Raw genomic sequence first — 288358 nt, 5'->3', positions numbered from 1 at the left:
CTCTGCACAGAATTGGGTGGAAGATTAATGTACCAGGCGAAAGCGGAGCCTGTCAATGAAAAATTAAACAGACGTAGTTTGTAGAAGTCGCTATTAACGTCTCCACACTGCGCCGTGAACCGAGCCACATGTTCTAATGAGGACAAAGACGATTCCCCGGCGAAGAGGCTGAAATCAGGTATCTTAAATCCCCGTGGGTATTCAAACCTTTCTACGTAAGCCGGGTATGGATGAATGAATTTTGGAAACTTCGGCCCTTTCTTCAAGGCCGAATCAATCATTCTCTGGACTTCGGTCATGTTCACGGAGGCGGCTTCTTCTCCCTGGCTTGGTCCCTCGGATCTATTTCCTGGTCCTCTTTCTAAGGTGACTGGTTGCGGTCGAGCGGACGCTCTATCGGCTGGTATGGGCACGTTCGTCGAGAGCTGCCGAGGTTGGCCGACCTGGCCATCTTCGAAGGCTTTACTAACTAATATTTCAAGCATTCTGGTCTGTGTATCGTTGTTACTTCGTATTGCTTCTAGCAAATCATTCATCTTTTGACCAATCGACTGCTCGACCTGACGATACTGCTCATCAAGTCGTCTCCGAAGAAACGACCTAGTTGGTGGATCAGAGCCTTCTCCACCATCGTCGTCGCAGTCTTCCACTATCCCCTCCACAAATATGGGCGTCGTTTGATTCGGGATCGCCGCGTTGTGAGGTTGCCCACCAAGACAGATCTCATTCTCTCGGCGGGTCACACTTGTAGCCTCGGGTGGCAAAGCAATGACCGGATTTTTTGCTGGGTGCGAATCCTGCCCAAGGCCTTGCACTGGTAAGTCAGCTGTTGACTTTCCCATGTTTGTTTTCTTCTTGGTAGACCGTGTCTCTACGGTCATGAACTCCGAAGGTTTAGCACAATGGTCCCACTGGGCGTGCCAAAATGTTGACTACAAAAATTACAGAACCTACGTGGCGCGCAGGCCGAATAACTAATGAGCTAACTAATGTCCTTCGGTTGAATGCAGGGCGTGCCAACTCGTCGGCCGAGCTCGGCCGAGGAGTAAAATTTGATGCGGTCGCGTTGAGCGCGCTGTTGACTTCTGTATCTTGCGATTGCGACCGAGGAAGGAACGTTCTCGGTCTCTGGATTCTATAGCCTGAAGACAAGGCTACTAATTCTACGGAGTTCACAACTCGTCGAAGCCTGATTCGGCCACTGTGATTATATTCGTAAGAGTATTAGCACGCCGAATTGAGACCAAACTATACGGGCACAGGTACTCGAATGTGATGTATGTCTTGATAGTAAACGTAGTTCGGCCGTCGGAATGCCGAACCCTGAAACTTACTTGTGAGTATCCAATCATAAACTCACTCGGCCTCCAATGCGCCGAGCAGGGCAATTCGTAACACCCAACTATGCCGAAACGGCTTAGTAAGATGACCTCTACCAACAAAGGTTCGAAAACCTTCCTCGGCCGAGACTTAGATAGATAATCGGTCGACCTCGACGCAGTGCTGTTTATCCAAACTGAAGGTGTGTCTCGGTCGGCTGATTCTGCGGCAGCAGTGCTGTTTATCCAAACTGAAGGTGCTCACCGGTTGCTTCCACAGTGCTGTTTATCCAAACTGAAGGTGTGTCGGCGGGAAAAGAAAAGGAAAAATCTCAAGGTGTTTGAGAGAATTTGCGCAGGGCAATTGTATGCTGATGTTGAAGGTCCCTGTCTATTGAGTAATTTCTTGTATTTATAGCACCTCGCTCCTTGATTCCCATTCTGATTTGGATTGGGAGTCCTTGTCCCATCTCACCTTTAACTCAAACAATCCCAGTCCTATTGGGATTCTGAATTCTCCTACTTTTGAGGTTTTATCCCTTGCCGGTCGAGAATCCTGGTTGCGTCAGGATCTCCTCGACCTTTCCTCGTTTATCTGGACTACTTAAGATAGGATCTGGCTGACCCTGCCATCTGGTCCGAATCTCATTATTTGGCCCATAACATGCGTTATTACCTTGGGCCGAGCACATCCTGCTGCTCGGCCCAATCCTAATATTTTGGGCCCAAACAACGCCAAAAAACTCGAAGATACTAGTGCATCTCCGGCAATTCCCAGTTCATCGGAGTCGCTGAAATACAATAACTTCGACGAAGATGACATATTGCCATGTCTTCTTCCAACTATGTACATATCATATTCACTTTCAATGGAGTTTATTAGCTTGAGAGTTTCTACCCAGCCTGTCAACATCTTCTCTTCCAATTTAATGGAGGGGTCATTCATTGACTTGAGCCTAAAATCATCCAAATATAAGTGGTCGAGTTTTTCCTCCATCCCAGTTCTTGCCATTGCCTTTAAAATTCCATCGTCATAGCCGTCCTTGTTGTCATCCATGGATATTTGCACTTCCTTCTTGCGATAGTTGATCCGTATGACAGTTAATCTAATGTTAGGATGCCCAGGCATCCTCCATGCATACGTTAATGCCTCGTGGTCATCTGTCCCTCCAATGAAGACCATGGCAAAGTGGTAGTGGTTCCTGCCCAAAGAATTATCATCATTACTGTCGTTGTCGCTGTCTGAATTGGACTCGGTGATAATGTTGGATTTACCGAACCCATGATCCACAAAGGCACCCACAGAGCATTGAGCATTTGCGATCAAGTTGTTGTTGAGAGAACTTAAGTGAGATAGACTTTGTGGCTCCATCAGTGAGAGACTTATCGTAGTGGAACGGTATAATTATGAGGGTGGCTTGATTCTCCTCCGCCAAGTTGCATATGTCCTCGTGCATCGTGGCATAGGCAGACACTGCGGTGAGTTTTTGCACCGTGATGTTTTCTCTTTTTCGAGCATAGTTTCCAAAGACGCCATTTGAGGTAATAGATGAATCAGGCAACTGAGTATACTTGGTGGTGGGGGTCTTACAAGTGTCGTGCACAATAAGCATCACCGGAGCATGCCCGGTTAGTTCTACAAGGTAGACGATGAGGACATGGATAGGGGATTGGTTGGTTGGATTAGAAGCCTCAAGGAGGTTGACGATGCCTGATACTTTGTCTGAGTTGTGGATGTGGAAAATATGGAAGAGAATGCCTTTTTTTCTTATTTCTTTCTTTACAAGATTACAAGGATATATATACATGATACAAGTGTGTAGGTAGGACAAGGTAGGACGGCTAGACGGCTGTAGGACGGCTTGACGGCTGTAGGACGGCTTATCCGTCCAATAGAAGGAATAATAATATTTCCTTAATACTCCCCCTCAAGTTGGAGAGTGAATATCGTGAACTCCTAACTTGTCGCGTAGAGTCACAAACTGGTCCTTTCCTAAAGCTTTTGTAAACACATCTGCTAGCTGAAACCGAGTAGGAACATGTGAAGGACTAATCATTCCAGCTTGCAGTTTTTCTCGTACAATATGGCAGTCAATTTCAATGTGTTTTGTACGTTCATGGAAAACCGGATTAGCAGCAATGTACAAGGCCTCTTGATTATCACAGTACAATGGTGTTGGAACTACCTGTGGTACCTTTAGATCTTGTAAAATATATCACAACTAAGTTAGCTCCAAGCATGTATTGGCCATAGCTTGATATTCGGCTTCTGCTAATGATCTAGAGACATTGGTTTGTTTCTTGGATCTCCATGAGATAAGAGAATTTCCAAGAAAAATGCAGTATCCGGTAACTGATCTCCTTGTGGCACGACAACCTCCCCAATCTGAATCACAGAAAGCTTTCAAGGCAAGATTGTTAGAGGCGGGAAACAGCAAACCTTGACCAGGTGTACCTTTGATGTATCTAAGGATCCGTAAGGCAGCATCCCAATGTGTTTTTCGAGGTTGATTCATGAATTGACTAAGTGTTCGGACGGAGTAAACTATATCCGGCCTTGTGACAGTGAGATAAATTAACCTGCCAATCAATCTTCTGTACTTGGTTGGGTCATTGAGCAACTCTCCATCTGTGGGGGTGAGCTTGAGATTTTGTTCCATCGGAAACTTGTCTGGCCGTGCACCTGTGAGTCCTGAGTCTTGCAAAATATCTAGTGCGTATTTTCTTTGAGACATGAAAATACCTTTCTTTGAACGTGAAAACTCAATGCCTAAGAAATACTTCAAATCTCCAAGGTCTTTGATGCCGAAGCGTTTGAGAAGAAACATTTTAAGGTGATTCATTTCTTCAAGATCATTGCCTGTGAAAAGTATGTCATCAACATATATAAGGACTACAGTAAATGAAGTACCTTGTGCCTTAGTGAAGAGAGGGTAATCAGCTTTCGATTGATTGTAACCAGCTCTCCGAATGGTTTCTGAAAAGGTAGAAAACCAGTTTCTTGAAGCCTGTTTGAGTCCATAGAGAGATTTGTTGAGCCGACACACAATGTTCTCCCCCTGTCGGCGAAGGCCAGGAGGAGGCTCCATGTAAACCACTTCCTGCAGGTCACCATGAAGGAAGGCATTTTGGACATCTAATTGGTGGATATACCAATGACGGGCTGATGCAATAGTAAGAAGACACCATAGGGTGGTGAGTTTGGCAGTCGGAGAAAAGGTTTCTTGATAGTCAACACCCTCAACCTGAGTATAACCCTTGGCGACAAGACGAGCTTTGTATCGCTCAATGGTGCCGTCGGACTTGTATTTGATTTTGTAGACCCATTTGCAGCCGATGGGTTTATGACCAAGAGGCAGTGGAACCATACTCCATGTGTTATTTTGTTGCAAAGCTTCTAATTCGACATGCATGGCCTGTTTCCAATGAGGATTTTGGATAGCTTGAGCATAGGAAGTGGGCTCAGTAGGACCTGTGATGTTAGCTAGAAAAGCAGAATGGGAAGGAGAGAAACGAGAATATGAGAGGAAATCAGAGAGAAGATAACGAGTACCTGAAGGACAAGGTGTTAGGGTAGATGGACTGACGTGGTTGGACATGTGGTAGTCTTTATGCCATGCCGGAGGGTGCTTAGGACGGGTAGATTGTCGGGAAGGTGCTACGGTGGGCTGATGAGAAAAAGTGGGGCTGTTGTCATGAAGGCGTGGGCTGGCAAGTGGTAACGGGCCAGCGGAAGTGGGTGAGGGAGGAGGGGATTCAGTGTGGGGTTGGGATGTAGAAGGCACATGGCCTGAGTCAGGTGGGGTCGGGGCAGTTAGTGGGCGAGAGGTGATTGGGTCATCAGGTGGGGCAAAAGGCAGTAAGCCTGATGGGTGGGGAGGGTGTGTGGGGCCTGGTGGTTCAGGAGAATGTGCGGAATGTGAAGCATAGGGAAATGTGGTTTCGTGAAAGTGTATATCACGGCTGACAAAAAATGTATGAGTATCCAAATCAAAAAGTTTATAACCCTTTTGACCATGAGGGTAGCCAACAAAAATGCAACGTTTGGCACGAGTGTCAAATTTGTGTGTGTGATGAACAACAGTAGCATAACAGAGGCAACCAAAAACCCGCAAATGAGTGAGTGATGGCGATCGGTGGTACAAAAGTTCAAAAGGTGATTTATTAGAGAGTAATGGTGATGGAAGACGGTTAATGAGATAGACAGCTGTCAAAACACATTCACCCCAAAATGAGAGAGGTAAGTGGGATTGGAAGAGGAGGGCACGAGCAACAGTGAGAATGTGACGATGTTTGCGTTCGACAACTCCATTTTGTTGTGGAGTGTAAACACATGTGCGTTGATATTCAATGCCATTGGTTTGAAAAAATGATTTCATGGATAAAAATTCTAGCCCATTATCAACTCGGATTGCCTTAATGTTGGCATGAAATTGTGTGTGGACAAAGGATATGAAGGTTTGCAAAAGTTGTTGTGTTTGAGATTTAAATTGCATAAGAAATATCCATGTGCATCTAGTAAAATCATCTACAATGGTAAGAAAGAATCTAGCCCCTGAATGTGTGGGAATTTTGTGTGGGCCCCAAATATCACAATGTAATAAATCGAAAGCAGCATGAGTTGAAATTGAACTTAAAGAAAAAGGAAGTCTGGTTTGTTTGGCCATAGGACAAATGCCACAATTATTATCAAAAGATAAATTATTTGAAGACAATAATGGAGATACTAATTTAAGACGAGAAGGAGAAGGATGGCCAAAACGCATGTGCCATAAGTTGGAAGGTTGTGAGACTTGGCAAGAAACTGGTGTCCTCTGCACTGGGGACATGTAATAAAGACCACCATGTTGTTTACCCGAGCCAATCATCTTCCCTGTAGCCAAGTCCTGCAAGACACAAAAGGTGGGAAATAGTATGACACAACAATTTAGAGAATCAGTGACTTTGCTGGCAGACATGAGGTTTAAACGGAATGAGGGGACACATAAAACATTATCTAAAGTGATGTCAGAATTAAATTGTATTGTGCCAGTGGAAGTGATTGGGGCGGTAGAACCCGTAGGTAAATTGACTATGGGTGTAGGCGATGAATTTGTTTTAGTGAAAAGTGTGGAATCAGAAGTGATGTGATCTGTAGCTCCACTATCCAAAATCCAAGGCTTTGAAAATATAGAATTTATTGAAGGGATAGAAACAGAAGGCAAACCTGCAACATTTGCATAAGCATTGTTATTACCGGAAGCATGGTTGGAATTGATCAAGGACACAGCATGGGCAAGTTGTTGTAGCTGTTCATGAGAAAAGGCCTGCAATGGATTGGATGATGATGAGGACACAGCATCGGCTTGCTGTCTCTCAGCAGCATAGGCATAGGAGTCACGTGCCCTGCTATCTTTTGTGATGCTTTGATTTTCACGCGGCTGCTGCCCCTTGTGGTGCTGTCGGCCATTAGAATTGTTGGTGTCGTTTTTAAATCGACATCTTTCCTCAGTATGCCTATTTTGTCACAATAATTGCAGTGGTATTTTAATGTTCTGCAATTTTCAATTGAATGTCCATCTCTGTTGCAATGAGTACAGTGTGGTTTATTGAGGGAGTCATTCTGTCGACTTTGAACTGCAGCGACTATGGAAAAATTATCAGTTGTTCCCGTCGACATCATATGGCGTTGTGTCTCTTCTTGAGCAACGAGTGAGTACGCTTGGCGGACATTTGGTAGCGGTGTCATCATGAGGATATTGCTGCGAACTCCACTGTATGTATCGTTGAGTCCCATGAGAAATTGCATCATTCGGTCTTCTTCCGTTTGTTCATTGTGTTGCTTCATTTGGTTGCATGTGGGAGGAGTGCGATAGGTGTCCAGTTCATCCCATAGGCCCTTGAGTTGTGTGTAATAGGTTGAAACTGTCATGGTGCCTTGTGAAAGAGAGGCAATAGATTTTTGAAGTTGATAGATTGTAGGCGCATCCTTTTGTGAGAATAATTCTTTGAAATTTTCCCACACTTGATGAGCACTTTTGGCGTGAACGACACCTTTGGATAGGTTGCTTTCCACGGACTGTGCAAACCATGATAAAATCATGCTATTGCATTGTTTCCAGAGTGCATATTCTTTTGGCTCTGTTACATCTGATGGAGGCTCAATGGAGCCATCAATAAAGCCGACCTTGTTTTTTGCCGTGAGTGCATGAATCATGGATTTACTCCAAGATGGATAGTTGGAGCCATTCAATTTTTCGGGAACTAGCATATGGCCAGGGTGATCTGAGTGATGGACATAGTAAGGACTTGATGGATCCATACCGAGGTTGATGTTGTTGCTGCTTGAAAATTTTGTTGGTGTTTGATTTTCTGCTATGGTGTTTGAAGGCTAGGAATACAGGTACCAAGATTTTCGCTCTGATACCATGTGGAAAATATGGAAGAGAATGCCTTTTTTTCTTATTTCTTTCTCTACAAGATTACAATGATATATATACATGATACAAGTGTGTAGGTAGGACAAGGTAGGACGGCTGTAGGACGGCTAGACGGCTGTAGGACAGCTTGATGGCTGTAGGACGGCTTATCCGTCCAATAGAAGGAATAATAATATTTCCTTAATAGTGGAAGCATGCAAGGATTCGAAGCTCGGTTTCAGGTCCTACGCTTTCTATGTTCCTCTCTTTGTATTGCACGGAAGGTCTCGTACTTGACTTGTAAACATGTGCAAGAAACGGCCCAACGGCAGCTGTCATTACCCAACACGCAATCACCATTACATCAAACGTTTGTTTGTTCAAGGCCTGTTGGTAGCGCTGAAGGTAATCAGTTAACAATTAAAATATCTTGCAATCTCACTCTTAACCCTATGATTACGTAGAAGAGGGGCATCAGAATCCCTGGCACAAAATTTCCCACCTTAATTACGTGTCAGTTGGCGTGATAGCTCACCCTTCGGCATGATCGCTCCCAACACAAAAGGTCCAACAATGGAGTGAGACCCTAATGCATCGGTTATGAACCCACAAAGCACCACCCCAGCGAGAACAAAGCACGTATGATGACTATAGTCGGGATCTTCTTTCTCTCTCTCTCGCGGGTTAACATCCACGAGAGAGCCGGACGTAATAGGAATGTGCACACTGCTATAAAGGCCAAGGTGGACCCAACCGCTACCATATTGGTCATATTGACTGCTGCCATTCCGAGCAGAAGAAGAAACCAGGAGCACAAGTCGGAGATGACGGCAGATGACAAAGCGAGTCTTCCAACCTCGGAATGGAGGAGTTTGAGGTCCGCGAGGATTCGAGCAAGGTCTGGGAAGTTGGTGGTGGCAAGGGCAATGCCCCAAAAGATTGGGCCATTCCTGTTTTGCTTGTATATTTTGGTTTGCTCGGTGAAGTCTTTGAGGAGTAAATACCGATGTAAAACCCAACCAACGGGGATGGAAAAGATAATTCCGGCAAAGGCAATGCTAAGGGTCTTCTTCCCGGAACGTATTACTGGTTTGAAATCGAGCTCTAAACCTACCAAAAACATGTGGTAAACGATGGCCAAGTTTCCCAGAGTCTCTAAAGTCCTCATGCTAGTATGCTACGAAAAGGCAATACATTGAAGAAGAAAAAAGGATGTTCGGCCAAGAGAGTTGGACCCAATAGCACGCCACCCTGAAAGATTCCCAATTAATATTAATGTATGTGCTACTAACAATAATTTCATTGCCAAATTGGTAAATGCAATCACAAATCAAATTTTAATTGCTTTACATAGAAAAACCAAATATCAATCAAATGTTAACGACATGTCAATTGAATAGCAATGACATACTAAAAACTAATCATTTTAGCAACTGGAATTTGGTTTGGGGCTTAGAATTTAGGGCTTGAAGTGTGTTATAAGTTATGTTTTCAATTTATAGGCCTTGAACCCTCCACTTTACCAGAATCTCTAAAAACTCAAGGCTAAGACTCCATTGTCTATATAATGGACCAAATATCGATTTGTATCATGTATTGTAGATTGCTATGTATTGGATACTAATTTTTCCCATTGATTAATAATAGAGTAAAAAGTATACATCGATGTAGTACTTACAAGAATTTCAGCAACAATACGTGGTTGGCCCTCTGCTCCTTTGGGTCTTGCCCAAATCAGACACCCTTATTTAGGTAGACTGAGAAAATAAATGAAAAAACTGTAAAACCACCGAGCAAAAAAATGAGGTCACATACACAAGGGCATACAGAACTTTCAACAGTTCGGGATGGAAAACTGGTTTGAGAGGAAGAACACAAAAGAAAAGAGACCTCGATAATCAAGAGGGCTTAGTTTAAAAAATGAAAGAAAAAAAAGAGGGTTAGTTGTAATGTCGTTTGTACATCAGTTGTTCGGTTATTTCGGTTAGAAAATAGTTTTGCTCGTAATTTCAAAGTCATACATCATTTTCGACAAATTACAATCTAACGCGAATGTATAAATTTTCATTTTAAAACAAATTCTAAGTAAAAAATCATAAAAAGGTTCTTTTTACAAATTAGATATGATTTTTTACTTGTAAGGAGCTAACCAAATATTCGTTATGTTTGGCATTTCCAGCAAGGTTCGTTGTTCGAATTAAAATACCACAGCGTACGGCTTGCCTGTTCTCAAAATATTTCTAAATAAACTTTTGACATTGTGCAATTAAAGCATGTTGTTAAAATTTTAAGTATTGAGAAAATTTCTAATGTGGCGGGAACATAGTATGGTACGTTATATGTTATTATATAAATAGAAAGATTTTTTTTTTTCAAGTGTCGGTCCACTTGTATAATAAAATATGATGTGCACTTGTGTTCTACACACACTGAAAAACCTATATGTTGTTAATGTCATGTTGTAGCTTTACAGACCAACTAGGTTTTTTCCTAATAAAAACAGATACATATTTAACAAATTTAACTTTGGGTTCCATATATTTGTGTTCCAGATTAGTTAACCAAATCTCACAAGTCAATTAAGGCACCATAAAAATAATAATTTTGTATTGCATGTGTCTAATTTGTAGCAAAAATAAGGACGACCTTGAGGAGAGAGTCGGCTCTTATGACTTGGGAAGAATAAAAAAAAAAAAAAAGTAGAATTTTCTTCCCTTCTATTCTCATCCTCTTCCCTTCCCTCGTGTGATCATGTCACATATTGTTTTTTATCTTATTGTTTTTATAAAAACAATCAATATAAGATGTTGATGTGGCTTAACCATAACCGTTCAAATAGGAGGAAAGAAAAGGAAAGAGAAATTAAGAGGAGAAAGAATCATTCTCCATAAAAAAAAAAATTAGGCTAAAAAAGATGACAGAAAAGGCTTTCAATAATATAGGTAGAAAAAAAGTGCTTTAAAGTACGTAAACTGAAAATGCATATGAATTCAACTGGTGATAAAAGTGGTCTTGTAGTCAATTCAAGGTTCTTCTACTTCTACAACTGTGACAAAATTTGTTTAGGCTTCCAAATCATTAGCTTACAGTAATTCTCTTGAGTCTAAAAAGTTCGTTTACATGTGTCATTTTTGTGAAAGGAAGGGTCATATTTGTCCTATGTGTTTTCAAACGAAGAAAAATATTTTTTTACGTGTTTTGTAGGAAAAGAAAAAAGGAGTTTGCATTCTAAACTCTCATGTCACTTGAAAGAGGTAAGTAGATTGTCAAAGTTAACGGTTGTTCCCGCATCTTTTATATGCCTAAATGAAATTGGTTGGAATAAAAAGGAGACTAACCGTTGATTGGATGCTTGCTCTTCAATTTCATTGCATGAGTCTAAATAATATGAGCTTTTGAATGTTTACCTTTTCAGAAACAATTGGTGAATGATATTTCAAAACCTTTGGATAATGTTCAATTTAAAAAAGTTAGAAATGCCATTGGTGTTCCATTGACTAAAGCATTTTGAAACATTGAGTGCATTTTTGCTCACCACCATTTAGTGTGGTGTATGCTCACCATCTTATTTATCACCGTTAAATGAGTTTGAATTTTGAGATTTGTGCTTATTCACTACATGAATCTCGAAATTCAAACTTATTTAACAGTGATAAATAGGATGATGAGTATACACCACACTAAATGGTGATGAGCAAAAATACTCCCTTGAAACATTACGTCAAACGTGCATGCTCATGTAAAGTAGGCGTGTGATAAGTTTTTATTTTAATTTTAGTTGTTAAAATTCCTCTTTTTTTTTTCCCTTCTATAGTTACTGTTTCTGTTCACAATATGATTGCATATTGATCTCAATCTCAGACTCGAGTATTTTGAATGTTCTCGAACTTACTGAGTGAGTTGCTTCATTCATTTGCTAGTTTTTGACATGTTCGATCATTCTTGAAAAAGTACATGCACACAGTCATCTTGATATGAAACTAAAGCATGATTCAAATATTAATATGTGAATTTAGTGATTTTATGTAATTATTGTGAGTTTTGAGCTGATTATATGATTGAACCACTATGCATCAATCACACTTGTTCTTATGTTATAATTTCATATTTGCTTGTATCCTTAAAACTGACTTTAAACCTCTCGAACACACATTAATTCAATTGATATCTTCAAGATGACATAAAACACTTAGGACATACCACCTTTGCCATATTGACCATCATCCTACCTTATTCTCTGAAATCGGTAAAGCATGTTTTTCTTTTCTACAAAGCATGCCCATCTTTGCCAGAAACAACTGAGAACCACTCCCCATAGTGGTCAATTGGTTTGTCCAAACCATCCCCCCAAAGAATCAAACTCTTCTTCTTTGGTAGTACAAAAACTCATAATCCCTTCCATCTACTGTTTTATAAAGTTAAAACACAGCTTTACCTCAGTATTAAACCATTGTATAAATCTTAAATGTAGGTTCAAAATACGTTTGGTTCTTGAAGACACAAGTGATGAAACTAATGCGATGATGATAGGAAAACAAGCAGCTCAATTGAGTATCCTGCTACGAATTATTGGTTGAAAAAAAATTCACTAGCTAACAAGAACTTCCAGATGCAATCCTTCAAATGCGAGGCCAGTGTAAAATTTTCCAAATTCGGTTTCGTACCATGAAAAGTGATCTAACAGAAATGAACTTCTTATATCCAGTCGATCTCTGATGACGAAGTCCCTCTTCTTGAATCAAGCTCTAACAGATGTGATCAAACAGTGCTGAACATAAAAAGAATGATGAAGCTGCCCAAATGTTCATACACTCCATCACCTTTCTCAAAAGAAGGTTCAGCAACACAATCCACCATATGAAGCAGGTCTCCTCCAAAAGATCCCGCCTCCCATTCAAGAAGAGAGCCAGACTCGCATTGAGAAAAGCTTTTTCAGATTATCTTAAGCAAATAAATAATAATTATTATAATTAAGGCGCGTATAACAAAATTATTTCCGAGCTTCTAGTCACTCATTTACTCATCCTAATTTTATTTGTAACTTTTTGTAACTTAAAACAATACATGTGATGAAGCTATATTTTGTAACTTAAAGCCACCATCACCAGGCCGGCATTCTTGCTATTTTAAACTACTAAAAATATAACTTTAGCCCCTAAAACTTAATTTTTTCTGCATAAAACCCGACTTAAAGTTTTTTACTCCAATAAAACCCATTTACTAGATTCCACATAAGCAAATTCATTAATTATGTTTAACTTAACACATTTAAAATTTTGTGGATGCCTATAATACCCCTATTTGAATATTTGATGTACACAATTAATGCCATGCGAACTATAAGGGAGAATTAATAATTTTACTAAAAAAATATTTTTTTATAAATTCATTGCCTAATATATAATAACAATAAAACATGTCTAATATATTGACATGCTTAATTAAGTCACTAAAATTATATTTTACATATTAATGTAGGTATATTATGTCACACACACATATATAAAAATAAATAAAAAAATAAAAAAAAGACTAATATATGTAAAATTTCATGCAAAATAATTTACCTGAAAAACTGTTATTTGATTCAAATAGTGCACCTACTATTAAAATTTTAATATGTTAGATTTCTAAAAATAATTTACCCTATCTATGTACAATACATGAAAAATAATTTACCTATATAATAAACAAACCCAATATATGTAAAATACATTCAAAATAATTTACCTACATAATAAAGCAATATTATTTTATTTAATACTAATTTACATACAAAATTTATTATTTGCTAATCATAAATTTACAAATAGGTAAATTAATTATATATAATAATTTATTAACATATGATAAGCTCATATTTATATATATTTTATATCAAATCCACTTGTCTTTGCTTAGTTAGTTCCTTATATTTTTGAGCTATTTACTTTGTTTTTGTGTTTTGTATGATTTGTCAAGTAAAGAAAAGAAAAATAACACAAGTGGAATTTTAAGTAACAAATTCGTCAAAACTGCTTGTGCAGGTCAGCTGACTTTGGAAGCAAGTTGCGGACAGCTCAGAATGAATTAGAGAATGAGCCTTATATGCTTGGAAAGCTACGGATGTCTATTTTTTGGAGCATTTCACGGATTGTTAATATCATTTTTCTAGAAGAAGTTATGGTTGTTTTAACACTAAAAGGTTCCCAAAAGATTGAGCAGTTTGTAACTGACAATAAAGCATTGAAAGCAATAAATCCAATAAAACTAACAGCCAAAACTGATGCAGCCAAGGACAAGCCAGCTAACACCTATTCAAATATCAAAGGAAATGGAAAATTAAGCGAGAGTAATGGGCATAAAGGCTGCCTAAAGAGTTACAATTGTTTTAGCATTTCCTCTCACTTATTGTCATCACTAAATGATTGTTAGTGGGTGAGTTATGGAGAAAAAACTATGGCAGCAGAAAGAAGAAAAAGGCTGCAGGTTGCAGCAGCAAAGAGAGGAAAAAAAAGGTGAAAAAAAAGATAGAAAAAAAGGAAGGAAAGCAAGGAAAAAAAGGCAAGGCTGCTGCGTTGGGGAAGGAAGGAAAGGAAGGAGGAAATCTTGGCATTCTCTTCTTTCGGTTTTGTCTTCTCAAACTCATGTCTTTCTTTTGGTTTAATTTGAGAATTATGTCTAACTAATTTTTAGTAGTTAGGAGATGTTTTGAAGCCCTGAATATGATTGCAAGTTTGATATGACATTTCGTTTGAATTACTTTTATGAATGGTTCACTACTTGTCTCATTGATGAATTTTTTATGTGTTTTCTACGGATGCATACTTAGTAAGCATATCTATGATTCTAATGCTATGAATATGTGTGTACCTGCCCTTGTCGAATGAGGACCTACATATGTTCTAGAGTATTAATTGTTAATTGCAATTAACATGTGAATCAATTTCTAGGATAAGTAAGACAACGCTAGTACTTACGATGCCTTGTGATGACTCAAACTCTTTTCGTTCTTAATGATTTCTACTTGTTAAATCTATGAACACACCATTCTAGATTGCATGTTAGGAACTAAGTTAAGTTGAAAACGCCATTCTCTTAACATACTACATAAGAAAGAGTAATAGGTTGAGTTCTAACATTGAGCCAACTTGAGCATCTCCATCCAAAAATGAAAGGAATTTGAATGAAACATAACATGTTTGCATGATTATTTGGTGGTGGATAGCAATTCTCCTAACTTGTTTTTCTTAATTTGTGAACTACTCAAAAATTTGTCTCTGTCTTGTTTTTGTTCGATTTAATTTAAATATGAAATCAACTCCAAAAATCCAAAAAATTTGTGTAAGTATAGTTCTGTGTGTCTAGTATCTGCATATAAAATTTCGTAGACTTTAGATAAGTGTAAATCGATCTAATAATTATTTTTCGGTGGCTGATCAGTAGGGACAACAGCCCAGTTTTTGTGACATTCTAAGTAGTTAGATAAAACAATCTTCTGCGAGAAATACCCTTATTTTCATATGCTACAATTGATAAATCTTATTGTTAATAAGGAAAATTAATAGGACATTTGTGTGGTACTTTGTGATGTGCTTTTAATCCTATCAACATATATGTTGGTACTGTTGTCACGCCCCGATCCCGACAAACGTCGAAAATCGACACGTGGCCAAGGAAAAAAAATAACATTCATTGAATAATATACACCATACAGAATAAAATACTTTAACTGCAACCCAAAATAAAAAGATGGTGGCTACGTTCTTCATAATCTATTTATAAATATGCACATCCCAAAAAGAAGCATAATCTTTGCTTTACTAAGAACAAGTTTGAGGTGCTCAAAAGAAGGTCCCAAAATAAGGTACAAGATAAGATCTAGGGGTAACCTAGCACTCCAAATCTCTGATAACTGTACTGCTACCCCACCTACGAGCCTTTCAAAGGCTACTCAGACTTGTTACCTGTAAGATCAGTGCCTACACCATCGGAATGGTGCATCAGCAAACAACAACCCGGATAAGTTATGAAACTTGTGTGAGCGACAAATAATACAAAGTATGTGATACAATTCATTCATAAGAAATCGCTACCAAACTCTTCGAAGGAGTCACACATACATCCAAAGACTTTTCTAAATCAACACTTAAAAGTTCTCGAAGCCACAATCATGGCTACATTCAAACTAGAGTTATAGAGACATCGTTCGGCCGAAGCCTACGCAAGTAACCAAGTAGGTAGTGACCCCCCAAAGTGGATTAACCAAACAGAGTCACCCCTAAGAAAGTAACCAAGTAGGTAGTGACCCCCAAAGCGGATTAACCAAGCAGAGTCACTCCTACAACTATTGAGAAGTGATCACCCAATGCGGATTAACCAAGCATGATCACCTCTAAATGTGTATGGCCATACCTAGGATATAAGGATGGCCCAACATGGATTAACCAAGCGCGATCCACAAATAGTATGGTCCCCTTACGCGGATTAACCAAATAGGACCATCCATGTACCATTGCTGCGTGGTGCAGACTTAGTGTCGCCTAACCTCATGACACTAGGGTAACAGTCCTTTACAATCCCTCCTTTTTTTCAAACCATCAAATATATAATCCAAAACACAATCCATCACGGTTCAAATATCCAATTCACATAATGTTTCATAAGTAGATCGATGGCAACTTAATAACAACAATCATTTAGCATAAGACCTATTTTAAGAATCCATGGTGTAATCACAAAGCTTATTAGTCCGAAAGATTTCAAAGTAATAATCATATCACATAGATTAAAATCACTCTCCTGAGATCCACACTAACGCACTCAAGCATGGAATTCAAGGCATCAAGCTCTGTCACCACCTAAAACAAAGCACAAATCCACAATTAGGTTTCTCTCAATAAATTCACATACCCAAAACTCTCATAAGTCTCCCACAACGACATTCAATGAGGAATCGAACTGTCGTTCTGAGGTAGGGTCCATGATCTTACGTCACTTGCTTCGTAAGATCCAATCACTAGATTTTCACTAGTAAGTCCCTAAGATCCTTAAACAATATCTACCATAGCATACTAAAATTTGGTGTCAATTCAATGGTAAGATCGTCAATCGTTAGAATAATCAAGTGGCGGATCTTATCGATAATACACTCAACTAACAGCATTTTCATAAATCGAATGTCACACTTCGGAAAATTCGACTTTCACCAAAATTTCTCAAATTTTACAGAAATAAAGATCTCAACAAGTAGAGTAAATTTTATACCTGTGTGCAAGTCCAATTTGGCCAGGAAGGCCCCCAAATTAGCTCACACCCGACGAAAACCCTAAGGTGGGTGTTCTTAAATTCGGCTTCCTTGGTGTTCCAACGCCCAACCACCAGTTGGGTCCAGTTCTTGGGTCCAAGGGAAGTTGATTAAGGGTGATAGTGAATGGTGATACTCTCCGGAATGACAATTCGTCATCGAGAACCCCCGGTTTCTCCTGTTGAGTTTCACCCGAATTAGGCCTTAAAACCCTTGATTTTTGGAGGAGATGGAAGATGGAAGGTGATGGAAGATGTGGCAGGTGTAGGATGGTTGAAGATTACCTGAAAATATGGTGGAAGATGGTTGAGTTTGGACCGGCTGAAGGTGAGGTGTTGTGGTGCCCTATTCGCCAAATGGAAACAATTCCCCCATCTAATATTTGCCATTTCCACTTAAAATGACCGGTCCTTTAATCCCAAAAAAAATGTTTGGGCCTTTTTACCCGCAAGTGGAAATTAAAATAACTCTCACAATTTATAGTTTCACAACTTCAAACGTTCATAATTATACCGTTATAATTCGGACTCGCAAACGGTTTTCGCGCATGCGTTCGTGAGTTCGAGATCTATTTAAAAAAAAAAACACTAGTTGTAACTTCAAAATGTCAACGAGAGATAAAGATTGATTATGAAACTTCCAACTCGAAAACTAATCAATTACTAAACTTAAAATTAAAGGAATTAAAATTAACTAATAAAGATAACGTAATCGTGGAATACGAATTTAAAATACGAGATTCGTAACGAATGGTGAAATTCCGGGGATGGGATTTCACAACTGTGCATATATATATTTGAACGTATAGTAGTCCTATATACATATAGGTAAATTATATGTATATTGAACTTTTAGTAGTAGGATATACTTTTGAATGTATTTATGTGTATTTATATATTCATGCATGTTAGGGGTAATAGTATGTGCAATAATTATTTGTTCATTATAATTAAGGTAAGTAATAATATTTATTGATTTGATTTGAATATTGTGGCACAAATTGTAAATATTTTGTAATAATAGGTCAATTACTTTTTTATTTGGCTATCTTTTTCAAATTTGGATTTTAGAATTAGGTGAGTTTTTATGTAGAAAATAAGAGTTGCAAGGGTCTATATTTAAATAACTCTTTCATATTTTTTTGTATAACATTTTATAATATTAGTACGACAATTGACGTTAAACTATGAAGTGATAGAAAATTCATAAAAAATTTCAATTTGAAAGAATCTGTTAGCATTTCTCTTCTTCCAAATTCAACGAGTACAGACGGGATCTCAGGATATTGGGATTACAAATGGAGTAGAATTCTCTCCTTTCTTTTTTTTCCCTCCCCTTACCTCCCCTCCTATTTGAATTGTCACGGTTAAGCCACGTTAATATCTTATATTAATTTTTTATAAAAAGAGAAATACAAAATAAAGAATATAAGAAGAGGAAATAGAAAGGAATAAAATAAGGAGGGAAGAGAATCATTGTTATTACAAATAGCTAGGGGTGGTTCGGTATGGGATCCCATACCGAAACCCTTGTCCCGATTCCCAAATCGAAATTTTCGGAATCCCAATTTCAATACCAATCCCAAACCAAATTTTCCGGAATCCCAATTTTCGGGAATCTCGAAATAATTTCGGGATTTCGGGACAAATCGGGAATCCCGAAATGCTTTTGGGCTTTTGGACTAAAATTTGACATATTATGCTTTTGGGCTAAAATTTGACATATTATGCTTTTGGGCCCAAACTGCCAATTTGTTATTTCTACTAATTTGCCCACTGCCCACTGCACAAATTTGACATAGTTTCATAAATTAAGTTTCAATCTACCCACTGCCCATTTGTGCACAAAGTTTCAATCTGCCCACTACACATGCATCATGCATGCAATAAAAATAAATTCGGTACCAAACTCAAAAGCAAAAATAATAGTTACAAGCCAAGGTTTTAAAATAAATAAAGTAACAAACTCAAAAGCAAAAATAATAGTTATAAGCCAAACTCGATGGTGATTCTGGTGAAGGAAGGCTGGTGGCACAGTGGCTGCGCTTCAAGCTCTTGATGGAACGGAAGTGAAAATTGAAATGGGGGATCTGACCTAAAAACAAATGAACAGCACAGATTAAATCTAAAACAATGAACGGTTGAAATAATTCTCTTATAATTAAAAAATAATATATATAATATTTATTTTGGTTCGGTATGGGAATACCGAAAAAATGGAGATGCAATACCGAATCCCGTACCGAAAATTTCGGGAATTTTGGTTTGGGATTTTTTTGGTTTGGGATCGGTATTTTTTCGGTTTGGGATCGGGACTTTTTCGGTTTGGTTTGGGATTTTTGGGATTTTTTTCCAGCCCTACAAATAGCAGCCCTTTGAAAATTAAAAGGTCTTTCCGTAATTGTATTGTATTGTGATTACAAATAGCGTCCCTTTGAAAAGTAAAATGTCTTTCCGTAATTGTTTTGACCTGCTACCGCATTGCACAGATACGACCCACGTCACTGCATACGTAAACTAAAACACTGTACACACACATTCCATACATCCAACGGTCAAAAACCCATGTCTCCACCTCAAAGTCATTGGTCCCCCCAAGACCAAGCTCTACCGTCCAATCCAGACCCCACAATTTCTTGCAGCCTCTTACTTAAACTGACGCTCACTTCCAAACCCTATAAATATTTCTGTTTCTGTTGCTGTGTACGGAACTGTTAAACTTACAACAAAAAGCAAAAATGGAGGCGGCGGCAGTTGCAGCGACCAAACCGTTGATAAAAGTGGTGGCTATCTGTGGGTCCGTCCGTGAAGGTTCCTACAACCGCGGCCTCATTCGTTCTGGTTAGTTGCCATCTGGCGCCGTTCTATTGGTTTTCATTTTCATTTTTTTATTTAATTTTTTTGGGACTGAAAATTACTGAGCTTGGATCATGTGTTGCCGATTGCAGCGATTGAGATAAGCAAGTCGTCAATGAGCGGCGTGGAAATAGAGAACGTGGACATATCGAAGCTGCCACTGCTGAACACAGATCTGGAAGGAGAGGGAACTTTTCCACCTGTCGTCGAGGCATTTCGTCGGAAGATCCGAGAAGCTGACAGCATTCTCTTTGCCTCACCTGAAAACAATTACTCCGTCTCAGGTACATATTTATTTCTTAAGTTTTTCTATATGTGGAGGAAAAATATAAATTATACATGAATTTTTAGAATGCTAATACAGAGGGACACCACATTTATTTGTACAATATCGTGACACTGTGTAACTCATAGAAATTTGGTTTCAATTAAATTTTGATGTCACGAATAAGTAACGACTGACATGTATATTAACACGTAAGTTGATACAAAGATTTGTATGGTAAAGTTTTGATAAAAAAATTTGGCCATATTACTATATCTCTAGAGTCAATAATTTTATATGAGGAACTACCAAACTCAATCAATTGTTGTCGTCACTCTTCAATTTTTTTTTTGTTGAGGTCTATCCTGTAGAGATACTCAAATTAGATCAGTGATCGATTTCTAAGTTCCCTCGTTGTGAACATAGTAACACTATTTTAAATTTATTTATATCTTATTTTTTGTAGTTTAATGACCAATTTACCCTCACATATATGCACAATACAGCACCACTAAAGAATGCACTTGACTGGGCATCAAGACCCCCAAATGTTTGGGCTGACAAGGCTGCTGCAATTATAAGCGCTTCAGGAGGCTCCGGCGGTTCACGATCCCAATACCATCTTCGCCAAATCGGAGTCTTCCTTGACCTTCATTTCATCAACAAGCCAGAGTTCTTCCTGAATGCGTTTCAGCCTCCTGCAAAGTTCGATGAGAACAGCAACTTAATTGATGCACAGACCAAGGAGAAATTAAAGACAGTTCTTCTTTCCTTGCAGGCTTTTACTTTGAGACTCCAAGGAAGATAGTTTCTCAGCTCATCTGTGAGATTCATTTCTCATACTATTTAAGTTGTTAGTAAATGGAGATGAAAAATAAAGTGAGATGCCTTCAACTATTTGAAGAGAAATTTAAATGACATTCATTCCGTTCTTTTCTTTTGTTTTGAAAATCTTCGGTTGGGAACTGATCACATTACCAGCGTGTAAATGTTTGATTGGTTGTTCGGTCTACCTATCCCAAAACACAAAGGGATCCATTTCAATATCTAGAAATTATGAAAACGAAAAGGTAATGCTAGAGAGCCTAAATTTATAGATAAAATTTGCAAATCAAAATATATGTCACCAATAGAAAATAAAGACATTTATCAACGCTCAAGTAATAACCTAATCATCAACTTTTACGTTATTTATTTTATAAATTTTGTTTGCAAATTTAATCTCTCGCTTATCTATAATGAAAAGATATCTACGCGAGGGATGGCTGCGAAAGCATCCTCGAGATGCTCAAACTCCGACGAATTCGGATCGCGATGATATCATCCAAAATCCAATGCAATTTTTTGGGGAAATGCATTAAAGTCGTCAAACTTGACAAGGAGAACTTCGAAGTAGACGACGAATTAATCGTCTGAGGTCTGCAATCACAACATACAACGATGAAAAAATCTCCAAACTTCCAATCGTGGGTTCACGACTGCGGGTCGGTGTTCGAAGTTTAAAACCTTTCGAGATTCATCTGGAATCTCTTGTTTCCATCATGGAAACCTCCCCTGGAAGACGGACGACGATTTCAGTTCATCGAAGGAGATCACAGGCATCACCGGATGTCGGTAAGGCTGTGAGGATCGAAGGTTAGGGACGACGCGAATGACGTCATTTCGATCGAATGGTGTCAGGGGTTTGGTGGCTCAGCTCATGGAGCACATTGACATTGGGTTAGCGTGGGGCGGCTCGACTTGGCGCAACTTCAAGTCGCAGCTCACGCGATTCAAGGGTTAAAAAATCTCTCTCTCTCTTTTTTTTTTTTTTTTTTTTTTTTTTTATCACACAGATCTAGTTCATTACAATTATAACAACAGTAATATAATATAATTAGGATTTGACAAAAATAAAAATATAATATAATTGCGAACAATAATTTAAACAGAATATATAATTTTAAAATAAAAATTAGACTTCATGCTCAAAAGTGAATGTTTCATGCCATTAAGTTGAAAAAAAATATTGACATTTAGGCCTTGTTTAAGAACATGGGTTGTTGCAAAGATGAATCTTGTAAATGGGTTTGTGGTATACTAAAAACGTATTGTAACCTATTTTATTGAAGGGATTGAGAAGGTGTGACATAGAGGGATGGAGAAGGGCTTGAGGAATTGTGTGTGTGATATTCCTCATGCCTGATGTGTTTATTTATTGTATTCCTTGCTTTGCAAATAATATAATCATAAAAGAATAAGACATTCTAGTATTTTAAATACAATATATTAGTAATTTACACAATCACACACATACTATAATATTGTAATATTACGACAATTAAATGTTTTTCATCAAAATTTTTGTTTTCTTAAGCCTCATTAAAACCCAAAATTTTAATTAAAAAATAATGAATTAAATAATAAGTAATAAAAACTCCCATACGTGGCAAGAGGCTAGTTCGAATAATAATAATCATGCTTCTGCCTTATTTTCCCTAATTCATCAGGGTATGTGGACGTCACCTGTTACTTTCTTTAGCGGTTTTGCTTTTATATTTTATTTACTGATGATTTTTTCAGATATTCGTGAATATACCTAATCAGACGTATTTGATCACTTCAAGACTTTGTGGCTACAGTTCGTAATATGTTTCATATTACCATTAAGGTCCTCTAAACCTCCTTCTAGCTCAGAGTCTAGGAAGATAATTTTGTAAGTCCTTTTTATGTTCGTTTCTCTTAACTTATATTTTGACTTAATAGTACACGTATTTTTCCTAATGATGGGCTTTTGATTTGTTAAATCTACCTGATACGGTGAACACTTTATTTTCTGTTTGTTATTGATGTGTAGGATTTTAACCATGTTTAATTAATTGTTCGTTTAAATTTGGCTTAGTCATTTAAGTTAATGCCTATTCGATCCCCCTCTAGGCAAATTAATATTTATTCTTGAATTTTCAATTGGCACCAGGTCCGAAGACATCAGTGGTGAAATATTTGTGACAACTAGGATGAATTGTGTTGTGGGCCCAGCTCTCCATGTACTGTGCTTCGATGACGACAGCTTTTGATGCGAGGAAGATGAAAATAAATTTTTTTTATGTGAGCACTAAATTTAATGTTTTACAAGCATTTTACATGTTAAATTTAGAATTTAAAGTTTAAATGTCTGTGCGTATTCAAGGATGACAATACATAAATACCTTAAAATACAATTTATCAAAAGCTTAATTATTTTACTTTACAGTTAATTATTCTTAAATTACAATAAAAAAAATCATACCAAAAGCAATAACAATACCACATTGTCCATGCAATTCAAATACATCTTTATTATTCCGCACAAGAAAGTATTTATAGAAAAGAAAATACAAGCCTAATCGAATATGTAACCAAATTAAATGAGTAAACCTAATTCCTTCAACAAGGAAACCTACACATTATTTTGTAGGTAGGAAATAAAATGCAATCCCACATTTACCAATCTCAATAAGTTTTTATTTCCTAATTCTCCAACATAAATTATTCCAATACATCCCATTTTCTCTCTCAATCAAGAATAATAATCCAAAAGGCGACCTTGTTGCACAACTAGAACGGATGTACTGGCTATAAAGTTTGAAGATACCAATGCATCTCCAAGAAATCCAAGGTCATTGAAGTCGATGCCATCGAGTAACGTCGTGGTGACCTCTGATATTTTTCCATGCCTTCTTCCTACTATGTACATATCATACTCACCTTCCATTGAGCTTATTAGTGAGAGAATTTGTTCCCACCTAGTCACCGACTTCTCTAAAAGTTTTATGGAGGCATCATTCATTGACATCAGCCTAAACTCATCCAAGTACAACTCATCCAGTTTTTTTTCCCTCCCAGTGCTTGCCATGGCCTTCAGAATTCCACCAGTACCATCTTCATCGTCGTCGTCGTCGTCGTCACCATGATCATCCTCAGAGTACAAGTTTGCTGCATTTTTACTCATGATGTTAAACGATATGACTGTTAGGCTAGTCCTAGGATGTCCAGCCATGCGACCCGCATACGCTAATGCCTCACGGTCATCTACCCCTCCAAAGAAGAGCATGGAATAGCAGCATCGACGGTAAGAGTAGTTGGATGCACCGAGGCCTCGATCCACAAAAACACCCACAGAGCACCGAGCATTTGCGATCAAGTTGTTGTTGAGGCTCTTTAGATGTGAGTTGTTTGCATCTGGTGCCACTCCTCCAACCAATGTGGTGGATTTATCGTGGAACGGGATGATTATTATGGCGACGCGATTCTCCTCAGCCAGGTTGCATATGTCCTGGTGCATCGTGGAGTATTGAGACACCGCCGTGAGTGTTTGCATCGTGACACATTCTCTCTGTTGGGCATATGCTTCAAAGGCATTTGAGGGGGACGAGTTGTCGGGAGAATGTACATCATTGGTCTTACAAGCATCGTGCACTACCAACATCGCCGAAGTATGCCCCGTTAGTTCGACAAGGTGGACAGCAAGAACATGAAGAGGGGATTTATTGGTTGGATTAGAAGCCTCGAGGAGGTTGATAATGCCTGGCACATTGCGTGAGTTGTGAGCACATGCAAGGATTCGAAGCTCGCTGTTAGATCCCACGCTTACTACGTTTCTCTCTTTGTATTGCACGAAAGGTCTAGCACTGGATTTATAAAAAATTGCTAGAAGCGGACCAACTACAAATGTCATTACCCAAATTGCCAGCACCATTACTCCGAAGGTTTGTTTGTTCAACGCCTAGACATACACATATATATACACGACATATTATTTGTCATTCTTTCATGAATTATTCAAAGGCATTACGCATGCATAAAGTCATATATTACGTACCTTTACTTCCCGACCGGTGTTGAGGATAATAAGTGTCAATAAGCCTTTGGTGTTCATGAGCACTCCAAGAGCCAAACTATCCCGAAATGACATTTTGTTTACTAAGCCGGCAATCAAAGTGCTTAGTGTCTTAGCTGCAAAAGCTAAGATGACAACCCCCCCTACACGATATATGTCCGTCCCAGTTTTTTTCTCTGACGGATAAACGGAACTGAGAATATCCACATAGTTGAGTCTACTCCCATTGATACAGAAGTAGAGAGGCAACAGAATCCCAGGCACAAAACTTCCCACTTTCTTTTTGAGATTGTTTGAAAACTCTCCTCTAGGCATGATAGCTCCAAACATAAAAGACCCTACGATAGAATGAGACCCACATGCATCGGTAATGTACCCACAAAGTATCACCCCAGCTAGAACAAAGCATTCAAGTTGACCGTAGTCGCCATCCTCTTGTACTCTGTCACGAATTCGGTTAACAATCCGTGACAGAAGAGGGTGTACGACAAAAATGCATAGTCCTATAAAAAGCAAGGTGAGTCCCACCGAAATTGTCTGGAAGTTGTTGACTATGGCCATTACGAGCAAAAGAAGAAACCAGGAGCATAAGTCTGAGATAACAGAGGCAGATAAAGCAAGTCCTCCGACAGCAGAGTAGAGAAGTTTGAGGTCTGTGAGGATTCGGGCAAGGTCTGGGAAGTTGGTGGTAGGCAAGAGCAACGCCCCAGAACCACGGGCCGTTCACAGTGGGAAGTTTTTGTCCATCTTTGCCTTTTGTTTCTTCGACAAAATCTTTGAGGAGTACATATCGACCTAAGGCCCAACCAACAAGGACGGAAAAGACAATGCCGGCGAGCGCAATGCTAAGAGCTTTCTTTCCAGCTCGTAACACTGGTTTTAAATCAAGCTCTAAACCCACCAGGAACATGTGGTAAACGAGGGCCAAGTTTCCAATGGTCTCGATAATCTTCAGGGTACTGTAAGGAAATACGGCTGGTACAACTCTACCCCAATTACTCGTACTCGTCGACATTCCACCCTGAAAATTTGTAACGTGTAAAATGGTGTATATACTACTTACATGTTTTCGTTAATAATAACAACAGATGTAAGAAAAAATTAACAAGAGAGGAATAAGGAAGGATGTACTGCTTACAAGAATCTCAGCAATAATGCGTGGTTGATGCAAGGGTTTTAAGGCGACCATAAAAATACGAGTGCTGAAGACGGCGATGCTCAGTCTTATAACAAGAACTGAAAGAGCTGACATAAAGGGGTTGTGTGCTCGCCATAGTCCTGTTGGGGATATCGTTTTATTGAAGCATACCACAATTAAATCTTTTGTGTTACTGGATATTACAAAATCTTCCCCACCAACACTCCCAGTCAACTTAAAATAAGACATTATGTATAATATACTTCTCTAATCCTTCTGGTCTTTACCTAAGGAGAAACCCCATCTCAGAGAGAAACGGTGATATATATATATATATATATGTGTGTGTGTGTGTGTGTGTGTGTGTGTGTGTGTACACAATACAAACTTTCTTGCAAGTCGCAATGGCAGGGATCGAGGAAAGGGAAGGCTCCCAAAGAAAACAAAACTTTTGGTGTAATATACGGCGTAAAATTGTTCGGTTATTTTGTAGTTTGTAGTCGTTTCTAGTATAGTTAATTTTTATTGGATCGTTTCTAGTCTAGTTAAACATCATTGGTCATCCTGGCTCCTCTCTTCTATACAGTTTTCTTTCTTTCTTTTTTTTTCTTTTTTTTTCTTTTCATTTAACTATAATTAGTAACGAGGTGTTCGTTGGTCTTATTCAGTACAACGGCTTCATATACCCGAGTAACCGAACTAACCATAAACAGTTCGATATATTTTTCTATGTTTTAATTAACTAAAAAAACAAAATAAAAAAGCATCCAACCGAAAAAAGGTAAGTACAATAATAAACAATAAAAAAATCTTATCCTATTAAATTAGGTTGTATGAATCTTAAAATATCACTGCGCTCAGTTTTGCCCCAAGCGTTCTGTTAGCTCTAACTATTGCATGTCTTTTCTTAAAGTCTATTTCCAAGTTTTCCTATATCTTTCTCTACCCTTTTTTCCTTGAGCCTTTATTTCATAACCACCTTTTCTAATCGAAGCATCTATAAGTCTTCGTTTCACAAGTTCAAACCACTTTAACCTATTTTCTCACATCTTATCTTGGATTACGGTCACTCCTGCTTTACCTTGGATATCCTCGTTCTTAATCATGTATTTTCCTGTGTGCCCACACATCCAACGAAATATTCCCATCTTTGCATTACGTACAGTAAAACATTGCTAACCTTATTGCCATCTTATAAATTTTTTCCCTGAGATTTAGTGACATAGGATGGTGGCACTACACACCCGATACATTTTTGCACTTCATCCATTGAGCTTGTATTCTATGTTAATATCTCCATCCAATTTTTCGTTCTTTTGCAAGATAGATCTAAGATTCTTTTGCAAGATAGATCTAAGATAACAAAAGCATTCACTTTTTGGTACTTCATGATCTCTGATCCTCACCGTTAAACTAAAAAATGGTAAATAGATTTTTTTTTAATTTTTATAATTGATTGATTTTCATTCTATATTAATTGTGAACAACCAAAAGACCATTACAAACCTAACGTCTAACCCGGACGTACTAATTGCCTTGCACTATAAGCCTAGGTAGGAAGATGGGGAAGCAAGGTAAGGCATGGCATAGACAGTGAGGCCTAGCATTTAATGTGAACTGTCATAGTTAATATAAGAAGCGCGTGGTGTAGGTGTCAAAACTCTGACAAAGCCTAGATTTGGTTCAATATGTATTCTGTCACGGGATGGCTCGAAAGAAAGAGAGAATAAGTGTGCCATTGTTGGAGGCCGCCAACATACAATGCTTGTATTTGATTGTATATGTATGTGTGCATGTGTGTGTAAAAGTTGCCCTACAATCTGACTTCTTAACCAAATGATTGTTTAACAAGTGAGAAGTTGGTTCGATTAAGTTCTTTTATGTGTCTCCAGTGAACGAGGAATTAAAATGTAAATTGACTGAATAAGTAAGTAAAGCATTAAAAATCTATCAAGATTCAATTCATGAAGAGCAAGATAATACTAGAGGACTCCACCGAGGTCATTGGTATCGGATTGGACTTAGTACAAAACATGTGTCTTAGTGTGGAAATCAAAGTCGTTGGAATTGCATATTATACGGCAATGAAATTAATTACATGAACTAATCATGATATTCATTGGAACCTTTATTGTAGTTACAATGCAATTCAGTTCTTCTATCACCCATGTCCCAAACAAGATTTATTATATGATATTAGATTTATGTCAAATCACAAGTAGTAATCTATGGCGCCATGATGCATCTTATGTTGAAGCAATTGATACAAAAATAGCTTGATCAACAAGTACTTCGGCCGAAGATTTATGAGATAGATCTTTAAGAGGCTTCGAGGCATAAGTTCTTCTATTGAACAATTATCAGAAGGTGAGAGATTTTTTATTACGGATTCATGTATCTTCATACTCATACATATGAACCTGAGTATCACACAATCGAGCCATGCGAAGTAGTGACAACTTTGAGTTAAACCAAAGTTCATATCTATAAGCATAAGATACCTATGATGCCTCAAGTTTAAGAACTATTTGCACTACTACAACCAGAAGCTATGACATGTGGTAAGCATCCATACGTTTAAACTTCTTGTGTGGTCAGTGTGCAGTGAACTGTGAACTTGTTCAACAGACAAGCACCTATACATTCATTACGTGTCCAACAGGCATAACACAAGACCATGCTAACCTTAATGCGAATACACCAGCCTTTCAGGATAGTCAATGTCCAATGGACTTTCCAAATAGCTAGAACTTTATTTAAGGACTAAGTTACTATGGAATACAAGCCTTTCTACCCTAACCTCAGTTAGGACATTAATTTCACACCTTCAATCCTATAGGCTCATTGATAGTATACTATCTCTATAAGCCCAACTGGCGGATGAATAAATCTTGCTCATTTATTTATTAATTAATATGAAGTTGTTACATAATATCCAATATTACAAAATTGGCTTTCAGGACACAACTTCAGCAGCACACTCAGGCAACCTCTTCCAAGACGGAAGGGGCCTTGCATAAGACACGCATCACCAATGAAGAAGTTCAATTCGTTTGAGCCTTGTAGTTAGATTTGACATGAATGTAATAAGATTTTGGTCTGATCAGTGATGTTGTATCTTTACTTTCTTTGTAGTTCTGTGCTGTTTCATAACTATGCCCGAGATTGGGCTCATATAGCCAAGTTGTATTTCAGTTATGAATAAAGTTTGGGATTTGAAGCAAGTGTGAATTGTTAAATTAAATGAATCAAAAGTGAATTAACAGACATAAATACATCGATATGTAGAAGAAGAAAAAAATGTTTGTGAGAATTATTTTCTTAAATTGTTCTAGGTGAGGCATAAGAAGAAAAGAAAAAGTTCTCCTCAAAGCATGCACTTGTGTAATGGTAGAGAGACTAAATTTGTAGATTAAATTTTGTAAATGAAATGACATGAAAGTTGATAATTGATTTATTATTTAAACATTGATTAACATTATTTCTTATTGGTGACCCATCATTTAGTTTGCAAATTTAGTCTATAAATTTAGTCCACCTAGTATTACTCTTGTGTAAAATCGTATAGCAAATTAACTTCAAGGAATAAAATAAGGATAAAAAACAAACTCATGTCTCTTAACCTCTTCCTCTCTATCACTATGCTCCTCAAAGCTCCCATGACCGCCAGCCTCCTGAACCATTGGAGCTCTGAGCCCATGAAAAAATTCAAAGGCATACGTAATACTAATTTTTTGAACTCGAGAAAAAAGTAAATAGGCATGGGACCAATATGGTCCCTTCATGGCTCCGCCAGTAATTGTCTATACCCATAACCCTTTAGAGTTAGTTTTGCTTATATTGCTCATCAAACAATTTTTGCTCACTCAATTGCATTTACCCCTCTCTCTCTTTATAATTTTGTGGTCAGATCACTTTCTCCTCTCTAAATCTGTTTTCGACTTTGTGAAACAAGAAATGGAGAAGCTACATTCAGTCGTACTTATATATGTGGTAGGGTCTGTTTATTTTTGTATCCATTATTCACAGTTTTTTGTTAATTTTTTAATCAAATTTATTATGTAATCTCAGTTGGTATCACAACCCAAATAACAAACAGATCTGTAATTTTTGGGTATTTGAGGAAGGAAAGAAAAAAAATGTCAAGGGAAAGAGAAGGAAAAGATAGCCAGCTAGGGAATTATGCCGTAGTATGGTTGGTTTTTGTACTCCAACAGCTCCCAAGATATAATCCCATTCGCTCCCTCAAATCATGAATCATGAGCAAATTCACTTTTTTGCACAATTAGAATGGATGTACTAGCTGTGAAGTTTGAAGATACCAATGCCTCTCCAAGAACTCCAATGTCGTTAGAGTCATCGTCATCCAGTAACGTTGTGGCGACCTCTTGCATTTCTCCATGTCTTCTACCCACTATGAACATATCATATTCACCCTCCGTGGATTGTATTAATGAGAGAATTTGTTCCCAACTGGTCACCCAATTCTCTACAAATTTTATGGAGGCATCATTCATTGACCTCAACCTAAACTCATCCAAGTACAAGTCATCCATTTTTTTCTCTTCTCCAGTACTTTTCATTCCCTCAAGAGTAACATCATCGTCGTCATCGTCGTTCTCATTGTCATTGTCGTCCTCATTATTATACTCATCACCGTCGTCATCATCATCGACACACGTTTTTTCTGCCTCTTTATTCATAATGTTAAACGTTATAACAGTTAGGGTAACCCTTGGATGTCCAGCCATCCTCCCCGCATACGCTAATGCCTCGCGGTCATCTGCCCCTCCAAAGAAGAGCATGGTAAAGTGGCGGCAGCAGTCAAAGTAGTTGGATGTACCGATGCCCCGATCCAAAAGAACACCCACGGAGCACCGCGCATTTTCCATCAAGTTGTTGTTGAGGTTCTTTAAATGCGATTTGTCTTCATCTCTTGCCCCTCCTTCTCCATCCAATATTGTAGCTTTCTTATGGTACGGGATAATTATAATGGAGACACGATTGTCCTCAGCCAGGTTACATATGTCCTCATGCATCGTCGAATAAGCAGACACTGCCGTGAGTGATTGCACTGTGACACTTTGCCTTTGTTTGACATATAACTCAATGGCATTTGTCGGAGACGAAGATTTGTCAGGAAAGTTTACATCTTTGGTCTTGCAAGCATCGTGCACTACCAGCATGGCCGAAGCGTGTCCAGTTAGTTCCACAAGGTGGACAGCAAGAACATGAAGAGGGGATTGTGTTGTTGGATTAGAAGCCTCAAGGAGGTTGATAATGCCTGGCACATTGCGTGAGGTGTGAGCGCATACAAGGACTCGAAACTGGTTGTTAGGTCCTACGCTTGCTACACTCCTCTGTTTGTACTGCACGAAAGTCTTGGCACTGGACTTGTAAAAGTAGGCTATAAACGGGCCAACCGCAAATGTCATTACCCAAATCACCACCATCAGTACTCCGAACGTTTGTTTGTTCAATGCCTAGATATATATGTAGATGTATACCACATGCAAATTGTCATTCGTTCATAAATTATTCAAAACTTTACTTAAACCATGCGTCGTGCTATACTACAAAACAATCTCATCTAAGTGAAAACTGTTACTTAGGAAAACAAATTGAAGGGTGAAAGGTGAATCAGTAAATTACCTTTATGTCCCGGCCACTATTGAGTATAATGAGTGTCAATAAGCCTTTGGTGTTCATGAGCACTCCAAGAGCCAAACTATCCCGGGGTGACATTTTGTTGATTATGCCGGCAACGAAAGTGCTCACAGTTTTAGTTGCGAAAGCAATGATGGTAACCCACACTACGCGACCGACGGTAGCCCCAGTTTTTTGCTCTATTGGATTTTTTCTGTCACCGAGAATATCCTCAAAGTTGACTCTTCCTCCATTGATACAGAAGTAAAGAGGCATCAGAATCGAAGGCACAAAATTTCCCACCTTCTGTTTAAGCATGTCTGTAAACTCGCCCTTAGGCATAATGGCTCCTAACACAAAAGGCCCTACAATGGAATGGGATCCACAGGCATCGGTAATGACCCCAGAGAGCAACACTCCAGCTAAAACAAAGCGTATAAGCTGACTGTTGTTCCTATCCTCTTTTTCTCTTTCGCGTACTCGGTGAACAATCCATGACAGAGCAGGACGTACTACAAAAACGCACAGTCCAATAAAAACCGAGGTCAAGCCCACTGCATACATCTGGACGCTGTTGATTATGGCCATTACGAGCAAAAGAAGAATCCAGGAGCACAAGTCGGTGATAACAGAGGCGGATAACGCAAGTCCTCCAACATCAGAGTAAAGAAGTTTGAGGTCCGCGAGGATTCGGGCAAGGTCTGGGAAGTTGGTAGTGGCGAGAGCAACGCCCCAGAACAATGGGCCGTTTATAGTGGGACGTTCCTGATCTCCATCATGTGTTTGTGCAACAAAATCTTGGAGGAGTAAATAACGACACAAGGCCCAACCAACTAGGACGGAAAAGAAAAAGCCAGTGAGCGCAATGCTGAGAGCCTTCTTCCCAGCACGTACTACTGGCTTAAAATCAAGCTCTAAACCCACTAGAAACATATAGTAAACGAGGGCCAAGTTTCCCATGGTCTCAGAAATCTTCAAGGTACTAAACGGGAATATAGGTTTCGTCAGTTGACCCAAAGCCCTCGTACTCGTTGTCATTCCAGCCTGAAAATTCATATTAGTTATGCATCTGCTGCTAACGAACAAAGAACAAAATCAAATATAGATGAAAATTACTATTTAATTGGCAAAAACGCCATATGTTGGATAGGTTTTTCGTGTAAAAACTATTGTCCGTTTTGTGTTGAGCACTGGCTCAGCTCATTTATATTATCTCTGTGTTCGCACGTTACGTCTAATCATGTTTATATATAAAGGAAGAGCAAGATTTCGTGAATCATTCATACCAAAATATGCACCATCCTAATTAGCACTTTCAAAATAAACAATTTAATTTATAGGAGTAAAATAGTAAAATAACATTATTTTGAATTTAAGAATTTCAAAACTACCTACATAGTTGGCTGTTTTTTATGTTTCTTTCTGAAGTTTTTAAAATAAATACATATAAATACATATTTTAAATGAATAAAAATAAATAAATAAAATGTGAAAGAGCATATTATCAGATGCTCACACATGTGGCAAGAAGCTAGTATAAACATAATCAACCATCCAATACTAGTTTCAAGTTGAACATTTGGTATAATAATAATAATAAAATGTAGTAACTCACAATAATCTGAGAAACAATGCTTGGTTGGTGCAAGGGTTTGAAGACGAAGGTAAGAATACGAGTGTTGAAGACGGCAATGCTGAGTTTTATAATAAGGACGCCAAGAGGTGACATGAAGGAATCGCTGGGTAGTGCTCGCCATATCCCACCACCTGGGTTTATCGTTCTGTTATAGCACACCATTATTCTATCTTTTGTGTCAAAGTATAAATCAAAGCGTTCCCCACCACTAACATTATGTACCACGTGCGTCATTATGTGTGTGTATATACTTTTCGCAGACCAAAGAAAAAAAAAAAAAGTATTATGTACTTTTCTACTCTTTGCGATCTTTCCCAGTTAGCCAGGCTTTCAGTCTCCCCTTCCTCTTCCTCTTTTTCACGGCAATTTACATCCCCAATCCGTAACCCTTATTGAAGGGACTAAGAAACCAGAAGGTTAAGGTCTCCGAGGAGAGATTAATTAAGTCCCCAATCTCAGAGAGAGACAGTAATATACTTATGCATGCTGTACGAGAGAAGGTGTGTATATATATAGGCCTACAAAACTATAGGAATGGTCCGAATGGAGGGAAGGGAAGGCTCCAAAGGAAAACAAAATCTCGATAACGTTGCTTTGTTGTAATGTACGAATGGCGTAGATTCGTTCGGCTGTTTTGGGACGTTGGAAATGTTTTTCCTGTTACGTACGTTGTCATTTCCTTTCTACTAATGAGCCATTAGGGTTTGTTTGGACTGCCATTTCCCGGGTTTTCTTGTTTTGATCGTCCTCGCTCCTCTCTTCGATACAGTTTTACATTTAGTTGTATGAATAATATTTGAGGTGTTCGTTAGATATTAATTATTCAGCATGTCAATGGCTTTATATAACCAATAAATTAAGCTAACAATGAACAGTTTTTTTTCCTTATCAAACCACGAACAGTTTTCGTTTTTGTTTTCTATCAAAGAAAGAAAACAAGTAATAAATAAATAAATCGATTTTTAATAAAATGATTGATTTTGCATTGAGTTTTTCTATTTTGCTCTTGAGGTGGGTTTTAGAGATGTGCGTTGAAATACTGCGAAAGAGGTACTGTGGCTGATTACTACACAGAAGGATTGTTAACAAGGAGAAACTTTTCATTGTAATGGAAATATAGATGGTACATCACTTGTTTTTATGTAAATGGTTAGAAATTTTATTTTTTAAGTTATTAACTTTTTAATAGACAAATCTCACCACTTGTATAGTGATACGTGGTGTATCACCTCGTGTACCAATCACACTGAAAAATCTCTCGTTAACTAGGGATGGCGTTCCAGTGGCTGATATTAAGGAGCTAATGCTGAAATTTCGTTGCTTGGATCGAGGAGATACCGTCTTAGCTTTCGATTAGTTTGAAAATTAAATTTGAGCACGCATAATGAGCGAACAAACAAACTAATTATAAACAAATATAATGTTACTAACTAAAAAAAAAATATCGTTATGACAGCTACAAACTGAAGGATTACATTACGAATGATTTGTTCTAACTCAATTACGAAGCACCCTATTTATAGAAATCAAAACCTAATAAGAAACTCTAATACATAAAATACCAAAACTATCCAAATAATAAAACATACATAATATACTAATATTTTCCATCACTCCTGTTAAACTGATGGCGGTAAACAACATGAATTTGCCAACAATCAGATGTAGTTGTAGACTCCACTAGACGGACAAGCAAGAAGGCAAGCTCCGCTAGGATATAAGGCAGCTCCTCTGGGCAATCAGACAGGCAGGCAGGTTGGCAAGCTCAGACAATCGGACAGACAGGCTGACAGATAGATACCAAATGCTGTGACGTGTTAGTACAGTTGGATATTAATTGCTGATTGTTTTAAGCATTGCAGATAAGGTTTTAGGGTTGTAACTCGAATAGATGAATGAATGAATGAATAGAGCAGCTAGCAGCAACGTTTTGCTACTGCACTGAAATCCTATATGTTTTCAATTTTCCTTGTTGTTCTTCACTTCAAATGCTCTCTAATCAAAATACAAAATACTTCTAATCAAATATTAACAGATTATCTATGAAAGAAATTCACTGCTACCCTACCACTTATTCAAAGAGGATTTCTGTGAGTAATTCATCTCCTATTCCCTAGGTGTCATAATTTTATAATTTATCTTTAATAATTTAGTTGGTTATCCATTTCAATTCAATCTAATCATGTGTACCAAACAAATCATTAAGCTTATGAAATGTTGCGTCAATGGTTGTAACATAACGACTTCAAGATTTTGAAATAGATCTCCACCAAATCCTAGTCGGCAGAGAGAAAAACAAACAAAAAATTAATCTTCAAGGGCCAGCCATGGGCGAAGCTACAAAGAGCTGGGAGGCGCGGCCGCCCTTCCCTTCGCCGGAAATCAAGCCCAGGAGTTGTGGTTCACCCCTCTAGTCATGGGCGAAGCTACAGAAGAGTAGGGAGGGGCCCTTCCCTTAGCCAGAATCAAGCCTAGCAGCGGTGGTTCATCCCTTTAGTCTCGTCGAAAGTGATGAAATTTCTGGTTTTCTGGCCTTTTGGATTTCCCGACTCTAGGGTAGCGTAGGCTGCATGCATGCTCTTTTTTTTTTTTTTTTTTCTTAAAGAAAAATACCAGGCCTGGCCAATGAAATGAGGAATGAAGATCTGCATTTTGTAGCTTCTAGAAATGGAGTTCTGGTTCTAATGAAGAAGAAGAGGGAGGAAGAAGAGAGACTTTCTCTCTCTCCCATCCCACCCAGTGCCCTTTCAAAATTACCCCAATTTGTTTTATTTTTTTAGCCATTGGCCAATAATTATGCGCCACCTAACTTGCTATTTAATGTGTTGATTTATCATACGATTTGTTTTGTTTTTTAATTATTGTCCAATTAATTTGATCACTTTTCCAATATTTTTTAAGCCACACAACATTATTTCTCTTAAAATTACTCTAAATTTATACTAGCTTCAAAATATCTTTTGTAAAATATTACGAATTCGTAGTCATTTGAATTTTTATCACTTACCATCAAATTCAACAAAGTAATAAATAAAAATTTCAATATTTTTATATGTTATCTAAACTACATATTAACAAAACAGACATTATCAACCAAAATCCTATTAAATTATTAGTTTAACTCTCTAATTAAAACTGAACATAAATTAGAAATATGGGCAAAAATGTAATTTCACACAACCAAAATTTTGCTTTTTTTTTTCAAAGTCTCACCTACATGTGATTCTAATATATCTCAAATTAAAAACTTAAAAAAAAAAAAACAAAAACAAAAAAAGAGCTATCTCCCACTCCCATATTCTCTCTCACTCTCTTCCTCTCTCCTTCTACTCCAAAAACAAAAATGAATTTTTTTACACACACTTTGTGTGTGCCCATATGCTAGTATGTTTTATAATCAATGTTTGTAGATGTTATATGCTATAAATAGACACTTATTTATACAAAATTGATAAATGATGTAATTTCACACAACCAAAATTTTGCTTTTTTTTTTTTTTTGACACGCCCCGACCTCGATATTCCCCGAATACCAGGATAGGCACGTGCTGGCCGACACCCGAGGGTGACAAAAGCCATTTATTGAGTGCAAATGCTGACAACAATGGATAAATAAGGCTTATAAATATAAAAGAATAATTGATATGCAAATAAGGACCGTGTTCAAAGCACACCTCTAATCTAGAAGACTAAGAGAAAATAATATAAAATTGAATGAAATAAAGGAGTGGGTCCTACACCACGAGAACTCGAAGATGCCGATGCGGAAGTGCCTGGACGTCAGGATTGTATGCCTCGATTCTAAGTCCTGAAGGGGACGCAAAACAAACATGAGTGGACCAAGTTGATATATATATATATATATATATATAATAAAACAGTTATCAACGTATTAACCCCAAGATTTTATGAAAACACATATATATAATGATAAACATAGGTTTTCCGAAACCTAGCATGTCGTGCAATGTCTCAAATCATAACTTGTAAATATAATAAACATTAGTGAATGTCTGATACAACTCTCCAAGCCTCATGCCGGCTCCCTGTCTCTGAGCAGATAGTTAGAGGAAAATACACTTCAGGCCCCATGCCGGCTCCCCGTCCCTATGCTAAATAGCCAGAGGAAACACACTCCAAGCCCGATGTCAACACCAAACCGTCGCCTGGGACGGACCGAATCTATCCCTACATCCTATAGTGAAAAGGACCACTAGGTAAATACAAAACCAGTTAACATACATATATTGAAAATCAACTTCATAGTATAAAGTCATCCATTATCTATACTATAAAGAGGTGTTCTAAACATGTTCTAAATATCATATCGTCATCTATCAGATATTCTATAAGAACATGGGTTATAGGAAAAATAGTAATAATTCAAACTAGCCTCAGTAAGCATGTTATCTCATAAAACATTCCATCAAACATAATCATCAAATCATGCTTTTCATGTATGCATTTCTATTGTCAAAACATGCATTTTTAGAAGGGGTCCACTCACAGTACTTCGCCGTCGAAAAGCCACCCCATCTAGCGAAGAAGGAAACACCATAGATAAACGCCCCTAAGCACATAAATGGTACATTTAGTCAAACTTTACTCAAACGACTGAATTTTGGAAAACGGACATCGAAAACGGGTTCAGGACGTCGAAATTAGCCTAGGAAGGGTCCCGCACGAAAACCCAAAAAGTCAACGGTCAAAGTCAACGTTGACCGTTGACCGGTAAAAGTCAAAGTCAACGATAACCGTTGACCGGGTCCGGGTCAGCAAGTCAAAGGGGTCTGGGCGTGGATCCGGATTGGGTTAAAGGGTTTGGACTTGGATTTGAGCCTAAAGGGTTTGGATCTAATGGGTTTTAAGGTTAACGGGCCGGAGGCCCTAAAAGAAACGGCCCAAAGGCCTTTAAAATTAACAAAACAAAAATAAAAAATAAAAAGGTTGGGTTGGGCTGCCCAGGGTTTTAGGCTTGGCAGGAAAGGCCCAAAGGCCTTGGGTTTAGTGGTTCACCGAATTCCAAGGAAGGAGAAGGCCGGATTTCGGCCAGAGAATTCCCAAGCTCCAATGGAGCTCAAAACTCAACCAAAACATGTCATTCAATATACCAAATTGAAGCTCCGAAGGTAAGGAATCGAAATATACCCTTGGTTCCCGTCATCGTGGCTGAAGTTGGCCAGAAAACAGCCTGGAAGCCACGAGTGTCCGTCGAAAACTGGGTAAGATTCAAATGAGTATAACTTCTTCAATACTCAATGAAATTGGGTGGAAAAAAAAAAGGAAAGTTGTAGTACTCAGCGAGACGAAGAGATTGATACCTTGCACGCTGGCCAACTCGCTGTGGTTTGGTCAGAAATTGCCTCGAAAGGGGCGGTGCTCGCCGGAAAACTGGGAAATGTCTCCGAGGTGGTTTCTTCATGGTTTGAAGTCCAAAACACAACCACAGGGTCAAAATAGAACTATAGGGATGAAAAGAGAAGCATTTGGAGTGTTTTGAGGCTTACCCAAAACGGAAGGGCGAAGAACTCGTCCGAGTTCCTCTGTGCTCCACAGAGACAAAGAGAGGGAGAGAGTTGACATGGTGAAGATGGTGATGTTGTTGTCGTTGAGGTGTGGGGCACGAGTGTGTGTGTGTGTGTTCTTGTCGGAGAAAAGAGAACCGAGAGGGGGGAGTAACAGAGGGAGAGAGTACGGGTAAAGAAGAGAGTGAGGGAGAAGAGAGTTTAGAAGAAATAAAAGAAAGGGAAAGGGAAAGGGAACCGGGGAACAAAACAGGGGGTGGGCCCTTTGGGCTCACCAATTAAGACTCAAAAACAATTTTAAAAAGGAAAGTATCCCCCAAACTTAGTGAAAATACAAAAATACCCTTTTTCTTCCGTAAATCTCGGGACGGGTTGTTACATTTTTTTTTCTCCAAGTCTCACCTACATGTGATTCTAACATATCTCAAATTAAAAGCTAAAAACAAAAAAAAAAAAACAAAAAAAGAGCTCTCTCCCATTCCCACATTCTCTCTCACTCTCTTCCTCTCTCCTTCTACTCAAAAAACAAAAATAATTTTTTTTTACACACACTTTGTGTGTGCCCATATGCTAGTATGTTTTATAATCAATGTTTGTAGATGTTATATGCTATAAATAGACACTTATTTATAAAAAATTGATAAATTTATTAAAAAATCCACCTAGGTTCTTGCCTAAGTGTTAAGCGTCATGTCTACCACCTAATTAGTTCTTAGTATTTTTTAGAACTTTCTTCATTATACAGTTATATAATAGGACAATACAACAATAAATGTGCTGAAATCCTTCTTCAAATAATATTGTTGTTCAAATCCCCCTTCGAATGTTTCGGATAGTCCAAATCCTCCTTTGAATATTCGGTTAGCGCAAATTCTCTTATGAATATTCTAGATAGTTCAAATAATCTGCTTACATACCCCAGACTTAGACCTCAAACAGATGTACACATTTTTTCGGAACCTTAAACCTTTTAAATTTCGCCCCTCCCCCCAACAATTCCTAACTTTGTCACTGCCTCTGGTCCCGTCGGAAGTGATGAAATTTCTGATTTTCTGGCCTTTTGGGTTTGCCTACTCTAGCCCAGCGCAGACTACGTGCGGGCTCTCATTTTTTTTTTCTTAAAAAAAATACCAAGCCTAACCAATGAAGGAAGGAATGAAGATCTGCATTTTGCAGTTTCTAGAAATGGAGTTCTGGTTCTAACGAAGAAAAATAGGGAGGAAGAAGAGAGACTTTCTCTCTCTCCCATCCCACCTATGTGCCCTTTCAAAATTACCCCAATTTGTTTTATTTTTTTTAGCCATTGGCCAATCAATGTGCGCCACCTAACCTACTATTTAATGTGCTGATTTATCTTGAGATTTGTTTTGTTTTTTAATTATTGTCCAATTAATTTGACCACTTTTCCAATATTTTTTAAGCCACACAATGTTTTTCTCTTAAAATTTACTATAAATTCATACTACCTTCAAAAACTATTTTATAAAATATTACGAACTCATAGTCATTTGAATTTTTATCACTTACCATCAAATTCAACAAAGTAATAAATAAAAAATTTCAATATTTTTATATGTTATCTAAACTACATATTAATAAAACACACATTGTCAACCAAAATCCTATGAAATTACCAATTTAACTCTCTAACTAAAATTGAACATAAATTAGAAATATGGGCAAAAATGTAATTTCATACAACCAAAATTTTGCTTTTTTTTTTTCAAACTCTCACTTACATGTGATTCTAACGTATCTCTAATTAAAAACTAAAAGAAAAAAAAAAAAGAGCTCTCTCCCACTCCCACATTCTCTCTCACTCTCTTCCTCTCTCATTCTAGTCCAAAAACAAAAATAAATTTTTTTTTACACAAAAGTGTGCCCATATGCTATAATCAATGTTTGCAGATATTTTATGCTATAAATAGACACTTATTTATAAAAAATTGATAAATTTATTCAAATCCACCTAGGTTCTCGCCTAAGTGTTAAGCGCCATGTCTACCGCCCAATTAGCGCTTAGTATTTTTTTATAACTTTGTTCATTATACAGTTGTGTAATAGGATGATACAACAAGAAATGTGCTTAAATCCTTCTTCAAATAATATTGTTGTTCAAATCCCCCTTTGAATGTTTCAGGTAGTCCAAATCCTCCTTTGAATATTCAGTTAGTGTAAATTCTCCTACGAATATTCCGGATAGTTCAAATAATCTTCTGGCATATGAAGGAAGATTTGTGAAAAACATGTTCATTTAAGCAACATCAATAGCATGCAATTAACAATTAAAGGCGGAATCATGCTTGTATGCACTTAAAACAAAACATTTACCCATGAAATTCAAAGCCTAGTAGATAGGTGAACCAAGACTCAACTCAAAACAAAGTGAGTTGAGAAATCAATACCTTTGTAGATTCCTCTTTGCAAAAGCAAAGGCTAATCACCCAAAGAGAGGGCCTTCATTCCTTGCATCTTAGATCCATGGATTTGGATGGATGAAAAGGTTTCTCCAAGTTCCCAAAATTGAGAACCTCTAATGATTCATCACCAAGGCATAATGAAGAAGAAAATGAGTGACCTTGGAGGAGTTTGATTGCTAGATGATCCCTCCAAGGTGGCCTAAATTTTAGAGAGAAAGGAGAGCTTGTGTTCTCATCCTTTCCCCAAAAATTACCATATGTAAATTTTAGGCTATAAAGTCCTTTATATAGTCCCTTCAAATAAGTGACCTAATGGACCAAAAGCCCTATTCTTCTAACATGGCAAGCCTATAAGGTTTATTGGGCTTTCAAGCCCTTTGTTTATTCAAGTTGTCATACAACTTGAGTTAATGGGCTTGACATTCAAATCCCATTGGGCCTTGCGGCCCAAAACTAACCCGAGGTCTTTAACAAACTTATTCGTTTGATTAATTAACATATTAATTAATCCTAGCCTTAGATAAACAATTAAACCATTTAATTATTCTTACTCATCTCCGTTGTTTCTTCAAACTCTACCTTACTCGGTGAACGATCCATTAGGTTCCTTTTAGCGAGGCAGTGGGCGATTAAAACTCTTTCTAATCGATTGTGAATTGAAACTTACTTTCAATTCTCCCGTTAGTGATAATACACTTTTAGGGCTTCCACAAACCATGGTTGACGCCTAGCAGCATGTCATGGTTACCCAAGCTAATCAGAAGAGGTGGAGAACCTATTCAGTTTTAGGATTACAAATGCAATACGGTCTTTCTCTAATACAATACTCTTGACCACATTGTTTGGTTTGATAGTTTATTCATGTCTACTATCCAATGTGAGTCTTGTGCTTATATGATTACCTTGAATGTGATTTGGAACACATTCCTAAATCTCATTCATACTTTGGCCAAAGATTCTTAATCATATCATAGAGTATTCTCCCTCAAACAGTTTGAAGGTTAGAGATCCCTTGTTGCGCATTCACTTGCCTCCATGGCTAAGTGGCTTAACCCCAACGATGCCATGGACACCCTCCTGATGGAGTGACTTTGACATAATGAAAGATTAAGGACCTAACCACAAGACAACTGTGATGCCTCAGGTCAAAAGACTAATTTGCATTATCCCAACCATGAGTTCTCATGTGACATGAATATGAGAACTCTTCGTTGATCGTGTTCAGTGAACTCATTCTCTATTGAGCACCTACGTACTTGTCTTGATGTCACACACACCAATGACTCGAGACTAGTCACTCTCCCTGAGAGAAGACATAGCACGTACTGATCTTAACGGACTGTCAATGCCCAATTGACAATCCAATGATCAGGAACGTTTAAGATGTGTCAACGAAAGAATGGTCTCATGAATCTAACTTCTTTAGATCGCATTCTTCCAATCACATATTCCTTGGACTTATCGTTTAAGCATATAACATTTATATGAGACGGCTCAAACAATAATGTTTACCCTTAATATTAAACTAGATTAGTTTAACATGTAAAATGTCCATAAAGTATCATCATATGATTGGTTTTAGGGCACATTTCCAACAATCTCCCACTTGCACTAGAGCCAATCAGCTTAGTCATCAGTGATGATACCTCTTCTGTAGTCATTTCATAAATGGCTGAGTAGTAGGCCTAGACAATGGATATCTATATGTTATCCATAGAAGCAACCTTGAGAATAACGACGTCACCATTATACATGATTCTCAATCATGTGGTTCAGTCTTTCATTTGAGTTCAGACCTTGATGAGACCTTGATTCCTTGGCTTGAGCTATCGCCCCATTAGTGTCATACACTTTCTGGTTGGAACCGAATGGAGAGTTCATAAATGAACTTTCCCATCCAAACAACAATGTTGTAAGCTTCTATATGGCAATATATTTTGCATACATGATGGAACACATTAAAGTCATTACTTTTAACGTTTCCACCCAAATATCTCTTTAGTCATAATAAAGAGATATCTCATTATCACTTCATTCATAATGAAGAGATATTCTATGATGGATTAGATTCATAATCTAATTCATTTACGCTTCCATTACGTTACTCTAATTCTTCCTCATTCTTGAGGAATCCATCCTTAGTATTTCTTAAATACCTAAGGATTCACTTGACAGTTGCCATGGTTCTGATCCTGGGCTTGCACTGATATCATCTTGTACCGTTCTAGGTACAACTTATATCAATGTTTTCATACAATATGTAATACATAAATCACCTTTCTGCATATGCATAAAGGATTCTATTTACGCATTATTTCTTTGGGAGTCAAAGGGTACATTCCCTTTGAGAAGAACAACTTCCTAGTCTCACTAGAATTGTCATTCTAATTGAAGTTTATCATCATATGAGAAACTTCCTAGCATTTCATTGTCTATTTTAGGGATTGATATAATCCAATTATATCTTGAAATCTATCATTATAGATTTTCATCCCATGTATATAGACTATGTCTCCCATATACATTCTATCATTATAGAATGTTTAAAGTCATAACTTTAACGATGAAGAATTCCTTTCATTTTCAAAATTAATATATATATCATGTATATATATTCAAATTTAGGAATATGATTAACTCCCACTAATCTTTTGTAAACCTAGTAAACAAAAGATTCATTTACATCTTTATGAGAAATCAAACAATTGATCTTTTCTCATAAGACGCTTATAGCTCCCACTAGCTTGCTAAGATCCATGATGGATGGATCTCTACAACTAACATGTCTTGTGATTTATAGTTTTAGACATATATTATCAAGACTATCTTAATAATGGTTTTGAAAACCCATATTATGTCCAAACCATTCATCTGAGACGGTTTATAAATCCTTCTGGACTACCTTGGAGCTTGTGGTATAGGAACTAGGTTGTCTTAGAAGTATATATCATATATATTTGGGTAATTGATAATGTCCAACGAACTAAATCTTATTCTTGTTCATTCTTCTCCTAATGGAGAAATTCATTATCTTACGATGCTACTTTCCTTGATGTTTTTCAAGGAAATTAATCTAAAGTGTTATTTTCACCTTGGATCAAATCTAAGGAGGTAAATACTTTAGACGTCTTACTCATCTACTTACATTTCTTGAATTCTTTGAAACCTTTTGCAAAGTATTCGGACTTGTGTTTATTCAAAATAAACTATAGTCCAACCGAGAGTGATCTTCGGTGAATGTCATACAACATGAGTAGTATTATGTTGTGGACAAGTGCCACTAACATCTAAGTGAATCAACCTCAACAACTTTGTGATTCTTTCTTCTTTCCAAAAGAATAAAGATTCGAACATTTCGCCTCTATACAATTTTAACAAGAAGGTATTGGATCCGGATCTAACGATCCAAAGCATCCATCTATGACCAACTCGTAACTTATGTTTTAGAGGTATCACAACTCAGTTGGGATTAGTCACTACCTTGCAACCTTTTGGGTTTTAAGCATCGTTATATTCTTAAACAGTTAACACTACCACATCATCTCTACTACAGAGACAATTAATTAGATTACCATAATCTAATCATTCATTAATAAAGAACAATGTTTTGTCAAACAAAACATTCATCCATCTCTACAACTGTGACGGAATTATGTTCCTTTAAAATTGGGACGTAAAGACAATCTTTGGTTTTTCCAATTTCTTTGGTAGTTCATATGAGGAAGTAAGTACAATCCGCTTTCGCAGATATCTATATTTGATTCACGTTTCGAATGTGAAGTACTTTCTCTTCTCTCATTAATCTTCTACTTCTTATTAGCACATTTTTACAATGATTGTAAAACATAGTTGCTAATACAGAATCATGTATTCAAGTAGAAGAACCAACTGTTTTGAATTATTCAAGAACATTTTACAACACCTTCAAAAGGTGTGTTCTTGACACTTGCAAGACATTTCTTGCAAATACCCCTTCCAATGTCCATCCTTTCATAAAGAAAGTTTGTTCCCTTGGAGTTATTTTGCCTTCTTCATTTGACTTCCCTTTTGACTACAATAGTCATGGTCCCTAAACTCCCACTATCTCTCTTGAAACTTATTTCAAATGTGTTATACACATCAAACGATTTGGAGAGTGTGCGGTTATTGTTCACTATATAGTTTACAATAAACTTAGTGAACCATTAGGATAGGGACACAAAGGTGAAGTCCTTGCCTAGTTTCCGTCTCGTTAAGTGTTTTAACACTTCAACACTCAATGATTCAAAATCATCATAAGTCCATATAAATGGACTATTTTTGTCAACCAACCATTCTGTTCTAAACATAATAACAAACTTTCAAGAGTTGTTCAAGGCAACTCTCATTTCTTCATACAACAATTTGTAAGTGAAGAATCATGGCACATAAAGCGTCCATGCCCTTGTGCTTACTTCAAAAGTTCCTTGTTTATGTAACAAAGAAACAAGCACTAAAGTTTGTGTTGATTAAGGGTTGTTCAAAGCAACTCTTATTTCTTCATACAACAATTTGTATTTGAAGAATTATGACATTAAAAGTGTTGTTCTTCTCATGTTTAGACTTATCTAACATATTCTTCCAATGATACATTATCAATAGGAAGATTGTGAGGATGAGACTACTTAGATACATCTACAAGCCATTAAAGACAATCTATGGGATTGTAGAACTAAGTCCGGAAATTAAAGCGTTTGGTTTTTCTTTGTCAAGTTTTGGATAGCGTTTGCAAATATATTGGTAAACAAATACATAACGAATATAAATTGATTGATTTTAAGCCATTTGATTCGGGTCTTTAAATCAAATAGCACCACCCACTATTTTCGGCAAATTCCATATCCCTCATCGGAATTCGAGAGTTTTGGAGGAAACTCTTAGTAGGGTATGGGAGGCTCACTATTACCAAGCCCACCTCACGATGATACGATGTTGGTTAGCAAAAATAATGATGAGAGAATAACGCTTTACTCATTTACAACGTTTGTAATTACCCATCTTGTTTGGCCTCTAGAGAATGTTGCCTCACGATGATACGATGTTGGCACTATTGCACTTAGTTAAGTTATTCCCACCATGCTTAGTTCATTAAGGGGTTCAAGAATAGCCTCACAATGATATGATGTTGGCCATCCTCGTTGCCTACACTCACCTCATCATATGCGTATAGACTCCTCCTGAATGTAAGCATGCACTTTGTACTCCCCCATGATAGGGTGAAGCCGGTGTACAAGTCACAAACGATTGGAGCCTACCACGGTGGAAGGCCACGAAGAGATATTCAAAGCATCTCTCGCTTATCAACTTAATATTGATTTGGTTGAGGGTTTTAAGGTCTCATCACATATAAACATACATTTTAATCCAATTAAAACATTTTGGTCCTATTACAACTATTGGTCCATATGATTGATTTAGTAGTATATAATACTCCCACTATGCTTTTAAAACGGTTTTTAAAGCAAGACTATATGGTACTACTAACATAAGATTTGCATTCATTGATGGACTATATAGTTGCCTTAGGGCCTTAGGATGACTATGAACCTTTGATTCGATTCAACACGAGCCTAGTGTTGAATCTCGGTCTAGGGATGGAGATTGATTTTAGTTACGCGTTTAATCACATTAAGGCGTGTTGTCTTATTGGGCGTTGGACCCAACTACTCCAATTTCATGCATATCGAATAAAACAAGAAAGGAGTACTTCAAAGTAAATAAGAGCTTATGCTCTTTTACAAGAATTGATCAAATCAAATTACTTTAAAGTAAAGAAGAGCTTATGCTCTTTTACAACAATTGATCATATCAAATTACAACCAAAATTTAATCTACTCATTCTCATGGTTCAAACAAATTTGAAACGGCCATTCACATAGCTCAATTATCGTAGGCTAAGGTTCATAATCACCCTTTCTTTAATTAATTAACGCTTTAACTAATTAAACTTGAATGCAACATTTTCATTTGGTTTTTGTATCCATAGAATTGATTTAGATGGAGCTAAATGAAATGAAAATCCAATTCTCATTTAAAGAGACAAAACAATTTTTGTTCTCTACCTAATTTGGGCCAAAATGCTATGACCTCAACTTGTTTGGGCCATAGTGCAATTAACCTCAACTTTGGGGCTATTTTGCAAAAACTTAAACTTTTGGGGTCACTTTGTAAAAACACAAAAGTCCATTACTTCATGTAATTACAACTAGAACCCAAAAATTTCCACAAAAAATAAAACTTCATTAAAGGAGCAAAACAATTTGTCCTTTTAGTGATTTTGGACCTTTACGTAAAAACGTAAACTTTTGGGTCAAAATGCAAATACACAAAAGTATCAAAACTTTATATAATTGCACAAAAGCCCCACAAGGACCCTAATTGAGTAGGGTGGCTGATTTTGAAGCAAAGTAATAAAAAAAATTTCAAAGTTTTTTGTAAGTGGGGTGTGTGTAATGGAATAAATCATTACATACCTACCCACTAAAATTTCTTTAATTTTTCAAAACAAATATCTAATATATTTAAACATTAGAAATATTTCAAAACAAAAACTTTATGAAATAAATCAAAACTTTGAATCAAAACACCAAACCTTTTGTTCTTGGCAAGAACATATCAAGAACAATGAAGAACATCTATGAAAACCCATAAGAGCTCCATGAACATTCTTCACCCAAAAACATACCAAAACCACTCAAACTTAAGGGAAATAACATACAACCATACTAGGGTACATAAGGGTTCCAAAAGTCACTTTAAAACACTTTTAACAAGTCAAACAAGAACCCAAAAATCCACCTTTTGGATTTGGCCGAATTTCCCCAAAAACATGGCACCAAATTTTAGCTCCAAAATTCATGCTCATATGAACTACATCTACAACATTTGAGATGGCAAATTTTCTAACAAAATTTACATTCAAAGAAGCAAGAATAAAGCTTGTAACAATTACAACATTCAAATCACAAATTATGAACTACAAAACCCAAAAGGATTCACCAACTACTAGACTTAGGCTCTTGATACCACTTGAAGGAAGATTTGTGAAAAACATGTTCATTTAAGCAACATCAATAGCATGCAATTAACAATTAAAGGCGGAATCATGCTTGTATGCACTTAAAACAAAACATTTACCCATGAAATTCAAAGCCTAGTAGATAGGTGAACCAAGACTCAACTCAAAACAAAGTGAGTTGAGAAATCAATACCTTTGTAGATTCCTCTTTGCATAAGCAAAGGCTAATCACCCAAAGAGAGGGCCTTCATTCCTTGCATCTTAGATCCATGGATTTGGATGGATGAAAAGGTTTCTCCAAGTTCCCAAAATTGAGAACCTCTAATGATTCATCACCAAGGCATAATGAAGAAGAAAATGAGTGACCTTGGAGGAGTTTGATTGCTAGATGATCCCTCCAAGGTGGCCTAAATTTTAGAGAGAAAGGAGAGCTTGTGTTCTCATCCTTTCCCCAAAAATTACCATATGTAAATTTTAGGCTATAAAGTCCTTTATATAGTCCCTTCAAATAAGTGACCTAATGGACCAAAAGCCCTATTCTTCTAACATGGCAAGCCTATAGGGTTTATTGGGCTTTCAAGCCCTTTGTTTATTCAAGTTGTCATACAACTTGAGTTAATGGGCTTGACATTCAAATCCCATTGGGCCTTGCGGCCCAAAACTAACCCGAGGTCTTTAACGAACTTATTCGTTTGATTAATTAACATATTAATTAATCCTAGCCTTAGATAAACAATTAAACCATTTAATTATTCTTACTCATCTCCGTTGTTTCTTCAAACTCTACCTTACTCGGTGAACGATCCATTAGGTTCCTTTTAGCGAGGCAGTGGGCGATTAAAACTCTTTCTAATCGATTGTGAATTGAAACTTACTTTCAATTCTCCCGTTAGTGATAATACACTTTTAGGGCTTCCACAAACCATGGTTGACGCCTAGCAGCATGTCATGGTTACCCAAGCTAATCAGAAGAGGTGGAGAACCTATTCAGTTTTAGGATTACAAATGCAATACGGTCTTTCTCTAATACAATACTCTTGACCACATTGTTTGGTTTGATAGTTTATTCATGTCTACTATCCAATGTGAGTCTTGTGCTTATATGATTACCTTGAATGTGATTTGGAACACATTCCTAAATCTCATTCATACTTTGGCCAAAGATTCTTAATCATATCATAGAGTATTCTCCCTCAAACAGTTTGAAGGTTAGAGATCCCTTGTTGCGCATTCACTTGCCTCCATGGCTAAGTGGCTTAACCCCAACGATGCCATGGACACCCTCCTGATGGAGTGACTTTGACATAATGAAAGATTAAGGACCTAACCACAAGACAACTGTGATGCCTCAGGTCAAAAGACTAATTTGCATTATCCCAACCATGAGTTCTCATGTGACATGAATATGAGAACTCTTCGTTGATCGTGTTCAGTGAACTCATTCTCTATTGAGCACCTACGTACTTGTCTTGATGTCACACACACCAATGACTCGAGACTAGTCACTCTCCCTGAGAGAAGACATAGCACGTACTGATCTTAACGGACTGTCAATGCCCAATTGACAATCCTATGATCAGGAACGTTTAGGATGTGTCAACGAAAGAATGGTCTCATGAATCTAACTTCTTTAGATCGCATTCTTCCAATCACATATTCCTTGGACTTATCGTTTAAGCATATAACATTTATATGAGATGTCTCAAACAATAATGTTTGCCGTTAATATTAAACTAGATTAGTTTAACATGTGAAATGTCCATAAAGTATCATCATATGATTGGTTTTAGGGCACATTTCCAACAGCATAGACTTGACTTAGACCTCAAATAGATGTACACATTTTTTCGGAACCCTAAACCTTTTAAATATCACCCCTCACCCTGACAATTCCTGGCTTCGACACTGCCTCTGGTCCCGTCAAAAGTGATGAAATTTTTGGTTTTCTGGCCTTTTAGGTTTCCCTGCTTTAGCCCGGCGCGGGCTACATGCGGGCTCTCTTTTTTTTTTTTCTTAAAGAAAAATACCAGGCCTGGCCAATAAAATGAGGAATGAAGATTTGCATTTTGTAGTTTCTGGTAATGGAGTTCTTGTTCTAATTAACAAAGAATAAGAGGAAGGAAGAAGAGAGACTTTCTCTCTCTCCCATCCCACCCATGCGCCCTTTCAAAATTACCCCCAATTTGTTAATTTTTTTTTTTTAGCCATTGACCAATCAATGTGAGCCACCTAACTTGCTATTTAATATGCTGATTTATCTTGAGATTTGATTTGTTTTTTAACTATTGACCAATTAATTTGACCTCTTTTCCAATATTTTTTAAACCACACAACGTTATTTATCTTAAAATTTACTATAGATTCATACTAGCTTCAAAAAATATTTTGTAAAATATTACGAACTGGTAGTGATTTGAATTTTTATCACTTACCATCAAATTCAACAAAGTAATAAATAAAAATTTTCAATATTTTTATATGTTATCTAAACTACATATTAATAAAACACAGATTGTCAACCGAAATCCTATGAAATTACCAGTTTAACTCTCTAACTACAACTAAACATAAATTAGAAATATGGGCAAAAATGTAATTTCACACAATCAAAATTTTGTTGTTTTTTTTTTTTTTTCAAACTCTTACCTACATGTGATTCTAACATATCTCTAATTAAAAACTTAAAAAAAACAAAAAAAGAGCTCTCTCCCACTCCCACATTCCCTCTCACTCTCTTCCTTTCTCCTACTCCAAAAATTAAAAAAAAATAAAAATTTACACACACTTTGTGTGTACCCATATGCTAGTTTGTAATCAATGTTTGCAGATATTACATGCTATAAACAAACACTTATTTATATAAAATTGATAAATTTACTCAAATCCACCTACGTTCTCGCCTAAATGTTAAGCGCCATGTCTACCGTCCAATTAACACTTAGTATTTTTTAAAACTTTGTTCATTATACAGTTATATAATAGGATGATACAACAAGAAATGTGCTTAAATCCTTCTTCAAATAATATTGTTGTTCAAATCCCCCTTCGAATGTTTCAGGTAGTCCAAATCCTCCTTTGAATATTCGGTTAGTGCAAATTCTCCTACAAATATTCTGGATAGTTCAAATAATCTTCTTGCATAACCAGACTTAGACCTCAAACAGATGTACACATTTTTTCGGAACCTTTAACCTTTTAAATTTAACCCCTTCCCCCCCCCCCCCCCCGCCCCCGCGACAACTCTTGGCTTCGCCACTGGGGCCAGCAACAATTTTTCTTCTCTTCCTTCTCTTTTTCCTATTTTTGTAGCGGTAGGTCTCTCGCTATGTCGGATTATATATTTGATTTGTTAAGTTAATGGGTGCCGAGTTCGGATAATAATCGGATTATATATATCTTAATTACCAATTACACTGTATTGAGACAAATCCATTTGCATGTGATAAAAGTGAAAAGCAACAACTCTTACCAAAGGTGAAGGGGATTTGAAAGAGTAAGGACACTCGATGTACGTAGGACTTGCAAAAACTAGCATTTGCAAGCTTTAAAATTACCCTTGAAAGCATCTCCCATGTTAAACCTGCACAGGCTAGCTCTACTGCAGTCTACCTGTGCGCATGCATACATTTAGTTCTGCTGATATCTATCAGATAAGATTCATTATATCTCTGAAACTTCCCTTTTAAAATGTAACCAATAATTGATTGTTCTTGTCCAACGTTCAAATATATTGCAGAAATAATAATGCACTGCGTTCTTGGGCAGACTGAAGAGAAAATAAACCACAAGAGAAAATACAGAAATGGAGGATTCCGCCTCAGGAAAATCGCTCATAAGAGTTGAAGTTGGCCACCAAGACCAAGCGCCTCCACTGTTTAGTTGCTTCTGCGTGTTTGGGCCTTGTGGCTCCCCCTTCGCCACCAAAAAGAAAAAGAACTCGCTCATAAAAGTTTTAGCAGTTTGCGGGTCGCTTCGCAAAGCTTCCTACAACCGCGGTGTCATTCGTTACGGTTAGTCTTCTGGGATTTTCTAGCTAGTATGTTCCGAGATATTCCATACTATAGAGTTTCTTATAACATGCAGTTGAATATTTGATCAAGGATAACCAAGATCTAACAGTTAAAAGTCCCGGGTATTAGAATCGCCGAACCTTAAAATATTCGTAGTTTTCGTTTTGTTTGCTTAGTTTCTTTTCTTCTGGTGGATGATGACTGATGAGTGCTTGTGTGTGTTATGATGAATGCTTGATTGGCGTCGTTTCGGGGTTCTAATTAATAGCGATTGAGTTAAGCAAGACGTCGATCAGCGGCTTGGAAATAGAGTACGTAGACATCTCAGAGCTGCCATTTCTGAACACGGATCTGCAGGGCGAGAAGGATAAGAGTTTTCCGCCTGCCGTCGAAACGTTTCGTCAGAAGATTCTGGAAGCTGATATAATGTTTTTTGCTTCTTCCGAGTACAATTACTCCATCTCCGGTGGGTATCATTTCTTACTGCTTTCCTGAGTAAAATTGTTACTTCTTGCACTGTTGTTTCAAATTTATTAGTTTTCCTCACTGTCAATTTTGATCAAATGTACAATCTGTAGGAGGAAGAGGGATAGAGAAATGTAGGAGAGTGGAGAGGTTTTTAAAACTTGAAAAGACTCTTCTAATTTCTGATTTCTTTTTCTCACGCAAAACTCATTACACTACATGGTTTTTATAGCCACTACAATACATCATCATTTATTTAGGTAATTATAAGGTTCTTGAACATTGAAACATCTAGAGAAATCATGATTAACTCTAGAAATTCCAAACATCACAACTCTAGAACTTCTATCCTTTCTTATCCCTGATTTATGACTCTTTCTTGTAACTGAAATTTAGGTTAACCTTCCAACACAATCATGGTCAATTCATATAAATTGGCTTCCACGAGTTAGTCAGTCACGTGCTTGGACATTTGTTTGAAAGTGCTTTTAAATTAACTAAAAGCACTTAAAATTATATTTGGTCAAAAAAGTTCAAAATACTTTTACTAGAATGCTTTTGAACAGAAATATAAAGACGCAGTTTCAAATGAGACCGTATTCACTCCTAGTAAAACCAAAAAAAATTTGTTCCCATTATCTTATCTCTTTGTTTCTTAAAAAATCTCTTATGATGTGAGAATTGATAGTTGGATATTTTTTTTAAGGATTCATACAAAGAATTCAACATCCATCAACTTCCACATCTTGTAATTTATAAAATATGATTCAAGCAGATGGTCTCTCTACCACTCATACGAAAATATTATAGTACTTTTGTACATGAAGCAGATATGGTTGCTACGTATATGTAATTTAAAATTGAAATGTTATTGGGCAATGTTATTTAAATACACAAGATCGACATATTTACTGACACATTCTCTAGTATACGTGAACTCGTGTATAATAAGAGGGTCTGTCTTTATTAGAAAGTACATCAGTAAGTGTTTTAATTTTGTATGTCCAAATAGTTATGATACTATTTGTTTGGAGTTTGATCACCAATATTTTTTTGGGTTAATATAACAAGTAGTATGTGCAACTACCTTAAGAATGTTTTAACCTTCACTATGCCAGGACCTCTAAAAAATGCAGTCGACTGGGCATCTAGACCACCAAATGTCTAGGCTGATAAGGCTGCCGCAGTTGTAAGTGCCTCAGGAGACTTTGGCGGAGGACGAGCCCAGTATCATCTTCGCCAATTTGGAGTGTCTCTCGACCTTCATTTCATTAATAAGCCCGAGTTTTTCTTGAACGGACTCCAGCATAATCCTCCAAAATTCGACAGGGATGGCAACGTGATTGATGAACAGGCCAAGGAGAACTTGAAGGAAGTTCTTCTATCCCTACAATCATTCACTTTGAGACTTCAAAAAAAGTGATAAAAGACGCTGTTTCGTGTTTCAAACTGATGACTTGACTTCCAAGTCACAATGGAGGCCTGAAGGTTTGAAACAAGAAGCAGTCTCTTCGGATTTGTAGGAATTGTATGTTTCAAGCTATGCCATGTCGTATGAGTTTCTGCCTTTGGAGATGGAACTTACACCTTGATTTGTGTTTATGTTCATGTTATAATAAAATATATACTTATTGCCTCTGGAAGTCTGTACCATTTATTAAGATTTGCATGTATACACTGGCAATGTTACGAGTTGTTTTGCTGGTGGGAATTATATGTTTCTTTCAAGTAGGGGAATCAAACTTACGCCCTCGGACGCAGTAATATATGTTTTTAATAACTTACGCACCAAACTACATGCAAGATAATTGTCCGTTTAAGAACCACCCAACAAGACAAGTTTAATCTTAACCAAAAAGACAATAAGACAAGTTTAGCACTTTAAAATGCTCAGGGTGCAAGAATACTACTGTTTGATAGATTTTTTCATGTATCCGAAATAAGTATATCTTTACTTGTATTATAACACATAACTAGTTTGTATTAAAAATCTCCTCTAAAGTTTATCCCTTCAAAAATCGTGGGCAAAATGCACCGAGGCATGTCTCCAGTAGGTGATCATATCATGTGGGCCAAACCCAATGATACTAATCTGATAAAGATAAACCCAATTGGCACTTGATTCATCTATGTATAACAATTCACTGTGGAAAAATATTGGGAGCACAGAAATGACACCCTTAATTTGCTGGAACAAAAATGATACCAAAGATACAAAAATGATTCCTCTCAATTTTCGGTCATCAAATCGAATCAATTGAAAAGGATTAAAAGACATAAATTAACAAGGAATTTGTGAAATGTACAAATGAGTGTGTGGAGAGCACCACCCAATAAAAAAATAACCTCTTTAAAAAAAACAATTGAACGTAAAAAGATGAGACTGCCCATTACTTGAATAATATATTTTACGGAAATACTTAGTAACGATGACATATTGGTCATATATCAATGATACAACGATGACATAGCGACAACACAGTGATGATACGATGACGACATAATAAACATCGATCGTTCTACAGCAAAATGACAAAATATGTTTTATTATCTCGTGATTATATCATCGTTGTGTTACCGTTGCTTCGCCCGTTGAAAGAGTGAAGCGAGAGATTTAACATGCGTCTTTAAAAAAATTAAAAAAATAAAAATAAGCGTAATCTCGTTTTTTTTTTTTTTTTTTTTTTTTTTTTTGGGTCAAAAGCTATTCAAAAGGGATCATTTTTGTAACTATATATAACAACTTGGTGTCATTTCTGTAGGAGTTCATTATCATGGTGTCATTATTGCTCATTTCCAAAAATATTCATAACATTTTCATGGAATTTCAGGCTTCCATGTATGTGACTCTATCTTGGTCCAAGAAAACTACATACAGTTTCTTGCTTTCCAAGACAAAGCCCAGTGTCTGTGGGTGCAAGTGCAATATCCCTAGCCTGGAATCAAATGGCAATTACAGAATGTTACTCAATACTTGCTACAGTATGCTATTCCTTTCATATGCCAATCTTGTGTCCGAAAGAAGAATCATTGAAATTTAAGTGCTAAAACAAGAGTCTGAAGTAAGTGATACCTTAATGGTTATGGTCTCCTCTTTAACGCATTTTGTTTCGGTGTCAAGCACTCCATCCCCCTAATTAAATTAAAATAGTAACATCGCTGGTATCATAAAAAATTAAAAAATAAACACAAGGGTCTAAAATCAAAATAATATTAATAGGTTATATGTCACATCCTGGCCCGGGGCGGATCACTTTCCGGACCCGCTCCACCACCGTAGTACGATATTGTCCGTTTTGGGCTTATTATTCCCTCATGGTTTTGTTTTTGGGAACTCACCAACAACTTCCCAGTGGGTCACCCATCATGGGATTGCTCTAACCCCCTTCTCGCTTAACTTCAGAGTTCCTACGGAACCCGAAGCCAGTGAGCTCCCAAAAAGCCTCGTGCTAGGTAGGGATGAGAATATACATATAAGGATCACTCCCCTGGTCGATGTGGAATGTTACATTATAGGCTAGTTTGGCATTCCATTAAAAATGATAAAAGCGTTTATACGACGTTTCAAACAGAAAGAAAAGTATTTATGGGTTAGAAACATATCATAGTGTTTTTATATGCTAATCTTGTGTCCGAAAGAAGAATCTGTGGTGGATTACTCTAATGATTATGGTCTTCTTCAACGCATTGTATTTTAGTGTCAAACATTCCATCCCTCTAGTTAAATTAAAGTAGTGATATCGTTTGTTTAAAAAATAAAAATAAAAGTGTCCGAAATCAAAATAATATTAACAGGTTATGGGATAGTTTGGCATTCCATTAAAAACGATAAAACCGTTTTTGTGACGTTTCAAACATAAAGTAAAAAGTATTTATGCATTTAAACATATTAGTGTTTTATCGGAAGCATCTTCAAGTGCATTTCTTAGGAATAACTAAGTTCAACAATCATGATATTGTTTGCTAAAAATGCTTCTAACCAAATAAAATTTTCCATCAAAAATAGTCACAGACATGGCAATGTGAAGTGGCATTTAGCTATGAAATTTACAACTAATACATTGATTCAAGTGGCCAAAATTTATAATTTTAGATAGGTACCATGCACTTTAAATCTTTGGATCAGTATGCACCTATATTTTTTATGCACACTTTTAAGCTGTCATTTGTCTTAAGGTAGACACACTTCCAGCATTTAGCGTACAGAATAGGATTTGCAAAGCATCCCACATCATACAAGACAAATCTGATAAGTGTCATGTGAATCCTAATTTGATCACCATCCCCCAAAACAATGGGCAATAGCAGTAGCAGGAAAACCAAACCGAGTTGTTGGATAGCAACTTGGGATTTTTATTTATCAAGAACTTTTGTATGTGATCGTAACACTGCAACGTGGAATTATTATCATGGACTTGTGTGGTGACAACAAAAATATATACTATAGTAACTAATAAAAGTAATAGTTTTCGGGATTTAAAGAAAAGGTAATTTTATACTTCTTTCAGATGTAATTTCTCTTATCAGACAAAAAAAATATAATTACTCTTTTACGTTTAACAAATAAAAGAAATTACGATAACTTTTTTGAAATACCAATAATAATTTCTTCAATAAATATAGACATGTTAAAATATATACGAATTCTTGTGCCGAAAAATTACGGTGTTAATTAATTATACACCATCTAGCTCGGATTTCGTTTGCGGTTTTTCTCAAGGAAGAATCTTCAAATGGTCCAATAACTATAGAAAATCGAGCTTCGATATGGTCAATGTGTAAAGCTGTGAAAGGCCTACACAAGCTATGAATAAAATAGAGTCGAAGCTACTACACAACCAAAACCAGATAAACTGCAAACTGATAGCTCGAAGCACCTAATACTGCATGTTCACTTTTGACCTCTTTCAGCTTTTGAGAACATCGATCCTTTATTTTCAGCCGTACCTTTGATTCCACTCAACCTTCCTCTCCTTTCCAAAGTCATTGATTTAGAGAGAAAGTACTGAGCTACAATGCCGCCTAATTAAGATGAAATTTTTCAATGTGCCGGAAACACGGTTGGGTACATTAAGTGTATATTACAATTACTTGAAAAGTAGTTGAATTTTTCTTTAAAGTTTCCAACTAATAGTCTTACTACACTTGGTGTACTTAACCGTATTCCGGACACATTGAAAAATATCTCCTAATTAAGGAAATGGATAGTATGGATAGACAATTGCGATAACGTTTTGTACCAATAATACAAAAATATATATTAGTTTATCTTCATATGTCTTTGTATCATTAGTAGGAACAAGATCCTATTCGGATCCTCTTTGTAAGGATTATAGGAATTAATTTATCTTATCCGTTCATCAGCTACTCTGCAGTTAGAAATCATTTTGAATTTTTTTATTTAAAATTGAACACAAACAGTACTTAACAAAAACTAACCATAAGATGTACAATAAACAGTTAAAATAAATTAACCCTTAGAATCCTTGCGAAGAGAATCTGGAGATGACTCTTATGCTCGTTAGCACATCAAGTTCCTCTCCTAACTAAAGCTTGAGCCTCTGAGCAAGTGTGTGTTTTTGTGTGTTGTAAATGCCGAAAAGAGTAGGTGGAAATGATGGGCTTTTAAAAGTAAAAAGTAAAAAGACTGGTATTAGTAAAATGGTGAAGAGAAGGGATTTTCGGGGAAGTAAAAGCTTTTCCATAATTGGTGAAGCTTGTCAGCCTCACTTTTTCTTGTAACTTCGCTTTCAGATTCCCATTAACCTTATAATCTCCAAATTCCTTGTCTGCTCCCCCGCAAGCAAACCCTCCCTCTTACTCTGTTCTGTCACAATCCACAATTGACGGAAGATGAAATTGATGTTCTTTTCGGTGTGGGAAAGTTAAAAGAAGGAATTGTCATTTAATTAAGAATAGGAATCGGAGATAACTCATATATTAAAGGATTATCTACTGTTGTCATATCCCGCAAGTGAATCTGTTCAGGTTGTTTGAATTAACGTTACAGCAACAAAATAATCCTTTAATCCGTGAATATCAATTCTCAAATCATTTTTCTTAATTAAATGACATTTTCTTGTTTTTACTTTTCCACATCTAAAATAACACCAATTTCGTCGTCCAACAATTTACTTCCTTTCTTCTGTTTCTTCTTTGGTAAGGCGAAAAATCTTGATATGAGCACCATTTTTCATTGCATGGAAGAATATAACGTAGGCTGTAGATATGTGCAGTGATCCTTTCATTCTATTATCAATAAAATCGAGAATAATGCTGTGTTGTTTCATAATTAAGTCCAAAAATGACTGTTCGTGATCCCTTGAACTATAATTTCTACTGTATCATCACATATGTTTGAAAGGTTGTTAGTAAAGTGGTTAGTATAATTTTTCTTTGTTAACACAAATTACTAGGTTATATTTTAAGTACCATAGTTTTGAGGGTGATTCTTCCTGGTAGCTCTAACACCCGAAGTTTTAGTTAACGGAAAGAGATCCTCTCTGGATCTTTCCTTTCAAAGCTTATGGATCAAGTGATCCGGACCTTTAAATTTTGATCAAACGACAAAAAACTATCATAACTTTTAAAAGTTTTTACTAACTTTTATGTTTTTAGCTGTTGAATCAAATTTTAAAGGTTCGAATTACTTGATTCCTGGGCTATGGAGGGGAAGAACCAGAGAGGATGTCTTTCATACCTACACAGTTCATCTGTTTCTTCTTCCTTTTTATTATTGGTCTACTTTTCTCAGCAATGATTGGGACTCTTCAGCAAAAAGGTCAAAAGAACCATATTATTTGGATTTGATTATTTAGATAAACAAACCGTGATTTGGATCCGTGATTTTAGGGTCCATTGCTGTATTATATACTTACTTAATTGAAGGATTATTGTGGCCTAGGTCTACTAATCCTAGTTACGATCGAGGAGGAGTTCTTCCTTGCACGTCTTGGTTGGACTCTTACACTTCTGTTTAATCATAAATAAATAAAAATAGTGGATTCCACATACATTCTTGTGAGTATCCGACACAATGTGAACACGAGTTTTTTGCATTGGAGTTTATAAATAAAATAAAGGTTTCTACATTCGCCATTAATCTTGAATAGTATTATACTCACATTTATTTTTATGTCTTATACATTCTTGTTAATTTTTTGTTATTGATCTTCTTCAATTCATCCAATCCGAATGATTGAAAATAAAACATGTGCGTAAGAAATAAAAATATGTGTGTGAATAACCCTTAATCTTTTCTTGATGACTGACAATCAAGAATTTGGCTAGTAGCACATGCATTTATTTAATATATTTACTACCAGGTTCTAAAATATGTTAAGCGCTAGTTGAGCGGCTGGTGGGGTCTAGCTCCTAGGAGATGTCTAGGTGGGGGCCGATGTGGTTTTTAATTTTAATTAAATTTATTATATAACATATAAATAAAAATCTACTTGTACTTGAAAAATACGTATTTGTATGGGGATACATATATTGTAAAATAAAATGATATATAGATCATAAAGTATTAGGACATATTTAAAACATGGAGAACAAGCATATAATGAATGTTCATCTAAGTATTAGTCTCTTACAATTTATTACAAAAATAAATGAAAAATTAAAGTTACTTATGTTCTGTTTAAGTGAAAGTTGCGACCTAGGTGGGTCTAGCCAGGCAAGCGCTTAGGTACATCTATGCGCCCTTTCTTAATTTTCAAAGTTTAAGAATTAATCAAGACGTGGTCGGCCATCTATTACCCAGGCAACACTAGGCAAAGATTTTTAGAACATTGTTTATTATCTAGTGGTCAAGGATGAGATTCTTTTATTTTGGTTGCATATAATGGAAAGACTTGAAGTTCTTTTTGGAAATTATGTTATTGGATCTATATCTATCCATGAATCGTGGCTACCAACTATATATCATACTTTAAGCTACTTAATTGATCTTAAAGCAAATTATTTGATGAAGTGAGCACCGATGTGTTTAGCACGATGCCAGGCGGTTCATCCTCCTTAGGCCTTCTTAACTCTTTAATTTTTTATGACCAATCTCTTTGCTTTGTGTTCACTTACAAGACTCCAAATGTGTCAATCTTAGATTACTATTCTAATATCGATCACACATTAATAAAAGTTCGGCTAATCAATTATTATCTGTATTAATACGACAACATAATATTTCTGAGAAAATATTTTTTTTATATGTATTTATACATATTCTTTAAAGGAAGGGATTCTCATTTTTTTTTTAACCATGCTATATCAAATTTCAACGATTTGAATTGTCTATTTGATGCATCTAATTAAGTTCAATTAGAGGGCATGTCAAATGGCAGCTCCAACCTTTAAAGAGACAACATCCAAGTCATCTATGGAGATGTATCAGAGTTTGAGAGGTCAGCTGACCCCCCTTGCCCCTTAATGGATCCACCAATGCCCACAACTAATTCCCACTTTTTGAAAAAAATGAGGATCCATCCCCTCAAAGGGGCTGATACAATAAATATAAAGAAAATTCTATTTTAATCATTGTCTAAGATTACTTTTTGAATAAAACCTTGTCTAAGATTAAAAACTAATTTTAATCCTTGGCATTTAATTGTAATTTTGGAATATTAAATAGGTTGTAATAATTATTGAGTTTTTTATTTGTAGGTTATATATTGATTCTCATAAATAATAAAAATGTTATTTATCATTGTTCCCACAATAAGAAAAGTCATATATTATCATATATTTTTCATTGTGCATGAATTTCTCCATATATATGTATATGCATATTACGTACAAATGTATGTTTAGATACTATAGTTACGTACCGATATATTTGTACGGATACATTCGTACCGAAATTTACGTACTGATACTTCTGTATGTATAAGTAAAATAAGGTAGCTAAAGTTATGCACCAATGTATTCGTACCGAAACTTATATATCAATACTTTCATACCTATGAATAAAACAAGGTACCAAAAGTTATGCATATATTGTTTTTGTTTTGTTGTTGAATTTTTTTAATAATAATAATTTGAATTTTGAATGAATTTGTATCTATTAATATGATTGAAGCACAAAAACAAAACAAAACAAAAAAAAACATTAATTATGAATGGGTAAAGAATTTTGAATGGTAAGTTTATAAATAATAATAATAATGTGCTATAATTACTTAAATATAGTAAGTTTTAAAAATAAGAACTCATTAGTTTTTAAAAATCATTCAGATTAAAATCTAAAAATAATCTTATTGAAAATCTAAAATCTAAATGCCCCATAAATATATTGGTGATCATGAAATGATATCATCCTTGGCAACACTCCTATATGACAGGGAATATTTTATGCAAGTATACAATTAATACCAAATATTTTTCATTCCTCCCGTTTGCACGTCAACAAGGCTCATCATCTGTTTGGGGGAAAGATTATTAGCCAAACTGATTTGGCTCGTAATTACCATTTTAGCCCTTTGGAGGACACTGTGTGGATCTCAACAAATACAGATCAAAAATATAAAATTTGAGTTTTTTTTTTTTTTTTTAAATAAACAATATTATCTATACTATAGGATGCGAGAATGAGCTAACAATAAAGTAGCTCAAATTTATGTTTGACCAAAATCAAACCTAATATCATTCACTTACTAGTGAAGAAGAATAACATTATACATTAATACTAAGTGGACGAGTATCTATAAACTTGGAGTTGTGACATCAGAGAAAAGGATCTCAGTCGATTGGTGTTCATTACTTTGAAATGAATGGCTTGCCCGTTGTCGTTCGACAGACAATTTAAGGAAGAATGGCCCATGACCTAGCTTAAATTCCTGCTCTCTGTATTGTCACTTCGGTAGATGAGTACATATCGAGTGTGAACAGACAAAGGGTAATTTGTATGTGACAGCAGCCACCCCTAAAAGGAGACCGCTATACAAAATGGTACACATCATGCCAGTAAGCACCTTAATTTTGGTGGTCATGGGGCTGTACGTTTGTGATCCCTGTCACCATCGGTTGCTTATAATTATGTGGAGTTTGTAGCAACTATGTTCCCCGTTTCCAAAGCTATTGGATACCCACCCTTGCCCCCAAGTCCCAAACCCTAAAAAAGTTCCAAGTTCTAATTTTCAAACGAGGGAATAACTATAGACCATTCGATCTCTAATTAGTCCATGTTTAGAGTTGATTGAGGGTCCCTTAAATAAGTGATTTTTGGCAACACTATTGACTAGTTTTAGTGAAGAATGAGATTTTTCTACCAAAGTCGTCGAACTGATTGAATTAAAGAGTTCAAGTACCAACAATCAAATACTAACAAATTTCAATTCACTTTAGTGCCAATGCAATCCTTTTAGTGACTAGAACAAATTCTTGAATTGACGACAAAGTTGAATTGAACCAATATTTATATATTTATATATTTTATGTTGTTTAAATATGAAATGATGGGATCCTATTTTAGAGGTTGTTGGTGCTATTCAGCTCCCTTCTATTCAATGCCGCACTAAGGTCTCATATATTATTAGCATGGGGAAATAGATTATTAATTCCTTCTATTTTTTCTTCTAAGTTTCTAGAGTTGGCTAAAAAGATTTTAGGGGTGTCTCTTCCTATTGAGGAAAATGATTTGTTTATTTGGGAAACTTCTTCTTCTTCGGCTTTTACTTTTTTCTTTTTTTTTTCTTATGGTTATGAAATTGTTTGCCGTTGATTTCTTGTTCAAAGTTAGGCTCCATTCATCCCACACCGCTACTCTATTTTGATTTGGATGACATTTTTCAATAACCTTCCAATAGAGGATCAATTACAAGGACGGGGGTATTACTTTGGTACCAATATGCCAATTATGTTACTGTAACTCTGAACCCATGATCACAAATTTTAGTTGTGAGTTTGCACAACGAGCTTGACTTTGGTTTGCTGCTCAATTTGGCAATGCTCTTCCGGTTACTGGCTCATTTTCGAAATTTTGGCTCTCTTTTATGTTGAAGCGGTTTCCTCCATAATTCCAAAATGTTTGGCTGGTTGCAGCTGCTAATGGCTATTTGGAAGACATGAAATAAAGTGAAGTTTGAAAGCAAGCCCTCTTCCTTTTTATGTATTTATCATTCTATTTTGGCTTGGATTAGGCAGAGTTTTGGATATGCAACTTTTTAGTCTCTCTTGGGATTTCGGTTGAGTTATGTAATTGTTAACCCTAAAAACTACCAAATTTACGTGGCGCGCAGGCCGAGTAATTAATAAGCTAACTACGTCCTTCAATTGTATGCGGGGCGTGCCAACTCGTTGGCCAAGCTCAGTCGAGTAGTAAAATGTGTTGATGTTGCGTTGAGCGCGCTGCTGACTTCTTGATCTTGTGATTGTGGCCGAGGAAGGAACACGCCTCGGCCTTCGAGTTCTAGAGCCTGAAGATAAGGCTGCTAGTTCTGCAAAGTTCAATATCAAATTCGGCTTTCAATGTGCCAAATGTAGTAACCTGTAACACCTCACTTCGCCAAGATGGCTAATAAGATGACCTTTGCCAATAACGATTCGAAAATCCTTCTCGACCGAGACTTGGATAGATAATCAGTCGGCCTCGATGCAGTGCTGTTTATCCAAACTGAGGGTGCTCCGGGAACGTCTGATTCTACGGCAACAGTGTTGTTTATCCAAACTAAAGATGTCACCAGTTGCCTTCACAGTGCTATTTATCCAAACTTAAGGTGTGTTGGCGAAAAAAAAAAAAATCTCAAGATGTTTGAGAGGTTTGTGCAGGGCAATTTGTGTGTTGAATTGGAGGGGTTCCCGTTGCCACTGCCTTTGTATTTACAGGGACAAAGTATTTACTAGCCGACCCATGCAATTCCAGGGCAAAGCAGAACACTCATTTGAGATAGCTATCATAGAAGCCTTTGTCATCATCTTGATATCCTGTAATAGATGGCAACTGCATTTTCCTTGTATTCAGACGAGATACATAAGTCTCCTGATAAGACTCGTATTTAGAATTGTAGCCAACTTCAAACTTCTAGGCACCACGCACCATATCTTATCACCCATCCACCAGATCATTTATGATTCTCCATGCATGAATTGCATGGAAAATGGTCTCCTAATTCCCTACGTACATGCATGAATCCAATCATTTTATCTCCAAACCTACGTGCACTAATCCCATCCATGAATTCCAAGTTAATTTGAATTGTACCACCCACTTCTATATCAGAAATAGGACTTAGGTTTTGATAATAATTAGTCACGTAGGAGATTGCATGCACCTGGGGCCTGATAAGATGAGTATATTCGAATGTTCTTGCACGATCCTTTGAAGACGGATCAGATCATCTTTTTCCAAAACAACCAACTGGATATATCAAATATTAGGTTTAAATATCCTAGTTAATATTAATAGATAATATTATCACAATATTATTTCTCAATAATAACTAAAAATCATTTCAACCACTTTATCATCCAACGGTCTAATATCTGCTCATTCAATGACCTCGATTACTCGGGCCGATAGTGTAAAATCAGGTCCAAACAGTAATGCTCTTGCTATTGTCCTAATTCTTTGGCATCCTCTTCCATGTAATTGGGTTAAAGTAAATATAAATGAGCTTGCTAAGGGTAACCCAGATCCTGCGTCTTATGGTGCGGTCTTTCGAGATTCTAGGTGTTATTTTCTCGGTGGTTTATCTTCGAGTTTGGGGCATCATATTTCTAGGGTAAATCTCTGTTTACCACCCTCAAGTTTCGTGGTTTTCAACATTTAGTACATGAAGTTGTTTTGGTCCCAGAGTCATACCTAAAGTGTTAATTTTGGGATAATCTCATACATCTATTAAGTTTTCCGTTATAACTTCTGTTAACTGATGATGTGGCGCCCACGTGGACAGTTACTAGGCACCACGTGTCTATATGGGCCCAGTTCAATATATAAAATTTAAAAAAATACAAAAAACAAAAAAAAAAAAAAAAAAAAAAAACCAACCTATCTTCTACCTCCCTCATCCCCGTCCCTTCCTTCTTTCCTCTGCAACCCCCACCCACCCTTTCTCCCTTCTCTCCTCTGCAACCTGCACCACCCACCCTCCCTCATCTCCTTTGCAACCCACACCACCCACCTCGCACCAAGATTTTGATTGGGGAATTGGTGGAAATAATGAGATACGCAGACCAAGATTTTGTTTTGATTTTGATTTGGATGGAGAGCTCAAGGATGCTTTTGATTTGATTGACAGGGATAGGGAGGAAGGTGATGATAATTTTGGGGGGTTAGGGTTAGGGTTCCGAAGCTTGACGGAAGGGAATGTGCTCGAGAGCCGTCACATAATTTCAGGTGAGCAACTCAATTCTGAGCTTAATCGGCCTAAAAGTTTGCACGTTTTGAACTGTTCCATTTAAATATGCATAGAACTGAAAATATCGTTGATGCTATGATTTTGATTTGGTAAGTGAGTGGTACCATTGGTGCGAGGTGGGTGGTGTGGATTGCAGAGGAGATGAGGGAGGGTGGGTGGGGGTTGCAGAGGAAAAAAGGAATGGACGGGGTTGGGGGAGGTAAAAGATGGGTGCGTTTTTTTTTTTTTTTTTTTTTTAAATATTGAAGTGGGCCCATATTGACATGTGGGGTCTAGTAATTGTCCACGTGGGGGCCACATCATTAGTTAATAGAAGTTTTAATAGAAAACTTAACAGATGTATGAGACTGTCCTAAAATTAACACTTTAGGTATGACTCTGGGAGGAAAACAACTTCATGTACTAAATGTTAAAAACCACGAAACTTGAGGGTAGTAAACTGAGATTTACCCATATTTCTATATATGCGGAGCTTTATGTTGTCATCCTTGTGGTGGAGTTGAATAAGAAGTGGAAACAAAACAAAAGAAAAATATGATGTGTAACTTAAATCGGAGTGTTGTTATTTCTACCCTTTTGTCTTATTTTCCACTCATCTTAAATTATAAAATTTATTACCCAATTTACCCTCTTGCAAAATAACTTTCAAAGATTGACACAAAAATAATATAAAAAAACATTAAATGAAATTACAGAACAGAAAAAGAAAAACTAAAACGTGACAAAAGAATCTTGACTGCCACCCCTTTCAATAACCCAGCTCACCCGCGGCCACTTAATTCTCTTTCGGACTTTCACTGCTGGCCAACCCTCCCCCTCCCCCTCTTTCTCTTCTATCTTCTCAAACTAATGGTTCAATGTTCAGATCGCATTCCATTTGGAAGTATTTTTAAAATGAGAAAATATTTTTGAAACCAATCCTTAATAAAAATATAAGTAGATCCTGAAAAAGCACTTTAAATTCTTCCTGCAAAAAGTATATATCTGGTGTCTCTTTAAAAAAGTACTTAAAGTATTTTTGGAACCCAAAATCAATTTTATTAAAAACGCTTTCAATCATTTTAAAAAAACTTCCAAACAAACTTTTAATCTTTTAAGTTGGTGAAATTATAATATGAGTAAAAAAAATATGACACTGACGTGGGTCGAGCAACACTTAAATTATTATTGAACATGCAAGGAGGAGAGAATAATTAATTGAGAGGGAATAAAAGGAACGTAAGAGATGGAATGGAAGATATGCATGCACATCGAAATATCGAATGTTGTTTTGGAATAGAATATAATATAATATTAGAGAATAAGAGATTTGCTTTACCTTTGCCTTTGTGTGATCCATCAACATCATCATGTACTAATCATCTAAATAAAGGACAAGTGTCACCTTTAAACCCACCAGGCATAATCTTTTCATTTGGGTTCATGAATTTATGGGTCAAGCTTTTGACCTTCTCTCTCTCTCTCGTCTCGAGTCTCTGAATGAGAAAGCAGCCAGCACGGTTGGGACCGTGAAACCCGTTATACGGTTTATTAATTCAAAGTCTGTTTTGAGAAATTTACATGATACGATTATATTGTTATTATAATATTTTATATAAGTTACATATTATTATGTGAATAAAATTTACTTATAATACCTTATTAGTAACATGATAGGTTGAGATAACAATATACCTGTATCATATTAGTTACTCAGCTACAAATGCGATCACTCGAACATCCAAGAATAGGCACCAATGATTGTCTATCTACTAGCCGTCATTAGATTGATTCCAACAACGTCTGATAGATAGGCGCTTAGGTAAACAAAACACAATGAAACCGTGAGACTTTAAAATCTAAACAAATTAGTTGTGGTAAAATGCAAGGTCAATTTATGGTTGGAATCGATAATTGACGTTTGGTCTTAAGGTGATCATGTGGGGAAAGAGAGAATTGACATTAAACAGAAAGTTTGGTTTCTAGAATTGTGACAAAAAAATAATTACATGAAAAAGGAAGGGCACCATTGCAAAAGCAGCTGTAAACTAAATGGAGGTAAAAGCAAAAAAAAAAAGAAAAAAGACGTGGTAAACTTGAAATTAAAAAAAAATAGTAAAACAAAAACTAAAATTAGTAGGGGGTATTTGGGGTTAGTCCGATCGAGACACTAAAAATGGCAGACATTTTTCCACCATCATTGCTTACTTTCTTCGTCCAACTGTTTGGTCCGGTAGCGGTTCTCGGAGCGAAATCCGGAATCAAAAACCAGAGTGTTGAATTCTTTGTTCAAACTCAACCAAGCACGAAAAGAAAACGAGGAGAAAAAAGGAAAAAGAAAAAAACACCAGAAACAGAGAAAAAGCCAGTCGTTGGAACCAACCAAACCTTTTTGCTTTCCCATCAATCAAACAGTTTGATTTTTTTTTTCCTGGGTTTTTAATTTTTATTTTTCCAAATTCTGAACCACCCACTTCACAAAAACCCACAAAAAACAAAACCCAGATTTGGTTTTTTGGTTTCTTTTTTTGTTTTGTTTTTTTTGTTCTGTATTTTGATTTCCTCCGTTGTTTACTCTTCTGGGTTTGTTCCAGAGATGGTTGCTTTCCCCTGCTTCTGAAGCACATACATTGTCTGTAGAGAGAGAGTGAGAGAGAGAGAGAGAGAGAGAGAAGTTTTTGATCTGGCGATTGATGAGCCTGAGCCAAGAGGAATGTGAGGAAGGTGAAGAGAGAGGTAGCTAAGCAGAGGGAGGTTTCAGAGAGATAATGAGCAAAGAGTTCAGATTCATTTTAAAGGCCTGGGAAGCAACTCTGCGCAAAACACATACTGGTGGAAAGAAAAGGGCCAACCCTTTATTCACAACAATGTCCGTAGCCCCTGCAGATCATGAGCCTGGTGAATTCTATCAGGGCGAGAAGGTCCTCGCCAATGGTGACTTCTTCACCGGCCAGTGGGTCGATAACTACGCGCACGGCCAAGGGAAGTACCTGTGGACCGATGGGTGTATGTACCTTGGCGAATGGCAGAAGGGTAGGACGTCGGGTAAAGGAAAATTTAGTTGGCCTTCTGGTGCCACTTATGAAGGGGAATTCAAGAACGGATATATGGATGGCAAAGGAACTTACATGGGTCCTTGTGGAGATACCTATAGAGGTTCATGGGCTATGAATTTGAAATATGGTCAGGGGACTAAGAGCTTTGTCAATGGGGATTATTACGAGGGTGAATGGCGCCGCGGGTTGCAGGACGGGCAGGGGCGGTATCAATGGAAAAATGGGAGCCATTATATTGGCCAATGGAAGCATGGAATGATTCATGGGAATGGGACCATGATTTGGAGCAATGGGAATCGGTATGACGGGTCTTGGGAAGAAGGTTTGCCTAAAGGAAATGGCACGTTTCGGTGGGCTGATGGGAGCTTCTATGTGGGAGTTTGGAGTAAGGATTCGAAAGAGCAGAATGGGACTTACTACCCAGCAGGGTCCTCGGGTGGTAATGTGGATTGGGATCCTCAGCAGGTGTTTGCAGTTGACTTGAATGATTGCAAGGTGTGCCCGCAGGAAACTATTCCGATATACCCTTCGCAGAAGACGATGAGTTGGCCTGGATTTGAAGGGGAGTTCTTGAACAAGCAGCCTATTTATAAAAACGGGAACGAAGGGAATATGAGGCCCAGGAGACCTACCGATGGGAGGGTGAGTAATTATAGTAGGTCATCTAATGTAGATTGCATGTTTGATCGAGTTGATCGGAGCTCAAGAGATGGAAGTGCAGGATTTGAGTTGGAAGGTTCGGTTGCGAAGGGATTAGACATTTCAAAGTTCAGCCAATGAAGAAACAGGGGGTGACAATAGCTAAAGGGCATAAGAACTATGAGCTTATGCTTAATCTGCAGCTGGGAATCAGGTATACATGATTTCTTCTTGTTTTCTGTTCCTTATTCGCACCTGGTTTTGTTTCGTCGTTTTCTTTTTGCTTTTTGCCTGTCTTGGTACGCTTTATGTTTCTTCCTGTGCTTTTGATTCTTAATCTTTTCTCCTGCAAGTAATGAGATAAAATGAGTTGCCGGAGAAGCCTGTGCCGTAAATTCAAGTACATTGGAATCAATGCATGAATGACAGAATATTTCTTTATATCGTTCCGAAGTAGATGCATCAGATGTGTTTTTGAATCATTTGGTTGTTTCGCATCAATCATTATTCTACGGAAACATTCATTCTTCCCCATGCAGGTTTTTCATGATATGTGCTTCGCTTTACTGTTCTACAAGGATCTTGGAGCATTTCTCCGAAAGTGGGGAAAATAGTTTATTTCACGAACTGCTTAAATCATTTAGTCTACTTATAAGATTGTGAGACCAGAGTGGCAGAAAAGAAAAAAACAGTAGTTATTTATACTTTTACTTTTGAAACTTGAATTTTTCGTAGAAATCTTCCTTCCATGTGACTGATTTCTTATAGCACAGGCATTCTGTTGGAAGGCCTGCTCCAACTACATCTCTTGACCTGAAGAGTTCAGCATTCGATCCCAAGGAGAAAGTATGGACAAAATTTCCCCCAGAAGGATCCAAGTATACTCCACCCCACCAGTCATGCGACTTCAAATGGAAGGATTACTGTCCTGTGGTTTTCCGGTAAGACCTACAAAAGTTTCTTTTGGTTAGTTGTGTGGTAAAGCAATTGTTGGATTTTGTTTCGTACAATAAGGAACAGCTGTCTTTGGGAGAGTTTGATATTTAACTCATAGTCTCCTATACCTGTTAGAATCAGTCACTGAATATGCCTCACTCTTCTTGTATAATACAGACATTTCCTTATTTTACATTCAAAACTCTTGGTTACCTTGTGATGGAAACATACATGGGTAACTGAATTGTTCTGTATATCTCTCAGGACTCTCAGGAAATTGTTTAAAGTAGATCCAGCAGATTACATGATATCAATATGTGGAAATGACGCTCTTCGAGAGCTCTCATCCCCTGGAAAGAGCGGAAGCTTCTTTTATTTGACAAATGATGACCGGTACATGATAAAGACAATGAAGAAGGCAGAAGTGAAAGTAAGTTTTATCTTCTTTGCTTTTCCCCTTTCCTCCTGCTTCCTGCTCCGTTTGGATGTTGATATGTAGTCTCACGGCTCTCCTCAGATTACGTTAAGTCCATTATGTTGCGAGCGCTACTATTTTTAATAATCATGACATCTGTCCATATTAATACTGTGACTGAATTCTGATTTAAATGCGTTTATTCTCTGCACTAAATAATGTGCTGATCTCAACTTGGCCATCACAGGTGCTTCTAAGAATGCTTCGAGCTTACTATAATCATGTTAGATCCTTTGAGAATACTCTGGTCACCAAATTTTACGGCCTTCATTGTGTAAAGTTAACGGGGACTGCCCAAAAGAAGGTAATGTTGTTGGCCAGTGAAGCTTTAGAATTTCTGAGCTTCTAAATTAATGAACTTCATACTTGGCAAAAAAATAAATAAATAAATAAGAATAATAAACTTTTAAGTTTCCATTTTCCAGGTGAGATTTGTCATTATGGGGAATCTATTTTGCTCTGAGTTCGCAATTCACAGGCGGTTTGATTTAAAGGGCTCTTCCCATGGCCGCACAACTGATAAACCTGAGTCGGAAATTGATGCTACAACAACTCTTAAAGATCTCGATCTTAATTATATATTTAGGTTGCAGAAGGTTTGGTTTCAAGAGTTCTGCAGGTATAATTTTATTACTGTCTCTGTCTATCACTCTTTTAGTTTAGGATATCCAAGATTACGAGAACGCTCCCTTTCATTCATAATCTTGTGTTATGTTTTGTAAGAATAGCTAGGGAGAGTGGCCATCATTAGTCATTAGACTGATGTAATATAACTCCGATGTCAATTTTCTCATAGTGACTGCTTAACGGGAGGAACTTGATGAGAGAAAAATAGTTCGTCGGTCAAATTGGTACAAATGTGGATTATACTTACCTATGCTATCATCTACAATCATGGATATTGAATATTAGTTCCGTGGTGGAGCTGCTAAAGCTGGAACTTAAGAACTCTTCTGCAGTTTCGGTTATTATCAAAACTCAAAATTAACTAAAGCCTGATTTTAGGAATAAGAAATGGTTGATTGAGTTGGTGGAGCGTATGATTTTCGGAAAAAAAGAAATGGATTACACTTGAGTGTTATGTGCATATATGAGAATGTTTCGGTGCATTAGAAGTTATATATGGAATATTTTAGCAGTAGTGTATTACTTTAGTTTCTCTTTGTGAGTTGAAGTATACCTCAATGCAGGCAAGTGGACAGAGATTGCGACTTTCTTGAACAGGAAAGAATAATGGACTACAGTCTCTTGGTTGGTCTTCACTTCCGAGAAGCTTCATGCACAGAAAAACCCAAAACTCCAGACCGAACCTCTGGCGCTCGTACTCCAACTGGTTATTTCTAGACCTTTCTTAAATTATTCATACATCTCATAAATTCAAGGGAAAGCCTTTCTGAACGCTATGAATTATATTCCGACCTTGCAGGAAATAGCGACCCTGACAATGGTACCCCACGCCTTTCTAAAGTTGACATGGATCGGCTTCTTTCTGACCCAAACAGGTAGAAATGAATCCATTAATATTGTGCCAAAATAATAATCTTTCAAAGAGCTCCCCGGTAATTATCATTACTTGATTTCGGGATTGTTTCAGGTGGTCTTCTATTAGGTTAGGTATTAATATGCCAGCATGGGCTGAAAGGACAGTGAGAAGAAATGATTGTGAGCCTCAGTTGGTTGGAGACCCAACTGGAGAGTTGTACGATGTCATTCTGTTTTTCGGTATAATTGACATACTACAGGACTATGATATCAGCAAAAAGCTCGAGCATGCATACAAATCATTCCAATATGACCCGACCTCAATCTCTGCTGTTGATCCGAAGCAATACTCAAGACGCTTTCGTGCTTTCATCTTCAGAGTTTTTGTAGAAGGCACATGATGGTGTAGTTTGACCCCTAAATTTTAACTCGAAGCTTGGCAGTCATCCCTGTATAGTCATCGGTCTGTAGCGGAAATGACAATGCTTTGAAAACTAGCAGAAGCATCGGTTACATGGTCATTTGAGCTTGAAAAGTGGCTGCCATGGGGAGCACTGCTTCGGCATATTGTTACTGCATTATTCCCCAGTGTCATAATCTCTTTTAATTTATAGTCACAGATATATGATATGTTCTGGTTAGGGATTAAAGTTGTAAACCAGAGTTACTAGAAGCCTTTTGGAATTGTAAATGATAAAGTAAACCAAAAGGGGTGTGGAATTACAGTGGACATGACGCGATTCGTTCTGTATAAAAATTTGTTACTCTTCCCAGGTGAGGTTGTCTCTGGGATTTCGACTTTGAATGACAAACGTACAGGAGATGATGGATAGTTGATGATGCCTTTACAATTCGATGAACTATTTTTGTCTTTTGTTTTTTCTGCCTTTAAATTATTTTGGGATGTGATCCGTCATAGCAAGAACAGATCATGATCTTCATCTATAGTCCTGCAGGTCCAAGATTCACTAGCATGCCAGTGCAAACCAATAAGGAAGAAAAACTATATTCGATAATTTTTTCAAAGTCTCGAGGGTAAAGTTGCAAGTTCATTGCAAACCGTTTGCGGGTGGTTTGATTCAAAAGTCTCTTCCTTGACCGTACAACCAATAAGCCTGAGTAAGAAATTGATGCAACAACTCTTTCAACAGTTTCACATTGTGCAGCATCTCTATACCATATCTCGTAATGACGACGCTGAAGGCGAGGAATTTGATGAGAAAATATATTCTTTTGTCAAAATTGATTACATGTGTGAAAACTTTGATCTTTGATTATGCAAAATCAAGCAAGCGCTCTGTCTTTACGAAGCCGCTAGAGCACATTCTGCAGAACTTAGCAGCTTCTGCTATTGAAACTCTAAGCAACCAGAGCTGGATTAAGAACGAGGAATCTTTGTCTTCAAGTTACTCATCCTTGCCATAAGTTCAATGTGACGCATTGTTCCGAATATTCATCTTTTGAGAAATCCTGGTAAAACCTGCGCTACATTAATCAGTTTCTTTGATTTCTTAATACATTCTTTCAGATGGGCTGAAAAGGCGACGAGAAGAAGTGGGTGCGAAGTTGAGTTGTTGGCATGCTACAAAGTACAGATGAATGATTTCAGCAGAAAACTTGAGCATTCGTGGAAAGTATTCGAATATGATCCATCTTCAACTATGTTGTTTGACGAAACCAATACTTGCGAAGCTTTCGTACTTTGATGCTCGAAGTTTTTCGTTTGAGGTGGAAATGACAATGCTTACTAGCAGGAAGCCTTTCTGGTCATTATTTTCTTCCTATTTCTTTCATGTTGTATAAAATTTGTGCTCTCTTTGGTGCTGACCGTGGTGTCTCTGTGGGTGGAAGCACAACGTCTCTAACCTCATGGTAATGCAAAGTACATTGGTAATAAGGTAAAGAGGCCAAAGATACTATAAATTGCAATACAAGGCGGTATATTTCCTCCACTTGTGGCTAGACCTAGCCAAGCACGTGGAAGAAATTGGACCAATTAAATATCTTGACATAAAGCTTAATATATTATCGATATGGAGAAATTGTTGTGTATGATTGTTCGTGTCATGTTACTTGATTTCTTGTATGATGCACTTACCCATTTTAATGGAACCAAATGTAGAGATCTCTCTTATTTGAGTCTTGGACGAATATATGACATGACAACATATACTCATGCTGAAAAATTCCTCCATAATATTGGACAAGAGTAAGATGTTATTCAAAACTATAAAAAAAACAAGATTGTGCAGAAAGAGAAACATAAATTATCCGTCGGTATATTTGGGTGAGGAACTTTTTGAATTCCAATGAATTTAGGTGAAGTGAGGAAAAATGAATCCACAAAAATTAAAAAGAGAAATTAGAAATGCGTCACATGAATATTACAAAGCATGAGAGAGATTTACAAATAATTACTTGAAATGAGTCATTTACTTGTCTCTCTTACGTACATTTATTATGCTCATATAGGGCAATTTATAATCAATTTCACCTGAATTTTGGTCCTCTATTTCATTTTTATTTTGCTTAAATCCCTTTAAATTTGAAAATTCCTCAACCAAATGTACCCAAGTTTACCATTTAATTATGGAAGTTTTAACAAAACATTATTGCTATTATTCACTTTTAACGTTAATAATATTTTTACTCTAAAAAGTCACTCTTTGAACTATTCACTCACAATACATTTTTGTCATTTTGGTTAAAACTTAAAATTTTTAATTTTTTTTTTTATTAGTTATCCTTTTAATTGATCCAACTTGGGAGAGTGGGGATTCCAAATTTTGATATATATTTTTAATTTTTTTTTGGTAAACGGATTTCAAATTTGCTTTTGGGTCCAATATCGACCAATCGAGAATTGGTCCAATGCGCTTCTGCCCTTTTCCCCCAAAAGCTAAAACCCTTGATCTTTTGAAGCATGAAATTCAATTCTTTGCATTGGGCAGTTTCTTTGCCTTCATTTGTAACTACAAAGAATGAATAAAGAGTTCCTTTTCTGCAAAATTTTTCCTATCGCCATGGATAGCATTACTGAGGTGGAGATTTGCCGTCTGCTGAAAAGATGGTAAGAAAACTTATCCAAGCTCATATGGTTTATCTATATCCTTTCGAAATTCTAGGGTTTTAATTTCTCCAATTCGAATTGTTCATCGTCAACATTCAACATGATTCAACTCTACAATTTGAAGACCCTCCGATTGGTTAATTCTATATTTTCTTGTGCATTTGCATCCAAACCTAAAAGATTTGTTCTTGCTGATCCAAAACCCTCGAAGCTTTGTCTTCCAAATCAGTTGCTTTGCAGACCCATCACCTCAGAAATCTCAGAAACCCACCAGGATTTCAAAGTCAATTACCTCATAAACACATGTGGGTTGTCCCCAGAAGGTGCAATTTCAGTATCTAAAAGGGTGAAGCTGGAATCTCCAAAAAAGGCAGAATCTGTTTTGGCCCTTTTCAGAAACCATGGATTGTCTCAAACCCAGATATCAAAGGTCGTTAGGTCACGTCCGAAGATTCTTTCCGCCGATCCGGAGAAAACCCTTTTGCCAAAGCTTGAGTTTTTCATTTCTCTCGGGGTTTCGAGGGTGGACCTTGCAAAAACTCTGGCTTATAATCCATATCTTCTGGTAATCAGTTTGGCAAACAGGATTCTGCCCACTTACTGATTTCCTTAGGAGTATCCTTTCAGAGAAAAATGTTATTGCCCTTTTCAAGCGCTACTCGCGGATTTTCATGGAAAGTCAATTCAAGAATGTGATACCAAATATTGAGCTTTTGAGAGAATCAGGTATGAGCCCACGAGGTATCTCCTTAGTGCTAACATATTGCACTCCCGTTTTGATGGTGCGTCCTGAACAACTTGGTCAGCTTGTGGTTGAGGTTAAGGAAATGGGATTCAATCTGGAAAAAACGACTTCAGTGAATGCACTGCGTGCACTGTGTGGTAAGAATAAGTTGGTATGGAATAGAAGTCGCGAAGCTTTGAAAAGGTGGGGTTGGTCTGATGACGATATTCTCTCTGCGGTCAAGAAGAATCCGCAGTGTATGATTGTGTCTGAGCGGAAGCTAATGCAAGCAATGGATCTTTTAGTGAACAAGATGGGATGGTCCTCAGAAATGATTGCCAAATACCCGGTGGTCCTCAGTTTGAGTTTGGAGAGGAGACTTATCCCGAGGTGTTCGGTAGTTAAAGTTTTGTTGTTGAAAGGTTTGATGAATGACAACTTGAATTTGGGTTCGGTGCTGAAACCTACGGATAAGCAGTTCTTGGAGATGTTTGTGAACAGATATATTGGCAAAGTACCTCGATTGTTGAGTGTGTATCAAGGAAAGGTGGATATCCAGGATGCATGATCTTGGTACGCGGAATTTTCCTTCAAGTAAGGTTTAATTTGTATTCAACATCTTACTAAAATTTTGGCCTCGCTGTTTTGTTTTAGATTTATACATGCCTTCTTCGTAGTGTCATCAATCTCTTTCTGTTTTTTGTCCCTGATTTTGGTTAGCCTTGAAAGTTGATTGTGTAGAATGTGCACATGTCTTGCTTTTAATAGGGTTCAATGTTGTCTGTTTTCAGTGAGGAGTGGAGAAACTAATTTTTGTTCACTTCCCAAATTATATGATAGAACGGCTGTCACTCCTTGATCCCATGCTCTGTTACTAATAGGAACTCCTGACAAAGTGTACGGCTGCTTTGTAATCATTTTCTTCTGTTATTCTTAATGACGACGTGATATCTGCAATGCTTGTAGAACTGGGATCTTCAGAGTTCAGGTGGCAAAAAACCCAGTTCTGGTGGGGATGTAATGGATTGTGTTTTGGGAATTTTAATCTTTGGGGTGAATATATTTATAAGGCCTATGGAGATTTTCTGATCTCAAGAGATTGGAAGAGACTTCCTACTAACAACAATTCCCAGTTTACATTAAAAACTACCCCGATCCTTTTACCTAAAGCTATCAACACGGAGAGTGTTATAACAGCCGGAAAAGGGATTGCCGGGTATCTGCGCACGTCTGGAGTCTGGACTGTGTACCTTCTGTATTTGTACTTAATTTTAGCTCAACTAAGGCAGTTGGTTTCTGCAATATGTGTGGAACCAACTATCCAAACAAGTAGCATGCCAACAAGTAAGCAACAAAGGGTAAACGCATAAGGAGGGAAGCAGTGTAACAGTGTCCAGTAATTTTTTATGTAATACTGTTGATATTGTTATTACTAACTAGTTTTGCAGAGAAATATTGACTCGCATTTATACCTTTTCCTTAAACAATCGTGGTGGTGATGAGGGTTTGATCGGGGATGAAGGTGGTGACTCCATTTTCTATACAAGCGATTGTCGATGGTGAATTAATTTAAACTACAGGAAGAGCAAACTATTCTAGCTAACTTGGCTAAGCTAAGGTCTACATATATTGTTGGTTATTAGATTAATAAATCAAAGGAGAATTAAAAGATAAAAAGTAAACATGGGTGTGCGTAAGAAGAAACTAGATTGTACGAAGTCATTTTATTACATGTACAAATTAGATGTCTTAATTTTGTATTTTTGTACTTTATAGCTAAAATTTTCGATGCATTTTTCAAGGCAAAGGGCCGAATAATTCACGTCCATATTTTTTTTCATAAGAATATATTTACTTCAAGGGGGTGGGTACTTGAGAGAAGCAACACAAATGTGCCGATCATAATAAAATGGTATGGAAATCGTCTTCCACTAGAGGTAAATTTAAGACCTCTCACTTACAAGTAAAAATAAATATCACTAAACTGATGGTGCTAAATGACAATATACGCCCATATTTTTAATGTACTATACATCTACGAGCCTCGTTTGGTACGTCAGCCTAGTATTGATTGTTTCAGTCAGACATACGAATTTGTACATCTGATAGTAATGACTAATTAATCGGCATACTGACTATATTATCAAACATTTGATGCTATCTCAGATGAAGAGGTCGGACTATTTAAATTTTTAATTACTTGTTGAGCGGCATAAAATAGGTAGGAGCAGATTAGTTTCTTCGATTCTTATTTAATTAGACAGCACCAACACTTGATTTGTACTAAATAGTATATCTGGCGGTTTGCTAAGCGAAACCCTATAATACTAACTATCCACCTTAAGCATGAGAGATTTTTTAGTGCGCGGAGAACACTGCACATCAAGTCAAGATAATAATAAAATGGGTAAATCTCAGTTTACTACCCTCTAGTTTTGTAGTTTTTAACATTTGGTACATGAAATTTTTTTCGTCCCAGAGTCATACCTAAAGTGTTAATTTTGGGACAGTCTCATACATCCGTTAGTTTGGCTGTTAAGTCTCTCGTTAACTGATGACGTGGCGGTCCACGTGGAAATTAAAAATTTTAAAAAAAAAAAATCCCCACCCGTCTTCTACCTCCCCCCAACCCCCTCCCTCCCTCCATTCTCTTCTCTGCAACCCGTACCCTCAATTCTCTCCTCTACAACCCCCACCCATCCTCTCTCCATTCTTTCCTCTACAACTCGCACCACCCTCCCTTATCTCCTATGATCCATAGCCTGCCTCAGCTCTCTCAGCCATCACCGCAACCGTCGCAGTGACATCGACAACGAAACCACCAAAACCACCATCAGCAGGATAAACTGCCTCGTCGCAGCCAACAACAACAAGATGAAGGGGTTGTTCAAGTCCAAGCCCAGAACCCCCGCCAACATAGTTTGGCAGACCCGAGATCTCCTCGTCTATGCTCAACGCGCTCCCAATTCTCGAGAAAGCAAATGCAAGGAAAAAGTACATATATTTCCTTCCATTATTGATTCTGTTAATCAAAATCGATTCAATTCGATCCGATTGAAATTTTGATTAGATTCTTCCTTGCTTCTATATTCTATTATCTTAAAACATTGAGAAAATTGGGATCGGTGGTGTTTTCAATGAGCAAAGTTGATTGGGATTAGTTCAAGATCAAAGTTTATATTTTTGAAGTTTTTTGTTCATATGGATTTCATTGAAATTGGCGATTTTGAATTCTGAAATTGTTAAATTGGTTTGTGAATTCTTCAGTTTAATTAGTTTTTTCAAATGCAAATTGTGATTAGAGGAGACGAGGGAGGGTGGTGCGGGTTGCAGAAGAGAGAATGGAGGGAGATGAGTAGGGGTTGCAAAGGAGAGAATGGAGGGTACGAGTTGCAGAGGAGATAATGGAGGTAGAAGACAGGTTGTAACAGCCTTCCCCCAAAATTATAGTTTTTATAATTTTAAAATGTGAATTTACAAAAATGTTCTTCGAGGTAAATACGTTGACTTTGGTTGACCAGCTTGTCGTGTCACATAAGATCTGTTTTTTTGGCGTATCCTTATAGTACTCGTCACTACGAACATGTGAGCGTAAACAAAACATGATTTGGAGTTATAACAAAGAAGTTATGAGCGAGTAAAAATAGGGACAAAATAGTCATTTAAATATTTTCTAGAAGACTCTAGATTTTTGGAGCAAAATCTAGAAAGCCACGTGCATGGCCCAGATTAAAGGAAATGAGAAATGATCGGCTGTGATGGAAAGATAAGAGACAAAATGGGAAAGGTAAAGGCCAATCAGGAGATGAGAGAGAAGAGAGTGACGAATAGGGGAGAGAAGAAAGGAGGGAAAGGAGGGAAGAAAGAAGGAGGGGAAAACCGGACCCTCCATTGACCCGTGCGACCCGACCCGGTTTAGTCGGATTTCCACGAGCTTTCTGACGGTTTTTCGTTGATTTTCAGACAAATTTCTTCCCTCCACCCCTAGAAACCAATTCACGACCTCCCCTCTTCCATTTTCATACATTAATCGATAGAATTTAGTCTTGGTTTCATGGGTATACCACCGGCGGCATCATGGGAAGATCAGCGGAATTCCACTGTTTCTGCAAGCACGACCGTCGACCACCATCATTAATTGACTCCCCTTGAGATCTGGATCAAAGGCCAAACAAGTTTGGGGGTGGCGGAGTTGCGAATTCGACAAATCAGAGTTCACCCATTTTGGGGTTTCCGACGGTTCATGGTGGATTTGAGGTTTTTTCCGACCAAATTGACCTTAGTCACAGGTATGAAAGTTGCTCCACTCATCGAGATCATCATTCTTATAAAATTTGGGAATTTTTGAAGTTGTTCGATTTTCCAACAAGTTGGGGAATTCGGCTGCCATGCGTGTGGCGGCGCGTGGAGGAAAAATCAGAGGTCCCTCTTTAGGTTTTCCGACGTGCCGAATTCAAATACACCATATGTTTTCCCATATTCTATCGTTTAGGTATAGTTTTACTAAAATGTCTCTATTTGTGTTTAGGCGAGTTGGCGGGAAGCGATGTTATTCTCAATAGTTCGAGCAACTTTCGGGCAATGAAAAACTTGTGAGTGGACCCTTTCTTAACCTATACATTTTTATAAATATTTACCTAGCATGCATGGCCTATTTTATGATTTGAATATGATTTATATTATGCCTTCATAGATTTCAATATTTATGATTTAAGAAAAATTAAGAATTATTTAAATTACTTTTACGAAGGTTATTACTTATCGAACTACATTCCATTAAAGGTGATGAATTATGGATTTACATATATGAATTCTATGGCTTTCAATTATGATTTATATTATGGATTCATGAGATGACACTTTGAGTTTGGTGAGCTCTGGTTTTGATACAACACATCCGCAAACTACGGGTATAGATGTCTATGGCCATAAGATACAGATGATGGAGGAGTGAGATATGATATATTATATACCCCCAGCTTCACTGCTGAAAGCGGTGTCGACAGCTTCACTAGCTACCGCTAGTGTCTGTGTAGATGTTATGCTATTTGATTCAGCTTCACCTACTAGTGATGGACATGTTATTTAGCTTCACCTTTGGGTGATAGATAGGTTATACAGCTTCACCTTCGGGTGATGGACATGTACTGTCTTCGTACGACTATGATACCTCTAGTTGAGTACTTCACATATATGATTTACAGATGTTTATAAATGTTTTTCACGGCATGCTAGGGTTTTCATAAAACCTACTATATGGGATTATATATGTTTTCAAAACAGGGGGTTAGTATGTTCTGAAATAAACTAGTTTTCGTATTACTAGTATTAGTGTTATAAACTTTGGTCCACTCACCTTTTCTGTTTTCGCGTCCCCTCAGGAGTTAGATTCGAGGCACACGATCCTGGCGTCAGGACATTCCCACTTAGGCATCTTCGAGCCGCTTCTGTGAGAGTCTTATTCCTTGGTTCGTACCTTTCTATAGTAGTTCTTTTACATTATTCTTGTTTAGTTGTATGCTTTGAACACAATTTTGCTTTGGTTTAATCTATTCTAATTACCTATGTTAGTCATATGCGTGTTTAAAATGGCTCTGTCACCCTCGGGTGTCGGTCAGCACTTGCCTACCCTGATATTTGGGGATATCGGGGTTGGGGCGTGTCACAGGTGTTTTTTTTTTTTTTTTTTTTTTTTGATTTTGAATTTTTAATTCCTACGTGGACTCTTAATGACACGTGGTGCCTAGTCATTGTCCATATGGGCGCCTATGTTAGTCATATGCATGTTTAAATTGGCTTCGTCACCCTCGGATGTCGATCAGCACGTGCCTATCCTGATATTTGGGGATATCGAGGTTGGGGCTTGTCACAGGTGTTTTTTTTTTTTTTTTATTTGAATTTTTAATTTCTACTTGGATCCTTAATGACACGTGGCGCCTAATCATTGTCCACATGGGCGCCACATCATCAGTTAACGGGAGACTTAACAGCCAGACTGACGAATGTATGAGACTGTTCCAAAATTAACACTTTAGGTATGACTCTGAGACGAAAAAAACTTCATGTACCAAATGTTGAAAACCACGAAATTTGAGGGTAGACAAACTCAGATTTACCCTAATAAAATTGGTTGGAATCTTAAAAAAAAAAAAAAAAAAAAAATCAACCAATTATATTATGACAATGAATCCATCAACATTGTTTTGAATTTTCATCTTTTGAGAAATCCTTGTAAAACCTTTGCTACATTAATCAGTTTCTTTGATTTCTTATCACATTCTTTCAGATGGGCTGAAAAGACGACGACAAGAAGTGGGTGCGAAGTTGAGTTGTTGGCATGCTACAGAGTACAGATGAATGATTTCAGCAGAAAACTCAAGTATTCGTACAAAGTATTCGAATTGGATCCATCTTCAACCTATGTTGTTTGACGAAACCAATACTTGCGAAGCTTTCGTACTTTGATGCTCGAAGTTTTTCGTTTGAAGTGGAAATGACAATGCTTACTAGCAGGAAGCCTTTCTGGTCATTATTTTCTTTCCATTTCTTTCATGTTGTATAAAATTTGCGCTCTCTTTGGTGTCGACCGTGGTGTCTCTGGGGGTGGAAGCACAACGGCTCTAACCTCATGGTGATGCAAGGTACATTGGCAATAAGGTGGAGAGGCCAAGGATACAATAAATTGCAATACAAGGCATTATATTCCCCTCGCTTGTGGCTATACTTAGCCAAGCACGTGGAAGAGAATGGGATCAAATATTTATCTTGACATAAAGCTTAATATACTCTTCATACGGAGAAATTCTTGTGTATGATCGTTCGTGTCACGTTACTTGACCACTTGCATTAGGCATTTACCCATTTTGATGGGACCAAATGCAAAGATCTCTCTTACGTGAGTCTTGAAAGAACGTATGACATGACAACATGTACTCATGCCGTAAAACTCCTCCTCAATATTGGACAAGGGTAAGATGTTATTCAATACATCTTAATATATCTTTTAGTTATTCAATTTGAATACTACAAAAAACGAGATTGTGCAGAAAGAGAAACTTAGTCATTTACTTATCTCTCTTACACATCCTTGTTATGCTCATGTAGTACGTTTGTAATTCATTTCACCTAAATTTTTGTCATCTATTTCATTTTTATTTTGCTTAAATCTCTTTAAATTTAAAATTTTATAAAGCCTTCCAAGGTAAAGTTTTTATCGAGGCTCAGTTATTTGCATCTTATCCTCCATTTTTATACATACGCATTCAATTATATCAATAAATATCGTACTTTTTTCTAAAATAAAGTAAAATAAAAACTCCTAAGCCAAATGTACCCAAGTTTACCATTTAAAATTAAAGGAAAACTAATGAAAAAAAACTTAAAAACTTTGAGTTTTAACGATAGTGACAAAATAAAGGGTAAAGTGAATAATACCAGGATTAATTTTTTAGTGTAAAAATATAGTTTTTCGTTAAAGTGAACAATACGGGAGTTTTTTTGTTAAAAGTTCCATTTAATTAATCCAACGGCTCAAACTTGATAGGGTGGGGATTTCAATTTTTTTTTTTTTTCTTTTGGGAAATGAATTTCAAATTGGTTTTTGGGTCGGATATCGGCAAATCAAAATTTGGTCCAATGCGGTTCTCCCCTTTTCCCCTAAAAATTAAAACCCTCGACCTTTTGAAGCATGAAATTTAAATCTCTGCTTTGGGCTGTAATTTCTTTGCCTTGATTTGTAACTACGAAGAATGATTCAAGAGTTCCTTTTCTGCAGAAATTTTCCTATCGCCATGGATAGCAGTACTGAGGTGGAGATTTGCCGTCTGCTGAAGTAAGAAAACTTATCCAAGCTCATGTCGTTTATCTATGTCCTTCGAAATTCTAGGTTTTAATTTCTCCAACTGAAATTGTTCATCGTCAACCTTCAACATGATGCAACTCTACAATTTGAAGACCCTCCGATTGGTTGGTTCAGTATTTTCTTGTGCATTTGCATCCAAACCTAAAAGATTTGTTCTTGCTGATCCAAAACCCTCGAAACTTTGTCTTCCAAATCAGTTGCTTTGCAGACCCTTCACCTCAGAAATCTCAGAAACCCACCAGGATTTCAAAGTCAATTACCTCATAAACACATGTGGGTTGTCCCCAGAAGGTGCAATTTCAGTATCCAAAAGGGTGAAGCTGGAATCTCCAAAAAAGGCAGAATCTGTTTTGGCCCTTTTCAGAAACCATGGACTATCTCAAACGCAGATATCAAGGGTCGTTAGGTCACGTCCGCAGGTTCTTTCCGCCGATCCGGAGAAAATCCTTTTGCCAAAGCTTGAGTTTTTCATTTCTCTCGGGGTTTCGAGGGTGGACCTTGCAAAAATTCTGGCTTATAATCCACATCTTCTGGCTATCAGTTTGGCAAACAGGATTATACCCACTTATGATGTCCTTAGGAGTATCCTTTCAGAGAAAAATGTCGTTGCTCTTTTCAAGCGCTACTCGCAGATTTTCCTGGAAACTCGATTCAAGAATGTGATACCAAATATTGAGCTTTTGAGAGAATCAGGTATGACGCCACGAGGTATCTCCTTAGTGCTCACATATTGCACTCCCGTTTTGATGGTGCTTCCTGAACAACTTGGTCAACTTGTGGCTGAGATTAAGGAAATGGGATTCAATCTGGAAAAAACGACTTCAGTGAATGCACTGTGTGCACTATGTGGTAAGAATAGGTTGGTATGGAATAGATGTCGTGAAGCTTTTAAAAGGTGGGGTTGGTCTGATGTCGATGTTCTCTCTGCGTTCAAGAAGAATCCGCAGTGTATGATGGTGTCTGAGCGGAAGCTAATGCAAGCAATGGATCTTTTAGTGAACAAGATGGGATGGTCCTCAGAAATGATTGCCAAATGCCCGGTGGTCCTCGGTTTGAGTTTGGAGAGGAGACTTATCCCAAGGTGTTCGGTAGTTAAAGTTTTGTTGTTGAAAGGTTTGATGAACGACAACTTGAATTTGGGTTCGGTGCTGAAACCTACAGATAAGCAGTTCTTGGAGATGTTTGTGAAGAGATATCTTGGCGAAGTACCTCGATTGTTGAGTGTGTACCAAGGAAAGGTGGACATCCAGGATGCATGATCTTGGTACGTTGAATTTGTCCTTCAAGTAAGGTTTAATTTGTATTCAACGTCTTACTAAAATTTTGTAGGAAGTAAATTCATGGCCTCACTGTTTTGAGTTAGATCAATAAATGCTTTCTTTGTAGTGTTGTCAATCTCTTTCTGTTTGTTGTCCCTGAATTTGGTTAGCCTCGAAAGTTGATTGTGTCAATGTGCAGATGTCTTGCTTTTATTAGGGTGCAATGTTGTCTGTTTTGGGTGAGGAGTGGAGAAACTAATTTTTGTCCATTTTCCAAATTATATGATAGAATGGCTGTCACTCCTTTATCCCCTGCTCCGTTACTAATAGGAACTCCTGACAATGTGTATGGCTGCTTTGTAATCATTTTCTCGTGTTATTCTTAATGGCGACGCGGTATCTGCAATGCTTTTAGAACTGGGATCTTCAGAGTTCAGGTGGCAAAAAACCCAGTTCTGGCGGGGATGTAATCATGTAATGGATGGTGTTTTTTGGAACTTTAATCTTTGGGTGAACCTATTTACAAGGCCCATGGAGATTTTCTGATCTCAAGGGATTTGGAAAAAGACTGACTGCCTACTAACAACAATTCCCAGTTTACACTAAAAACTACCCCCTTCTTTTTACCTGAAGCTATCAACACGGAAGGCGTTATAACGGCTGGAAAAGGGACTGCCGGGTATTTGCGCACGTCTGGAGTCTGGACCGTGTGCCTTCTGTATTTGTACTAATTTTAGCTCAACTAAGCTTGTTGGTTTCTGCAGTGTCTGTTTGAACCAATTATCCAAGCAATTAGTATGCCAACAAGCAAGCAACCAAGGTAAACGCTTAAGGAGGGATGCAGTGTAATAGTGTTTAGTAATTTTTATGTAATACTGTTGAAAATGTTTTTACTAATTAGTTTTGCAGAGAAATATTGACTTGCATTTGTACCTTTTTCCCTAACAATCATGGTGGTGAATGGTGATGAGGGTTTGATCTCGTGTGGGGGGGGGGGGGGGGGGGGGGGGTGGGGGGTGGGGGGTTGTGGGGTGGGGGGTGTTGGGGGTGGGGGTGAAGGTGCTGACTCCATTTCTCTATACAAGCGATTGTCGACAGTAAATTAATTTAAACGACGGGAATGAGTATTTGAACTTGAATGCAAAGGAGGGAGCAGACTACTTCAGCCAACTTGACTAAGCTAAAGCTTACATATATTATTGGTTATTAGATTGAATAAATCAAAAGAGAATCAAAAGACAAAAAGTAAACATGGGTGTGCATAAGTGACAATATACACCCATATTTTTAACGTACTATGAGTCTCGTTTGATATGTCAGGCAATACTAACTATTTCAATCGGACATACTAATTCGTACATATGATAGTAATGACTAATTAATCGGCATACTAACTATATCATCAAACTTTTGATGATATCTCAGATTAAGAGGTCGAACTATAATTAAATTTTTAATTGCGTGTCGCGCGATATAGGATCAAATTAGTTTATCCGATTCTTATTTAATCAAACGACACCAAACATAGAATTCATACTAAATAGTATATCCGTATCTAATACGGTTTGTCAAACGAGACCCTATAATAGTATCTATCTATCCATCTTAAGCATGAGAGATTTTATAATGTGCGGAGAACAGTGAGACGTTGTTAGGAATAGATAGACAGCCGTAATGAAAGCGCTAGAAAAACCCTACACCTAGAACCCGCGAGGGTTTTGGTCCCTTTGGTTCTGCCGTCAGAAGCCAGAAATTGTTCATCTTCAACATCTAACATGGTACTGTTCTCCAATTTCAAGCACCTCAGGTTGGCTTCGTCACTATTTTCTTACACATTTGCATCCAAACCCAAAAGATTTGTCTCTGTCGATCCCAACCCCTCAAACTTTTCTCTTCCAAATCTGCTTTACAGACCGTTCACATCAAAAATCTCAGAAACCCAACACCATTTCACAGTCAATTACCTCATAAACTCATGTGGGTTGTCCCCAGAAGGTGCAGTTTCAGCATCCAAGATCTTCAAGTTGCGATCTCCAGAAAATGCAGACTCTGTTTTGGCCCTTCTGAGAAACCATGGACTCTCTGAGACCCAAATCTCGAAGGTTTTCAGGTCAGCCCCAAAAATTCTTCAACTAGATCCTCAGAAAATCCTTCTGCCCAAGATTGAGTTTTTCAGCTCTCTGGGAATTTCAAGGGAGGATCTTGCAAAAGCTCTGGCTCGTAAACCAAACCTCTTGGTAATGAGCTTGCGAAACCGGATTAGGCCCACTTATGATTTTCTCAGGAGTATGCTGCTTTCTGAGAAAAATGTTGTTACAGTAATCAAGCGCTCCTCGTGGATTTTTGTCGAAGGCCACCGCAAGCAATTGGTGCGGAATGTCGGGCTTTTGAGGGAACTAGGTATGCCCCAAACATGTATTGCTTTCTTGCTAACTCACTGCACTTCTGTTTTGATGCTAAATCCTGAAAAACTTGGTAAACTTGTGGGGGAAGTTAAGGAAATGGGAATCAATGTGAAAATACAACCTTCGCAAATGCACTAGATACATTGTGTGGTAACAATAAGTTGGTGTGGAATAGAAGTTGCGAAGCTTATAAGAAATGGGGTTGGTCTGAGGACGATGTTCTCTCTGCTTTTAAGCGGTGTCCCATCTTGTATGATTATGTCGGAGCAGAAGCTAATGCAAACGATGGATTTTTTAGTGAACAAGATGGGATGGTCGTCAGGAATGATTGCCAAGTACCCTGTGATCATGAACTTGAGTTTGGAGAGGAGACTTATCCCGAGGTGTTCGGTTGTTAAAGTTTTGTTGTTGAAAGGTTTGATAAATGAGAACTTCAATTTGGGTTCAGTGGTGATACCTGCGGAGAAGCAGTTCTTGGAGACGTTTGTGAACAGATATCTTGGCAAAGTACCTCAATTGTTGAACGTGTATCAAGGGAAGGTCGATATCCAGGATGCTTGATCGTGATATGTCGAATTTTTCCTTAAAGTAAGGTTTAGTTTGTATCCAACATCTTACTAAAATTATGCTAGAAGTAGATTCATTTTGGCCTAGCTTTTGGGTAGATTTATACGTGCTTTCTTCACTTTGGTTAGCCTTGGAAACTTGAAAGTTGATTTTGTGGAATGCACAGATTTCGGGCTTCCATTAGAGTTTGATATAATCTATTCACAAATCCCCTGCAGAATTTCTAATCTCGAGAGCAAGAGAGGTCATGGGTCAATTTTACTTAAATTGTTGTTCAATGTCTCAAGCCACGAGAAAAAAATTAGTCCCTGAAAACAATTTTGCTGATGTTATTGCAGGCACTTAATTATTGGTGATTTTTTCTGGAATATGTGGAGGAGAATAGACATTCAACGCCACATTTATTAGCGTGATTCTTCAATTCACCAAACAGACACTCACTTTCAGGACTGCCATAGTCCCTGCCTACATTTCACACCAAATGGACAGTACGGTGTCGAAGTTGTTATGGAAGATCAAGGTCCCTCCGAAGGTTACCAATTATACGTGGAAGGCCCTCTCATGTGCTCTTCCATACAAACCCAACTCCGATCATGTCACTTATTGGATGCTTGGTTTTTTAAGCTGATGAAGGACTTCAACCCTACAACATCTACGAAGATGCACTTTCAAGTCAACTTGGGGTGATTTTCTGGGAGATATGGAAAAGAGGAACCATGCGGTATTCAATGATTGTCGCACTAATACAGTGGGAGTGCTGGAGAAATGCCATAGCTCCCTATGTGAAATCTTTAGCATAAATTCATGGAGCTTTTTGTGCATGCGGAGACTGACCTGTTTTGGTTCGTTGGTCGGCCCCCCACGAGTCTTTTCACTAATATTAGTGCCGACAGTGCTTGGAATAAATCTTCTCTTGCGTCTGGGATTGTCATCATTATGCATAATTGTATGTGATCTCTTCTTGGTGGAGAAGTGGTAGCTCCTTCTCACTCCTCTGCCGAAGTAAAGGCGGAAGCTTTTCAGGGAGGGTCTAAAGTTGGCTGTGGATTCAAACTTAAGCCATGTCAATGGAGAAAGTGATTCCAAGACGATTATTGATTGCCTCAACGATGTGTAGCTTATGGAGGGTCATCATTGCAGAAATCAGGCAACTGTCCCTACATTCTTGAGTGTTCGCTGGAACAGGAACGCCCTTAAAGCTGCTGCAGTGGCGTATATGAGGGGTATCAACATCGTTGGCTTCGCAGCCCCCCTCGCTCTCTTGTGCTGGCTGGTAGTTTCTTTTAGGTAACCCCTGTTTCCATTTGTTAAATTCATCACCGGCAGTCCGATGTTCAGAATCTGAATACAATCCGAATTTGATAATCTGGTTAACGATAACTTAATATGTAATTTTATATTATTATATAAATTTGCTACTTGTGTGTAATAGTAATTTAAACTTAGTATTCATTCAAAACACACATGCATGTATACAGTAGAGTAATAAAATTTTGTTAGGTCTTGAATGAAATTCAATAACGAACTGGTCTAATTCGAATTCTTCGTTGCTTATTCGATATGATTCAACAAGTGAGATTCGATACTCCAAATACATTCGATATGATTCTACTCCGCCCCCTGCTCTTTGTGGTTGTATCAGTATCTTGCAGTTAGGGTTATGAATTGACTCTCACACCGGCCTAAGTTGAACTTGGCGTATAATCTTACGCAGATAGGCCGCCGTACATCACCAGTTATCGAGCCATCCATGGCCGGAATTCTTTTTCTTGTTCTTCGAGCATACCTCCGCACACACAATTACGGTCAAGGCTTTAGGACTCAGGCACCCGGTTTCACTGAGAGTTGCCATCAAGTTCCCACATCAGTGTACACAAAGGAATAACATGCTTTTTTTTTTTTGCAACCCACATTGGTGGGTGTGATCCATTATCTTCCTTTAATTCCTTGTTTTGTTCTTCATGTCGATAGGGGCTGGGGAACTTCAGTGCAGCGAGTTGTATGCAACAATGTCTCTTTCTCTTCGCGTGTCAACCAATCAATCATATGAGGAGATATAGAAATAATGTTGCATACGCTGCGGGCAAGTTTTTCTGCCACATTGGACATATGCACCGCATTGCATTCTGCTCACAGAAAGATTCACACTCATCGATCGCCACATCATGCAACATTCTAGCATCTATCTTGTCCCAACACTTTCATGGAATCAAAATGGCGTCTTGTTTACATTCTACTCTTTTTTTCTGGAGGTAATTACATGGAAGCTATCAACACTAACAAAGTTCTAACAGCCGGAAAAGGGACTGCCGGGTATTTGCTCACATCTCTACGGCGTGTGCCTTCTGTATTTATACTTAATTGTAGCAAAACTAAGGATGCAGCTGGGGGGGGGCTTTTCAAGCATCAAGGAGCAGCACACACGGGTTCTGCAATGTCTGTAAAACCAAATATTCAAATAATTACTATGCCAATAGTTAAGCACGAAAGGTAAACGCATAAGCTTCGTCGGAGAGTATTAAATTAATAGCGTTGATTGTAGTATAATCAGATCTTGCACAACAACAAATCGGACTTGCATATGAAGCTTCACTCTAATTTTAGCAAGACATAGCCAAAAAGTTTCGAGGTAGAAAGATAATGGTGTAAACCTGCCATAACTGTTGGCTTGGAATTGGGAGTTTCATCATCTAAGATCTTGGCATTCTAAAGTTCTATCTCTCAGTTCTAAATCGATTCGACATTCATGATACATGCAGGTTAGGTACGAAAGCAGGAACACGCAAGAAATAATCCGTAAACTCACGAAGAAAGTTTTAATCTTCCGGGACAGATTGGCCATACCTCTAAATAATCTTCAGCTGGTTGAGGTTGGACAGGCATTGTTTGATGGAGGAACAGTTGGAGTAGAAGCGGAGTCTGCATTTCTTTGGTTTGTATCACTTTCCAAATTCGGTTGTGAAATACACGGTAATGTGTTGTTCTCATCAACCCCATGATCATACAGCAATCCCCTGAATACATGGCCGCTTATTTTCACCGTCGCCTGATACGCTAACTCAGCTTCGCCGTTACTGATCGCGGTGACTCTGTGGCACCGGAAAACTGCAGGGGCACGAACCTTATCCGGCAACGAGCGTTTGACATTTGCATCTGCAAATCAACACAAAACCAATTTTGCCTTTGCCTCTCAGTTCAACAGAACAAAAGTTCAAACAATTTTAATCAATAATTTAAGAAAAAGAAAAGGAAAAAGCGGAGCTTGGCGAGTAGAACCTGTACTTGCATTCTGTGATGGCACAGAAACTCTTGGTCTTTTGGCAACAGAAGAAGATCCAGAAGAACCTGCAGGCAAACCATGTTTATGATTTAATTTCTAAATTTTTTAAAATAATTTTTTAGATTAAAAGAAGATTTATAATTTATTGTAATTTTTCCTAATCACTGAATACAAAATGTGATTTTTCAGAACCTTCTCCGCCGCCAACGCCAGGAACAGCAACTGTGACCATATTCTGACGCTCACGCCGCCTGGACGCCGGTACCCACGTGCTCTTCACGTGAGTAGAGCAGTGATAGCCGCGTCCTCTGCAGCAAGTCCTGCACCTCCTGTACTCACACCCCTTCTTTGCCCTGTTTCCGCAGTCCTTGCAAGCCTTCATATTGGAGCTCTTGCCACCACCGGCGCCGTCTCTGTCATTATTGCCATGACAGTCCACAACCTGTTCATGCTGCTGAGCGCCACCATGGTTTTGGTTTCCAAAGTTGAGCATGTCCTGCTTCGAAGAGTTGGGGTCTTGGTATTTCCTGAGTCCCCAGTAGTGGGAAGTGTCAGAGTTGCCCTCGGCTGTTGGTGCGTGTGGGGTGGCGGTGAGAAGAGGGAAGATTCCAAGGCCGACGCCGAGAGCGGCGGAGGAAGGCAGAGGGAGGGCTGTGTGGTGGTCGGAGGAAATGGGTTGATGTTGTTGGTGGTGCAAGGAAGTTGGAGTTGGGGCAATGAGGAGGATATCTCTGAGTCCCAACATGGTTTCATAGGATTTTGATTTGATTTCCAATGGGAGGGGGAGACGGAGAAATGGATGGAGCTTTCAAGACTCTGCTTCTGCAACAGGCTATGAACTCCCACTTCAAATAGTATGTCATTATGATTTTTATTGTTTTAAATAATAATGGATGTGTTAATTAATTTTTCTCAGGTTTACCAAAAAAAAAAAACACATCATTTTTTTATTGGGTTAAATCAGAAAGTGAGTATATAAAGTTCTTACTAGTAAATTTGGATCATGTCCGGACCTTAGTGTCTGAAGTTTAAGGACCAGAGAATCCGGGCCATTCATTTGTGTTAAGAGAGATCGAAGCCCTTGGTTTATGTGAAGTAAGTTAGCACAATGAGTTAATAAGGACTGTCGGATTCAATCTTAAGTTGTCTGGATTGCCTAATCTTTAGGCTTTGTACAGTGAGATCCGGAGAGGATCTTTGTCGCTCACTAATGAATAACTAAGTATTATTTATAGTATAATATTACTATGATTTTCTCCAAATAACTTAAGGATTTGAATTTGCAGAATTAGTGTGGTTAGATAATCTTAACTTAGGTCATTAAAAAAAACTGCTTATTTCCTAACCTGTAAAAGGTCATTCGTCATTAACGGCAAAACATAGTTTAACATATATATCAATAAATCATTTATATTCTCATAAAAAAAAATCGTATAATATATTTCAATCTGTGCTTTGTATGAGAAATAAAAATACTTTCCCATCTCAAAATCCTACTTTAATCTTGCATATAAATTAAATAGTTAGAAATAAAAGAATTATTGTGTGGTCTCCTAGAGTAGGAAGATACTAGGGGTGCGTTCATTGCAACTCGGGCTATTCTTAACTGAATTAGGTTTAAAAATTAAATTATATTAATTTAATAAAACGTTTGATACAATATCATACTAAAAACCTGAATAATTAACCAAATTAGCAAGCAAATAAAAGGGCAACCGGAAACAGTAGAAGGAAAGAGAAAGCTAATAAATGACATTAATTAATCCATATTTCTACTCTGCTTAGTTAGTTTTATGCAACCCAGATCCTTCTCATCTCTTAAAAAACAGAGTTAATCATCAAATAATCAGAATTGTTGAAATTTAATTTAACAATTACAATTATTATAACTTTTAAAAAAATTTCTATTTATAATCTTTTGATCAAATTTTAACAATTTAAATTATTTGATCTTTAGACTCTGCTTTTTAAGATCCGAAAAATATCTGGGTTTCAGTTTTAAGGTCAGCTGCAGCGCGTTTTGGTGGGGCTGTGCTGTTTCTGATGTAGTGCGCATTATGCGCAGCCCACACTCTGCAGTTACTACTGCCACCTATTTTCCTTTTCAACCTTTTTACATTTTACTTTTGAGTTTTGTTACAATAATATTCTATCTCCTAATAATACGAGTTATTTTCTTTAAATCCAAGTGTTGCATTTTACTTTTGAGTTTTGTTACAATAATATTCTATCTCCTAATACGAGTTATTTTCTTTAAATCCAAGTGTTGCCAAGATTTATTAGAAAATTAATCTTTTAAGTTCGGCATGAATTGCCATCTACGTTATCGCTATTATCTCAACTTAACAACTTATTATTATATTTTGGATTTTACATTAAAATGCTTTGCAATTTTTTTTGGTTGAACAAATGATATTTTCTTCATTAAGGAGTAGGATATTAGACTAAACCTCACAATAAACTAGCAATAATATGGTCTCAATTTGCATTTGACGATAATCGAATATAAGACATTTCACTTGTAAGTGAAGATGAATATCATTATACTGTAGTGTTAAGTGGTCAATGATATAAAATGAAACATCATATATAAGTTGAATTATTATTATGTCAAATTTTGGACATTGCTATTTCATTTTTATTTCCTACATACTCTATTAATTTTTGTCATATAATCTTCTTTAACTCATTTGTGTGTACAAATTAAAAATATGTGTGGATAAATATCATCCTATATTTTCAATGTATTACTTTATTTTCAAATCCTTTTGGAAAAAAAAATTGCTTACTTTTATGTGTAAAATAGCTATTTTTATTATTTTATAGGAGGAGGCTGAGTGGGTTAGGCAGTAGGGGTGTGGACCGACCTATCCTAGCCTACATAGGTGAAGTTAGATTTGTAGGGGTCTATGCACTAGGGTGGTAGGTAGCTTAGGCAGAGATTGACACTTTGGCTAGGTTGATAATGATGGGCTATAATAAAAGCAATTTTTCTTTTCATTTTTGGTAAAATTATTTGATGGCTTGGTGGTGCATTATAAGACTGTTTGTCTTAATATAAACCGGTAATTATTGTGCAATATTTGGCTATTTAAGAATAAGTAAGAATTCTTACCCAAAATTTTGTATTTGAATCATAGAACTTTGGCTCTTTAAGAATGGTGGTGCATTTATGAGTTCTTATTTTTACCATTTTATCTTCTAAGCTAGGCATTATGAACAATGTTTGGCTATTTAAGAATGAGTAAGAACTCTTACTCAAAATTTTGTATTCGAATCATAGAATTTTATACTTATAATTATAATCGTTGATATTAGGAATCACTTTATATGGATCACTTTGCATAGACAAAAATGAATTAAAACTAAGATCATTTAGTCAATTTATTGAAGAACATATATAGACGGTTTGTAATGCTTTTATTAATTCTGTTCATCTGTTTTTACACAGGTCGATAACTAAACGATCTTGATTTTAATTGATTTTGCAGAGACGATCTTTTTTAAGGAATTTATAATATAATATAAACGATTATGATCACAAACACGAAGTTCTATGAATCAACAACGAATAATTTTAAGTAGGAACTCTATACAGTCCTACTCATTATTTGAGTAGCCAAATATTATTCTTTATCTTCCATCATCCACTAAGTATTCTCCAAATTCTTATTTCACAAACCAAACATTTTCTTTCTTTTTTTTTTTTCCTTAAATGTTAGATAGGTAGGCCTTTTCAGAGTGTGACGCAAAATTAAGTTCGGTGTAAAGTGAATTGAAAATTTTGAGTTCTATAAGAGTAATTATAATTATTAAGTCCAACTGAACTCATGAGTTCAAATCCAGCTCAATCAATGAGAAATAGATTAGCCAATAATGGAGTAGATATAAGTTTTCTATATGAATTTGAACCACCTTGGGTCGAATAAATTGGCTATTCTAACAACGTTTTTATTTTCTTTCTCTAAAAAAAGTTGGTCATTTATTGTATTCAAAATACGGAATCATTATTGGCACTGTAAAATCTTATTCTTGCACTCTAAACTTTATATAATTAAAATAAAAATACACTGATGAGGAGTGCATAATGAAAATTTTAAGTGCTAATACCAGTTTTCTAAAAATAAACCATGAGTATAAATTTTGCAATAGAATAACCAATACATTAAACTCAATTACACGAGGTGAAGATATCGCATATTTCATGTTTGTGTAGTGCAGTGGCTCATCGGTTAGCGAAGTTTACTTTATCTTGTTGTTCTTATGTAGTTTGGATGGAGGATCCCCCAACTTAATTCATGATGTCCGCCTCCAAGATCTTGACTGTAATCTTGATTGTTTTCAATAGATTATTGTCTCAATTAGAAAAATATATTAAATTTATAGCTCGTTTAGAAAATGTTTTTAATGATGGAAACACTTTTAAAAAAGATATTTTTAAAATCAATATTTGATAAAAATGCAAGTTAATTATGGAAAAATACTTGAAGTATTTTTTAAACTCAAAAATATTTTACCTAAAAATATTTTTAGTTATTGAAAGGAACTTTTCAAACGAGCTCTCAATGTGCCTAGTTCTTATATGTAAAAATCAGACTCACACAAATCATTGTAGGAGGCCTTGAAATGGAACAATGATTATTTAGTTAAGCTTTAATAATAACTATCGGCCGCGTGATTTATTCAAATGGTTTTCTCACTTTTAGGTCATTATGCACAATCTCTATTATGCTTGATAGCATAAATAATCCCACACAAAAGCCTTTTTATTTTATTTTTTAAACAGGACCATCTGTTGACTTTGCCATGAAGCCGACTATTTCGAAGGCTGGAAAGACACAAAGACATTTCAGTCACGAAAAAAGCAATGTTATGACGTGGTAGATTTACACAAAACTGATGAGACATTAAAACACACAGCTTTTTTGTAAAAAATTGGATTGTTGAGTTTTTTTTAAGACCTTTTGCTTGTGGAAGAAGAAAAAAGCTATAATTTGGAACTGGATTAATTATTTAAGTTGATAAGACAAAATTCTATTTAAAAAAAAAAAACTAACAGGCTACAAAAATGTACAAAAAATATATATAATTTAAGAGAAATTAGATTTTCGTTGACATACCCCGACCGAGATCAGGGCATGATGGCCGTCACGTGGAAGTGATGTAGCCATGTGCACAGTGCGGAAGCTAAAAGAAGTAATATAAAAGTACGAATAATTTAAAAACTAGCAAACACAATGTGATAAGATAAGTGCTAGCGTAAGTGAGACACTGAATTCAGAGCATAAAGACTACAGCAGTCCAAAGAAAATGATACGACAATAGTACACCCGAAGGTGACCCTACACTGGTGAGTGTCTGTCAGAAATGCCGAGGCGCCCTCTTGGAAAACCACCGAACCCGCTAAGCTACTAGAACCTGGAGGAGCGCAAAACAAAAGCGTGAGTAGGCAAAAACAAAGCTCTTTGAAAACCATTTAGTAAAATACATTCTAACCCATCGCCGTAAAACCTGTATACTTCCCAGAAAATGAACATATATACGTATGTATAAATATGCCAATCATGCTCAAGGGTATGCCAATCTTAAAGCCTCATAATAATATGCAAGTGCTCAGGTATAAATCACATCAATAACATATCACTGGCAGCCGGAGTCACCTAAAGTGACCTGTACGGCTGAATCTAGAGCTCAAATCTCAATCTCAATAACTAAACCTGCCCACGAGTCGGAACCACCTATAGTGGTCTGTACGACAAGCCTGGGTGTAATACATATAAACGCTCTAGTGCTACGATCACGTGAAGGCTGTGCGAATAATCGCGGGTCACCTACGAGTCGGAACCACCTATAGTGGTCTGTACGACAGGACTGTGCACCTAACTTGGATCCAAGCTGAGCGTATGGTGCGAGAGGTGAACGACACGTGAAGGACTGTGCCCTACTTTAGGCGGGAGCACTAACACCAGGGGTGCAAGTTATGAGCTCTCTAAGCACCTCTAATCACTATTTAATGCAAAGGTTAAATAACGCTTACCTGCGCCTCCACAGCACCAAATATAAATATGTATATGTATGCCACTACTAATGCATATGATAATGCATAAACAATAAGGATATGGTGCATGGCATAAAACAAATAACCCTTTTTAAACAATTTCTGGGAATATAAATGTATATAGGTAAATACGGAAAACCAAAAGCCCACTCACTGGTATGTGGAAGGGTCGTAGCCCCCCTGTCTCGAGTGCGCACGCTCGTCCTCGGGATAGGAATCACCTATATGCGAAATAACTATAAAAACATTAATTATAAAGCACATAACCTTCCTTTCGTAATAACTTCTCATACATTGCTCAAAATGGACAAATGAATATACCAACGTGCTCTACACAACCTCAGGAACACACCCATATTTTTAGAAAAATTTTCCACCGCCGCACGCGCCACCACGCGCCGGCCACGCGCAGGCACGTGCGGAGTGCGGTGCACACGGACGGCGTCAACTGACGCCGTTAGGAATATTCCGTCAGTTTTGACAGATTCCGTTAACGGCGTCAGGAATATATTTATATTTATGGTTAAACTTTGTGTCATATATTTCTATTTTTAGTTTGTACCATTTTTAATTGGCAACCCTTTTTTATTTGTACTAATTTTCTTTTTAGTTTTAATTTGTATCCATATATTAAATTTATTTTGTGCCCATATGTTTATAATTTTTATTTATACTCATAATTTATTTATAATGTACCCATTTTTCTTCATAAATGTACCACTTTGTTATATGTGAAATGTACCTTTTTTTTTTTTTTTGTAAATGTCCCTTTTTTCTTTTGCAAATGTACCATTTTTTTAAAATGTAAAATGTACCTATTTTTTAATGTGAAATCTATTTATTTATTTTATTTATTTTATTTATAATGTATACATATTTTATAATAAAATGTAACCTTTTTCAATTTTTTTGAACACTATAGGTACATTCGTTTGACATTTATTATTTCAAAGTTATATTGTTAACTGTTTTTATTTATTTATTCAATCAAATTTTTTGAGTATTTTCTTTTTATTGTAATCGTTTTAAATTTATATGGGATTTTAAATCCTATAACATGTTAAGTAATTAATACCAAACATATGAAAATACATATTACTAGCAATAATGAGGTGCGTGAAATGAAAGGATGAATACCATTAAGATTTTTGTCAAAAAATATTAATGGTTAATGATCGAATTTAAAGTATCCTTTTAATTTATAAAAATATTAAAAAAATTGAAAAAAAAAAAATGAAAAACCCAAAACGTATTTGCGCAAGTAACTCCAATTACTAGGACCCTAAAGTGCAAACAACAAATCCAACTTTCAAGTATCAATCATGTCAAATGTCCCACCGAGCTACTCTTGGACATTCTTTTGCCAACAGGAACCTCTTCGGATACTTTTGGCGACGATCTTGTAGATTCGTAAATTATGTTCGTTTACCGTACATTATGTGATTAGTTTTTGTCAGGTATTGTTTGTGTTTAATTTTAAATAAAAATATTTAAAATAATTTCTAACTGCATGATATACGATGAATAAGTAAGATTCACGAATTTTCAAAATCCTTATAAAAAGAATCCGACAAGGATTCAAATTCATTCTTTTGCACATTCCGTATCCCAAGGATTTTATACCATGCATGTGTGTTTAGCAATCATAGTACACACAATACACAAATTTTTCTTTCTTTTTTAGCAACAACCGTAACAAATGTGATAGAAAGCATGATAAATCACAACATAAGCCCATGGGTTTTTTAGTTTTTGATACCCCGCCATTACGAATGAGAAACAAAAGCGGTCCAAAGTCACACCAAAATTTTACCGTTTTTCCTCGCCAAGCGCCCAATTTTTTCTTATCATTTTCTTCGGCACCCAACCAAATTGAGCAGGGGATTGGACCCAATAATTTAAACTCGGGCCAACCCATCGACAACACTTGCACGATAGCGTTGTGCAATATGCAACATTTTAGACCTGGCATATATCACATATAGATGAAGAGACATCAAAACGTTTTTTAAGGACAAGTACGATATTCATTAGTATGAAAACTATGTGTACATATCAGAGGATAGGGTGCATATCAATGGGCCTCAATAAAAACCTTGCCAATAATTTCAACCCGTCGAAGGAAAAAAGAGCATCTCGCACGGTCGCACCAATCAAATTACACAGTTGTGCTATCCTAAAAAAATAAGATCTGAAATTACACTTGGAGGTTTCCCAAAGCAAATATGTTGATGATCTAATGTCAATCCCAATTTTGCCAATCTATGAGCCACTTTGTTTGCCTCCCTTCAAGAATAAGAAAGCTTCGTGTGGGGATAGAACACATAAAAAAGCGGGCATCTTTCACAACGTGCCCCACTGAAGAAGGATCATCAGCCTCCTCCTGTTTGAGCACCGCGACCACTAGCTGCACATCACCTTCGAATTCCACATATGTAGCAATGGGCCTCTTGCTCCTCGCCCGTTCTTGCCTGCAAGCTAAGCAAACAATTAATGCATCAACAACCAGTTCCAGAATGGATGGCCATAAGGCTCTATTCTAACAGCCTCACATATGTCCTTAAAAGTGCCTCACAATCAGTCAAATAGCGCCTTACTAGCTCCGCTGTCGTACAATTTGCCGGTTGACTATTCCAACCATCCAATATTCCGGCCTTCCAATCTATTGATGATCTAGTCTATGTTGAGCAGCCTTAACAGATGCAAACTGAAAACCACTGGAAAAACAGAAAGGATCCTCACATATATGCATTTAACTTAGATTAGTTTTAAGTAGAAACTACATTCATTTGGGACAAAGTACCTGTCTTCATACTGCCCTTGAGAACAAATTCCCTGCTTGATCATGCTGAAATGGCCAGGAATGTGTCCTTCAAACTTCTTAAAATCTGTAGATACAGTAAATATTAGACCATACATAGCTAAGAATAAAGGCTTGGACACATGTCCGCAGACCTTATCCAAAATTAACTAAATATGTATGTATATACAATTACATAAATACATGCAGCATACATATAATCGATAATCTATACTTCTACTCACTCTGAATGCAAAATCCATGCTTACAACTTCTCAATCGAAATCTAACGGATGACATCTACATCCTAGCAGAGAGAACGTTTCTTTTTTGGAAAATTATCCGTTATTGGATGAAGGCTGGCGAACAAAAACTTTTGTACTCATTGGTGAAATGCAAATCATGATTAGAAGGACCAGTAAATATGTACCAACTTACAGGCAGGTTCATAATATTCTGACTATATATATATAATAAGTTATGTTCAAAATACGAGGACCTGTAAATAATCTTGAATGTAACATAGATTGCATTGCCATGACCAAAGATAAATTAGACAAAATGCTGAATTACAATAATCAATTAACAATATACTACGGGCAATATGATTGTCTTAAAAGGAATGTTGGGATGAGGGATTTGAAAGTGCCAAGGGCTTTAGGCTAAATTAGTTCAAATTCACTACAAAATATTAGATGGAAGGATATGAAAGACTAGATGCAATGCATCAAGAAGGATTTGTAAATGACCGCTTGAATGGAGACATTTAAAAATACTTTGTTTAGGTGTGTACTGATCATGTAGTGCATTTCAAATATCTATGTCTACTGCTTTGTAGATGAAGTCCCTCATCCAAACAGAGAGTGAGAGAACTAGGAGTTTTAGCATACACAAGTCACAAGTCATGCGTTATCTGTCGACGTGATAACAAAAGTCCCTCACCTCCACTATAAGGGTTTGTGACATCATTATGTGTGCATTATCAGATTCCTTGCTTTTCTATTTATGATAACCTCTGGGAAGACTATGAAGACCCTGACTATATGAGCACAAGCATTGCAGGTGATCCGGAACGATGTGTCAAAACCTGTTTGCAACGTCTATATTAAACTCCTGAAAACAATGGTCGTATTGTAGGGTCCTCACAGAATAACCTTGATATAACAAACAAAAGTAAGGCAGACTTCCATACCGAGTAGAGATATAGAGTTCATGGTTCAGAGCAATGCCTTGAATTGGTCCTTCGGAAACCCTGAAATAAAATTAAAAAAGGAATCTTGTGACTTAATGCTCTTTTCTTAATTGATTAACACATTCACTATTTCAGCCAATCAGAGTGTTAGCCAGTCAGAACCTTGATCCTGAGTTCCAAATGCAGAATATCAAAGCCCTTCATAAGAATTAGAAAAAAAAGTGAAGAATTCAGAGAGTTTGAGCTTCACTGGTTTTCTCCAACTCCCGTTAATTCCACACCAAAATGGGAAATCTTGTTTGCAAACCAAGATGTTAAACATAATTCCACTGTTTTCTCTCTGCATCAATGAAGCAAAAATACGTTAGACCCATCATGTTGTCCTGACTGATAGCATATTAAAAATCAAATAAAAAATAGAATGCAATACATAAGTGTAATGGATTTCTGTAAATACATGTGACATATTGACAAAACTCTCAGTTAATTATCTCCTCATTAACAAGGCCATAATTTTGCCAGGGTCATACATCCATGTGAATACGACAACCTGAGTACAAACGATTTAATTATTTTTGCACCCCAAATACCACATATCCTGTGATTTCATCCAAAAACAGTTTAGAATATTCATATAAAGAACTTAGTTATGAACAGAGGAGATCCATATGATTTTACAATGAAGTCACAAATTTGACAAAATAATTCATCAATTTACAAAAAAAAAGTAAACATGTTACCACTGCAGCACTTGAAAGTTAAAAGTATCACAAGCAGACAATAGATGCCTTACTAGCTCCGCTGTCGTACACATTTTGCTGGTTGATTCTTCCAACCATCCAATATTCCGACCTTCCAATCTATTAATGATCTGGTCGACTCAACTAGTATATAAAAGCCTAGCATTAAATATGAAAATGCAGGATGTGGCAGGACATTTCCAGGATGAAAACAATGGATAACTGGCAAAACATTTCCAGGATGAAGTTCACTTAAAATCCTGTTTTTCACAGTTTGCATGAAACTCCTAGTGATTAGGGTTTGTACTGCTATCTGTAATAATGTACATGATCTCATAACCATGGTTCAGAGTTTTACCAAGAAAATTTCTAACATACGACGACCTGCTCCAACCATCCTCCATCAAAATTAGGTGAAAGTGTACCATCAATTTCTCTGCAGCATGTTTCACCCAAACAGTTAATGAATCAGTCGCTCGCCTCCTTAGTGGACGATCCAGAAGAATCCAAATAAAGGTGCTTTAAAGATTTACCATCAAAGTTGCACGTCATCATACATATAGAAATTTCAAATTAGAAAACATACCTTTTTGTCCTACTACAACTTTAGATATTCACATGATTGCTCATAAAATCCACAATGGTAGAGAAGAGTGTTCCTTTGGATCAGCTTCAAGGAGAACAAGATGTTCACAAGCTGTGACAAAGTAACCATTAGCAGATGCAAGCTGAAAGCCACTAGAAAAATACCAAGTATCCTTATATATATGCACATATCTTAGATTAGTTTATGTCGAAAGTACATTCATTTCGGACAAAGTACCTGTCAATTGATCTATCAATAAAGTTAGCAGCATGTGCTGCCCTTCAAGAACAAATTTCCTGGTTGATCCTGCTGAAATGGCCAGAATAAGTTACTTTTAAAATACGAGGACCTGTAAATAATCTTGAATGTAACATAGATCTATCAATTAAATGGCAAAAGAATACCTAAGTTACAACACTAATCAATTAACAATATACCACAGGCAATATGATAATGTAAAGTTTGGATGAGAGATTTGAAAGTGTCAAGGGCTCAAGGCTAAATTAGTTGGAGGGATATGAAAGACTAGATGCAATGCATCGAGAGGGATTTGTAAATGACTGCTTGAAAGGAGACATTTATAAATACTTTGTTTATGTGTGTAATGATCATGTAGTGCATTTTAAATGTCTATCTCTAATGTTTTGTAGTTGATTTCTAACAAATTTATCCTAAATTGCTTGGTACTATCAAATCCTTCATCCAAACACAGGGTGACAGGACTAGGAGTTTCAGCATACACAACTCACTGACATAGGACAATACAAATTAAGGCAAAACAAACAGATGTCAAAATCCAAAATGCCTTACTTCTTTGAGTCATTATGTGTGCATTATGCCATTATTAGACTCCTTGCTTTTTTTGTTTATGAAACCTCTAGGAAGACTATGAAGATCATGAGGAAAGAATATCTCTGCAAAGAAATCCAAAAAGCCCCATAAGTGAAGCATTTCAAAATTTCTGAGAATACGAGCACAAGCATTGCAGGTGATCCTGAACCATGTGTCAAAACCTGTTTGCGAAGTCTACATTAAACTCCTAAAAACAATGCCGGTATTGTAGGATTCTCATAGAACAACCTTGAAATAACAAAGAAGTATGGCAGACTTCCAGAACGAGCGGAGACATGGAGCTCATGGTTCAGATTGATGCCTTGCATTGGTCCTTTGGAAACCCTGAAATAAAATTAGAAAAGGAATCTTGTGACCTAATGCTCTTTCTTAATTTATTCATATTTGTCCAGCCAATCAAAGTGGTAAAAAGTTAGAAACCTTGATTCTAAGTTCCAAATGTAGAATATCAAAGCTCATAAGAATTAGAAGCAATGAGAAGATTTCAGAGAGTTTTACCTTCACCGGTTTTCTCCAACTCCCATTATTTCCACGTCAAATGGGGAAAAATCGTCTTTAAACCTTTCTTCTCATCGTTATCAAACGTCGATGTCAACTCGAGCTCAACCCTTTTCCATACCTCATCTAGAAAAAATGGTCCTGATTCAAAGATGAAGAAATAATGATTTATAGTGATCTTAATTACTTGTGCAAGTTTGACAATCTGGACCTTTTCCTTTTATTACGATTAACGAATATAATCCATCAATAATGATCATGAAACAAGAAAAGAAAAGGAAACGTAAGATACACTCCAGTATTCAACAACTTACGATGGAATCTGTAAGAATGCAGCAGCCAGCCAAATTCACACGTTGTTTTTGTGAAGAAACATATCGGCACCTATGTAAAGATGACAGATGCAATGAAAGATGAGTAAGCATTCCACCGTATTCAAACCACAACAGTAAGAGGAAAAACAACATCATCAAGAAGTTACCTCGTCCTGTGCAGAAGAATCATATTGGTGTCATAGCTAACATAAGCACCCAATAACTTAATTGGTAATTGTACGCAGTAATTTATGCAAGCAAACACTTGTTGCTCTTGGATGATATTGTCCTGAAATTTAATTGATTGGTGAATTAAACACAGTACATCTGACAGTAAACAATTGAAGTGAAACTTTTATAGAATCTGAATCTCGTATGTACGTACCTGACTTTGATTTGAAATCTCAAATGATGACTTGGTTGTCTATCTGGATGCAAGGAATGTGAGCTATCTTGCTCCACTCTTCTCCCGTCTTCTCCTGACACCTCTTCTCCAGAGAAGAAGAGTAGTTGATTCTCAGAAGACGGAGCGATGCCTGGCAAACCCTCTTTTGGCAGGGATTCGAGACTCTTACAGCTTCTAATTTCCAGCTGTTGAAGAGAAGTGAGGTGTTGAAGTCCCCTTCCCTCCAAAGATTTCAGACTTTTCATTCCATAGATTTCGAGAGTGTGAAGAGTGGTAGGGAGCAGCTGTTCCTTGAGCACCGTCTCCAACACATCCTCGCTTCTCCAGATCTTAAATGTTCGAAGGGAGACAAGTCGTTGCAAACCCCAGTACTCCACTGAAGGCCTCAGTTTCTCACAACCACTGATTCGAAATGATTGTAGGTTGGGAGGCAAACCTCCTTCTGCAAATGACTCAACATTTGGAAGACCAGATATCTGCAAATCTCTAAGGGCGGTGAGTGTGTGTATTCGATCGGGCAATAACTTCAAATTCTTGCATCTACTGACTTCTAAACAAGCCAGGGTGGGAGTGGGCAATCCCCCGTGGGGAAAAGAGACCAGATTTCGACAATTATAGATACCGAGATTCTCGAGATGAGTGAGATTTTCAACATCAGCTCCTTCTCCAATGGAAAGGGATTCTAGATTTTTACTGCCGTCGAGGTAAAGAGATGAAAGTTTGCGGAAAACGCCCAGCGGGAAGGACCTGAGCGAATCACAGCTATTAAATAAACTGAAATGTTGAAGGGATGTCAATTTGGCCATCATCTCATGAGATAGGAATTCTAATCTCCTGCAATAAACTATCTCAAGTGATTTCAACGAAGTGGGTAGACCATTTCTAGGGAACGACAAGAGGGACCCGCAATTATGGAGAGTCAACTTTTGAAGACAACTGCTCAAGTGCGGCTGCAAGCAATCTGTGCGACTGAAATTTTGAATCCTTAGTGTGGAAAGCGAGGACAGCGACTCCGTCTCCAGTAACGACGAGAGACCAGGGCATCCTCTTATTTCTAGATACTGAAGAGATTGTCGCAAGGATTCCGTGTTAACAATGAGAGACCAGGGTATCCATCTACTTCTAGTAGCCCTTTCATGCAGAACCCCGCAGTCGGACACTTGAAGTTTTTTCAAGCAAGGAAGATAATCCGGCAAGTTTCCCCTCAGCTTCGGACAACTCTCTAAAACCAGCTCCTCGAGACAAGGAAAGTCTGGACATTGACCTCTACCTGGACTTGGCAGCCATTCTTCCCACTCTGGCATCTCTCTAAACTCCAGCCTCTCTAAAGAACGAAATGGCTGAATTAAAGAAGTTCCATTGACACCATAAAACTCAGCACCAATACTCATAACAAATTTCATCTTCTCTATATAGAGCTCCTTAAGAGCAGGCAACTGCCCAACTGGTGGCAACGACCAACAACTACTAAACCCACTGAGGCGCATGACTTTTATGTTGGAGAAGGAAGAGTCTCCCAACCAATTCGGAAAGCTTGTTCCACCATAACATCTGATGGTCAGTTTCGCCAAATTTACAGAAGGTTGTAATCTTTCAAGTACATTTCTCTCTTTTATGGAATCATCGGCATCCTTCCTACCCCACACCAACTCTATTTCATTGAAATCTTTCTTATCCTTCAAATTGGCCCGCAAGGCATCCATAGCATCGACTACATTCTCTAGATTCAAGATAGAAAGTTCCCCTCCAAGATTGGGTAACTCCCCCAATTCTTCAATGCCACCGGACCTCGTAGATGTCCCCAACACATAAGCAGTGAGTGTTCTCAAACTTTTAAGTCTACCCATTTGCACCGGCATCTCCCTTATACGAGTTTTTCTAATATCAAGGTGGCGCAATTTAATCAGTTTCCTCATGTCTACAGGCAATTCAACAAGAGAGGAACAACCTACCAACAATAGAGTTTGCAAATTGTAGAGACAACTCACGGTATCCGGTAACCTTTTAATTGCAGTGTAAGAGAGGTCAATGTAGCGCAAATGTATGTGGTCCCCGATGCAATCAGGTAAGTGACTGATGTTTTCATATCTTGCCAAAGACAGTGCCCGTGAACATTTTAGTGTTGGCAACAAATCACTTGGAACCTTACTACTTACATATTCCCAATTTGACTTTCTTAAAGACATGGGTAAGAAGGTGCGCAGATATTCAACTCCATTTAATGGCTGAAACTTTTTAGCGGCATCAAATTTTCCTTTCAAATATGACAAATGTCGTACTCTTTTAGGAACTTCATGTGATCCTTCCTCATCCATCCTAAAACAAATTTCTCTAGACACGAACACTAGCCAAGTCATTAATGAGATCATGCATTGTGAACCCATGCTCCTCAGTTCTTGATCTTTGAATTAGTGATCTTGATACTAATTCATTAAAATAGTTCTCCCCAACCTCCTCCATTCTTTCCTCACCCTCAGCTTGTGAAATTAAACCCACAGCCATCCAAAGTCGAACTAAATTATGTTTCTCAAATTCATGGTCCTTTGGAAAAATTGAGCAATAAGCAAAACATTGTTTTAAATAAGTAGGGAGGTAATGGAAACTCAATCTTAGAGATGGAAGAATACTATTTGCTTGTGGTAGCTCCCAAAGATTGCTATTCAATATATGATTCCAATTCTTGTAGTCCATGTTGCAACTTAAGAGACCTCCAAGTGCTTTTGCAGCTAAAGGCAGACCTTTGCACTTACGTGCAATTTTTTTACCAATTTCTTCCAAGTCTGAATGTGCACTTGCATTTTCATTTCTAAACGCATGTTTTGCAAGTAACAACCAACAATCATCAGGCGACAATTGTTTTAAAGAGTGAATAGGAACAGTGTGCACGATGGATGCAACACTTTCGTTCCTTGTTGTCACAATGACCTTACTTCCCCTCGCCCCATAAGTGAAAGGAGCTTGTAGAGCACTCCAATCATTATAATTGTCATTCCAAAGGTCATCCAACACAAATAGAAACCTTTTCCCCATTACTTGTTCCCTAAGAGCAACTTGAAGCAAGCTCATATCTGACGTATCACAGGGTTTTGAAGCAATTGACTGAACAAGGGTTTTAGTGACCCTAATAGCATCAAAATCTTCGGAGACACATGCCCAAGCTCGAACATCAAAATGCTCTTTCACCATGGCATTATTGTAAAGGAGCTGAGCAAGGGTTGTCTTACCAACTCCTCCCATTCCCACTATGGGGATTACAGATGCATTGCCGCCCCTTGCATCATCAGATAGCAACAGTTTTTTCAATTTCGCTTCATCTTCATCCCTACCATAAGTAGAGAATTTATGCTCAACGAAGGAAGTTGTGGGAGTTCTTTGTGAAACCTTGCCCCCAACACCTCCTCTAAGACCGAGCACAATTTTCTGTTGTGCAAGGTGTTCTAGTCTTTGGAGTAACTCTTCAATCCTACCATTCATGCCTTGATAAAAAGGATTAAGAGAAGTAGAGAGGAAGTTCCACACCTGGGTTTTCTTAGTTGAAAATTCAGCTTCCACCTTGCTTCGCAAAACTTCAGTATCGATCTCGTCCAGCAGGTCCTCGGCATTGAAGACAGCATGTTTAAGCTCGTCAAGCCACTTTCCCACACGGGGTTTCTCAATCTGCTGCTCCTCTGCATCATCAAGCACTGCATCAAGGGCCAGAAACGTCAGCTTCAGTTTCTCCAGAAGTGAATGATCAAGTTTTTTTCCCCGGAAGAAGTCCATCAACTCCCCAGAACCGATCTTGTCGCACAACGTCTGAATGGAAGCAGACAGAAATGCCTCTCCAATCAAAGCTCCTGCCATCTCTCCTGTTTTTTTTTTTTTTCTTTTGGAACAAAGAATAAATTTCAAAGTAGTGTTAACGTGAGGAACTATAAGAGCCTTTTATGGTTTATTTTAAGCTCAATTTTGTTTCAGAAAGAGATGTCCTGATTTATTTCCCCACACCTAATTTTACTTTTCACACATCTTTTTAATTTTCAGAAGTCGGATCAAATAAATTAAAGAAAATCGACGGATAAAAATTATTAAAGATGTATAAGAACTAAAATAAGGTGTGTGAATAGCACACCCTTTTATTTTAGGTCAATAATACAGTGGGCCTCACACTTTAATCATAGTCATATATAACTACATAATTGTTTTATTAATCATAATTTCTTATATAATTTAACAGGTTGTTTTGCTTTGTTTTGGGAAAGGTGGTTTCTTAGTAGTGGGTGTGGAAATTCTGGGTTGGGTGACTTCTGTTTTATTCTTCTTGTTTGTGTTTTTGAGATTCCAAATATGAAATATTTGAAGATGTCAAACTCTTTTGTGTATTACTTTGTGGAGAATTTGGTACTTCACTGAGTAACAAATTTTTACTAGCTAATGCTTGGAAGGTTAAATTTACAAACAAAAATTTCAAAAACTAAATAACATGAAAGTTAATGATTTAATTATTACTTAAGTATTGATAAACATGCTTATTTTTACTAGTAACATATCATTTAATTTACAAATTTTGTTTATAAATTTAGTCTCTCTAGCGTCAATTTTTTTTTTTACTGCTGCTTCTTTAGAAACTGCAATGTTTTCGTATGGACTTCTTTTTCTGGCTCGCATAGGTTCAGCAATCAAGGCTGCTGGGACAATCATCACTCGACCCGTGTTGATTTCTTTGAATTTACAGTGGCAAGACCTAACTAATGGCTCTTTATGCATAAGATGGATTGTTTAGCACTCATAGCCTCGCCATATGTATTATGTCATGGGGTGTGATCCACACGTCCGATCACACCTCATTTTACTTTTCACATATTTTTTTAATTTTCGGCCGTCAGATCGGATGAATTGAAAAAGATCAACGAATAGAAATTATCAAGAAGTATGTGAGAAGTAAAATGAAATGTGTAGATAGCACACCCCTTATGTCATGTGAGTGTGTATGCATGCATTTGCATTTTTCTCTCCTTTAGAACCATTAAACAGTTTATGATGGCAAGTGTCTCTGTAATCTAAAACAAAAAACTCGGTTCGTAATCATATACTCAATCCATTATGTCTTCTAACTACTTGAGCTCAAAATTAATAGTCAATTTATGTGCCCTTGGATGTTGATTCAGTTTTGAGTCTATACTTGAAGTCACGTTCGTGTATGATTTTTAATTTAATTGGATTTGTACTATTGCCACCTATTTTCCTTTTCAATTTTTTTATATTTTTTTTATAGGTTCAACATGGAACCGTAACAGCATCATCGATTATTATCTCAACTTAATTACTTATTATCAAATATTAAATTTTATCACAAAAATGTTTCGTTGATGTTAAAAGTGAAACATCTCATATATAAGTTGAACAAATTTTACATTGTATCTTTGTTATAAGAATTTGTTTTCCAACGCATTTGAAACTTTGTTTACTTTTAGGTGTAAAATAGCTATTTTTGTTGAATTAAAATTTTCTCACTTCCTCTTTCCATCTTCTTACATCATCTCTTCTCACATTCTCTATTTTATCTTTATCTTTTTATAAAAAAATTAATATAAAATGTTAACGTGACTTAATCGTGATCGTTCAAATAAAAAAATAATAAAAATAAAAAAATAAAAAATAAAAAATAAAAAAAATAAAATCCTACTCCATTTTTGTTACTTTATGATTGCAGAGGAGGCTGAGTAGGTTGGGCAGATAGGGGTGTGGACCGACCAATCCTAGCCTATAATATAGGTCAAGTGTACATTTGTAGGGCTCTAGGCATTGGGTGATGGGTAGCTTAGGCAGAGATTGACCGTTCGGCAGGGTTGAAAATGATGGGCTATAATAAAAGCAATTTTTCTTTTCATTTTTGGTAAAATTTATCAGTGGCTTGGTGGTGCATTACAAGAGTGGTTGTCTTAATAAAATGGGGTAATTATGGCGCAATGAGTTTTGCTTTATGAGTTTTTTTTTTTTTTATCATTTTTTTTTTCATGCACTCTATATATTTATCTTCCATCATCCGCAAAAGTATTCTTCAAATTCAAACTCAAATATTTCCTTATATTTTTCGTCTTTAAATGTTAAATAGTTAGTCCTTTCGAAGTGTGACGGAAAATTGAGTTTGGTTCAAAGTTAGTTGGAAAATTTAAGTTCTATAAAAGTGATTTTAATTATTGAATTTAATTGAATTCATGAGTTTAATTCCAGTACAATAAATGATCAAGTTTTTGATAAAGACAAAATAAATTAACCAATAGTAGATTAAAAATAAGTTTACTATATGAATTTGAACCACCTTAAGTCCAATATATTGGCTATTCTAACTCTTTTGAAAACTAGTTATTTTCTTTCTCTAAAAAAGTTGGTCATTTATTGCATGGGAAATAACCATGAGTAGAAATATCCCAAGAAAAATGTTAAGGAGACTCACTTAAAGTGTGACTCTTCATATAATTTCGTCATCTCATGTGTTTGGTATATGTTTCATAATGTTGGCACTAGAATTCTACGAAAAACATAAGGTGGTGGAGCATCCATGAAGAGTCCCACTTTTGAGAGAATCTTCTTAGCATTTCCCATATCTCAATAGAATAACCAATACTTTAAACTCAATTACATGAGATGAGGATCGTACATATATCACGTTTGTTAATGCGGTGGCTCATCGGTTAGCAAAGTTAGCTTTATCCATTTGTTCTTATGTGTTGGATGGAGGATACCCCGACTTAATTCATGAAGTCCTCCTCCAAGTTTTGGATTGTAATCTTGAATGATTTTCAGTAAATTATTGTCTCAACTCAAAAAATTAAAGAAAATTCAAAGCTCATTTGAGTAGTGCTTTTAAATGTCTAGAGCGATTTTAAAGAAATAATTTAAAAACACTTTCTAAACAAGCTCTTAATGTGCCAAATTCTTATGTATATAAATCTAAGTTTCCGCCGTGACGAATGAGATAGAAAAACGGTGCATAATCACACTATAAAAAAGGGGCAATTTGATCCAGGTCCAAAGAATTCACCAGTTTTCAGATTGGGTCCAATTTTATTTGATTTTTTATTACACCTAATTTGCCCCTTGAAAATAAAAAATATTTAAATTCTTTATTTTTGAATTTAAAATTTTAAAAATTTGAAGCTTCAAATACCTTTATCTACCCGTTTTCTAATTAAAAACAGTTTAAACAACCAATCTTATAAGTTTATGAAAAATTAAAAGAAACGTTGTCGAGGTACATAAAAAATTTGTGATGTAGGTAGATAATATTAATTAATCTATGATATAGGTAGACTATGAATAAAAGCCTATCGTATAGATAGATAACACAAAATAATATGTGATATATAGATAGACTAATGAGCAAAAACATATCATATAGGTAGATAACACAATTAATTTGAGATAGAAAAATTTGTGATTTATAGGTAGATAAAATACAATTAATCTATAACACAGGTAGAATAAACAAAATATACAAATAGATTCATTACAAAAATATATAATACAGGTAGATAAACAAAGCAATGCATTTCCTATAAAGGTTGAAAAGAAAAATATGTATAATCCAAGTTCAAACTAAAAATTAGGAAGAAATTAATAGTGCACGCATGAAACTCATTTTCATGGCAATGTTCCCAATCAAAATGACCTAACTAGTGCTATTGTGGGAGGACCTGGTGGGGATGAAAAGTAGGAAGATGCAAGATTTGATGCTACAAAACCAAAACCAACCACGTACATCAACCCACCTTTTGTTGGTGTATTCGCATACTTCAAAGCTCTATACCACCGAAAAAAATTAGAAATTGTTACCTTGTATTTCAAAAAGGAGGAAGAAATCATAAGAGCTTGAAAGAAGAAGAATGAACAAGAAGGAAGGGGATCGGAGAACACAGCACAAATTGTATACGGGAGTTATGGAAGAAGAGATATACTTTAAAACTAATTCTACAAGTAGGGGATTATTTAAAGATAAATAATCAATTATACTACTTTATACCTATAAAGCAGATATATTCTACTTACTCTATAGAAAGACAAAATTATTTTCTACGTCTACCTATGTATTAGGTATATAAACAAAATAAATAAAGTGCATTTGCTATGACGTTTTTACTTATAAAAAGAAAAGTTCATATAAACAAACAATAAACTAAGAAAGAAATTAATAGTGAGAGCCTACAATTATATATACACACCAACACGCACGGTTATGGTTTAGAAGGCTTTCTTCCTAGCCCTGTGGATAAATGTTCCAACATGAACACACATGGTTATGGGTTCCAAGGAGGAAGAAGATCACCACGCATAAAAATAATACTGTTTGTAGGGGAGTTATGAGGAAGAAGAGATAATATTATTTCAAACTAATCCTACAATTATGGGATTACTTTAATGATAAATAATCAATTATAATTAATTTTATAATACAAGTAAATCTAGAATTAAAAGATAATGTTAATAGAGGAGTAATTTTGACAAAAAATGATAATAAAATGACGTGGACAATGAGTCACTGGACTTAAACCAATAATTAAATAAAATTGGACTATATCTAGTAATTGCTTACAAATTTGGACTTATTTCAAGTTTCCCCTATAAAAAATCACAGCTCACACACATTTTTTTTTTAAGTTTTCTTTAGCACCCAATCAAATTGAGCAGGGACCTGGACCCAATAATTTAAACTTGGGCAGCCCATCGATAACGCTTGCACAATACCGTAGTGCAATTAGCAACATTTGATGTAGCAGACATCAACATTTATGAATAGACATCAAAACGTATTAACTTAAAAACAAAGCTCATACCAAAATGTCTTCGGAAATTACAATACTAGACATCAAAACGTATTAACTTCAAAACAAAAAGAAAAATATTCACACACGAATTTTCTCGTTCTGAACACACTTATGATTATGTTCCTTGATTGATTATCTTTTGACTGTTTCGATCCAAAAGTCAAAAACAAGCAGGGAGCGTGCGGGAAGATCAAGGGTGTGCACGAATCACTTCCCCAGACTTATGATCCAACTATTCAGAAGTTGGCCAACTTCTGAAGATGGCTTCGTCCTCCGAGGGCAGTGCCACACACAGAAATCCGAAGTAGGAAATTGGATGTAAACCTACTTTGTCTTCTGATGGCTAAAAACTCTAATTAGTTTCAGGACATGAGCTCCATGTTTTCTTCAATGCTTTCGCAGGGTCTAGGGCGTTTTATTCATTGCTTTCAGGAGTCTGGGGGACCTGCAAGTTCTCTTCATTGTTCGCAACCAAGTTCTGGAGGGCCTCTGGCTCCTCGCCCATTCATGCCTGCAAGCTAAGCAAATGATTAATGCATGAACAACCAGTTTCCAGAATGCATGGCCATAAGGCTGTATTTTAACAGCCTCACATATTTCCTGGCTATGACATAAGTAAAAAATTTCTTTTCGGGAGTGAAATTCAATTAAAGTGCCACTTTTCCTGGTATAATTAATGAACCTCCTACTGATTAGGACTACCATGGTTCAGAGTTGTTACCAAGAAAATTTCTATCATATGACGGCCTGCTCCAACCCTCCTCGACCAAAAGTAAGCTACACCGTATCATCAATTTCTCCACGGCATCTTCCTCTAGAACAGTTAATGAATCAGATGGTCGCCTTGCCTCTGTGATGGACGACCCTGCAGTATCAGATAATAATAATCTGTAATTCAACCACAAATACAGTAACAATTTGTTACTCGCTCAAAATATATACATCAATTGCATTAAGAGTAAACATGTTACCACTGCAAGGAAACCGTGCTCTCATTTTTGTGAGTGGTCATCGTCACCACTGCTCTCTTCAACCAACGCCAAGATGCCAGTGACATCAAGGGAAGATGTTAAACATCATTCCGCTGTTTTCTCTCTGCAGCAATGAAGTGGCATACGTTAGTCCCATCATGTTGTCCTGACTGATAAAATATTTGAATGCAATATACAATAAGTGTGATGGGTTTCTGAAATACATGTGACATATTGACAAAACCCTTTTTAATTATTCCCTCACTAACTAGGGGATAATTTAGCTAGGATCATATCCATGTGAATACGACAACCTGAGTACAAACAATCTGATTGATTTCGCATCCCAAAAAAACCACAAATCTTATGATTTCATCCGAAAACAGTCCATAATATTCATTTAAAGAACTTAATTATAAACAAAGGAGATCCATACGAATTTATAATGAAGCAAAATCTGACAAAATAATTCATCAATTTACACAAGAGTAAACATGTTACCGCTGCAGCACCTGAATGTTAAAAGTATCACAAGACACCTTACTAGCTCTGCTGTCGTCCATTTTGCCAGTTGATTCTTCCAACAATTCAATATTCCGGCCTTCCAATCTATTGATGGTCTGGTCGACTCAACTAGTAAATAAAAGCCAGGCATTAATTATGAAACTGCAGAATGTGGCAGGACTTATATCTCTGGTTTTGTTCATCTTGTTATATATATAGAGGTAGAAAACACTCCTTAGCTGACAAAACATTCCCTGGATGAAGTTCACTTAAAGTCCCGTTTTTCCCAGTTTGTATGAAACTCCTACTGATTAGGGTTCGCACTGCTATATGCAATAATGTAAATGGTCACACAACTATGGTTCAGAGCTGTTACCAAGAAAATTTCTAACATATGACAGCCTGCTCCAACCATCCACCATCAAAATTAGGATAAGGCGTATCATCAATTTCTCTGCGGCATCTTCCACAAAAACAGTTAAATGAATCAGACAGTCGCCTCTGTAGTGGATGATCCTGAAGAATCCAAATAAAGGTACTTTAATAGATTTTTTTATCAAAGTAGCATGTCATCATACATATAGAAATTAGAAAACGTACCTTTTTGTCCAGCTACAACCTTAGATATTCAAGTGATTGCTCATAAAATCCACAATGGTAGACAAGAATGCTATAATCTCTTAATTCCTTCGGATAAGCTTCTAGGAGAATAAGATGCCCACAAGCTGTGACAAAGTAGCCTTAACAGATGCAAACTGAAAACCACTGAGAAAATACAAAGTATCCTTATATATGTGCACTACGAAGTACCTGTCCTTTATGTTTCATCTATCAATAAAGTTAGCAGCATGTGCTGCCCTCAAGAATAAATTCCCCGGTTGATCATGCTGAAATGGCCAGAATAAGTTACTTTCAAAATGCGAGGACCTGTAAATAATCTTGAATGTAACATAGATCCATCAATTAAATGGCAAAGGAATACCTAAACTACAAGAATAAGCAATTAACAATATACCACAGGCAACATGATTCTCTTAAATGGAACATCTGGATGATGGATTTGAAAGTGCCAAGGGCTTAAGGCCAAATTAGTTAAAACTCACTACAAAAGATTAGATAGAGGCATACGAAAGACTAGATGCAATGTATCGAGAGGGGTTTGTAAATGACTGCACGAAAGGAGACATTTATAAATAGTTTGTTTATGTTATAATGATCACCTAGTGCATTTCAAATATCTATACCTAATGTTTTGTAGTTGATTTCTAACTAGCTTATCCTAGTTTATGTTATATATATGCACTTAAGTTGGATTAGTTTTAAGTAGAAACTACATTCACTTCGGACAAAGTACCTGTCTTCATTTACACTTGATCTATCAATAAATTTAGCAGCACCTGCTGCCCTCAAGAAAAAATTCCCTGGTTGATCATGCTGAAATGGGCCAGGATGCGCCCTTCAATTTTTTTGGATCTGTACAAATAGTAAACTATGAGACCAGATACAGCTAAGATTAATGCCTTGTACACATGTCCGAAGATCAAATATGCATGTAAATAAATTACATAAAGACAATGTCACTCACAAACAAATGTCACTCACAAACCCATGCTTACAACTGCTCAATTGAAATCTACTGGTTGACATTTACATCCTAGCGCATAGAACGTTTCATTTTTGAAAACTTATTAGCTGTTGGATGAAGGCTGGTGAACAAAAGCTTTTCTACTCATTGGTGAATTGTAAATCATGATTAGGAGGACCTGTAGATATGGTACCAACTCATGTCCATATCCATAATATCTGACAACATATATCGTACCAACTTATAAGCAGGTTCATAATATTCTGACTAAAGATAAATTAGAAACAATGGGGAACGAAAAGGTTGTTCACTCTTCAATTAAATGTCAAATGAATACCTAAATTACAAGAGTAATCAAATAACAATATACCACAGGCAACATGATTCTCTTAAATGGAACGTGTGGATGAGGGATTTGAAAGTGCCAAGCGCGGGCTTAAGTCTTAATTAGTTAAAATTCACTACAAAAGATTATGCGGAAGGATATGACAGACAAGATGCAATGCATCAAGAGGGATTTGTAAATGACTGCTTGAAAGGAGACATTTATAAATGCTTTGTTTATGTGTGTAATGATCATGTAGTGCATTTCAAATATCTATGTCTGATGTTTTGCAGTTGATTTCTAACTAATGTATCCTAAATTCCTTGGTACTTTCAAATCCTTCATCCAAACACCGGGTGAGAGAACTAGGAATTCTAGCATACACAACTCACTGACATAGGACAATGCAAATAAAGGCAAAAAGACAGGTCTGTCGATATAGTAACATAAGTCACCTCAGAATAACAAACGAGTAAGGCAGACTTCCATACCAAGTGGAGATATAGAGTTCATATTGGTCCTTCAGAAACCCTGAAATAAAGTTAAAAAAGGAATCTTGTGACTTAATGCTCTTTTCTTAATTTATTCATATTTGTCCAGCCAATCAGAGTGGTAACTGGTAACCAGTTAGAACCTTGATTCTAAGTCCTTCATAAGAATTACAAACAAAGACAAGTATTAAGAGAGTTTTACAGAATCTGAAGTGAAACTATTACAGAACCTTGATTAATTGAACAATTCAAGTGAAACTTTTACAGAATCTCAATCTTATATGTTATTGTATGAAAAATGGTGCTATGTACGAATCTGAATTTGACTTTAGATCTCACATGATGACTTGGTCATCTAACCGGAGGCAAGGAATGTGAGCTATCTTGCTCCACTCTTCTCCCGTCTTCTCCTGACACCTCTTCACCAGAGAAGGACATATGTCGATGCTCAGATAAGATAGCGATGCCGGCAAACCCTCTTTGGGCAGGAATTCGAGACTATCACATTTGTAAATTTCGAGCTTTTGAAGAGAAGTGAGGTGTTGAAGTCCCCTTCCCTCCAAAGATTTCAGACTTTTATTGTAAGAGATATGGAGAGTGAGAAGAGTGGTAGGGAGCGGCTGTTCCTTGAGCACCGTCTCCAACACATCCTCGCTTCCCTCGATCTCAAATGTTCGAAGGGAGACAAGTCGTTGCAAACCCCAGTACTCCACTGAAGGCCTCAGTTTCCCACAATCAGCGATTCGAAATGATTGTAGGTTGGGAGGCAAACCTCCTTCTGCAAATGACTCTACATTTGGAAGACCAGATATCCACAAGTATCGAAGGGTGGTGAGTGTGTGTATTCGATCGGGCAATAACTTCAAATTCTCGCATCCATAGACTGTAAAACTAGACAGGTTGGGAGTGGGCAACCCCCCGTGGGCAAAAGAGACCAGATTTGGACAATGATAGATACAGAGAGAATCGAGATGAGTGAGATTTTCAACATCAGCTCCTTCTCCAATGGAAAGGGATTCTAGATTTTTAATGCCCCAGATCTGAAGAGATGAAAGTTTGGGGAAAACGCCCAGCGGGAAGGACCTCAGTGAATCACAGCTCCAACATAATTCGAAACGTCGAAGGGATGTCAATTTGGCCATCATCTCATGAGATAGGAATTCTAATCTCCTGCAACTTCTTATACAAAGATTTGTCAACGAAGTGGGTAGACCATTTCTAGGGAACGACAGGAGGGACCCGCAATAATGGAGAGTCAATTTTTGAAGACGACTGCTCAAGTGCGGCTGCAAGCAATCTGTGCGACTAAAAATTTGAATATCAAGCATGGAAAGCGAGGACAGCGTCTCCGTCTCTAGTAACGACGAGAGACCAGGGCATCCTCTTATTTCCAGATCCTGAAGAGATTGTCGCAAGGATTCCGCGTTAACAATGAGAGACCAGGGTATCCACCTTCTCCTAGTAGCCCCTTCATGCAGAACCCCGCAGTGGGACACTCGAAGTTTTTTCAAGCGAGGAAGATAATCCGGCAAGTTTCCCCTCAGCTTCGGACAACTCTCTAAAACCAGCTCCTCGAGACGAGGAAAGTCTGGACATTGACTTCTACCCGGACTTGGCAGCCATTCTACCCATTCTGGCATCCCACTAAATTCCAGCTTCTCTAAGCAACGAAATGGCTGAATTAGAGAAAGTCCATTGACACCATAAAACTCAGCACCAATACTCGTAACAAATTTCATCTCCTCTATACAGAGCTCCTTAAGAGCGGGCAACTGCCCAACTGATGGCAACGACCAACAAGTACTAAAACCTTGGAGGCGCATGACTTTTATGTTGGAGAAGGAAGAGTCTCCCAACCAATTCGGAAAGCTTGTTCCACCATAACCTCTGATGGTCAGTTTCACCAAATTTACAGAAGGTTGTAATTTTTCAAGTACTTGTCTCTCTTTTATGGAATCATCTGCATCCTCTCTACCCCATGCCAACTCTATTTCATTGAGATCTTTCTTATCCTTCAAATTGGCCCGCAAGGCATCCACAACATGGACTACATTCTCTAGATTCATGATAGAAAGTTCCCCTCCAAGATTGGGCAACTCCCCCAATTCTCCAATGCCACCAGACCTAGTAGATGTCCCCAATACATAACCAGTGAGTGTTCTCAAACTTTTTAGTCTACCCATTTGCACCGGCATTTCTTTTATACCAGTATCTCTAATATCAAGATGGCGCAAATTAATCAGTTTCCTCATGTCTACAGGCAATTCAACAAGAGTGGAACAATGAGACAACAATAGAGTTTGCAAATTGTAGAGACCACTCACGGTATCTGGTAACCTTTTAATAGCAGTGTAAGAGAGGTCAATGTAGCGCAAATGTATGTGGTCCCCGATGCAATCAGGTAAGCGACTGACGTTTGTATATCCTGCCAAAGACAGTGCCCGTGAACATTTTAGTGTTGGCAACAAATCATTTGGAACCTTACTACTTAGATATGAATCCCAATAGTACTCCCTTAAAGAAATGGGTAAGAAGGTGCGCAAATATTTTACTCCATTTAATGGCTGAAATTTTTTAGCGGCATCAAATCTTCCTTTCGCATACGACAAATGTCGAACTCTTTTAGGAACTTCATATGATCCTTCCTCATCCATCCAAAAACAAAATTCTCTAGACACGAACATAGCCAAGTCATTAACGAGATCATGCATTGTGAATCCAGGCTCCTCGGTTCTTGATCTTTGAATTAGTGATCGTGATACTAATTCATTAAAATAGTTCTCTCCAACCTCCTCCATTCTTGCCCCGCCCTCAGCTTGTGAAATTAAACCCACAGCCATCCAAAGTCGAACCAAAGTATGCTTCTCAAATTCATAGTCCTTTGGAAAAATTGAGCAATAAGCGAAACATTGTTTTAAATAAGGAGGGAGGTAATGGAAACTCAATCTTAGAGATGGAAAAATACAATTTGCTTCTCGTAGCTCCCAAAGATTGCTATTCAATATATGATTCCATTTCTTGTAGTCCATGTTGCAACTTAAGAGACCTCCAAGTGTTTTCGCAGCTAAAGGCAGACCATTGCACTTACGTGCAATTTTTTTACCAATTTCTTCCAAGTCTGGATGTGCACTTGCGTTTTCATTTCTAAACGCATGTTTTGCAAGTAACAACCAACAATCATCATGCGACAATTGTTTTAAAGAGTGAATAGGAACAGTGTGCACGATGGATGCAACACTTTCGTTCCTTGTTGTCACAATGACCTTACTTCCCCTCGCCCCATAAGTGAAAGGAGCTTGTAGAACACTCCAATCATTATAATCGTCATTCCAAAGGTCATCCAACACAAGTAGAAACCTTTTCCCCGTTAGTTGTTCCCTAAGAGCAACTTGAAGCAAGCTCATATCTGACGTATCGCAGGGTTTTGAAGCAATTGACTGAACAAGGGTTTTAGTGACCCTAACAGCATCAAAGTCTTCGGAGACACACGCCCAAGCTCGAACATCGAAATGCTCTTTCACCCTGTCATTATTGTAAAGGAGTTGAGCAAGGGTTGTCTTACCAACTCCTCCCATTCCCCATATGGGGATTACAGATGTATTGCCGCCCCTTGCATCATCAGATAGCAGCAGTGTTTTCAACTTCGCTTCATCTTCATCCCTACCATAAGTACAGAATTCATGCTCAACGAAGGAAGTTGTGGGAGTTCTTTGTGAAAGCTTGCCCCTGACACCTTCTCTGAGACCGAGCACACGTTTCTGTTGTGCAAGGTTTTCTAGTTCTTCAAGTAACTCTTGAATCCTACCATTCATGCCCTGATAAAAAGGATTAAGAGTAGGAAGGAAGTTCCACACCTGGGTTTTCTTCGTTTGATATTCAGCTTCCACCTTGCTTCGCAAAACTTCAGTATCGATCTCATCCAGCAGGTCCTCGGCTTCGAAGACAGCATGTTTGAGCTCGTCAAGCCACTTTTCCACACGGCGATTCTCCATCTGCTTCTCCTCTGCATCATCAAGCACTGCATCAAGGGCCAGAAACGTCCGCTTCAGTTTCTTCAGGAGTGAATAGTCAAGTTTTTTTCCCCGGAATAAGTCCATCAACTCGCCAGAACCAATCTTGTCGCACAGCGTCTGGATGGAAGCAGAGAGAAAAGCCTCTGCAATCAAAGCCATTTTTTTTCCTTTCTTTCTTTCTGGAAACTAGTAATATGAGAGAAGCGTTTTGTAATGGAAACTGAAGCTTAAACTCTTATGAAATTCACATTTGGGAGTAGGACGACACACGTTAAAGCATAAAGAGAGAATTTGTGGTAGGCTAAAAATGCGTCGGTGCTACGGACGAATTGTCATGTGTTCACACGGTATATTTTACATCTCCAGATAAAACTAGATATTTGCGTGAATGGAAGCATTATCAAATAATAAGGTTACAAATTAAAAAGTTAAAAAATTTATTAAATAAAACACTTATATTAATTTATTGATTTTTCATATAATATATTACAATATCGTTCGGCATGTTTTATATTTTGAAAACATTGCATGACAGCTTCCAAATACCATCAAATCTTTATATATAAAAAAATAATTATGATATCATTCACTAATTGATCTCTCATTTGATTTCTCAATCAATTCTTCAAAATTTCACAACCTTTCAACGTTGATAGTAATAATTAAAAGTTAATATTAATATCACAAACAAATAAACTAATAATACATATAACATATTGGTAATGTCACAAGATTTAAAAACAAAAAACAAAAAAACAAAAAATGAGCTGGCCAATAATTCAATGGAGTACACACGTTAAAGCGTAAAGAGAGAATTGGTGGTTGTGCCTTGTTTTGTGGGTGGAAAAAGTCGGATTTGGATCCTCTCCTGAGCTAATGGAAAGGATCATCCTCATCAATCATCGTGGACCGTTAGATTTTTATCCAACAGCTACAATCATTATAATTTTAAAAGGACCTCCCTGTTTGGCTAGGTTGATAATGATGGGCTATAATAAAAGCTATTTTAGGTGGATTGTCTGCCCTTCTATTTCCATACCCTCTTCATGTTTTTTTGTTTGTGTGGTCATGATTAAGTCACATCAATATTTTATATTCCTATTACTTTTTATTTTATTATTTTTATAAAAAATTAATATAAAATATTGACGTGACTTAACCGTGACCACACATCACAGAAGGGCATAAAAAGAGTATAGAAATAGGAGGGCAGACAATCCACATCCATTTTCTTTCTTTTTTGGTAAAACTTATTGGTGCCTCGGTGGTGCATTATAATACTGTTTGTCTTAATATAATCCGGTAATTATTGCGCAATGAATTTGCATTACGAGTTCTTATTTTTACCATTTTATCTTCTAAGCTAGGTATTATATGAACAATTCTTCGCCATTTAAGAATGATTAAGAACTTACTCAAAATTTCTTATGTTCGAATTATAGAGTTTTTTGCTTATAATCAGAACCGTTGATATTATGAATCATCTATGAAGATTTCTCTGCAAAAATAAAATAAAATAAAAAATTAAAATTAAGATCGTTTAGTTAATCTGTTGTAACAAATACATAGATGGTTCGTAATGCTTTTAGTAATGGAAACTTTAACGAAAAGCTCTGGTACTGTTCACTTTAACGAAAAACTACATTTTTATACTAAAAAGTCAATTCTGGTACTATTCAATTTACCTTTATTTTATCTTTATCGTTAAAACTCAAAATTTCAAGTTTTTTTCATTAGTTTTCCTATTAGTAAGGGAATTCCGTTCATCTGTTTTTACACAGTTCGATGATTGAAAGACCTTAGTTTTAATTGATTTTTGCAGAGATGATCTTTTTAAAGTGATTTATAATATACACGGTTCTGATCATAAATACGAAGTTTTATGAATCAGCAACGAATATTTTTTGGTAAGAACTCCTACTCATCCTTTAAATAACCAAGTATTATTCTGTATCTTCCATCATCCGATAGGTATTCTCCAAATTCTTATTTCACAAACCAAACATTTTCTTTCTTTTTTTCTTCCTTAAATGTTAGATGGTTAGGTGTGACAACCCGTTCCAAATTTTACGTTTTTATTTTATTTTAAAAGCGTGAATTTACGAAATTGCCCTAGAGGCAAGGACTTTGACTTCCGTTGACCATCGACTTGAAAGATGTGAGACTTATTCTTTTAGCATATCCTCGTAGTACTCATTGGTACGAACGTATAGGAGAAAGCCGTTTGCGAGCCCGGATTATAACGGTATAGTTACGGACGTTTGAAATTGGTTATTCAAGGTTAGTGTTTATTTAAATTAAATCCCCACTTTGTGGGGGGAAGCCCAATCAGAAATGGAGGGAGAAAAGAAAAAAAAAAAGAAAAAAAAAAGGAAATGGGTTTTCGTCCACCTGCACCCACCGAGGGTGCCCATTTTCCAAGGCCGATCCCGGCCAACTCCGGTGGAGTTTTTCGATGCCACCACCACCATCTTGAAGCTCTCATTCCCCTCTATAAAACCCACCCAAGAGCCACCTTGATTAACCATGGGATGTGGAAGTTTGAGGCCACGAAAGTTGACGAAAATCAATGGTGCTCCGGCCACCCTTCTCGATTTTTCGGCAAATCGGCAAAGCAATGGCCGATGCCACCACTTGGGCTTTGTAGCCAATCATCCCAGGAGCAAAACCCAACCAACCTTGACCCCGTTGGACCACCGTAGACGACGAATCGACGTTGGGAAGTTTTAGGCACCCGCCGGCTTCGTGGGCAAAATTGACCATCTTCCGTCCACTTTTGGACTTCGTGGCAGGTATGAAAGTTGCTCCACTCACTGAGATCTTCATTTCTGTGAAGTTTGAGAATTTTTTGAAATAGTTGGATTTTCCGGCGATTCGGGGCGGCCAATACTATTTTTAGGCTATGTCGAATGTTTTGAATTCAGTTTTGTCATTTGAATGACGTAGGTTGATCGTTGGAACCTAAATTCGTTATGATACGTTACTTGATAAAAATGTGAATCGATGATCCGACCGTTGGATCGTCACCAAAATTGGATACATTATAATACGTAATATTTAAAGATCATAGGAATGTACGGATCGGGAATCCGACTTACGGATCTTCCTGAATTGGATTTGTAAGTTAGTAAAATAAATGTTCACGGCCACTTGTTTTAGGCAATTGGCGGAGATCTGACCGTTGGATCGTAATGAAATTTTAATATGTTATTCTAGAAACATATTGTGGATCGTTGGGAGTTGTGGATTGAAAATCTGATATGCGGATCTTCCGGGTCAAGTTATACAGGGTTGTAAACCCTACCGTCGATCTTTGATTGACGGTTGACTTGTGGTCAATGGGTATCAAATTATTTCAGAATGTCGTTGAGGTTGTGTTTTATGTGAATTGCGTATTCTACGGGTAAGAGTTCTGAGATGTGATTTGATAATTGGCCACAGGGACAGATCATTCAGGACGCCTCGATGCACGTGCTAGAGAAGTATAGCGTGGACTCCAGGTGAGTGGATCTTTTCCTTTTTATTTTGTATATTATTGAGAGTTCTATCGACACTTTTAAATTGATTAGGTATATTACCTTCATATAATTATTGTGAATGCTTGAAGTACCTATATGAACTACGAATGGCTTGATCCCTATTTAGGGTACGTAGGCAGTCTAACGAGATGTTAGATGCATCCATAAAATATTTGAGACAAAAGCCTTGCTTGGGAAATTGAGTAATGCGAAGGAAATTGGTAAAGACAAGTTTTAGTTTTGTGAATTAGTTAGTTAAATTAGAGTTAATTGGGTTGTCATGGATAATTATCCCTGAAAATAAGTAGTTTGGGAGTAGGGCGTTACTGATTGTACACTTCACACCATATTGTTTATAATTGAAAATGCTACGACATGGTTGAGTAGTAGATTGCATCATGATATATCCATATGTATATTACTTGCATATAATTATTGGGAATGCTTTCAAGTGCAAAGGTGAACTCAGGACACCCAGGTAAGTTCAGGTGAGTTTATGGTACTAGTTGAATTGATTACGTTATAGCATGACTACAGTTATGAATTAGGCAACTTCGATACTGTCGTACTGGTTGCCATGAGTTGCACATGTTTTATTGAGATGCATTGAGAGCTCATAAACCTGCACCCCGGTGTTAGTGCTCCCGGCCGTGGCCAGGGCACAGTCCTTCACGTGATGTTCACCTCCCGCACCTTATGCTCACCTTGGATCCAAGGTAGGTGCACAGTCCTGTCGTACAGACCACCTTAGGTGGTTCCGACTCGTAGGTGACCCGCGATTTATTCGCCCAGTCTTCACATGATCGTAGCACTCAAGCGTATTTATTTACACCCAGTCCTATCGTACAGACCACCTTAGGTGGTTCCGACTCGTGTGCAGGTATACTTATTGAACTATGGGCTAGCCAGGATTGATGAGATATGGATAAGTCGTACAGGTCACTATAGGTGACTCCGACTTATATGCTAGCCAGGATTGACGAGATATGGATAAGTCGTACAGGTCACTATAGGTGACTCCGACTTATATGCTAGTCATGATTGATGAGATACGGATAAGTTGTACATATCATTTTAGATGACTCTGACTGATATATCACTTTGTATTGATTTAGTTCATTTGGCCTACTTATTAATGTATGGTGGATTTGATGGCAAACCGTGGTTTTGGTCATTTCCGAGTATGGTTTGGATATATGTATATATGTTATACTGTCTTATGGAAAACGATACGGGTTTTACATTTAGGGGCATTACTTTTAGAGAGGTAGTAACTTTGGGAAGCTTGGTTTTATTGCTTACTCACACCTTCTGTTTGGTGCCCTCCAGGTTTTAGCTGCTGAGTTTGTATCGATAAGAATCTGTGGCGAATCTTAGTAGTGATGGATATTTTTGAGGGTATGATTCTTACCCACATTACTGTACCTTACTTATGCTCTGACATCGCACGTGAAATGGGTTCGCTCCCACTCGTAGCGCACTCTGGTATTTAGACACTTTTGGATTCAAATTCATTCACTTTTTATACACTATCACATTTTATGACTTCGTCACCTTCCAGGTGTCGGCCAACACAGCTCGATTCAGGGTCCAAGTGGACTTTCTGGATCGGGGTGTGTCATTAGGTCTTTCGCAGTGTGACAGAAAATTAAGTTTGGTTTAAAGTGAATTGAATATTTTGAGTTCTATAAACGTAATTTTAATTATTGAGTTCACAAATAGTCCTTGTGATATTGGAGTCATAACTTTGCTCCATTACGTTATGAATCGATTAATGTAGTCTGCCACGTTATTGCTCGGTCCTCCAATTTTAATTATTGAGTTCAACTGATTTCATGAGTTTAATTCCAGTAAAATAAATGAGAATAGATTAACAAATAATAGAGTAGATATAAGTTCGCTATATGAATTTGAACAACCTTGTGTCTAATATATTGGCTATTCTAACGACTTTTTTGAAAACTAGTTAATTTATCTGTAAAAAAAGTTGGTCATTTATTGCATTATTGTTATTGGTATTTTAAAATTTTATTTTCGATTTTAAACTTTCTATAATTAGAATAAAAAATATACTGATGAGAAGGCATAATGAGATTTTTAAAGTGTTAATAATAGTAAATAAACCACGAGTAGAAATATTGCAATAGAATAAGCAATACATCAAATTCAATTACACGAGGTGAAGATCTCACGTATTTCATATTTGTGTAGTGTAGTGGTTCATCGGTTGGTGAAGTTTGCTTTATCTATTTGTTCTTATGTAGTTTGGATGGAGGATCCCCCTACAATTGATGACGTCCTTCTCCAAGATTTGGATTGTAATCTTGATTGATTTTCAGTAAATTATCGTCTCAATTAAAAAATATATTAAACTTAGAGCTCGTTTAGAAAGTGTTTTTAATCACGGGAAACGCTTTAAAAAAAAAGAAGATATTTTTGAAATCAATTTTGGTTAAAATGCAAGTTAATCATGGGAAAAAAAAAATACTTAAAGTGCTTTTGAAATTAAAAAATATTTTACCTAAAAGTGTTTTCAATTACTTAAAAACACTTCTCAAGTGAGCTTTCAATGTGCCTAATTCTTATATGTAAAATTCAAACTCACATAAATCATTTAAGGTTTTGAAATGGAACAATGAGTATTTAGTTAAGCTATAATGACGATTGGCCGCATGATTTATTTGAAAAAAAAAACTAATGAAAATGACTTGAAAATTTTGAGTTTTAACAAAACTGACAAAATAAAGGGTAAAATGAATAGTACAATTATTGATTTTTTAGTGTAAAAATGTGATTTTTTGTTAAAGTGAACAGTACCGGAAGTTTTTCGTTAAAGTTTCCTTATTCAAATGGTTTTCTCACTTTTAGGTCATTATGCAAAATCTCTATTATGCTTGATAGCATGAATAATCCCATACAAAGCGTATGGGAACTTATTTTATTTTATTTATTTTTTATATAAAGATCAGCTAGTGGCTTCGCTACAACAGTCCATCATTTTGGAGAACAAAAACACTTATAAAGGCATTTCAGCCATCATAATTTCTTATATAATTTAAAAGGTTGTTTTGTTTTGTTTTGTTTTGGGAAAGGTAGTTTCCTAGTAGTTGGTGTGGAAATTCTGGGTCGGGTAACTTTTGTTTTATTCTTTTTGTATGTGTTTTGCATGGATTCCTTCCAGGAGATTCCAAATATGAAATCTTTGAAGATGTCAAACTCTTGTGTGTATTACTTTGTGGAGAATTTGGTACTTCTGTGAGTGACAAATTTTTATTAGCTAATGCTTGGAATGATAAATTTACAAACAAAATTTCAAAGACTAAATGTTATGAAAGTTGATGATTAGATCATTACTTAAACGTTGATAAACATGCTCATTTTTATTTGTTACACATCATTTGGTTTACAAATTTTGTCTATAAATTTAATCTCTTTAGCATTATCCTTATTACTGCTGCTCCTATAGAAACTACATGTTTTCGTATGTACTTCTTTTTCTGGCTCGCATAGGTTCAGCAATCTAAGGTTGCTGAGACAATCATCACTCGATTCGTGTTGATTTCTTTGAATTTGCAGTGGCGAGGACCTAACTAATGGCTCTTTACGCATAAGATGGATTGTTTAGCACTCATAGCCTCGCCATATGTATTATGTCATATGTGAGTGTATGCATGCATTTGCATTTTTCTCTCCTTTAGAACCATTAAACAGTTTATGATGTCAAGTGTCTCTCTAAACTAAAGCAAAGAACTCAGTTCGTAATCATACGCTCAATCCATTGTGTCTTCTAACCACTCGAGCTCAAAATTAATAGTTAATTTACGTGCCTTTGGATGTTAATTTATTTTTTTGAGTCTATACTAGAAGTTGCGTTCATGTATGATTTTTAATTTAATTAGATTTGTGTTTGCTCACCACTTTTAAGTTGTGAAGAGATTAGGATGTCCGGAATACAGAGGAGAATATCATTTGTTATTATACAGTTACAAACAATTTTTTTAAGTGTTTCTTCAATTATGTAATGACATATGATGTTATTCCGATTAAATAAATAAAATAGATAGAAATAATTAACATTAATTAATCTATATTTCTTCTGTAAAATGAATGCTCTGCTACTCTGCCTAGTATTATGGTCAGCTCTGAGTCCCTCGTTTTGGTCTCTGACGTAGTGCGCATTATGCGCATACCTCACTCTGCGGTTTGTAATATTGCCATTGATTTTCCAATTCAACCTACCAACGAAGCAACTTCCTACTTACTACCTTCCAATGTGTATGTGATAAAATAGAAGAAGTTGACACAAAATTTTCTGTCATTCATTGCAACTCCATTTGGTTAAACAATTTGTTTTTTTGTTATTGACGCGTTACTTTTTTGTCTACAATACATTCATGAATCTCGTGATCTAGATGAGCCAAATTATTATCACATCACATTGTTATTAGTTAGGAACAGTTTAGCTACAAATATTCACCTTTTTTTTTCCGGTTACATGATAAAATGATTATCTTGTACACATCACTTTTCTTTCTCTTTTTCTTTTTCTTTGAGAAAAATAAAGACAAGTACATCACTCAAAGCGTACGGATGAAATGCAATTCCTTTTACATAAAAACTTATTAATTAGCTCCACAAATATGCAGGAAATCATATTAACCACTAGCATGCCATCAAGTGTACATGTTTGGATTTTTATTTCTATACAACAATAATATTTACATTATAAATTGACATAAAAAAACCCATAAAACACCATAAAAGAATATGAAGCACAAAAAATGCATAAAAGAAATGCTTTTCTTTCTACCTACGAAGCAGTTTCCTATATACTAGCTACTTTTCATTATGACCGGAACACAGTTGGTATATCACACATTTTTATATAAGTGGTAGAAAATTTTATTTTTTAAGTTATTAAATTTTCAACACACATATCTCACCATTTATATAATGATATGTGATGTATCACCTCATATACCGGTCACACTGAAAAATCTCTTATAAATGTGGTCGAAGTTGAAAGATAAGGACCTTCTTGGGAACTTCATTTCAAAAGTGGATATTAATTTAAGGGTAATGTTAGGAAAGTTAAATTTGTAAAGTAAATTACATAAAAGTTAATGATTATATTATTACATAAGTATTGATTAACTTGCTTACTTTTTATTGATGACACATTAATTACTTTACAAATTTAATCTCTTCACATAACTTTTCATTTAAGGGAGCATTTTTGCTCACCACCATTTAGTGTGGTTTATGCTCACCATCCAATTTATTATCGTTAGAGAAGTTTAAATTTTGATATTCGTGTAATGGATAGGCACAAATCTCAAAATTCAAACTCATCTAAAGATGATAGATAGGATGATGAACATATACCACACTAAATGGTAATGAACAAAAATGCACTCTTAATTTAAAGGAGATGAAGCTTCATTGCAAGCCACTACTTATTACTTTTGATGTAATAACCACAAACGACTGAAAAATATAAAATTGTTTGTTAGCACGCGATCTTTAATTTAACGAAGAATTTGTCTTATACATTTGTTTTGTTTTACTTTTTGGAACTTTTTGTTGCTCTTATCAGCAACCGACTCATTATGGTTTGTCTGTATTTTTATAAGTTGAACAAATATTACATTGTATTCGTTTTTAAAAATGAAACATCTCATATATAAGTTGAACAAGTTTATTTTCCAACGCATTTGAAAATTTGTTTACTTTCAGGTGTAAAAAACTCGGGCAGCCCACCGATGACACTTGCACAATACCGTAGTGCAATAAGCAACATATCAACATTTATGAATAGACATCAAAACGTATTAACTCAAAAACAAAGCTAATACCAAAATGTCTTTTGAAATTACAATAATAGACATCAAAACGTATTAACTTAAAAGCCAAAAAAAAAAAAAAAAAAAAAAAAATTCACACACGAAATTTTTTAGTTCTGAACACACTTACTATTATGTCCCTTGATTGATTATCTTTTGACTGTTTCAATCCAAAAATAAAAAACAAACAGGGAGCGTGCAGGAAGATTAAGGATGTGCAGAAATCACTTTCCCAGACTTATGATCCAACTATTCAGAAGTTGGCCAACTTCTGAAGATGGCTTCGTGCTCCGAATCGGCAGTGCCACGCAGAGAGAAATCCGAAGTACGAAACGACTTACATATAGGAGTTTTATGCAGAAACTGGGGCAGCCGCATACTGGTAACTTGGATGTAAACCTACTTTGTCTTCTGATGGCTAAAAACTCTAATTAGTTTCAGGACATGAGCTCCATGTTTTCTTCAATGCTTCCGCAGGGTCTAGGAAACCTGCACGTTTTATTCATTGCTTTCAAGAGTCTGGGGGACCTGCAAGTTCTCTTCATTGTTCGCAACCAAGTTCTGGAGGGCCTCCGGCTCTTCACCCGTTCTTGCCTGCAAGCTAAGCAAATGATTAATGCATGAACAACCAGTTTCCAGAATGCATGGCCATAAGGCTGTATTTTAACAGCCTCACATATTTCCTGGCTACGACATAAGTCAAAAATTTCTTTTCGGGAGTGAAATTCACTTAAAAGTGCCACTTTTCCCAGTATATTTAATGAACCTCCTACTGACTAGGACTACCATGGTTCAGAGTTGTTACCAAGAAAATTTCTATCATCAATTTCTCCACGGCACCTTCCTCTAGAACAGTTAATGAATCAGATGGTTGCCTTGCCTCTGTGATTGACGACCCTGCAGTATCAGATAATAATAATCTAGGGTAATTCAACCACAAATACAGTAACAATTTGTTACTCGCTCAAAATATATACATCAATTACATAAAGAGTAAACATGTTACCACTGCAAGGAAACCGTGCTCTCATTTTTGTGTGTGGTCATCGTCACCACTGCTCTCTTCAACCCACTCCAAGATGCCGGTGACATCAAGGGAAGATGTTAAACATCGTTCCGCTGTTTTCTCTCTGCATCAATGAAGTGGCATACGTTAGTCCCATCATGTTGTCCTGACTGATAAAATATTTGAATGCAATATACAATAAGCGTGATGGGTTTCGGAAATACATGTGACATATTGACAAAACCCTCGTTAATTATTCCCTCACTAACTAGGGGATAATTTAGCTAGGATCATATCCATGTGAATACCACAACCTGAGTACAAACGATCTGATTGATTTTGCATCCCAAAAAAACCACAAATCCTATGATTTCATCCAAAAACAGTTCATAATATTCATTTAAAGAACTTAATTATAAACAAAGGAGATCCATATGAATTTATAATGAAGCAAAATTTGAAAAAATAATTCATCAATTTACACAAGAGTAAACATGTTACCACTGCAGCACCTGAATGTTAAAAGTATCACAAGATGCCTTACTAGCTCCGCTGTTGTCCATTTTGCCAGTTGATTATTCCAACTATTCAATATTCCGGCCTTCCAATCTATTGATGGTCTGGTCGACTCAACTAGTAAATAAAAGCCTGGCATTAATTATGAAACTGCAGAATGTGGCAGGACTTATATCTCTGGTTTTGTTCATCTTGTTATATATATACAGGTAGAAAACACTCGATAGCTGACAAAACATTCCCTGGATGAAGTTCACTTAAAGTCCCGTTTTTCCCAGTTTGTATGAAACTCCTACTGATTAGGGTTCACACTGCTATATGCAATAATGTAAATGGTCACACAACTATGGTTCAGAGTTGTTACCAAGAAAATTTCTAACATACGACAGCTTGCTCCAACCATCAACCATCAAAATTAGGATAAGGCGTATCATCAATTTCTCTGCGGCATATTCCACCAAAACAGTTAAATGAATCAGACAGTCGCCTCTGTAGTGGATGATCCTGAAGAATCCAAATAAAGGTACTTTAATAGATTTTTTTTTTTTTTTTTTTTTTTTTATCAAAGTAGCACGTCATCATACATATAGAAATTAGAAAATGTACCTTTTTGTCCAGCTACAACCTTAGATATTCAAGTGATTGCTCATAAAATCCACAATGGTAGACAAGAATGCTATAATCTCTTAATTCCTTCGGATAAGCTTCGAGGAGAATAAGATGTCCACAAGCTGTGACAAAGTAGCCTTAACAGATGCAAACTGAAAACCACTGAGAAAATACAAAGTATCCTTATATATGTGCACTTATCTTAGATTAGTTTATGTAGAAGCTACATTCATTTTGGACGAAGTACCTGTCCTTATTTATGTTTTATCTATCAATAAAGTTAGCAGCATGTGCTGCCCTCAAGAACAAATGCCCTGGTTGATCATGCTGAAATGGCCAGAATAAGTTACTTTCAAAATGCGAGGACCTGTAAATAATATTGAATGTAACATAGATCCATCAATTAAATGGCAAAGGAATACCTAAACTACAAGAATAAGCAATTAACAATATACCACAGGCAACATGATTCTCTTAAATGGAACATCTGGATGATGGATTTGAAAGTGCCAAGGGCTTAAGGCCAAATTAGTTAAAACTCATTACAAAAGATTAGATAGAGGCATATGAAAGACTAGATGCAATGTATCGAGAGGGATAAATGACTGCACGAAAGGAGGCATTTATCAATAGTTTGTTTATGTTGTAATGATCACCTAGTGCATTTCAAATATCTATATCTAATGTTTTGTAGTTGATTTCTAACTAGCTTATCCTAAATTCCTCCCTCATCCAAACACAGGGTGAGAGAACTAGGAGTTTTAGCATACACACCTCATTAACATAGGGTAATACAAATTTAGGAAGAAAAAAAAAGATGTCGACCTGATAACGTAAATCACCTCCACTAAAATGGCTTGCAAAATCATTATGTGTACATTATCAGATTCCTTGCTTTACTGTTTATGATAACCTCTGGGAAGACTATGAAGAATATCTCTGCATCAAAATCCAAAAAGGCCCATAAGAGAAGCATTTTCAAAATTTCCAAGTATATGAGCAAAAGAATTGCAGGTGATCCTGGACAATGTGTCAAAACTTGTTTGCAACGTCTACATTAACTCCTGAAAACAATGCCCGTATTGTAGTGTTCTCTCAGAACAACCTTGAAATAACAAACAAGTAAGGCAGACTTTCATACCGAGAGGAGATATAGAGCTCATGATTCAGAGTGATGCCTTGCATTGGTCCTTCGGAAACCCAGAAATAAAATTAGAAAAGGAATCTTGTGACTTATTTCTCTTTTCTTAATTTATTCATATTTGTCCAGCCAATCAAAGTGGTAACAAGTTAGAACCTTGATTCTAAGTTCCAAATGCAGAATATCAAAGTCCTTCATAAGAATTAGAAACAAAGAGAAGAATCCAGAGTTTTACCTTCACTGGTTTTCTCCAACTCCCGTTAATTCCACATCAAATTGGGAAAAATCGTGTTTAATCCTTTCTTCTCATCGTTATTGAATGTTGATTCAACTTGAGCTCAATCCTTTTGATACCTCATCTAGAAAAGATAGTCCTGAATCAAAGATGAAGAAATTATGATTTATAAAGTGATCTTAATTACTTGTGCAAGTTTGACAATCTGAAACTTTTCCTTATGTTATGATTCATGAATATAATCCACAATAATGATCCTGAAGCAAGAAAAGAAAAGGAGCGTAAGTTACAATCCAGCATTCAACAACTTACGGTGAAATCTGTAAGAGTGCAGCAGCTAGCCAAATTCACACATTGTGTTTGTACAAAAACATACCGGCACCTATGTAAAGATGACAGATGCACTGAAAGATGAGTAAGCATTCCACTGTATTCAAGCCGCAGCAGGAGGGGAAAAAAAAAAAAAATAACCATCACCAAGAAAATTTCCAACATACGATGGCCTCCTCCAACCATCCTCCATCAAAATTAGGTTAAGGCGTATCATCAATTTCTCTGTGGCATCTTCCACCAAAACAGCTAATGAATCAGACAGTCGCCTCCGTAGTGGACGATCCTGAAGAATCCAAATAAAGGTACTTTATTAGATTTGATATCAAAGTCAGATGTCATCTTACATATAGAAATAAGAAAACTTACCTTTTTGTCCTGCTACAACTTTAGATATTCAAGTGATTGCTAATAAAGCCCACAATGGTAGAGAAGAATGATGTAATCTCTTAATTCCTTCGGATCAGCTTCTAGGCGAATAAGATGTTCACAAGCTGTGACAAAGTAGCCTTAGCAGATGCAAGCTGAACGCCAGTGGAAAAATACCAAGTATCCTTATATATATGCACTTCAGTTGGATTAGTTTTAAGTAGAAACTACATTCACTTCGGACAAAGTACCTGTCTTCATTTACACTTGATCTATCAATAAATTTAGCAGCACGTGCTGCCCTCAAGAAAAAATTCCCTGGTTGATCATGCTGAAATGGGCCAGAATGCGCCCTTCAATTTTTTTTAGATCTGTACAAATAGTAAACTATGAGACCAGATACAGCTAAGATTAATGCCTTGTACACATGTCCGAAGATCAAATATGCATGTAAATAAATTACATAAAGACAATGTCACTCACAAACAAATGTACACAAAGATATATTTAATCTATACTTTGACTCACTTTGAGCACAAAACCCATGCTTACAACTGCTCAATTGAAATCTACTGGTTGACATTTACATCCTAGGGCATAGAACGTTTCATTTTTGAAAACTTATTAGCTGTTGAATGAAGGCTTAATTAGTTAAAATTCACTACAAAAGATTATGCGGAAGGATATGACAGACAAGATGCAATGCATCGAGAGGGATTTGTAAATGACTGCTTGAAAGGAGACATTTATAAATGCTTTGTTTATGTGTGTAATGATCATGTAGTGCAATTCAAATATCTATGTCTAATGTTTTGCAGTTGATTTCTAACTAATGTATCCTAAATTCCTTGGTACTTTCAAATACCTCATCCAAACACCGGGTGAGAGAACTAGGACTTCTAGCATACACAACTCACTGACATAGGACAATGCAAACGAGTAAGGCAGACTTCCATACCAAGTGGAGATATAGAGTTCATATTGGTCCTTCAGAAACCCTGAAATAAAGTTAAAAAAGGAATCTTGTGACTTAATTATTCATATTTGTCCAGCCAATCAGAGTGGTAACTGGTAACCAGTTAGAACCTTGATTCTAAGTCCTTCATAAGAATTAGAAACAAAGACAAGTATTAAGAGAGTTTTACAGAATCTGAAGTGAAACTATTACAGAACCTTGATTAATTGAACAATTGAAGTGAAACTTTTACAGAATCTCAATCTTATATGTTATTGTATGAAAAATGGTGCTATGTACGAACCTGAATTTGACTTTAGATCTCAAATGATGACTTGGCCGCCTAACCGGATGCAAGGAATGTGAGCTATCTTGCTCCACTCTTCTCCCGTCTTCTCCTGACACCTCTTCATCAGAGAAGGACATATGTCGATGCTCAGATAAGATAGCGATGCCGGCAAACCCTCTTTTGGCAGGGATTCGAGACTATCACATTTGTAAATTTCGAGCTTTTGAAGAGAAGGGAGGTGTTGAAGTCCCTTTCCCTCCAAAGATTTCAGACTTTTCATTCCATAGATTTCGAGAGTGTGAAGAGTGGTAGGGAGCAGCTGTTCCTTGAGCACCGTCTCCAACACATTCTCGCTTCCCGAGATCTCAAATGTTCGAAGGGAGACAAGTCGTTGCAAACCCCAGTACTCCACCGAAGGCCTCAGTTTCTCACAACTGCCGATACGAAATGATTGTAGGTTGGGAGGCAAACCTCCTTCTGCAAATGACTCTACATTTGGAAGACCAGATATCTGCAAATCTCTAAGGGCGGTGAGTGTGTGTATTCGATCGGGCAACAACTTCAAATTCTCGCATCCATAGACTGTAAAACTAGACAGGTTGGGAGTGGGCAACCCCCCGTGGGCAAAAGAGACCAGATTTGGACAATGATGGATAGAGAGAGAATCGAGATGAGTGAGATTTTCAACATCAGCTCCTTCTCCAATGGAAAGGGATTCTAGATTTTTAATGCCCCAGATCTGAAGAGATGAAAGTTTGGGGAAAACGCCCAGCGGGAAGGACCTCAGTGAATCACAGCTCCAAAATAATTCGAAACGTCGAAGGGATGTCAATTGGGCCATCATCTCATGAGATAGGAATTCTAATCTCCTGCAACTTGTTATACAAAGATATGTCAACGAAGTGGGTAGACCATTTCTAGGGAACGACAGGAGGGACCCGCAATAATGGAGAGTCAATTTTTGAAGACGACTGCTCAAGTGCGGCTGCAAGCAATCTGTGCGACTAAAAATTTGAATATCAAGCATGGAAAGCGAGGACAGCGTCTCCGTCTCTAGTAACGACGAGAGACCAGGGCATCCATTTATTTTCAGATCCTGAAGAGATTGTCGCAAGGATTCCGCGTTAACAATGAGAGACCAGGGTATCCACCTACTCCTAGTAGCCCCTTCATGCAGAACCCCGCAGTCGGACACTTGAAGTTTTTTCAAGCGAGGAAGATAATCCGGCAAGTTTCCCCTCAGCTTCGGACAACTCTGTAAAACCAGCTTCTCGAGACGAGGAAAGTCTGGACATTGACCTCTACCCGGACTTGGCAGCCATTCTACCCATTCTGGCATCCCTCTAAATTGCAGCTTCTCTAAGCAACGAAATGGCTGAATTAGAGAAATTCCAGATAGAAAGAATACTTTCTGTATTTCTGTTTTCTTAATGAAGAAGAAATTACATCTGAGTATATATACACTTTGCTAAATAACCTTAGTGACTAATGACCACTAGATTAGCATCTAATAACAGAGATTAGTTACAACCAAAATTACAGCTGTTTAAACCATAAAAATATCTACTGATGAGGTGTCCCTTTACCCTCCCTCAAGCTAAGCGGAGGAGCACCGAGAGAAAGCTTGGACTGCAGTAGCTTAAATCTGGCCTTAGGCAGGGCCTTGGTATGAATGTCAGCAATCTGATGATGGGTACTGATATGAAGGACCTGAATCAGATTTGCTAAAACAAGTTCACGAATGTAATGATAGTCAAGTTCCACATGTTTTGTGCGAGCATGGAAAACTGGATTAGAAGCCAGAGAAATGGCAGAAACATTATCACACCAGAGTTTGGGAACCTGCCTAAGAGGAAAAAGGACATCCTGTAACAGTTTACAGATCCAGGTTAATTCGGCAGCTGTGTGAGCAAGGGACCTATATTCAGCCTCTGTTGACGATCTAGCAACAGTGTGTTGCTTCTTGGCACTCCAACTAATCAGATTGGGACCAAGATACACACAATAACCACTGGTTGAGCGTCTGTCAAAAGGGCAGCCAGCCCAATCAGCATCCGAAAAGGCTGTAAGATGCAATGGACCTGGCTTGAACCACAGACCTTGAGTAATAGAACCTTTGAGAAAACGCAAGATTCGTTTGACTGCTTGAAGGTGAGGTTCGCGCGGACAATGGAGAAATTGACACATTTGGTTGACAGCAAAAGAGATATCGGGTCTTGTCCAAGTAAGATACTGAAGGGCACCTACAATGGATCTGTACTCCTTGGGATTGGGTAGTAAAGGACCAGTGTGATCCAATTTAACAGATCCAAGAGGAGTAGAACAGGGTTTGCAGCCATCCATATTTGTTTTAACAAGTAAATCAAGAGCATACTTGCCTTGAGACAAGAATAGGCCAGTGGAGGTTCTGTGAACTTCTAAGCCGAGGAAGAAATGAAGGGGACCCAAATCCTTGACAGGAAATAAACTGCTCAATTTTTGAATGAAGGCCTGACAATGAGAAGCATTTGGACCAGTCACAAGAATATCATCGACATACACAAGGACTATAACTAGAGAGGGTTGTGTTTGAACAAAGAGAGAGGAATCAGATTGTGAATTTGCAAAACCAAGAGAGCTGAAAGCATGAAAAAGTCTGTCATACCAGGCTCTGGGAGCCTGTTTTAAACCATAGAGAGACTTGGTAAGTTTGCAAACAAAGGATGACTGTGATTGATCAATAAATCCAGGTGGTTGCTGCATAAAGACTGCTTCCTTCAGATTGCCATGCAGAAAAGCATTACTGATATCTAATTGATTTAGAAACCAGTTGTGTTGAACAGCAAGTGTGAGTAAAATTCGAATTGTAACAGGCTTTGCAACCGGACTAAATGTCTCCTGAAAGTCAACCCCCTCTTGTTGATGAAACCCTTTAGCTACAAGACGAGCTTTGTACCGGTCAATGGTACCATCTGGTTTTCTCTTAATCCGGAACACCCATTTACACCCGACAACATTCTGAGTGGGAGATGGAGGAACTAACGTCCAGGTACCAGTACTTTGCAAGGCTTGATACTCTGCAAACATTGCTTGTCGCCAATGCTCATATTTGGAAGCCTGAGCATAAGTAGTCGGGACAAAGGTGCTGGTGTCAATAGGGTGCTTGGTAGCAGCTAAAACCTTGGGTTTAAAGATCCCAGCTTTGGACCGGGTGATCATAGGATGTGTGTGTGTAGGAATAATAGGGGGAGAAGAAGCAACAGGTATGGAGGATGAAACAGGGACAGAAGAGGCAACAGGGACTGGAGATGCAGCAGGGACTGGAGATGCAGCAGGTACAGGTGAGGAAGGAGAGATAGTAGGAGAGGATAGTAGGGAAGATGGAGCTGCATTAGATAAGGGAGCAGTGCTATCCAAGATTGAGGAGTGAGGCTTATCCCAATAAGGAAAGGGAAGAGTAAATGAGGAAGAAGAATGGGAGGCAGATCCCAATGAGTTAGGACCCTGTGACTGAGATGTGCTTTTGAAAGGAAAATGATCCTCATAAAACAAAACATGTCTTGATATGTATACTCGATGAGATTGAATGTCCAAGCACCTGTAACCCTTGTGTTGCAAACTATAGCCGAGAAAGACACACTGTGTACTCTTGCCATCAAGTTTGGAAGAAACATATGGTTTAAGCCAGGGATAACAGCTACACCCAAAAATTTTCAGCTTTGAATAATCTGGAGCCCTTTTAAAAAGTAGTTCCCAAGGAGAGATGACCAGATTTGATAAGGGTAACCGATTAATAAGATACAAGGCTGTGCTGAAAGCTTCTACCCAGTATTTATGAGGTACACTAGAAGCAACTAGGAGAGTGCGAGCAGTTTCTGTGAGATGTCGATGCTTACGCTCAACACACCCATTTTGCTCGGGAGTGTGAGGACAGCTATATTGATGACAAATACCATGAGTAGCAAGGAAAGAATTAAAGGCAGAACCAGTAAATTCACCTCCAGAATCAGATCTGAAAATTTTTATTCGATTGCCAACCAAGTTTTCAACATAAGCCTTGAAACGGACAAATACAGAAAACACTTCAGATTTTGCCTTCAAAGGGAACAGCCATGTGTATTTAGTGAACTCATCAACAAAAAGAACATAATACTTGAAACCACTGACAGAGACAACTGGAGCTGGACCCCAAACATCACAGTGAATCAGTTCAAGACTTGCAGAAGCACGACTAGTACTGGAAGAAAAGGGCAATTTGTGATTTTTACCAATGGCACAATCAGTACAAAAGAAGCTAACAGAATTGCTACCACTATGAGCAAGATGAGCTTTATTTAAAATCTTCCTAAACATTGCTGCAGAGGGATGGCCAAGCCGCCTATGCCAGGTCGGAAGAGAAGCTTTAGTGCTAAGAAACGCTGAAGGGGCAGAAGTGGAGGGAATGCCTTGAAGAGGATAGAAGCCTTCATGGACCGGTCCTTGAAAAAGCATCATCCCCGTAGAGCGATCCTTGATTGTAGAACCATCAGAATCAAGGGTCAATGCACAACAATTATCTTTTAAAAACTGATAGGCAGAGAGAAGATTGAATTTCATCTTGGGAACATGAAGGACATTGTTCAATCGAAATGTAGCGGATGGTGTTTTAAGCAAAGAAGTACCAGAATGATGAATGGACATACCTTGTCCATCACCAATGTAAACCTTATCTTCGCCGGAGTAGGGAACAGGAGATTGAAGAGCAGCAATATCATTAGTGATATGAGATGTAGCACCAGAATCAATGAGCCACGAAGGAGAAGTTTTAGAATTCGTGTGAACACACATGGCAGCCAATTTGGCAGGGGGTATTTTGCCAGCATACGCATGATTCATGCGTTCATAACAGTCAATAGCTTCATGGTCAAGAGAGTGACAGATTTGACAAGAAGTTTTACCCCCAAAATAAGAACCAGAGTTGGTGTGAGTATTGCGATTGAAACCACCAGAGTTAGAGCGATTGCCACCAGAAGTATGGCGAAAAGAACCAGAGCCATTTCCTGAATTAGAAACGTTACCACGAAACTGAGAAAAGTGCCTGGAGTAGTTACCACGATTTTGGCGCTGAGAAAACCCTTTGCCATTGCCACGATTGTTCTGAAACCTGGGAGGAGCAGTGAACTGTGCAGCATAGGCTTGAGGAAAAGGAGAGTATGGTGGTGTAGGCAGAAGAGGACCCTGAGACTGAGCTACAAAGGCCTGAAAAGGTTCTTGAGCGGAAGAGACAACACCTTTCTTTTTGCGATTCATGAATAATTCCTTGTTGATTAATAAACCATGCAGTTCATCCAAAGTAGTAGAAGAGATGCGCAACATAATAGAGTCAATAAACGATTCATAGTCATCAGATAAACCATTGAAAGTGACAGCAATAAGATCCTGATCAGAGACTAGGGAACCAGCCGCCATTAGGGCATCAGAAATACCTTTGATGCGCTGCAGATACTCAGAAATCGAAGAATCACCTTTGTGTATGGCATGGAGACGAGAGCGAAGTTGGTGAATATGAGCAGCAGAGACACCCCCAAATCGATTTTCAAGATTAATCCAAAGATCGTGAGACGAAGTGACACCGACAGTAAACGGAATGATTTCTTCAGAGAGAGTAGAGTTAAGCCAAATCAGAATGTTTTGATCCTTCTCATACCAAGCTTCATAGGCAGGATTAGGGTTTCCAGTAAGACAACCATGCTGATCAAGAAGATAAGGCGGTGGAGGGAGCTCAGAACCGTCAACAATACCGGTGAGCTTGTAGCGCCTGAAGATTGGAGCAAATAGAGCCTTCCAGACTAAGTAATTATCACGCTTCAGCTTCGTAGGCACCATACAAGTAATATTCTGGATGGTGATTGATGCAATCGACGAATGAGAAAAATTAGGGTTCATCGCAGAGAAATTGGGGGCGACGAATTCAGACGATGCAGGATTTGGAGGAACAATTTCAGGAGGAGAAGGCGACGAGGAGGCCGTCGCCATTGTTGAGAAGAGGAAGCTCGAGATCAAGAAGAACGAACCGCAAAGAAAGGAGGATCGAAGAGCGATGAAGCAGAGAGGCGAATGATACCAAGATAGAAAGAATACTTTCTGTATTTCTGTTTTCTTAATGAAGAAGAAATTACATCTGAGTATATATACACTTTGCTAAATAACCTTAGTGACTAATGACCACTAGATTAGCATCTAATAACAGAGATTAGTTACAACCAAAATTACAGCTGTTTAAACCATAAAAATATCTACTGATGAGGTGTCCCTTTAATTCCATTGACACCATAAAACTCAGCACCAATACTCGTAACAAATTTCATCTCCTCTATACAGAGCTCCTTAAGAGCGGGCAACTGCCCAACTGATGGCAACGCCCAACAAGTACTAAAACCTTGGAGGCGCATGACTTTTATGTTGGAGAAGGAAGAGTCTCCCAACCAATTCGGAAAGCTTGTTCCACCATAACATCTGATGGTCAGTTTCACCAAATTTACAGAAGGTTGTAATTTTTCAAGTACTTGTCTCTCTTTTATGGAATCATCTGCATCCACTCTACCCCATGCCAACTCTATTTCATTGAGATCTTTCTTATCCTTCAAATTGGCCCGCAAGGCATCCACAACATGGACTACATTCTCTAGATTCATGATAGAAAGTTCCCCTCCAAGATTGGGCAACTCCCCCAATTCTCCAATGCCACCAGACCTAGTAGATGTCCCCAATACATAAGCAGTGAGTGTTCTCAAACTTTTTAGTCTACCCATTTGCACCGGCATTTCTTTTATACCAGTATCTCTAATATCAAGATGGCGCAAATTAATCAGTTTCCTCATGTCTACAGGCAATTCAACAAGAGAGGAACAATGAGACAACAATAGAGTTTGCAAATTGTAGAGACCACTCACGGTATCTGGTAACCTTTTAATAGCAGTGTAAGAGAGGTCAATGTAGCGCAAATGTATGTGGTCCCCGATGCAATCAGGTAAGCGACTGACGTTTGTATATCCTGCCAAAGACAGTGCCCGTGAACATTTTAGTGTTGGCAACAAATCATTCGGAACCTTACTACTTACATAACCCCAATTTAACTTCCTTATAGACATGGGTAAGAAGGTGCGCAAATATTTAACTCCATTTAATGGCTGAAACATTTTAGCAGCATCAAATCTTCCTTTCACATATGACAAATGTCGAACTCTTTTAGGAACTTCATATGATCCTTCCTCATCCATCCGAAAACAAAATTCTCTAGACACGAACATAGCCAAATCATTAACGAGATCATGCATTGTGAATCCAGGCTCCTCAGTTCTTGATCTTTGAATTAGTGATCGTGATACTAATTCATTAAAATAGTTCTCTCCAACCTCCTCCATTCTTGCCCCGCCGTCAGCTTGTGAAATTAAACCCACAGCCATCCAAAGTCGAACCAAAGTATGCTTCTCAAATTCATAGTCCTTTGGAAAAATTGAGCAATAAGCGAAACATTGCTTTAAATAAGGCGGGAGGTAATGGAAACTCAATCTTAGAGATGGAAGAATACTATTTGCTTGTGGTAGCTCCCAAAGATTGCTATTCAATATATGATTCCATTTCTTGTAGTCCATGTTGCAACTTAAGAGACCTCCAAGTGTTTTCGCAGCTAAAGGCAGACCATTGCACTTACGTGCAATTTTTTTACCAATTTCTTCCAAGTCTGGATGTGCACTTGCGTTTTCATTTCTAAACGCATGTTTTGCAAGTAACAACCAACAATCATCATGCGACAATTGTTTTAAAGAGTGAATAGGAACAGTGTGCACGATGGATGCAACACTTTCGTTCCTTGTTGTCACAATGACCTTACTTCCCCTCGCCCCATAAGTGAAAGGAGCTTGAAGAACACTCCAATCATTATAATCGTCATTCCAAAGGTCATCCAACACAAGTAGAAACCTTTTCCCCGTTAGTTGTTCCCTAAGAGCAACTTGAAGCAAGCTCATATCTGACGTATCGCAGGGTTTTGAAGCCATTGACTGAAGAAGGGTTTTAGTGACCCTAACAGCATCAAAGTCTTCGGAGACACACGCCCAAGCTCGAACATCGAAATGCTCTTTCACCCTGTCATTATTGTAAAGGAGTTGAGCAAGGGTTGTCTTACCAACTCCTCCCATTCCCCATATGGGGATGACAGATGTATTGCCGCCCCTTGCATCATCAGATAGCAGCAGTGTTTTCAACTTCGCTTCATCTTCATCCCTACCATAAGTACAGAATTCATGCTCAACGAAGGAAGTTGTGGGAGTTCTTTGTGAAAGCTTGCCCCTGACACCTTCTCTGAGACCGAGCACACGTTTCTGTTGTGCAAGGTTTTCTAGTTCTTCAAGTAACTCTTGAATCCTACCATTCATGCCCTGATAAAAAGGATTAAGAGTAGAGAGGAAGTTCCACACCTGGGTTTTCTTCGTTTGATATTCAGCTTCCACCTTGCTTCGCAAAACTTCAGTATCGATCTCATCCAGCAGGTCCTCGGCTTCGAAGACAGCATGTTTGAGCTCGTCAAGCCACTTTTCCACACGGGGATTCTCCATCTGCTTCTCCTCTGCATCGTCAAGCACTGCATCAAGGGCCAGAAACGTCCGCTTCAGTTTCTTCAGGAGTGCGTAGTCAAGTTTTTTTCCCCGGAAGAAGTCCATCAACTCGCCAGAACCAATCTTGTCGCACAGCGTCTGAATTGAAGCAGAGAGAAAAGCCTCTCCAATCAAAGCCATTTTGTTTTCTTTCTTTCAGGAAACTAGTAGTCTGAGAGAAGCGTTTTGTAATGGAAACAGAAGCTTAAACTCTCATGAAATTCACATTTGTGGGTAGGACGACCAGATACTGTATTGATCAATAATTCAGCGGACCACACACGTTAAAGCATAAAGAGAGAATTTGTGGTCGTGCTTTGTTTGCGAGTGGAAAAGTGTAGGCTAAAAATGCGTCGGTGGGATGGGGTAAGTGAGTGGAAAAGTAACAATGGTAACGTCGGTGCTACGGGCGAATTATCATGTGTTCACACAGTATATTGTACATCTCCGGATAAGACTAGATATCTGCATGAATGGAAGCATAATCAAATAATAAGGTTACAAATTAAAAAGTTAAAAAATTTATTAAATAAAATACTTATATTAGTTTATTGATTTTTTATATAATATATTACAATATCGTTCGACATGTTTTATATTTTGAAAACATTGCTTGACAGCTTACCAAATACCATCAAATCTTTATATATAAAAAAATAATTATGATATTATTCACTAATTGATCTCTCATCTGAATTCTCAATCAATTCTGCAAAATTTCACAACCTTTCAACGTTGATAGTAATAATTAAAAGTCAATATTAATATCACAAACAAATAAACTAGTAATACATATAACATACTGCTAATATCACAAGATTTAAAAAAACAAAAAATGAGCTGGCCAATAATTCAGTGGAGTACACACGTTAAAGCATAAAGAGAGAATTGGTGGTTGTGCCTTGCTTTGTGGGTGGAAAAAGTCTAGGCGAAAAATGTGTCGGTGGGATGAGTGCTGGTGGCTTTCTTTCTACTTTGCTAAAGCAACATATAGGTGCTGGTTGATTTCATGAGTTTAATTCCAGTACAATAAATGAGAATAGATTAAGAAATAATAGAGTAGATATAAGTTTGCTATATGAATTTGAACCACCTTGGGTCTAATATATTGGCTATTCTAACGACTTTTTTTGAAAACTAGTTAATTTATCTATAAAAAAAGGTTGGTCATTTATTGCATTATTGTTATTGGTACTTTAAAATTTTATTTTGGATTCTAAACTTTCTATAATTAAAATAAAAAATATACTGATGAGGAGGCATAATAAGATTTTTAAAATATTAATAATAATAAATAAACCACGAGTAGAAATATTGCAATAGAATAAGCAATACATCAAATTCAATTACACGAGGTGAAGATCTCACGTATTTCATATTTGTGTAGTGTAGTGGTTCATCGGTTGGTGAAGTTTGCTTTATCTATTTGTTCTTATGTAGTTTGGATGGAGGATCCCCCTACAATTGATGATGTCCTTCTCCAAGATTTGGATTGTAATCTTGATTGATTTTCAGTAAATTATCGTCTTAATTAAAAAATATATTAAATTTAGAGCTCGTTTAGAAAAAGTGTTTTTAATCACGGGAAACGCTTTAAAAAAAAGAAGATATTTTTGAAATCAATTTTGGTTAAAATGTAAGTTTATCATGGAAAAAAAAAACTTAAAGTACTTTTGAAATTAAAAAATATTTTATCTAAAAGTATTTTCAATTACTTAAAAACACTTCTCAAGCGAGCTTTCAATGTGCCTAATTCTTATATGTAAAATTCAAACTCACATAAATCATTTAAGGTTTTGAAATGGAAGAATGATTATTTAGTTAAGCTATAATGACGATTGGCTTTATTTTAAAGGAAAACTAATGAAAATGACTTGAAAACTTTGAGTTTTAACAAAACTGACAAAATAAAGGGTAAACTGAATAGTACAATGATTGACTTTTTAGTGTAAAAATGTGATTTTTGGTTAAAGTAAACAATACCGAGAGCTTTTCGTTAAAGTTCCCTTATTCAAATGGTTTTCTCACTTTTAGGTCATTATGCAAAATCTCTATTATGCTTGATAGCATGAATAATAATCCCATACAAAGCCAATGGGAACTTATTTTATTTTATTTATTTTTTATATAAAGATCAGCTAGTAACTTCGCTACAACAGTCCATCATTTTGGGGAACAAAAACACTTATAGAAGCATTTCAGCCATCATAATTTCTTATATAATTTAAAAGGTTGTTTTGTTTTGTTTTGGGAAAGGTAGTTTCCTAGTAGTTGGCGTGGAAATTCTGTGTTGGGTAACTTTTGTTTTATTCTTCTTGTATGTGTTTTGCATAGATTCCTTCCAGGAGATTCCAAATATGAAATCTTTGAAGATGTCAAACTCTTGTGTGTATTACTTTGTGGAGAATTTGGTACTTCTGTGAGTTACAAATTTTTACTGGCTAATGCTAGGAATGATAAATTTACAAACAAAATTTCAAAGACTAAATATTATGGAAGTTGATAATTGAATTATTACTTAAGCGTTGATAAACATGATCATTTCTATTTGTTACACATCATTTGGTTTACAAATTTTATCTATAAATTTAATCTCTTTAGCATTATCCTTTTTACTACTGCTCCTATAGAAACTACATGTTTTCGTATGGACTTCTTTTTCTGGCTCGCATAGGTTCAGCAATCTAAGGCTGCTGAGACAATCATCACTCGACTCGTGTTGATTTCTTTGAATTTGCAGTGGCAAGGACCTAACTAATGGCTCTTTATGTATAAGATGGATTGTTGAGCACTCATAGCCTCGCCATATGTATTATGTCATATGTGAGTGTATGCATGCATTTGCATTTTGCTCTCCTTTAGAACCATTAAACAGTTTATGATGTCAAGTGTCTCTGTAAACTAAAGCAAAGAACTCGGTTCGTAATCATATACTCAATCCATTGTGTTTTCTAACTACTCGAGCTCAAAATTAATAGTTAATTTATTTGTTGAGTCAATACTAGAAGTTGCGTTCGTGTATGATTTTTAATTTAATTGGATTTGTTTTTGCTCACCACTTTTAAGTTGTGAAGATGTTAGGATGTCCGGAATACAGAGAAGAACATTATATATTATTATACAATTAAAAACAATTTTTTAAAGTGTTTCTTCAATTATGTAATGACATATGATAGAAATAATTGACATTAATTAATCCATATTTCTTCTGTAAAATGCTCTGCTACTCTGCCTAGTTTTAAGGTCAGCTCTAAGTCCCTCGTTTTGGTCTCTGACGTAGTGCGCATTTATGCGCATACCTCACTCTGCGGTTTGTAATATTGCCATTGATTTTCCAATTCAACCTACCAACGAAGCAACTTCCTACTTACTACCTTCCAATGTGAATGTGATAAAATAGAAGAAGTTGACACAAAATTTTCTGTCATTCATTGCAACTCCATTTGGTTAAACAATTTGTTTTTTTGTTATTGACGTGTTACTTTTTTGTCTACAATACATTCATGAATCTCGTGATCTAGATGGGCCAAATCATTATCACATCACATTGTTATTAGTTAGGAACAGTTTAGCTACAAATATTCATCTTTTTTTTTTTCCAGTTACATGATAAAATGATACTCTTGGACACATCACTTTTCTTTTTCTTTTTCTTTTTCTTTGAGAAAAATAAAGACAAGTACATTATGCAAAGCATACGGATGAAATGCAATTCCTTTTACATAAAAACTTATTAATTAGCTCCACAAATCTGCAGGAAATCATATTAACCACTAGCATGCCATCAAATGTACATGTTTGGATTTTTATTTTTATACAACAATAATATTTACATTATAAATTGACATAAAAAAAATACCCATAAAACACCATAAAAGAATATGAAGCACATAAAAATATTTTCTCACTTCCTCTTTCCATCTTCTTCCATCATCTCTTCTCACGTTCTCTATTTTATCTTTCTCTTTCTATAAAAAATTAATATAAAATGTTAACGTAGTATAATCACGACCGTTCAAATAAAAAAATAAAATAAATATAAATATAAATATAAAAAAATAAAAAAATAAAATCCTATTCCATTTTTGTTACTTTATGATTGCAGAGGAGGCTGAGTAGGTTGGGCAGATAGGGTGTGGACCGACCAATCCTAGCCTATAATATAGGTCAAGTGTACATTTGTAGGGCTCTAGGCATTGGGTGATGGGTAGCTTAGGCAGAGATTGACCGTTCGGCAGGGTTGAAAATGATGGGCTATAATAAAAGCAATATATCTTTTCATTTTTGGTAAAATTTATCGCAATGAGCTTGGTGGTGCATTACAAGAGTGGTTGTCTTAATAAAATGGGGTAATTATGGCGCAATGAGTTTTGCTTTATGAGTTTTTTTTTTTTTTTTTTTTTTTTTCATTTTATTTTTCATGCACTCTATATATTTTTCTTCCATCATCCGCAAAAGTATTCTTCAAATTCAAACCCAAATATTTCCTTACATTTTTCGTCTTTAAATGTTAAATAGTTAGTCCTTTTGAAGTGTGACGGAAAATTGAGTTTGGTTCAAAGTTAGTTGGAAAATTTAAGTTCTATAAAAGTGATTTTAATTATTGAATTTAATTGAATTCATGAGTTTAATTCCAGTACAATAAATGATTAAGTTTTTGATAAAGACAATAAATTAACCAATAGTAGATTAAAAATAAGTTTACTATATGAATTTGAACCGCCTTAAGTCTAATATATTGGTTATTCTAACAACTATTTTGAAAACTAGTTATTTTCTTTCTCTAAAAAAGTTGGTCATTTATTGCATGGGAAATAACCATGAGTAGAAATATCCCAAGAAAAATATTAAGGATACTCACTCAAAGTGGGACTCTTCATATAATTTCCATCACCTCATGTGTTTGATATATGTTTCATAATGTTGGCACCAGAATTCTACGAAAAACATAAGGTGGTGGAGCATCCATGAAGAGTCCCACTTTTTAAAGAATCTTCTTAGCATTTAGAACAACTAATACTTTAAACTCAATTACATGAGATAAGGATCGTACATATATCACGTTTGTTAATGCGGTGGCTCATCGGTTAGCAAAGTTAGCTTTATCCATATGTTCTTATGTGTTGGTGATAGGAGCATATTTAGACGACTTACTTAGCTTGTTTTCATGCATCTATGTTGTTAATTCATAGTTGTTTTAGTAGTTTAAGCCATTTTCGTGTGTTTTTAGGTTCATATGGCTAAGGAAGCAAAAAGATGCATTTTGGAGCATTTTGGAGCAAAATTGGGCTTGGAATGGATAGCATATGATTGGAGCCAAAGTGTTGGACGAATTTGAAGGCCTTGTATTCATTTTGGACATAAAACAAAGGGCCTAGCCCATTCTCTCTTAAACCAACCCCAAGGCCATGCATTTCCTTCCAATTCCAAAGCCCACAATCACTTCAAAAGCCATGCAAAGAACCATCCATATCATCATAAACAATCATGCACTCCACATGCATTTCCACCCTTACAAGACCCTAAACATATCATCCACACAAATCTGCCATCATTCACACATTTCTCCACTCATTGCCGTGCACATTCACTCACCACAAACATTCCACATGCATTCATCAACATATCTAGTTATCACTCACATGCATTTCTTTCATCATTTCCAACCCACATGTTCCTTTAATCATTCACACATACACCCATTCACCACCAGAAATCATCCTTTAAAACATTGCACATGCATCCATAATCATTCATTTCAGCCATTCCACATGCATTCCCTTCATAAATAATTCACATGCATTCATCATCATTACCCCTTTAATCCACATGCTCTCCCATTTCAGATTCACCACAAGAAAACACCATCATTGCCGTGCACATGCATTCCCTTCCATTTTCTGCTTGCATTTCCAGCTTTGCACATGCATATATTCCTCCTCCTAGCTGTCATGTCCCCCCCATTTTACCTATAAATAAGCATCCATTGCATTCATTCTCATTCACTCTCATTTCATACACATTTCAGTCACAAACTCTTCCATTTTCAGAATGTAGACATCAAACCACAACACCTTTGGCCGTGACTCTCCCTTACAATCCAAACACCATTCTTCCATTCCTCCACCACTCCCCAAACCATTCACACCATCAAAACATGTCCTTAGACCTTATGCTACAACGAAGAGGAAGAAAAGAGGGCCTAAACGTTCATACAATTCAAGTTTGAGTTGTTGGAATGTTTAGGTGTTTCTTTGATTTCAATGTTTAAATTCAATTCTCTTTGTTTTGTATGTTTGAGGAATGGAAGAAAAGAGTGCTTAAACGTTCATACAATTCACGTTTGAGTTGTTGGAATGTTTAGGTGTTTCTTTGATTTCAATGTTATAAAGAACTAAATCCCCCTTTGGCTAGGGGTGGATTCGATGTAGTCTTGCAAAACTATTCCATGTTATTAAGTTAAAGTATTTGATTCACCAATCTGTGTTCTTGTTTCATTCACTGATTTTATAGTTTAATTTGTTTGTTAATCTTAATGTCTGATCACCATTAGGGCTGCTTATGAATTATTTGATCAAGGTTATAGTACACATCATGCTTAATCTTGGTAGACATGTGAATGAATGAAGAAACTGCTATGCATACATCCTGCCATGTGATTTCTTTGATTCTTTGAAGTTTTCTTGTTCTTAATGGATTCTTACTTGCTAATCTAAGTTGAACATCACAACTAGGTTGCATATTAGGAGTACTTGATCACAACCACACATCAAATGGATGATCATAAATAAGTAAAACGAACCCTAGTTGCAGATTGGAGAGTTGAATACGTTTTGACTTAACTTTCATGGAATTGACTTGTAATGGTGAAATCGGAATCCCTAGCTTCATCTCCATTGATACTATCTCATTTTATTAGTTTTTGATTCATTTATTTGTGTTTACTTCATTTCCTTATGCTTTTAAGTTACAACAACAAATCTGTGCATTTATTTTAATTTCGTCAAAACCTCAATCCCCCTTTATTTTAGTGTCTAATTTAGTTAGAAAGTATCTTAGTTTGTGTTTTTAAGCATTTTGATTCATTCTATTACTCAATTTCGTCCAAAGTTACCAAAGTGCTCAAAACTGCCCAGAAAGTGATTTTAAGGCAGTTTTGAGTGTTTTGGGGCTGTTTTGAGTCTTTTGATTTGTTTGAGTGTTTTTATTGTTTAGTTTTGCATTCTTTGAGTCTAGTTTAGTGTTTCAAACTTTATTTTACGTTTTTGAGTCAGTTTCCAAGTGATTTTGCAATCCCTCCTAATCCCCGGTTAAGAACGATCCCTACTTACATTCTTCACTACAATTGACAAAAAGAGGGTTTAAATTGTGTGCGTATAAATCTCGCACCAGTTGGCTGGAGGATACCCCCGACTTAATTCATGACGTCCTCCCCCAAGTTTTGGATTGTAATCTTGAATGATTTTCAGTAAATTATTGTCTCAACTCAAAAAATTAAAGAAAATTCAAGGCTCATTTATGTAGTGCTTTTAAATGTCTAAAGCGATTTTAAAGAAATCATTTAAAAACACTTTCTAAACAAGCTCTCAATGTGCCAAATTCTTATGTATATAAATCTAAGTTTCCGCCGTGACGAATGAGATAGAAAAACCGTGCATAGTCACACTATAAAAAATCACAGCTTACACACATTGTTTTTTTAAGTTTTCTTTAGTACCCAATCAAATTGAGCACGGACCTGGACCCAATAATTTAACACTTGGGCAGCCCATCGATAACGCTTGCACAATACCGTAGTGCAGTTAGCAACATTTGATGTAGCAGACATCAACATTTATGAATAGACATCAAAACGTATGAACAGACTTATGATTATGTTCCTTGATTGATTATCTTTTGACTGTTTCGATCCAAAAGTCAAAAACAAGCAGGGAGCGTGCGCGAAGATTAAGGGTGTGCAAGAATCACTTCCCCAGACTTATGATCCAACTATTCAGAAGTTGGCTAACTTCTGAAGATGGCTTCGTCCTCCGAGGGCAGTGCCACGCACAGAAATCCGAAGTAGGAAATTGGATGTAAGCCTACTTTGTCTTCTGATGGCTAAAAACTCTAATTAGTTTCAGGACATGAGCTCCATGTTTTCTTCAATGCTTTCGCAGGGTCTAGGGCGTTTTATTCATTGCTTTCAGGAGTCTGGGGGACCTGCAAGTTCTCTGGCTCCTCGCCCATTCATGCCTGCAAGCTAAGCAAATGATTAATGCATGAACAACCAGTTTCCAGAATGCATGGCCATAAGGCTGTATTTTAACAGCCTCACATATTTCCTGGCTATGACATAAGTCAAAATTTTCTTTTCGGGAGTGAAATTCAATTAAAGTGCCACTTTTCCCGGTATAATTAATGAACCTCCTACTGATTAGGACTACCATGGTTCAGAGTTGTTACCAAGAAAATTTCTATCATATGATGGCCTGCTCCAACCCTCCTCGCCCAAAAGTAAGCTACGCCGTATCATCAATTTCTCCACGGCATCTTCCTCTAGAACAGTTAATGAATCAGATGGTCGCCTTGCATCTGTGATGGACGACCCTGCAATATCAGATAATAATAATCTAGGGTAATTCAACCACAAATACAGTAACAATTTGTTGCTCAAAATATATACATCAATTGCATAAAGAGTAAACATGTTACCACTGCAAGGAAACCGTGCTCTCATTTTTGTGAGTGGTCATCGTCACCACTGCTCTCTTCAACCCACTCCAAGATGCCAGTGACATCAAGGGAAGATGTTAAACATCATTCCGCTGTTTTCTCTCTGCAGCAATGAAGTGGCATACGTTAGTCCCATCATGTTGTCCTGACTGATAAAATATTTGAATGCAATATACAATAAGTGTGATGGGTTTCTGAAATACATGTGACATATTGACAAAACCCTTGTTAATTATTCCCTCACTAACTAGGGGATAATTTAGCTAGGATCATATCCATGTGAATACGACAACCTGAGTACAAACAATCTGATTGATTTCGCATCCCAAAAAAACCACAAATCTTATGATTTCATCCGAAAACAGTCCATAATATTCATTTGAAGAACTTAATTATAAACAAAGGAGATCCATACGAATTTATAATGAAGCAAAATCTGACAAAATAATTCATCAATTTACACAAGAGTAAACATGTTACCGCTGCAGCACCTGAATGTTAAAAGTATCACAAGACGCCTTACTAGCTCCGCTGTCGTCCATTTTGCCAGTTGATTCTTCCAACAATTCAATATTCCGGCCTTCCAATCTATTGATGGTCTGGTCGACTCAACTAGTAAATAAAAGCCTGGCATTAATTATGAAACTGCAGAAAGTGGCAGGACTTATATCTCTGGTTTTGTTCATCTTGTTATATATATACAGGTAGAAAACACTCCATAGCTGACAAAACATTCCCTGGATGAAGTTCACTTAAAGTCCCGTTTTTCCCAGTTTGTATGAAACGCCTATTGTTTAGGGTTCGCACTGCTATATGCAATAATGTAAATGGTCACACAACTATGGTTCAGAGCTGTTACCAAGAAAATTTCTAACATATGACAGCCTGCTCCAACCATCCACCATCAAAATTAGGATAAGGCGTATCATCAATTTCTCTGCGGCATCTTCCACAAAAACAGTTAAATGAATCAGACAGTCGCCTCTGTAGTGGACAATCCTGAAGAATCCAAATAAAGGTACTTTAATAGATAGATTTTTTTATCAAAGTAGCATGTCATCATACATATAGAAATTAGAAAACGTACCTTTGTGTCGGGCTACAACCTTAGATATTCAAGTGATTGCTCATAAAATCCACAATTGTAGACAAGAATGCTATAATCTCTTAATGCCTTCGGATAAACTTCTAGGAGAATAAGATGTCCACAAGCTGTGACAAAGTAGCCTTAACAGATGCAAACTGAAAACCACTGAGAAAATACAAAGTACCCTTATATATGTGCACTACGAAGTACCTGTCCTTATTTATGTTTTATCTATCAATAAAGTTAGCAGCATGTGCTGCCCTCAAGAACAAATTCCCCGGTTGATCATGCTAAAATGGCCAGAATAAGTTACTTTCAAAATGCGAGGACCTGTAAATAATCTTGAATGTAACATAGATCCATCAATTAAATGGCAAAGGAATACCTAAACTACAAGAATAAGCAATTAACAATATATCACAGGCAACATGATTCTCTTAAATGGAACATCTGGATGATGGATTTGAAAGTGCCAAGGGCTTAAGGCCAAATTAGTTAAAACTCACTACAAAAGATTACATAGAGGCATATGAAAGACTAGATGCAATGTATCGAGAGGGATTTGTAAATGACTGCACGAAAGGAGACATTTATAAATAGTTTGTTTATGTTGTAATGATCACCTAGTGCATTTCAAATATCTATATCTAATGTTTTGTAGTTGATTTCTAACTAGCTTATCCTAAATTCCTCCCTCATCCAAACACAAGGTGAGAGAACTAGGAGTTTTAGCATACACAACTCATTAACATAGGGTAGTACAAATTTGGGAAGAAAAAAAAAAAGATGTCGACATGATAACGTAAATCACCTCCACTAAAATGGCTTGCGAAATCATTATGTGTACATTATCAGATTCCTTGCTTTACTGTTTATGATAACCTCTGGGAAGACTATGAAGAACATCTCCGCATCGAAATCCAAAAAGCATAAGAGAAGCATTTTCAAAATTTCCAACTATATGAGCAAAAGAATTGCAGGTGATCCTGAACAATGTGTCAAAACCTGTTAGCAATGTCTACATTAAACTCCTGAAAACAATGCACGTATTGTAGTGTTCTCTCAGAACAACCTTGAAATAACAAAGAAGTAAGGCAGACTTTCATACCGAGCGGAGATATAGAGCTCATGGTTCAGAGTGATGCCTCGCATTGGTCCTTCGGAAACCCAAAAATAAAATTAGAAGAGGAATCTTGTGACTTATTTCTCTTTTCTTAATTTATTCATATTTGTCCAGCCAATCAAAGTGGTAACAAGTTAGAACCTTGATTCTAAGTTCCAAATGCAGAATATCAAAGTCCGTCATAAGAATTAGAAACAAACAGAAGAATCCACAGAGTTTTACCTTCACTGGTTTTCTCCAACTCCCGTTAATTCCACATCAAATTGGGAAAAATCGTGTTTAATCCTTTCTTCTCATCGCTATTGAATATTGATTCAACTCGAGCTCAATCCTTTTGATACCTCATCTAGAAAAGATAGTCCTGAATCAAAGATGAAGAAATTATGATTTATAAAGTGATCTTAATTACTTGTGCAAGTTTGACAATCTGAAACTTTTCCTTATGTTATGATTCATGAATATAATCCACAATAATGATCCTGAAGCAAGAAAAGAAAAGGAGCGTAAGTTACAATCCAGTATTCAACAACTTACGGTGAAATCTGTAAGAGTGCAGCAGCTAGCCAAATTCACACATTGTGTTTTGTACAAAAACATACTGGCACCTATGTAAAGATGAGAGATGCATTGAAAGATGAGTAAGCATTCCACCGTATTCAAGCCGCAGCAGGAGAAAAAAAAAAAAAAAACCATCATCAAGGAGTTAGCTCATCCGGTGCAGGAGAATCATATTCGTGACTCAGCTAGCCAGAGCACCCAATAACTTACTTGGTATTGTACACTGTACACAGTAATTTATGCAAGCAACACCTGTTGCTCATGGATGATAGTGTCCTGAAATTTAAACAAGTATGTTTTTTAATGGTAGTATAGTTGAGTTAAACAGTTGAAAAGTTAAAACTGATTGATTAATTTACATAATCTGAATCTTGTATGTTATTCTATGGAAAATGGTGCTATGTACATACCTGACTTCGAGTTGAGATCTCAAATGATGACTTGGTCGCCTATCTCGATGCAAGGAATGTGAGCTATCTTGCTCCACTACTCTCCTGTCTTCTCCCGACACCTGTTCTCCAGAAAAGAACAATTCTGGATGCTCAGACAAGAGAGCGACGCTGGCAAACCCTCTTTTGGCAGGAATTTGAGATTATCACAGCTTCTAATTTCAAGCTATTGGAGAGAAGTGAGGTGCTGAAAATCAAAGTGACATACTGACATATTGACAAAACCTCATTAATACATGCGTTAGTCTTATCATGGATTTCTGTAAATACACAATAGATATTGACAAAACCCTCGTTAATTATTTCCTCACATATCCTATGATTTCATCCAAAAACAGTTCAGAATATTCATCTAAAGAACTTAGTTATGAACAGAGGAGATCCACATGATTTTACAATTAAGTAAAATTTGACAAAATAAATCATGATTTACATAGGAGTAAACATGTTACCAGTACCCCTGCAGCACTTGAAAGTTAAAGTATCAAAAGCAGATAATAGGCACCTTACTAGCACCGCTTTTGTCCATGTGCCGGTTGACTCTTCCAACCATCCAATATTCCAGCCTTCCAACCCATTGATGATGTGGTCGAATCAACTAGTATATAAAAGTATGGCATTAAATATGACAATGCAGAATGTGGCAGGACTTATATCTCTGGTTTTATTAATCTTGTTATATACAGGAAGAAAACACATTATATCTGGCAAAACATTTCCAGGATGAAGTTCACTTAAAGTCCTGTTTTTCCCAGTTTGCATGAAATTCCTACTAAGTAGGTTTGTTCTGCAATAAGCAATAATGTACATGATCACACAACTGAGGTTCGGAGTTGTTACCAAGAAAATTTTCAACATACGACGGCCTGCTCCAACCATCCTCCATCAAAAATAGGTTAAGGCGTATCATCAATTTCTCTGTGGCATCATCCACCAAAACAGCTAATGAATCAGACAGTCGCCTCCGTAGTGGATGATCCTGAAGAATCCAAATAAAGGTACTTTATTAGATTTGATATCAAAGTCAGATGTCATCTTACATATAGAAATTAGAAAACTTACCTTTTTGTCATGCTACAACTTTAGATATTCAAGTGATTGCTAATAAAGCCCACAACGGTAGAGAAGAATGATGTAATCTCTTAATTCCTTCGGATCAGCTTCTAGGAGAATAAGATGTTCACAAGCTGTGACAAAGTAGCCTTAGCAGACGCAAGCTGAACGCCAGTGGAAAAATACCAAGTATCCTTATATATATGCACTTCAGTTGGATTAGTTTTAAGTAGAAACTACATTCACTTCGGACAAAGTACCTGTCTTCATTTACACTTGATCTATCAATAAATTTAGCAGCACGTGCTGCCCTCAAGAAAAAATTCCCTGGTTGATCATGCTGAAATGGGCCAGAATGCGCCCTTCAATTTTTTTTATATCTGCACAAATAGTAAACTATGAGACCAGATACAGCTAAGATTAATGCCTTGTACACATGTCCGAAGATCAAATATGCATGTAAATAAATTACATAAAGACAATGCCACTCACAAACAAATGTACACAAAGATATATTTAATCTATACTTTGACTCACTTTGAGCACAAAACCCATACTTACAACTGCTCAATTGAAATCTACTGGTTGACATTTACATCCTAGCGCATAGAACGTTTCATTTTTGAAAACTTATTAGCTGTTGGATGAAGGCTGGTGAACAAAAGCTTTTCTACTCATTGGTGAATTGTAAATCACGATTAGGAGGACCTGTAGATATGGTACCAACTCAGGTCCATATCCATAATATCTGACAACATATATCGTACCAACTTATAGGCAGGTTCATAATATTCTGACTAAAGATAAATTAGAAACAATGGGGAACGAAAAGGTTGTTCACTCTTCAATTAAATGTCAAATGAATACCTAAATTACAAGAGTAATCAAATAACAATATACCACAGGCAACATGATTCTCTTAAATGGAACATGTGGATGAGGGATTTGAAAGTGCCAAGCGCGGGCTTAAGGCTTAATTAGTTAAAATTCACTACAAAAGATTATGCGGAAGAATATGACAGACACGATGCAATGCATCGAGAGGGATTGTAAATGACTGCTTGAAAGGAGACATTTATAAATGCTTTGTTTATGTGTGTAATGATCATGTAGTGCATTTCAAATATCTATGTCTGATGTTTTGCAGTTGATTTCTAACTAATGTATCCTAAATTCCTTGGTACTTTCAAATCCCTCATCCAAACACCGGGTGAGAGAACTAGGACTTGTAGCATACACAACTCACTGACATAGGACAATGCAAATAAAGGCAAAAAGACAGGTCTGTCGATATAATAACATAAGTCACCTCACCTCCACTAAACCTGTTTGCAACATCTACACTGAACTCCTGAAAACAATGGCCGTATTGTAGGGTTCTCAAAGAACAACCTTGAAATAACAAACGAGTAAGGCAGACTTCCATACCAAGTGGAGATATAGAGTTCATATTGGTCCTTCAGAAACGAGTAAGGCCGTATTGAAGTGAAACTTTTACAGAATCTCAATCTTATATGTTATTGTATGAAAAATGGTGCTATGTACGAACCTGAATTTGACTTTAGATCTCAAATGATGACTTGGCCGTCTAACTGGATGCAAGGAATGCGAGCTATCTTGCTCCACTCTTCTCCCGTCTTCTCCTGACACCTCTTCATCAGAGAAGGACATGTGCCGATGCTCAGATAAGATAGCGATGCCGGCAAACCCTCTTTTGGCAGGAATTCGAGACTATCACAGCGGGAAATTAAGAGGTCTTGAAGAGAAGTGAGGTGTTGAAGTCCCTTTCCCTCCAAAGATTTCAGACTTTTCATTCCATAGATTTCGAGAGTGAGAAGAGTGGTAGGGAGCGGCTGTTCCTTGAGCACCGTCTCCAACACATCCTCGCTTCCCTCGATCTGAAATGTTCGAAGGGAGACAAGTCGTTGCAAACCCCAGTACTCCACTGAAGGCCTCAGTTTCCCACAATCAGCGATTCGAAATGATTGTAGGTTGGGAGGCAAACCTCCTTCTGCAAATGACTCTACATTTGGAAGACCAGATATCCTCAAGTATCGAAGGGCGGTGAGTGTGTGTATTCGATCGGGCAATAACTTCAAATTCTCGCATCTCTCGACTACAAAATAAGACAGGTTGGGAGTGGGCAACCCCCCGTGGGCAAAAGAGACCAGATTTGGACAATGATAGATACAGAGAGAATCGAGATGAGTGACATTTTCAACATCAGCTCCTTCTCCAATGGAAAGGGATTCTAGATTTTTACTGCCGGCGAGACAAAGAGATGAAAGTTTGGGGAAAACGCCCAGCGGGAAGGACCTCAGTGAATCACAGCTCCAACATAATTCGAAACGTCGAAGGGATGTCAATTTGGCCATCATCTCATGAGATAGGAATTCTAATCTCCTGCAATAAACTATATTAAGTGATTTCAACGAAGTGGGTAGACCATTTCTAGGGAACGACAGGAGGGACCCGCAATTACGGAGAGTCAATTTTTGAAGACGACTGCTCAAGTGCGGCTGCAAGCAATCTGTGCGACTAAAAATTTGAATATCAAGCATGGAAAGCGAGGACAGCGTCTCCGTCTCTAGTAACGACGAGAGACCAGGGCATCCATTTATTTTCAGATCCTGAAGAGATTGTCGCAAGGATTCCGCGTTAACAATGAGAGACCAGGGTATCCACCTACTCCTAGTAGCCCCTTCATGCAGAACCCCGCAGTCGAACACTTCAAGTTTTTTCAAGCGAGGAAGATAATCCGGCAAGTTTCCCCTCAGCTTCGGACAACGCTGTAAAACCAGCTCCTCGAGACGAGGAAAGTCTGGACATTGACCTCTACCCGGACTTGGCAGCCATTCTACCCATTCTGGCATCCCACTAAATTGCAGTTTCTCTAAGCAACGAAATGGCTGAATTAGAGAAAGTCCATTGACACCATAAAACTCAGCACCAATACTCATAATACATTTCATGTTGTATATATAGAGCTCCTTAAGAGCAGGCAACTGCCCAACTGGTGGCAACGCCCAACAAGTACTAAAACCTTGGAGGCGCATGACTTTTATGTTGGAGAAGGAAGAGTCTCCCAACCAATTCGGAAAGCTTGTTCCACCATAACATGTGATGGTCAGTTTCACCAAATTTACAGAAGGTTGTAATTTTTCAAGTACTTGTCTCTCTTTTATGGAATCATCTGCATCCTCTCTACCCCATGCCAACTCTATTTCATTGAGATCTTTCTTATCCTTCAAATTGGCCCGCAAGGCATCCACAACATGGACTACATTCTCTAGATTCATGATAGAAAGTTCCCCTCCAAGATTGGGCAACTCCCCCAATTCTCCAATGCCACCAGACCTAGTAGATGTCCCCAAAACATAACCAGTGAGTGTTCTCAAACTTTTTAGTCTACCCATTTGCACCGGCATTTCTTTTATACCAGTATATCTAATATCAAGATGGCGCAAATTAATCAGTTTCCTCATGTCTACAGGCAATTCAACAAGAGAGTAACAACCTACCAACAATAGAGTTTGCAAATTGTAGAGACCACTCACGGTATCTGGTAACCTTTTAATTGCAGTGTAAGAGAGGTCAATGTAGCGCAAATGTATGTGGCCCCCGATGCAATCAGGTAAGTGACTGACGTTTTCATATCCTGCCAAAGACAGTGCCCGTGAACATTTTAGTGTTGGCAACAAATCATTCGGAACCTTACTACTTACATAACCCCAATTTGACTTCCTTAAAGACATGGGTAAGAAGGTGCGCAAATATTTAACTCCATTTAATGGCTGAAATTTTTTAGCAGCATCAAATCCTCCTTTCGCATACGACAAATGTCGAACTCTTTTAGGAACTTCATATGATCCTTCCTCATCCATCCGAAAACAAAATTCTCTAGACACGAACACAGCCAAGTCATTAACGAGATCATGCATTGTGAATCCAGGCTCCTCAGTTCTTGATCTTTGAATTAGTGATCGTGATACTAATTCATTCAAATAGTTCTCTCCAACCTCCTCCATTCTTGCCCCGCCGTCAGCTTGTGAAATTAAACCCACAGCCATCCAAAGTCGAACCAAAGTATGCTTCTCAAATTCATAGTCCTTTGGAAAAATTGAGCAATAAGCGAAACATTGTTTTAAATAAGGAGGGAGGTAATGGAAACTCAATCTTAGAGATGGAAGAATACTATTTGCTTGTGGTAGCTCCCAAAGATTGCTATTCAATATATGATTCCATTTCTTGTAGTCCATGTTGCAACTTAAGAGACCTCCAAGTGTTTTCGCAGCTAAAGGCAGACCATTGCACTTACGTGCAATTTTTTTACCAATTTCTTCCAAGTCTGGATGTGCACTTGCGTTTTCATTTCTAAAAGCATGTTTTGCAAGTAACAACCAACAATCATCAGGCGACAATTGTTTTAAAGAGTGAATAGGAACAGTGTGCACGATGGATGCAACACTTTCGTTCCTTGTTGTCACAATGACCTTACTTCCCCTCGCCCCATAAGTGAAAGGAGCTTGTAGAACACTCCAATCATTATAATCGTCATTCCAAAGGTCATCCAACACAAGTAGAAACCTTTTCCCCGTTAGTTGTTCCCTAAGAGCAACTTGAAGCAAGCTCATATCTGACGTATCGCAGGGTTTTGAAGCAATTGACTGAACAAGGGTTTTAGTGACCCCAACAGCATCAAAGTCTTCGGAGACACACGCCCAAGCTCGAACATCGAAATGCTCTTTCACCCCGTCATTATTGTAAAGGAGTTGAGCAAGGGTTGTCTTACCAACTCCTCCCATTCCCCATATGGGGATTACAGATGTATTGCCGCCCCTTCCATCATCAGATAGCAGCAGTGTTTTCAACTTCGCTTCATCTTCATCCCTACCATAAGTACAGAATTCATGCTCAACGAAGGGAGTTGTGGCAGTTCTTTGTGAAAGCTTGCCCCTGACACCTTCTCTGAGACCGAGCACACATGTCTGTTGTGCAAGGTTTTCTAGTTCTTCAAGTAACTCTTGAATCCTACCATCCAAGCCCTCATAAAAAGGATTAAGAGTAGAGCGGAAGTTCCACACCTGGGTTTTCTTCGTTTGATATTCAGCTTCCACCTTGCTTCGCAAAACTTCAGTATCGATCTCATCCAGCAGGTCCTCGGCTTCGAAGACAGCATGTTTGAGCTCGTCAAGCCACTTTTCCACACGGCGATTCTCCATCTGCTTCTCCTCTGCATCACCAAGCACTGCATCAAGGGCCAGAAACGTCCGCTTCAGTTTCTTCAGGAGTGAATAGTCAAGTTTTTTTCCCCGGAAGAAGTCCATCAACTCGCCAGAACCAATCTTGTCGCACAGCGTCTGGATGGAAGCAGAGAGAAAAGCCTCTGCAATCAAAGCCATTTTTTTTCCTTTCTTTCTTTCTGGAAACTAGTAATATGAGAGAAGCGTTTTGTAATGGAAACAGAAGCTTAAACTCTCATGAAATTCACATTTGTGAGTAGGACGACCAGATACTGTATTGATCAATAATTCAGCGGACCACACACGTTAAAGCATAAAGAGAGAATTTGTGGTCGTGCTTTGTTTGCGAGTGGAAAAGTGTAGGCTAAAAATTCGTCGGTGGGATGGGGTAAGTGAGTGGAAAAGTACACAATGGTAACGTCGGTGCTACGGACGAATTGTCATGTGTTCACACAGTATATTGTACATCTCCGGATAAAACCAGATATCTGCGTGAATGGAAGCATTATCAAATAATAAGGTTACAAATTAAAAAGTTCAAAAATTTATTAAATAAAATACTTATATTAATTTATTGATTTTTCATATAATATATCGTTCGACATGTTTTATATTTTGAAAACATTGCATGACAGCTTACCAAATACCATCAAATCTTTATATATAAAAAAATAATTATGATATCATTCACTAATTGATCTTTCATCTGATTTGTGACATCCCACATCGCCCAGGGGTGATCCTTAAATGTATATTCCCATCCTACCTAGCGCGAGGCCTTTTGGGAGCTCACTGGCTTCGGGTTCCGTAGGAACTCCGAAGTTAAGCAAGAAGAGGGCTAGAGCACTCCCAGGATGGGTGACCCTCTGGGAAGTTGCTCGTGAGTTCCCAAAAACAAAACCGTGAGGGAATGGTAAGCCCAAAGTGGACAATATCGTGCTACGGTGGTGGAAGCGGGCCCGGGAAGTCGTTCCGCCCGGGCCGGGATGTGACAATTTGGTATCAGAGCCTAACCCTGGCCGCGTGTGTGCCGACGAGGACGTCGGGCCCCTAAGGGGGGTGGATTGTGACATCCCACATCGCCCAGGGGTGATCCTTAAATGTATATTCCCATCCTACCTAGCACGAGGCCTTTTGGGAGCTCACTGGCTTCGGGTTCCATGGGAACTCCGAAGTTAAGCGAGTAGCGCACGAGAGCACTCCCAGGATGGGTGACCCATCGGACATTGCATGACAGCTTACCAAATACCATCAAATCTTTATATATAAAAAAAATAATTATGATATCATTCACTAATTGATCTTTCATCTGATTTGTGACATCCCACATCGCCCAGGGGTGATCCTTAAATGTATATTCCCATCCTACCTAGCACGAGGCCTTTTGGGAGCTCACTGGCTTCGGGTTCCATGGGAACTCCGAAGTTAAGCGAGTAGCGCACGAGAGCACTCCCAGGATGGGTGACCCATCGGGAAGTTCTCGTGTTAGTTCCCAGAAACAAAACCGTGAGGGCGTGGTCGGGGCCCAAAGCGGACAATATCGTGCTACGGTGGTGGAGCGGGCCCGGGAAGTGGTCCCACCCGGGCCGGGATGTGACATGATTTCTCAATCAATTCTTCAAAATTTCACAGCCTTTCAACGTTGATAGTAATAATTAAAAGTTAATATTAATATCACAAACAAATAAACTAGTAATATATATAACATATTGCTAATGTCACAAGATTTAAAAAAAAAAAACAAAAAACAAAAAAACAAAAAATGAGCTGGCCAATAATTCAGTGGAGTACACACGTTAAAGCATAAAGAGCGAATTGGTGGTTGTGCCTTGTTTTGTGGGTGGAAAAAGTCGAATTTGGATTATCTCCTGAGCTAATGGAAAGGATCCTCCTCATCAATCATCGTGGGCCGTTAGATTTTTATTCAACGATTACAATCATTATAACTTTAAAGAGACCTTCCTGTTTGTAGCCGTTGGATAAAAATTCAACGACCCACGATGATTGATGAGGAGGATCCTCTCCATTAGCTCAGGAGAGGATCCAGATCCGAAAAAGTCTAGGCGAAAAATGTGTCGGTGGGATGAGTGCTGGTTGCTTTCTTTCTACTTTGCTAAAGCAACATATAGGTGCAATGGACTATTGTCACGTATTCAGTGGATGAGTGCTTTCTTTCTACTTTGCTAAAGCAACATCGGTGCAATGGACGATTGTCATGTGTTCAGACAGTACACTATGCGTTCCACTAATATTTGTCTGTCCAGTGTCACTCTTTATAGTTCCACTAATACTTGTCTGTTCTGCCACTCTTTGTAACTTACAAGAGAGTTCCTATCGTACTAGAGTGGGCGCACGATACTACTAAACTAAAAACTGAAATCCAAATGGTTACGAAACGGACCTAAGTTTCTCTCCTTATTTAGATTTACACACTATGTAGATATATGATTCCACATAATTTTGTTATTACTCAAATCACAAATGAAGCAACAATTTGTTATATACATGAATTTACATAAGAGTATCACAAGCAGATAATAGACCCCCTACTACCTCCGCTGTCGTACATTTTGCCGGTTCATTCTTCCAATATTCCGGCGTTCAAATTTACTGATGATCGGTCAACACAATTACTACATAAAAAACTGGCACCATATAGGAAAATGCAGAATGTGGCAGGACTTATATCTCCGGTTTTGTTCATCTTGTTATATACGGATAGAAAACACCGCATATCTGGCAAAACTTTTCCAGGATGCCGCTTTGCCGGTTTACATGAACCTCCTATTGATTTGGGTTTGTACTGCTATCTGCAATAATATATACGAAGACTACCATGGTTCAGAGTTGTTACCAAGAAAGTTTCTAATATATGACGGCCTGCTCCAACCATCCTCCATCAGAATTAGGTTAAGGCGTATCATCAATTTCTCTGCGGCATCTTCCTCCAAAACGGTTAACGAATCAGAAGGTCGCCTCCGTAGTGGACGACCCTGAAAAATCCAAATGAAGGTACTTAAAAAGATTTGCCATCAAGGTTGTATGTCGTCATACATATGGAAGTTAGAAAACGTACCTTTTTGTCCTGATATAACTTTAGATATTCAAGTGATTCCTCGTAAAATCCACAATGGTAGAGAAGAATGCTGTAATCTCTTAATTCCTTCGGATCAGCTTCCAGGAGAATAAGACGTTCACAAGCTGTAACAATAGACACAATGTTCAGATAACAATATGTGGCAGCGGGCACAATATGTCCAACGGTGACGATAAAATTTCAAATTTCAAATTGCAGTACAAGAATTTAACTTGAAAAATCAAATCCTACTATTAACTAAAAATCACCACGGGACCTCAAACAGGTTAGAGATGCTTCTACAACTTTATTTAAAGATGGCTATGGATAACACATTATTTTACTTGAAATGACTTATTGGTAAGGAGTTGGACCCTGTCCTCCAGAAAATGCAACTACAATTGTCCCAAGACATTCGTGGTGACATCTCAATCTATGTTACCGCTTCAACAGCTTCAAGAAGCATAATCTATTGACTTTGACATTACCTTCTTGACACTGGGATTAAATACGATTCAATAAATGCGTACCAGATAGGGCACACCTCATATCCCCAAAATGTACACTAGTCCAAACACCACGATCTAGTCTATGTTGAGCAGCCTTCGCAGATGCAAGCTGAAAGCCACTGCAAAAATAGAAAGGATCCTCACATATATGCACTTAACTTATATTAGTCTTCAGTTGAAACTACATTCATTTTGGACAAAGTACCTGTCTTCGTTTATGTTTGATCTATCGATAAAGTTAGCAGCACGTGCTGCCCTCAAGAACAAATTCCCTGGTTGATCATGCTGAAACGGCCAGAATGCATCCTTCAAATTTCTTAAAATCTGTACATACAGTAAACTATGAGAACTGATATAGCTAAGATTAAAGGCTTGGACACATGTCTATAGACCTTATCAAATGTTACCCAAATATGTATCTACATACAATTCAATGCCTTAAAAGGCAAAGGCGTGGGTGAAACGTTCCATGGATAACCCCGCCTTCGCCTCACGAGACCTATATATATAATACTTTGTAATATAAATATATATAATACTTTGTAAAACAAATATTCATTGTCGTTCAAAAATGCACAAGTCGCAAACAAGTTTAACCAAGCAATCAAATGTACGCAAAGATGCACACACATAATCGATAATCTATAGTTCTACTCACCAAAATCTATGCTTACAACTGCTCAATCGAAATCTAATGGTTGAAATCTACATCCTAGCAGAGAGAACGTTTCTCTTCTTTAAAAAAAAATTAACAGTCGTTGGATGAAGGTTGGTGAACAGAAACTATTGTACTCATTGGTGAATTGTATATCATGATTCAGAGGACCTGTAGATATGATACCAACTCAGGTCCATATCCATAATATTCAGACTAAATACATGGTACCAACTTAAGGCAGGTTGGTAGTATTCTGACTAATTATACAAGTTACTTTCAAAGTAGGAGGACCTGTGGGTAATCTAGAGCACATGGAACCAATTTGAATAACATAGATTGCATTGCCATAACCAAAGATAAATGACAAAGGAACTAATCAATTAACAAAATACCACAGGCAATATGATCACATTGCTCATTTAAAATATCTATATCGAATGTTTTGTGGTTGAATTCTAACTAATTTATCCAACACAGGGTGAGAGAACTAGGAGTTTTAGCGTACACAACTCGCTGAGATAGGACAAAACAAATTAAGGCAAACCAAACAAATTTCAACATGAAAACATAAGTCACCTCCACTAAAAGGGCTTGCGAAGTCATTATGTGCACATTATCAGATTCCTTGCTTTTCTGTTTATGATAACCTCGGGGAAGACTATGAAGATCATGAGGAAAGAATATCTCCACATCGAAATCCAAAAAACCCCATAGGCGAATCATTTTCAAAATTTCTGAGTATATGAGTGAAAGCATTGCAGGTGATCCTGAACGATGTGTCAAAACCTGTTTGCAACATCAACATTAAACTCCTGAAAACAATCCCCATATTCTACTGTTCTCGCAACCTTGAAATAACAAATAAGTAAGGCAGACTTCAATACTGAGTGGAGATATAGAGCCCGTGATTCAGAGTGATACCTTGCAATCGTCCTTCGAAAACCCTGAAAAAAAGAGCAGATAAAAAATAGTCAGCGAAAGCAAGAATTTTGCAGCGAGGGGAAGAGCCAAGAAGATCCACAGATCCTGATTTATTTAAAACAAATGATAGCTTTTCTGCTGCAAGGTAATTGTTTCCCGATATGAAGTTTATCTTAGTTTCTCCCTGCCAGATTCCTTCAACATTATAAGTTCGGCAGTTTTGCAACACAAAGGCTCCCTACCAAGCTAAAATTTAGTTAAAAATAAAACGAATCACTTAAGAGTTTTTAAGTTCAACTTTGAATCAACTACAAAGGAATAATAATCCAAGTTATTGCAAACAAAAACTCTATCAATCAACATTACCTTATTTACGTACAAATAGTTTTCCAAACTCTCCAACAATTTCCCAGGCGAGGATCTAAATGAAGAGTTGTGGTGAGAACAATAGTCCATGGAAAGATCACCAAACCTACTAATAAAAGCATCCGCCGGAAGCGGAACTGAAGAATGTGACACAAGGGAGTCATCTTCTGCTGCAATGTAAAGAGCTGTTTTCCCCAAATCAACACGTCTATTGATGGTAATGCTGGTTTCCCTCTCTATATCAGACGGATGGCGAATTTGTGAGCAGAACCCCTCCCTGGGTGGCCGGAAAAATGTATTGTGTGGTCTTCTAGAGTAGGAAGATATCATTGCGTTAGATCATTCAAGATTGAATTAGCTTTAGAAATTATACTAAATTAATTTAATGAAATATTTGATATAATGTCGCACTAGAAAAACAGGATGGCTAACCAAATAAGCAAGCAAATTAAAGGGCAACCGGAAACTGTAGAAGGAAAGAGGAAGCTAATAAATGACATTAATTAATCCATATTTCTACTCTGCTTGGTTAGTTTTAAGGTCAGCTGCAGCGCGTTCTGGTGGGGCTGGGCTGTTCCTGATATCGCAGCCTTCACTCTGCAGTTTTTTACTACTGCCACCTATTTTCCTTTACATCCTTTTTTCTATTTTACTTTTGAGTTTTGAGTTTTGTAACAATAATATTCTATCATCCAATAATTACGAGTTTTGAGTTTCGAGTTTCAGTCTTTGATTTCATAGAAAATTTAGATTTAAGGTTTTGGCAGGAATTGCCATCAATGTTATCGGATTACCTTAACTTAACTACATATTATTATGGTTTGAATTTTACAACAAAACGATTCATAAATATATTTTTTTTTAACTAACGATATTTTTTATATTTTGAAATAAAATGTTGTTTACTTTTATGTATCAAATAGCTATTTTTATTATTTTATAGTAACAGAGTAGGCTGAATGGGTTAGGCAGTAGAGGTGTGGACCGACCTACCCTGGCCTATATAGGTCAAGTGTAGATTTGTAGGGGTCTAGGCACTAGGGTGGTAGGTAGCTTAGGTAGAGATTGACACTTTGGCTAGGTTGGTAATGATGGGCTATGATAAAAGCTCGTTCTATTTTCGTACTCTTTTCATGTTTTTTTTGTTTGTGTGGTTACGGTTAAACCATATCAACATTTTATATTCTTATTACTTTTTATTTTATTATTTTTATAAAAAATTAATATAAAATATTAACGTGTCTTAACCGTGATCACCACATCACAGAAAGACATGAAAAGAGTATAGAAATGAGAAGGCAGACAACCCACCTCCATTTTCTTTTTTTTTTTGGGTAAAACTTATTGGTGCATCGGTGGTGCATTATAATACTGTTTGTCTTAATATAATCCGGTAATTATTGCACAATGAATTTGCATTACGAGTTCTTATTTTTACCATTTTATCTTCTAAGCTAGGTATTATATGAACCATTCTTGGCTATTTAAGAATGATTAAGAACTTACTCAAAATTTCTTATGTTCGAATTATAGAGTTTTTTTTACTTATGATCAGAACCATTGATATTATGAATCATCTATGAAGATTTCACTGCAAAAATAAAAAAAATAATTAAAATTAAGGTCGTTTAGTCAATCTGTTGTAACAAATACATATATGGTTCGTAACGCTTTTAGCAATGGAAACTTTAACGAAAAGCTCCCGGTACTATTCACTTTAACAAAAAATCATATTTTTATACTAAAAAATCAATTCTCGTACTATTCAATTTACCCTTTATTTTATCTTTATCGTTAAAGCTCAAATTTTTCAAGCTTTTTTCATTAGTTTTCCTATTAGTAAGGGAATTCCGTTCATCTGTTTTTACACAATTCGATGACTGAAAGACCTTAATTTTAATTGATTTTTACAGAGATGATCTTTTTAAAATGATTTATAATATAAATGATTTTGATCATAAATACGAAATTTTATGAGTCAGCAACGAACATTTTTTAGTAAGAACTCCTACTCATCCTTTAAATAACCAAATATTATTCTTTATCTTCCATTACTTAAAAACACTTCTCCAGCATTTTTTAGCAACGAACATTTTCAATTACTTAAAAACACTTCTCAAGCGAGCTTTCAATGTGCCTAATTCTTATATGTAAAATTCAAACTCACATAAATCATTTAAGGTTTTGAATGGAACAATGATTATTTAGTTAAGCTATAATGACGATTGGCCGCATGATTTATTTGAAATGAAAACTAATGAAAATGACTTGAAAACTTTGAGTTTTAACAAAACTGACAAAATAAAGGGTAAAGTGAATAGTACAATGATTGACTTTTTAGTGTAAAAATATGGTTTTTCGTTAAAGTGAACAGTACTGTGAGCTTTTCGTTAAAGTTCCCTTATTCAAATGGTTTTCTCACTTTTAGGTCATTATGCAAAATCTCTATTATGCTTGATAGCATGAATAATCCCATACAAAGCCAATGGGAATTTATTTTATTTTATTTATTTTTTATATAAAGATCAGCTAATGGCTTCGCTACAACAGTCCATTATTTTGGGGAACAAAAACACTTATAGAGGCATTTCAGCCATCATAATTTCTTATATAATTTAAAAGGTTGTTTTGTTTTGTTTTGCTTAGGGAAAGGTAGTTTCCTAGTAGTTGGTGTGGAAATTCTGGGTTGGATAACTTTTGTTTTATTCTTCTTGTATGTGTTTTGCATGGATTCCTTCCAGGAGATTCGAAATATGAAATCTTTGAAGATGTCAAACTCTTGTGTGTATTACTTTGTGGAGAATTTGGTACTTCTGTGAGTGACAAATTTTTACTAGCTAATGCTAGGAATGATAAATTTACAAACAAAATTTCAAAGGCTAAATGTTATGGAAGTTGATGATTTGATCATTACTTAAGCGTTGATAAACATATTCATTTCTATTTGTTACGCATAATTTGGTTTACAAATTTTGTCTATAAATTTAATCTTTTTAGCATTATTCTTTTTACTGCTGCTCCTACAGGTTCAGCAATCTAAGGCTGCTGAGACAATCATCACTAGACTTGTGTTGATTTCTTTGAATTTGCAGTGCATGCTTTTGCATCTTCCTCTCCTTTAGAACCATTAAACAGTTTATGATGGCAAGTGTCTTTGTAAACTAAAGCAAAGAACTCGGTTCGTAATCATATACTCAATCCATTGTGTCTTCTAACTACTCGAGCTCAAAATTAATAGTTAATTTATTTGTTGAGTCGATACTAGAAGTTGCGTTCGTGTATGATTTTTAATTTAATTGGATTTGTTTTTGCTCACCACTTTTAAGTTGTGAAGATGTTAGGATGTCCGGAATACAAAGAAAAACATTATATATTATTATACAATTAAAAACAATTTTTTAAAGTGTTTCTTCAATTATGTAATGACATATGATAGAAATAAAATGGATAGAAATAATTGACATTAATTAATCCATATTTCTTCTGTGAAATGCTCTGCTACTCTGCCTAGTTTTAAGGTCAGCTCTGAGTCCCTCGTTTTGGTCTCTGATGTAGTGCGCATTATGCGCATACCTCACTCTGCGGTTTGTAATATTGCCATTGATTTTCCAATTCAACCTACCAACGAAGCAACTTCCTACTTACTACCTTCCAATGTGAATGTGATAAAATAGAAGAAGTTGACACAAAATTTTCTGTCATTCATTGCAACTCCATTTGGTTAAACAATTTGTTTTTTTGTTATTGACGCGTTACTTTTTTATCTACAATACATTCATGAATCTCGTGATCTAGATGGGCCAAATCATTATCATATCACATTGTTATTAGTTAGAAACAGTTTAGCTACAAATATTCATCTTTTTTTTTTTTTCCGGTTACATGATAAAATGATACTCTTGGACACATCACTTTTCTTTTTCTTTTTCTTTTTCTTTGAGAAAAATAAAGATAAGTACATCACGCAAAACGTACAGATGAAATGCAATTCGTTTTACATAAAAACTTATTAATTAGCTCCACAAATCTGCAGGAAATCATATTAACCACTAGCATGCCATCAAATGTACATGTTTGGATTTTTATTTTTATACAACAATAATATTTACATTATAAATTGACATAAAAAAAATACCCATAAAACACCATAAAAGAATATGAAGCACATAAAAAAATTTTCTCACTTCCTCTTTCCATCTTCTTCCATCGTCTCTTCTCACGTTCTTTATTTTATCTTTCTCTTTTTATAAAAAATTAATATAAAATGTTAACGTGGTATAATCACGACCGTTCAAATAAAAAAATAAATATAAATATAAATATAAATATAAAAAAATATAAAAAATAAAATCCTACTCCATTTTTGTTACTTTATGATTGCAGAGGAGGCTGAGTAGGTTGGGCAGATAGGGGTGTGGACCGACCAATCCTAGCCTATAATATAGGTCAAGTGTACATTTGTAGGGCTCTAGAGTTGACAATGATGGGCCATAATAAAAGCAATTTTTCTTTTCATTTTTGGTAAAATTTATTAGTGGCTTGGTGGTGCATTACAAGAGTGGTTGTCTTAATAAAATGGGGTAATTATGGCGCAATGAGTTTTGCTTTATGAGTTTTTTTTTTTTTTTAATCATTTTATTTTTCATGCACTCTATATATTTATCTTCCAAAAGTATTCTCCAAATTCAAACCCCAATATTTCCTTACATTTTTCGTCTTTAAATGTTAAATAGTTAGTCATTTCGAAGTGTGACGGAAAATTGAGTTTGGTTCAAAGTTAGTTAGAAAATTTAAGTTCTATAAAAGTGATTTTAATTATTGAATTTAATTGAATTCATGAGTTTAATTCCAGTACAATAAATGATTAAGTTTTTGATAAAGACAAAATAAATTAACCAATAGTAGATTAAAAATAAGTTTACTATATGAATTTGAACCGCCTTAAGTCCAATATATTGGTTATTCTAACAACTCTTTTGAAAACTAGTTATTTTCTTTCTCTAAAAAAGTTGGTCATTTATTGCATGGGAAATAACCATGAGTAGAAATATCCCAAGAAAAATGTTAAGGAGACTCACTTAAAGTGTGACTCTTCATATAATTTCCGTCATCTCATATGTTTGGTATATGTTTCATAATGTTGGCACCAGAATTTTACGAAAAACATAAGGTGGCGGAGCATCCATGACGAGTCCCACTTTTGAGAGAATCTTCTTAGCATTTCCCATATCTCAATAGAATAACCAATACTTTAAACTCAATTACATGAGATGAGGATCGTACATATATCATGTTTGTTAATGCGGTGGGTCATCGGTTAGCAAAGTTAGCTTTATCCATTTGTTCTTATGTGTTGGATCGAGGATACCCCGACTTAATTCATGAGTCCTCCTCCAAGTTTTGGATTGTAATCTTGAATGATTTTCAGTAAATTATTGTCTCAACTCAAAAAATTAAAGAAAATTCAAAGCTCATTTGAGTAGTGCTTTTAAATGTCTAGAGCGATTTTAAAGAAATAATTTAAAAACACTTTCTAAACAAGCTCTTAATGTGCCAAATTCTTATGTATATAAATCTAAGTTTCCACCGTGACGAATGAGATAGAAAAACGGTGCATAATCACACTAAAAAAAATCACAGCTTACACACATTTTTTTTTCAAGTTTTCTTTAGCACCCAATCAAATTGAGCACGGACCTGGACCCAATAATTTGAACTCGGGCAGCCCATCGATAACACTTGCACAATACCGTACTGCAATAAGCAACATTTTTGATGTAGCAGACATCAACATTTATGAACAGACATCAAAACGTATTAACTTAAAAACAAAGCTCATACCAAAATGTCTTCTGAAATTACAGTAATAGACATCAAAACGTATTAACTTAAAAACAAAAAGAAAAATATTCACACACGAATTTTCTCGTTCTGAACACACTTATGATTATGTTCCTTGATTGATTATCTTTTGACTGTTTCGATCCAAAAGTCAAAAACAAGCAGGGAGCGTGCGGGAAGATCAAGGGTGTGCACGAATCACTTCCCCAGACTTCTGAAGATGGCTTCGTCCTCCGAGGGCAGTGCCACACACAGAAATCCGAAGTAGGAAATTGGATGTAAACCTATTTTGTCTTCTGATGGCTAAAAACTCTAATTAGTTTCAGGACATGAGCTCCATGTTTTCCTCAATGCTTCCACAGGGTCTAGGAAACCTGCACGTTTTATTCAGTGCTTTCAGGAGTCTGGGGGACCTGCAAGTTCTCTTCATTGTTCGCAACCAAGTTCTGGAGGGCCTCTGGCTCCTCGCCCGTTCTTGCCTGCAAGCTAAGCAAACGATTAATGCATGAACAACCAGTTTCCAGAATGCATGGCCATAAGGCTGTATTTTAACAGCCTCACATATTTCCTGACTATGACATAAGTCAAAAATTTCTTTTCGGGAGTGAAATTCACTTAAAGTGCCACTTTTCCCAGTATAATTAATGAACCTCCTACTGATTAGGACTACCATGGTTCAGAGTTGTTACCAAGAAAATTTCTATCATATGATGGCCTGCTCCAACCCTCCTTGACCAAAAGCAAGCTATGCGGTATCATCAATTTCTCCACGGCATCTTCCTCTAGAACAGTTAATCAGATGGTCGCCTTGCCTCTGTGATGGACGACCCTGCAATATCAGATAATAATAATCTAGGGTAATTCAACCACAAATACAGTAACAATTTGTTGCTCAAAATATATACATCAATTGCATAAAGAGTAAACATGTTACCACTGCAAGGAAACCGTGCTCTCATTTTTGTGAGTGGTCATCATCACCACTGCTCTCTTCAACCCACTCCAAGATGCCAGTGACATCAAGGGAAGATGTTAAACATCATTCCGCTGTTTTCTCTCTGCAGCAATGAAGTGGCATACGTTAGTCCCATCATGTTGTCCTGACTGATAAAATATTTGAATGCAATATACAATAAGTGTGATGGGTTTCTGAAATACATGTGACATATTGACAAAACCCTTGTTAATTATTCCCTCACTAACCAGGGGATAATTTAGCTAGGATCATATCCATGTGAATACGACAACCTGAGTACAAACAATCTGATTGATTTCGCATCCCAAAAAAACCACAAATCTTATGATTTCATCCGAAAACAGTCCATAATATTCATTTAAAGAACTTAATTATAAACAAAGGAGATCCATACGAATTTATAATGAAGCAAAATCTGACAAAATAATTCATCAATTTACACAAGAGTAAACATGTTACCGCTGCAGCACCTGAATGTTAAAAGTATCACAAGACGCCTTACTAGCTCCGCTGTCGTCCATTTTGCCAGTTGATTCTTCCAACAATTCAATATTCCGGCCTTCCAATCTATTGATGGTCTGGTCGACTCAACTAGTAAATAAAAGCCTGGCATTAATTATGAAACTGCAGAATGTGGCAGGACTTATATCTCTGGTTTTGTTCATCTTGTTATATATATATATATATATATATATATATATATATATATATATATACAGGTAGAAAACACTCCATAGCTGACAAAACATTCCCTGGATGAAGTTCACTTAAAGTCCCGTTTTTCCCAGTTTGTATGAAACTCCTACTGATTAGTGTTCGCACTGCTATATGCAATAATGTAAATGGTCACACAACTATGGTTCAGAGCTGTTACCAAGAAAATTTCTAACATATGACAGCCTGCTCCAACCATCCACCATCAAAATTAGCATAAGGCGTATCATCAATTTCTCTGCGGCATCTTCCACAAAAACAGTTAAATGAATCAGACAGTCACCTCTGTAGTGGACAATCCTGAAGAATCCAAATAAAGGTACTTTAATAGATAGACTTTTTTATCAAATTGCTGCCCTCAAGAACAAATTCCCCGGTTGATCATGCTGAAATGGCCAGAATAAGTTACTTTCAAAATGCGAGGACCTGTAAATAATCTTGAATGTAACATAGATCCATCAATTAAATGGCAAAGGAATACCTAAACTACAAGAATAAGCAATTAACAATATATCACAGGCAACATGATTCTCTTAAATGGAACATCTGGATGATGGATTTGAAAGTGCCAAGGGCTTAAGGCCAAATTAGTTAAAACTCACTACAAAAGATTAGATAAAGGCATATGAAAGACTAGATGCAATGTATCGAGAGGGATTTGTAAATGACTGCACGAAGGGAGACATTTATAAAAGTTTGTTTATGTTGTGTAATGATCACCTAGTGCATTTCAAATATCTATATCTAATGTTTTGTAGTTGATTTCTAACTAGCTTATCCTAAATTCCTCCCTCATCCAAACACAAGGTGAGAGAACTAGGAGTTTTAGCATACACAACTCATTAACATAGGGTAATACAAATTTGGGAAGAAAAAAAAAAGATGTCGACATGATAACGTAACTCACCTCCACTAAAATGGCTTGCGAAATCATTATGTGTACATTATCAGATTCCTTGCTTTACTGTTTATGATAACCTCTGGGAAGACTATGAAGAACATCTCCGCATCGAAATCCAAAAAGCATAAGAGAAGCATTTTCAAAATTTCCAAGTATATGAGCAAAAGAATTGCAGGTGATCCTGAACAATGTGTCAAAACCTGTTAGCAACGTCTACATTAAACTCCTGTAAACAATGCACGTATTCTAGTGTTCTCTCAGAACAACCTTGAAATAACAAAGAAGTAAGGCAGACTTTCATACCGAGTGGAGATATAGAGCTCATGGTTCAGAGTGATGCCTTGCATTGGTCCTTCGGAAACCCAAAAATAAAATTAGAAGAGGAATCTTGTGACTTATTTCTCTTTTCTTAATTTATTCATATTTGTCCAGCCAATCAAAGGGGTAACAAGTTAGAACCTTGATTCTAAGTTCCAAATGCAGAATATCAAAGTCCTTCATAAGAATTAGAAACAAAGAGAAGAATCCAGAGTTTTACCTTCACTGGTTTTCTCCAACTCCCGTTAATTCCACATCAAATTGGGAAAAATCATGTTTAATCCTTTCTTCTCATTGCTATTGAATATTGATTCAACTCGAGCTCAATCCTTTTGATAACTCATCTAGAAAAGATAGTCCTGAATCAAAGATGAAGAAATTATGATTTATAAAGTGATCTTAATTACTTGTGCAAGTTTGACAATCTGAAACTTTTCCTTATGTTATGATTCATGAATATAATCCACAATAATGATCCTGAAGAAAGAAAAGAAAAGGAGCGTAAGTTACAATCCAGTATTCAACAACTTACGGTGAAATCTGTAAGAGTGCAGCAGCTAGCCAAATTCACACATTGTGTTTTGTACAAAAACATACCGGCACCTACGTAAAGATGACAGATGCACTGAAAGATGAGTAAGCATTCCACTGTATTCAAGCCGCAGCAGGAGGAAAAAAAAAAAACCATCATCAAGGAGTTAGCTCGTCCGGTGCAGGAGAATCATATTCGTGACTCAGCTAGCCAGAGCACCCAATAACTTACTTGGTATTGTACACTGTACACAGTAATTTATGCAAGCAAACACCTGTTGCTCATGGATGATAGTGTCCTGAAATTTAAACAAGTATGTTTTTTAATGGTAGTATAGTTGAGTTAAACAGTTGAAAAGTTAAAACTGATTGATTAATTAAACACTATATATAGATGACAGCAAAAAGTTGAAGTGAAACTTTTACATAATCTGAATCTTGTATGTTATTCTATGGAAAATGGTGCTATGTACGTACCTGACTTTGAGCTGAGATCTCAAATGATGACTTGGTCGCCTATCTCGATGCAAGGAATGTGAGCCATCTTGCTCCACTACTCTCCTGTCTTCTCCTGACACCTGTTCTCCAGAAAAGAACAATTCTGGATGCTCAGACAAGAGAGCGATGCCGGCAAACCCTCTTTTGGCAGGAATTTGAGATTATCACAGCTTCTAATTTCAAGCTATTGGAGAGAAGTGAGGTGCTGAAAATCAAAGTGACATATTGACAAAACCTCATTAATACATGCGTTAGTCCCATCATGGATTTCTGTAAATACACACTAGATATTGACAAAACCCTCGTTAATTATTTCCTCACATATCCTATGATTTCATCCAAAAACAGTTCAGAATATTCATCTAAAGAACTTAGTTATGAACAGAGGAGATCCACATGATTCTACAATTAAGTAAAATTTGACAAAATAAATCATGATTTACATAAGAGTAAACATGTTACCAGTACCCCTGCAGCACTTGAAAGTTAAAAGTATCAAAAGCAGATAATAGGCACCTTACTAGCACCGCTTTTGTCCATGTGCCGGTTGACTCTTCCAACCATCCAATATTCCAGCCTTCCAACCCATTGATGATGTGGTCGAAGCAACTAGTACATAAAAGTATGGCATTAAATATGACAATGCAGAATGTGGCAGGACTTATATCTCTGGTTTTATTAATCTTGTTATATACAGGAAGAAAACACTGGATATCTGGCAAAACATTTCCAGGATGAAGTTCACTTAAAGTCCCGTTTTTCCCAGTTTTCATGAAATTCCTACCAAGTCGGTTTGTTCCGCAATAAGCAATAATGTACATGATCACACAACTGAGGTTCGGAGTTGTTACCAAGAAAATTTCCAACATACGACGGCCTGCTCCAACCATCCTCCATCAAAATTAGGTTAAGGCGTATCATCAATTTCTCTGTGGCATCTTCCACCAAAACAGCTAATGAATCAGACAGTCGCCTCCGTAGTGGACGATCCTGAAGAATCCAAATAAAGGTACTTTATTAGATTTGATATCAAAGTCAGATGTCATCTAACATATAGAATTTAGAAAACTTACCTTTTTGTCCTGCTACAACTTTAGATATTCAAGTGATTGCTAATAAAGCCCACAATGGTAGAGAAGAATGATGTAATCTCTTAATTCCTTCGGATCAGCTTCTAGGAGAATAAGATGTTCACAAGCTGCGACAAAGTAGCCTTAGCAGATGCAAGCTGAACGCCAGTGGAAAAATACCAAGTATCCTTATATATATGCACTTCAGTTGGATTAGTTTTAAGTAGAAACTACATTCACTTCGGACAAAGTACCTGTCTTCATTTACACTAGATCTATCAATAAATTTAGCAGCACGTGCTGCCCTCAAGAAAAAATTCCCTGGTTGATCATGCTGAAATGGGCCAGAATGCGCCCTTCAATTTTTTTTAGATCTGCACAAATAGTAAACTATGAGACCAGATACAGCTAAGATTAATGCCTTGTACACATGTCCGAAGATCAAATATGCATGTAAATAAATTACATAAAGACAATGTCACTCACAAACAAATGTACACAAAGATATATTTAATCTATACTTTGACTCACTTTGAGCACAAAACCCATACTTACAACTGCTCAATTGAAATCTACTGGTTGACATTTACATCCTAGCGCATAGAACGTTTCATTTTTGAAAACTTATTAGCTGTTGGATGAAGGCTGGTGAACAAAAGCTTTTCTACTCATTGGTGAATTGTAAATCATGATTAGGAGGACCTGTAGATATGGTACCAACTCAGGTCCATATCCATAATATCTGACAACATATATCGTACCAACTTATAGGCAGGTTCATAATATTCTGACTAAAGATAAATTCCTTGGTACTTTCAAATCCCTCATCCAAACACCGGGTGAGAGAACTAGGACTTGTAGCATACACAACTCACTGACATAGGACAATGCAAATAAAGGCAAAAAGACAGGTCTGTCGATATAATAACATAAGTCACCTCACCTCCACTAAACCTGTTTGCAACATCTACACTGAACTCCTGAAAACAATGGCCGTATTGTAGGGTTCTCACAGAACAACCTTGAAATAACAAACGAGTAAGGCAGACTTCCATACCAAGTGGAGATATAGAGTTCATATTGGTCCTTCAGAAACCCTGAAATAAAGTTAAAAAAGGAATCTTGTGACTTAATGCTCTTTTCTTAATTTATTCATATTTGTCCAGCCAATCAGAGTGGTAACTGGTAACCAGTTAGAACCTTGATTCTAAGTCCTTCATAAGAATTAGAAACAAAGACAAGTATTAAGAGAGTTTTACAGAATCTGAAGTGAAACTATTACAGAATCTCAATCTTATATGTTATTGTATGAAAAATGGTGCTATGTACGAGCCTGAATTTGACTTTAGATCTCAAATGATGACTTGGCCGCCTAACCGGATGCAAGGAATGTGAGCTATCTTGCTCCACTCTTCTCCCGTCTTCTCCTGACACCTCTTCATCAGAGAAGGACATCTGTCGATGCTCAGATAAGATAGCGATGCCGGCAAACCCTCTTTTGGCAGGGATTCGAGACTATCACATCTGTAAATTTTGAGCTCTTGAAGAGAAGGGAGGTGTTGAAGTCCCTTTCCCTCCAAAGATTTCAGACTTTTCATTCCATAGATTTCGAGAGTGAGAAGAGTGGTAGGGAGCGGCTGTTCCTTGAGCACCGTCTCCAACACATCCTCGCTTCCCTCGATCTCAAATGTTCGAAGGGAGACAAGTCGTTGCAAACCCCAGTACTCCACTGAAGGCCTTAGTTTCCCACAATCATTGATTCGAAATGATTGTAGGTTGGGAGGCAAACCTCCCTCAGCAAATGACTCTACACTTGGAAGACCAGATATCATCAAGTATCGAAGGGCGGTGAGTGTGTGTATTCGATCGGGCAATAACTTCAAATTCTCGCATCTACCGACTACAAAATGAGACAGGTTGGGAGTGGGCAACCCCCCGTGGGGAAATGAGACCAGATTTGGACAATGATAGATACGGAGAGAATCGAGATGAGTGAGATTTTCAACATCAGCTCCTTCTCCAATGGAAAGGGATTCTAGATTTTTAATGCCCCAGATCTGAAGAGATGAAAGTTTGGGGAAAACGCCCAGCGGGAAGGACCTCAGTGAATCACAGCTCCAACATAATTCGAAACGTCGAAGGGATGTCAATTTGGCCATCATCTCATGAGATAGGAATTCTAATCTCCTGCAACTTTCTATACGAAGATATGTCAACGAAGTGGGTAGACCATTTCTAGGGAACGACAGGAGGGACCCGCAATCATGGAGAGTCAATATTTGAAGACGACTGCTCAAGTGCGGCTGCAAGCAATCTGTGCGACTAAAAATTTGAATATCAAGCATGGAAAGCGAGGACAGCGTCTCCGTCTCTAGTAACGACGAGAGACCAGGGCATCCATTTATTTCCAGATCCTGAAGAGATTGTCGCAAGGATTCCGCGTTAACAATGAGAGACCAGGGTATCCACCTACTCCTAGTAGCCCCTTCATGCAGAACCCCGCAGTCGGACACTTGAAGTTTTTTCAAGCGAGGAAGATAATCCGGCAAGTTTCCCCTCAGCTTCGGACAACGCTGTAAAACCAGCTCCTCGAGACGAGGAAAGCCTGGACATTGACCTCTACCCGGACTTGGCAGCCATTCTACCCATTCTGGCATCCATTCGAATACCAGCTTCTTTAAAGAACGAAATGGCTGAATTAGAGAAATTCCATTGACACCATAAAACTCAGCACCAATACTCGTAATACATTTCATGTTGTATATATAGAGCTCCTTAAGAGCAGGCAACTGCCCAACTGGTGGCAACGCCCAACAAGTACTAAAACCACTGAGGCGCATGACTTTTATGTTGGAGAAGGAAGAGTCTCCCAACCAATTCGGAAAGCTTGTTCCACCATAACATCTGATGGTCAGTTTCACCAAATTTACAGAAGGTTGTAATTTTTCAAGTACTTGTCTCTCTTTTATGGAATCATCTGCATCCTCTCTACCCCATGCCAACTCTATTTCATTGAGATCTTTCTTATCCTTCAAATTGGCCCGCAAGGCATCCACAACATGGACTACATTCTCTAGATTCATGATAGAAAGTTCCCCTCCAAGATTGGGCAACTCCCCCAATTCTCCAATGCCACCAGACCTAGTAGATGTCCCCAATACATAACCAGTGAGTGTTCTCAAACTTTTTAGTCTACCCATTTGCGCCGGCATTTCTTTTATACCAGTATCTCTAATATCAAGATGGCGCAAATTAATCAGTTTCCTCATGTCTACAGGCAATTCAACAAGAGAGTAACAATGAGACAGCAATAGAGTTTGCAAATTGTAGAGACCACTCACGGTATCTGGTAACCTTTTAATAGCAGTGTAAGAGAGGTCAATGTAGCGCAAATGTATGTGCTCCCCGATGCAGTCAGGTAAGTGACTGACGTTTCTATATCCTGCCAAAGACAGTGCCCGTGAACATTTTAGGGTTGGCAAAAAATCATTTGGAACCTTACTACTTACATAATCCCACTTTGTCTTCCTTAAAGACATGGGTAAGAAGGTACGCAAATATTTAACTCCATTTAATGGCTGAAACTTTTTAGCGGCATCACAATATGCTTTCGCATATGACAAATGTCGAACTCTTTTAGGAACTTCATATGATCCTTCCTCATCCATCCGAAAACAAAATTCTCTAGACACGAACATAGCCAAGTCATTAATGAGATCATGCATTGTGAATCCAGGCTCCTCGGTTCTTGATCTTTGAATTAGTGATCTTGATACTAATTCATTAAAATAGTTCTCGCCAACCTCCTCCATTCTTGCCCCGCCCTCAGCTTGTGAAATTAAACCCACAGCCATCCAAAGTCGAACCAAAGTATGCTTCTCAAATTCGTAGTCCTTTGGAAAAATTGAGCAATAAGCAAAACATTGTTTTAAATAAGGAGGGAGGTAATGGAAACTCAATCTTAGAGATGGAAGAATACTATTTGCTTGTGGTAGCTCCCAAAGATTGCTATTCAATATATGATTCCATTTCTTGTAGTCCATGTTGCAACTTAAGAGACCTCCAAGTGTTTTCGCAGCTAAAGGCAGACCATTGCACTTACGTGCAATTTTTTTACCAATTTCTTCCAAGTCTGGATGTGCACTTGCGTTTTCATTTCTAAAAGCATGTTTTGCAAGTAACAACCAACAATCATCAGGCGACAATTGTTTTAAAGAGTGAATAGGAACAGTGTGCACGATGGAAGCAACACTTTCGTTCCTTGTTGTCACAATGACCTTACTTCCCCTCGCCCCATAAGTGAAAGGAGCTTGTAGAACACTCCAATCATTATAATTGTCATTCCAAAGGTCATCCAACACAAGTAGAAACCTTTTCCCCGTTAGTTGTTCCCTAAGAGCAACTTGAAGCAAGCTCATATCTGACTTATCACAGGGTTTTGAAGCAATTGACTGAAGAAGGGTTTTAGTGACCCTAACAGCATCAAAGTCTTCGGAGACACACGCCCAAGCTCGAACATCGAAATGCTCTTTCACCCTGTCATTATTGTAAAGGAGTTGAGCAAGGGTTGTCTTACCAACTCCTCCCATTCCCCATATGGGGATTACAGATGTATTGCCGCCCCTTGCATCATCAGATAGCAGCAGTGTTTTCAACTTCGCTTCATCTTCATCCCTACCATAAGTACAGAATTCATGCTCAACAAAGGAAGTTGTGGGAGTTCTTTGTGAAAGCTTGCCCCTGACACCTTCTCTGAGACCGAGCACACGTTTCTGTTGTGCAAGGTTTTCTAGTTCTTCAAGCAACTCTTGAATCCTACCATTCATGCCCTGATAAAAAGGATTAAGAGAAGTAGAGAGGAAGTTCCACACCTGGGTTCGCTTCGTTTGATATTCAGCTTCCACCTTGCGTCGCAATACTTCAGTATCGATCTCATCCAGCAGGTCCTCGGCTTCGAAGACAGCATGTTTGAGCTCGTCAAGCCACTTTTCCACACGGGGATTCTCCATCTGCTTCTCCTCTGCATCGTCAAGCACTGCATCAAGGGCCAGAAACGTCCGCTTCAGTTTCTTCAGGAGTGAGTAGTCAAGTTTTTTTCCCCGGAAGAAGTCCATCAACTCGCCAGAAGCAATCTTGTCGCACAGCGTCTGAATTGAAGCAGAGAGAAAAGCCTCTCCAATCAAAGCCATTTTTTTTTTCTTTCAGGAAACTAGTAGTCGGAGAGAAGCGTTTTGTAATGGAAACAAAAGCTTAAACTCTTATGAAATTCACATTTGTGAGTAGGACGACCAGATACTGTATTGATCAATAATTCAGCGGACCACACACGTTAAAGCATAAAGAAAGAATTTGTGGTCCTGCTTTGTTTGCGAGTGGAAAAGTGTAGGCTAAAAATGCGCCGGTGGGATGGGGTGGGTGAGTGGAAAAGTAACAATGGTAACGTCGGTGCTACGGTCGAATTGTCATGTGTTCACACGGTATATTGTACATCTCCGGATAAAACTAGATATCTGCCTGAATGGAAGCATCATCAAATAATAAGGTTACAAATTAAAAAGTTAAAAAATTTATTAAATAAAATACTTATATTAATTTATTAATTTTTTATATAATATATTACAATATCGTTCAATATGTTTTATATTTTGAAAACATTGCATGACAGCTTACCAAATACCATCAAATCTTTATATATAAAAAATTAATTATGATATCATTCACTAATTGATCTCTCATCTGATTTCTCAATCAATTCTTTAAAATTTCACAACATTTTAACGTTGATAGTAATAATTAAAAGTTATTATTAATATCACAAACAAATAAAGTAGTAATACATATAAGATATTGCTAATGTCACAAGATTTAAAAAAACATAAAAACAAATAATGAGCTGGCCAATAATTCAGTGGAGTACACACGTTAAAGCATAAAGAGAGAATTGGTGGTTGTCCCTTGTTTTGTGGGTGGAAAAAGTCTAGGCGAAAAATGTGTCGGTGGGATGAGTGCTGGTTGCTTTCTTTCTACTTTGCTAAAGCAACATCGGTGCAATGGACGATTGTCATGTGTTCAGACAGTACATTATGCGTTCCACTAATATTTGTCTGTCCTGTGTCACTCAATATAAGTACCACTAATATTTGTTTGTTCTGTCACTCTTTATAAGTTCCACTAATATTTGCCTGTTCTGTCACCTTTGTAACTGAAATCCAAATGGTTACGGACCCTAAGTTTCTCCCCTTATTGAGTAAATTTTAGTTAGGTGTATCATCCACGTAGATTTACACACTATGTAGATATATGATTCCACATAATTTTGTCATTACTCAAATCACAAATGAAGTAACAACTTGTTATATACATCAATTTACATAAGAGTATCACAAGCAGAGATAATAGACCCCTACTACCTCCGCTGTCGTACATTTTGCCGGTTCATTCTTCCAATATTCCGGCGTTCAAATTTACTGAGGATCTGTTCAACACAATTACTACATAAAAAACTGGCACCATATAGGAAAATGCAGAATGTGGCAGGACTCGTATCTCCGGTTTTGTTCATCTTGTTATATACGGATAGAAAACACCGCATATCTGGCAAAACTTTTCCAGGATGCCGCTTTGCCGGTTTACATGAACCTCCTATTGATTTGGGTTTGTACTGCTATCTGCAATAATATATGCGAAGACTACCATGGTTCAGAGTTGTTACCAAGAAAGTTTCTAATATACGACGGCCTGCTCCAACCATCCTCCATCAGAATTAGGTTAAGGCGTATCATCAATTTCTCTGCGGCATCTTCCTCCAAAACGGTTAACGAATCAGACGGTCGCCTCCGTAGTGGACGACCCTGAAAAATCCATATGAAGGTACCTTAAAAGATTTGCCATCAAGGTTGTATGTCGTCATACGTATAGAAGTTAGAAAACGTACCTTTTTGTCCTGATATAACTTTAGATATTCAAGTGATTCCTCGTAAAATCCACAATGGTAGAGAAGAATGCTGTAATCTCTTAATTCCTTCGGATCAGCTTCTAGGAGAATAAGACGTTCACAAGCTGTAACAATAGATACAACGTTCAGATAACAAAATGTGGCAGCGGGCACAATATGTCCAACGGTGACGATAAAATTCCAAATTTCAAATTGCAGTACAAGAATTTAACTTGAAAAGTCAAATCCTACTATTAACTAAAAATCACCACGGGACCTCAAACAGGTTAGAGATGCTTCTACAACTTTATTTAAAGATGGCTATGGATAACACGTTATTTTACTTGAAATGACTTATTGATAAGGAGTCGGACCCTGTCCTCCAGAAAATGCAACTACAATTGTCCCAAGACATTCCCGGTGACATCTCAATCTATGTTACCGCTTCAACAGCTTCAAGAAGCATAATCTATTGACTTTGACATTACCTTCTTGACACTGGGATTAAATACGATTCAATAAATGCGTACCAGATAGGGCACGCCTCATATCCCCAAAATGTACACTAGTCCAAACACCACGATCTAGTCTATGTTGAGCAGCCTTCGCAGATGCAAGCTGAAAGCCACTGCAAAAATAGAAAGGATCCTCACATATATGCACTTAACTTATATTAGTTTTCAGTTGAAACTACATTCATTTCGGACAAAGTACCTGTCTTCATTTATGTTTGATCTATCGATAAAGTTAGCAGCACGTGCTGCCCTCAAGAACAAATTCCCTGGTTGATAATGCTGAAACGGCCAGAATGCGTCCTTCGAATTTCTTAAAATCTGTACGTACAGTAAACTATGAGAACAGATATGGCTAAGATTAAAGGCTTGGACACATGTCTATAGACCTTATCAAATGTTAACCAAATATGTATCTATATACAATTCAATGCCTTAAAAGGCAAAGGCGTGGGCGAGACGTTCACGAGACCTATATATATATATATATATATATATATATATATATATATATATATAATACTTTGTAAAACAAATATTCATTGTCATTCAAAGATGCACAAGTCGCAAACAAGTTTAACTTGCATCAAAAACAAGTTTAACCAAGCAATCAAATGTACATAAAGATGCAAACACATAATCGATAATCTATAGTTCTACTCACCAAAATCTATGCTTACAACTGCTCAATCGAAATCTAATGGTTGAAATCTACATCCTAGCAGAGAGAACGTTTCTCTTCTTTAAAAAAAAAAAATTAACAGTCGTTGGATGAAGGTTGGTGAACAGAAACTATTGTACTCATTGGTGAATTGTATATCATGATTCAGAGGACCTGTAGATATGATACCAACTCAGGTCCATATCCATAATATTCAGACTAAATACATGGTACCAACTTAAGGCAGGTTGGTAGTATTCTGACTAATTATACAAGTTACTTTCAAAGTAGGAGGACCTGTGGGTAATCTAGAGCACATGGAACCAATTTGAATAACATAGATTGCATTGCCATAACCAAAGATAAATGACAAAGGAACTAATCAATTAACAAAATACCACAGGCAATATGATCACATTGCTCATTTAAAATATCTATATCGAATGTTTTGTGGTTGAATTCTAACTAATTTATCCTAAACCTCTTGGCATTTTCAAATCCCTCATCCAAACACAGGGTGAGAGAACTAGAAGTTTTAGCGTACACAACTCGCTGACATAGGACAAAACAAATTAAGGCAAAACAAACAAATTTCAACATGAAAACATAAGTCACCTCCACTAAAAGGGCTTGCGAAGTCATTATGTGCACATTATCAGATTCCTTGCTTTTCTGTTTATGATAACCTCGGGGAAGACCATGAAGATCATGAGGAAAGAATATCTCCACATCGAAATCCAAAAAACCCCATAGGCGAAGCATTTTCAAAATTTCTGAGTATATGAGTGAAAGCATTGCAGGTGATCCTGAACGATGTGTCAAAACCTGTTTGCAACATCAACATTAAACTCCTGAAAACAATCCCCACATTCTACTGTTCTCGCAACCTTGAAATAACAAATAAGTAAGGCAGACTTCCATACTGAGTGGAGATATAGAGCTCGTGATTCAGAGTGATACCTTGCAATCGTCCTTCGAAACCCTGAAAAAAAGAGCAGATAAAAAATAGTCAGCGAAAGCAAGAATTTTGCAGCGAGGGGAAGAGCCAAGAAGATACACAGATCCTGATTTATTTAAAACAAATGATAGCTTTTCTGCTACAAAGTAATTGTTTCCCGATATGAAGTTTATCTTAGTTTCTCCCTGCCACATTCCTTCAGCATTATAAGTTCGGCAGTTTCCCTACCAAGCTAAAATTTAGTTAAAAATAAAATGAATCACTTAAGAGTTTTTAAGTTCAACTTTGAATCAACTACAAAGGAATAATAATCCAAGTTATTGCAAACAAAAACTCTATCAATCAACATTACCTTATTTACGTACAAATAGTTTTCCAAACTCTCCAACAATTTCTCAGGCGAGGATCTAAATGAAGAGTTGTGGTGAGAACAATAGTCCATGGAAAGATCACCAAACCTACTAATAAAAGCATCCGCCGGAAGCGGAACTGAAGAATGTGACACAAGGGAGTCATCTTCTGCTGCAATGTAAAGAGCTGTTTTCCCCAAATCAACACATCTATTGATGGTAATGCTGGTTTCCCTCTCTATATCAGACAGATGGCGAATTTGTGAGCAGAACCCCGCCCTGGGTGGTCGGAAAAATGTATTGTGTGGTCTTCTAGAGTAGGAAGATATAGGATGCGTTCATTGCGTTAGATCATTCAAGATTGAATTAGCTTTAGAAATTATACTAAATTAATTTAATGAAATATTTGATATAATGTCGCACTAGAAAAACAGGATAGCTAACCAAATAAGCAAGCAAATTAAAGGGCAACCGGAAACTGTAGAAGGAAAGAGGAAGCTAATAAATGACATTAATTAATCCATATTTCTACTCTGCTTGGTTAGTATTAAGGTCAGCTGCAGCGCGTTCTGGTGGGGCTGGGCTGTTCCTGATATCGCAGCCTTCACTCTGCAGTTTTTTACTACTGCCACCTATTTTCCTTTACATCCTTTTTTTCTATTTTACTTTTGAGTTTTGAGTTTTGTAGCAATAATATTCTATCATCCAATAATTACGAGTTTTGAGTTTTGAGTTTCAGTCTTTGATTTCATAGAAAATTTAGATTTAAGGTTTTGGCAGGAATTGCCATCAATGTTATCGGATTACCTCAAGTTAACTACATATTATTATATTTTGAATTTTACAACAAAACGATTCATAGATATATTTTTGAAATAAAATGTTGTTTACTTTTATGTGTAAAATAACTATTTTTATTATTTTATAGTAGCAGACTAGGCTGAGTGGGTTAGGCAGTAGAGGTGTGGACCGACCTACCCTGGCCTATATAGGTCAAGTGTAGATTTGTAGGGTTCTAGGCACTAGGGTGGTAGGTAGCTTAGGTGGAGATTGACACTCTGGCTCGGTTGATAATGATGGGCTATGATAAATGCTAATTTAGCCAAGTTGTAACAAATATATAGATGGTTCATAATGCTTTTAGTAATGGAAACTTTAACGAAAAACTTCCGGTACTGTTCACTTTAACGAAAAACCATATTTTTATATTAAAAAGTCAATTTTGGTACTATTCACTTTACCCTTTATTTTATCTTTATCGTTAAAACTCAAAGTTTTCAAGCTTTTTCATTAATTTTCCTATTAGTAAGGGAATTCCGTTCATCTGTTTTTTACACAGTTCGATGATTGAAAGGCCTTAATTTTTAATTGATTTTTGCAGAGATGATCTTTTTAAAGTGATTTATAATATAAACGGTTCTGATCATAAATACAAAGTTTTATGAATCAGCAACGAACATTTTTTAGTAAGAACTCCTACCCATCCTTTAAATAACCAAGTATTATTCTTTATCTTCCATTATCCGCTACGTATTCTCCAAATTCTTATTTCACAAACCAAACATTTTTCTTGTATGTGTTTTATTCTTCAAACTTTTGTTTTATTCTTCTTGTATGTGTTTTTCATAGATTCCTTCCGGGAGATTCCAAATATGAAATCTTTGAAGATGTCAAACTCTTTTGTGGAGAATTTGGTACTTTTGTGAGTGACAAATTTTTACTATCTAATACTAGGAAGGTTAAATTTACAAATAAAATTTTAAAAATTAAATGACATGAAAGTTGATGATTAGATCATTACTTAAGCGTTGATAAATATGCTCATTTCTATTTGTTACACATCATTTGGTTTACAAATTTTGTCTCCAAATTTAATATATTTAGCATTATCCTTTTTACTGCAGCTCCTATAGAAACTGGACTTCTTTTTCTGGCTCGCACAGGTTCAGCAATCTAAGGCTGCTGAGACAATCATCACTCGACTCGTGTTGATTTCTTTGAATTTGCAGTGCATGCATTTGCATCTTCCTCTCCTTTAGAACCATTAAACAGTTTATGATGGCAAGTGTCTCTGTAAACTACAGCAAAGAACTCGGTTCGTAATCATATACTCAATCCATTGTGTCTTCTAACCACTCGAGCTCAAAATTAATAGTTAATTTACGTGCCCTTGGATGTTAATTTATTTTTTGAGTCTATACTAGAAGTTGCGTTCGTTTATGATTTTTAATTTAATTGGATTTGTGTTTGGTCACCACTTTTAAGTTGTGAAGAGATTAGGATGTCCGAAATACAGAGAAGAACATCATATGTTATTATACAATTAAAAACAATTTTTTTAAGCATTTCTTCAATGATGTAATGACATATGATGTTATTCTGATTAAATAAATAAAATAGATAGAAATAATTAACATTAATTAATCCATATTTCTTCTGTAAAATGCTCTGCTACTCCACCTAGTTTTAAGGTCAGCTTTGAGTCCCTCGTTTTGGTCTCTGACGTAGTGCAAATTATGCGCATACCTCACTCTGCGGTTTGTAATATTGCCATTGATTTTCCAATTCAACCTACCAACGAAGCAACTTCCTACTTACTACCTTCCAATGTGTATGTGATAAAATAGAAAAAGTTGACACAAAATTTTCTGTCATTCATTGCAACTCCATTTGGTTAAACAATTTGTTTTTTTTGTTAATGACGCGTTACTTTTTTGTCTACAATACATTCCTGAATCTCGTGATCTAGATGAACCAAATCATTATCACATCACATTGTTATTCGTTAGGAACAGTTTACCTACAAATATTCACCTTTTTTTTTCCGGTTACATGATAAAATGATTATCTTGTACACATCACTTTTCTTTCTCTTTTTCTTTTTCTTTGAGAAAAATAAAGACAAGTACATCACACAAAGCGTACGGATGAAATGCAATTCCTTTTACATAAAAACGTATTAATTAGCTCCACAAATCTGCAAGAAATCATATTAATCACTAGCATGCCATCAAGTGTACATGTTTGGATTTTTATTTTTATACAACAATAATATTTACATTATAAATCGACATAAAAAAACCCATAAAACACCATAAAAGAATATGAAGCACAAAAAATGCATAAAAGAAATGCTTTTCTCTCTACCTACGAAGCAGTTTCCTATATACTAGCTACTTTTCATTGTGACCGGAACACAGTTGGTATATCACACATTTTTATATAAGTGGTAGAAAATTTTATTTTTTAAGTTATTAAATTTTCAACACACATATCTCACCATTTATATAATGACATGTGATGTATCACCTCATGTACCGGTCACACTGAAAAATCTTTTATAAATGTGGTCGAAGTTGAAAGATAAGGATCTTCTTGGGAACTTCATTTCAAAAGTGGATATTAATTTAAGGGTAATGTTAGGAAAGTTAAATTTGTAAAGTAAATTACATAAAAGTTAATGATTATATTATTACATAAGTATTGATTAACTTGCTTACTTTTTATTGATGACACATTAATTATTTTACAAATTTAATCTCTTCACATAACTTTTCATTTAAGGGAGCATTTTTGCTCACCACCATTTAGTGTGTTGTATGCTCACCATCCAATTAGTGTGGTGTATGCTCACCATCCAATTTATCATCGTTAGAGGAGTTTAAATTTTGATATTCGTGTAATGGATAAGCACAAATCTCAAAATTCAAACTCATCTAAAGATGATAGATAGGATGATGAACATATACCACACTAAATGGTAATGAACAAAAATGCACTCTTAATTTAAAGGAGATGAAGCTTCATTGCAAGCCACTACTTATTACTTTTGATGTAATAACCACAAACGACTGAAAAATATAAAATTGTTTGTTAGCACGCGATCTTTAATTTAACGAAGAATTTGTCTTATTCATTTGTTTTGTTTTACTTTTTGGAACTTTTTGTTTCTCTTATCAGCGACCGACTCATTATGGTTTATTTGTATTTTTATAAGTTGAACAAATATTACATTGTATTCGTTTTTAAAAATGAAACATCTCATATATATAAGTTGAACAAGTTTATTTTCCAACGCATTTGAAAATTTGTTTACTTTCAGGTGTAAAAAACTCGGGCAGCCCACCGATGACACTTGCACAATACCGTAGTGCAATAAGCAACATATCAACATTTATGAATAGACATCAAAACGTATTAACTCAAAAACAAAGCTAATACCAAAATGTCTTTTGAAATTACAATAATAGACATCAAAACGTATTAACTTAAAAGCCAAAAAAAAAAAAAAAAAAAAGAAATTCACACACGAAATTTTTTAGTTCTGAACACGCTTACTATTATGTCCCTTGATTGATTATCTTTTGACTGTTTCAATCCAAAAATAAAAAACAAAGAGGGAGCGTGCGGGAAGATTAAGGGTGTGCAAAAATCACTTCCCCAGACTTATGATCCAACTATTCAGAAGTTGGCCAACTTCTGAAGATGGCTTCGTCCTCCGAATCGGCAGTGCCACGCAGAGAGAAATCCGAAGTACGAAACGACTTCCATATAGGAGTTTTATGCAGAAACTGGGGCAGCCGCATACTGGTAACTTGGATGTAAACCTACTTTGTCTTCTGATGGCTAAAAACTCTAATTAGTTTCAGGACATGAGCTCCATGTTTTCTTCAATGCTTCCGCAGGGTCAAGGAAACCTGCACGTTTTATTCATTGCTTTCAGGAGTCTGGGGGACCTGCAACTTCTCTTCATTGTTCGCAACCAAGTTCTGGAGGGCCTCTGGCTCCTTGCCCGTTCTTGCCTGCAAGCAAAGCAAACGATTAATGCATGAACAACCAGTTTCCAGAATGCATGGCCATAAGGCTGTATTTTAACAGCCTCACATATTTCCTGGCTACGACATAAGTCAAAAATTTCTTTTCGGGAGTGAAATTCACTTAAAAGTGCCACTTTTCCCAGTATATTTAATGAACCTCCTACTGACAAGGACTACCATGGTTCAGAGTTGTTACCAAGAAAATTTCTATAATATGACAGCCTGCTCCAACCCTCCTCGCCCAAAAGTAAGCTACGCCGTATCATCAATTTCTCCACGGCACCTTCCTCTACAACAGTTAATGAATCAGATGGTTGCCTTCCCTCTGTGATGGACGACCCTGCAGTATCAGATAATAATAATCTAGGGTAATTCAACCACAAATACAGTAACAATTTGTTACTCGCTCAAAATATATACATCAATTACATAAAGAGTAAACATGTTACCACTGCAAGGAAACCGTGCTCTCATTTTTGTGTGTGGTCATCGTCACCACTGCTCTCTTCAACCCACTCCAAGATGCCGGTGACATCAAGGGAAGATGTTAAACATCATTCCGCTGTTTTCTCTCTGCATCAATGAAGTGGCATACGTTAGTCCCATCATGTTGTCCTGACTGATAAAATATTTGAATGCAATATAAAATAAGCGTGATGGGTTTCGGAAATACATGTGACATATTGACAAAACCCTCGTTAATTATTCCCTCACTAACTAGGGGATAATTTAGCTAGGATCATATCCATGTGAATACCACAACCTGAGTACAAACGATCTGATTGATTTTGCATCCCAAAAAAACCACAAATCCTATGATTTCATCCAAAAACAGTCCATAATATTCATTTAAAGAACTTAATTATAAACAAAGGAGATCCATATGAATTTATAATGAAGCAAAATTTGACAAAATAATTCATCAATTTACACAAGAGTAAACATGTTACCACTGCAGCACCTGAATGTTAAAAGTATCACAAGATGCCTTACTAGCTCCGCTGTTGTCCATTTTGCCAGTTGATTATTCCAACTATTCAATATTCCGGCCTTCCAATCTATTGATGGTCTGGTCGACTCAACTAGTAAATAAAAGCCTGGCATTAATTATGAAACTGCAGAATGTGGCAGGACTTATATCTCTGGTTTTGTTCATCTTGTTATATATATACAGGTAGAAAACACTCGATAGCTGACAAAACATTCCCTGGATGAAGTTCACTTAAAGTCCCGGTTTTCCCAGTTTGTATGAAACTCCTACTGATTAGGGTTCACACTGCTATATGCAATAATGTAAATGGTCACACAACTATGGTTCAGAGTTGTTACCAAGAAAATTTCTAACATACGACAGCGTGCTCCAACCATCCACCATCAAAATTAGGATAAGGCATATCATCAATTTCTCTGCGGCATCTTCCACCAAAACAGTTAAATGAATCAGACAGTCGCCTCTGTAGTGGACGATCCTGAAGAATCCAAATAAAGGTACTTTAATAGATTTTTTTTTTTTTTTTATCAAAGTAGCACGTCATCATACATATAGAAATTAGAAAATATTTTATCCAGCTACGATCTTAGATATTCAAGTGATTGCTCATAAAATCCACAATGGTAGACAAGAATGCTATAATCTCTTAATTCCTTCGGATAAGCTTCTAGGAGAATAAGATGTCCACAAGCTGTGACAAAGTAGCCTTAACAGATACAAACTGAAAACCACTGAGAAAATACAAAGTATCCTTATATATGTGCACGTATCTTAGATTAGTTTATGTAGAAGCTACGTTCATTTTGGACTAAGTACCTGTCCTCATTTATGTTTTATCTATCAATAAAGTTAGCAGCATGTGCTGCCCTCAAGAACAAATTCCCCGGTTGATCATGCTGAAATGGCCAGAATAAGTTACTTTCAAAATGCGAGGACCTGTAAATAATATTGAATGTAACATAGATCCATCAATTAAATGGCAAAGGAATACCTAAACTACAAGAATAAGCAATTAACAATACACCACAGGCAACATGATTCTCTTAAATGGAACATCTGGATGATGGATTTGAAAGTGCTAAGGGCTTAAGGCCAAATTAGTTAAAACTCACTACAAAAGATTAGATAGAGGCATATGAAAGACTAGATGCAATGTATCAAGAGGGATTTGTAAATGACTGCACGAAAGGAGACATTTATAAATAGTTTGTTTATGTTGTAATGATCACCTAGTGCAATTCAAATGTCTATATCTAATGTTTTGTAGTTGATTTCTAACTAGCTTATCCTAAATTCCTCCCTCACCCAAACACAGGGTGAGAGAACTAGGAGTTTTAGCATACACAACTCATTAACATAGGGTAATACATATTTAGGAAGATAAAAAAAAGATGTCGACATGATAACGTAAATCACCTCCACTAAAATGGCCTGCGAAATTATTATGTGTACGTTATCAGATTCCTTGCTTTACTGTTTATGATAACCTCTGGGAAGACTATGAAGAATATCTCCGCATCGAAATCCAAAAAGCTCCATAAGAGAAGCATTTTCAAAATTTCCAAGTATATGAGCAAAAGAATTGCAGGTGATCCTGAACAATGTGTCAAAACCTGTTTGCAACATCTACATTAAACTCCTGAAAACAATGCCCGTATTGTAGTGTTCTCTCAGAACAACCTTGAAATAACAAAGAAGTAAGGCAGAATTTCATACCGAGTGGAGATATAGAGCTCATGGTTCAGAGTGATGCCTTGCATTGGTCCTTCGGAAACCCAGAAATGAAATTAGAAGAGGAATCTTGTGACTTATTTCTCTTTTCTTAATTTATTCATATTTGTCCAGCCAATCAAAGTGGTAACAAGTTAGAACCTTGATTCTAAGTTCCAAATGCAGAATATCAAAGTCCTTCATAAGAATTAGAAACAAAGAGAAGAATCCACAGAGTTCTACCTTCACTGGTTTTCTCCAACTCCCGTTAATTCCGCATCAAATTGGGAAAAATCGTGTTTAATCCTTTCTTCTCATCGCTATTGAATATTGATTCAACTCGAGCTCAATCCTTTTGATACCTCATCTAGAAAAGATAGTCCTGAATCAAAGATGAAGAAATTATGATTTATAAATTGAACTTAATTACTTGTGCAAGTTTGACAATCTGAAACTTTTCCTTATGTTATGATTCATGAATATAATCCACAATAATGATCCTGAAGCAAGAAAAGAAAAGGAGCGTTAGTTACAATCCAGTATTCAACAACTTACGGTGAAATCTGTAAGAGTGCAGCAGCTAGCCAAATTCACACATTGTGTTTGTACAAAAACATACCGGCACCTATGTAAAGATGACAGATGCACTGAAAGATGAGTAAGCATTCCACCGTATTCAAGCCGCAGCAGGAGGAAAAAAAAACCATCATCAAGGAGTTAGCTCGTCCGGTGCAGGAGAATCATATTCGTGACTCAGCTAGCCAGATCACCCAATAACTTACTTGGTATTGTACACTGTACACAGTAATTTATGCAAGCAAACACCTGTTGCTCATGGATGATAGTGTCCTGAAATTTAAACAATTATGTTTTTTAATGGTAGTATAGTTGAGTTAAACAGTTGAAAAGTTAAAATTGATTGATTAATTAAACACTATATATAGATGACAGCAAACAATTGAAGTGAAACTTTTACATAATCTGACTTTGAGTTGAGATCTCAAATGTTGACTTGGTCGCCTATCTCGATGCAAGGAATGTGAGCTATCTTGCTCCACTACTCTCCTGTCTTCTCCTGACACCTGTTCTCCAGAAAAGAACAATTCTGGATGCTCAGACAAGAGAGCGATGCCGGCAAACCCTCTTTTGGCAGGAATTTGAGATTATCACAGCTTCTAATTTCAAGCTATTGGAGAGAAGTGAGGTGCTGAAAATCAAAGTGACATATTGACATATTGACAAAACCTCATTAATACATGCGTTAGTCCCATCATGGATTTCTGTAAATACACACTAGATATTGACAAAACCCTCATTAATTATTTCCTCACATATCCTATGACTCTTCCAACCATCCAATATTCCTGCCTTCCAACCCATTGATGATGTGGTCGAATCAACTAGTATATAAAAGTATGGCATTAAATATGACAATGCAGAATGTGGCAGGACTTATATCTCTGGTTTTATTAATCTTGTTATATACAGGAAGAAAGCACTGGATATCTGGCAAAACATTTCCAGGATGAAGTTCACTTAAAGTCCCGTTTTTCCCAGTTTGCATGAAATTCCTACTATGTAGGTTTGTTCTGCTATAAGCAATAATGTACATGATCACACAACTGAGGTTCAGAGTTGTTACCAAGAAAATTTCCAACATACGACGGCGTGCTCCAACCATCCTCCATCAAAATTAGGTTAAGGCGTATCATCAATTTCTCTGTGGCATCTTCCACCAAAACAGCTAATGAATCAGACAGTCGCCTCCGTAGTGGACGATCCTGAAGAATCCAAATAAAGGTACTTTATTAGATTTGATATCAAAGTCAGATGTCATCTTACATATAGAAATTAGAAAACCTACCTTTTTGTCCTGCTACAACTTTAGATATTCAAGTGATTGCTAATAAAGCCCACAATGGTAGAGAAGAATGATGTAATCTCTTAATTCCTTCGGATCAGCTTCTCGGAGAATAAGATGCTCACAAGCTGTGACAAAGTATCCTTAGCAGATGCAAGCTGAACGCCAGTGGAAAAATACCAAGTATCCTTATAAAGGCTTATATATATGCACTTAAGTTGGATTAGTTTTAAGTAGAAACTACATTCACTTCGGACAAAGTACGTGTCTTCATTTACACTTGATCTATCAATAAATTTAGCAGCACGTGCTGCCCTCAAGAAAAAATTCCCTGGTTGATCATGCTGAAATGGGCCAGAATGCGCCCTTCAATTTTTTTAGATCTGTACAAATAGTAAACTATGAGACCAGATGTAGCTAAGGTTAAAGCCTTGCACACATGTCCGAAGATCAAATATGCATGTAAATAAATTATATAAAGACAATGTCACTCACAAACAAATGTACACAAAGATATATTTAACCTGTACTTTGACTCACTTTTAGCACAAAACCCATGCTTACAACTGCTCAATTGAAATCTACTGGTTGACATTTACATCCTAGCGCATAGAACGTTTCATTTTTGAAAACTTATTAGCTGTTGGATGAAGGCTGGTGAACAAAAGCTTTTCTACTCATTGGTGAATTGTAAATCATGATTAGGAGGACCTGTAGATATGGTACCAACTCAGGTCCATATCCATAATATCTGACAACATATATGGTACCAACTTATAGGCAGGTTCATAATATTCTGACTAAAGATAAATTAGAAACAATGCGGAACGAAAAGGTTGTTCACTCTTCAATTAAATGTCAAATGAATACCTAAATTACAAGAGTAATCAAATAACAATATACCACAGGCAACATGATTCTCTTAAATGGAACGTGTGGATGAGGGATTTGAAAGTGCCAAGCGCAGGCTTAAGGCTTAATTAGTTAAAATTCACTACAAAAGATTATGCGGAAGGATATGACAGACAAGATGCAATGCATCGAGAGGGAATTGTAAATGACTGCTTGAAAGGAGACATTTATAAATGCTTTGTTTATGTGTGTAATGATCATGTAGTGCATTTCAAATATCTATGTCTGATGTTTCGCAGTTGATTTCTAACTAATGTATCCTAAATTCCTTGGTACTTTCAAATCCCTCATCCAAACACCGGGTGAGAGAACTAGGACTTCTAGCATACACAACTCACTGACATAGGACAATGCAAATAAAGGCAAAAAGACAGGTCTGTCAATATAGTAACATAAGTCACCTCACCTCACCTCCACTAAACCTGTTTGCAACATCTACATTGAACTCCTGAAATAACAAACGAGTAAGGCAGACTTCCATACCAAGTGGAGATATAGAGTTCATATTGGTCCTTCAGAAACCCTGAAATAAAGTTAAAAAAGGAATCTTGTGACTTAATGCTCTTTTCTTAATTATTCATATTTGTCCAGCCAATCAGAGTGGTAACTGGTAACCAGTTAGAACCTTGATTCTAAGTCCTTCATAAGAATTAGAAACAAAGACAAGTATTAAGAGAGTTTTACAGAATCTGAAGTGAAACTATTACAGAACCTTGATTAATTGAACAATTGAAGTGAAACTTTTACAGAATCTCAATCTTATATGTTATTGTATGAAAAATGGTGCTATGTACGAACCTGAATTTGACTTTAGATCTCAAATGATGACTTGGTCCTCAAACCGGATGCAAGGAATGTGAGCTATCTTGCTCCACTCTTCTCCCGTCTTCTCCTGACACCTCTTCATCAGAGAAGGACAGCGGTAGATGTTCAGATAAGATAGCGATGCCGGCAAACCCTCTTTTGGCAGGGATTCGAGACTATCACATCCGTAAATTTTGAGCTTTTGAAGAGAAGTGAGGTGTTGAAGTCCCCTTCCCTCCAAAGATTTTAGACTTTTCATTCCATAGATTCCGAGAGTGAGAAGAGTGGTAGGGAGCGTCTGTTCCTTGAGCACCGTCTCCAACACATCCTCGCTTCCCTTGATCAGAAATGTTCGAAGGGAGACAAGTCGTTGCAAACCCCAGTACTCCACCGAAGGCCACAGTTTCTCACAACTGCTGATATAAAATGATTGTAGGTTGGGAGGCAAACCTCCTTCTGCAAATGACTCTACATTTGGAAGACCAGATATCCACAAGTATCGAAGGGCGGTGAGTGTGTGTATTCGATCGGGCAATAACTTCAAATTCTCGCATTCAGAGACTTGAAAACGAGTAAGATTTTCAACATCAGCTCCTTCTCCAATGGAAAGGGATTCTAGATTTTCACTGCCCAAGATTGTAAGAGATGAAAGTTTGGGGAAAACGCCCAGCGGGAAGGACCTCAGTGAATCACAGCTATGGCTTAATGTCAACTCTTGAAGGGATGTCAATTTGGCCATCATCTCATGAGATAGGAATTCTAATCTCCTGCAACTTTCTATACGAAGATATGTCAACGAAGTGGGTAGACCATTTCTAGGGAACGACAGGAGGGACCCGCAATCATTGAGAGTCAATTTTTGAAGACGACTGCTCAAGTGCGGCTGCAAGCAATCTGTGCGACTAAAAATTTGAATATCAAGCATGGAAAGCGAGGACAGCGTCTCCGTCTCTAGTAACGACGAGAGACCAGGGCATCCATTTATTTTCAGATCCTGAAGAGATTGTCGCAAGGATTCCGCGTTAACAATGAGAGACCAGGGTATCCACCTACTCCTAGTAGCCCCTTCATGCAGAACCCCGCAGTCGGACACTTGAAGTTTTCCTCAATGCTTCCACAGGGTCTAGGAAACCTGCACGTTTTATTCAGTGCTTTCAGGAGTCTGGGGGACCTGCAAGTTCTCTTCATTGTTCGCAACCAAGTTCTGGAGGGCCTCTGGCTCCTCGCCCGTTCTTGCCTGCAAGCAAAGCAAACGATTAATGCATGAACAACCAGTTTCCAGAATGCATGGCCATAAGGCTGTATTTTAACAGCCTCACATATTTCCTGACTATGACATAAGTCAAAAATTTCTTTTCGGGAGTGAAATTCACTTAAAGTGCCACTTTTCCCAGTATAATTAATGAACCTCCTACTGATTAGGACTACCATGGTTCAGAGTTGTTACCAAGAAAATTTCTATCATATGATGGCCTGCTCCAACCCTCCTTGACCAAAAGCAAGCTATGCCGTATCATCAATTTCTCCACGGCATCTTCCTCTAGAACAGTTAATGATCAGATGGTCGCCTTGCCTCTGTGATGGACGACCCTGCAATATCAGATAATAATAATCTAGGGTAATTCAACCACAAATACAGTAACAATTTGTTGCTCAAAATATATACATCAATTGCATAAAGAGTAAACATGTTACCACTGCAAGGAAACCGTGCTCTCATTTTTGTGTGTGGTCATCGTCACCACTGCTCTCTTCAACCCACTCCAAGATGTCGGTGACATCAAGGGAAGATGTTAAACATCATTCCACTGTTTTCTCTCTGCATCAATGAAGTGGCATACGTTAGTCCCATCATGTTGTCCTGACTGACAAAATATTTGAATGCAATATATAATAAGTGTGATGGGTTTCTGAAATACATGTGACATATTGACAAAACCCTCGTTAATTATTCCCTCACTAACTAGGGGATAATTTAGCTAGGATCATATCCATGTGAATACGACAACCTGAGTACAAACGATCTGATTGATTTTGCATCCCAAAAAAACCACAAATACTATGATTTCATCCAAAAACAGTCCATAATATTCATTTAAGGAACTTAATTATAAACAAAGGAGATCCATATGAATTTATAATGAAGCAAAATTTGACAAAATAATTCATCAATTTACACAAGAGTAAACATGTTACCACTGCAGCACCTGAATGTTAAAAGTATCACAAGACGCCTTACTAGCTCCGCTGTTGTCCATTTTGCCAGTTGATTATTCCAACTATTCAATATTCCGGCCTTCCAATCTATTGATGGTCTGGTCGACTCAACTAGTAAATAAAAGCCTGGCATTAAAAATGAAACTGCAGAATGTGGCAGGACTTATATCTCTGGTTTTGTTCATCTTGTTATATATATAGAGGTAGAAAACACTCGATAGCTGACAAAACATTCCCTGGATGAAGTTCACTTAAAGTCCCGTTTTTCCCAGTTTGTACGAAACTCCTACTGATTAGGGTTCGCACTGCTATATGCAATAATGTAAATGGTCACACAACTATGGTTCAGAGTTGTTACCAAGAAAATTTCTAACATACGACAGCTTGCTCCAACCATCAACCATCAAAATTAGGAAAAGGCGTATCCTCAATTTCTCTGCGGCATATTCCACCAAAACAGTTAAATGAATCAGACAGTCGCCTCTGTAGTGGATGATCCTGAAGAATCCAAATAAAGGTACTTTAATAGATTTTTTTTTTTTTTTTTATCAAAGTAGCACGTCATCATACATATAGAAATTAGAAAATGTACCTTTTTGTCCAGCTACAACCATAGATATTCAAGTGATTGCTCATAAAATCCACAATGGTAGACAAGAATGCTATAATCTCTTAATTCCTTCGGATAAGCTTCGAGGAGAATAAGATGTCCACAAGCTGTGACAAAGTAGCCTTAACAGATGCAAACTGAAAACCACTGAGAAAATACAAAGTATCCTTATATATGTGCACTTATCTTAGATTAGTTTATGTAGAAGTTACATTCATTTTGGACGAAGTACCTGTCCTTATTTATGTTTTATCTATCAATAAAGTTAGCAGCATGTGCTGCCCTCAAGAACAAATTCCCTGGTTGATCATGCTGAAATGGCCAGAATAAGTTACTTTCAAAATGCGAGGACCTATAAATAATATTGAATGTAACATAGTTCCATCAATTAAATGGCAAAGCAATACCTAAACTACAAGAATAAGCAATTAACAATATACCACAGGCAACATGATTCTCTTAAATGGAACATCTGGATGATGGATTTGAAAGTGCCAAGGGCTTAAGGCCAAATTAGTTAAAACTCATTACAAAAGATTAGATAGAGGCATATGAAAGACTAGATGCAATGTATCGAGAGGGATAAATGACCGCACGAAAGGAGGCATTTATAAATAGTTTGTTTATGTTGTAATGATCACCTAGTGCATTTCAAATATCTATATCTAATGTTTTGTAGTTGATTTCTAACTAGCTGATCCTAAATTCCTCCCTCATCCAAACACAGGGTGAGAGAACTAGGAGTTTTAGTATACACAACTCATTAACATAGGGTAATACAAATTTAGGAAGAAAAAAAAAGATGTCGACCTGATAACGTAAATCACCTCCACTAAAATGGCTTGCAAAATCATTATGTGTACATTATCAGATTCCTTGCTTTACTGTTTATGATAACCTCTGGGAAGACTACGAAGAATATCTCTGCATCAAAATCCAAAAAGCCCCATAAGAGAAGCATTTTCAAAATTTCCAAGTATATGAGCAAAAGAATTGCAGGTGATCCTGAACAATGTGTCAAAACCTGTTTGCAACGTCTACATTAACTCCTGAAAACAATGCCCGTATTGTAGTGTTCTCTCAGAACAACCTTGAAATAACAAAGAAGTAAGGCAGACTTTCATACCGAGAGGAGATATAGAGCTCATGATTCAGAGTGATGCCTTGCATTGGTCCTTCGGAAACCCAGAAATAAAATTAGAAAAGGAATCTTGTGACTTATTTCTCTTTTCTTAATTTATTCATATTTGTCCAGCCAATCAAAGTGGTAACAAGTTAGAACCTTGATTCTAAGTTCCAAATGCAGAATATCAAAGTCCTTCATAAGAATTAGAAACAAAGAGAAGAATCCAGAGTTTTACCTTCACTGGTTTTCTCCAACTCCCGTTAATTCCACATCAAATTTGGAAAAATCGTGTTTAATCCTTTCTTCTCATCGTTATTGAATGTTGATTCAACTTGAGCTCAATCCTTTTGATACCTCATCTAGAAAAGATAGTCCTGAATCAAAGATGAAGAAATTATGATTTATAAAGTGATCTTAATTACTTGTGCAAGTTTGACAATCTGAAACTTTTCCTTATGTTATGATTCATGAATATAATCCCTCACCTCCACTAAACCTGTTTGCAACATCTACATTGAACTCCTGAAATAACAAACGAGTAAGGCAGACTTCCATACCAAGTGGAGATATAGAGTTCATATTGGTCCTTCAGAAACCCTGAAATAAAGTTAAAAAAGGAATCTTGTGACTTAATGCTCTTTTCTTAATTTATTCATATTTGTCCAGCCAATCAGAGTGGTAACTGGTAACCAGTTAGAACCTTGATTCTAAGTCCTTCATAAGAATTACAAACAAAGACAAGTATTAAGAGAGTTTTACAGAATCTGAAGTGAAACTATTACAGAACCTTGATTAATTGAACAATTGAAGTGAAACTTTTACAGAATCTCAATCTTATATGTTATTGTATGAAAAATGGTGCTATGTACGAACCTGAATTTGACTTTAGATCTCAAATGATGACTTGGTTGCCTATCTCGATGCAAGGAATATGAGCTATCTTGCTCCACTCTTCTCCCGTCTTCTCCTGACACCTCTTCATCAGAGAAGGACATGTGCCGATCCTCAGAAAAGATAGCGATGCCGGCAAACCCTCTTTTGGCAGGGATTCGAGACTATCACATTCGTAAATTTCGAGCTCTTGAAGAGAAGTGAGGTGTTGAAGTCCCTTTCCCTCCAAAGATTTCAGACTTTTATTGTTAGAGATTTGGAGAGTGTGAAGAGTGGTAGGGAGCGGCTGTTCCTTGAGCACCGTCTCCAACACATCCTCGCTTCCCGAGATCTGAAATGTTCGAAGGGAGACAAGTCGTTGCAAACCCCAGTACTCCACTGAAGGCCTCAGTTTCCCACAATCATCGATTTGAAATGATTGTAGGTTGGGAGGCAAACCTCCTTCTGCAAATGACTCTACATTTGGAAGACCAGATATCCGCAAATATCGAAGGGCGGTGAGTGTGTGTATTCGATCGGGCAATAACTTCAAATTCTCGCATCCATAGACATCAAAATGAGACAGGTTGGGAGTGGGCAACCCCCCGTGGGCAAAAGAGACCAGATTTGGACAAATATAGATACAGAGAGAATCGAGATGAGTGAGATTTTCAACATCAGCTCCTTCTCCAATGGAAAGGGATTCTAGATTTTTAATGCCCCAGATCTCAAGAGATGAAAGTTTGGGGAAAACGCCCAGCGGGAAGGACCTCAGTGAATCACAGCTATCAATTAAAGCCAAATATCGAAGGGATGTCAATTTGGCCATCATCTCATGAGATAGGAATTCTAATCTCCTGCAACTTTCTATACAAAGACGTGTCAACGAAGTGGGTAGACCATTTCTAGGGAACGACCGGAGGGACCCGCAATCATGGAGAGTCAATTTTTGAAGACGACTGCTCAAGTGCGGCTGCAAGCAATCTGTGCGACTAAAAATTTGAATATCAAGCATGGAAAGCGAGGACAGCGTCTCCGTCTCTAGTAACGACGAGAGACCAGGGCATCCTCTTATTTCCAGATCCTGAAGAGATTGTCGCAAGGATTCCGCGTTAACAATGAGAGACCAGGGTATCCACCTACTCCTAGTAGCCCCTTCATGCAGAACCCCGCAGTCGGACACTTTAAGTTTTTTCAAGCGAGGAAGATGATCGGGCAAGTTTCCCCTCAGCTTCGGACAACTCTGTAAAACCAGCTCCTCGAGACGAGGAAAGTCTGGACATTGACCTCTACCCGGACTTGGCAGCCATTCTACCCATTCTGGCATCCTTGTAAATTCCAGCTTCTCTAAGCAACGAAATGGCTGAATTAGAGAAATTCCATTGACACCATAAAACTCAGCACCAATACTCATAATACATTTCATGTTGTATATATAGAGCTCCTTAAGAGCAGACAACTGCCCAACTGGTGGCAACGACCAACAATTACTAAAACTACTGAGGCGCATGACTTTTATGTTGGAGAAGGAAGAGTCTCCCAACCAATTCGGAAAGCTTGTTCCACCATAACATGTGATGGTCAGTTTCACCAAATTTACAGAAGGTTGTAATTTTTCCAGTACTTGTCTCTCTTTTATGGAATCATCTGCATCCTCTCTACCCCATGCCAACTCTATTTCATTGAGATCTTTCTTATCCTTCAAATTGGCCCGCAAGGCATCCACAACATGGACTACATTCTCTAGATTCATGATAGAAAGTTCCCCTCCAAGATTGGGCAACTCCCCCAATTCTCCAATGCCACCAGACCTAGTAGATGTCCCCAATACATAACCAGTGAGTGTTCTCAAACTTTTTAGTCTACCCATTTGCACCGGCATTTCTTTTATACCAGTATAGCTAATATCAAGATGGCGCAAATTAATCAGTTTCCTCATGTCTACAGGCAATTCAACAAGAGAGTAACAACCTACCAACAATAGAGTTTGCAAATTGTAGAGACCACTCACGGTATCTGGTAACCTTTTAATAGCAGTGAAAGAGAGGTCAATGTAGCGCAGATGTATGTGGTCCCCGATGCAATCAGGTAAGTGACTGACGTTTCTATATCTTGCCAAAGACAGTGCCCGTGAACATTTTAGGGTTGGCAAAAAATCATTTGGAACCTTACTACTTACATAATCCCACTTTGTCTTCCTTAAAGACATGGGTAAGAAGGTACGCAAATATTTAACTCCATTTAATGGCTGAAACTTTTTAGCGGCATCACAATATCCTTTCGCATATGACAAATGTCGAACTCTTTTAGGAACTTCATATGATCCTTCCTCATCCATCCGAAAACAAAATTCTCTAGACACGAACATAGCCAAGTCATTAATGAGATCATGCATTGTGAATCCAGGCTCCTCGGTTCTTGATCTTTGAATTAGTGATCGTGATACTAATTCATTCAAATAGTTCTCTCCAACCTCCTCCATTCTTGTCCCGCCGTCAGCTTGTGAAATTAAACCAACAGCCATCCAAAGTCGAACCAAAGTATGCTTCTTAAATTCATAGTCCTTTGGAAAAATTGAGCAATAAGCGAAACATTGTTTTAAATAAGGCGGGAGGTAATGGAAACTCAATCTTAGAGATGGAAGAATACTATTTGCTTGTGGTAGCTCCCAAAGATTGCTATTCAATATATAATTCCATTTCTTGTAGTCCATGTGGCAACTTAAGAGACCTCCAAGTGTTTTCGCAGCTAAAGGCAGACCATTGCACTTACGTGCAATTTTTTTACCAATTTCTTCCAAGTCTGGATGTGCAATAGCGTTTTCATTTCTAAACGCATGTTTTGCAAGTAACAACCAACAATCATCATGCGACAATTGTTTTAAAGAGTGAATAGGAACAGTGTGCACGATGGATGCAACACTTTCGTTCCTTGTTGTCACAATGACCTTACTTCCCCTCGCCCCATAAGTGAAAGGAGCTTGAAGAACACTCCAATCATTATAATCGTCATTCCAAAGGTCATCCAACACAAGTAGAAACCTTTTCCCCGTTAGTTGTTCCCTAAGAGCAACTTGAAGCAAGCTCATATCTGACTTATCACAGGGTATTGAAGCAATTGACTGAAGAAGGGTTTTAGTGACCCTAACAGCATCAAAGTCTTCGGAGACACACGCCCAAGCTCGAACATCAAAATGCTCTTTCACCCTGTCATTATTGTAAAGGAGTTGAGCAAGGGCTGTCTTACCAACTCCTCCCATTCCCCATATGGGGATTACAGATGTATTGCCGCCCCTTCCATCATCAGATAGCAGCAGTGTTTTCAACTTCGCTTCATCTTCATCCCTACCATAAGTACAGAATTCATGCTCAACGAAGGAAGTTGTGGGAGTTCTTTGTGAAAGCTTGCCCCTGACACCTTCTCTGAGACCGAGCACACGTTTCTGTTGTGCAAGGTTTTCTAGTTCTTCAAGTAACTCTTGAATCCTACCATTCATGCCCTGATAAAAAGGATTAGGAGTAGAGAAGAAGTTCCACACCTGGGTTTTCTTCGTTTGATATTCAGCTTCCACCTTGCTTCGCAAAACTTCAGTATCGATCTCATCCAGCAGGTCCTCGGCATCGAAGACAGCATGTTTGAGCTCGTCAAGCCACTTTTTCACACGGGGTTTCTCCATCTGCTTCTCCTCTGCATCATCAAGCACTGCATCAAGGGCCAGAAACGTCCGCTTCAGTTTCTTCAGGAGTGAATAGTCAAGTTTTTTTCCCCAGAAGAAGTCCATCAACTCGCCAGAACCAATCTTGTCGCACAGCGTCTGGATGGAAGCAGAGAGAAAAGCCTCTGCAATCAAAGCCATTTTTTTTTCTTTCTTTCTGGAAACTAGTAGTCTGAGAGAAGCGTTTTGTAATGGAAACTGAAGCTAAACTCTTATGAAATTCACATTTGGGAGTAGGACGACCAGATACTCTTATGAAATTCACATTTTGGAGTGATGCTTTACGTTAAAGCATAAAGAGAGAATTTGTGGTCGCGCTTTGTTTGCGAGTGGAAAACTGTAGGCTAAAAATGCGTCGGTTGGATGGGGTAAGTGAGTGGAAAAGTAACAATGGTAACGTCGGTGCTACGGACGAATTGTCATGTGTTCACACAGTATATTGTACACCTCCGGATAAAACTAGATATCTGCATGAATGGAAGCATTATCAAATAATAAGGTTACAAATTAAAAAGTTAAAAAACTTATTAAATAAAATACTTCCATTAATTTATTAATTTTTCATATAATATATCGTTCGACATGTTTTATATTTTGAAAACATTGCATGACAGCTTATCAAATACCATCAAATCTTTATATATAAAAAAATAATTATGATATCATTCACTGATCTCTCATCTGATTTCTCAATCAATTCTTCAAAATTTCACAACCTTTCAACGTTGATAGTAATAATTAAAAGTTAATATTAATATCACAAACAAATAAACTAGTAATACATATAACATATTGCTAATGTCACAAGATTTAAAAAAAAACAAAAAAACAAAAAATTGAGCTGGCCAATAAGTCAGTGGAGTACACACGTTAAAGCATAAAGAGCGAATTGGTGGTTGTGCCTTGTTTTGTGGGTGGAAAAAGTCGGATTTGGATCCTCTCTCTTGAGCTAATGGAGAGGATTCTCCTCATCAATCATCGTGGGCCGTTAGATTTTTATCCAACGATTACAATCATTATAACTTTAAAGAGACCTCCCTGTTTTAGCCGTTGGATAAAAATTCAACGACCCACGATGATTGATGAGGAGGATCTCTCCATTAGCTCAGGAGAGGATCCAGATCCGAAAAAGTCTAGGCGAAAAATGTGTCGGTGGGATGAGTGCTGGTTGCTTTCTTTCTACTTTGCTAAAGCAACATATAGGTGCAATGGACTATTGTCACATATTCAGTGGATGAGTGCTTTCTTTCTACTTTGCTAAAGCAACATCAGTGCAATGGACGATTGTCATGTGTTCAGACAGTACACTATGCGTTCCACTAATATTTGTCTATCCTGTGTCACTCTTTATAGTTCCACTTGTTTGTTCTGTCACTCTTTGTAACTTACAAGAGAGTTCCTATCGTACCAGAGTGGGCGCACGATACTACTAAACTAAAAACTGAAATCCAAATGGTTACGAAACGGACCTAAGTTGCTCTCCTTATTTAGATTACACACTATGTAGATATATGATTCCACATAAATTTGTTATTACTCAAATCACAAATGAAGCAACAATTTGTTATATACATGAATTTACATAAGAGTATCACAAGCAGATAATAGACCACCTACTACCTCCGCTGTCGTAAATTTTGCCGGTTCATTCTTCCAATATTCCGGCGTTCAAATTTACTGATGATCGGTCAACACAATTACTACATAAAAAACTGGCACCATATGGGAAAATGCAGAATGTGGCAGGACTCATATCTCCGGTTTTGTTCATCTTGTTATATACGGATAGAAAACACCGCATATTTGGCAAAACTTTTCCAGGATGCCGCTTTGCCGGTTTACATGAACCTCCTATTGATTTGGGTTTGTACTGCTATCTGCAATAATATATGCGAAGACTACCATGGTTCAGAGTTGTTACCAAGAAAGTTTCTAATATACGACGGCCTGCTCCAACCATCCTCCATCAGAATTAGGTTAAGGCGTATCATCAATTTCTCTGCGGCATCTTCCTCCAAAACGGTTAACGAATCAGACGGTCGCCTCCGTAGTGGACGACCCTGAAAAATCCATATGAAGGTACCTTAAAAGATTTGCCATCAAGGTTGTATGTCGTCATACATATAGAAGTTAGAAAACGTACCTTTTTGTCCTGATATAACTTTAGATATTCAAGTGATTCCTCGTAAAATCCACAATGGTAGAGAAGAATGCTGTAATCTCTTAATTCCTTCGGATCAGCTTCCAGGAGAATAAGACGTTCACAAGCTGTAACAATAGACACAATGTTCAGATAACAATATGTGGCAGCGGGCACAATATGTCCAACGGTGACGATAAAATTTCAAATTTCAAATTGCAGTACAAGAACTTAACTTGAAAAATCAAATCCTACTATTAACTAAAAATCACCACGGGACCTCAAACAGGTTAGAGATGCTTCTACAACTTTATTTAAAGATGGCTATGGATAACACGTTATTTTACTTGAAATGACTTATTGGTAAGGAGTCGGACCCTGTCCTCCAGAAAATGCAACTACAATTGTCCCAAGACATTCCTGGTGACATCTCAATCTATGTTACCGCTTCAACAGCTTCAAGAAGCATAATCTATTGACTTTGACATTACCTTCTTGACACTGGGATTAAATACGATTCAATAAATGCGTACCAGATAGGGCACGCCTCATATCCCCAAAATGTACACTAGTCCAAACACCACGATCTAGTCTATGTTGAGCAGCCTTCGCAGATGCAAGCTGAAAGCCACTGCAAAAATAGAAAGGATCCTCACATATATGCACTTAACTTATATTAGTCTTCAGTTGAAACTACATTCATTTTGGACAAAGTACCTGTCTTCGTTTATGTTTGATCTATCGATAAAGTTAGCAGCACGTGCTGCCCTCAAGAACAAATTCCCTGGTTGATCATGCTGAAACGGCCAGAATGCATCCTTCAAATTTCTTAAAATCTGTACATACAGTAAACTATGAGAACAGATATAGCTAAGATTAAAGGCTTGGACACATGTCTATAGACCTTATCAAATGTTACCCAAATATGTATCTACATACAATTCAATGCCTTAAAAGGCAAAGGCGTGGGTGAAACGTTCCATGGATAACCCCGCCTTCGCCTCACGAGACCTATATATATATATATAAATATATATATATATATATATATATAAATATATATAATACTTTGTAAAACAAATATTCATTGTCGTTCAAAAATGCACAAGTCGCAAACAAGTTTAATTCGCATCAAAAACAAGTTTAACCAAGCAATCAAATGTACACAAAGATGCACACACATAATCGATAATCTATAGTTCTACTCACCAAAATCTATGCTTACAACTGCTCAATCGAAATCTAATGGTTGAAATCTACATCCTAGCAGAGAGAACGTTTCTCTTCTTTAAAAAAAAAATTAACAGTCGTTGGATGAAGGTTGGTGAACAGAAACTATCGTACTCATTGGTGAATTGTATATCATGATTCAGAGGACCTGTAGATATGATACCAAGTCAGGTCCATATCCATAATATTCAGACTAAATATATGGTACCAACTTAAGGCAGTTTGGTAGTATTCGGACTAATTATACAAGTTACTTTCAAAGTAGGAGGACCTGTGGGTAATCTAGAGCACATGGAACCAATTTGAATAACATAGATTGCATTGCCATAACCAAAGATAAATGACAAAGGAACTAATCAATTAACAAAAAACCACAGGCAATATGATCATATTGCTCATTTAAAATATCTATATCGAATGTTTTGTGGTTGAATTCTAACTAATTTATCCAAAACCTCTTGGCATTTTCAAATCCCTCATCCAAACACAGGGTGAGAGAACTAGGAGTTTTAGCGTACACAACTCGCTGACATAGGACAAAACAAATTAAGGCAAAACAAAAAAATTTCAACATGAAAACATAAGTCACCTCCACTAAAAGGGCTTGTGAAGTCATTATGTGGACATTATCAGATTCCTTGCTTTTCTGTTTATGATAACCTCGGGGAAGACTATGAAGATCATGAGGAAAGAATATCTCCACATCGAAATCCAAAAAACCCCATAGGCGAAGCATTTTCAAAATTTCTGAGTATATGAGTGAAAGCATTGCAGGTGATCCTGAACGATGTGTCAAAACCTGTTTGCAACATCAACATTAAACTCCTGAAAACAATCCCCATATTCTACTGTTCTCGCAACCTTGAAATAACAAATAAGTAAGGCAGACTTCCATACTGAGTGGAGATATAGAGCCCGTGATTCAGAGTGATACCTTGCAATCGTCCTTCGAAAACCCTGAAAAAAAGAGCAGATAAAAAATAGTCAGCGAAAGCAAGAATTTTGCAGCAAGGGGAAGAGCCAAGAAGATACACAGATCCTGATTTATTTAAAACAAATGATAGCTTTTCTGCTACAAAGTAATTGTTTCCCGATATGAAGTTTATCTTAGTTTCTCCCTGCCACATTCCTTCAGCATTATAAGTTCGGCAGTTTCCCTACCAAGCTAAAATTTAGTTAAAAATAAAATGAATCACTTAAGAGTTTTTAAGTTCAACTTTGAATCAACTACAAAGGAATAATAATTCAAGTTATTGCAAACAAAAACTCTATCAATCAACATACCTTATTTACGTACAAATAGTTTTCCAAACTCTCCAACAATTTCTCAGGCGAGGATCTAAATGAAGAGTTGTGGTGAGAACAATAGTCCATGGAAAGATCACCAAACCTACTAATAAAAGCATCCACCGGAAGTGGAACTGAAGAATGTGACACAAGGGAGTCATCTTCTGCTGCAATGTAAAGAGCAGTTTTCCCCAAATCAACACATCTATTGATGGTAATGCTGGTTTCCCTCTCTATATCGGACAGATGGCGAATTTGTGAGCAGAACCCCTCCCTGGCCTCCTGGTTGTTTCTCAATTATATATCAATCAAAATCCAAACTAAGTAAACCCCATTGCATAATCAAGCATACATAGTCTTTATCAAACAAATACAAAAAGACATTGCATCATAACAAAGTATAAAATTACTCCCAAAAGAAGTGTACATTTGACCTATGCACGAGAACAGTTAATCCAGCAAATGAACATAATTATCCAATTGACAGTTGCGATAGTCTTGACCTAAACTGGGTGGTCGGAAAAATGTATCGTGCAATGTAATTTACAAGGTGTCTAATATGATACAAAACAGTTTTGCATTAAAGTGGGAAAACCAGAAAAGTAAGGAAAACAACTTATCTAAATTTTTGAGGTAGGTCACGATAAAATAGTATATCATTTTAAGAAACAGTTTATACCTCGCACCTCAACACGCCATATTACTTTTAGAAGGCTTGGTACTCTCAACCTCTCTTGACTCCTAGAAAATCAATAGAACCTATAATGGATGAAACACTACCATACATAACTGAGAGAAGCTCATCCGAAACTAGAGCTAGAAACGCCTTATTTCATTTTGTTTAGCTCGCTGTTTTTCTTGTTCTTTCTCCCTATTAAAATACTATAAAGGGAAAACTTGTTTATATTACTTCATCAATATGCTTCAATTGTACCTACCGAAAGCAATGTGAAGTTCCTTGTGTTTATTTTTCTTTCCGCTTTTGGCTCCAATCGATCAAGTAATAGCCGTAAAAACAAAAACACAGAAACAGATACAAATTGTTTCAAAACCTTGCTAGACAAATTAAGGACGATGTTCTCGTTAAAAACTAAACTCCAATAAGAATGGCATGGTTAACATTCTTTGTTAAGAAATAACGGAAATAACGAAAACGACGATAACATGTTTCTTGCATCATCATGGTTTGATCATTTCTTGAAATTATTCTCACTATGATACCTCAATTTCATTTCAATTTATTATGCAAATTACCCAATTTTTTTATATATTTTGTAAATTATAGCCAACTAAACGCATGAAACTGATATATGATTATCTTCCAGCTCAAGAAATGAAATGGGAACATATGCTGAACAATTACATTAAAAATTGGGGGAAAAAACTAGATTAAAGTGAAGCTAATGCATTCATTTCATCAATTTAAAAATAATAATTAAAAAGTTAAAATTAAAAGAAGAACAATTTATAATTTATCAGGAAGAAGTAGGTAAATTTCTTACTCTGGCGAGGCAGGTGAGGGTTCCGGAAGAATCGAGAGCATCGTGGAGCACGAAATTGAAGTCACTGCCAACGTCGGATTGGGCGCGGCTCGAGAGGCGAAGAGGACGAGGGCATGATCGGTATTTCGAGAATTTTGAAGAGGAAGAAGAAGATGAAGAGGTTGTGGATGTTGTGAGAAGCGAGTTCCTGAGAATCCATGGGGAAGAAGAAGAGGTAGCACCCAACCAAGTCATCGTTTTCTTTTACCAGAAAAATTCTGAGATATCGAGTCCGTTGGTGTTTATTTCTATATCGGATTTTTTTATTTTTATTTTTTGGTTGGATAATTTCTATATCTGATTTATCGAGTTATTTTATGGGAATTATCTGTCTAATTTGGACCACTTCTCTTGTTTGGGGTTCTCTATTAATTAATTATTTATTTATTTTGAGCTTTTTTTTTTTTGTCAAGGGGAACTTTTCATTAGGATTAGTTTTTCCTCAATTTTATTTCGGGACCCATTTATGAAACTTCCGAATACTTTAAATCGTTTTAAAATGACACTAACATACCATTTTTTGTAATTTCTTTCTATCCGTATGAATGATTAATTTTTTCGTAAAACACTTTATTTTTGATTTTTTTTAATCGTTCGCTAATATTATACATCACTATTTAAAAAATCATTAAAACAAGATATTATTTAGTCATCAAACTATATAAAAAATGATAGACGAATTCAGTAAAAATATTATGAACGGTCTATCTATTTGGTATAATTGATCTACTAAACGACGTTTTATTTAATTTTTGCAGAGATGAACTTTACATATCGATTTATAATATAAACGGTCTCGATCATAATCAAAAAGTTTTGTGAATCGGACACGAAATAAAATGAGGAGGAACTTCTCCTTAGTCTTAAGGAGCCAAGCTCCCTTATGAAAGAGATAGACCATTTGAACTTGAGACACAATATTTTTTTAGCTAAATTCCCCATCCCTTAGTGTAAAAATGTCAATATACTTGCAAAAAAAAAAAAAAAAAAAAAAACTTCATTGTCAAAATGGTTCATGTGTTATAGTCATTTGGCCAATTTAGTTCCCATGTTTTCAATTTGGACAATTTAGTCCTCTTGTTTATCTCTCTTAGCTAATTAAGAACATTCCATCTAATCTTTGCTAAAGAATTTATAAAAAAAAAAAAATAATATCATAACCTATTATAAAAAATAAAATAAAAAATCAGTTAAAATGGAAAGAATATAAATAAAAAATTAAACAAACCCACCCTGCCATCCCCTTGTCCTTGAACTAAGCCCCAACCCTAGCTAGCCACACACGCAGGCAACTCAACGAACAAGTCTCTAGATCCACCTCAACCCACCTGCCACCGCATGAGTTCCTTCATCATAGTCACAAGAAAATCAACCATAACCACATCACCTCCGATTGCGTAATTGAGAAGTAGACCACAGTTGCGAAAGTCATAGATTAACCTTTCTCTTTATTTAAATTTACTATAAAAACACAAATCAATGAGAAATGTCACGATGACTAATTGACCTAATGACTAAAACACATACCATTTTAATAGTTAAGCTTTTTAGTTTAAAGAAATCTTTAATGTTTGAAAAAAACTAAAAAAGAAAAAAAGAATACTTTTTATTTGTTAAGAGTTTTTGAAAAATATTGTTCCTTCTCAATCAAACACCAAAAAGTAAATCGAGTAAGGGTTAAAAAGAGGGCTAGGGGTCTATGTTTTTGTTCCTTCTCAATCAACCCTATTTGGTATCCAACTTTTTTTTTTTTTTTTTTTTTTTGAACAGAACTGGGATTAACCAGGGCACAACGGCTAGCAAGAACAACGAAAGCCAACGAAGGCTAACAAAGAGATAGAATAAGCAATAGTAAGATGGGATTACACAAAGACGCAGCCACAAATGGCAAAAACGTCATCCCACAAAGCAAAAACTACTCAAATAGGGGACAAGGAAGCCCAACTTTGTTCAGAATTCTCGCAAAAGAAGATGGGGGTCTTTCAACCCAAACTAAGTCACGCATCTCCAACTTTTGTGTTTTTGAAACCCATAAATACTAAGTTACTTTCTCCCGTTCTGAAAACTATAATTTTTTTTTTTCAAACTGTATGCTAAACAACCCTCAATATTTTGTTGGATGGATTTAAACAAAATTTCAACCTAAAGATACAGTGAAACAACGAATTCCCGAGCAAAAATAATTACAGGGGAACAAGCCTAAATAGACACAGTCCCGTTACTCCGTTGAACCGACTTTATCTTCGTCTGCCTCAAAGGCCTTCCTCATTTTCTCTTCATCAGTCTCAAAAGCCTTCCTCAGCTTCTCCTCATCTGTCTCAAAAGCTCTCCTTGCCTGTTTCAGCTCTTCATTCATTGACAGCAATTCTCTACAGCGATTGAGTTTCGGAAAATCCTGGGGAGTTTACGACACTTACATCAGTGTTTATGTCAGATTCTTTTTACGCTATTAACACAAAATTGACAAAATTTTTAAAAGTGGACGAAATTAACATAAAATTGATGATCAACAAGTGACAACATAACTCTGTCAAGTAACGTAAACGTTAGTCATGTTCAGCCATCAATATTATAAAGAGGTCCTGTTAGTGTCATTCTATCCATTCAATGAGTGGTGTTTCTCTTATGCTAATGAGAAAATACAATGCCATGTTCATGCCTTTCTGTTTTTTTTTTCCTCCTACCGTGTAAGTCAAAAGCACAACAAATTGCAAAGACCTACATAAAGTATCTCTGCCAAATGAAATAAAATTATTGACCAATCGATTACAAGTAACTCGATTTTTATGCCCGTAACATGAAATTTCAAATGGCATAAAACTATTCCCACACAATCAAAGTATGCAGTGGAAATATATATAGAATATACCTTGCGAATTAAGTACAGAAAGTCATCAACAGATAACCTTCCCCTCTTTGATCCAATCTCCTGGGCTTTATGCACCTGCAGAAGTGTTGCATATTTGGGTTAATACTTGGCATACTATCTCATTTGCATGATGAATAGTAACTACCCTTGAGAAAAGCTTACCAGATCAGTCACATATTCCACAACGATGTCTTCCATGAGTGCCACACTCTCTGGAAGAGGCTGAAAGTAACAGAATTGGATAAGTCAATTTTAGTTGCAACAGAAACCAAAGAATAAAAGAACCACACGTTAAGCTCCAACCGAACCACAAGAAGTGGGGCATGCCAACATCCAAATACCCGTCATCTATTTAAATATCACATCACAGCCTGACAAATAACTCCAAGTCCCAAATTAGATAGTGCTACTTACATTAGGATCGTCTCCAAAACCATACATCATGTGCTGCACTGTAACATACACAACACATTTCGTGTCAACATTTTGAATAAAACCCATAAACACACTAAGTTGGCACAGAGTAGTTTGCTAAACACAATGATTATAACTGTAAACATACATTCTTTTTGAAAGACTCCGCGTTTTCGCTTATTTGAACTTTCAGATGGCTGGGAGCCACCCGCTTTTGATTTTGATGTCGTCCCTCCAGAAGGGTTGCTCATCTTCTATGCAAACCTGCCCTGGAAATCACTAACATCGCAGAACAGAGCTATTACTGAATCGAATTCTTCAATTTAATAATATGGAGAATGATAAAATCGACGATGCGGGCAAAGAGGATAACAGCAACGAAGAACTATAGCGACCCAGATTTCAAACCAGATCAATTGAAAAAATTAGAATCTTCAAAATTCAAATAAGCGGGAAACCCTAGGCACTGCTTGGTTGGAACGAAGAAGGGGGCAAAATGAAATTCGAAAAGAAAATTTTACATGTTGAGATCTTCAAAACCCTAAAGTCGGATTGCGAGAGGAGCAGAGAGCAGAGAGACGTTGGATCAAAGAGAGAGAAAGGCGCCTATCAATTTATATCAAAATGCCCGATTTCATATCAAGAGTTTCTACTTTCGAAGACCCCGCAAGGCCTCTAAACTAGCCTTTATACAGTCAATAGAAAATTCTAATGAACTAGGATAAAGGAAACCAAATCCTTATTGAATAATGAAACATAAAATTACTTTTGACAAAGTACAAAAATGGAAGATGGTATTGTGAACTGTGCAATGTTACCAGTCTGTTAGACACTTGAATTTGCAGAAAAACTTCCAGGAACAATTTGCACCAACCCGCCGCGACTCAAACCGAAAAGCAAGCTCAAAATCGTAAAGCAATTTTATGCAACATATAAGAATCTAATATCATTGACAGCATAAGTTGGAAGAGAAGTAAAAAATCGAAGACGGGTTGATGCAGGCAGTTAAAAGAGCACAAGAGAGAAAGGATACCCAAAACCCATGACAAATCATACTCAAAATTAGTGCATTGAAAACCCTAAATTCAAAACATTTTTCTAGTTTTCCGTATTTTCTCATCAAAAAAACAATTCGTATAAAATCAGAAAAGAGAAATTACCAGTAGTAGCGTGCTCCGTGGCTCTTATGCGGCGTTCCTCCGCCCGCAACGGCGCCGAGGTTGCTTTCGGCGGCGATGAGAGGCGGACACGGGATCAATAGTCGGGTTCTCAGAGGATCAGCTGTTCGCAATTCGCAGCAGAAATCGCCGGCGAAAGAGTTGAGAGAGAGGCTGAGAGAATAGAGAGACAGTGCGTTAGGAGATGAATGAAGTTGAGAGAGAGTCTACCGAAAGAAGGGAGATGAATGAAGTTGGCTATGGTGTGGACAAGTCCACAGAATGTTGTATAAGCTCTTCTGAAAACCAATAGAAGGCTGACATGTGGTTTTTTCAGAAAGGTCAGATTTGCAAATAAAGAAACCGAAACCGTTAGGTTAGAGAACCGTACGGTTTTGTACTGAAATCGAAGAAATCGAAAAAATCGAACCGTTCGATACGTTTCGGTTCCGATTTTTCAGTTTTTCTTCACACCCTTGGTTTTTTTTTTCCTTTAATTCAAATGATAGAAATTTTGATTAAATTTGAATCGAAATGTTTACGTAAAATATCAAAGTGTTAAACAACCATTCTGATTCAAACTTATTCCAACTATGAATGTTATCTTCCTTAAACATAAAAAAATATAACTAAATGTGTTGCCCTATTACAAACACGGGGAGTAAAACGAAATTCTAGTGACCTCAGTTGTTGTTGTAATTGTCTAAATACCAAATAGGATACCTTCACTCATTACCTCCGGTTGCAAAGTACCATTAATCATCTCTATAAGATTCAGATTCGACCTGTACGTCCAAAAAACCTTTCTCCGTAGAAGCTACAAGGGCCGCCCTAACTGCATTTGCTTCCGCTATCAAACTAGATGTGCAAGGGTAATTTCCAATCCCACCAGCTACACGGAAAATTCCGGCAGAGTACCAGCCATGGGAGTGGTCACAGGCCGCCGCAGCTCGTCAACCCTTGCGCACCCCTAGTCAATCATCTGTATTTTCTCTTAAGTTTAGCCACTTTTCCACATCTATTTTTTCTAACATCATTGCCTTTTTTTTTCTTTTTTTTTTCTTTTTCCATGAAGTGTTTTCAACTTTTTAATATGATATTTTCATTTTAAGGTCGTGTTTGGCATACCTTATAAGGTTTCGAATGGGAATAAATAATACGAATACAGTGTTTGGTGAACTTATGCATTCGTACTGAGCTTGGCTCGTATTTGGCTCGTCTAAATATGTTGCTGAATAAGCTTATATTTAATTTAAGCAAATCATTTCCACGCCCCGAAATCAACGGACTGAAGTGATACATGACCAAGATACAAATCCTTCAAATGCTGCTTGCACAATCCAATTCTCCTCCTATTCAAGCTGGGATGAATGCAACTGGAGAACCCCGTCTTCCACCCCGGAAACTTCTGCCTTTCCATGACATGAAGGGTATAAACACTCGGTGCTGGAGCCATACACCCGAACACAAAACAATTGCAAGGCCTTGACTCGCTCACCATTCTTGCAAGGGAGAGTAAACACAAGCCACTGTAAGAAATTCCATACATTAATGCCTCATCGTTTTCAAACGCCTGAGTATCTGATGTCTCATCAACCATCTCTTGTTCTATTTCTTGGGTAGACGGAATCCTGCTTAGTTCTGTGTCAAAACGTTTTTCTATCTCATTTTCATGCACACGATACTTCGCTGCAAGAGTTCGGATGCAAGATTTTCTAACTATATCCGAAATCAACAGCTTTACCTCATTAAAGTTTACACACTCAGCATACCATCTCAGCCAACGGCGAACAATACCTGAAAACCAGTCGATGATTTGGTCATTATCTTGTAAAACAAGCAAAGATGATCTACGGGGATAACCATCAGATGTGGTCAATCCATATCGTTGGAGACGCTTTTTAATGGCATTAACAGGAGCAATTATCTCAGTGATGACGACAGATTCAGTGGAAGAACTGGCATTCGGCAAAAGGGCAAGAATAGAAGAGGTCTCAGAAGAAACATACTTTTCCACCTGTCTCTGAAATTCGTAAAAGGAGTTTGTTAGCTCTTCGGGTAGAGCTGGTTCTGCTACATGCTTAGACAGGACAGCTTCCTCACTCTCTTCTGCTTTGGCATTGACGTCTTGCATCCATATCTTCAACAAGTGCTTGTACCAATGATCAGTTTCCATACCAGACTTACGGAAATGGGAAATTTGGCTCAGAACAGAACTACTGTCAGCTAAATGCTTGATCTCTGACTCCTTGACCTTCTTCAAACCATGACCTAACCATTTCTTCCCTATATGAACCATCCCAACATTCCAGGCCTCTTGCTTCTGTAGACCAAACAAAGCAACTTTTTCCTTCAACTTGTGGACTGCTTTTGTGGCAGGACTTTCTATCACATTTCTTCTAACCAAAGTGCCTAAAAAGCGAATCCCATGCGGTTTTTGACATGGCAATAATTCTGTTTGATCATCGACTTCCAAGTGCAAAGACTTCTGCAAGTAATTTAGGACCTCAGATTTGAACTCAAGAGCAGCATCCTTAGAACCAGAAAACGAAAAAAAAATCTCATCCATGAAGCGACAAGAATGGACCCTTGCGCTACAACTCTCCTCACCCGCACAGCCAAGATCATTATTACCTTTCAGGTGTCTCCTAAACCAGCCGCGCAGCTTAGACTGGGACTTTTGATCATTTTGAGAATCTAGACTGAGAGCTTCATATTTCATCGACAATCTGTAAAATTCACGGTCAAATTCGTCGAGATATATATTCATTAATATAGGGGACAATACTCCCTCCTGTGGAAGACCATGACCTTTCGGGAAACCGCCAAACTCCAAGTTGAGCACATTGGCATGAAACATGCTTTTGATCATATCAAAGAGGCTGGGGTCTACCATCTTGCCCTCCATTGCTGTTAAGAGTTTGCCAAGTATACAAGCATCTAGCTTTTTATTTAAGAGCACTGTAAACCACCAATCAGGATTTGAAATCTCCTTGCTAATGTACTTCAGAGCTGTGGAATGTCCCCTCCCACTTCGATAACCATGTGAAATCTTAGAGAAGTCGGGCTTGTAAACAACTTCAATAACAACTCTGATGGCTTCTTGAATGACCTTCAGATTTAGATTAGGAAGTACTAAGACTTCATTCCCTACACCCCTTTTTGAGATGGAAAAGGTATTGGCATTAACATCAAAACTCCCATGACGCATCTTTTCAGCCATAGAATCAAAAGAGTTTTTCGCATCGCTTAATGCTATATCAACATTTGAGTTGAGTCTAATACAATCATAAGCATCTCGAAGAGTTTCTGGATTGGCAATTACTTTTACCATTAGGTCTCGAAACTTCCCATTGATGTATTGTTCCTTCACTCTCTTCTTTATGCGCAATTCAAGACACCTCTTCAGTTCCATTCGGCCCTTGGGTCTTCTCTCATCGATATGAGAGGACTGCTCCACCAGACAGGCTAAGTTCTCTGCCAATTTCATTTTACGAATGCCACTATTGACACCATCAGCGGCAGCACTGGCAACAGCAGAATGATCTGCATATTCTTGTACTCTTTCCGCAGCTCTATCATAACCTGCTGCTGCGGCAGTATTAACTTTTTCTGAGTTTGAACGAGTGCCCGACTCCACAACCACCTTTTGTACCTTATGGCAGAGGTGAGCAGTGAGAGAGGCAGCTTTTCTGGCAACAGCAAGCCCTTTTTCATAAGACATAGAAGAAAAATGTTGCTTGTGTTACTTGTACTGCTCGCGAGGCAGAGCCGTTTCAGAGATTTACGAGGCCCTCTGCAAAAACAAAACATAGGGCGGGCATTCAGTTACAGTGAGAAGAATGGGGCAATTGCGATATGTATGTTCAACATTTTGTCGAACATGTGGCGTGCATTGCGCTATAGGGAGAAGCACAATGTGCAGCAGTGCAGATGCATATGCATATGAAGCATTTCGTCAAACACTTGGCGTGCATCGAAGGACATTGATATTATCAAACTATAAGCATGAACTAACCTTGGGAAGTATCTTGGAGCAGCTTCGAAGAGACTTCACCCAAGCAATAAGATTAGCAGCTGCTCCGGCAGAGAGAGAGAAAGAGAGAGAGGAGGAGGAGGAGGAGGAGGATGAGACGGAGGATGATTGGTTGGGGTCGCCGGTGGTGGGAAGGGTGGGTGTATTTCACCGTTAATGAGTTTTGTGTTTCCCTAAGAATTGTACCATTAGTTACATCATGTGAAGAGGAAAGCTTGGCTCCTTCCTCGTTAAAAAATTTTGCCATCCGTGTTTTTTTTTATTTTTTTGAATATTTCAATAACTAAACGATCTTATTTTAAATTAATTTGTAAAATTGATCTTTACATAGTAATTAATAATATAACCGTTTTGATTATACGTCCGAAGTTTAATAAATCAGTAACAAAGCAAGAATTCCTTCTTATCTATCGAGGAGTCAAGTTAATTCCTTAATTGAAATAGTTCCTAAAAGACTTTTTTATTATATTATTATTATAAATGATATTCAACACTAACCTACATGAGAAAATAATATTTGAGCCCAAAATGTTACATGTTAAAAGATAAAAACTATAACCGTTAAGACAATTCATCACTTACACTTGTTTTAAAAAATTAATTATTACTTTTCTTTTTCTTTTTAATCAATTTAATATTGTTTTTCTTTTTGAAATCACACCACACTAATGCCGTGAAGTTATTTCCAAATCCACGTACTCCTCCCCAAACCTTTGAAATCCCTCAAACCGGCCTGGCCCGAATTGGTTCGGTTTCTTTATCATCATTGTCAATATTAAGAACCGAACCGAATCGGTTCGGTTCGGGTCAAACTGGATAGTGCCCACCTCTAGTTGCTAACTATTGAGCATGTGCACAATTTAGGTTGGCTGGTATCGAACAGTAACACTGAGACTCATGCTCCATTTCCAGTATTTAGCAGAAAGCAACTGAATATTTTGAGGATTTCCGGTTTCCGGCTGCATAACCGTTATATAGTTTCCGGTAGGTACCATCGTAGCTATTGCGGAAAACCGGGACTGAAGCGGAACCTAAATCTTGTGAATATAAGATGTACGTCAATATATCTTATGATACAAACTAACAGACCTCAAAACCTACATCTTCTTAGTGTCTTTGGACTGGGACACCAGGAACGAAGAACGCGAATAGCCTAAGTAGCCGTCTATAGACGAATTTTGTCAACAAATAGATGAAATCTCAAGGATCAAATGATTCAGCGTTCTCTACCCCTTCAATGCCTCGTTCAAAGAAAGTTTTTCCGTGGGAATCCAAGCGGTATCCCAACCATGGGGAATCCTTTTCATTGGTGTCTTAATACCACCTAAAGATTAATATCCGAGACCTGTGAGAACAGCACCAATCTAAAATTACAATGTTGAACACTAAATAAAAAGTACAACGGTGAGCCACGCGCATGATTACGAGATAAAATATATCTACGAGAGTCGTTATATTTATACTTACAGGGAAATAGGAACCAAGATTGTCCATTTCCATGTCCACTCAAGACCGACCTTTCAAAAAACAAATATTTTGAGTAGGTTCTTTTTTAAACCACAAAAGCCGGGCAATCCATGTATGCAAGAATAAAAGACTCCATCCCTATGCAGCAAGCGATGCAAAATCGTGTAATCAAATCTGTACTGAAGCAACAGTCCCAAGTTCCCCAAATCAAGCTCATGGAGTTCATTTGTGAGGTAGCAGCCACCTCTCGAACTGGAAGGTTCTTCTTGGCGGATGAGATTCTTCTCTGTATCTTCATAGCCAAAGAAATTTGGTGAATATATTCTGTCGACGTTTGTTTATTGCAATGTTTGAGAGTCAGTTTTGAGTATTTGTGTTCTTTTGTCACACATTTGATCCTCCAAAGGTTTTCAAAGTGAAATCACTTGTTTTCTTGCCAAAGATTCTTAAATTCTTTAGGCTTAATTATACGTACATGTCAATGTCGAAGGAGCTTCAATTGAGAGATTCCTCAAATAAGACTCACCCCACAAGCACATAAATGATCGCAACCACGTAGTATTTTGTATTTAAATGAACATTTTTTAATAGACGGCTGGGATTAATGACATAAATCCAGAAGATGCAAAAGTTATAAATAGCTGAAGTTACTTGTCAACCAAACAATTCAAGTTAAAGATGGCAAGGACAGATTAGTACGGATGAGAGAGAGAGAGAGAGAGAGAATAAATAGCATAGAAGCAAAAGATGGGAAAACATATTGACTTTATTAAACTTGAATCATGGTTTGTACATGAAAAACAATCAATAAGAACAACTTATATGCTCTCTGCCTATGAACAAGCCTTAAATCTTTTCTTACACTCCGAACTCTAAATCATCTTCTCAAATATATCTAGATGCTGTGAATTAGTTCATCTACTTCTTGAAACCACTATGCTAACTCCTCCGCAACCGTTTTGTTTGACTACCCTCTTGCCTGCATTTAGCATGCACTATAGGACCCAACTCTGACCTATCCATGCCTTCTGTTGATCCCTCAGGTGCATTCAAGTACACAGCATCTTTATACATCCATTCCTCTCTCTCATGACTATAAAAATCATCAAAGCACTCTCTACATAACACGCACGAAGTCTGATCTTCTTCAGCAGGAACAGCCACTTCTTCATCACTATTCTTCTTTTCCACAGTGGTCTCAGTAGACACAAAGTTAGGAGCTGCATTAGTACACAATGCCTCTGCAGCAATAAACCACAAGCTCATATTCACAAACCAATTACGAGAGAGCTTCAGCTTACGGTTTTTAGACATGCGGTTCTTGGTTACATGCCAATCCATATGCTTACTATGCGCTTCTTGGCACTTAAACCTACGGCCACAGGTTGTGCATTGTCCTGGAAGATCACCGTATAGAGCAGTTATTACAGATTCATGACGCACCTTGAGAAGGTCGGCCTTAAACTCAACTCCTAAAGAAACCTTGGGCGGGGTTTGATTTGTCACTGAGATCAAACCTTGGGCCAAGAGAGAAGTAATCAAACCAGAATATGCACTGATGCTGGGCTGGTTGCTAGTGGCAACTGGATAAGGGTTCTGAACCAAAAATATGTCTTGTGGGGAAGGAGGGGGACCTGGTGGTAGAAGTGGCATGGCTTGTTTTACAATAAAAGGGCCTTGATTTCTCTGATTCTGCTGCATAGATAACATTGAGTGCACAGTGGGAGCGGGAGGGTGAGAATTATGCACGTTTACATGAGGCCTTGAATCCACAGATGGCACCAGCATGAGAGATTGAGAGTCCACACTAGAAGTAGAAGACGGCACTGATATACGAGTCACCACAAAGGGCATCTGGAAAGGCATAATCTGGCAGGCTTGCTGAGGAGGGTAGTCAGAACCCAAATTACGATTTGCCCCAGATTGCAATTGAGCAACCCTACTACCGTCTTTTCCATATGCGCCGTCAACGAAAGCCCTAGGTCTCTGATGTTCAAGTCCTCCATTACTGCGGTTATTATGACATGCAGGTGCAGCACAAGTAGCAGTGTCAAACCCTAACCCTAGCCCTGGCCCTTTTTGACTACCATCAAAATAGCGTTTTCTACGGCAATCATAATTGGGTCCCTCATCTTTCCGATCAATTGCTCCTCCATTAAGTCTACAATCAAACACAGATCCAGACGGAGACGGGGATGCCCTAACAGATAACATATCTGAAATCGAAACCGAAATTGAAATCTCGCAGTTGTAGTTTACTCAGTAATCTGTTTTGGGTGACAGAAAGAGAAAGCACTAGGCAGCAATTTTACTTTCCAAAAATGTGAGCAATATATATCGTAACAATCAAATCCCAATTCTGATAGGAAACCTAATTCTACTAGGAATAACAGGAAATCCCAAATCAACTAGGAAAATCCAACCAAACCCTAAAAGCAATCGCAAAATTATATAATTGAAGTATAACAAACAAAAAACGAAATCCAAAAACATAGAATAAAAGAATTCAAAATTTAGAACGTATCTTTGATCGCCGACGGTGGTGGTGGGTTTTGATGAAATCACCGGCCGTCTCTCACGGCACGGAATGGGCAGCCACGGCGAAGGCAAGAGAAGCCAGAACCAGGGGCCGGAATCGAAGACGACGACGTCGTTTGTAGAGAGCACAAGGAAAGGGAATCGACGGAGTGGAAGATTGCAAGCGTAAGAACGTGGAAGAAGACTGACGAGAGCAATTGATGTATAATGCGCGCTATCCCTCTTTCACCCAAAAAACAATGTATGCGCTTTTTTCTACAACGGTAGCTTGAAAAAAAAATTAATATAATATTTTATTTTTCAAATTTCAAGCTGTTTTGTTTTGTTTTTTTTTTTTTTTTTTTGAACGCTCAAGCTGTTTTGTTTATTGGCAGGTTAATGACTCCCGGACCACAAAATTGCTAATGGGATTAAGCTGAATTGACTTAGCATTCAGTAATTGCACAATAGACACTTGTTAAGACCCGAAATTCAACCTATTTCAATTTAATTGGTTATAAATTTAAACGAAATCAAGATTTAGAGGCAATTTTAAAGAGAAATCATCTTAAGGGATTGCAGATGCGATGCTGCCCTAGTTAGATTCATTCTCTACTCATCTCCCACACTGGGGACAGATCTAGCATTCAAAACCCGGGTGAGCTGAATTTTGAAGGTATACATGTAATTAGATGTTTTAGTTGGGCAGTCACTTAGTACGGGTCTAGTAGTATTTCTCTTCACAATGAGAGGTTTTAGGTTCAATTTTCGTCAAATAAAAATTTGAACCACATTATTGCTAGTCCATTGTGAGGCTTAGCCTACTCCTCTCCCCATAGTACAGATAATATCGTATGTTCCTCAAAAAAAAAAAAAAAAAAAAAAAAAAAAGATGTTTTAGTTGGGTTGATGGGGCTATTGTATGACATCGCATCTCTCCCATCCATTATCTGCTCATTCCTCACACCATCAACCATCGCACACACCCTATGCTCATCTCCCACACCGATCGACGTCTAATCCCGCTTAATACCGAGCTCACAGGTGGGACTAGATAACTCCACTTAGCAAGGCGCAGGGCCGGTGTTAGTCTGACCTAGTCTCATTTAAACTAGTCTCGGCCTTTACCAAACGTGGGTTATTGGTCTTAGCCAAGGTAGTCACACGTTACACAGTGTAACAAACGGATCCCAAGAGTTTGCATTATCTTGGTTTAGGTTGTTCCAGCATTAGACTTGGAATTATTATGTAGTTCAATTTCTTATCATTTTTCTGCAGTCTATCTAGGTTTAGTCACTATGGCCTTCAATCAATTGCAACGGAAGCACCCATGGACAACTGAAGCTCGGGTTTCATAGTCGTAAGCCGCCAAGGCGCGTTTTGATACATAGCGAGAGTAAGATTTTCGACTTGAGAAATGGCGAGTCCTTTTCTAAGAGATGTCATCAGTAAATATGCTAGCCAAAGAACGAGTACTTTCGCAAACATCAAACAAGGGTTGTATAACGAACATGATCAGCATATTACAATCCAAGTTTTCCTTTATATTCTCCAACAAGCTAACATAGAGAAGGAAAACATCTTTATTTCATAACCATGTACGTAGATTGTCAAGCATGCGGTACTTTTAGTATTGAAGTTGAGATTTGTAGACGTCGAGGCCAGAGGTTGCTGGAGTTATTGGGCACAGCCTGATTGAAAATGAATACGGAACAGCAGGAATCAGATACTCGCCGTGGACGCAGGGGGACCAACTATCATCCCCAGCCAGGCCCATGTGCTTGTGATCAAGATGAACCTGTAGCACCATAGACCGTAAGCACCCTAAACCGTAAACCATTCTTTGTATATACTCGTATTAAATACAATGGACGTCTGAGACAAATTGACTCGTACTGAAATGAGAGGTACTAACTAAAAACGCAAAAGAAATTACCTCAATGTCATCTCCTTTGACAAGGTCGTGATTGTGCGTTGCACGGTCAAGCTCAGCTGTGGTGTAATAACTTGCATTTATTTGCATAGGTGGAGAGCTGCCATATATTGAAGCATAGATTCCGAAACCAACCTTGTTTTGAAATGTCACCCATCTAACATCCGCCCTACCTGAACATTCCCCAGGAACTATGTAAGGGACATGCATATCGCCCACATTCTGCTCGTAGACCGCAACATGAGCAGCTGCTTTTCTGTCCGGATAGCATTCAAACGGTCCTCTTCCATACCATTTAATCTGGTACATCGACTTATCCAAATGGAACTCAACTCCAACACGTGGCAGAGGTGGAAGGTTCGGACTTGGTCTTGCATTGCATTCAACGACAACATCTCCTGAACCGTAAATTGTGTAAATCACATCAATCTCAATTAATGCGCTTTCCTCCTTGGATAAAGAACCCTCCTCACTTTTGGGAACACCAAGAAAAACCGCAGCTACTCTCATAAGATGGTCAGTCTTAGTTTGTATAGAACAGCTTTTGGTGATATAATTGAGGCTATCAATACGAGCAGCTTTCCACAAGGAGAAATAACTACTGTCACCTCCTCCTTTGTCATTATCTGTGGGTGCCCGCCAGAAACATGGAAATATGCCTTTCGTCATCAAAGAAACTCCTTCAACCTACCATTTTTTTATTTTAAAAAATAGGATTCAGAATGAGTGTTAGCGCAAATTAAGAACTACAATCTAAGAGGCCCGACATAAGAAAAGTTTACAACCCTCAATCTACACAAGACAGAACATCCATTGCAGAGAAAACAAATAAAGTAATACAATAGTTATCCTAACAAACAGAACAGTAATTAGGCAAATACAATCATAAACCCTAAGATGCAGCAGCTTCAGTCCAAGTTTACAGGAAAGAAGGAGCAGTCACAAAACTAAGAAGAAACAGATCCCAAATCATTAGAGACAGGTGGAAAATAGAGATGGTAATGTATTAATGTATTCTAAAAAAACTTGCACTAGATACCTAAGCCTTCTTTACAAGTCTAAATGTGATAATGAAATGTTCTCAATCAAGAAAAGGAGGGAGGAATCCTATGGAATTTGAAAATCTACGGTGGGGACAAAGAAGCGAACAAAGATGCAAGCAATAGAAGCATTATTAAACCAAGAATTCCTATGGAGACGAGGAAAAATTGCTCTAAAACAGGATTCCCCATCCCAGATATCTTCCCCGAAATGACACGTCTAGTCTGACTATGTAACAGAATAGAGGATAACATGAAAAGGCCGTAACAGATGGATTTCCATTTCTGACCCGTGATAGAGTCCCACCCATTCACATGTAAACCGTATGTACTTCATATAACTAAGTTCCAAATAGAAATAGTCTCAGTATGGTAAGAATAGATGCTGGTTTATCGGAAACAGGAACGTGACAACATAGTATATAATGTATTATCCAAACACTGAAGACTTCTTGGAGGGATGGATGAAATCGTTATCAAAAAAATTTTGTAAATAAAAAATAAAATGTGTTATCACCAAGAAAATAGAAAAAGGTGAGAATACCTTCCAGCTTTCAACTGCTCCCGTTTTAACATTCAATATTATCTCCCAAAGGTTCTGCCGACTCACTTTAATTGTATCCCCAAGAATTTCACTGATGAATGTAGCTTCCTTAGTCTTGATGACCTGGAAACAGCGTTAATCAGCAGTCGGCTAACTTGATGCATTCTTAGTGTCTTTGGACTGGGACACCAGGAACGAAGAACGCGAATAGCCTAAGTAGCCGTCTAAAGACGAATTATGTCAACAAATAGATGAAATCTCAAGGATCAAATGATTCAGCGTTCCCTACCCCTTCAATGCCTTGTTCAAAGAAAGTTTTTCTGTGGGAATCCAAGCGGTATCCCAACCATGGGGAATCCTTTTCATTGCTGTCTTAATACCACCTAAAGATTAATATCCGAGACCTGTGAGAACAGCACCAATCTAAAATTACAATGTTAAACACTAAATAAAAAGTACAACGGTGAGCCACGCGCATGATTACGAGATAAAATATATCTACGAGAGTCATTATATTTATACTTACAGGGAAATAGGAACCAAGATTGTCCATTTCCATGTCCACTCAAGACATACCTTTCCAAAAACAAATATTTTGAGTAGGTTCTTTTTCAAACCACAAAAGCCGGGCAATCCATGTATGCAAGGATAAAAGACTTCATCCCTATGCAGAAAGCGAAGCAAATCGTGTAATCAAACCTGTACTGAAGCAACAGTCCCAAGTTCCCCAAATCGAGCTCATGGAGTTCATTTGTGAGGTAGCAGCCACCTCTTGAACTGGAAGGTTCTTCTTGGCGGATGAGATTCTTCTCTGTATCTTCATAGCCAAAGAAATTTGGTGAATATATTCTGTCACCGTTTGTTTATTGCAATGTTTGAGAGTCAGTTTTGAGTATTTGTGTCCTTTTGTCACACATTTGATCCTCCAAAGGTTTTCAAAGTGAAATCACTTGTTTGCTTGGAAAGATACTTAAATTCTTTAGATATAATTGTAAGTGCATGTCAATGTCGAAGGAGCTTCAATTGAGAGATTCCTCAAATAAGACTCACCCCACAAGCACATAAATGATCGCAACCATTAGTATTTTGTATTTAAATGAACATTTTTTAATAGACGGCTGGGATTAATGACATAAATCCAGAAGATGCAAAAGTTATAAATAGCTGAAGTTACTTATCAGCCAAACAATTCAAGTTAAAGATGGCAAGGACAGATTAGTACGGATGAGAGTGAGAGAGAGAGAGAGAGAGAGAGAGAGAATAAATAGCATAGAAGCAAAAGATGGGAAAATATATCGACTTTATTAAACTTGAATCATGGTTTGTACATGAAAAACAATCAATAAGAACAACTTATATGCTCTCTGCCTATGAACAAGCCTTAAATCTTTTCTTACACTCCGAACTCTAAATCATCTTCTCAAATATGTCTAGATGCTGTGAATTAGTTCATCTACTTCTTGAAACCACTATGCTAACTCCTCCGCAACCGTTTTATTTGACTACCCTCTTGCCTGCATTTAGCATGCACTATAGGACCCAACTCTGACCTATCCATGCCTTCTGTTGATCCCTCAGGTGCATTCAAGTACACAGCATCTTTATACATCCATTCCTCTCTCTCATGACTATAAAAATCATCAAAGCACTCTCTACATAACACGCACGAAGTCTGATCTTCTTCAGCAGGAACAGCCACTTCTTCATCACTATTCTTCTTTTCCACAGTGGTCTCAGTAGACATAAATTTAGGAGCTGCATTAGTACACAATGCCTCTGCAGCAATAAACCACAAGCTCATATTCACAAACCAATTACGAGAGAGCTTCAGCTTACGGTTTTTAGACATACGGTTCTTGGTTACATGCCAATCCATATGCTTACTATGCTCTTCTTGGCACTTAAACCTACGGCCACAGGTTGTGCATTGTCCTGGAAGATCACCGTATAGAGCAGTTATTACAGATTCATGACGCACCTTGAGAAGGTCGGCCTTAAACTCAACTCCTAAAGAAACCTTGGGCGGGGTTTGATTTGTCACTGAGATCAAACCTTGGGCCAAGAGAGAAGTAATCAAACCAGAATATGCACTGATGCTGGGCTGGTTGCTAGTGGCAACTGGATAAGGGTTCTGAACCAAAAATATGTCTTGTGGGGAAGGAGGGGGACCTGGTGGTAGAAGTGGCATGGCTTGTTTTACAATAAAAGGGCCTTGATTTCTCTGATTCTGCTGCATAGATAACATTGAGTGCACAGTGGGAGCGGGAGGGTGAGAATTATGCACGTTTACATGAGGCCTTGAATCCACAGATGGCACCAGCATGAGAGATTGAGAGTCCACACTAGAAGTAGAAGACGGCACTGATATATGAGTCACCACAAAGGGCATCTGGAAAGGCATAATCTGGCAGGCTTGCTGAGGAGGGTAGTCAGAACCCAAATTACGATTTGCCCCAGATTGCAATTGAGCAACCCTACTACCGTCTTTTCCATATGCGCCGTCAACGAAAGCCCTAGGTCTCTGATGTTCAAGTCCTCCATTACTGCGGTTATTATGACATGCAGGTGCAGCACAAGTGGCAGTGTCAAACCCTAACCCTAGCCCTGGCCCTTTTTGACTACCATCAAAATAGCGTTTTCTACGGCAATCATAATTGGGTCCCTCATCTTTCCGATCAATTGCTCCTCCATTAAGTTTACAGTCAAACACAGATCCAGACGAAGACGGGGATGTCCTAACAGATAACATATCTGAAATCGAAACCGAAACCGAAACCGAAATTGAAATCTCGCAGTTGTAGTTTACTCAGTAATCTGTTTTGGGTGACAGAAAGAGAAAGCACTAGGCAGCAATTTTACTTTCCAAAAATGTGAGCAGTATATATCGTAACAATCAAATCCCAATTCTGATAGGAAACCTAATTCTACTAGGAATAACAGGAAATCCCAAATCAACTAGGAAAATCCAACCAAACCCTAAAAGCAATCGCAAAATTATATAATTGAAGTATAACAAACAAAAAACGAAATCCAAAAACTTAGAATAAAAGAATCCAAAATTTAGAACGTATCTTTGATCGCCGACAGTGGTGGTGGGTTTTGATGAAATCGCCAGCCGTCTCTCACGGCACGGAATGGGCAGCCACGGCGAAGGCAAGAGAAGCCAGAACCAGGGGCCGGAATCGAAGACGACGACGTCGTTTGTAGATAGCACAAGGAAAGGGAATCGACGGAGTGGAAGATTGCAAGCGTAAGAACGTGGAAGAAGACCGACGAGAGCAATTGATGTATACAGTATAATGCGCGCTTTCCCTCTTTCACCCAAAAAACAATGTACGCGCTTTTTTCTACAACGGTAACTTGAAAAAAAAAAATTTAATATAATATTTTATTTTTCAAATTTCAAACTGTTTTGTTTATTGGCAGGTTAGATAATGACTCCCGGGGCTTAGCATTCAGTAATTGCACAATAGACACTCGTTAAGACCCGAAATTCAACCTATTTCAATTTAATTGGTTATAAATTTAAACGAAATCATGATTTAGAGGCAATTTTAAAGAGAAATCATCTCAAGGGATTGTAGATGCGGTGCTGCCCTAGTTAGATTCATTCTCTACTCATCTCCCACACTGGGGACAGATCTAGCATTCAAAACCCGGGTGAGCTGAATTTTGAAGGTATACATGTAATTAGATGTTTTAGTTGGCCAGTCACTTAGTACGGGTCTAGTAGTATTTCTCTTCACAGTGAGAAGTTTTAGGTTCAATTCTCGTCAAATAAAAATATGAACCACATTATTGCTAGCCCAGTGTGAGGTTTAGCCCACTCCTCTCCCCATAGTACAGATAATACCGTATGTTCCTATTAAAAAAAAAAAAAAAAAAAAAAAAAAAAAAAAAAAAAGATGTTTTAGTTGGGTTGATGGGGCTATCACGCACACCCTATGCTCATTCTCCCACACCGATCAACGTCTAATCCCGCTTAATACCGAGCTCACAGGTGGGACTAGATAACTCCACTTAGCAAGGCGCAGGGCCGCTGTTGGTCTGACCGAGTCTCATTTAAACTAGTCCCGGCCTTCACCAAACATGGGTTATTGGTCTTAGCCAAGGTAGTCACACTTTACACGGTGTAACAAACGGATCCCAAGAGTTGCATTATCTTGGTTTTGGTTGTTCCTGCATTAGACTTGGTAAAATTATGTAGTTCAATTTCTTATCATTTTTCCGCAGTCTATCTAGGTTTAGTCACCATGGCCTTCAATCAATTGCAACGGAAGCACCCATGGACAACCGAAGCTCGCGTTTCATAGTCGTAAGCCGGCAAGGCGCGTTTTGATACCTAGCGAGAGTAAGATTTTCGACTTGAGAAATGGCGAGTCCTTTTCTGAGAGATGTCATCAGTAAATATGCTAGCCAAAGAACGAGTACTTTATCAAACATCAAACAAAGGTTGTATAACGAACATGATCAGCACATTACAATCCAAGTTTTCCTTTATATTCTCCAACAAGCTAACATAGAGAAGGAAAACATCTTTATTTCATAGCCATGTACGTAGATTGTCAAGCATTCGGTACTTTTAGTATTGAAGTTGAGATTTATAGACGTCGAGGCCAGAGGTTGCTGGAGTTATTGGGCACAGCCTGATTGAGAATGAATACGGAACAGCAGGAATCAGATACTCGTCGTGGACGCAGGGGGACCAACTATCATCCCCAGCCAGGCCCATGTGCTTGTGATCAAGATGAACCTGTAACACCACAAACTGTAAGCACCCTAAACCGTAAACCATTCTTTGTATATACTCGTATTAAATACAATGGACATCTGAGACAAATCGACTTGTACTGAAATGAGAGGTACTAACTAAAAACGCAGAAGAAATTACCTCAATGTCATCTCCTTTGACAAGGTCGTGATTGTGCGTTGCACGGTCAAGCTCAGCTGTGGTGTAATAACTTGCATTTATTTGCATAGGTGGAGAGCTGCCATATATTGAAGCATAGATTCCAAAACCATCCTTGTTTTGAAATGTCACCCATCTAACATCTGCCCTACCTGAACATTCCCCAGGAACTATGTAAGGGACATGCATATCGCCCACATTCTGCTCGTAGACTGCAACATGAGCAGCTGCTTTTCTGTCCGGATAGCATTCAAACGGTCCTCTTCCATACCATTTAATCTGGTCCATTGACTTATCCAAATGGAACTCAACTCCAACACGCGGCAGAGGTGGAAGGTTCGAACTTGGTCTTGTATTGCATTCAACGACAACATCTCCTGAACCGTAAATTGTGTAAATCACATCAATCTCAATTAATGCGCTTTCCTCCTTGGATAAAGAACCCTCCTCACTTTTGGGAACACCAAGAAAAACCGCAGCTACTCTCACAAGATGGTCAGTCTTAGTTTGTATAGAACAGCTTTTGGTGATATAATTGAGGCTATCAATACGAGCAGTTTTCCACAAGGAGAAATAACTACTGTCACCTCCTCCTTTGTCATTATCTGTGGGTGCTCGCCAGAAACATGGAAATATGCCTTTCGTCATCAAAGAAACTCCTTCAACCTACCATTTTTTTGTTTTAAAAAATAGGATTCAGAATGAGTGTTAGCGCAAATTGAGATCTACAATCTAAGAGCCCCAACATAAGAAAAGTTTACAACCCTCTATCTACACGAGACAGAACATCCTTAGCAGAGAAAACAAATAAAGTAATACAGTTATCCTAACAAACAGAACAGTAACTAGGCAAATGCAATATAAACCCTAAGATGCAGCAGCTTCAGTCCAAGTTTACAAGAAAGAAGGAGCAGTCAGGAAACTAAGAAAAAACAGATCCCAAATCACTAGAGACAGGTGGAAAATAGAGATGGTAATGGAATGATCCATTATTAATGTATTCTAAAAAAAACTTGCACTAGACACCTAAGCCTTCTTTACAAGTCTAAATGTGATAATGAAATGTTCTCAATCAAGAATAGGAGGGAGGAATCCTATGCAATTTGAAAATCAACAGTGGGGACAAAGAAGGGAACAAAGATGCAAGCAATAGAAGCATTATTAAACCAAGAATTCCTATGGAGACGAGGAAAAATTGCACTAAAACAGGATTCCCCATCCCAGATATCCTCCCCGAAATGACACTCTAGTCTCACCATGTAACAGAATAGAGGATAACATGAAAAGGCCGTAACAGATGGATTTCCATTTCTGACCCGTGATAGAGTCCCACCCGTTCACATGGAAACCATATGTACTTCATATAATTAAGTTCCAAATAGAAATAGTCTCAGTATGGTAAGAATGGATGCTGGTTTATCGGAAACAGGAACGTGACAACATAGTATATAATGTATTATCCAAACACTGAAGACTTCTTGGAGGGATGGATGAAATTGTTATCAAACAATTTTTGTAAATAAAAAATAAAACGTGTTATCAACAAGAAAATAGAAAAAGGTGAGAATACCTTCCAGCTTTCAACTGCTCCCGTTTTAACATTCAATATTATCTCCCAAAGGTTCTGCCGACTCACTTTAATTGTATCCCCAAGAATTTCACTGATAAATGTAGCTTCCTTAGTCTTGATGACCTGGAAAGCAAGGCCAGTTGTAAAAATTGTTTTATATGACAAAAGCTGTAAGATTCATTCTTATCGCCTAAATAGGTATTAAGAAAAAAACAATTACATGAGGAACAATTTCTCTCTTGGAAGGCAACTGGACTTGTGTAGATGAGATGACATGACCAGCTTTAACCCACTTTGTGGAATGCAAGAGCTTAGCAGTTATTGTCAAAAAATATTCCTCCGCAAATGATGAAGTCCATAGAGGATACCATGGAGCTGACTTCCACTCAATAGAAAAACTCTTCTGAGGTTCAATCAAAGGAAGAGGCAGAATTCCAGATCCAAGTTTATATCCATCCCCATGAGCAGACCAGCTGAACTCCAATCCTTGTGTTGTTTCATAAAAGTGAGTATTTGTTATCTGCGAGGTGATATCGGTTACAGAAACATTTAATAAAAAGAAAGAAAAAGAATAAAGCAAACACAAATATGTGAAAAGTACCTTTACTGCTTCTTCCCTGAATGAAACCTTGATTGGTTGGTACACATACTTGACTTCTGAAGATAATAATCAAAGCAGCAAGCAATGATTTAATAGATAAATGACGAACAAATGTTATCTTAAAGAACTTTGAGGACAATGGTATTTGTACGTTTATCGTAAATTATCAGCTTACCATGCATTGCAGGATGAGGAGTTCGATCTGGCCATACAAGGCCATTCAAACAGAAGTTTAGATCATTAGGAACATCTCCGAAGTCACCCCCATAAGCCCAATGCTTACTACCATCTGCACCTTCCTTCAATAGGCCCTGTATACAATGATAAAAATCTATTATCCCCTGATGGAATCCAATATTTAACATAATGTTGATGATCATCAGTATATTTCTTATACCAAGGATACGTTACCTGATCAACCCACTCCCAGATAAAGCCTCCTTGGAGACCAAATGTGCTATCAATTGCTTCCCAATATTTATGTATATTGCCACTGCTGTTTCCCATTGCATGTGAATACCTGCCATTATTTTATCGTGGTTTTAAGTGAAGAAATTTGATTTCTATGAGCATAAACCGAGGCATCTTGTATAACTTTTCAGAATAAATAACATGTTTGATACAGAACAATTATTGGACTATATCTAATAGCTAAAGCTTTCCGGAGTAGTGGTAAAGCAACAAACTTGATCATAGTATTAGACCAAGCAATCATCAGTGTAAATCCCCATAATTGCAACCTCCCTAAATAATTGAATTTCACATGTTGGACTCTATTAGTGAAGAGGCGCCAAATGTGAGGACAGAGAAGTGCCAAATATAAATATAAGTTGACTCATGTTCTAACTATGGGAGTATGGTAAAATCAACTTATCTCAAACAATAGTAAAAGAAATAGTAATTTTACGTACTCGCACAATATCAAAGGACGTGTTTCATTTGGATCTTTCGCAATCTTCACAATGTCCCAGACCCGCATATACATGGGACATACAATATCTGTGGATGGAGTTCTGGATCCACCCCCTTCGTAATGTAACAGCCGTGAGGGATCCTTGCCACGAATCCAGCCTACATTCAAGATTCAAGTATCGTAAACAATGAGTGGTAGGAAAAGGTTGACAAATAAAGATGCATTGGAAGCAACTTCAATTAAATTCCATGGACAAAACGTGATCTAAACTTTTTTTGTAATAGGAAATGTTAACATTTTAAAAATTGGATAGGAAAGTACAGATAGACAAGGAAAGTAACCCAAATTATAGACAAAGTGATCTTGATTGGCTTACCCAACTTTTAATAGAATTTTAATATTTTCTGAATTATTCAAAATTAGAGTGCATGCTTCTGTCTTTTGACAAAATTCATATTCCCTAGTGTAAAGCCCCTTCCCAAATGATTGCTATTACTTCCTTATTTACAAAATTATTGAACGCAAGTTCATCACCATTATTTCAAGGTAAACCTATTAAACGCACAATGTGATTCCCAATAGCCTATTTTCGAAGAAAGAATCATTTGGGAATCGTATTGTGGATTTAAGAAGTTTACCCAAAAAATTTAAGTTACCAGCTAATTCAAAACATATAATTCTTGAACAAGTATGACATTCCCTATATAAGTTCCTTTGGAGCTCGACCAAAATAAGGATGTTTAAGGAAAATGGTTACCGGCTGAAGCAGAATGATTAGGTCCATATCCCGCTTCATTTCCTAGGGACCAGGAGAAAATGCAAGCATGATTTTTGTCTCTCTCAACCATGCCTATCACACGGTCTATCATTGCAGTAGCCCAGCTTGGTTCTAATGTAGGATGCTTCACATGCCCAGAATAATCAAAACCATGGGTCTCGATGTTGGCTTCATCTATCATGTACATGCCAAACAAATCACAAAGCTCATACCAACGGGGATGTTGGGGATAATGACTGTTTCTCACAGCATTGAAATTATATTGCTTCATTAAAATCAAATCCTGTACACAAAACAGAGATGAAAACTTCATGAACGTAATAAACAGAACCACCCCCTCAAGTTGGCGATCAAGTAGGCAAGCAGAGAATAAACGAAGGGAACTAAAATATGTGTCACCTTAACCATGCAGGATTCTATGTTTGTTTTTCCCAGTCGTGGATGATGCTCATGCCTGTTTACACCCCTTATTATTATTGGACGCCCATTAACAAGCAGCTGTTTGGGGGCTTTTGATACTTGTCGTATGCCTACGAGGCATGATTCACAGTCCACGAGGTTACCAGATGCATCTTTCAATATAACAGCAAGTGTGTACAGATTTGGCTGTGGATGGTAAACAATCAGTTGAGACACTTGGATGCAATACATACATACATATATATATATATATATATATATATATATAGAGAGAGAGAGAGAGAGAGAGGATAGAAGTCAAAAGCGTTCAAAAGCAAATACTATAACACAAGATCATCAAATCATCTGTGAAACATAAATAGACAGTCGACAAGCTTTATTCCCTTTACTGTCTCAAATCTGATTCATATACTTTCTTTCTAGCATAAAAGAGAAGTGGAATGACAGCAACTAAAATTGAACCACAGATTCAAATTGTTTAATATTCAGTACAGCATCACTGAAAGCATTAGAGGTTCTTAAAGGCAATGGAATTAAGAAAGACAAACTTTGCTACAAACTCATCTATGGCCAATGTATAGTATATATTAATTGTGATCTGCTCTATCGTCCTGCCCTATTAAGAACTCTCTTAGAGCATCCCCAGTCAGGGGTGTATACTACTGTGCTCAAGTGATCTATCTGCTTTATGCTTAAGTCAAATGAGAACTTGACTAACATGTAGGAAAGAATCAATGCCATATTCTCAAACAACTTGAATAACCCTTAATCCTAACTCATGTTTAGTTGAGGCGTGCTGAGTAAGGGAGAAAGTTGTAATCTCTAGTATTCACAAACTCTGTTGTCATGTGAAAAAGAAAAATCTACTTATCCTGTAAGCTGTTATAATTCAACAAGACATTTCTTCCAACATATCTCGAACAAGAAAGCAAAGTTAGTTATAAAACAAAAAGGTGCAGCACACACAAATACTACACGTTAGGTTAAAATATTCACAGTGCCCGGGTACCTCTAGCACTTGGCAGACATTTTTGGAAATCATCACTCAATGAATACTAGTAAGTAAAAAGGTATATATAACTTAAAATGGTCTGCCTTTAGCTTAAGAACAAGACAGGAAGAAACAAAATGAAAGAACAAATGAAGTGTCCTTACTTGCTCGGCAGACCAAAGCCTCGGCATTTCCAGTCTCCCTTCCAGCCAATAACCATGAAATCCAAGGCTTGTGCTGGGTGAGGGATTAAGCTTTAAACTAGCCACATTAGATGAGGCCAGATCAGCATATCCATCAGTACTGTACCAGCTAGCCGTGTCAAATAATGAAGCTTCTATTGTGTAGTTGGGAAGAATACTATCTTTAGATGTTTCTATGGAGTTATCTATTTTCACTTCAACCTGGTAAAAAATGCAAAAAGAAAATAAATAAATAAAGAATTAAAATTTTCTCCATGTAGTTAAATAGCAGTATGAAGAGAACATAATCTCATCATATTGATAAAGGGTATATTCCAAGAGGCTGACGGATAAATCAGTTACAGTGTAAACTTAACAGATATTATGATAATCAAAGTAAAAAGTGAGAATAATATAATCAACAAGAAACGTCAATGGGTTACAAAATATTGTCCAGCAATGTGCAAGAGGTTCATCCAGACAACACTATAAAACATTGTTTGTTTTTATTACTCATTAAAAACAAAGACATCCTTCCTCGATTAGTAGATACTTGCCTGTATGTCTGCATAAGAAAAATCCTCAGCCAGAGTTGATTTGAAAAAATAGTCTGCGATGAATACCTGCACATCAGTTATACTTTAGGATATAATGTTATGCAATGCTCTAACTTATGTTAGCAGAAAATAGCAGTTTGCATTACTCAAATTAATGAGGAAATAGTTGAGATAATCCTATATGTGTAATCAAAGTAAAATATGTGTTAGCAAATTAATGAACTAGATCATGACTGTTAAGAGTTGTCCCACGTCGATGAGAGACAAGATTTTCTATGTGCTTATACGGTCTTGGGCTACTCCCCATATTGCCAATTGGTTTTATGGTGGAACCCCAATTTCATCATGGTATCAGAGCGGGTTGTCCTCATGTGAAGCCAAAAAGGGCCACACGCACTCCACGTCACCCCACTTGTTGTCCACGTGTAGGCTTGAAACTACACCACACGTGCAGGGGCGTGTTAAGAGTTGTCCCACATCGGTGAGAGACAAGATTTGCTATGTGCTTATATGGTCTTGGGCTACTCCCCATATTGCCAATTGGTTTTATGGTGGAACCTCAATTTCATCAATAAGCATGCGCACACTGACATGCAAATAGAAGAGATGGAATGATCTTATTGTAGAGAAGCAGCCATGCAAATCATCAATGCATACATGATTGTCCCCAGTCTCCCGCTATGTAATAGCTCCAAGAAAAGCCAATCACACAGTATATTGGTATTTAAAAGAAAAGAACACAAATGCAAGAAGATTATAGAACCTGTGGCTTGGAAAGGAGAAGCACATCACGATGAATGCCAGATAACCACCAATGATCTTGATCTTCAAGGTAAGATCCATCACTCCATCTGAAAACTTGAACAGCTAGTACATTTTTCTTGTCCGTACTGAATGGGTAACAATAATCGGTGATTTCAAATTCAGCAGGAAGTCTGCTGTCCTGACTGACCTAGCACGAAATAAAGCTTGTTAATGTATCTGATATAGATTCCTACCTAACCATGCATCCCTTATAAGCACAAAATGATCTTCATTTTGACATTGCTATGCTCTGAGTGCTACAATCTACAAGATCAACAAATGCACTTATTGCTAACTGATTAAAAAGCCATTAAATAATTACCTATATCCTATTGGGACCCCATTCACCCACGCACAGAAAGCAGAATCAACAGCTTCAAAGTGCAAAAAAATCCTGCGGCCTGTCAAATGCTAGTCACATGTCAATATGTCATACAATTACATTTACAATGGTTACTTTTAAAATATTACCAAAGTTGAAAATAAGACTATTTCGAAGCATACAAGTTATAGCACAGGACAGGTTTGATTTAATACAGATCAGGAAACCAAAAACAGAGGGAAACAAAGAACAAAAATAAAAGAATTCAAAAGCATCACTAATCACTATCAGTAATGCATTCAAATTGATCATACCATTCCATTCTTTAGGAATGTCAAAGTATGTCCTATAACAGCCAGTAGGATTCTCCACATGAACAAAAGGTGGATCCAGTGGAAATGGATACACAACGTTTGTATAAATAGGCCGATCAAATCCATGCATCTGCCAATTTGAAGGAACTGTTCCATTAGAGAAAAAAAAGTTATGAGTCGGATGAAAATTGCATTTCCTAGACATGGAGCAATCATGATCGGTGAACAACATAAACAGGAATAAGGATATAAACAACTAAGAATATAAAAATACTATTAAATTTCCTATTCTTTTAAAAATGAAGATGAAAAGATAAATATGGAATCATGGGCGTGATCCTAACCCTCTCCCTAAGAGGTAGGTCCTTAAATTCTGGGTAGTTACAGATATACATATATCTTGACAAATTTTCATGGTTTGCCATTACTCCCCAGAACTTGATTGGATGCGAGCCAACTATCACTTATACACTCCAACACAACACACCATATAAATATAAAGAAGAAAAAGTGAAAGATCATATATGCCTACCAGGCAAAGTTTCCCACTGTATATCATGAAATGCAGAGTCATAAAAATTTAAGGAACATTTTTAGGACTGGAAGCCAAGAAGAATTTCCAATAGCCTGACAAGGACTTGACAAAAGGCAAGCCCTTGACCCAAAGAGCCGCGCTGTCAAGAGCTCCAACAACAGCATCATCATTCCAAACAGCAGAGTTGGAGACCACAAAACTCACTTTGTTGCGTTCATACCAATATTTAAGAGACCCTGCACAACATAAACAACATCAGATATCTTCTAAAAGTAAGCCATACAATCAGAACTTAGATGATGGTGCTCCTGAATCAAGCACCCAAACCTCTCAGTCCGACATTGAACCAATTAGGTTCTGCGTTTTCTTTCCCATGTTCCTAATCCTACCCAGTTACGTGTACTATCATGCATACTGCGGCTAGTGCCCCCAACCTACTATTGGCAATATGCAACACCATGCTCATATACCAAACCATGATGCAGTTTATGAGAGATGTACAATAATACAAATCTGCATCACAACCATGCTCCAACAACTATTCACTCTAGATATTTGAGAAAAAGCATTTACACTGAAAACCTTATGTATCAAAACTTCAACAAAAATCTTAGTCCAAATATGTTAACCCAACTGATGAGCTTGCATATACATACGTATTACAAATACTCAAAGCTGTGTGATTCTACATGAAATCACTAAATCATCATCATTTACGATATGTATTGCGTGTAGAACCTCAAATTCACAGGTAAACAATTTAGCGAAATGCATTCGAACGTTACAACATCCAAAATGCAATGTGAATCTGAATCAAAGAATTATATTTCGACCATTCATCAGTCAACCCCAGCAAAAAACAATTCCATCAGTCAACCTAGAACTAAAATTTACGAAAACCAAATTCAACATATCAATTTAGAAAATCAAAAAATCAAAGCAATAAGAAACTGAAATTGAAATGCCATGAGTGGTTTACCTTCAACTGATTCATGGCAGCGTAAAGGGACATGGGCGTCTCTCTTCTGCCACTTGATGATCGATTGGTCCTCCCACACATGATGCTGCCCATTCTCTAACAGGGAAACGAGTTGACCGGCAAAGAAGAAGCCATGGCCGAAGCTCAGATATTTGGATCAATCAGACTGGAGTGGAGTGGAGTGGAGTGGAGGTGGAGCTCATGAAGCAGTAAAACATCATGAAAATGGTGACTTGGTATTAGATTATTGTATTTGGCTATTTCCCTCACAAAAAGTTAAAATAAAATAATGGATAATTGGATAACCTTGCACGTTTCTCTTTCAATTAGATCGTGCCAGGTAGCGGTGGCCCGATTAGCCGGTTTGGTTTGGTTCGTTTTGAAAGCATTATAATTTGTAATCTACGTTTAACACTCAAGTATGTGGGCTAATTAGTGCTATCGTCTAGTGTTACTTCTTTTTACTTGTTGGTTTCAGATTTGATTTTTATCAAAAATGAGTTTGAATAACATTACTGTTAGTTTATTGTAAGGTTAAATTTATCTCCCTTTTTTTAATATAGAAAATATCGTTTGTTGAAAGAAAAAAACTAAGTTTAGTAAAGGAAGCTAAACCATTTTTTTTTTCTTATACACACTCTTTTTTTAATTTAGCTATCAAATTGAATGAATTAAAACAGGAAATAATTAGAGTTTGCCGCTCTATTCTCTTAGTTTTTTTTACTAAATATTTGTAGCTTTTCTGTTTTTTATTAAGCATTATAAATTTAATTTTGAGTACTTTGACTTGTTTCCATGTCAGTTATTTAACCCTAATCATATTAATTGTGTTGGGAAAGTAATTTTTTAGATTGTATCAAATACGCTATCTTAAAATGAAAATAATAGACATGATTAAACAAGGTTGTATAAGAGGAGGTTATCATTTTTCTCTTTGTAAGCCATTGAGAAAATATTGTTATATTACCTCAAATATATATAAAAAGGAATTTCATAATGTAAATTCAAAAAGTAATAGACTAAGACTCGGAATTTTTTTGATAAACTACATCAAATTCAAATGAGTTTCGGATTTTAATCTTTTTGGTATTAAGGGTTGAACTAAAATTGTGATAACAAATAAGGGGGAAATGCAAAAATGTAAAACCAAGTAGGTGGTTCTCGTTTAAGCGATTTTCAAATAAAACAAAACAAATCAAATAAAATGTAGTCCGAGTTTGGTTTGATTTGGTTCAATTTACACATTATTGGACAAAAACCAAACTATTAAGAGGAATCCCAATTACACCGCTCCTCACCATACATATTTGAAGTGTCTATTTTCCTAAGGTCAAACTCAATGATTTTGTTTCTTGAAAAAAAAAAAAAAAAAAAAACTCAACGATTTTGAGCAAAATGAGTTCATATATTTTTATGATCAATTTTTTATGTCTCAATAATCTCTTATTGGTCTAATTTTTGTACGAATAATATATGTATGAAACTTTGAAAATTAAATGCTTTAGGATATCAATTTCATTAAGTTAGCCGTATGAATGATAAATACACATTCATTATCACATTATTAGAACAAAAGTTCTATGGTGCTCCGGAGTACTCATACTCCGGGATTTTTAGATAGAGAGAGAGACCAATATCCATCAATTCCACATGTTCATTTCCATTTGCAGATATTCATCATGGCCCGGTTGTAAGCATTAATCCTACATCACAAGTAAGGCTGCAAGTCGGCTCAAAACAGCTCGAGCTTGTATCGGGTTGGGCTCGTGTTTGGTACGTCGAAGCTTGAGCAAATTGATTTGGTTTGTTTACATCCATAATCATAATCATAAGCACTAAACCAGAAAAAATACGGAACATTAAATAAATAAAAATTCCAAACCAGAAGTATAATAAGCTGAGCAATAGAAGCCATCGAAGGCCATCGACAATACTTATGCATTTCATATATAAACTTGATTTTTTTTGCAACTGCAACATAAGCAAGCAGCTTGCTTTTCTCCCAATTCAGGGTTCACGTTAACTGCATCCAGCAGCTACCAACTGGTTAACTAATCAATGCTCTCAGATTAAACATAAATCAACGAACGAAACGCTGCTAACGACTGCCTAGTATATACAAATCAAAAAGCAGAGGGGCAGAATGTTCAAATCTAATTACATCAGAATCTCAAAACGACCGATGCCCCGGAAACAGCCATGCCCTATTGTGTCTCCTCGTTCCCAGTTTGCTCTGAAACGGGGGTTTGACTTATAGTTTGCTCTGCAATGAGAGTTTGGCTTATAGTTTGCTCTGCAATGGGAGTTTGACATGGAGTCTGTTCTGGAATGGGATATTGACTTGGAGTGGGGTTTCGCTCCCGATTCCCTCCTCTCCTAGTAAAATACTTGCCTATGAATGTTTCGGCAACATCAGCATACTTTTCCTTAATGTAATTCTCCAGGCATTTTCGATATGAAAAATCTTCCTTGTGACCATCTGTCGTCACAACAAAAAAGCATCTGCTGTCCTGGAAACTGCCGTGCCTATCAACCTGTCATCAATGGCCGGTGTAAATTAGGATAATATGAGACCAAATAAGTCCATTAACACACAAACCAAATTCATTCGTAAACAACAAAGCTTCGGAAACTTGTGTTTCTTTTGGTTTTCGATAAGAACACAACATAAGCAATACAGGGTTTGTTATTACAAGACAAGTAGTTCGTGAGAAAAGGTAAATAAGATGAGGTATTCCATCCTGGCTATGTTTCCAAGTACTATGAAAGAAAACCCTTTCCCCGTCATTACTAGTCCAGACTTAAAAACCCTTGAGACGGAGGATAGTCTTAATTCGTATTTAAAGACAAGTATATACTCCTCTAATGTCTTCTTATCTGAAAGATTAGATCTGCTCAACCAGCCTTGGCAGGGTGGAGCCATGAGTGAATAGCTAAACCAGTAGAGAAAAAAAAATGGTTTTCCGACTAAACCCCGTCTAGTCATCTTCCTATGTGTAACAGCCCTTTGCTAAAAATTAATTATTGACATAAAAAAGGGTTTTGAGAAGCAGAACAAATTTAGGCATGCAACAGAACACATGGAAGTTTACCTCAATGGACAATGTACAAAATTCAGTATAAACGTTATAGTTCAGTAAAAAATAATATGAACATTATAATAACCAATATAACAATGCAATCAGTCACAGATTCCAAGCATAATGTATCAAAAGTGCACTGAAACATAAATCTAATTAAAACGCAGTTAAGCAAGAACAGGGCAGATAAACGTACTGTGAGATGACCAATTCCAGAACCCATTTTAACAGCTTTATCCGGGTGGTAATTGAGAACATTATCAAGTATAAATGACTGGTCGTCAGCTGACAGTGGATCCCCATCATTGTACCTGGATAGAATAATTTAAAAACCGATAGTAGGTTAGAGGATTGTCAAGCACCAAGCAAAGATGTTGCAACAACTAAAACATTCCAAAAAGGAAAGAAAGAAAGAAAAGAAAATCAAACGGTTGCAAAATTAGGCACCAATAACATATGCAAAGCGGCTATAATGCCCCAGAATGAAATCAATTCCTTCGTATGGAGATCAGTGAAAATATGATATCCTTGAGACATCCCAAAAGGAAAGTCAAATGTAACACGTGAATTCATTAAGTTATCAGATGCCTTTCCTTTATAGTTCTTACGCTTATTTTTTATATAATGATAGACTTTAGACTTCATACATCAAAAGAAAACAAATGGTAACTAATATGAATGGGAAGTACAATCAAAGTGGACCAGCAGTCCACAAATATGCTGCCCACAACCTGCAATAACCAAGATACAATGCAGAAAACAGAACCAAAACCACCCACACTACAATCAGGAAAACTACGACATAGCGGCTTTCTAGTAGAAATTGAAAAGAATGGGCAACGGCAACCATGATACACGAATGAGACCAAAGTCCACAGAGAGGTGCCAAAACCCAACCCGTATCTCATAAATAGTCCACAACCTCCAAACTTTATCTTTAAACTTGGAGCCCCAAGAGTTTGAAAACCAACTATGTGCTACGATGACATTTTGGGAGGGACTTTGTTCTTAGACTCAGGCTCTTTGACAGGTGAATATGAAACAACACCGTTGCACTACATGCAAGTATGATACTTCAAATGTTAAAGCACTATTTTCGACTGTGAGGGAGGATTTCGTCAAGAAATTCCCTGGATTTAAATTGATTCTTACTTCAGACAAGACATCTCAAAGTCAAAATTGTTAAGAAAGAATATAAACAGAAAACTAACCCAGATAATTTGAAATGTATCATATAATTTAGATAATTCGATCAGTCTAGTCCTACTTGTTAAGAAAGAATATAAACAGAAAACTAACCCAGATTGATGCATTATTCTTCGGATAGAGCGCATAACGGGTTCAATTTTAGAAAGAACATCTTGCTCCTCGCTAGGGAACATATCCAATCTTTGTCTTGTTGCAGTATAGAGTCCAACCACACTAGAGTTATCATTCACCATACCAGGTGGTTTGGCAGGACGGTTCTTATTCTTCCACTCCCCAGGACTAGAAACCCAACTCTTTGAACCTTCAAAACGACTTTTCTTGTTCTGCCCCCATTGGTGATGTCTTTCACCAGTATTACCATCTCCACCAGGTGAATCCCACCCAGACAAGCTCGCAGATTGAGTTTCTGTCTCAGGAGGATTTTTCTGCCCCCAAGAACCGGTAGAAATTTCAGAAGATTTTTTCTGTTGCCCACTAGACCAAGCATTGTCATTCCCTGTTTCTGTTTCCCCAGAAGAAACAGCACCCCAAGGTTGAGTTTCTGTCTCAAGAGGATTTTTCTGCCCCCAAGAACTGGTCGAAATTTCAGAAGACTTTTTCTGTTGCCCACTAGACCAAGCATTGTCATTCCCTGTTTCTGTTTCCCCGGAAGAAACAGCACCCCAAGGTTGAGTTTCTGTCTTAGGAGGATTTTTCTGCCCCCAAGAACTGATCGAAATTTCAGAAGACTTTTTCTGTTGCCCACTAGACCAAGCATTGTCATTCCCTGTTTCTGTTTCCCCGGAAGAAACAGCACCCCAAGGTTGAGTGTCTGTCTTAGGAGGATTTTTCTGCCCCCAAGAACTGGTCGAAATTTCAGAAGACTTTTTCTGTTGCCCACTAGACCAAGCATTGTCATTCCCTGTTTCTGTTTCCCCGGAAGAAACAGCACCCCAAGGTTGAGTTTCTGTCTTAGGAGGATTTTTCTGCCCCCAAGAACTGGTCGAAATTTCAGAAGACTTTTTCTGTTGCCCACTAGACCAAGAATTGTTCGGCCCCGATTTTTTCTGTTGCCCACTAGACCAAGCATTGTCATTCCCTGTTTCTGTTTCCCCAGAAGAAACAGCACCCCAAGGTTGAGTTTCTGTCTCAGGAGGATTTTTCTGCCCCCAAGAACTGGTCGAAATTTCAGAAGACTTTTTCTGTTGCCCACTAGACCAAGCATTGTCATTCCCTGTTACTGTTTCCCTAGGAGAAACGGCACCCCATCCATTGTCCCTTTCATCTACGGCTTTTATTGTCGGCTGGAGGTCCATTGGTGCCACTTTCTCTGCCACTCTACCACTCCAATCATTTTCACTTGCCTTAGTTGCCCCCCAGGCAGATGTGGCAGCTTCTATTGCGGTATTTGCCCTCCATGCAGGAGTAGTAACTTCTGCTGCCTTGCCTATCCCCCATGTAGATGTGGCAGGTTCTTTGGCTGGAGTTTTATCCCACGATGATGTATTTTATCCCACGATGGAGTCTTCTCCCACGATGATGTGGCATCTTCTCGTGCAGTATTTGTCCCCCATACAGAGGAATCCTTTTCCCAACTTGACTTTCCAGGAAGAGCTTCTGATTTGTCCTCAAATTCTATAATATCTTCAAAGACGGGCTTATCTAAACCAGAGTCAAGTTCTGGCGACAAGCAGGAATCTGCTAATTCATCTACCACCATAAGATCATCAACTTCTGCCCCCAGTGCTCCCGTAGTTGCTTCTTCTCCATTCGCTGTGCTCACCATATGCAGAAAGTTGAAAACATCTAGTCCACCCTCTTGATTCAATCCTCCCTGAAAAGATAAAATATTAATAATTAAATTAAACGGCACAGAACATTCCAGCAGCAGATTAAACTACCATACAACTGGGAAAAACTATAAGTATGTTAAAAATCATATTTACCTCTCTTGTGTCCCAGAGGATATCAAACCTGGAGCCAGTACCAACAGCAACATGTTTACCCCATGAACATGATGCAACTATGCTTGACAAAGAATCCATGTGGCACTTTTCAGCTGCTCTCTCAAAGCACCTTCTTGGTGTCTACAGCCACATGTAATGAAACTACAATTAGTTGTGATTCTAGTTCATCTAACCACGAACTATAGGTAAATGTCATTTATAGAATTAGGCAAAAGAGTTCAATTACTCACAAAAAGTGTTGCTTCTGTAAATGGTACTTGAATATTCAATGCTCGAGATAGTGCTTTATATCCACTAGAATTGAAGCCAACAAAATTTCCAGCACATGTCATGCTATTTGCCAGGAGGATAAGATGCTCTTTCAGGACACCTTTTGCCACCATTGTAACAGCTGTCGAGAGGCGCTGCGTAATAAAATCCAAAAATGAATTCTTAGTAGAAAGGTACAAAATGTATCTCATATCACCCAGTGTTCATCTAATATGATCCAATTTTCCTTGAAAACTAACAATGTTAAACTTCATAAGATGTACATGATGATACAGGACTAAAAAAAGGTGGCATGCCCGAGGAAACCACAAATACAGCACGCAATTCCAAAAAAAAATTCAAAATTCAAAAGAAGGTCCATACTTAATGAAGATTAGTCACATGAAATGCTGAACCATAACTAATGGTGAATGATACAAGTATAGAAAATAAATCGTAGTATAATAAATATACATCCAAATATATACACAACTGATGTAATAAAGTATGCCAAACAACAACAAAGCCTATCCCTCTAAGTGGGGTCGGCTGTGATAAAGCATGCCGGCTAGAAAATAAATAAATAAGGAAGCAAGAGTTAACCAGAAGTCTAGCAAGTCAAACACTCCAAAGGGAGAGAAGCTTATTAGACACACGGAAACTACTGGACACTATAGGTGATAATTTCCTAGCAATGCAGCAGCATAATATGATCCACCAAACACAATATTACCGCGATTACTTAACGTGTATCTGAATTTTATCTACTCGTTAACGAACGATTAAAAGGTTGAGCTATCAAACAGTAGATTTTGACACAAGAAACTATTTAACTGGTATTGTATGAGGAAAATTTCAGATTTTTCCTCTGTACTTTGATTGGTACTATTTAATGAACCTCTCTAGAATCAGGAGTTTTTTCCTAGATTTTCTTACACATGGATTGAGTGCAATTTTCACATGAAAGATGTATTGAATAATGAATAATGAGTAATGAACTTGGCTTGGAGACAACTAAGTCCATGTCTAAAATTTTGAGTTTCAAGCTGTATCAAAACATAAAATGACTTAACAAAAATTGAGGGGAATTGTTATTAGCACTCCAAAAATCTCATTCTACACTCCAAACTTTCTATATTAAGAAAGAAAAATACACTTGTAAGGAGTGTAGAATGAGATTTTTGGAGTGCCAATAACACTTCCCAAATTGAGTTAGTGCCTAATACTAAATGACACACAAAACATGATATACACAGCCCTATAGCAACCCATAATATAAACAGCTAGCCACAAAAGCTAGCATGGCTTCTGATATAGGGTCATTAAGTTCAAGATTCGCGGTAGAAAGAAGGAAAATTGTGAACTGATTTTACCTGAACTGCTTGATCAAAAGCACAAGACACTCCCAATAGTTCTTGAATCTGTTTGATAGCATACGGGATGGAACGCCTGGTGTCAATTAGGTGAAGCACAGGGAGGCAAGAATCGAGAACGATTCTCCATGCATCACCGCTTTGCTTGACAACAGATTTCTCCAGAACAACATCCAAGGCCCATTCACCCTTTTGAGAATTATTTGGACTTCTAATCCAAGTTGTTGTATCGGGATCAATCCAAATTATATTTGCTGAGGTAATCCGTGGGTCACCTGTCCATTTTAGAGACATTATGACTTTACTAAGAGAAGAGTTACAAAATAGTTTCCAGCAGTAAACAACATGTCCACCATCTAATAAAAACTACAATAAGTCAAATAAAAAACTGCTTCTATCACCAGCATCAAAACTCCAAAGATCAGCTAACTGCACCCAATCTGATCAAGAATCATGAAAGGACTATCTCTCAACTCAGGCATTACTAATGCTTAAAGCTCAAACATCCAAAGCTTCACTCTATCCGTCAAGGCCACTGCACCTCTCCAAACTTTTCCTCCAAATTTCTAGCAATATAATCCAACCAAATCCCGAAAAAAACAAAAAAAAAGAAAAAGAAAAAGTCATCAACCCATACCCATACCCACACAGTTCCACTAAAGCTTTACTTGCCTCCTCAAGGTACAATGTTTCCAACTAATAAATTAATTACTATAAAAGAGGATGAAAATGCACAACTCAACCTAGAAATAAATGATGAATATTTCGACTTCAATCTCGCAGAGTTTAACACTAAATTGTTGATAGGCACATATTTGGCCTCTTAAGTTGGATATGATCACAAGTAATGGCCATCCCATACGCAACTAACACAACAAAAACGTGTACCTTGGGATGGGATGAAAAAAAAAGTAAATATGAGGTTCATGAGACAGAACAGAAGTAGGATTTTTCTATTAAAAAAACAAATAGAAGTAGGACTTCAATAAGACAGACAGAAACAAAACACACAAATTGCATATAATCACTGACATTTCTGTTTTAGATGTGAGTTGGCAAAACAAATCAAAAGACCAAGATTCATTGGAAAACAAGGAAACTCAAATAATAAATTAGTATTTCACTCTTTAGAAAATCACTCCAAAAGCTACCTTTTATTATTGTTTCTAAAAGCACAGGGCAAATCAAGTCAGCATAGTATTGAGAAGTGGTCTCCAACTCTTCAGTAGCTTGAAGGAAGAACATCAAGCACGGGGAGTCAGATCCTTTGTCTGCACAGGAATGATGAAAAGAGCAATGCTCACTGCAAACAATGAAGCATTTATCATTAAGTATTTTAAAGCGGAGACACAAGTAAACTCCACAACAGGGGAAGGGGAAGTCATACAAGTACGAACATTGTATATGATTATGACAGTAGGTAACTCCCACATGCAAATGATTTTTGAAATACGAGTCTTCTTTTGACATGAAAATTTCAGTATCTCTAGCGCTCTTAAATCCAGCAAGCAGGCAGGGTTCCAGAACACAAACAAATACAATATATATATATATATAAATATAATATATATACATATATATATATATATATTTTTGTACATATTTACGTTTTATGGTAATAACAAGAATGATTTGCCCATGTTACTATGGTGGACTTCGTACTGGTGGCGTTTCTCTTATCAAGCTATTATGTTTTCACCTCCCCTTTCCTTTCAGAACTTTTTCCTTCCTTTATCTTAGTGAAGCATAACTAAAAGGGCCAAATAAATTCAAACAAAAAACCACTATAAAATAAGCAATGAATAACAACATAGCTCATAATGTTCCATAACCTTCATCATTAAAATTTATTAATATCATATTGACCAAAATCAATTGAGGCTGTGTCCTCGCCTCATTTTCCTCTCATGTATCAAAAGTTCATCACGCAAACAGGAAAACATAATTGATCAAGTCAATAAGGCAATTGGTAAACATAAGTATGCTCCAACCAGAGAGGGGAAGAAAAAAGACCTGGCAAACAAAACTGTATTTTTGAAAAGATAGCCAATGTTGAACTTCTTCTTCCCAACTCTCTTCCTCCGAAATGAATTAACAGTTTCTTGGCATTTTTGTCGAATCTCATCTACACCAACATTTAACTCCCGTAACAGCTCCTGTTCAATAAAGCTCTCGTTATCCCAAACTAGGAAGTAATAGCAACTTCATAAATGAAAATATAAAGAAAACATTCCAACACATTGAACTATGCAAACCTCGTTGAGATGAATATGGCCAACTAGGCCTGCATCATTTACCATACTTCCCAAACTAGAAAGCTGATTGCTATATCTGCACGTAAAACACAAACTTTTTCAAGCCCACACATTAATTTTATACCACTGCAAATAAGTACAAAGTGTAGCAGATGCAAAACTCAATTTCTTGTCAATGACATGATGACCAAATAATATGTTGTTAGTAACAGAGAAACATATTCTCACAAAAGTGGAAGTGAAGATTACACTCTGCTATTATTGGGTACACAACTATTACTATATTGATCAGCTCTTTAGTATCTAACTATTATTAAACTGGAACTTTGCATGGTTAACCCAAGCTATGCAAAAAGAAGCTGCAGACCATTAAATATATATTTCAGCAAAGGCAAAACCTTTCCTAGTTAGCAAATCACACATTTATAGACATAAAATGAATTACATCCACTTATTCGCATAAAAAATAATTCTTCCAGAATTCTTAAAGCATAATCTCCTGAGAAACATGCAAGAGTTTCTAGAAAACAGAACCACGTATTTGATAGCATAATCTCCTGAGAAACATGCAAGAGTTTCTAGAAAACAGAACCACGTATTTGATCTGCAGAACTTGATATTGTTGAGAATATCGTGTTTCAGAATGGGAAAAACAAGAACAAACTCCAGAATCAAAAAACAAGTAACCAAGATAAATAACACCAAGAATTTACGTGGTTTGGCAATATGTGCCTATGTCCACAGGACAGCAACAACAATCTTTCACTATATCAATAATGAGTACAACCAATAATCTTGCCAAATCTCTACTAGAACTAGGACTTGATGAAAAACCTGAAAGAACAAGAACAAGAAATATATCTCTTTTCGTTTCTCTTGCACACACTTAACAATATTCTCTCACTCTTATCCCTTGAGTGGTATACAATTTATTGTTTTGCTCCCACCAAACTAGTACAATAGCCCCTTTATATAGACATAATAAAGGTCTTCTTCAATAAGGATTATTAATCCTAATTGGAATCTAGTTATAAAACCTATTCCAATTGAGAAACTAACGCCGATTGGGTAAACAACTCCAATTGGGAAAACTATTTAATCCTCTAAGACTATAATTCCTTATAGACTTAGGACAACTTATCATGGGCTGGAAAAACCTAACAATCTCCCCCTCCAGACCATGAGGAAGGTATACCATAATAGGATTGCTACCTCTTGACCAAACTCCCATTGATCAAACTTCTTATAACAACGCTCCCCCTGACTGAACTACTCAACTACTCATTAACCAAGACCCTCTTGATTAGACTTCTCTTGACCAAGCTCCCTCTGATCGCAATACCCATGACCAGACTCCATGTGATCGAACATCTCTTGACCAAACTTCTCTTGACTAGGCTCCCCCTGAACAGAACTACCATCGTCATTGACAAAGGCAATTATAGACTTCTTTGCCGGAAAACATCGCTTATCTTCATCTTGGTCCAATCAGCATCAAACATACTTGGTGGCTTGCTCTTAACACCTTCAGTTAAGCATGTCCTCTCTTGATTTCCATGTAACCCAATTAAAGCGGGCTGCACCCTCCATTCTAAACGGATATCAGCCAAACCTGGCTCTAATACCACTTGTTGAGAATATTGCGTTTAAGAATGGGAAAAACAAGAACAAACTCTGGAAATCGAAAAACAAATAACCAAGATAAATAACACCAAGAATTTACGTGGTTTGACAATATGTGCCTACGTCCACAGGACAGCAACAACAATCTTTCACTATATCAATAATGAGTACAACCAATAATCTTTCAAATCTCTAGAACTAGGACTTGACAAAAAACCTGAAAGAACAAGAACAAGAAATATACTATCTCTTTTCTTTTCTCTCGCACACACTTTACAATATTCTCTCACTCTTATCCCTTGAGTGGTATACAATTTATTGTTTTGCTCCCTCCAATTCAAAACTAGTACAATAGCCCCTTTATATAGACATAATAAAGGTCGTCTTCAATAAGGATTATTAATCCTAATTGGAATCTAGTTATAAAACCTACTCCAATTGAGAAACTAACTCCAATTGGGTTAACAACTCCAATTGGGAAAACAATTTGATCCTCTAAGACTACAATTACTTATAGACTTAGGACAACTTATCATGGGCTGGAAAAACCTAACAGATATCAACAGATTCAAGTAGATACCAAGAGAGCTGAAAATAAATATTAAAATTGCAGGTAGTAGTGCCACAGTGTGGTGGGAGACGGAAAAAGCATGTCAGCGTAGAAAATAACTTAAAGCACGGAAGAGGTAGCAACAGGTACTCATTTCCAGTTCAACTGTGGGTGGGGTTACCTTTAAAGAAAGGTTGAAGAAGATAAAGCAAGGAATATGACAACTGACAGCTTAATCAACATAAACTAAGGGATTGGGAAATAAATTCCTAGAAACATACTTAAATAAAACTATTTGTGAAAGTGTTGCCAAAAAAAAGTATGAAGAGGCAGAGCATACTCGATCATGAATTCGACTGCAGTATCTTTAAGACTGACTTTCTTCAACTGATTCTTAACCAAACATGCTGCACGTTCTCGGCAGTACTTTCTTCCACAACCACAGTTATTCAAGTACAAAATTACACGGCGATCAATGAGCTCATTCTTAAAATTTACTTTGCATAGTAGAATTTCCTGAAGAGCAGACAATGTAAATTCAAATTACGATCAACATTTATGCATGTATCTTCATCAACTCAAAAAACTTATGTGAAAGAAAACATAAAAGATCAAAAACATGTATTGAAAGGAAAAACAGCATCATAATCAATAGTCAAGCCAACTACCTTCATCAGCTCCCATGAAGAGTTGCTGCTTGGGGTAGAATCAAGAACTGCCTTGTACGCAGGATTTGACATTGCAGTGGCAGCTAACACGCCAACAGGTTCACCAGCAGGGAAAAGATTCGGGGGCCTAGATCCAGCATTGACTCCATACTCAAATTGGATAACTGAATTGCTACAAACATTTCTGACCGTGCCATCATAGCAAATAACCACATCACGAAGAATGGCCATTAAATTTTTAAATAAGGTCCCAGGTTCAGTCAATCCTCTTGAGGACCGAACAATCACCTCTCGTGTAGCAATGGAGTGAACTATTTCCTCGTATGGATCTAACCCATGGAAGAAACAACTTTGAACTAGGCCATATTCTGCAGAGGGATACTCCGTGTTAAAAGAATATTTGTTGTGACAGAGAGAGGCCACATCCTCAACCAATGTCTTTGAGTAGAATCTTCCCTTATCAGAGAGTTGTAGGCCTAGGAACCCAATTTGTTGTACAACTTTGTTGATTGCCGAATCACTCTTGGTGTCGATTAAATCACCGAATGCAGATGACTCCAAGATAAAATTTGAAACTGGTACTTTCAAGCTTTTGATTCGACTCTCCAGCTGAAACTCTACAAATTCATTGTATGTTGACCTCAGATGATACAACAAATCTGAAGTACCCTGAATATTCTCCTTAATATCTTGTATGGATGTCTTTGACATGTAAAAATCCTCCAAGCCAACACTGAACCCTTCTGAAAATATATTCTCCATCAGCAAGGGCTGTAGATGAATCAAAGAATTTAAGGACATCTTCGCCCCCTTTCTCAAAGAAAACTGAAGTAGCAATGTCATTCATCACCGCTGAAACTGCACTTGTACTGAACTCAATTTTCAGTATCTCACTTTTATTGACCAAGTACTTTTCCCCACAGTAGTCAAAGTCAGGAGGCAATGCGGTCTGTAATATCTGCAAAGCAGTCCAATATGAGCAAGCAGAGTTTGCTTTCAATAATGCAGGTCGTGGCAACAAAGATGAAGCAAACATGGCCAGTTGCTGAGCTGCTGATTTATCCAAAAAATAGTTCTTAAACATCATCCTCAATGACAATAGTGAATCAGTGGCCATTTGCAGATTTGGTTTTCCACTATGAGAGCTAAGCAGCTGCTTCTCCACTGAAAAAAGCTCCAAAACTTCTGCTTTTGCAGCAAGCGATTGCGGATAGAACAAATGGATGCAATCACCATCAAAGTCAGCACTTAGTGGCCCACATATCAAAGGATTTATTTTCACCACATGGTCATCATGCACATACACTTGTAGTGCCTGTAGGGAATGTTTATGGGTAGTTGGGGGCCTGTTTACAAATACAAGGTCCCCATCCATAATCCTCCGATGCACCACTTGACCAGGCCTCAAAAAAGTGTGCCCCTTTGAACCTTCCCTAAGTGAGTAAGTTGATGATCCATCCCTATAGGTTAGGCACAACTTGCTATCTACCAGCTGTTGTAAGTACCTAATGTTATGATCATTAACTCTCTCCTCGAAGGTGATTCTTTGAGCAATTTCATAGGGGATGCCAACTTCATTTACCCTTCTAAAGGCATCCCCAGTGATTACTGAGCGAGAAGAGAATCCTGAACCCTTTCTAATGAACAGTGTTCTCATTTTTTCAAGCCATGCTTTAGTGGAAGAGGCATTCAGCTCCTTGTTTACCCCAAATCTTGCATCTATATCCCGTGATGCCTTCCCAGTACCCCTAACTTGAAGATACTGATCCACTATGGCTTGAAGTTCATTAGCTTCAACAATTTGTGATTCAAAGTTTGGGATGCCTGACCTTGAACTTCTTATGACTTCAATTTGCTTTAGAACTTTTCTGAGCATTGAAATTGAAGGATCCGCAGACATAACACTAACACCATCCGAAATTTCAGGCACAGATAAACAGTTTGGAGGGACAGGTATATGACGCAAGATGTATCCATCTTGAGGAAAATACCCTCTTGCATTAAGTTTCTTCCTGGCGTCTTGAGGGATACGCTTTAGCATCTCCATCACCTGGTAGTCATTACCAAAATAATATGTATCAGGAGAACAACAATTACAATCAGCAGAAACAGGAAAGGCCAACAGAATTATATAAGATCAGTATGATTTTCATTATGAGTGATTGGCAATAAAATCATTTGGTTAGAATCTACTTATACACATCTGGTGAACTAAGTTAACCATCAAAGTAGTTAGTGAATGAAATAAACTGTGCCAGTTGAAACCACATGGAGCTGTACATCTCGCCAACTAAGTTAACCATCAATTTATTTTGTGAACTAAATAAACTGTGCCAGTTGAAACCACAGGGAAGACAACAACACCCTCTGATCAATCCATTCAATGAAGAATCCAACAGTAAGATGCTAACTTCGCCAGATTACTGTGATAACGGGGATGATTGCATGTGCGTAAGAGCCTCATACTAGATTTAAGACGTAGTGATCACAGTAAACCAGAAAACTTTTCCCACAAATGAATTGGTGTGCAAACAAGGACTTCAACTAATTTAGCCATCAAAACATTTAGTGGAGCTAAAATCAATCATGAAGGTTGACACCAAAGGAAGATGGCAGAAGCAATAGCAACCCCTGATCAATGCATACAATAAAGTAAGACAGAGGAATCCAAAATAAGGTGCTCACTTTGTCGATTTCTGTGATAAGTGAGAATTTCTTTGTATTTGAGTCAAATTAATAAATTAGAAATAAGTTCTTAATGGAAAACATCAAACTTTTCCACTAACAAAAACAGCGTAGAAATAAAAGTGAACTATGAGCAAACAAAGACTTCAATCCACATAACTGGACAATAAAATTCAATTCAAGTTCCAAGAATGTGAGATGATAGGGATTCAATCAGGAAGCAAGAAGCATACCTCACAAGGAAGCAAAGTACGTATATGATCATCGCCATAACGAAAACCATATCGTTCGAGGAAATTCCAAAAACCAGGTGGTGTTCTTGATTTAGAAGGTCGCTTCAATTGCAAGGAACAAGAGCTATCTGTCGGTTTAGTCTCTCCAATACACACTTGTGCAGCATCCTACAGAAGGAATGTGAGGGCATAAAACTATAGATGGAAAATGAAGAGAGATGAAGAGAGAACATATCACAAAGTATTCCAATTTATATAAAAAAAATAAAAATAAAAAGTTATCAGAACATCAAGAGAGACCCTGTTTTAGCAAAAAGGCAACTTATATTAAAATATTTCTAACTTAGTCTCAGGAAGACCCACAAACTAAACAGTTGCTATAACAAAACTAATGATACTGCATTATCTCCAACATTCATCCATGGTGAGGATGGTGCAAAATTATGTCAATAATAAGCTGACAGAAGATGAAGTGCTCAGTTTAAACTTTATAGAGAGAAATACCATCTTAAAATACAAGCAACTCATTAGAGAATTGAAACCAAAAAGTAAAACAACCAAGTTATCTCATAGCAGCTTTCCAATTGAGCAAAAGAGAAGAACATGTTAATCCTCCAGAGCTCTGATGACACCAGTGCAAAGAGACAACAAAAACCTCACCCATTGTGAAAGCTCTTCTACCCCACCCCCCTTAAAATGTCAAAAATCCTCACGTTCCTCTCCACCCATAAACCCCACAAAACAGCCATCCTGCAGCAACCCCTCAGCAGTGTAGCCTTCTTAACTCTACCAAAAGCATCCAGACTTTTACTAATCAATGACTGGAACCCTTCTGAAATTACCCAACTCATTCCAGCCTGTCCAAATAATAAGAATCACAAATTTAAAGCTCCTAGACAGTGGACAACAAATGATCTCCATCATCTCCTTTCCTTTTACACATGATACACCAAATAGGAGAAGACGGCAACTAGGTCTCCAATTCCGAAGCAAAGCAGAAATGTTCACCCACAACAAGCCAACTCAAATCAATAAGGCTGAAATCTCCATGCATGCACTACCGTAAAAAACAGACATTTTGCTTGAGGAAAATTAAATGTAATGAACTTCAAAAAAATAAATAAACAATAAAAAAAAAAAACAAGTATAGCATTTCTTGACGGTCGACAAACAACTTTATCTAACTATAATTTCAATCTCTAAACGTAGTACACCAAATGAAAGAATCAAACCTCTGAACACCTAATAAGGGCAGGAACATCCCAAGAAAGGAAAACATATGAGATAATAACACACATAATGTTCTGGAACACATAACCTAATACACAATTGACCTTTTTTTACAAGAATTTAGGGAAAACAAACTAAACCAGGAATACTGACACCATCAAGATTTCAAGTATTGATCTTTTTTGCAAGCTCATGGAATGTAGTGCCATTCCAAATAAAACTTTTAGGAAACTTGAATTACTAAAACAGAACTTCAATAAACCAAAGATGTACTGGCAACTGAAACATAGCATAGTGAAACATTCCTAACTAGAAACTAGAACCCTGTAGTGATAGTTGCGCAACTAAGGTTCAAAAACAATGTATTTGATTGAATTAGAATTAGTGGTTGGGTGAGAGGGTGTGAAAGTGCTTGTGCGCCCATAAGGAAATCAGAGAGCGATAAATCCACAAAATTACTAGATACAGTGAGAATACTTCACATCATGAAAAACGCAAACGATTAATTTATACGTACCTCACAACATGAAGCTAACATTCTTTCTGCTAAGCCAGCATTCTTGGTTGGAAACTGAATGGTAAAAAAATGGATACAGAATATAAGGCTATAAGCAGAGAGATTTTTATGATAAGAAAACATAGCCAGTTAACTATATAGTTTCTTAAAATAAAAATTTGCTACTCGAATACGAAGTGTTATCAACCACTTTACAGAATATAGAAATTGAAGGGCAACCCAGTCACAGACAATTTTTCCACCAACGACATGTTAACAAAAACAAAAATATTATGAGATTGTGGTCGACAAAGAACTATTCACATAATACAATCGTGGATTCTGTAGAATTAAGTTCAAACTTCAGACTCTCTTTGAGAAAATTAGGAAAATAAAGCAAACTTATAAGATTTAAAAGAAAAGAAACAAGATCAATCCACAGATGACAAATACAGTGCAATAAAGGGCACTTGTACAAAATGAAAAATTAAAAAACAAAAAGGCAGTTTAGTAATGGTTGGATTGGATGACACAGTAAATAGGTTCAAAATTCAACTGTTTCTTCATGTAAAATTGTAAATCATTTTATTCTTTGTTCCTCAGCTGAAAACTATAACAAACACAAATCTGCATATCTTCCCTTAACAGACAACAAAAGTCCAAATAACAAGCTAACCAAGGGGATATATTGCCTCTGCTTAGTAAGTGATGATCATAGCAGCAATTATAAACAATGAAAAACTCAATCAGGTGGTACCTTGTTCTTTTTCATTTTCAAGCATTTCAAGCACAATAAGCTCAGCATCCGCTTCAATTCACTAACATGATTGGGATGAAATATTGGTACTGGTAACTCAATATACCCAAAATGACCTGAAAAGGGATAAAGGATACACTTTCTTACGTTTCCAATCATACTCTTTCAAATTTCAATGTATAATATGTTTCTTACATCTGACTTGTTTCGCAACATTGTATATTACAACTCACTGTACCAAAGGTTGAGAAATGAAATTTATTTACCTTCACATTTCCCAGGTTCAGAAGTGCCACAAGATTCACACTTTCCAAACTCAAGGGGCAGGCCAAGGAATGGGTTGGAAAGCTGACTTGCATGGCTGATAGAGCAATCGCTAATAGATGCTGTACACTGCCAAAAATGTAAACATAAAAGTATAAACAAATTATTCCAATGGTTGATTATTGTAGTAAAGAAACGAATTGTAAAAAACACTTTGCTGGAGGTGATTTTCTAATTTACTCTCCCATAGACACTAGTCACGAGGTAGTTGTGAAGGCATCTTTTACTTTTTTTTTTTAATAAGAACAACATGGGGAACATGTTGCTGAAGCCATATTACATTTGACCAATGGAAAGCCATAATTTTCATTTGGCCATAAATGGAGCCTTCTATGAGCTTAGAATGTGAATATTCAATATGGACTCTAAAGACCACTCCCTCCAAGAAACGAATCAGAATTCTCCCTCGAAATCCTATCCCATGGATGCAATTTTATTTTTTTGGAACAAACTAATGTAGTTGAGGCCTCCCAGCTTTAGATGGCATAGACTCAATAACTACTCAAATTAAATGTCAAATTTCTACTTACAATTTCTTGGTGAGTTGCTAAACCAAATTTGATTCCAACGATCTCCCCATCCAAAATATTTGAGGTCGAGACCTCCTCCATTTCCTTTAAGAAACCTTAAGAAACTGCCATGGAAGAGAGAAGGAAACATATATAAAGTAGGACAACTGAAGCTATTACAGCAAAATCAACATGCAAATATACCACAGACAGAATTATTAAGCTAGAAAATTAAGAAAAAAATTAGTTTGTGGGAGGTAGTAACCTCTAAAACAATTAAAATTAATAATCAAATAAGTTAAAGGAAAACAATATACAAGAAATCTGAAGGCAAACGATATACAAGAAATCTGACCCAATGTAGTATGGTTTCTAAGAAAACGGAAAGAATTAAAAAAGCCAGCAGAACTCAGCAAAAAAACCTAAACAAGGTATAAATTTTCATCCAATTCTCAGCTACCAAACACAAAATAAACATGCAGCAAAAGGAAAGAACAAAATTACCAGAGTCTTCGGGTCTGATCGTACTTGGAGCTACGTTGCAGGCCGGAAAAAAAAAAACCCTAACTGGAACCTAGAAAACAAAACGCAGAGCAAATGTATTTAGCGTCACAGTCAGATACAGAGAAAGAGAAATGACACAGAGAGAGAGAGAGGTCCTTTTGGTCACTGAGAAACTGAGAGAAAATTAAACAATGTGCAACATTTTCCCCCGTTAAATTTTCCAAGCAAAAAATAAATAAAAGGCCCATTTAAAAAGTCCCTCATTTTCTCAGCAACCAAACACCAAATAGCAAAATGCAAACAATTTAGAGCAAAAATTACCACAATTTTCGATTCCTCCGTACTCTGAACCTGGGGGTTCGTCTCCAAAATCCTAGTTTAAGCCCTGAAACCTAAAACCAAAAACCCAAAAGGGTTTTTCAACGGAGTGAGAGCTCTACTCCAAAGCTTTTGAAACCAAAAAAACAATTTGTAAAAAAATTTCACAAATGACACAAAAATTGGCCGGCAGAGGGAGCTTACCCTCGCAAACGGCGCCGATTTCCTCTTCCGCTGTCGCCTTCACTCTCTTCCGAGACTCTGATGACCAGAGAGAGAGAGATGGTGGGAGAGAGTGAGATGGGTTTTTGCATGAAGAAAGGGGCATATTGTTGAGGCCCTGGGGAATTTGGACTTTTTGGTCTTTTCACAGATCAACGTGGGGTTTCCTAGAGGAAAATAAAATAAAAATCAGGTTGGTTTTTTTTGAAATTTTGGAGCGGTACTGCTTTACCGGGTGTGTGGTGTGGGAGGGGTTTTGGGGAGGGAAATGACGGGAAGGGGTTCGTTGACCGTTTTATATACTAAGATTTGGCATTGGTTTGGTGAAAATAAGGATGGCAAAATGGAGAGTGTATCTGGGATTATTCAAAATGGAGAGTGTATCTGGTGAAAATTTATGTTTAACACAACACAATTTTTCTTCTTTAATCGTTGTATATATTTTAGTCTGACATTATTTAACAATGAATTTAGGCTAAATTTCTTTTAAAGTAAATTTTGTAGAAATGAAATTTATGTAGACTATCATAATTTATTTTTATCAACATTTTAACATAAAAAAGTTTAAAGTGAATTTTGATTTAAATAATTGTTTTAATTGTTTTAGTCTTTGAATTTAATTTGGGGTTGTTAATTTTTTTTATCATTAGATTTAGAGAGTTTCAACGAAAAGCCTCATCTACTACAACTGCTGAACTGGATTGGATCAAGTCTTTGTTGCATTTTCTACAAATTCCGATTCTTGAGAAACCCCTCTTCTTTTGTGATAATCTGTCTGCGATAGCCTTGACCTGTAATCCTATCCAACACCAACGCACCAAACACATTGAGGTTGATGTTCATTTTGTTCGAGAAAGGGTCGCAACACAGCAACTACAGGTGCACTTTGTGTCTTCCACTAAGCAGTTTGCTGATATACTTACCAAAGGGCTTTCTGCACCTCTTTTCCTCATTGTGCCGATCTCAGGCTCAATTTCTCTACTCCTGAGCTTGAGGGGGGATGTTAAGAGTATTAAGATCTTATGGCTGTGAATTAGACATGTGTCAAGAGATTAAAGAAGTTAGTTAAAGTTTGTTATTGTGTAGCTTAGAGTGTAAGCTATCAATACAAACTATATAAACCTTGTAACCATCATTTGTAACTAACAAGAAAAATAATACATTTTCTAATATTCTCTTCTCTCTCTAAACTCTCGATCTTCTTCTTCTTCTTCTTCTTCTTCTTCTTCTCTCTTCTTTCTGCATAACTATCTTCATCAATACTCTTCAATGGTTTACATGGTATCATTCGCCTAAACAAGCATAGTAGCTTGGTGGTCTTTCGATCTTGGTTTCACTTGCTTCCGCTTCTACATTCTTCTCTGTGTGATCTTTTCTCTGTGGATTTGTGATCTTTTTTGGTCAATTGGGGTATTTCTTCGTCTGGTTTCGTCTTCTCAAAGTGTGTCTACCAAGTGTTTGTTGTTAGTTCTCTGTCAGGATTTCTACGTAATTAGTAACAATGGTGACCGCTGCTCAGTTACAAATTCTACAATCTCTGATTGCGTCTTTGATTTCATCCGTCTCAAGCTCAGTAAATGTGAAATTGGATGAATCGAATTACTTGGCTTGGCATTTCCAGATGGAGTTGCTTATTGAAGGGCATAGCATAATTGGTTTTGTTGATGGTTTGATGCCTTGTCCTGCTCAGTTTTGTCAAGAATCTTCTGGTGATTCTGCTACAAGGGTTCAATCTGATGACTACAAGGTGTGGAAAATGCATGATAAAGCATTAATGCAGTTGATCACTGCCACATTGTCTCCGGCTGCGATTTCCTGTGCCATTGGGAGTACTAGTTCTAAAGAACTGTGGAATCATCTACGAGAACAATTCTCTACAGTCACAAGATCGAGTATATTTCAACTTAAATCTGAGCTGCAAACCATAGAGAAAGGTAGTGATTCTATCACTGTGTATTTGCAGAAGATTAAAGAAGCACAGGATTTGTTGTCTGCTGCTGGTGTATTTTTTGATGATGATGATGATATAGTCATTCTTACACTAAATGGTCTGCATGTTGAGTTCAACACAATAAGATCTGTGATTAGAGGCCATGAAATTGTGATATCATTGAAAAATCTTCGGTCTCAACTACTTGCTGAAGAAACTCTAGTCAAAACTATTCCTCCATCACCGGTGTTATCTGCACTAATGGCACAAACCAATGCCCTGCCATCCAATAATCAATCTTTTTCCGGTTCTGGTGGAAATTATGCTAGTTCTAATTCCAATGCATATAAGTCCTTTAATCAAAATGGTAAAGGCAGAAATCGGTTTGGAAATAACTTCAATCCGAAATATGGTAATGGCAAGAATTTTCATTCAACTCCGGCACCTGGCATTCTTGGTACATCACCACCAAGAACATAAAACTATGGTTTTCAGGCTCAAATTTGTGGGAAAAATAATCATGTGGCATCTACATGTCGATTCAGAAATACCAATGTTTCCCAAGGTTGTCAAATCTGTGGCAAGCATAATCATCTTGCTGACACTTGTAGATATCGAAATACAAGTGGTGCATCAGGCTGTCATGTATGTGGGAATCCATATCATAGTGCAGAAACATGCTTTCAGAAGAATGTATCGTCTCCAATGAGTGCCATGCATGCTGCAACAACCAATGGTACTTACTCTTCATTCTCAGTGCCATCAGCTCCATCTCAGCCACAAGTTTGGCTTACTGATTCTGGTGCAAATAATCATATGACCTCTGAACTGGGAAATCTCTCATTGTCAATCACAGTATTGTACACTTTAATGAAAAACCACATTTTTACACTAAAAAGTCAATCCTGATACTATTCACTTTACCCTTTATTTTATCCTTATCATTAAAACTCAAAGTTTTCAAACCATTTTCATTAGCTTTCCTTTAGATTTAATCATATTGGAGATGGTTTGGGTTAAATTTGCTCAACTTTTAGGTTTTAACCCAAAACTTATTTTAGGTCACATGGTTGGAGATGGTTTGGGTTAGTTTAACCCAAGGTTGGTCTAAGGGTCTTTCTTTTTAAATCATTGTCCAAACATTTCCTATTTTTCTTAGTGTAAAATATCATTTTTACTCAACAGCATATAATCAATCTTGGGACTCTATGCTTGTAGTTTAGCCTCTACTTTTGTACTTGTAGTTTAACAGGCGTCTAGCTCTCAGGATTCAATAATCTATAATCCAAAGTCGAAGCACTTCAATCTTGGAACTCCGGCGAACTTAATATATTCCGTACTCTCAAGACATGACCCAAAATTTGACAAACGAAGAATGAGATAAATAGAGTGGCTAAGTCATATTTCTCAAGAGTAAGGTGACTTACTAATTCTCTTTTTAATTAATTTTCTACAACTGGAGTGCTTGAGTTTATATAAAACTCAATGCACCTTCTCATAACTTATGTGTCTATTGGCCTTAAACCATATGACATCTAGCACTTATTCAAAACAACCAAGTCGTTTTCACTAACTGACATCTAATAATAACAACTTTTCATTCAATATTAGAAATTATAATAATATAATTTCCAAGCAAGTAAATAATTAAAGAATTAAACCATCATGTACATAATATATAACGTAGATCACATACATTCTATAAACTGTTATGGACTTTCTGGGAGGTTAATAAATTAAATACACAGTAAAAAATAAAATGCTAGGTTGTATTTATGAAAAAGGATCCGCTTTGTGAGGATCTAGGGAATATGTGTATTGTGTCCGTTCATAGTATATCATGCGGTCAGAAATTATTTTAAATTGGGTTAATCTCACTTCAAACTTTTGGGACTATTTCATACATCCGTTAGGATTGTTGTTAAGCCAACCGTTAACTGGTGACGTGTCACACACGTGGACAATGATTAGGCTACGTGTCAATATGAGCCCACGTGGATATTTTAAAAAATAAAAAAAATTAAAGATATTAAAAAGTATGGGTTTGTTGTCTTCCTCCCAGAGGAAGAGTTCGACCTCCTCCCTTCCCTCCTCCGTATCCCATACACATCCATCTTGTCGAAGTACCCACCTTGTCACCTTCATCTTCTCTGGCCAACTATATCCCAACCACACCTACTTCTTAGATCGACAATACACTCCCAAACAGCCATTTTCACCCACGCACCATGATAGGGATTTTATCACTTGCAAAAGTAAAGATAAAAACACTTAAACATACTTGCAAGAGAACAAGGTAGTTGTAGTATAAACGACTCAAGTAAGGTTGTTTTCCGTAGAGATTGAATGAATAATTTATGCAAAACCAAATTCTTAGTTAATTATTTAAAAACAAGGATTGGAAAAAGTTGATTTTGAATTTAAAAATAATAAAAACGAATTTTAAATTAAAACAAATAAATAACTTGACAAAGTAAAGAAAACAAAAGAAAATAGTTTTGAAAACCAAATTGTAAAAACCTAGGGTTCCGCTGTCCCCTTAATAATCCTATGTAGATTTACCAATTACTTATGAATTACCCATGCAACTTTGAAGGTTAGGTTTTCCTTATGCATATTCTACTTGTGGCATTCAAGCTATAACGTATATCAAACATGCAATCCATCTGTGACATTCATATCAAATATAAACATGCATAACTCATTACGCTTTGTGAAAACCCTTTGAAAAATCATGCAACCCCTAAGACGTGACATTCGCCCTAGGTGAAATTACAACTATCAATCACTAGAAGCAATACTCAATTCCCCGGTGGCATTCCGACCGAATTGCATCCAATTACTTATCTAAACATCATAATGGTAGCGAAGCATTAAGATGTAGAGACAGTTTAAAGCACAGTGATTAATAATTCAAGGCATGCATGTATTGTCATATCCCGGCCTGGGCGAGACCACTTCCCGGGCCCGACTCCATCGTAGCACGATATTGTCCGCTTTGGGCCTACCATTCCCTCACGGTTTTGTTTTTGGGAACTCACGAGCAACTTCTCAGTGGGTCACCCATCATGGGATTGCTCAAGCCCCCTTCTCACTTAACTTCGGAGTTCCCATGGAACCCGAAGCCAGTGAGCTCCCAAAAGGCCTCGTGCTAGGTAGAGATGGGAATATACATTTAAGGATCACTCCCCTGGGCGATGTGGGATGTCACAATCCACCCCCTTAGGCGCCCGACGTCCTCGTCGGCACACATGCGGCCAGGGTTAGGCTCTGATACCAAACTGACACACCCCGATCGAGATCAGGGTGTGTCATGTATAATCATAAGCAATTAAATAAAAACTACATATTCATGCTAAGGCTCAAAGCATCGCCCTAACAAAAAAAAATTAGTTACGAACAATCATAAAACAAAATACTATTGAAACAGTCAACAGAAAAAAGATAGAAAACACCTTGAAAATACAAAGCGTCAAAGTCTAGTTAAATTCTCCACGTACGTTCTCTTTTAGCCTAATGGCTAAATATCTTATTTATACTAATAGAAAATAAAACTCTATCTTGAAAAGGTCTTAGAAGAAAACCAGGAAACATAATTAAATGATAAAATAGAAAATAAAAGGTTTCCTATTTGAACTAGAATTTGAAGTTCTCAGAAAATCACACTTTTGACCAGCCAAATCAACTCCTATTTGGTTTCAAAAGGTCTCTTTTGAAAGCTGAAGACGTTCCATACAAATCTCAGATGGAATCTTCCTCAAAATACGCCATATTGACCTCCAAAATACCCAAAATGTCCAAAAATGTCAACCTGGGAAAGCTACGCGCTGGGCCTTAATTTCATCGCCACGATCAAAGGGCCTGTTAGAAAAATCTGGAATTTTGATATAAACATCTTGAAAAGCACACGAACATCATCCAATTGGAATCGCTCCAAAATTCATCATTTTGATCACTTTTTTCTCTAGAGGAAGTCGAATGTCCTACATTGAAAATATATAACAAAGTATCAAAATTCGACCAAAATAACTAATAAATTATAACTAAAATTAGGGTAAAATATATAATATAATATGGACTCATCACACCACACCCAAAACTCACACAAAAATCAAACCCTCTATTTTCACCCACCACACCCAAAATTCGTCTCTTCACTTCGCCAAAGGCGCCACCACCGACCCAATATCGCCGCACACAATCGAAGAAGAATTGAACCAGGTCCACCTTCACATCTGGATTTCCAGCGAGGCCATGAGAATCATGAACAACTCCATTAACAACATATTCGAGAAGCTCGCTTAGGATTCGTTGAGGCTCATGAGGTACAACAAGAAGCCGACGATCACTTCCCAGAAAATCCAAACCGCTGTGAGGCTTATCCTTCCCGATGAGCTAGCCAAGCACGTCGTTTCGGAAGGGACCAAAGCCGTGACTAGGTTTACCAGCTCTTGAAGGTTTAAGGTTTGTTGGTTTCAATGTCTGATATTTAAAATCGAGTCGTATGGGTTTGTTGGTTACCAAACTTAATTCTCTTGCTCATAGTGTTCGTCGGTCGCCGTTAACCCCTTGACGTTGTTGCACGCCACCCTCGTCAAGCAGATTCGGGGCGAGCATTGCAAGAACTCAATCTGTTGTTGGAGATAAGTGAGAGGGTGGGTTTTGGGTAGGGGCAGAAGAGAGAGTTGGGGGTTGGGGGAGTTTTGGGACGAAAGGGGAGGAGGGGAGGAGCGAAAGAGACAATAGGGAAGTATTGAAGGTAAGGGTTGGGGAAGCAGATCATGGAATCTGCGAAACAATCTTAGGGTTTTAGTTTTTTCTTAATTTTTAATTTTATAATTTTTTAACTTTTAACTGTTAGGGTTTTAAAATTTTAAATTTCAATTTTTTTAAAATTTTTCATTATCCACGTGGCACCCAGTCATTGTCTACGTGGGTGCCACGTCACTAGTTAACATCTTACTTAACAGCAAGTTTAACGAATGTATGAAGTTGTCCCAAAATTTTGACTCCAGGTATCACTCTGGGATGAAAAAAAACTTAATGTACCAAATATTGAAAACCAATAAACTTGAAGTTAGTAAACTGAGATTAATCCTTTTAAATTTTATTATTTAAAATTGAACAAATAGTATTTGACGAAAACTGACTGCACAATGTGCAAAGAATGGACTCGATTCGTAGAAAATAATGTGACATCAATGCCTTCATTCCACTCAAGATTCGATCGCATATAGTACTTGAGTTTAGTTTCAGAAATGATGTGAGTTCAATTTCACAAATAATGTAGCATTTGTATTCAATTTCAGAAATAGTGTTTGTGTTTAGTTTCAGAAATAGTGTGGTATTCGTGTTCAATTTCAGAAATAGTGTAATACTCGTGCTTAATTTTAAAAAATAATTAGTGTTCAGTTTTCAGAAATGGTATTCAGTTTTCATAATTATTGTTCAGTTTCATAAATAGTGCAGTACCGTTCAATTTCAAATCTAGTGTGTGATGGACACGCGCACGTCAGTTTTTATTACTTTTTTCTATTTTATTTTTTTATTATATTAAACTTTTGTCTTTTTCATTAAAATTTACGTTCTTTTTATTAAAGTTTAAGCTTTCTTTCATTAAATAAAATTATAAAATAGTTTTTGGTTAAAATAAACTTAGGCCAAGTCATTTTCATTAAAGCTCCCTAGTTTAAATTTGAATCATTTCAAAAGCATTTTTACTAAATTACTCTTTGTTTTAGGATTGCAAGTCAAATTTTTGTACAAGGGTGGCCACGGTACAGTTTGACATTAAAAGTATAACCGAACCAACTAGCAATTAACGGTTCATTTTATTTTGAGTTTGACTAATACGACATAGAAATCGGACCAAACCAAACCATTATTAATCGGTTTGATTCGGTCGTTTAAGCTTAATCCAACACATTGATAAAAACGTGCAACATTTCAATTTTTTTTTACTATAACGATATATTTTACACTAAGCAGGAGGAGTTTGGCTAAGCCACACAATGGGCAACCTAATTTGGTATCAAATTCGTTATCCATGAGATTTGAACCTAAGACCTCTCACTTACAAGTGAAGAGAAATATCATCAAATCATAGTACTGAGTGGTAACAGTTCAGAATTTTAATCCTTCAAACATCCACACATCTTTCACATTCCAATCAGGTCAAAAGATTAACTTTTTTGGAACATAAAAATTTCATCATGTCAAATAGAACTTGGTTTTAATTAAATTAAATCTATTACTAGCAAACGATTTATCGTTACAACCTCATATTAACATAGAATACATATAAATCTCCTAATTATTAATAATCATTATAACATATAATATGTTGAGCACATTGTTAAGGAAGGCTTCGGCTTTACAGTCTTTCTATATCAAGCAGACCTTTAATTTGGCAGGCTAATGGTGTGTGTGGTAAGACCACCAAATAACCTCGAATATGTTGACATAAGTAAAATAGATTAATTAGTAATTGAAATATAATAATCGGTTTGGTTTCAAAAAGTATCCAAACTAAAGTAAATTAATTCGGTTCGGTTTTACATTATTTGACTTTTTTTCTCAGTAAAAGCCAACCAAACCAACGATACAATTCGAATTGATTGGTTTGGTTGATTCAATCGGTTTGATGCCCACCTCCTATTTCGTCATACAAGTAAACCAAAAAGAAAAAAAAAAAATCTTTGGTATAGATTGCAAAACCTCAAACTTTGACGTTTCTTGAGTGTGTGCACAGTCCAAGTAACATGCCGGCTTGTCTTCTTCTCCACCTCTCCTTATCTAGTTCTTTTTCTTAATTCCATGATTCCATGAACTGCATCTGTTCTGGTTACCTACTTGACATTGACATGCAACTTTTGAATTATACCCACAGAATTCAAGGCCCAAGTTCCCCACCAGCAAATTTTATGTATATGTTGGTTAATCATCCTAGTTAAGCCAAAAAGTGAGATCACTTAAGAAAATATCCAAGCTCCTCCTCCTTGTCACAGGTTACTAGTTGCAGATGTAGTCAGGGTCTCATGGCCTCATGATATTCTATCGTAATATTTTTTTTGTTTTTTTATGCTTACGCCCCGTTGTCAACAATTAAAAAAAAAAATAATAATAATTCTTCAAAATTTCCTATGGCTACCTCTGGCCATGAAGAACCTTCCACTTCAAGAGGTGGCTGAAGTGCTGCCATTTTCATCATCTGTAAGCAGCTAAACTTTCTTAGAAGCTGTGTTTTGGTTTTTCTGTTTAAGACAACGATATATTTACATAGACGAGAGGTGTGAGATTTGGGATATGTTGCATTATGGGCTAATCATAATAATTTTGTATAGAACTCTTCATTCACAAGAGTCTAACTTTAGACTTTCCGCTTACAAACACTATGGAGAGAAGCACCGTTAGACTATACTACTAGGCGGCATAAGTTTTATTTTTGTTTCTCTTATTTCTTATTTTGTGGTTGCAGTTGTTGAGGTGGCAGAGAGATTTGTTTACTTTGGCATGTCTGGTAACCTCATCACATACCTCACAAATGAACTCCAAGAGCCAATCCCCATGGCTGCAAAGAATGTCAACACTTGGGTTGGAGTCTCCTATCTCCTCGCAGTAATTGGAGCCTTCATAGCCGATGCCTATCTTGGTCGATTCAAAACCATCCTTGTCTCTTCAATCATTTACTGCTTCGTACGTAGAATTAAATTCAAAACTTTCATTAATTTTGTTACCCTCTAATTTCACACCCATGATTGTTGTATCTTTTCTTGTAATGCAAGGCAAAGGTGGTGTTGAACATTACAGTTTCAGTAATTCCTCTGCATTATCAGAAAGCAATGTTCTTTGTAGCACTTTACATATTGTCAATTGGGCTAGCTGGCCACAGACCGGGCGCACAAACTTTTGCAGCTGACCAGTTTGTGAGGACTCACCAGAGGAAAAAAAGGCGAAGAGTTCGTTCTTCAACTGGTGGTACTAGGGGATCATATTTAGGTTTGGTTTGGTACTGAGGTGATTCTGAAGAAAGCTGATATAAAAAAAAGCTGGGAGCTGTTTTTGTTTTTAGTAAACATTCAGCTTCAGCTTTTTTTCACAGTTTTGGGTGAAAAAAAAAACCAAAAACAAGAAGCTGCAAAACCCAGCTTTGAAAAACCGGTTTTTTTCACATCTGTTTTACATAAAAGTTTACCAAACACTATAATACTGTTTTTTTTTTTTTTTTCAAAAGCACTTTTACAAAAAAGTTTACCAAACACTCTACTACTTTATTTCATAGCTGCTTATTCTCACAGCACAGCAGAAGCAGCTATTTTTTAAAGCACAACAATATCAAACCAGCCCTTAGTGCCTCTGCTGCCGTTTTAGTAGTCATATATGTGCAGGTCAACAGACTCTAACTCTGGTCATATGTTCATACACCACACAAGTCTTCTCCAAACCTTATTAAGAAATTGAGGATGTAACTTGTTTAGTGATTAAAAATTTTGGTAATCCTGGATTGTTTAGTTCAATAAGTTTATAACAGTAATACTGAGGCCGAAAATTTGTCACTATGCTTTTTCTCATTGTAGGATAATGTCGGGTGGGCAGCAGGGTTTGGAATACTAACATGGCAATGGTAGTAGCCTTGGCTCTGTTCTTGTTCGGTTACAAGAAGTTCAGAAGGCAGGGACCCTTAGGCAGCCCTTTCACCACGGTGGCTCAGGTGTTTGTGGCAGCAGCGAGGAAGCGGCACCTCGATGGAACATCAACTGGTTTTGGTGTGTACAGAGATGACAAGCAAGGCCGTCTCTGAGATTTTGGAGGTCATGTACGAAATTTATGAAAGGGCCTTTCTTAAGATAGTTTTAAAAAATGTAGGACAATGTATTGATTATAGAAAATAATCATTTAAAAATGTCATTAATAATAAGTAAAAAGAGCTACAAATATAACGTTCACTAAATAATAAAAAACAATTCAATCTTAAACAATCAAACAAGGAAAAAAAACATAAAAATTTCTAACTTCAAAATTTCACTTGAATATATAACCTTATTATATAATAAAATTGAAAAAAGAATACCATTTTTAGGGTGTTAGAAAGGAAAAAAATACGCTTACAAGAGTGCACAATGAACTTTTAAAGTGTTAACAAAAACAATTTTTAAATATAGAATGTTATTACATAATAAAAGCAATTTTTAAATATAGAATATTATTACATATAAATATTAGATTAGATGACAAAAATTTTGGGGGCTCCTTCAAATTCGGGGTCCTATGTGACCGCACCTTTCGCTCCCCCCAGCGCCCCCTCTGATGACAAGACTCATGAGACTAGCAGGACTTTAGCACATACCAGCCAATTCAGGTAGAATAATAGAATTTATAGTTACATATATATTGCTTTGTAACATTTATGCATACATGACCTACATGGTTTGTCTAACTAGTTGAAAACTTTAGATGCTTGGACAAGGCAATGATCATTGACGACCTCAATGCTTCAAGCACGACCAGAAATCCATGGAGATTATGCTCTCAAACTCAAGTTGAACGAGTAAAGCTCATCCTACGCCTCATTCCGGTATGGACATGTTGCTTGATGTTTGGTTTAGTCCAATCCTTTGTTCAGACCTTCTTCACCAAGCAAGGAAGCACAATGGTCCGCTCAATTGGTTCAAACTTCAAGCTTCCGCAAGCATCACTTCAAATCTTTGTTTTTCTCACGGTTATAGTTGTGATTCCAATATATGACCGTGTTTTGTCCCAACAGCCCGAAAAATCACGGGACATTCCTCTGGCATTACTATCCTACAACGAATCGGCATTGGCCTATTTCTATCCATAATCACCATGGTCGTGTCAGGTTTGGTAGATGCGAAAAGAGTTAGCGTTGTAAAAGATCACAACCTCTTGGACAACCCGAAAGCGGTAGTGCCAATGAGAGTGTGGTGGTTAATTCCACAGTACATGGTATGCGGTTTATCTGATTTATTTGCATTGGTCGGAATCCAAGAATTTTTTTACGATCAAATGCCGGAGGAAATGAGAAGCATGGGAGTAGCAGCATACCTTAACGTTAATGGTGTCGGAAACTTCATAAGCAGCGGTATAATAACCCTGGTGCAAGCGATTAGCTCAAAGCATGGTGAAAATGGCTTAGTGACAACATCAATCTTGCCAACCTCGATTACTTTTATTGCGTAATTGCAGCTTTGAGCACTTTGAACTTGTGCGTTTATCTGTGGATTGCTAAACATTTTGTATACAAAAAGTTTGCAGCAGAAGTAACCAACAAGGAGAAAGAACGGACTTAATCTGGACGATCGAGAACACAAGCTTATGACCTATCTTTTTCTCATGCTTAGTTTTTCTTTTAGAACCTTAGTGCAAGCACTAGGCAAGCAAGTTACCATAGTGTTTTGTACTAGGCTCTTGGATCCTTTCTAAATAGGAAGAAGGAGCGCACATTGTTGTACAAGCTCATTCAACTGCGTGTGAAGGACAAGATAAGTTAAAATAATTAAAAAAATGAAATTATGATCCAGATTATTAAATATCGAAATATCAAAATTTTCACCAAAGACCATATTTTTCTCCCTAAACCTAAAGTATTAAGTATTTTCACACATTATTTCATAACATAACTCAAAAACAAAGTTAGAGTCAATAAGAAGATATAAATAGGGATGGTTTGGGACGAGATCCTAAACTGAAAAGCACAAACCGAATTCCAAACCGACCTCTTTCGGGACGAGATTCTGAAAATCGAAATCGAACCAAAATTTCGATATTCTCGAAAAAATTTCGGCATTGCGGGATCCCCAAATCAAGGGAAGACAAAGATAGATCCCCAAATCCTCAATTTGTAGATCCCTGATTCAAAAACAAGATGATTTGCAGCAGTTGCACCACAAATTCCAACTCTTTAGGGAATAGAATATGACTTACTTTTTAAATTGGTAGAACAATTTGGAAGGTATGACAAAACCTGCACAAAGCATTACCCATATGGCTGAAAGGAGAGGAGAGAGGTGGTGAGTCGAGTGTCGGTGGCAGAACGACCAAGAGAGAGAGAGATAGTTTTGACAGAGAAGATGCAACTGAGTGAAAATTAAAATCGAGAGTAGGTCGACGCAACACGATTAATTAAGACAACAAGGATTTGGTCCTTGGGACGCTGTTTGACTTGCGCCCGAATGTCCGTGAAGAAGTAGCAAGGATTTGGTCCCTGGAGTCGGACTCTCCGATCCTGCAGAGATGATGCTATCGTAAATGAAGTACAAGCACGTGGTGGCGCGCGAGGTGGTGAGGTACAGAGCTCCGGCGACAACGACGGATCTACCATCGTGCTCTGGCGACGATGACGGATCTGCCATCGCTTTGAAAGAAATGGGGTTGAGTCGATGGGGTTGACAGACAATCATGTGTATGTTGTCATTTAATTTTTCGTTCCATTCCGCTTGCACGTACCAACGCAAAACATAACAACTATCCCATTCGCATACCAAACATAGTATGGAACTTCTATTTTATCCCATTCCATTCCGTCACGTTCTGTTTCATTTTGTTTGATTTTGCGGTTGCAGCTAGGTTGGACCTAGATTACCTAGGTACCCTCTTGAGGGATCAAGTGAAATTGTAATTAACTAGGGTTGTGTATGGATACAAAAGTTTGGGTGTAGAGAAAAATATTAGTTTAGAAAGAATAAAAATATAGTTCGTAAAAAGATATAATTTGGGTTCAAATAAAATTTATCAAAAATTAATGAGCGTATGAAATTTGACGAATTAATTAATGAAGATATGAAATTGTAATAAAATACAAGTTTATGTATAAAATTAAAATTATTGAAAATGTATGATGTTGTAGTTGCAACTAAACTTAAAGAATAAAGGGTTACCCATAAAAATAACAAAGAGCCTTTCAAGTTCTTTAAAAAAAAAAAAAATTCAATTTTTTTCTTTCAAGTTACCGTTACTAGGCTATATACCAAAAGCGAAGCCAGCAGAAAAAAAGCGCGTACTTCATCTCTCTCTCTCTCTGTGATTATTGATTTCCTTCGTTGCTTTTTCCTCGCTCGCCATAAACGACGTCGCCAGCGGCCTTGGTTCTCGATTCCTCTGCCTCCGCCGTCGCCGCCCATTTTGTGCCGAGACACACGAGTCGACGATTTCATCGAGATCGATCCAACCACAGACCAAGATATGTTCTGAATTTTGAATTTCGTTATGTAATTTTGGGCTAGCTTTTAGGGTTTCGTTTGATTTTACTCGTTGATTTAGGGTTTCCTGTTATATTACTTGTTAATTAGAATATCCAATTTCCTTCTTGTAGAATTGGTATTTGATTATCGATTGTAGGGTTTGATTTGATTTCTCTCGTTGATTTAGAATAATCACTCTATAATTACGTATTGCTTTCTCAACTGTAAGATTTCAATTTTGATTTCGAATATGTTATCTGTAACTGTGAGGGCATCTCCATCTCCATCTGATTCTGTGTTTGGTTACAGACTTGGTGGAGGATCAATCGGTGGGAGATATGAGGAACCCAGTTATGAATGCCGAAGAAAACGCAATCGTGATGGTAGCCTCAAAGAGGTAGGGATAGGGTTAGGGTTTTCCACCACTTGTACAGCACCTGCATATGAATGCCGAAGAAAACGCAATCGTGATGGTAGCCTCAAAGGGTTAGGATTTGAAACTAGTGCCGAGGCTGAGACCACTGTGGAAAAGAAGGCTACTGATGAAGAAATCGCTGTTCCTGCTGATGAAGATCAGATTTGGTGTGTGTTATGTGGCGAATGTTTTGACGATTTCTATAGTCATGAGACCAAGGGATGGATGTATAAAGGTGCTGTGTACTTGAATGCACCTGAGGGATCAACAGGGAACACAGATGGGTCAGAGTTGGATCTTATAGTCCATGATAAATGCAGATAGGAAGGTGGTCAAGGGAAACGGCTTCGGAGGACATACCATAGTGGTTGCAAGAAGTAGATCAACTAATCTATATCAACTAGATACGAATGCACCTGACGGATCTAGAGGAGGCAAGGATAGGTCACAGTTGGGTTCTATAGTGCATGCTATGCAAATCAGAATGTTGTTAAAGAAAATGATTGCAGGAGAGTTTAGCATAGTGGTTGCGGGAAGTAGATGAACTAATTGACAACAACTGCATATATTTGAAATGATGATTTTGACCTCAGAGCATCCAGAGATGATTTAGGCTTGTTTTGTAGGCAAAGAGCAAAGAACATTATGTTGTTGTAATTGATTCAATCATTCGAGTTCAATAAAGAAGATAGATTTTCATTTTTACCGCCAATGTGACCTACTCTTGTACCGTGCACATCATCTTGCAGCAAGGTTAATAACAATTTCTATTGTCATTTTGTTCTCTGCTCAATTTTATGTTTTATTTTACTCTAGTTCTCTGGTGCAGTTTTAATTGTCTTTATGTAGTGAAAGTCATTTCGCTTTTCTTGTTAGTTTTGTCCTAAATTGTTGCACCTTCCATTCTCAGTTATGTTAATTGTCATCTTTTAGTTAACTTTAATTTAGGTATGGGCCGCGGGCTTGCTATTTTCAAGGTCCCATTGAATCCTGTTGCAAGGACATGCTACCGAGTTGCAGCGTCTCTCTGCCTTTCACATAGTACCAAAATTCTAACTGTAAGTTCTGTACGAAAAGACCAATTGGTTCATCAGCTGGAGTCTGAAGCTCAGACTCAGAGAGGTGGACGAAAATTACAGGTGTGAGAAACTTTATTTTGTTGATAGGACTCTTAATTTGCAGATACATTCTGATTTCACTGAAAAGTTAGATTTTAGTTTACAGCTGCAAAACATATACTATGATTGTTGTAAATATAACGAAAATGAAAATAGTATACAGCGATCAATTGCATACTGGTTTTATTTTACTTCTCGTTGTCTCTCTAACCGGTCAACTGGCTGAGTATTTAGTTTCCGTGATAGCATAATTCTATCACACATATTTCGTCTTCACAGGAAAACTGTTCATCGTTAATTTAGAAGAATGTAAATATAGTGCTTTCAGTATAGCAACGGCGCAGACCTAGGCAGCTGTTCTAACTTCTACGCATCTTGAGACTTGAATGGAGACAAGAGCGTGCACCCCCTTGGACAGCTTACAAAATCTAACGCAATGATCTCTGGTGATTCGTTAAGTAGAAAATAGAATCTCATATTCCATTCTTGCAGAATCAAAAACTTTCATTAAAAAAGAAAATAGAATCTCAGAAACTGCTTTGGCAAATTGAAGCTTGCGTGAACTTTGAGAATCCACTACTGAGAATCTACCACATAAAATTTACCCACTTTCATCAAAGGGAAACGCTAAGTTTGAGAATCCACTACTGAGAGAAACCTTTCCAACTACGCGATTAATCACATGATAGAGAAACTAATATGAACTGTAGAGGATGCTCTTTGTAATGTTATTTCATCTGTTTTTTTAAACAATAAAAATGAACATTTCAGCAGCAGCAAAACCTCAAACTTTGACGTCTCTTCTGTGTGCACTGCCCAGGGAAATTAGTTAAATCTGCTTTAGTTTTATTTTCAGTTAATGTCTTTTAATTTCTTTCTTAATTACATTTTTTTTTTCAGTCAAAGTCATTTAATTACTTGACTGAATCAGTTGAATCTGTTTTAGTTACCTTATGAAGAAATGTTACGTGGGGTTTTTCTTGAACTAAACCCAAAGAATGTCAGGCTTATTTTTCCAACCAACAGTTACTGGTATGTATATGCTGCTTTATTATCTGTGCTACACGAAAAGGTAAGATCGTTATCTTTGCAGGATCAATCTTTGACAAAAGTACACAACAAAAAACCAATTTTATTCAGCAATTTTATATGGCTAGCTCTGACAATGAAGACCCAGAGAAGAATCCCATCAGCCGAGAAGAACGTTCCGATTCCAGAGGTGGCTGGAGTGCTGCCATATTCATCATCTGTAAGCTGCCAGTCTTCTTTGATTTTTTTTTATTTTTATATATGTGATTTTCATTTAAATATTTTGTTGTTTCAGTTGTTGAGGTGGCAGAGAGATTTGCTTACTTTGGCATGGCGGGTAACCTCATCACATACCTCACAAATGAACTCCATGAGCCGATTCCCATAGCTGTAAAGAATGTCAACACTTGGGTTGGAGTTTCATCTCTCCTCCCAAGACTCGGAGCCTTCATAGCTGAAGCCTTTCTTGGTCGATTCAATACCATCCTCGTTTCATCGACCATTTACCTCTTGGAACGGTTAAATTCAAAGGTTTCCTTAGTGTTATTACCCTTTTGTTTTCATAACATGATTGTTTTTCTTTTCGTGTCTTGCAGGCAATGATGTTATTAACCATAACAGTGGCAGTAATCCCTCTGCATTATCAAGCAATTTTCTTTGTTGCGCTTTACATATTATCAATTGGGCTAGCAGGGCACAAACCATGTGTACAAACCTTTGCAGCTGACCAGTTTCGTGAAGACACGCCGCGGGATAAGAGGGCGAAGAGCTCATTTTTCAACTGGTGGTTCTTGGGGATCGTAATTGGCGCCTCTGTTGCCATTTTGGTAGTTATATATCTACAGGTCAACAGACTCTTCCTCTGATCTTATTTACATGCACAAGCAGAGTTTTTTTTCTCAAAGTTTAGCCAGGTATAACTCAAAGTCCATTTAGCATTAGTTCAGAGCAATGGTACATAAAGATAACAAGTCCCAAAATTTTGAATCCTAGCTGTGAATTTTTTTTTAATTTTCTATTATGTGAGTTGACTCTGGACCTCATTTATTTACAACAAATAAGAAATCGGATGAACTTTTTTGGTGATTAATACAACAACAACAACAAAATCTTATCCCACTAAGTGGGGTCGGCTGTATGAATTCTATAACGTCATTGCGCTCAGGTCATGTGCCATGTCTTCCGTTAGATCCAATTACTCGAAGTTTTTTCTTAGAGTCTCTTTCCAAGTCTTCCTAGATCTTCCTCTATCCCTTCGGCCCTGAACCTCTATCTTGTAATCACATCTTCTAACCGGAGCGTCTGTAGGCCTTCGTTTCACATGTCCAAACCACCTTAACAAATTTTCTCTTATCTTTCCTTCAATTTTGGCTACTCATACTTTACCTCGGATATCCTCATTCATAATTTTATCTTTTCTATTGTGCCCACACATCCATCGAAGCATTCTCATCTCTGCTACACTCATTTTATATACGTATTGATTCTTCACCGCCCAACATTTTGTGCCATAAAGCATTGCTAGCCTTGGTACTGTCCTATAAAATATTCCCTTGAGCTTTAGTGGCATACGACAGTCGCACAACACACCCCATACACTCTTCCACTTCGTCCATCCAGCTTCTTTTGCAAGATAGATCCTATGTAGCGAAAGTGATCGCTCTTTGGTACTTCCTGATCTCTAATCCTTACCCCTAACTCATTTGGGCCTCCGTTCGCACTGAACTTGTACTCCATATACTTTGTCTTTGACCAACTTAGGCGAAAACCTTTAGATTCCAACACTTCTCTCCAAAGGTTAAGCTTCGCATTCACTCCTTCCTAAGTTTCATCTATCAACACTATATTGTCTGCGAAAAGCATACATCAAGAATTATCATCTTGAATATGTCCTGTTAACTCATCCATTACCAATGCACATTTTTGTTGATTAATATGAATTAAAATTATGGTGACCCTAAAGTTGTGTTAGTTCAATTGTGTCAAAATAGTTCCTAGGATATTGTAAAAATTCAAAAACTTTGGCGTCCGATTGAGTTTGTAGTCATTTACGTATTGAATTTGTCACTATGCTTACCCTTGGTGTAGGATTATGTTGGGTGGGCGGCAGGGTTTGGAACATTGACAGGGGCGATGGCGGTCGCATTGGTTCTGTTCCTGTTCGGTTACAAGAAGTACAGAAGGCAGGGACCCTTAGGCAGCCCTTTCACCTCGGTGGCTCAGGTGTTTGTGGCGGCAGCGAGGAAGTGGCGCGTCAATGGAACACCCGCTGGTGTTGTTGTGCACAGTGATGACAAGAGTCAACATGAGACTAGGACTTTGGCGCATACCAGTCAGTTCAGGTATGTCTAACATGCCACCATAATCCAAAGACATATATTTTCCATTAGGTATAATTTTATAAACACAAAACAGCATTGTCATAAAATCCAAATGGAATTTTATATGTTGCCTTTCCAAAACTTTATACAATATTTAAAGGGTCACACCCCTATTTAAATCTGTATTGCGTATAGGGAAATTCAGGTACTATTGTTCTTTTTCTCTTGGTAGTTCTACTAAGATTTTTCTGGCTTTCCTTTTTCTTACTCGTTGAAAAATTTAGATGCTTGGACAAGGCAATGATCGTTGACGACCATGATGCTTCATGCATGACCAGAAATCCATGGAGATTATGCTCACAAAATCAAGTAGAACAAGTAAAGCTCATCCTACGCCTGATTCCCGAATGGATGTGTTGCTTAATGTTTGCTGTAGTCCAGTCCTTTTTCCAGACCACCTTCACCAAGCAAGGAAGCACAATGGTCCAGTCAATTGGTTCAAACTTTATGCTTCCCGAAGCATCACTTCAAATCTTTGTTAGCCTGACAGTTATAGTTGTCATTCCAATCTACGATCGTGTTTTTGTCCCAACTGCCCGAAAATTCACGGGGCAGTCCTCTGGCATCACCATCTTACAAAGAATCGGCATTGGTCTATTTCTGTCCATAATCACCATGGTTGTGTCAGGTTTGGTGGAAGTGAAAAGGGTTAGCATTGCAAGAGAACACAACCTCTTGGACAACCCGAAAACAATAGTGCCAATGAGAGTGTGGTGGTTAATTCCACAGTACATGGTATGCGGTTTATATAATGCATTTGCATTGGTTGGAATCCAAGAGTTCTTTTTCGATCAAATGCCAGAGGAAATGAGAAGCATGGGAGCAGCAGCATACCTCAGCGTTACAGGTGCTGGAAACTTCGTGAGCAGTAGTATAATAACTGTGATGCAAGTAATTGGCTCAAAGCATGGCGAAACATGGCTTAGTGACAATATCAATCGTGCCCACCTCGATTGCTTCTATTGGGTAATTGCTGCACTAAGCACTGTTAATTTTTTGATTTATGTGTGGATCGCTAAACGTTTCATCTACAAAGAGTTTGAAACAGAAGGAACCGAGAAGCAGACAGAGCCGTCTCAATCTGGATGATCAAGAACCGAAGCTTGTAGCTTGGCCTATCTTGCAGATAACAGAAACTAGTGGTATAGAATACATGTTTGTGTTGTAATGTCGTACAACTGCCTCGCAGCTTAAAATATACCTCTTCCCTTATGATTTCGGACATCCGGATCTCGTAATAGAATTTCAGAAAAGCAGGCTCTAGTAGAATTAGTATAAAGGCCTGCATCTGCATGTATGAAATTCCTTGATCAAAAATTCCCTTTTCATCTGTTCTGCAGTCAAATTTTCATCAGCCACTTTTGGTTTTGATCAGTTGTTTCATTGGCTAAAATTTCATAATCTCAATATCCACCAAAGCTATCACTAATGATGTGTTAAGGGCGTTGCTATCCATGCACCTCTTTTTACGTTCCACCCACTCCCTCTTAATTTATGTTATTTGATACTCTTCAATTAATTTGATTCGATGGCCGGAAAGTGACAGATGTGTGTGTGAAAGGTAAAAAGAAGTTTGTTAATAAAAAAATATAATCTCATATTATATTGTATTAAAAGTGCCTATTGAAGATTAATATCAGTGGCAGAGCTAGGATTTCATGCATAGGAGGGCCTCTAACATACACTGGTAGTTTGAAACTCAGAACATGGGAGATTGAAATAATTTGCATAAAAATTGAAAGACCCTAAATTCAATAGAGATAACTAAACATTGCACAAACCCCAAAACCAGAATATGAGGTAAATAATAAGCAAGAAATGTATATAAAAAGTTGCCAATTAGTACTACAATTTAGTGGTATTTCTCTTCACTTGTAAGTGGGAGGTCTTAGGTTCGATTCTTGTCAAAGACGAATTTGAATTTCATTATTGTTAGCCCCTTGTGAGGTTTAACCTACTCCCTCAATCTTTTAGTATATATAATGTCGTTTGTCTTTTTTATTTTTTATTTTTTTTATTTTTTTAATAAAGTTAAAGCCAAAGAAAACAAGAATAAGGAGAGGAAGTGAATACTACTATGCTGTAATAAGAGGGATGAAGAGAAAAATGAGGTCTGCCTGGAATGGAAAAGAATTCGGACTGAGAACACACTTTAATTTTAGGGAGCTTTAATGAAAAGGGTTTGGACCAACAAATATTTAACTAAAAAAACCATCCTAAAATGTTATTTAATCAAAATGGCTCAAGGTTTAATAAAAAATCATTCAAAACTATTGTCTACCTTTTTCGTGCCCTTATCCTCGTCTTCCTCGTCATCGTCCTCATCCTCTTATCTGCACCACGAACAATTTATAGTGTTAGTATTTTATTCCAATTAGATCCAATAAGGACCTACGGTCTCGGTGATGTACGTACATATCAGATGTCTATAAATAGAAAAAAAAAATAAAAAAAATAAAAGAACCAAAACATAAAACAGTTTTTGGAGAATCCAAAATATAACACTGTGTTTGGAAGAAAAAAAATAATCAGATACAGTGTTTATTTTTTTTTTTGTGCACAAACAAACACTGTATCTGGAAAGAAAAGAACCAAAATCCAGAAAAGTCTATATTTTAACTTTTGATTGTTTTTCTTTCTTTCATGCATCAGTTGATTATATTTAAAAAACAGGATACTTATTTTGCTTTGAATCAAAATACAACGAATTTCACTATTTCTTTTATAGCTTACATTTAAGGAACAGGGTGTCTATTTCATTTGGATCTAGAAACAATGACTTAGATTTCAGAAACAATAACTTAGATTCCAGAAACAGTGTTACTTAAAATCTAGAAACAATTTATATTTACAGTCCAAAAACAGTGACCCGTTGTTATTATTGAATGCATATCTCAAATTTATTTTTTGGAGAAACTAACGATGAACTCCACTAACAAAGAAAAATTGAAAAATAGTACCTTGAATACTTTATGAATAATAACGACGATCACGTTTTAACTAAATAATACAAAATATAAATTAAATAGCATGATGATCTATATTTTTGTTTCAAAGAAAAAGAAGAAGGTCTGCAAAACAACGATGAACTCCATTAACGACGAAAATCTGGAATCAACCTAAAAAAGTTAGGGGTAAAATTGACAAATCATAATTTATTATAATTGAGCCATTTTTAGTTGAATTACTTTAATATGGGTCTTGTACTAATCATTAAACAAAACTTATAACACGATTTTTTTTTATTTTTTATTAAAACTAAAACTTTTCAAATCATTTTCATTAGTTTTCCTTTAATTTTAAGGGTACTAGATTGACATGCAGCAACATCATCTGTTATAGTAGCAAGAAAAAAAAAAGGCAGTATGGGTCAGGGAACATACTGGTCCTTGAGTAGCTTCCCCATTGACTTGCATCAAACCCTAGTTAATAACGAAGGAACCAAGGTAATGGAAACTTGGGGAGTTATAATGTTGAGAGTTGAAATGTGAGGAACAATTTGTCCCACATCGGTGAGGGACAAGCCTTACTAGTGGCTTATATGGTCTTGAGCTACTTCCCATATTACCAATTGGTTTTATGGTGAAACTCCAATTTCATCATGGTATCAGAGCAGGTTGTCTCTCATGTGAAAGCTCAAGGGCCACATGTGTTCACGCATCACCCACTTAATGTCCACATGTAGGCTTGAAAATTGATCACATATGGGGGGAGGGGGGGGTGTTGAGAGTTGAAATGTGAGGAGGGAGGGCGTGTTAAGAGTTGAAATGTGAGGAACAGTTTGTCCCATATCAGGTGAGGGACAAGCCTTACTAGTGGCTTATATGGTCTTGGATTACTCCTCA

The 288358-nt window shown here is 37.2% G+C and overlaps 25 protein-coding genes, 1 long non-coding RNA gene and 3 pseudogenes across 57 annotated transcripts; 8 read left to right on the top strand and 21 right to left on the bottom strand.

The window, feature by feature from the left end:
- The first annotated feature begins 19681 nt into the window (after nt 1-19681).
- LOC103961850 (NADPH:quinone oxidoreductase) lies at nt 19682-21063 on the top strand. The gene is made up of 3 exons (XM_009374487.3): nt 19682-19843; nt 19951-20142; nt 20630-21063. Exons 1-3 carry the CDS (start codon nt 19741-19743, stop codon nt 20929-20931), a joined length of 597 nt encoding a protein of 198 aa, XP_009372762.2. The 5' UTR covers nt 19682-19740; the 3' UTR covers nt 20932-21063.
- A 2598-nt stretch (nt 21064-23661) lies between these two features.
- Nucleotides 23662-24840, bottom strand: LOC103961888 (cation/H(+) antiporter 15-like). The gene has a single exon (XM_009374532.3). It carries the CDS (start codon nt 24838-24840, stop codon nt 23662-23664), a length of 1179 nt encoding a protein of 392 aa, XP_009372807.2.
- A 5529-nt stretch (nt 24841-30369) lies between these two features.
- On the bottom strand, nt 30370-31554 carry LOC125470746 (cation/H(+) antiporter 15-like). The gene has a single exon (XM_048570242.1). The coding sequence runs from the start codon at nt 31552-31554 to the stop codon at nt 30370-30372; it is 1185 nt and encodes a 394-aa protein (XP_048426199.1).
- Nucleotides 31555-31759: 205 nt separating this feature from the next.
- On the bottom strand, nt 31760-32725 carry LOC125470745 (cation/H(+) antiporter 15-like). Its single transcript, XM_048570241.1, has one exon. It carries the CDS (start codon nt 32723-32725, stop codon nt 31760-31762), a length of 966 nt encoding a protein of 321 aa, XP_048426198.1.
- Nucleotides 32726-52163: 19438 nt separating this feature from the next.
- Nucleotides 52164-54320, top strand: LOC103961886 (annotated as a pseudogene).
- A 13666-nt stretch (nt 54321-67986) lies between these two features.
- On the top strand, nt 67987-73608 carry LOC103961849 (phosphatidylinositol 4-phosphate 5-kinase 6). The gene is given in 9 exon segments (XM_048570204.1): nt 67987-70001; nt 70004-70097; nt 70657-70824; nt 71084-71249; nt 71482-71598; nt 71720-71913; nt 72485-72627; nt 72721-72796; nt 72889-73608. Coding segments are annotated over 9 exon segments (2292 nt in total). The 5' UTR covers nt 67987-68956; the 3' UTR covers nt 73178-73608.
- A 1996-nt stretch (nt 73609-75604) lies between these two features.
- On the top strand, nt 75605-78041 carry LOC108865296 (transcription termination factor MTERF15, mitochondrial). The gene is given in 3 exon segments (XM_009374473.3): nt 75605-76447; nt 76449-77164; nt 77362-78041. Coding segments are annotated over 2 exon segments (1191 nt in total). The 5' UTR covers nt 75605-75946; the 3' UTR covers nt 77139-77164; nt 77362-78041.
- A 6143-nt stretch (nt 78042-84184) lies between these two features.
- On the top strand, nt 84185-86134 carry LOC103961848 (transcription termination factor MTERF15, mitochondrial-like). Of its 5 annotated transcripts, none has more exons than XM_048570208.1 (2): nt 84185-85695; nt 86106-86134. In XM_048570208.1, the coding sequence occupies exon 1, from the start codon at nt 84500-84502 to the stop codon at nt 85688-85690; it is 1191 nt and encodes a 396-aa protein (XP_048426165.1). In that variant the 5' UTR covers nt 84185-84499; the 3' UTR covers nt 85691-85695; nt 86106-86134. The 5 variants fall into 5 exon arrangements, with proteins under 5 accessions (XP_048426165.1, XP_009372758.2, XP_048426162.1 ...); XM_009374483.3 differs by having other exon boundaries at nt 85980-86107; XM_048570205.1 differs by having other exon boundaries at nt 85890-86107.
- A 676-nt stretch (nt 86135-86810) lies between these two features.
- Nucleotides 86811-90080, top strand: LOC103961846 (annotated as a pseudogene).
- A 108-nt stretch (nt 90081-90188) lies between these two features.
- Nucleotides 90189-92766, bottom strand: LOC103961845 (protein LATERAL ROOT PRIMORDIUM 1). Its single transcript, XM_009374471.3, has 4 exons — nt 92135-92766; nt 91939-92007; nt 91507-91815; nt 90189-91100 (listed from the first exon to the last, which is right to left on the bottom strand). The coding sequence occupies exons 1-3, from the start codon at nt 92685-92687 to the stop codon at nt 91520-91522; spliced, it is 918 nt and encodes a 305-aa protein (XP_009372746.1). The 5' UTR covers nt 92688-92766; the 3' UTR covers nt 90189-91100; nt 91507-91519.
- Nucleotides 92767-99986: 7220 nt separating this feature from the next.
- On the bottom strand, nt 99987-107710 carry LOC103961840 (putative disease resistance protein At3g14460). 19 transcript variants are annotated; one of them, XM_048570172.1, is made up of 15 exons: nt 105368-107710; nt 105150-105271; nt 104983-105052; nt 104669-104809; nt 104399-104494; nt 104129-104232; nt 103556-103627; nt 103319-103429; nt 103091-103168; nt 102786-102876; nt 102155-102332; nt 101993-102052; nt 101743-101887; nt 100804-100888; nt 99987-100717 (listed from the first exon to the last, which is right to left on the bottom strand). In XM_048570172.1, the coding sequence occupies exons 1-2, from the start codon at nt 107701-107703 to the stop codon at nt 105232-105234; spliced, it is 2376 nt and encodes a 791-aa protein (XP_048426129.1). In that variant the 5' UTR covers nt 107704-107710; the 3' UTR covers nt 99987-100717; nt 100804-100888; nt 101743-101887; nt 101993-102052; nt 102155-102332; nt 102786-102876; nt 103091-103168; nt 103319-103429; nt 103556-103627; nt 104129-104232; nt 104399-104494; nt 104669-104809; nt 104983-105052; nt 105150-105231. The 19 variants fall into 19 exon arrangements, with proteins under 19 accessions (XP_048426129.1, XP_048426131.1, XP_048426118.1 ...); XM_048570174.1 differs by having other exon boundaries at nt 99987-100478; nt 100598-100717; nt 102155-103168; XM_048570161.1 differs by having other exon boundaries at nt 102450-103168.
- LOC125470717 (putative disease resistance RPP13-like protein 1) lies at nt 107693-109324 on the bottom strand. The gene has a single exon (XM_048570177.1). The coding sequence runs from the start codon at nt 109229-109231 to the stop codon at nt 107720-107722; it is 1512 nt and encodes a 503-aa protein (XP_048426134.1). The 5' UTR covers nt 109232-109324; the 3' UTR covers nt 107693-107719.
- A 4837-nt stretch (nt 109325-114161) lies between these two features.
- LOC125470712 (putative disease resistance protein At3g14460) lies at nt 114162-163996 on the bottom strand. Of its 6 annotated transcripts, XM_048570153.1 has the most exons (25): nt 160042-163996; nt 159807-159949; nt 158753-158872; nt 158502-158656; nt 158280-158418; nt 157892-158037; nt 157401-157626; nt 157201-157266; nt 156967-157037; nt 156418-156793; nt 156121-156314; nt 155520-155650; nt 135262-135331; nt 134950-135088; nt 134715-134763; nt 134399-134512; nt 133821-133940; nt 133571-133695; nt 133329-133468; nt 132961-133081; nt 132673-132762; nt 132449-132572; nt 132283-132339; nt 114914-115000; nt 114162-114703 (listed from the first exon to the last, which is right to left on the bottom strand). In XM_048570153.1, exon 1 carries the CDS (start codon nt 163892-163894, stop codon nt 160061-160063), a length of 3834 nt encoding a protein of 1277 aa, XP_048426110.1. In that variant the 5' UTR covers nt 163895-163996; the 3' UTR covers nt 114162-114703; nt 114914-115000; nt 132283-132339; nt 132449-132572; nt 132673-132762; nt 132961-133081; nt 133329-133468; nt 133571-133695; nt 133821-133940; nt 134399-134512; nt 134715-134763; nt 134950-135088; nt 135262-135331; nt 155520-155650; nt 156121-156314; nt 156418-156793; nt 156967-157037; nt 157201-157266; nt 157401-157626; nt 157892-158037; nt 158280-158418; nt 158502-158656; nt 158753-158872; nt 159807-159949; nt 160042-160060. The 6 variants fall into 6 exon arrangements, with proteins under 6 accessions (XP_048426110.1, XP_048426105.1, XP_048426107.1 ...); XM_048570148.1 differs by lacking the exons at nt 132283-132339; nt 132449-132572; nt 132673-132762; ... (12 more) ...; nt 158502-158656; nt 158753-158872 and adding exons at nt 115164-115287; nt 115676-115796; nt 116044-116183; ... (2 more) ...; nt 135649-135803; nt 135900-136019 and having other exon boundaries at nt 114914-115057; nt 134416-134512; XM_048570150.1 differs by lacking the exons at nt 132283-132339; nt 132449-132572; nt 132673-132762; ... (12 more) ...; nt 158502-158656; nt 158753-158872 and adding exons at nt 115164-115287; nt 115676-115796; nt 116044-116183; ... (2 more) ...; nt 135649-135803; nt 135900-136019 and having other exon boundaries at nt 114914-115057; nt 134416-134512.
- LOC103961884 (putative disease resistance protein At3g14460) lies at nt 118134-122263 on the bottom strand. The gene has a single exon (XM_009374529.2). It carries the CDS (start codon nt 122238-122240, stop codon nt 118404-118406), a length of 3837 nt encoding a protein of 1278 aa, XP_009372804.2. The 5' UTR covers nt 122241-122263; the 3' UTR covers nt 118134-118403.
- LOC125470744 (putative disease resistance protein At3g14460) lies at nt 136927-138231 on the bottom strand. The gene has a single exon (XM_048570240.1). It carries the CDS (start codon nt 138229-138231, stop codon nt 136927-136929), a length of 1305 nt encoding a protein of 434 aa, XP_048426197.1.
- LOC125470716 (putative disease resistance RPP13-like protein 1) lies at nt 142980-145320 on the bottom strand. Its single transcript, XM_048570176.1, has one exon. It carries the CDS (start codon nt 145286-145288, stop codon nt 143147-143149), a length of 2142 nt encoding a protein of 713 aa, XP_048426133.1. The 5' UTR covers nt 145289-145320; the 3' UTR covers nt 142980-143146.
- On the bottom strand, nt 153283-177142 carry LOC103961844. 2 transcript variants are annotated; one of them, XR_007253044.1, is made up of 6 exons: nt 176957-177142; nt 176553-176673; nt 176041-176164; nt 175796-175935; nt 175520-175592; nt 153283-153709 (listed from the first exon to the last, which is right to left on the bottom strand). It is a non-coding gene; the product is annotated as an uncharacterized LOC103961844 (long non-coding RNA). The 2 variants fall into 2 exon arrangements; XR_007253045.1 differs by having other exon boundaries at nt 175520-175585.
- LOC125470718 lies at nt 166154-169610 on the bottom strand. The gene is made up of 7 exons (XM_048570178.1): nt 169266-169610; nt 168863-168922; nt 168555-168764; nt 167526-167644; nt 167342-167439; nt 166812-166936; nt 166154-166728 (listed from the first exon to the last, which is right to left on the bottom strand). The coding sequence occupies exons 1-7, from the start codon at nt 169593-169595 to the stop codon at nt 166567-166569; spliced, it is 1104 nt and encodes a 367-aa protein (XP_048426135.1). The 5' UTR covers nt 169596-169610; the 3' UTR covers nt 166154-166566.
- Nucleotides 177143-178669: 1527 nt separating the features above from the next.
- On the bottom strand, nt 178670-184979 carry LOC125470714 (putative disease resistance RPP13-like protein 1). Its single transcript, XM_048570157.1, has 3 exons — nt 181506-184979; nt 178973-178983; nt 178670-178845 (listed from the first exon to the last, which is right to left on the bottom strand). Exons 1-3 carry the CDS (start codon nt 184938-184940, stop codon nt 178806-178808), a joined length of 3486 nt encoding a protein of 1161 aa, XP_048426114.1. The 5' UTR covers nt 184941-184979; the 3' UTR covers nt 178670-178805.
- Nucleotides 181058-209423, bottom strand: LOC125470713 (putative disease resistance protein At3g14460). 3 transcript variants are annotated; one of them, XM_048570156.1, is made up of 3 exons: nt 206637-209423; nt 200619-201723; nt 199183-199291 (listed from the first exon to the last, which is right to left on the bottom strand). In XM_048570156.1, the coding sequence occupies exons 1-2, from the start codon at nt 209301-209303 to the stop codon at nt 200638-200640; spliced, it is 3753 nt and encodes a 1250-aa protein (XP_048426113.1). In that variant the 5' UTR covers nt 209304-209423; the 3' UTR covers nt 199183-199291; nt 200619-200637. The 3 variants fall into 3 exon arrangements, with proteins under 3 accessions (XP_048426111.1, XP_048426112.1, XP_048426113.1); XM_048570154.1 differs by lacking the exons at nt 199183-199291; nt 200619-201723 and adding an exon at nt 181058-181211 and having other exon boundaries at nt 205451-209422; XM_048570155.1 differs by lacking the exons at nt 199183-199291; nt 200619-201723 and adding an exon at nt 181058-181135 and having other exon boundaries at nt 205451-209422.
- On the bottom strand, nt 186410-197075 carry LOC103961843. Its single transcript, XM_048570238.1, has 12 exons — nt 197054-197075; nt 196825-196950; nt 194524-194686; nt 194266-194331; nt 189532-189808; nt 189369-189411; nt 189145-189203; nt 188837-189046; nt 187763-187881; nt 187579-187676; nt 187049-187173; nt 186410-186965 (listed from the first exon to the last, which is right to left on the bottom strand). Exons 1-12 carry the CDS (start codon nt 197073-197075, stop codon nt 186804-186806), a joined length of 1470 nt encoding a protein of 489 aa, XP_048426195.1. The 3' UTR covers nt 186410-186803.
- A 1249-nt stretch (nt 209424-210672) lies between the features above and the next one.
- LOC125470783 lies at nt 210673-215654 on the bottom strand. The gene is made up of 8 exons (XM_048570376.1): nt 215322-215654; nt 213817-214101; nt 213430-213489; nt 213122-213331; nt 212020-212138; nt 211836-211933; nt 211306-211430; nt 210673-211222 (listed from the first exon to the last, which is right to left on the bottom strand). The coding sequence occupies exons 1-8, from the start codon at nt 215553-215555 to the stop codon at nt 211061-211063; spliced, it is 1293 nt and encodes a 430-aa protein (XP_048426333.1). The 5' UTR covers nt 215556-215654; the 3' UTR covers nt 210673-211060.
- A 1793-nt stretch (nt 215655-217447) lies between these two features.
- On the bottom strand, nt 217448-220016 carry LOC125470775 (transcription initiation factor TFIID subunit 13). Of its 2 annotated transcripts, none has more exons than XM_048570350.1 (6): nt 219804-220016; nt 218792-218912; nt 218644-218681; nt 218392-218451; nt 218230-218304; nt 217448-217755 (listed from the first exon to the last, which is right to left on the bottom strand). In XM_048570350.1, exons 2-6 carry the CDS (start codon nt 218892-218894, stop codon nt 217579-217581), a joined length of 453 nt encoding a protein of 150 aa, XP_048426307.1. In that variant the 5' UTR covers nt 218895-218912; nt 219804-220016; the 3' UTR covers nt 217448-217578. The 2 variants fall into 2 exon arrangements, with proteins under 2 accessions (XP_048426307.1, XP_048426306.1); XM_048570349.1 differs by having other exon boundaries at nt 218792-218922; nt 219804-220015.
- A 1010-nt stretch (nt 220017-221026) lies between these two features.
- On the bottom strand, nt 221027-224041 carry LOC125470774 (nuclear intron maturase 4, mitochondrial). Its single transcript, XM_048570348.1, has 2 exons — nt 223819-224041; nt 221027-223596 (listed from the first exon to the last, which is right to left on the bottom strand). The coding sequence occupies exon 2, from the start codon at nt 223522-223524 to the stop codon at nt 221062-221064; it is 2463 nt and encodes an 820-aa protein (XP_048426305.1). The 5' UTR covers nt 223525-223596; nt 223819-224041; the 3' UTR covers nt 221027-221061.
- Nucleotides 224042-226242: 2201 nt separating this feature from the next.
- LOC125470743 (polyadenylation and cleavage factor homolog 5-like) lies at nt 226243-227517 on the bottom strand. Its single transcript, XM_048570237.1, has one exon. It carries the CDS (start codon nt 227515-227517, stop codon nt 226243-226245), a length of 1275 nt encoding a protein of 424 aa, XP_048426194.1.
- Nucleotides 227518-235747: 8230 nt separating this feature from the next.
- LOC125470788 (beta-galactosidase) lies at nt 235748-245369 on the bottom strand (the record flags this gene model as incomplete). The annotated part of the gene is given in 18 exon segments (XM_048570395.1): nt 235748-236090; nt 236229-236912; nt 237817-237939; nt 238037-238336; nt 238418-238473; nt 238593-238728; nt 238829-238937; nt 239329-239488; nt 240088-240391; nt 240508-240714; nt 241684-241923; nt 242259-242324; nt 243022-243205; nt 243385-243463; nt 243699-243845; nt 244231-244281; nt 244284-244469; nt 245213-245369. Coding segments are annotated over 18 exon segments (3360 nt in total), but the record flags the coding sequence as incomplete, so codon positions are not given.
- Nucleotides 245370-247100: 1731 nt separating this feature from the next.
- On the bottom strand, nt 247101-265540 carry LOC125470776 (DNA-directed RNA polymerase V subunit 1-like). The gene is given in 21 exon segments (XM_048570351.1): nt 247101-247746; nt 248489-248603; nt 249592-251000; nt 251003-251314; nt 251427-251567; nt 251678-251851; nt 253070-253344; nt 254221-254372; nt 255083-255225; nt 255325-255400; nt 257838-258013; nt 258166-258942; nt 258944-260215; nt 261084-261251; nt 262831-262884; nt 263567-263682; nt 263833-263959; nt 264421-264524; nt 264928-264973; nt 265225-265288; nt 265426-265540. Coding segments are annotated over 18 exon segments (5898 nt in total). The 5' UTR covers nt 264502-264524; nt 264928-264973; nt 265225-265288; nt 265426-265540; the 3' UTR covers nt 247101-247416.
- Nucleotides 265541-274515: 8975 nt separating this feature from the next.
- Nucleotides 274516-277680, top strand: LOC125470722 (annotated as a pseudogene).
- Nucleotides 277681-281774: 4094 nt separating this feature from the next.
- Nucleotides 281775-285858, top strand: LOC125470792 (protein NRT1/ PTR FAMILY 5.4-like). Its single transcript, XM_048570404.1, has 2 exons — nt 281775-284474; nt 284738-285858. Exons 1-2 carry the CDS (start codon nt 284266-284268, stop codon nt 285600-285602), a joined length of 1074 nt encoding a protein of 357 aa, XP_048426361.1. The 5' UTR covers nt 281775-284265; the 3' UTR covers nt 285603-285858.
- Nucleotides 285859-288358: the final 2500 nt, after the last annotated feature.

Source organism: the organism of the source record quoted next, unplaced genomic scaffold (genome assembly GCF_019419815.1).
Source record: "Pyrus x bretschneideri cultivar Hongxiangsu unplaced genomic scaffold, Pyrus_bretschneideri_v1 Contig52, whole genome shotgun sequence".
Taxonomy (NCBI): domain Eukaryota; kingdom Viridiplantae; phylum Streptophyta; class Magnoliopsida; order Rosales; family Rosaceae; genus Pyrus; species Pyrus x bretschneideri.
The sequence above is the reverse complement of the archived record's forward strand: the minus strand, read 5'-3'. Positions and strand labels throughout refer to the sequence as shown.

Coding starts and splice junctions, on each gene's coding strand:
- LOC125470783 (XM_048570376.1), bottom strand. CDS start 215,555: ATGACTTGGTTGGGTGCTACCTCTTCTTCTTCCCCATGGATTCTCAGG. Junction 213,332..213,429: donor GGGCTCTATATCTCCACTCA/GTATGGAAGTCT, acceptor TGTTGCAAACAG/GTTTTGACACATCGTTCAGG. Junction 212,139..213,121: donor CACAAGCCCTTTTAGTGGAG/GTGACTTATGTT, acceptor CTGTATGTACAG/ATTTTAAGAAATTTGAAGGA.
- LOC103961840 (XM_048570160.1), bottom strand. CDS start 107,703: ATGGATGAGGAAGGATCACATGAAGTTCCTAAAAGAGTACGACATTTG. Junction 105,272..105,367: donor AGATTTCAAATCAAAGTCAG/GTACGTACATAC, acceptor ATTAAATTTCAG/GACAATATCATCCAAGAGCA.
- LOC125470746 (XM_048570242.1), bottom strand. CDS start 31,554: ATGACATTTGCGGTTGGCCCGTTTATAGCCTACTTTTACAAGTCCAGT.
- LOC125470713 (XM_048570154.1), bottom strand. CDS start 209,303: ATGGCTTTGATTGCAGAGGCTTTTCTCTCTGCTTCCATCCAGACGCTG.
- LOC125470792 (XM_048570404.1), top strand. CDS start 284,266: ATGGCGGTCGCATTGGTTCTGTTCCTGTTCGGTTACAAGAAGTACAGA. Junction 284,475..284,737: donor GCGCATACCAGTCAGTTCAG/GTATGTCTAACA, acceptor TGAAAAATTTAG/ATGCTTGGACAAGGCAATGA.
- LOC103961843 (XM_048570238.1), bottom strand. CDS start 197,075: ATGAGCTCTATATCTCCACTCG. Junction 187,677..187,762: donor TCAAACATAAATGAAGACAG/GTACTTTGTCCG, acceptor CTATTTTTGCAG/TGGCTTTCAGCTTGCATCTG. Junction 187,174..187,578: donor TATGAGGCGTGCCCTATCTG/GTACGCATTTAT, acceptor CTATTGTTACAG/CTTGTGAACGTCTTATTCTC.
- LOC125470743 (XM_048570237.1), bottom strand. CDS start 227,517: ATGTTATCTGTTAGGGCATCCCCGTCTCCGTCTGGATCTGTGTTTGAT.
- LOC103961884 (XM_009374529.2), bottom strand. CDS start 122,240: ATGGCTTTGATTGCAGAGGCTTTTCTCTCTGCTTCCATCCAGACGCTG.
- LOC125470717 (XM_048570177.1), bottom strand. CDS start 109,231: ATGGCAGGAGCTTTGATTGGAGAGGCATTTCTGTCTGCTTCCATTCAG.
- LOC125470775 (XM_048570350.1), bottom strand. CDS start 218,894: ATGAGCAACCCTTCTGGAGGGACGACATCAAAATCAAAAGCGGGTGGC. Junction 218,682..218,791: donor CGGAGTCTTTCAAAAAGAAT/GTATGTTTACAG, acceptor TGTATGTTACAG/TGCAGCACATGATGTATGGT. Junction 218,305..218,391: donor TGGAATATGTGACTGATCTG/GTAAGCTTTTCT, acceptor ACACTTCTGCAG/GTGCATAAAGCCCAGGAGAT.
- LOC125470744 (XM_048570240.1), bottom strand. CDS start 138,231: ATGCCAGAATGGGTAGAATGGCTGCCAAGTCCGGGTAGAGGTCAATGT.
- LOC125470774 (XM_048570348.1), bottom strand. CDS start 223,524: ATGTCTTATGAAAAAGGGCTTGCTGTTGCCAGAAAAGCTGCCTCTCTC.
- LOC125470718 (XM_048570178.1), bottom strand. CDS start 169,595: ATGATATCTTCCTACTCTAGAAGACCACACAATACATTTTTCCGGCCA. Junction 168,923..169,265: donor ACTATTTGTACGTAAATAAG/GTAATGTTGATT, acceptor TCTTTTTTTCAG/GGTTTTCGAAGGACGATTGC. Junction 166,937..167,341: donor TATGAGGTGTGCCCTATCTG/GTACGCATTTAT, acceptor CTATTGTTACAG/CTTGTGAACGTCTTATTCTC.
- LOC103961888 (XM_009374532.3), bottom strand. CDS start 24,840: ATGGTGCTGGCAATTTGGGTAATGACATTTGTAGTTGGTCCGCTTCTA.
- LOC125470714 (XM_048570157.1), bottom strand. CDS start 184,940: ATGAATGGTAGGATTCAAGAGTTGCTTGAAGAACTAGAAAACCTTGCA.
- LOC125470745 (XM_048570241.1), bottom strand. CDS start 32,725: ATGGGAAACTTGGCCCTCGTTTACTATATGTTTCTAGTGGGTTTAGAG.
- LOC103961848 (XM_048570208.1), top strand. CDS start 84,500: ATGATGCAACTCTACAATTTGAAGACCCTCCGATTGGTTGGTTCAGTA.
- LOC103961850 (XM_009374487.3), top strand. CDS start 19,741: ATGGAGGCGGCGGCAGTTGCAGCGACCAAACCGTTGATAAAAGTGGTG. Junction 19,844..19,950: donor CCGCGGCCTCATTCGTTCTG/GTTAGTTGCCAT, acceptor TGCCGATTGCAG/CGATTGAGATAAGCAAGTCG. Junction 20,143..20,629: donor AAACAATTACTCCGTCTCAG/GTACATATTTAT, acceptor TGCACAATACAG/CACCACTAAAGAATGCACTT.
- LOC125470716 (XM_048570176.1), bottom strand. CDS start 145,288: ATGAATGGTAGGATTCAAGAGTTACTTGAAGAACTAGAAAACCTTGCA.
- LOC103961845 (XM_009374471.3), bottom strand. CDS start 92,687: ATGTTGGGACTCAGAGATATCCTCCTCATTGCCCCAACTCCAACTTCC. Junction 92,008..92,134: donor TGGCGTTGGCGGCGGAGAAG/GTTCTGAAAAAT, acceptor GTTTGCCTGCAG/GTTCTTCTGGATCTTCTTCT. Junction 91,816..91,938: donor ATCACAGAATGCAAGTACAG/GTTCTACTCGCC, acceptor GTTGATTTGCAG/ATGCAAATGTCAAACGCTCG.
- LOC125470712 (XM_048570153.1), bottom strand. CDS start 163,894: ATGGCTTTGATTGCAGAGGCTTTTCTCTCTGCTTCCATCCAGACGCTG.